Source organism: Amphiprion ocellaris, chromosome 15 (genome assembly GCF_022539595.1).
Source record: "Amphiprion ocellaris isolate individual 3 ecotype Okinawa chromosome 15, ASM2253959v1, whole genome shotgun sequence".
Classification (NCBI taxonomy): Eukaryota; Metazoa; Chordata; class Actinopteri; family Pomacentridae; genus Amphiprion; species Amphiprion ocellaris.
In genome coordinates, this window is record NC_072780.1 from 27,913,297 (window position 1) to 28,201,654 (window position 288,358).

General features: G+C 39.3%; 12 protein-coding genes and 2 long non-coding RNA genes across 42 annotated transcripts in view; 9 read left to right on the forward strand and 5 right to left on the reverse strand.

Annotated features, from left to right (window-relative positions):
- Positions 1-501: 501 nt before the first annotated feature.
- On the reverse strand, positions 502-9,335 carry LOC111562473 (BCL2/adenovirus E1B 19 kDa protein-interacting protein 2-like). 5 transcript variants are annotated; one of them, XM_055017570.1, is made up of 16 exons: positions 9,214-9,335; positions 9,044-9,161; positions 8,839-8,948; positions 6,635-6,688; positions 6,353-6,501; positions 5,718-5,780; positions 5,480-5,626; positions 5,331-5,381; positions 4,594-4,677; positions 4,256-4,417; positions 3,926-4,177; positions 2,980-3,082; positions 2,613-2,744; positions 2,191-2,277; positions 1,958-2,056; positions 502-1,439 (listed from the first exon to the last, which is right to left on the reverse strand). In XM_055017570.1, the coding sequence occupies exons 3-16, from the start codon at positions 8,847-8,849 to the stop codon at positions 1,415-1,417; spliced, it is 1,419 nt and encodes a 472-aa protein (XP_054873545.1). In that variant the 5' UTR covers positions 8,850-8,948; positions 9,044-9,161; positions 9,214-9,335; the 3' UTR covers positions 502-1,414. The 5 variants fall into 5 exon arrangements, with proteins under 5 accessions (XP_054873545.1, XP_054873547.1, XP_054873544.1 ...); XM_055017572.1 differs by lacking the exon at positions 8,839-8,948 and having other exon boundaries at positions 9,214-9,334; XM_055017569.1 differs by having other exon boundaries at positions 9,044-9,279.
- An 8,432-nt stretch (positions 9,336-17,767) lies between these two features.
- LOC111562468 (chitin synthase chs-1-like) lies at positions 17,768-27,004 on the reverse strand. Its single transcript, XM_023260993.3, has 22 exons — positions 26,969-27,004; positions 26,316-26,451; positions 25,960-26,148; positions 24,964-25,840; positions 24,462-24,642; positions 24,266-24,361; positions 23,690-23,851; positions 23,416-23,590; positions 23,189-23,290; positions 22,951-23,092; positions 22,656-22,856; positions 22,153-22,268; positions 21,824-21,992; positions 21,541-21,720; positions 21,132-21,404; positions 20,804-20,978; positions 20,679-20,713; positions 20,395-20,459; positions 20,031-20,141; positions 19,725-19,939; positions 19,536-19,632; positions 17,768-18,534 (listed from the first exon to the last, which is right to left on the reverse strand). The coding sequence occupies exons 1-22, from the start codon at positions 26,992-26,994 to the stop codon at positions 18,418-18,420; spliced, it is 3,840 nt and encodes a 1,279-aa protein (XP_023116761.2). The 5' UTR covers positions 26,995-27,004; the 3' UTR covers positions 17,768-18,417.
- Positions 27,005-40,993: 13,989 nt separating this feature from the next.
- slc39a7 (solute carrier family 39 member 7) lies at positions 40,994-50,954 on the reverse strand. The gene is made up of 8 exons (XM_023260982.3): positions 50,804-50,954; positions 49,366-49,838; positions 47,069-47,237; positions 46,158-46,238; positions 45,831-45,965; positions 45,488-45,598; positions 43,917-44,113; positions 40,994-42,113 (listed from the first exon to the last, which is right to left on the reverse strand). The coding sequence occupies exons 2-8, from the start codon at positions 49,828-49,830 to the stop codon at positions 41,859-41,861; spliced, it is 1,413 nt and encodes a 470-aa protein (XP_023116750.2). The 5' UTR covers positions 49,831-49,838; positions 50,804-50,954; the 3' UTR covers positions 40,994-41,858.
- Positions 50,955-53,432: 2,478 nt separating this feature from the next.
- LOC111562474 (major histocompatibility complex class I-related gene protein-like) lies at positions 53,433-63,630 on the forward strand. 2 transcript variants are annotated; one of them, XM_035943856.2, is made up of 8 exons: positions 53,433-53,543; positions 55,116-55,382; positions 58,408-58,686; positions 61,193-61,495; positions 61,590-61,697; positions 61,821-61,838; positions 61,939-61,981; positions 62,805-63,630. In XM_035943856.2, exons 1-7 carry the CDS (start codon positions 53,495-53,497, stop codon positions 61,974-61,976), a joined length of 1,062 nt encoding a protein of 353 aa, XP_035799749.1. In that variant the 5' UTR covers positions 53,433-53,494; the 3' UTR covers positions 61,977-61,981; positions 62,805-63,630. The 2 variants fall into 2 exon arrangements, with proteins under 2 accessions (XP_035799749.1, XP_054873989.1); XM_055018014.1 differs by having other exon boundaries at positions 53,521-53,543; positions 55,193-55,382.
- Positions 63,631-65,984: 2,354 nt separating this feature from the next.
- LOC111562464 (major histocompatibility complex class I-related gene protein-like) lies at positions 65,985-77,768 on the forward strand. 3 transcript variants are annotated; one of them, XM_055017685.1, is made up of 9 exons: positions 65,985-66,077; positions 66,524-66,588; positions 70,191-70,457; positions 72,384-72,662; positions 74,940-75,242; positions 75,337-75,444; positions 75,572-75,589; positions 75,701-75,743; positions 75,952-77,768. In XM_055017685.1, exons 2-9 carry the CDS (start codon positions 66,540-66,542, stop codon positions 75,977-75,979), a joined length of 1,095 nt encoding a protein of 364 aa, XP_054873660.1. In that variant the 5' UTR covers positions 65,985-66,077; positions 66,524-66,539; the 3' UTR covers positions 75,980-77,768. The 3 variants fall into 3 exon arrangements, with proteins under 3 accessions (XP_054873660.1, XP_035799748.2, XP_054873659.1); XM_035943855.2 differs by having other exon boundaries at positions 65,996-66,066; XM_055017684.1 differs by lacking the exons at positions 65,985-66,077; positions 66,524-66,588 and adding an exon at positions 69,011-69,166.
- Positions 77,769-83,748: 5,980 nt separating this feature from the next.
- Positions 83,749-109,271, forward strand: LOC111562463 (major histocompatibility complex class I-related gene protein-like). 3 transcript variants are annotated; one of them, XM_055017677.1, is made up of 9 exons: positions 83,749-83,887; positions 86,745-87,020; positions 88,554-88,820; positions 90,900-91,178; positions 92,936-93,238; positions 93,333-93,440; positions 93,568-93,585; positions 93,678-93,720; positions 93,929-96,001. In XM_055017677.1, the coding sequence occupies exons 2-9, from the start codon at positions 86,765-86,767 to the stop codon at positions 93,954-93,956; spliced, it is 1,302 nt and encodes a 433-aa protein (XP_054873652.1). In that variant the 5' UTR covers positions 83,749-83,887; positions 86,745-86,764; the 3' UTR covers positions 93,957-96,001. The 3 variants fall into 3 exon arrangements, with proteins under 3 accessions (XP_054873652.1, XP_054873653.1, XP_054873654.1); XM_055017678.1 differs by lacking the exons at positions 93,568-93,585; positions 93,678-93,720; positions 93,929-96,001 and adding an exon at positions 106,182-109,271; XM_055017679.1 differs by lacking the exons at positions 92,936-93,238; positions 93,333-93,440; positions 93,568-93,585; positions 93,678-93,720; positions 93,929-96,001 and adding exons at positions 105,578-105,880; positions 105,973-106,080; positions 106,182-109,271.
- On the forward strand, positions 85,626-161,472 carry LOC111580525 (major histocompatibility complex class I-related gene protein-like). Of its 2 annotated transcripts, none has more exons than XM_055017686.1 (8): positions 85,626-85,780; positions 152,946-153,212; positions 156,289-156,567; positions 159,645-159,947; positions 160,040-160,150; positions 160,280-160,297; positions 160,400-160,442; positions 160,651-161,472. In XM_055017686.1, the coding sequence occupies exons 1-8, from the start codon at positions 85,726-85,728 to the stop codon at positions 160,676-160,678; spliced, it is 1,104 nt and encodes a 367-aa protein (XP_054873661.1). In that variant the 5' UTR covers positions 85,626-85,725; the 3' UTR covers positions 160,679-161,472. The 2 variants fall into 2 exon arrangements, with proteins under 2 accessions (XP_054873661.1, XP_023144059.2); XM_023288291.3 differs by lacking the exon at positions 85,626-85,780 and adding an exon at positions 149,249-149,407.
- Positions 98,482-171,849, forward strand: LOC111562465 (major histocompatibility complex class I-related gene protein-like). 5 transcript variants are annotated; one of them, XM_055017681.1, is made up of 9 exons: positions 98,482-98,566; positions 98,999-99,063; positions 101,621-101,884; positions 104,184-104,462; positions 132,892-133,194; positions 135,911-136,018; positions 136,119-136,136; positions 146,569-146,611; positions 147,181-148,527. In XM_055017681.1, the coding sequence occupies exons 2-9, from the start codon at positions 99,015-99,017 to the stop codon at positions 147,209-147,211; spliced, it is 1,095 nt and encodes a 364-aa protein (XP_054873656.1). In that variant the 5' UTR covers positions 98,482-98,566; positions 98,999-99,014; the 3' UTR covers positions 147,212-148,527. The 5 variants fall into 5 exon arrangements, with proteins under 5 accessions (XP_054873656.1, XP_054873657.1, XP_054873658.1 ...); XM_055017682.1 differs by lacking the exons at positions 98,482-98,566; positions 98,999-99,063; positions 101,621-101,884; ... (2 more) ...; positions 135,911-136,018; positions 136,119-136,136 and adding exons at positions 139,931-140,054; positions 140,415-140,479; positions 141,459-141,722; ... (2 more) ...; positions 146,248-146,355; positions 146,455-146,472; XM_035956373.2 differs by lacking the exons at positions 98,482-98,566; positions 98,999-99,063; positions 101,621-101,884; ... (2 more) ...; positions 135,911-136,018; positions 136,119-136,136 and adding exons at positions 140,024-140,479; positions 141,459-141,722; positions 144,449-144,727; ... (1 more) ...; positions 146,248-146,355; positions 146,455-146,472 and having other exon boundaries at positions 147,181-147,243; positions 147,343-148,527.
- On the reverse strand, positions 110,509-118,205 carry LOC118469902 (uncharacterized). 2 transcript variants are annotated; one of them, XR_008604093.1, is made up of 2 exons: positions 110,667-118,205; positions 110,509-110,577 (listed from the first exon to the last, which is right to left on the reverse strand). XR_008604093.1 is itself a non-coding variant. In XM_055017676.1 (2 exons), exon 2 carries the CDS (start codon positions 117,292-117,294, stop codon positions 111,151-111,153), a length of 6,144 nt encoding a protein of 2,047 aa, XP_054873651.1. In that variant the 5' UTR covers positions 117,295-117,736; positions 117,826-118,205; the 3' UTR covers positions 110,509-111,150. The 2 variants fall into 2 exon arrangements, 1 of the variants encoding a protein (XP_054873651.1); XM_055017676.1 differs by having other exon boundaries at positions 110,509-117,736; positions 117,826-118,205.
- A 2,570-nt stretch (positions 171,850-174,419) lies between the features above and the next one.
- Positions 174,420-178,257, forward strand: LOC129350626 (uncharacterized). Of its 2 annotated transcripts, XR_008604095.1 has the most exons (3): positions 175,007-175,136; positions 177,850-177,974; positions 178,038-178,257. It is a non-coding gene; the product is annotated as an uncharacterized LOC129350626 (long non-coding RNA). The 2 variants fall into 2 exon arrangements; XR_008604094.1 differs by having other exon boundaries at positions 174,420-175,136; positions 177,850-178,257.
- Positions 178,258-185,689: 7,432 nt separating this feature from the next.
- On the reverse strand, positions 185,690-189,340 carry LOC129350627 (uncharacterized). The gene is made up of 3 exons (XR_008604096.1): positions 189,266-189,340; positions 188,396-188,509; positions 185,690-186,295 (listed from the first exon to the last, which is right to left on the reverse strand). It is a non-coding gene; the product is annotated as an uncharacterized LOC129350627 (long non-coding RNA).
- A 734-nt stretch (positions 189,341-190,074) lies between these two features.
- Positions 190,075-204,670, forward strand: LOC111584595 (major histocompatibility complex class I-related gene protein-like; the record flags this gene model as incomplete). Its single annotated transcript, XM_055017696.1, has 9 exons — positions 190,075-190,123; positions 191,057-191,323; positions 192,167-192,445; positions 192,614-192,916; positions 193,495-193,584; positions 195,521-195,802; positions 199,920-200,032; positions 204,323-204,409; positions 204,545-204,670. Coding segments are annotated over 9 exons (1,596 nt in total), but the record flags the coding sequence as incomplete, so codon positions are not given.
- A 9,035-nt stretch (positions 204,671-213,705) lies between these two features.
- Positions 213,706-235,800, forward strand: rxrba (retinoid x receptor, beta a). 5 transcript variants are annotated; one of them, XM_023293753.3, is made up of 13 exons: positions 213,706-213,913; positions 214,722-214,870; positions 217,346-217,581; positions 218,264-218,417; positions 218,541-218,720; positions 220,585-220,605; positions 222,552-222,712; positions 222,869-222,998; positions 223,982-224,114; positions 226,674-226,709; positions 228,603-228,694; positions 228,864-228,969; positions 229,661-235,800. In XM_023293753.3, the coding sequence occupies exons 2-13, from the start codon at positions 214,855-214,857 to the stop codon at positions 229,806-229,808; spliced, it is 1,413 nt and encodes a 470-aa protein (XP_023149521.1). In that variant the 5' UTR covers positions 213,706-213,913; positions 214,722-214,854; the 3' UTR covers positions 229,809-235,800. The 5 variants fall into 5 exon arrangements, with proteins under 5 accessions (XP_023149521.1, XP_023149524.1, XP_023149523.1 ...); XM_023293754.3 differs by lacking the exon at positions 213,706-213,913 and adding an exon at positions 214,020-214,157; XM_023293756.3 differs by lacking the exon at positions 226,674-226,709 and having other exon boundaries at positions 213,708-213,913.
- Positions 235,801-253,539: 17,739 nt separating this feature from the next.
- The window catches only part of col11a2 (collagen, type XI, alpha 2), a 49,171-nt gene continuing 14,352 nt past the window's right edge, over positions 253,540-288,358 (forward strand). The window contains exons 1-31 of one of the 9 annotated variants that reach the window (XM_035940735.2): positions 253,540-253,619; positions 254,474-254,622; positions 267,038-267,199; positions 268,785-268,995; positions 269,194-269,356; positions 269,545-269,667; positions 274,017-275,174; positions 276,550-276,669; positions 278,267-278,482; positions 279,514-279,567; positions 280,870-280,911; positions 281,013-281,075; positions 281,236-281,310; positions 281,534-281,620; positions 282,252-282,308; positions 282,462-282,515; positions 282,682-282,735; positions 283,061-283,114; positions 283,433-283,486; positions 283,610-283,663; positions 283,771-283,815; positions 284,681-284,734; positions 285,632-285,676; positions 285,863-285,916; positions 286,097-286,141; positions 287,037-287,090; positions 287,197-287,241; positions 287,461-287,514; positions 287,636-287,680; positions 287,869-287,922; positions 288,230-288,337. In XM_035940735.2, coding sequence (XP_035796628.2) covers positions 254,505-254,622; positions 267,038-267,199; positions 268,785-268,995; positions 269,194-269,356; positions 269,545-269,667; positions 274,017-275,174; positions 276,550-276,669; positions 278,267-278,482; positions 279,514-279,567; positions 280,870-280,911; positions 281,013-281,075; positions 281,236-281,310; positions 281,534-281,620; positions 282,252-282,308; positions 282,462-282,515; positions 282,682-282,735; positions 283,061-283,114; positions 283,433-283,486; positions 283,610-283,663; positions 283,771-283,815; positions 284,681-284,734; positions 285,632-285,676; positions 285,863-285,916; positions 286,097-286,141; positions 287,037-287,090; positions 287,197-287,241; positions 287,461-287,514; positions 287,636-287,680; positions 287,869-287,922; positions 288,230-288,337 — 3,522 coding nt within the window. In that variant the 5' untranslated portion in view covers positions 253,540-253,619; positions 254,474-254,504. Of the gene's footprint in view, positions 253,620-254,081; positions 254,623-267,037; positions 267,200-268,784; positions 268,996-269,193; positions 269,357-269,544; positions 269,668-271,710; positions 271,825-274,016; positions 275,175-276,549; positions 276,670-278,266; positions 278,483-279,513; positions 279,568-280,869; positions 280,912-281,012; positions 281,076-281,235; positions 281,311-281,533; positions 281,621-282,251; positions 282,309-282,461; positions 282,516-282,681; positions 282,736-283,060; positions 283,115-283,432; positions 283,487-283,609; positions 283,664-283,770; positions 283,816-284,680; positions 284,735-285,631; positions 285,677-285,862; positions 285,917-286,096; positions 286,142-287,036; positions 287,091-287,196; positions 287,242-287,460; positions 287,515-287,635; positions 287,681-287,868; positions 287,923-288,229; positions 288,338-288,358 lie in introns of those variants that run through there. The other 8 variants (XM_035940734.2, XM_055017814.1, XM_035940740.2 and 5 more) reach the window with 8 other exon arrangements.

Sequence of the window (288,358 nt, forward strand, 5' to 3'; positions counted from 1 at the left end):
TGGGTGACCATGGCTCTCACTGCTACTCATGCTCCACCTTTTTACTTATTTTTGGATAAACTGGGAGTTTGGATGGGTCTGGCACTGCTAAGATGGTGACATCTGAAGCCACCACATTGAGCTTCAAAACTGCTCTACAGGAAATCTGTGGCTACCATTACAGAGTGTTCGTCCATCTTTATACACAGTTTATGGTCTGAATATGTGTTGACACATCCAGCTGTGTTGATACTTCCCTCATACAGGTTCCTGGATAAACATGACAGTGCCTGGCATTGCAGGAGCCTTTCAACACCTTCCTCACCAGTTCTCGCTTTACTTCAGGGTTTTTGAGCGTCTCTGAAACTGTAAAAACATTTCTCTGCTCCAAGGATTTCATGGTGGAGTTTTCAGAAGCATCAATGGTAAAGAAAGAGATTAGAAAAACTGGGTCAGAGCAGCTGGTTAAACATTAACTCGGGTTACTTAGAGTAGTTTCAAACTCAAATAAACATCACAATACGGAAGCAGCAAGATTTTATTCAGCAGCAAAACGACTTCCAGAAGTGTCGTCGACTCCTGGCAGGGTTGATGCTTCATGAACATACTGAAAGTGCATTCAGGAGAAGAGTGAGAACCTTCACCAGGTTTCAGTAACCTTGGATTGAATATATGACATTACTCAAATGTCTTTGACAGTTCAAGCATTCTAGCCCGTATTTAACTAAAAAGACTGACAAAAATGTAAAACACAAAAGTAATTTTTCATCGTCTGCTCTGTATGACCTGAACTTTATGTATGAAAATGTGTTTACAAAGATCCTTACAAAAACAAAATAAAATGTTTTGATATTTTCTGAAGGTTTGTTTTAAAGTTTGTCCGTTTTAAAAATGCACTGCAAAACACAGATTCAACAAAGATGATTGTTTTTAAAATGTTTTTTTTTATAAAATCTTATTAGTAATAAAAACTTCCTAAATAAGAATTAAACTTGCTGTATAAGAAAATAAATCTTCGTGATGCATAGTTATTTTAGTTCATGTTGTTTGTTCTGTTTCAGTGTTGAAATGTGCCTCATGTTGGAATAAAAATACACAACATAGTTTGAAATGTTGGCCCTGTTATGATATAGTGTGAAATTAGAGAGCACATGTTCTCCTCTAATTTATCTGATACTGTGCTTTTAGTTTGAAACATTAAGATCATCTGTTAAATTCTAAATTAACACTGTTTATTACACTCATGATGACTGACTGTTTTTTGTTCTTCACCGCCATCTTGGGTCAAATCTGAGCAGAGTGCTGCCTGCTGACAGAGCCGGGTTTCTCCTTCCACACTGACAAAGTGTCTTTTAGTGAGACCTGCAGCGCCACCTGCTGGAGGAGGAGAGGAGTAGGCAGCGGATTGTATTAATACAAAGAAACTGCAGCAGTGTCAACTGGACAGGTTCTGGTCATACCTGCAGGGAAAATAGAAAACAACATCAGGAAAAGATGTTTGTGAGACAAAAATCATCATTTAACATTTTTTTTAAACAAGTGTGTATAATATTTCTATTATATTCAAATGTTCTAATAATATTTTGGTTATAATTATTCATATCATAAATCTATATTATATTTATTGCACATCAAATGATGAATTGAATCTATTTAATTATATATTCTATTTATATATATTTAGTTTTTTTATATATTTTTTAATTTTTTTTTAAAAGATTTCTTACTGAAGATAATTACTCTTTTCCCTTACTTTTTAAATCTGATAATATTTTAATAAAAATCTGAATACTCTAAAATTGCTAATAATAGTTTTGTTAAAATGAGAAAAATATAAACATTTTAATATTTATTTATTTAGTTTTATTTTTGTGATTATATATTTAATATTTAAGATGTAAAATAGTCCTTGCATTGTTTCTACTCTTTTGTAGCTCAAATGAATGAATGAATGAATGAATGAATGAATGCCACTCACTCTCTAACACAGTCTGGGATCTGCACATGCTCAGTGGGGATGAAGTCAGAAAGTTCCTGGAGGCTGTTGACAAACTGGAGCTTCCTGCTGAACTTTGAGCTAAGAAGAAGAGGAGAAGAAGAAAGAAGTTCTTGTTTGCTAGGAGGAAAAGATTTTAAAAAAAAAAAAAAAACAAGTGTGGTTTGTTGTGTTGTTGTTTGTTTATAATGAGTGATGAAGAGGAGGCAGCAGACCTGATGAAGGGTTTGATGATGGTAATGAGAGCTTTGATGTACCAGGTGGGATGAACCACATAGAAACCCTTCAGGTTCTTCCTCAACCTGCAGACATATAGACATATGATATACTGACCTGTAAAGTATGTAAATTAATTTTAAAAATAATTTCAGATTAAGAGACAGGTTTAACAAAATAACAGCAAAAGAGAACTATACTTAAGGTCTATTAAGCCAAATAGTCAAAATGAAATCGAATGCACTGATGTTAAATTTTGCTCCATAACAAGCATTTAATGTCTGATCAAAATTACATTTACTGACGTTTTCATCAGATTTTCTTGGATTCTGTGCTGTTAAACTGTGAGGATGTTACACCTCCTACTGGACTTGTACTAAAGGAAGAGAGCAGCAAAGACAGGCAGGAGAGTTAGTCTGACCTCCTGTCGATGGTGGTGTACCACTCTTTGAGCCAGCTGATTCCTGGAAGTTTGTCCTTCTGACCTCCAGCACAAAGATACACAATCACATAGTTTTCCGCCACCATCAGCTCCAGAGTGCCGACAACAAACCTGACAGACAGACGGACAAACAACAGCGAGGCAACCATCATTACATTAAATCAGAAACAAAACCTCAATATTAAATTATCTGATCAGTTCTATTGTCTGATGCCCAGCTGAAGAACAAAGAGCAGCTCAACTTATCAGCTCTGCACAGCAGGAATTTGTTGACTTTCACTGGTGTTAAACTGGTCGAACTGGTCACACTGGGACACATTCTACGTCGAGAGCATGTTTCATTTACCTGAACAGGTTGTCCATCACATACTGGTAATTCTCCAGACTGTTCTCCGGCAGGTAACAGGAGGAAAACACAATGATGTCATTCATGCCATCGCCATAGTAACCTGAGAGATGACGTTAGGTGTTGAATGGCACTGAAACCATATTTAGTTGATTTTATAAATAAACTTAAAAATAAATGTTATCATTATACTATAATAATGGACTAGGTTTGGTTAAGTTAGTTTGTTTGTGGGTCTAGTTAACTTATAGTTAGCTTCTAGGTTTACCTAGCTTAGAGTTAGCATTGGCTTAGAGCTAGCTTCAGGTCTGGTTGGATTAGAACTAGCTTGACATCTAGTTAGCTTAGTGTTTGTGTCTATGTCCAGCATCTTAGTCAAACTGGCTCAAACTAAGGTCCTTGTCTTGTTAACTTAGAGCTGGCATCTAAGCTCAGTTCGCTTACAACTAGTTTCTAGGTCCAGATAACTTTGCAACTTTGCATGTGACTTTGCATCTAGGTCTAGTTAGCTTAGACCTAGCATTAGGCACTAGGTACAGTTAGCTTAGAGTTAGTTTCTACGAAGAGTAAGCTTAGAGTTAACTTCTAGATCTAGTTAGCTTTGAGTTAGTTTTTACACTGAGTTAGCTTAGAGCTAACGTCTTGACCCCTCAGTTTAGAATTAGTTTCTCAGTCCAGTTAGTTTAGTTCTTGACCCCTTAGAGTAAGTATGTAGATTCTCTTAGCTTGTGGATAACATCTTGTCCCCTTGGTTTAGAGTTGGTTTCTAGATTCTCTTAGCTTGCGGCTAATATCTTGACCCCTCGGTTTAGAGTTAGTTTCAAGGTCTAGTTAGCTAAGTGCAAGCTTCTTGATCCCTCAGTTTAGATTTAGTGTCTAGGTGTCAGTAGGTGTTTAAGGTGAACTCTGGGCCACTGGTGACAGTGAGGTAGGTGGCTGGTTGTACCTCCATGTGACAGCACCCTGAGGAACGGCTCCAGGACGCTCATGTTGACTCGACTCTCCTGTGGAGGTTCGCCTGTGGAGAAACAGCGCCACCTTATGCCCTGGCTGTCCACCATGTCTTCCCTTTCCAGAGCTCCCAGGCTGCTCTCGTCGATCCCTGATACAGAACCAGCCTGAGAATCTGACCTGAACTTGGGGACGGAGCCCAATGGTTTGCGGCGGCAAGATGCCACACCAAGACGCCGCAGATCGTCTGGAAAACAACAGACAAGACATTAAACAGGAGGTCAAAGTTTAGCATTATCGGGCTGTTCGACATCTGACATCTCACCTTCCAGGTCCAGGTCGTAGAGGGGGAAGCGCAGTGATTCACTGTCGGATGGCGTCTCTATAGCATCCAGGTCAAAGTCGAGTGCAGTGTCATCTTCATCATCAGGTGATGGAGACAGGAAGCCAGCTGGGAAGTCATCAGAGGTTGTTGACTCACTGCCACCTGAAGGAGAAATGACAACATCTGAACTCGACAACATGACGAAGTGACAAGAAATTTCATGCTTTGGGTCCACAGAGGACACTTAAGTCGAGCCAATAGACAGCAGCACCTTCAGCCACATCAGAATGCCAGTAAACTCTGGTGACTGATACCATTAACAGGTATTGTTTTGTTACCTAATGACAGACTGAGAGCTGGAGCCACCAGGACTTTCTTCTTTGTTGCTCGTGGCCCCGACAAAGCTAGACTGCTTGGAGGAGCTGCAAACAGAAAGTGAGGACACAGAGTAGTATTTAGTGATATGCCTTAGTTTGTGTTAAGATCTCTGTTCAGATGCTCTAAATTCAGATTCCTCCTGTTTCCACAAAAACAAACACATTTGAAATCAGTGCCAGCATTTTCACCTGATGACAAACACATTGTTTACAGGCATTTGCAAATCACAGCTGTGTTTGTCATGAATAATATTTAATGATGGAAACTTGCAGACCTACTGAATGAGTGATTCCATATGTATGCAGCATTTTTTCACTTTAAGATCCTGAATCTAGTTTTTAGTATTATATTTATCTCTCTTCTGCTATGCATTACTGCATTATCTGTATTATCTTGTAAATTATTTTATAAAAAATACTTTTGATTTATATGTATGTAATATTTATTCTAAGTATCTATTGTATCAACTATAATTTTACAGTTCTTCACTTGTTTTCTATTTTAGCATAGGTATTTTATTAACTACTGCCCTGCTGTGTACACCTTTCACACACTGTTGATGATAACTGAAACATCATCTGACAATAAACATGCAACATACGTATAAATGTAAATATACTGACATACATGCTTATCCTTTTGTGTTCACAAAATTATACAGGTAAGATTTTATATAACGAGACGTGTTCCTGTGTACCTGGTCTGTCTGTGGTCGGTGTCAACGATTTCTCCTCTGACTCCACGGGTGCTAATGGAGAGAGGAAGACATGAAGTCAGAGAGGAAACAGATGAAGAAGTTTAAGGAGGATGAAGGAAGAACAACAATGGTGGATGAGTCTTTCTTACAATCCTGGTCTTCCTGATCGTCCTGGACTTCCTCAGTCTTCTTGTCTTCCCTAGCTTTCTTGTCTTTCTCATCCTCCTCGTCTTCCTCACCCTCATCTTCAGCAGACACTTCTTCCGTGCATCCTTCCTCTACCTCCACCTTCTCATCTAAAAAAACACACAAAAACAACAATAACATCGGAGAGTAAATGACAGAGACTCACCTGAGACTGACACACATCTCTTCCACTCTGCTTACCTGGTAAGTCAGCACTTGATGTTGCTATGACAACGCTGTCTCCCTCACCTGTTTCTTCATCCTCTGTGAAGAAACTTGTTGAAATTAGTTGCAGGTTTGAGACACAGACATTGATGTTTCATACCTGCTAAAGTTTAATACAAAGATTTTCGAGGAAACATTTCAAAACTAACAGCCAAATATCTGTGGTTTATAAAACTTGTTTTGTTTTTTGTTTTTTAACTTTTATCGGAGTACAGTTTTGCAATTTAATTTTATTTGTACTTGGTGATATTTTTACCTAATAAGTCTTATTTTCCTGTAGTTTTTAAAATAAAAAGCACACATACTGTCAAAAAACACCCAGAAGTCAGATAAAAGGAATATATTTTTCTTTATTTTTTTATGACCATATATGCTGATGATGTACTTTGTTTGTCATGGATTTTGTCCCGTGATACATGGTGCCTCCATTTCTGACATTTTGTAATACAATTGGGAAATGAAGAAACCTTTACAAATCAAAGAGTATGTATTTATTGCATTTTCCCACAACCATATCAAGTCATATCAATATCTCAGTTAGATAAAGATCCTGTGATAAGCTACTGTGATTATCTTGCATCTTCTTCTGTCCCGAGAAAACAATTTAGTACCTGTCTGATTATCAGGTGGTGCAGCAGGAGTCGTGGCAGCAGTAGCAGTGCTACTATCAGCTGCAACAGTCGTGGTAATACTGTTTGTATCAAAAGTCATACTGTTGGTGGTTTTGGTAATTTCAGTGTTTTTGTCTGACAGAAATGACCTGGAAACAGAAACACATGGATATCTGAAAAATATCTGAAGGAATATCAACTTTTGTTGTGCTATTTCACTGCTTTAATGTCTTTATTTTGATTCACAATCACATATTTTCAAGCGGTTATAGGTGAACTGACCTGAGTGTTTCTTCCTCTTGCTCCTCTTCTCTGGACTCCATGTTGTTCCTGTTGCTGGTGGAAATAACTTACATCATTAATATTTTATGCTTATGTTTGATTTAAAAAAACAGCAACAACTGAAAATTAGGGATATTGTTATGTAACCAGCTGGTCATCAGCCCACACTTTAGCTTAGCTTAGCGTAGCATAGCTTAGTTTGCTAGTTTCACATCCAGATAGCTTAGAACTAGCTTCAGGTCTAGTTAGCTTAAAGCAGTGGTTCTCAATTTTTTTCTGTCAGGCCTCTCTTCGGAGGACAAAAAACTTCTGCGCTCCCCCAATAATTTTGTATGTATACATAGTTTATATATATTGTAGTCCAGGGGCCACATAGAGTCCAATTTGATCTCAAATGGGCGGCACCAGTAAAATACGCATGTGCATTACAACTGCCAGATCACAGTGTATCTACAAAGGCACAAAACATTCAGACACAGGTATCTGGAACTGAACAATCTAGTATTGTACTTTATGATCAAAACAACAAATTATTTAAAATTTACAATTTGACAAATTTACAGTTTACAGGTAATGTCTTCTCTGTAATTTTTAAACTTTGTAAAGTCATCCGTGCTGTATGTTTCACACCCTTGGTAAAAAATAATCGGAGTAGATGAGCCAAAGTGGTGATATCATCAAGTATACCGGTGTTTCAATTGCACATTAATGATGAGTTCTCCCGTTCTCGGGAGTCTGTACTACCAAGTCCATACTTTCCAAGTACACAAGCACGGATTTGCACAATGGCCATCACAGTTTGTGTGCCGTGTAGATGGACCTTTTCCTCTCAGTCACTCGCGACCCCTTGTCATGCCTCTGCGCCCCCCCAAGGGGGCGCCCCCCACTATTTGAGAAACACTGGCTTAGAACAAGCATTAAGCTCAGTTTGCGTAGAGTTAGTTTATATGTCCAGTTAGGTTAGAACTATCCCCTAGGTCCAGTTAACTTACAGCTAATTTCCAGGTCGAGTTGGCTTATAGATAGTTTATAGGCCCAGTTTGTTTAGAGCTAACTTCCTGACCTCTTACTTTAGAATTAGTTTCTATGTACAGTTAGCTTAGACCTAGCTTCGGGTCCAGTCAGCTTAGAGATAGTTTCTACATACAGTCAGCTTCTATACCTCTTAGTTTACCATATATTTTAGGTACATTTAGCTTTACTTTCATTTCTATTTCTAGTTAGCTTACAGTAAACTTTGTGTTTAGTTAGGTTAGATTTAACGTCTAGATATAGTTAGCTCAAAGTTTGATTCTGAAAACAGCTAGCATTGAGTTAACTTATTGACCCTTTAGTTTTGAGTTCATTTCTAGGTATAGCTAGCTTCAAGCTTACTCTATGTCCACTTAGTTTACAGTTGCAATTAATGTCTAGTTTGCTTAGAATTAGTTTTAAGTCTACTTAGCGCAAAGCTAACTTTAAATCCAGTTTGCTCAGAATTAGGTTCCAAGTCAAGTTAGCTTAGAACTAGCTTCTTGACCCCTAAGTTTAGTGTTAGTGTCTAAATACAGTTACCTTCAAGTTTAACTTACAATTAGCTTCATGTTTAGGGAGCCTAAAGCTAGCACAAAGTCCAGATAGCTTCTAGTTAGTACAGTAAGCTCAGAGCTCTAAATTCGGTTAGCTTAGAGATATTTTCTAGATCCATTTAGCATACAATTTAGCTTCATGTCTAATTAGCTTAAGGCTAGCATTAAGTGTAGATTGCTTGGAGTTAATTAGGTTCAGTAAGCTTAGAGCTACCACTTAGTTTCAGTTCAGCTATGAGTTAATTTCTAGATCCAGTTAGCTTACTTTCTAGACCAAATTAGCTTTAAGCTTGCAGCTTGACAACATAGTTTATAGTTAGCATCTAGATCCAGGTAGCTTCGAATTAGCTACTACAGCTGTTAGTTTATAGTTAGTTCATATGTTGAGGTCTCAAACTCAGGACCAGCTGCTAAATTTTGTATAACAGCAACTAATTAAACAGAAATATATGCAGACTTTGTTTTGTGTCTAGGGAATGCTGGGTGAGTGGAACTAATGATGACAGTATCTCTGAACTGCTGACATGTTGAAACGAGAAACAAAGGAAACAAACTGAACCTGTTGACACAGAACAACCAGATCTGACATTTGACTGCATCGAGTCTGTTTACTGAAACTAAACCAGGAAAACAGACCTCGGCCACATGCTTTCAGCCGCTGAGTGTGAACTTGACTTGTTGGACTCACATCAGACTGCTGCAGTTATCTTTATTGAAACAACTCTTATCTGACACAAATGGTTTACCTGAAAGGTCAAAGAAAGGTTGAGCTACAGAATAAATGTCCGGCTACAAAACTGCATGAAATGACAACATGAAAAATAAAACTGAAAACACTTACAGCAGCTCAGTGAGTCGACATCCAGGTGAGACAGACTGGTAAGACTCAAGCCAAACAAGTTGAGATCACCGAGGAACCTGCTGCACACCTGGAGGCTCACCTGATGACATCACAGCCACTTTTTATGACTTATGATTGGACTCTGACACCTCACCCCTCCACCGACTCACCTGTCTCTCCCTTGATCTCTGCACTTCCAGCCAACAGGACAACAGAGGTGTGGTACATTGCAGCGACGAGGCCCCTGCCCAGTTACCGTGGCAACTATGACTACACAAGCAGACTTGCAGGGGTGGAAACTGCAGAGTGCATGTTCCTACCTGCTGAGTGTGCATGTGAACGTGCATATGTGAGTTTGCACACAGGTTTGATTGCACAACTGTTAGGAGTTGTCCTGCCTCTGTTGTGTGTTTGTTCTCAGGGTTTGGAGTGTGTGATTACAAACAGGATTAAAACTCAGACTGGTTGACAGAAACATTTATTGATTACAAAACAACAGCTACACTGTTTGTAGCTGGAAAAAAAGCAATAATTTAGAGAACAAAAACTTTTTGCTCCTCCTCCACCCCTCCCATCCTCCTGAGGTTCACCATAAAAGTTTCCTGGTTGAAGTCCTGCAGAATATTAGTTCCTGCAGTAGGACACAGGAGACACATTCACACCTGCAGGGACAAAAAAGACACATTCACACTTGCTGCAGGACACATAAGAGATGCATTACAGGGACAAAAAAAGACACATTCACTCCTGCAGCAGGGCTAAGGAGACACATTTACACCTGTAGAGACAAATAGATACACTCACACCTGCAGGGACACACATTACACACATTTACACCTGCAGCAGGACATAGGAGACATATTCACACCTGTAAGGACACACAAAAGACACATTCACACCTGCAATAGGGCACAGTAGATACTTTCACACCTACAGAGACACAGATGAACCTTCCATGTCTGCAGCAGGAGATACATTGTCCCTACTGTGTCCCTACCACCTGTAGGGACACAGTAGATTCTTTCATACCTGCAAGGACAAATAGGAGATGGATTCACACCTACAGGGACAAAGGACACATCTTCATACATGCAGTAAGAGACACATTCACACCTGTAAGGACACACAAATGACACATTTACGCCTGCAGGGACAAAGTAACTAGATTTGCACTTGCAGCAACAGATCCTTCCCCTCCTGCAGTAGGACAAAGCAGACAGATTTACACTTGTAGGGACACAAAGTAGACATTTTTACATCTGCAGCAAGAGACACATTCACACCTGCACTGACCTAAAGCTCTTTGTATTAATGTCTCGGCACACAGCAGTAAAGCTGCCTGATCTCCGACACTCTGGACAGACTGTTACCATGGTAGCGCAGGATGCTACCATCTCCACAATGACAGGACAGAAGACGGAGGCGGTCACCTTTCCACCTGGTGATTGCAGATGACCTCTACTAACTCCAGGCTGCTGAAGGTCACAACTGTTGAGACCAGGAGGAATGTAATTGGTACATTTCTTTGTTGATATTTCAGACACCAGCAGCACACTGTGGTCCCAACACCTGTCGGCATGGAGACGAACCAGGTCTTACCTGGAGGATGTTGGGCTTGAAGGTGGAGCTGCAAATGAGGAACATTGAGAACTGGGAGAACCAGAGGAGGATGTCTTTGAGAGGGAAAAATACAGCAAGATGTTCAGCTTATTAAAGGCTGTAAATACAGAGGCAGCTCGTGTCCTTTACAGTTCTTTCCTTTTTTCAGCCTTTTCTATTTTCAGTGATTCACAGAACGCAGTAAATTGATGTAGAAAACCATTTTTGTTTGGAGGCTTTAATGACTGCAGAGGTTTCCAGGAAATATTCTTAAATTTCACTAACCAAAAACAGACATTAAATCTCCAGGATTATGTGAGTTACAGTGTTTACTGTGGAAATAAATATGGACAGAAAATGTCATTCAGTAAAATACTTACATAAGACATAACCTCAAAGGTCCTTACATACACTCTTTGGGACAGTTGTCTCAGATAGAAAAAAAAAATCACTTATTTATAAGTAAACATATAAAATGTGTTCAATATAAGTTTTTTTTTTAAATTGTCCTATTTTTAAATGAAGTAAGAGCTACTGCAATAGTTCAGATATTTCTGTTTTTGTTACTCTGCCAAGGAACACGGCAGAGTTATGTGACAATCAGTGTATATTTGCCTGTCTGTGGGCAACGTTACTCAAAAATGGAATAACAGTTATGGATAAAATTTTCAGGGAAGATCTGAAATGACACGAAGACCAACTGATCAGATTTTGGCAGTGATGCGGCTTCTGGATCCACGGATTTGTTAAAGATTTCTGTATCATTGCAAGATAGTGGCACAGCGTCACTGTAACTATGACAACAAGCAAACGCTATGTCAGCTGCCTGCTGACGATCACATGATTGTGATTCTACTACAAATCGACTGCTGCAAACTTATCGGAACTTATCCAATGGAAATGATACAAGGGACAACTGATTAAATTGTGGGGGCGTTTCCCATAAATTCCCACCGCCTGCTACATATTTAGGTAAGGTATCCGTACATAGCGTACACATGCAAAACACACGCCTGTGCTCAGCCCAAGGTCATTTTTTTTTAATCAAAGATTTCATCTGTAGGAAGTGATAAAACGACTGAGCAGCCTTGGTGGAGTATTGTATTCTCTGAGTGCCTTTCTTGTTGTATTTTTGTCTTTATTGAATAATTTAGTCCAGAAAACTATTCCCGTGGTGTTCTCCATGGTTCACTCTCAGGTCCTTTTCTTTTCTGTCTCTACAAACTTCCATAATCGCCTACAAACACATTATCTCTGCTTTGTCAAACTGAGGCTCAGCTCAAATAATAACTGAATTTCTTTCACTACACATACATTATTGAGAATATGTTTCCTAAGACATATTGTAAATATATGTGCGGTGTCAAGGCTGTGGTATAACTTGGTCTGCCTTTTGAAAAGTTAAAAAAGAGCTGATATAAATAAAGATAATATAAAAAAAGTGGAAATAAACTGTCAAACCACAATGCCACAATTCAAAAACAGCATCACCTTTTTTCTGTGAAGAGCTTAAACATCCTTACTTTGTCAGACCCTGGTCATAACTTGGTCAGTTATGCAGTTTTTATATTCGTTGTTTTCACTGAAGCACACAAATGAAAAACATTAATCTAACACGTGACAGCGCTTGTTGACTTCTTATTAGATAGGCACACACTGCCCACCTGTGGTTGAAGCAGTAGATTACAGTTTCTGACACCAGTGAACACACACTTTCACATTTCTATGACTATATTTGTAAACTGTAAACAATTGTGATTTTACTAGATATTATCAGTAAAGTAACCCAACATAGCGGAAAAAATATTAAAATATTTTTAGTCCAAACATACATTGTTTTTCTTTCGAATAATGCAAGATTCTGTTAAATAATGCTATTTTTGCTGATTTAAATGCAGTAAATATATTGTAACTTTCCAGTCAAATGCTGTAAAAGAATGAATTTGATTTCCAATGTGGACATATTTTTTTCAGGCTTAATATAACTTTTTAAAAAAGTTATATTATTTCCCAGAGGTTTAATGCTTTGTTGCATGTTTTTGTATTTGAAAATTCCTCTCTGTTGCAAAATTAAACAAATACTAAAGGACAAAGTATTGTAAAACAGTCAAATGTTTTGCCTGTAAATGATATCTTTGTTGTAAGCGTTAAGGGACCAAAAAAGAAGTTATTTTATTCATTATGTGTTTTTTAAATTAATCAGCTTTTTCATCAATTATCAGAATTTTTTTCGGCCAAATATTGGAATCGGCCTCAAAAAATCCATATCAGTCGGGCCTTACTAAAGATGGAATAGTCAACTGACATACAGCGATATGAACACTCTGCAGGAAGGACTAGTTCGAGCAAACTGTGGATATTCAGTGTTATTTCCTTGGTATACTGGTATCGTAAACTTACCTCTACCTGTCCTCTTCCTCTCAGGGTGTCCGGGCAATAGAGTTCCCACAAGATTCAGACATCTTCTATTAGTTCCAGGAGGGAGGTACGATGTGGGAAATGGGTAGAGGGGAGTTGTGGTTTCTAGTTCTGTAAATAATTATTTAAAGTAGTTAGGGGGTATTTATTAAATAGGGTTCATGTTGGTTTATACTTATTTAGTGCATATTTCTAGTTGGTAATGGGTTTTATGTGAATATTATTATTATTATTATTATTATTATTATTAATAATAATAATAATAATAATAATAATAATAATAATAATAATAATAATAATAATAATAATAATAATAATAATAATAATAATAATAATAATAATAATAATGCATTTCATTTGTACAGCGCTTTTCTGGGCACTCAAAGACACTTTACAGGCATAAAGTAAATAATGAAGCTTAAAAAAAGTTTGACAATGATGCAAAACGATAAAACCTGCAGCCCTAGTGCATTGTTTATGCTAAAAAGGTCTACAAATATGTTTTCTACACTAAAATCCGTGTTTCTCTGATAAGTTTTAGAATATTGTTGATCATTCTGAGCTCCATAAAATCAGACTAAATTATGTTTCTGGAAGATTTGTTTTGGAAAATGAGAACTGTGTGAATTTTCTTTTTGAATCAAGCCTGGAGATGATACAACCTGCAGCAACAGTGCATCGTTTCTTCTCTAAAAGGTCTACAAATGTATTTTATGCTTAAAAATCCCTGTTTCTCTTGAAAGTCAGAGTATTTTTGATAATCCTGAGCTCCATAAAATCAGAGTAAACTGTTTTTTGTAGATTTGTTGTATCTATTTAAGTGGGTGTGTTAGGGGTTTACCTCTCATGTGTCTGATAAGCATTTAAGTCAGTATAGGGAAGAGTTAAGGGTTTTATTTGATTGGTTAGATGAACATGCTGGTGTATTGTCTGGCATTATGGTGCACAAACAACAATATGTGCATCTTCTCTGGTTCCCTGGTTTTCTTCATCGGTCACCTCTGCCGCTTTGGCAAGTTGACAGAAATAATTGGTCACAAAAATGAAAAGAAACTTATTTTCATTCAACTGATTGAGCAGGTCTGACAAGAATTGCCACAAAAACATATTGATAGGTAATCCAAGTAGGACAAAGTCTGATGTCAGTTATCTGTGTGTTGGTTCAGCAACAAACCACAAGAGGGTGATAAGTGATTTACAGACTTTCACTCTGTTCTGCATGCTGGCAGGTCTAATTTCTAACTTTTTTACCTGTAGTTAGACTGTAATGTAATTTCTGCCCCTTCTGCAGGAGAGAGACATAATCATTGAATTTATGATTCAATTTTATGTGCAATATTATCAGACTTCTAAATTTTTCTGCAATTTTCATCAGGTGCAATAGTCTCACTATCAATATCATTATTGTCAAGTGCAATATTTCTGTGCAATGCATCTGTTTACTTTCAGTTCACTTTCTGACTGTTTCTTGTTATTTAGTTTGCAGTTTGCATTTTGTACTTATTTTATTTATTTATTTATAGACACTATTCCTTGGCCTCCGCTTCAATACGTTACACACTTAGCATTTTGTACTTCTCTACTTCTCCTCATATGGGTTACAGCTTGTTGCTTGTGCTAAAATTTGCACAATTCGCAGGCCAAGTCAAACTACAAACATTATTTAGGATAAATAAACAAATTTCAACCTTAAAATCTGATGAGATTTGTGCTTCTTTTCTTTTAATCTGAGCTGTAGAACGTTTGGACTGAGATTATCAGCATTTCTTAGTTTCTTTGGATTCATGTTGTTTGCTTTTGCTGCCACCAGATGGTGCAACACCTGCTAGTGAGGACAGCAGGTCTGAGTTCAGCAGGATGAAGAAAACCCAGAAAGTGATGCAGTAATATGAAGACATGAGGTAACAGGTGTCTGCAGCTGTTGTTCATCAGCAGAGTGAAACCAAGCAGCTGCAGGTGGTTAATGTACAGCTGTTTGAGCATTTCTTGTATGAACTCATGTATTTTTACAAAGCGATGGGACGTGCAGTCAGGGTAGACACTGTTTACCCAAGGCCGAAAGGAATAACTGAAATTATTCCTTTTTAATAATTAGTTTTCATCATTTTTAAAGTTTCTTTTATGATTATTATTCTTTTATATAATTTTTCAGATTATAATTTCCAATAGCCTGTAGTACCTCTTGGTTTGGAAGTGGAAGTGCTTTTCATAGCCTCATAAAAACGACTCAACACCGCCTCCTCCTGGCCAGGCAGAGAAGCTGCACAAGTAACCCAGGTGAAGACCACACCCTCTCCTGAGGCACTGCTATGCCTTTACCTGTCATCGCAGCGATGGGTGTTCGCGCATGCGCAGTCAGTTTCCCCATTTTAAAATCATTTAGGTAAAAAGGCAGATCACTACGCTGCCTTTCTCCGTTACTGTGCTATGCCAATGCTCTACGTACGTTCACAGAGAATTAGTGAATTGATAGTTAGTTCTCAAGCTAGCTGGTGGGCTCAGTGGCAGAATGACACCGCTAGAGATGTTATAGCAATTTTCACGTCTTTCTTTTGAGGAAAAACGTCAACTTCTAAATGATGTAAGACCAACACCTGAGCTACCAGATCTTCAGCAAAGGACAGGACAGAAAATAGTTTGTACTTTTCAAAATGAATAGTCCAAAAGGAAGGACTGGCTCTGTGGATGTGCTACAATGAACTGATTGTTCTGTTTTCTATGTTTGCTGTTTGGTGGCACCACTGACAAGGTCTGGACTAATGCTGGATGTTGTGATCTGAACAACTTCCCCTGTGCCATATTCAAACATGAAAAATGGGTGGTCCACGTTCAGATTGCTCTGAAAACATTTGGCCACAGCAGAATCAACCCAGCTTTAGATGAGCAAAGGCGGCTGGGCATTAGCATGCACAATGAGAAGCTTAAGAAAAACAGAGAAATCCTTAAGAGTCTCATAGATGTTGTGTGTTCCCTCGGCAAACAAGAAAAAACTTTGCAAGGAGACAATGAAATTGAAAGTTCATCAAACTGAGGAAATTACATTGAACTGCTGCACCTGCTAGCCAGCAAGGATGCAAATCTTGCCTCAGACTTGGCACATGTACTTCATCTTCAAATAAAGAAAGTCTAAACTCTCTCTCCCTCTCACTGTCTCTTGGTAGGGTGGTGTTCATTGTGTTTTGTGTAAGCTATATGGTGATTATGGTCAAACATTGCGTTGCTTTGTTAATTTGAAATGCTTGTTCTTAATAGCTAATGCCAACCAGATAACTGTGTGAATGACATGAATTAAGGGCAAGAGGAGCTGGACATATGTGCAGCAGAGCTTTGAGCATAAGCCTGTTTGTTGTTTTTAGTATTTGCTTTCAGGTATTCTTTCATTAAATGTGTATCTGAGGTGTGGACCCTAGAGAGAGAGAGAGAGAGAGGTGTTTTAGCATCGCAGACAGCTCCGCATCCAAGTTGTCATTTTCTCTATCTTTTTGCGTCTCGAACACAAACAAGGAATACGTTGTGTTGTCATGAGATATAAAGTTAATTGGGAGAGTCTGGGAACTGCTATTGAATTATTGTTTAAGTTTCTTAATGGTGTCTTATGATCTTGATTTTGTTAGATTAAGCAGGCGCTTACCTGCCTACATATATAAATTGTCATTGGTGTGTCCGTCTCAATTTGCGACTGCCTGCCTACCTAACCATAGAGCTCACAGCATGTGCCTGCAAAGCACCTGCTCATGGTGTTATGAATAGAATGTGCGTATTGTCTTTTTGGTTTGTTTTAACTCTGCTTTCTCTTTTAGAATCTAGAACAAGAGATTGGACAGAACTTGGAACAGTTGTTATCTTTGCAACTGGAGTCGAAACTGTTTCACCAACTGGGCTCATTCCACAATCAGCTGAATGACTCGTATGGCTAAAATGTCTGAACTGCCCAATGCAAACCCATGCGTCAATTGTTTTAACAATCTTAAAAGACTTTATTTGAGTTGGCTAAAGTTTCAGCGTTGCTAAATTGGTGATCAGGCCTCCACCTCTGTATTCACTTTAAAGGTTAAGTGCTCAAATAATTGCCTTTGAATCAGAATGCAAATATTCCTAAAAGAATAACCAGCATGTGTGATATTATCCCACAATGTTTTTCTGAAAAATTTTCACATTTGCTGCACCTTTGTGACAATAAAAAGGTTCTAAAATCTTCTCATTCTTAAAATTTTTTCTCTTCCAATCATTACCCAGTGCCTGGTCAAAGGAAATCCAAAGTAAACTATGATTTGTTGAGTTTATCTGTATAAATAATGTGAATTCCCTTAAGATGATGCCTTGTGAATGGGGTTATATGTAACTGAAGTGAACTGAATTTTCAGGAAGTTAACATCAAAAAAGAACAACTTTAGCATTGAGACTTACTGCTGAGTGAACTCTGCTTGTAATCCTAACTGTAGCTTGTTATCATTGATGACTAAGTTCATCTATCTATCTATCTATCTATCTATCTATCTATCTATCTATCTATCTATCTATCTATCTATCTATCTATCTATCTATCTATCTATCTATCTATCTATCTATCTATCCATCTATCTATCTATCTATCTATCTATCTATCTATCTATCTATCTATCTATCTATCTATCTATCTATCTATCTATCTATCTATCTATCTATCTATCTATACTTGAATAAAACAACATGACAGGCAAAACAATGTTTGGAATCCAAATTTTTACTGTTTAACATACCACCAGCACAAGAAGATACTTGAACACAATGAACCAGTGATGCTGCAGCAGAAAATATTTAATTATATATGTGTGTTGTCCTGGTAAAAGAATACAATACTTCATGTCCGAAAACAATATGAGAATCCCTGACCTTAAACTTTCTCGATTTCATTACTGAAGTGATAATCTGACATTTTTCTCCTTAAAAGAACTTCATTTGCATATTTGTGACAGTAAACGCATACAGTTTTACTCCTTTTCAGGCAGTCGAAACCGTTTCTAAACTTCATTCCTCTCGACATTAAAGTTCAATAAAAACAAAAACAGCAAATTCAGAGCAATCTCACATGCACAGTATAACAAAACCTCAAATCCTTCATAAATAGCATCAACAATCAGAACACAAACACTTTCTTTGAAGTTAGAAAAATAGAGACTTAACATGCATATTAGATACTGCGGAGCACATTGTGACACACTAATTCAATAAAACCCATTTATAAATAAGTTGCACTTGGCTAAATGTAAACAAAATAATAATAACTGTGATACTAAGGACAGCTTTTGGTAAAATCTCACACACAATGGATACTTCAAAGTCCTCAAAAGGTGCTTTCTTGTGCAAAATGTCTGTGTTTACACCAAAGTCCCTCTACTACTCCATAGATCATCATCATCATCATCATCGCTGAAGTCGCTTTCAGAGTCCTGCTGGGAGCCGTACGTAGAGTCTGCACTGGAGACCTGGTCGTCCTGGAAGGAGACAGAATGAATCTTAACGCAGCTGGAAAACTTCACAAAGGAGAGTATATTAAGCTGAATTATGACCTCTGGTATAAATAGATTATAAAACACTAATCTGGATAATTACTCTCTGGGTTATGATAGATGCTAATGTCATCACCAAGGTTGCGGCTTTTCAGTTGGTGTTGCTTCACTAATATCGGCTTTTTTGAGTTCGGGATGATGTTTAAAGAGGTAGACTTAACTGCACAGCTAACATTTAGATAAGTTAAGATTAGCCAGACCATTGTGCATCACAGAATGGTCTGCTGCACTCCATTACTGTCCTGCTGAAGGGGAAAAGTGCTGCAGCTTGTTGGTGTTTCTTTAAACCAAACACAGTAATCTTGGGCAGAGCAAAGCAAACTATTCAGCTCCGGTGCTCAAAATAGTGGAGTTTTTTTTTTTGCACGCAAGGAGACGAAAACTATGATTCATATGGAAAATCCTGCCTTAGTGCAAACTCCATCCTACATTTGGTGAGTCAGATTACAGAGTTTCAGACCAACATTTCAGCACTTTTTTTCCTCCAACATACAACATGCACCAGTTTTCACGTTCACATCACAAGACTTTTAAAAGCACCTATAGAGAGAACAGACTCAAAAGTCTAAAAATGTGTTGGAGAAACCCTCTAAAAAGTGGTGAAGATGGAAAGCTCAACTACAAAATAATATTTGCAGAGATTCAAAACATTTTCGCAGCCTTTAAAAACCTCCAAAGTTTTAAAACACTGATAGTCAACCATTCAAAGATATATATATTTTAAGTTTTGAAACAGAGGCTGTTATTCATCCCATACAGATATAGTACCATAAGTAGTGTATGTGATTGTAGCAGTAATATTAGCACTATCTGTAATGAGTTGTAGTGGCAGTAGCATTACCAGTACTGAAGCAGACCAATCGAAAAAGTAGTAGTAGCATACGTAGTAGTGATTAGTGTTAGTAAGCAGTAGTAACAGCAAATACCTTTTTGCCTGGCAGGTATTCATGCTGTTCTTCTTCTGGTTTTCTCTCTCTGGGCTCAGTGTCCGTGAAGGCCACATAATGGATCAGAGTGTAGATCCTGAATGAACACAGAACAACGATATTTAAACTTTCTTTTATAGATTACACATCATCAGTATGAAAAAGAAATAATTTAATGTCAGTGTTCACCTGTGATAAAACATGCCAATGAACTGGAGAAAAACCGAAAGAGCAAATCCCGCAATGAACATTATGCCAATGGGATCGATGTTGATGGTTCCTCCAGTTCGTTTGAGCTCGATGTTGACCGCTGGGATCTTGATGGCGAAGGTTTCGTTGAAGACCTGGAGGGTGAACGTCGCGGCCAGCCAGAAAGCATTCACAATGAAGAAGGCAAAGTTGATCTGTGTGTTGGGAGAAAGAGGACATTATTTCGCCATTAAATGCACATGTCTCCATTTAGATATACACAACAGTCCAACTCCACACACTTACCTTGTTTCTTAGCTCTCGCAGGTCATTGGCAATCTTCTTCTGCCTCTCTTTGTCATCAGCCAGAGGTTTCAGGTATTTCTCCTGCAGCTCGTTCCAGAAATTCACCTCGTCCTGCAGGGAGACAAAGAAACCTTTTCAATCCACTTAGAATTCATCCCAAAACTCTCCAAGACGCTTAGTGTCAACATAATAAAATACTGAATTCTAAGTGTTTGTGCATGTTAAGACAGAGTGAGTAACAATAAAGTAATTTCACTGCAAATGTAATAAATGGACTCCAGAGTGATCATAATTTTTATGGATTGGAACTCTAATAAATCCTGGACAGAGGTGATGTAAATGAGGATCAATAAGACACACACACCTGGTCGAGGGATTCCTCCTGCAGTCGCATGTCATCAGACACATTCTGTAGCTGTGTGACCCAACCTGGAGCAACGACCAAGGCACAGAAATATTAGATAGCATCACATCACCATAAGGAGGTAGACAAATGTTCTGTACATAGGGATGTATGTATATATGGGGTTATGTGTGTTTTCCCAAGGGAGACAATGAATTGAACCTTGACCTTGACCACATTTGCATCTATGTTGGGCATTTTTGAAACAAAATCATGTTGATTTTTGTAAAATAATCTGGACTTACTTTGAACTGGATTATTGAAAACAGGTGCCGCTTGCCTGCGAGACAAACAAAAAAGTTAGTGTTATCTCTCGCTTTGTATGACTAAAATATTGAATCTGACTTCATTTTCCATCTTTCAAACTCACCCCTGTTCTGCTTCTGGGATACCTGTGTCCTCCACAATGGTGTTTTGTGGTTGAGGCTCAGGCTGCTCTGGGATCATGTTTTGCTGGTCGCTAATGACTTGTCCATCTTGAGAGCTCCGGCTGGACTTTTTGCAACATTTGACCCATGAGAAGAGCCAGTGGAACGTGCTTTTGGCTGCAGGGGTAAATATCAGTATCAGTTCAAACTGTCTGCTCTTATACAGTGTTTTTTGACCCCCTAGTTGTAGTCAATGTGCTGTCAATGGCAGCCAACGTTGCGATTAGTGGACAACCTGCTATTGGCTTAACAATAAGTCCGGCTATCTACCTTTCTGTGCTTTTGTTTGCGGGATGTTAGCTGCAGGTGGAGCAGCGCCAGCGGCAGGTTTCGTCTCCCTGGTCCCCCAAGAGACATTGTTCATGTTGACCATGGAGTAGATGGTGAGCAGAAGGTAGGCGCTGGGGACGCAGATGATGTAGAGCAAGCCATAGAAAATGAGGCCGAATTCCTGAGGATGCATTATCGCAGTGACTATGTAAATGATGCCCATGCAGGTAACGAACATGCTGCTGGGTGACACCAAGTTGTCCACCATTGATGCTGATGGAAGGGAAAGAGATGAACAAGTTTTAGAAGTAAAGCAGCTTTCATTGTCTCTTGTTTGATTTTACAAAATCCCCGTAGAGTAGTTCCACATATGTCTGCATGGAATTAAACCTGTTTGAACAAAACTCACCAATAATGGTCATTGTCACCACCAACATAAGGAATGCATAAATGATACTCATGATTGCTGCTATAGCGATCTGAGTGTCTGCCTTGAGATGGAAGCAAAGACCCAGATAGATGGCAGGAGGAATCACAGCAATGATCAGAGCGCCAGCAGGATCAATGCTAAAGATGAGGGACAGTCCACCTGGAGGATGCAGATATTTTAAATGTTGTTCTTGGACACAAAAATTATACAAAAGTTCACATAAGCAGTAGATTATGCTCTGAAGCACAAAAATAACACAAACCTGCGAGCAAAAGGCAGATGGTGGCAGGAGCCAGAGTGCCCGAGATGATGCCAAACAGCTGGTAAAACATGAAGGCTTTGGACATGGAGGAATTTCTCTTGGAGATCAGGTCGGTGGCGCCCAGCAGATCCACGATGTTGGCCATCGTGGATGGTCCCCATCGCCGACGCTGAAGGTGGCACATAAACATCAGTATGACTTCTGTGATAGTTGATTAAATGATGACATGAAACCAATCCATTCTGACTATTGGAACAAATTGATTTATCAAGTCTTTGTGGTAATTTCATGACCGTGTTGTAACGGTTCTGATTAGGTTCAGAACTCACCTGGTTGTAGAGCTCTTTGAAGCTCTCTGGTGCGTTGGTGTAGGCATCAGATGCTGCGTTGTACTCCACCCTCCATCCTTGCTTCAACAGCAGAGTGCAAAGCCAGCGGTCCTCACCTGCAGGGAATAGAACATTTATTTATATGTGACAGGAGCAAGAAAAAACAGATAAAGAAGAAACAATAAAGATTATAACAAAGACATGAAATATTTTGAACATATTGGATGACAAATCTGTGTGTGAATGGAACAATGAGAAACACTATAAACCACTTTAAATACTGCTAAAGTAGAAAACCACCAAGTACAGACCATTTACTATTTTCCTTTAACAATTTGAAAGAGGATAAATAGATGAATAATAATATTTCAATAAAATTGTTAAAATGACACAACAAACCATTACTAAAGGTAGTACGTTTAAACTTAGTAGTAAGTTTTACAATCAGGGTTTAATTACTCATCTGTGAAAGGCGAGTTTTGAGTCTTGATATCAAACGTTACCTTGATCATACTGGATGTAGTGACTCGCCTCCATGGACTTGGTTGAATATCTCTTCATCACGTTGTCGTCCATTAGCGCTGCTGCTCTGAACAGACTGAAGCATCCGGGACTGCACAGCACACATCCAAACACATGCTCCGCTGTCTTCTGCAGCCAGTGACTGACAGCATACTCAAACTTCTGGAACCAGACTGCAGGACCTGCAGGGAAAATACAGAGGAACCGTGAACTTGAGTGCTATTCTCTACATTATCTCTATGTCACTTTCTCAACAGCTGTTTTGTTCATGCAAACCTGATCCAGTGGGGTGAATCCTGCCACACACTGCCCCGACTCGAGGGTACATCTTCATACGGTCGATGAGCAGCATCACAGCGCCAGGCTGGAAGTCTGTGTCCCCATCTAAAGCCAGGAGGTAGGTGTTGTGCTTCTCTCTCTGGAGAAAGAGGCACAGTTAGCTTTGTTTCCCATTTATGCTGTAGTAGGCCTCTAGTGGTAGACGAAAAATCTGAAAATGTCTCTGTTATCACACCTCGACCTTTTCTTTCAGTTCCTTCTCATCATCGTTCATCTTCCACCGTAAGTAATGTTTGGTCATGAGTTTATACCCCAGCAGATAGTAAAGGTACATGATCTGCATATGAAATAACAAACAAGAAGATATTTTTCACAGTTCAAGTGTTGAAATGTTCCACCAAGACCTAAACATGAAGTGTCTTGTAAATGATGCATGAAAATGTAAATGTAACGTTTTACTACCTGAGACCATCTCTTTTTGTGACGGATGAGTTCTTTATCCTTGAAGTGAACCACAATGTTGTTCCCATGAGGCATGGTGACGATCAGACGACCTCCATACGGTGTTCTTATGATGGTCTGATCAGGGATTTGCTGCTGCTTCCTGAAGAACTTTTCATTAATGTTGTTGAAGATGCTGATGACAGAGAATAAGAGAGCACTGTCAGGTCAGAACTGGATTCAAATGATCTAAAGTGCTCATGAGCCTTAGACTATCTGTAAACATGGTTCTCACCCATAAACCTCTGTAATGATCGCTACAAGGTTCTCTCCATATTCGTTAAGATGGCGTTCCTGACTCCCGTCAACATGTTGGAATGCATCATCAAAGTAGATGTGGGCTTCAAAGGTGAAATCTTTGAACTTTGTTTCATTCTTTGGTCTGTACTTGTCCAGTCTGCAAAGATCATACAAACAATAAGAGGAACTTATGAGAGGAAACAGACCAAAATCCACAGTGAGAATGTCAATTTGGAGGTTGTTAAGAGAACATTTCTCTGAATTTCCTGGTCCAAGGATGGTTCTCTTCACAAACTGTTCTTCCACTCAAATCAAACATCTTATTGTTGTCTTTTCCACTACTTTTAGCATTTATTCAGCACAACTACAGGGTTCAAATAGTGTTGGATGATTATATTTCAAAGTGTCACAAAACAAGAAGCTGATTATTTCTCTCTTTAACAATTACAGACCTCAACATGATGAGAAGAAATTCATAAGATCTTTGGACCTCAGTGAGACTGAGATAGAACAATGGCGAGGAGATATATGAAAGAATGTTTGTGCAAAAAAAAATGTCAGTGTAACGCACCTGAATATTGAGATCAGAATGTTCATCATCTCATCGTAGGTCTCGTGCCACATGGTCGCACATAGATACACCATTGTTGTTTCAAACTCCTTAAACCTTGACATGACAAGATTTGCCAATGTGAGAAACATTTTGGTTTGGAGGAGAAAGAGTCACCTCACCTTGAAGAACCACAGGAGCAAAATGGAAGACTTACTTTTTCCTGTCTTTGGTCCGGATGTCGAATCGGGTGTTGAGGAGCAGAGACTGTTCGATAAAGGTTCCTTCATACAGCCTCCTGACGAACAGGTCTTGTGTCCTCTGGATGCGATACACATTGAGGTACCAGAGATGAAGGGTGGCCATCACAAGACCAAGCCACCAGGACACTGCTAATCCTGAGGGAAGGTTAAGAAAGACATTTTCAACACGGCAAAGTATTTTTATCTCAACCATATGCTGAGGTTTATAGTATATCCAGACAAGCAAGCACTAAGTAATGAAATCTGCCCGATGCAAGGTTCTTGAGGTTGATTGTTTTGGACACAACGGAGCACTGTGGCTAACAGGTATGTAATATAGGAGCTTAACATCTTGCTCTACATGGTCGCAAACTACTTTAAAACCATGTAACTGTTTTGTCTTCTCTTTTTAGTATGTATCATGTGAACAATTTGTGCTAAATTGCGATTGTATTACCTGTAGCTCCAGTTTCTTACCTGTCAGCATGCCGATGTCAAAGATCGTGGACATGTCCAGGAAGCACAGAGTGTGTGCAACGTCCAAAACCAGATCTGGAAACACGCTGCCGTTCACGCTTTGGTTTCTTGCATCCACAACTAAACTACAGTATCTTGTGAAGTTGGTGCTTGCAGTTCCATTCAGGCTTATGTAGTTCTGATAGTCAACAATGACGGGGATGACGAACAGGGCCATCACAGCCAGAGAGGCCAGGTACAAAGGCAGGATGAAGCATCGTCGCAGGGCGTGCATCTTGCAGGCTGCCAATGAAAACCAGTGGCAAAGAGCTGAAGAGATCAGCTGGACTCCAATGATGATGGCTATGATCCTGGTCTCACGACTCGGGATGGAGGTCACGATGTCCCACTCCATTTTAGCCAGAGGGATGTAGGCTCCGAGCACACAGGCAGTCACCATAATCCTGATCAGGCTGGAGAGGATGTGTAGCATGTTCCGGCACCTTGTTATGTCTTTGCACAAGTTCTTGAGGGAGGTGGACTTTGTGTTCTCACAGATCACTCTGAAGTAGTTCTCCCACCAGTTCAAAGACACCAAGAAGGCCCCACCAACAGCCAGACCCACCCAAATGGTCATCTGGGTATCAGTCGGATCCTTGATGATGTACAGGACGAGGAACAGAACAAAACCGAGCAGAATGAGGATGAAGGCGGTGATGGAAGGCAGCAGGAAGCGGTTCCTTTCCTTGGAAGTGCACTGAGCGACCACCTGAAGGAGCGCAGAGAAGACGGCCACACTGTTCAGTATGGTCACGTTGGTCACAATGTCCAAATGAGGCATCGCCACGATGATGAGAATGGCCGCACCCACTGACACCAGAAACTCAAAGAACAGAACCTGAAAAAGAAGCAGAAGAGGTTAAAATTCAGCAAAATGGTGATGAAAACAGTCAAAATACCTGTTAGGCTCTTAATCAAAGACAAGGTAAAGTTAGGAAATGTTGACTCTTGTCTCACCAGGGCAGTGGTTGTTTTTTTGGGCACCTTCGATGTTTTGTGACATGATTTCCAGAAGCTTTTGAGAAACAGGAAGACACTGGGGGCGATTAGAGCGCAGCCGATACACAAGAGAGCGACGGGTTTCTGATTATCTGGGATGACTTTTGTGCCTTCTTGTGATAGCGTGATGAGGAGAAGCAAAGAAGCCTGGAGAAGAGAGAGACAGAGATCACTGAATCAGTTGACTAATACTGCAATGTGAAGGCAAAATATAATCAGCAGCTTGTCACAATGAGTTTTAGCAGTTATCAAATCCTTTAAATGACCTCATAAATTCAAGCATCACTGATAAAAATGTATGGAAAACAGCAAACCTTGCTACACAATGCCAGTCCAAACACAAAAAGAGCTACTATAATCAAAGAGATGATCTTTAGTAATTTGATCAACTTCCACGGTGTCCTTTCATCTTCAATGATCGGAACCTCTCTACAGGTGTCCCACGACCTCCTGAATAAAAACACAAAATGTCAGAGTTTGAGGTGAGAAAACAGTGAATGAAATTCATGGATGGATGGATGGATGGAAGGATGGATGGATGATAGATAGATAGATAGATAGATAGATAGATAGATAGATAGATAGATAGATAGATAGATAGATAGATAGATAGATAGATAGATAGATAGATAGATAGATAGATAGATAGATAGATGATTAACATAATGATAAAAACTGTATTTTGACTACTTATCAGTGCTTAGAGATATTACATACTGATTAAAAAGCAGATTAGCTCAACATTTTTGTTGCAAAAACATGTAATTATACAAGATTTCTTTCATTTACATCAGAAATCTGTACAATTACAGAACCAACACTTTTTTGTCTGTTACTTGTCACTAATTGTGTCAATATGTAGAGGCCTATTTTCAGCTTTAAACTTGAAATTATCAGTTTCATCCATTAAATATAAAGGAAACATTGGTGAAATTGTGATAAATTTGCCATAAAAGATTGTACTTACTTGGGCAGGTCTCTTTCCTCCTCCATGGTGACTGTAGCAAATAGATGCTGTCTCTTGAATACAGTGTTTATACCGTTTGTGCATGACATCATCCATAGCCACGCCCTCATAGACACACCCACAGTGTTCTGCTGCAGGTGAGCTGGCTTCCCAAGAAAGTAGAAACGAGCTGAACTCAGGCTCCAAATATGTGACTAAATAGTTTCGAGTTCAGCGTTTGATAGTAAATGTATGCAGCCTTCCAGACAGCAGTCAGATATGAGCATTAAACGTGTTGATTTGAGATGCAATTAATATATCAGAGAGTTTTTATGTAGTTTCTTTAACTGTCCATTCTTCATCTGTGCTCAGGCGGGAACACAGAGAGAAAAATCTTTAATATCACCCTTTTATCCATGGATTAGGGTTTATGCTACTTTATAAAAAGAAATATTTCAAATAGTTTTTGGCTTTGAATGTTTAGGTGCCATATTGGAGTGAATTTGGTTTTCTTCTTTATGTTTTGTGTCAAGATAAAGTCAAGCAGCATTTTCTGGAGAGTCAGAGTGATAGTTTTGGTGTTCTGAGCTTTCACCAAAAATTAGATTCCTTTTTTAGAGAGTTTGTAAGTAAAATCAACCTTGAGCTCTTGGGTTATCATTTATCATGTATGTGTTCATTTTATACACAAGTACTTTTGCTGCTGTGGAATTTTTTCTGTTAGAAGAGTAACCTTCCAGTAGATTAGCATAATTGTTGAAGAAGTGCCCATGTGTCAAAAGGTCAGAGGTCATCCAGAGAAGACATGTTTGGACTCCTAAAGATGTTTTGGGTTTACGAAAGAAAGACTCGGCAGTTCTTATATGCTATAGAAACTGATAGCAGGATTACATTGTGATCTATGTAGGAATTTCTGACTGTCTGTTAACTGTTAAAGCTGCTGCATTTGTGCTTCTCCTTTGAGAATCAGGACAAACTCCATTATTCTCCATATTTAACATAATATTAAACTCGCCAACAACCCAGCCCCTTCATATTCAAACACCTTAAGATGTCTTGCGTTGTTCACTTGTCACGTGTTGCTTAATGTCAGCACTTTTCTCTTTGCTTTATTTGTATAATAAGGAAAAATGATCCAGTTATTTATTTCAACAAAGGTAGAAAAGTACTTTTCTCTACAGCAGAGCTGAATTTTTCATCTTTCTTGTCATATAAAGTGCCATCTCTCTATGTTGCATTGTAGAAAAGTACAAACTAAATTAATCACATGCAAACTGGAATCTCTCTGTAGATCAGATTGTTTTGTTAGAATAAATCTGCCCACTAAAAGACAAAACTTTTTTGCCTTTAAAACTCTGTTGCTGAGTCTTCAGCGTCTGACCCCAGAGAGTCGTGAACAACTTTGTGGCAACGTTTATAAGTATTTCTCACTCGTCCGTTTGGAGTCACGCAGCCGTTGTAATCTTGATCAGACCTGCAAACTGCTCCGTCAACATATTTCTTTCAGATGAAGGTCAGAAATGTCATGACACTGACAGATAAACAGAAGATTACGGGAAGCCGAGCATAGAAGTTACTTGAGATATGGACATTTTGGCTTCCACTTATGAGAACTTAATTATTCATCTACAGAGTTTCAAACATTTCCAACAAGTTATCAAAAGGTCACATATGAATTCCCTGTGACTCTACCTAATCCAGTAACCTTCTGTTTAAAATGTCCACCTATCAGGGACATCTGAAATAAAGCACAAGCCAAAAATGGATGCATCCCATCGTAGAAGTTACTGCAAAAAGTAACATCAGAGACCAAAAAATGTATCACTTCATCTCTTAATTAAGATTTTTTACACACAATCATAAGAAGATTATCCAGAACAACAAACGCCAGGGAAAAAAAGATAATACACAGCATTACAGCAGTAAACATACACCTGCTTTATGATTTGTATGTACAGTGAAGCCCAAAAAAATCATTCACACCAGCCTCGACCTATGGGCCAAATTAAGATATGGTATATATATTTTAATCAGTAGGTTTCTTCCGGCTGGAAATGACATTGTGTTCAAGATGTTAAATTTGAGCTGTTATCATGTTGTTTTTCTATTTTTACTGAAAATGTCACGTCTGAAACGACTTATATCATTTCTCAGTACCCTGTGTCAAAGTCTTTCGTTGTCATCCCATCAATCAAACAGTTTTTATAACTGCTAAGAGTCTTTCTGCATGTGCCCACTGAGATTTTCTTTTGCTCCTCTTTTGTGTCGATCTACAGGTCTTTGTGGTTAAAAGTATCCTCACTCTGGTCTTCGGCTCCTCCACAGATTCTTCTTATTGTCTTCTGCTAAGAATTTCTTCACCACTTCGGTGCTGTGCTTCCGATCATTGTCCTGTTAGAAAGTCCAGTGCTGTCTAAATGTTGTCCTCTTGTCTCACGATAACCTTTACTTTGACAAGGTTGAAAAACACCAACAAAGCATCACACTCTCTCCACCAAGTTTGCTTGTGAGGATGGTGTTTTGAGGTTGAAGCTTCTCTTTTCTTTGGTCGCGTGTCCAAACAACTCCATTTTCATCTCATCTGACCACATGACCAACTTGTCCAGCTGAGTTTTTGTGTGTCTGATTTAAAGAGTTGGAGTCCTCTTTGGGTTTTGATCCACAGTGACCAGTCTTGTCCAATATCTGATTGACATATTGCTATCAGAACTTCTCACATTCACCAGGAAGATCTTGGTGCTGATCCTTGGATTCTCCTTGGACTCTGTCATTGTTGCCCGCTCAGGGTTTCCTTTTCCTTTCTACCTCACCTTTATAATCTTCAGTGTATTGCTCTTTTCACGTTTTGTCACTTGACAACACAAAGATAGACTTTTCCTGTCTTGTGAGCTGCCACAGTGTGCAGCTGTCTCTCAGTTATCGACCTTCATAACAAACTCAATCAGCTCTTTGATTTTAGTCATGAGCTGCAAATGACTGCAACTGACAAGAAAACTAGTTGTATCAGATTCTCTCACTTTATAGCGCATTAAAATGCTCTATAGCATCCAGGATCCTTTGGAATGGTGTAGAAACTGCATTTCGTCAAAGATTTGCAACAATTACAGGGGGTATAACTGATTTTGGACATAAATTTTCATTAAAAATGTTTACAACAACAACAACAAAAAATATAGAAATAGTAAAATTTTATTCTTAATGTCTCTAACACAATGTCTTGTGAATATCAAGTAAAACTTCACTGTAAGTCAGAATTTGTCATGAATAATTTTACTTTTAAATCAGATTTAATACAACATACCTGGTTACATATTACATCGAATCAACTGTCTATTTGACTGAGGCATATTGTTGATAGGCGATAATAAGTGAGAAATATCATCCCTCTTGCTAATTCCTGTCAGTTCTGTCACTGCAGCAGCGTTTTAAATCAACTGGAGGATTTTTGGAGCCTTCTGCTAATTAAGCAACACAGAAGTCGAGCCTAAAGGCAACAAATGGATGCAATGTTTCAGCATCACTTTGAGATAGATGCTGTTGTGCAGGTGGAACAAAGTCGTCACAGAGCCTTGTTTTCTGTGTGTGATTTCAAGGTCATATTCTGGTCAAAAATAACTCCAAAGGTTCCTCACAGTGGTGCTGGAGGTCAAACAAGTGTGGTTAGATAATTTCTGAGGTGTGTAGGGGCACATAAAATAATTTCAGGTTCGTCTCTGGTTTCAAGTCAAGCATGACAGATCACACAGACCTTTATCTATTTCAGCCAAGCTTGAAGATTTACTCACTGATTTGTTTTCTCTGGTATCTTAGATAAATAAAACTGGGTGTGGATCAGGCAAAACAGCACAATTTTCCATAACTGACCCGTGTAGAGGATTTCTCCTCCATGTGAAGATGGTGGTGATAATGACGGGTCAATTCAAGAATGATGACGCAGTGACTTTTGTCATGCAGGAGAAATTCTACAAGGAAATGCAGGCATACATTCCTCTGTGGGCCGGGGTTTTTATTTCTGGACTTCCGTTTGGCAGTAAATCATAAAAAGTTCCAATGAAGAATGACATATCGTTAATTATAACTACCAGCCAACAGCAAAGGTAGCAGACAAAGCCCTGTGGGGCTTCTTCTGCAGCTGAGCTATTGAATATCCTCATTCTTAAGTTCCTGACTCTTTTGTTCAGACATTAGGTGGATAAATAGATGTTAATTACCTTCTTGACAGTTTTGGCAAATGCTCTTGCCTTCCTCAGAAGCGTCTCACTGACGCATGTGACGTGTCAGCCGGCATTTACCGGAAGGTGAGATGTGTTCGCTGAAACTGTCTAGAAGGTAATTAGCATCTATTTATCCACCTAATGTCTGAACAAAAGAATCAGAAACTAAAGTATCAACAAGAAGACATGATGAACGTTTTTGAGCTATCCTCATTCTTACAGCAGAAAATTGCTCCCTGTCAAGATAGCAATCATGAGAAGACAGGTTATGTAAAACTGCCTGCAGACGTTCTCTTCATCTGGTTCCACAAATTAACATCAACTCTGGCTTACATCCAATACACCGACTTCACATACATTTCTAATTATCAGTAGCTTAAAGTGCTTCTCATGCATATCTGAATTAGAGCTCTTTTTGTAGAATTAATTGCCATTTTCAAACTAACGTAGTCACTTGAAGACATGCAGCTCCAGCATCGGCAACAACAACATTCCCTTCTGGAGGAATTTAAAGCTCTGAAGGGGAAATCCATGCAAGCAACAGATAACAAACTGAAAAAAATATATAGGGCATGAAAGTTATTTTTTTACTGCTTTGCGCTTCTCAGAAAGACACATAAGGGCTTTAGAGTAAAAGGTGACAGGAACATGACAGTTTGGAGGAGGGGGAACAAAAGTCAGTCTAAACAGCCTCATCCATCAGGTTATACCACCACCACCACCACCAACCTGCTACTGTACCATGAAATATGTGAAAACTGAGTCTTGCTTTAGGAAGGAAGAAGACAAAGTTCTGCTCAGGTCATAAAAACAGCTGTAAAATGTCTGAAAAAAGTATTTTTCACGACTTTTGGCTTACAACTTAAAACTTCAACAGAACCTCTGAATTAAAAATGGAGCTTTGGGGTTGTACAATTTATGGAAGAAGGGTGATTGTTTTTTCAAGGTTGTATGATGGCAAATGTATATTCCAGTGTTTGCAGTGCTTTAAGTTCAACTGAGTTTCCTGGTAAAATGTAAATCGAAGTTTTTGTTCCGGTTTCAGTAAGACCTTCCTCAATGGCATTTTAGTCAGTGACATGAATGAAACATCCAGCACAAGGAAGCTGAAGAGGACTTTGAAAGAGGGAACACTTAGTTTTGAATTAAAACCGGTAGCTGTTTTACATCTGACATTGTGTGGCAATTCAGAGGCTTTTTTTGAACTCTTGTTCCTCCTAGTGACTCTCAATTAACGAACAAATAAACATCTTAAGTAACTTCTTGGTTTTGATGTTTTGTGTGATGTAACATGTTTCACATAACAAATATATTAGCCAACCATCTAACTCAAGAGTCCATAGTAAAGCCTTGTACATGTCGCTGTAGTAAAAAGGTCTCACTGACAATATTTTGCTTTGATTTTCACACTGTCAACCTGCTGTGTAGTTTATCTAGTGCACATCTGTCTGTTCGCAAAGAGAAATTCCTCCTCTGTTGTGCTTCTTAAGGTTTCTTTCTTTTCTTTTCTTCTATGGCATTTTTAGGGAGATTCTCAAACATAGATTCCCATGTCCTTTCAAGTCTGTATTTCTGTATATTCTCCTATATACTGTAAATAAATCTGACTCAGTTTGACTGATAGAGAAAAAATCAATACAACCTGTGTGGACATCAGGGTTCCTAAAGGTCACCACGAAACATTAAATATACTTTGGTTAAATTCCTAAATTCCTAATTTGACCTTTTCTTTAGCACTTTTGATGTGTGTTCGAGTCATTGTCGAGTTGGAACACCCAACTGAGTCCAAGGTGATTTTAGGTTTTCCTTTAGAATGTGGAGGTAATCATCCTCCTCTGTTAATCAGTTTACTTGTGTGTAAAGCACCAGTTCCACTTGTACCAAATCTGCCCCGGAACATAATGCTGCCACCACCATGCTTGATGTTAGCTTTGGTGTTGTTTTAATTAAAGGCCTCACTGTCTCTCCTTCAAACATATTTCTCAGAAGATAGATGAATATATAAACAAAACTGACTCAGCGTAACTTAAGGTATAAGGTGCTTTAGTTAAAAAAAAGTCATACAACCTGTGTGATCATCAGCATTCCTAATTATCACCTTAAAATATTAACTATACTTTGGTTACCACAGTCAGTTATTATAAGAAGAAGGCTTTCAATACTTTTTGGTGGTTTGTCCATTAAAACATCTTGTATTGGCAGAGAACACTTTGTAGACACTACTGGCACAAATACACTTGTTATGTTGACAAGTCATTACATTAGTGTAACATTATCTCCATGAGGCATATTTTCACAGACAAAGTAGTCATATATGAATGTAATTTTAGGTGAAAATCATTAATAGGTGGAGATGATTAATCATTGTGGTGTTTTGTGTATAATGAATGAAGATACAACAGCACAGGCAGAATCAGGAGTTGTCACCAAAATAACAACTAATGAGGATTAAAATACACAGCCGCAAACAAACCTTTAACATTTAAGTCCAATTGTGAAGAGCAATCTAAGAAACCTCAAGAGCATTCAGACCACAGGATCCAAGTTCAGTTGGAAACTGTTTTGAACTTGTGTGATGACAGACTGTTCAGAAAGTTCCTTTAAGACTGAAAGACAGTCTGAGAAAATCAGGCGACTGTTTCTTCACTGTTCACATTGTGATTGAAGTGGTGCTGAAAATCAAACTGATAAACGCTGAAACACTGTGGAGGTGAGCTGCAGTCAAATTATCAGGAGGAAATAGGTTATAAGGTGAACAGCGACAAACACACCACCTCGTAAAATGACACCCAGCAAATGTTTCCTTGTTCCTTACTGGGTCTGAGATCACAGAGGACCCACCCAGGAATAATAACAGTGTGAAAACTTGTTTTGATTATGCAGACGTGTTTGAAACGGCACCGAGTCTAAACCAAACCACAGCCTGAACAAAAGGTGTCAAGGCAGCTCCACTGTATCAGGTGTTTGTTTTACGTTTATATTTTCAGGAGATTAAACAAGTGCTGGTAAGGGAGCGGAAATAACCGTATTTTAAAATCATTTCCGTGTCTTTTGGCTCTTGTTTTGGGCCTGTCAGGTGATTTCATATTGAAACATTAACTTGCATTGTTTTTACCTGTAAAGTATAAAAACAAATGAACAGCTGTTAGAAATCACCTAAAAATAAATAAATAAATAAATAAATAAAGGCCGAAATCTCTCCTGTTACAATAATGTTTTTTACTAACCTAACCTGCATGAGTCGGGATGCAAAAGGTGTGAAGTCCCTGCACCACTTTAGCCCAAATCACATCGCTGGGTCATACAAATAAATAGCAAACAATCCAAAAGTGAAGTCTTGCATCTGGTAAAGTGTGTTTTGTTTCTCCTTTTCAAGTCTTTAAAGACTGCTTACTTTAACGTCTGTACTTGAATATGGAGAAGTTATTATTACTTCAGCTCCCAAATCCTGTTTGTTGCAGCACTTTACACCAACGTTTGGACTCGTTGTTTGTGCCAAACCACTGAAAGGACACGCCTACACAGAGAAATGTGAAATATGAAGAAGTACTAACCAATCTGTAAACCCCTGCTGTTAAAGCCTCCAAACCATCTCACATGTTTTTTTAAACATTTACATTGTTAGATAACTACAATTTGCCAAACTGGTTTCAGCGACGGTGCCCTTTTTAAATAGACTGAACAGCAAACTTCCTCCTAAACTACATCCTTCATAGGCTTTAGAGATTTTAAAATAGTTTCATCTTTTATGACTTTTGTAAAAGTTGCCTTTAGATGCGTCGTAGTTGTGTCATTTCTGTTGTGATCGGTTGAAGGGTTTGGAAGGAGAGTGGTCTAACACACCTTCTGTAGTTTTTGAGAAAAAAAGGTTCAAAGTTTTGTGTTTTGAAGAATGGTCTAACATTGCCACTGTAACGCTACATTTGGGTTGTGGGTTCAACCACTTTGCCACTAAAATCTAGATCATAAAATATTACAGAAATCATATAAAACAGTTTGGCTTTTTTGTGGGTTAGACCATTCAGCTTCTTGTCTCATCATAAATGTTTCATGAAGGATCTCCGTCTCAGTGAGGCTTCCTGATGAAATAAAGAATAAATACAACATCAGAATGCTGACATGGTGGCAGTGGGCATCGTTATTTTAGTATAATGTATGATTTTGATCTGATGAAGACAGAAAATCTGGGGTAATTTACTAGAAAACATGAATGTGTGTAACCAAACTTCAAGGTTAAATGTTTTATTCCACTGACGTCAACCATCATGAAGAAAGTAGAGGAAGAGATTTAAAATACAAAGTCAGTACAGTTCATCCTCTGTGACGATCCATCAAATAGTTACTGAGATATTTCACTCCCAACCAAACGACAGTCGGTTACAGTTAGTTTTTATTAAATCACATTAACTCCGGTTGACATTTCAGTAAATACTAATGTAAAACTGTTGCTCCCTTAGATTTAACCCACCTGCCATCAAATCATTGACATCGTTATAGATGACCAGAGCAGGAGTAGCACAGTACAACTACACTAGACTTTATCTATACAGCATTTTACTTTACTACACAAAGTGCTTTACAGGAAACAGAAACAAAACAAAAAGCAATAAAACCGTACAAACAACCCATAGCTCCTTGAGTTTGTTTTCAAAACGCCAGCGCTTTCTGCTGCCCTTTGGTCTTCTGCTGTTCCAGAGATGTGGGTTATAATAAGGAAATGCCGCCTCACCGTATGTTTTTGTTTCACTCTGAACCCAAATACAGGAGCCTGACCGACTGAAAGACATCATTACTTTTCCTAAAGTTGTGCTGTAAAGCTGCAGAGACTGAATACTGAGGGTCACTAATGATCTCATTAGTGCCAGAGTGGTTCAGAGACTCCTGCTGGACAGACTGAGGCTCTGGGTTTGGATATCTGGCCCAGCTTTAGACTGACTCTCATCCTATTGGACAAGGTTCTATGTATTCATCAATAATCACATATGGTTGTTTTCATTGGTTAAGTATGATGTCTCACAGAGGTCTGTTCTGGGACCTACTTTACTTTTATTACTCTGCCAAGGAGGCGGAACCTCGATGGAGTTAAGCGATGATCAGCATTGGTTTGTCTGTCTGTCTGTCTGTTAGCAACATTACTCAAAAACGGACAAACATCCATCCATCCATCCATTATCTATACACCGCTTAATCCTCACTAGGGTAATGGGGGGGCTGGAGCCTATCCCAGCTGACTCAGGTGAAGGCAGGGGACGCCCTAGACAGGTCGCCAGTCTGTCTGGTACAAAACTTTCCTTCCATAAAATGCAGCGGCATTTAGTCTCGAACAAAGTGATGATTGGAATTGAGTGAAATGTGTCTCTTGGCTGCACGGTGACAGTTTATTAGGCTCTCATGTAAGACTTTGATCTGAAGCTGCTGCAGTCAACCATCTGAAAACTTCCTCCTGCATTCCTGCCATGACTGAGCTGTTAAAAGCAGCTCACATGTCCTGATGCCAAGTGATACGAACCTGCACAGTTTGGTCTGAACGTGATGGTGTATTCTAACAGAAAACGCTGCTACGATATGTAAAATCATAACAATCAGTCTCATCCGCTCGTATTAGCATCGATCCAAAAGGTTTCATTGCTTAGAAGTGATCATTTTCTGTTAATTATCAACCCCTTTAAGACCTACAGGCTCAGTATTCAGCACATGTGGAGGTGACATGTTTTATGGGTACATACAAGCAAGTTACACGACACTTATGCAGACACCTCAGCAGAACTGGTTTTAAATAATTTTTTAAATGTTCTGCAACTGGCTGTCAAATTAGATGATTCACAGCCTATGGAGAGCTTGAAAATGAAGTATGTTTTTTTTTAAAGTGCACCAGTTGTGGTATGTAGGTTTGTTTTATGGGTACATGTTCCATACAGCTTCTTGTCACTCATCACGTGCAACACAAATTTCTCACAATGTTAACATGTGAAACTGCTGCCTGCTTTGTCTTTTTTTTCCTCTTCTGCAGGTTGAACAAACCTTTAGAATGCATTAAACACGTGTTCATGTTCTTTAAATGGCATTTAAGGTTTTAATGAGGGTGTGTGTGAGCGAATATCAAAGACAAATATTAGTTGTTTTGTTTAATTAAGCTCAATTTTACACTATTTGTAACTTCAGGTGATAATCAGGAAGCTGTACAAACAGATAAAAAACATCCACCCGGCTGTTTTGTTCACATTTTTTCTTGAAATAACTGCATCAGCCACAAACACTTGAGCTTTGATGACAGATCAGAGATACACTGTGTCACATCAATATTAGGTGAAAGGCTGTATGTTCTCTAAAATATAATTTGTTAAGTGCATCTTTAGTTCATGGAATATTTGTATTAATTTAGCAACACTCCTACGATGTTACGTAGCTTTCTTCCCACTGTACATCATAAAGAGAAAACATGGAGGTGTCTGTCAGGAGCAACCACCAGAATACAAAAACAGAGAGACAAAAACATAGAAACATCCTAAATGTACCAATTTACTGAATACATGAATGCAATAAAATAGAAAAAAACATATACAAGCATGCCTTACATGTGCTTACAGTGTAAAAACTGCGTAACGTAAGAATGATCTCATTTGTTTTTGGTGACTAAAGAATAAAGAATTGTCAATGTGTTCATGCTAAAAAAAAAAGGTAATTATCTAATTGTAGTGGATGAGTTCATATGAGTGTTATAGTGATGAAGCAGTGAGATGTTGTGAATATATATATATATATATATATATATATATATATATATATATATATATATATATATATATATATATATATATATATATACACAATTTTTTTTTTTTAAATGAATCAGTTTATTGAATTGATAACATTGTGTAAATAAATCAAATAAATTAAATGAAGCTTCCTGCGTGACAGGAGCAGTCATGCAGGAAGCTTCTGCAAGACTGGAGTGACTAAAATTTTCATTATGATGGTGAGATACGTCGAAGTCCTATGTATTTTTCATAGGTTCAGTTTTGCATTTCTGTGTTTCATTTAATCTCTTCCATTCATGTGAATCAGCTGCAACATTTTATATTGTCATCCATCCATCCATCCATTATCTATACACCGCTTAATCCTCACTAGGGTCATGGGGGGGCTGGAGTCTATCCCAGCTGACTCAGGTGAAGGCAGGGGACACCCTGGACAGGTCGCCAGTCTGTCACAGGGCTACATACAGAGACAAACAATCACTCTCACATTCACACCTACGGGCAGTTTAGAATGATCAATTAACCTCAGCATATTTTTGGACTGTGGGAGGAAGCCGGAGTACCCGGAGAAAACCCACGCATGCACAGGGAGAACATGCAAACTCCATGCAGAAAGATCCCGGGAAAGCCGGGACGCGAACCAGGGACCTTCTTGCTGCAAGGCGAAAGTGCTAACCACTACACCACTGTGCAGCCTTATATTGTCATGCCAACCATTTATCCATAACCTACGGTGAATTAGTTCAACTTAATGGCCGTTCTTGCTTTTCTAAACAACAATAATGTGAGATTTTTATGATTTGATAAAATGTCAAGCCATATATATATATATATATATATATATATATATATATATATATATATATATATATATATATATATATATATATATATATATATGAATTTAAACAAATTAGTTAATTGAATTATTAAATAAAGACATTCTCTACACACATGCAAGTTTCCAGTTTCTGCCTCCATTTATTGGTTTCTCACTAACTTTTATAAAAGAAATAAAGTTTCCTGCATGACTAGAGCAACTAAAATTTTCATTATGATGATGAGATACATAGAAATCCTGAGTGTTTCTGTGGAAGTTGTGTTTCCTCAGTGATCAGGAGCAGATTAAAAACACTAACAACAACTTTCAGATAAAGATGATGATCCTGCCACTCCTCAGTGTTAATCCACCCACTAAACATAACAAAAGAAAAGCCACGTAACAACTACACCTAAATACCAGTTATTAGTAATTTGATGCCTTTCAGATTTTATCTCAGTTCTTGTTAAAGGACGTCAGCAGCGTTACTTCCAGATAAGAATCAAAACTTAATTAGTATTTATAACTCATCCAAACACACTCACATGTTCAGTTTTCCACTTCTGTGTTTCCTTTAATCTCTTTCATTTATGTGAATCAACTGCAGCATTTTATAAAGTCACACCAACCATTTATCCATAACTTAAGGTGAATTATTTCAACTGACTGTCGGTCAGACATCATTTAAACGTGACAAATATGAAAAATTTATAAAATATTTTAGCTATTTTTCAGTTGTTTCATTATTTATCCCTCATTTAATGGTGGCATTATTATTGTTGTCTGTTAATCGTTACTGTATCAAATTGCTTTAATTGTCGATCCATTATATCTGGTTCATTTTTTACTATTTAGCAAACAACTCAGCTGTTATCTTTATTTTTTTGTCATTAGAACATCCCACTACCTGCTGACATCTGGAAATGTACCCCTGAGTGGAAGGTAATTATCAGGATACAAAATTCCAGAAATTCTCTGGCTTTCTACAAAAATATGTTTGTTTTCTACTGTAATATTGAATAATTATAGTGTTTGGACCTCTAAAAATGAGAAAAATAACACCATTTGAGAGAAAAGGCCACTTTTTTATGAGCTCACCTGCATAACACCGAACCTGTGTTTCTATTCAGATTTTATCTCGGTTCTTGTTGAAAGACAACGCCAGCAGTGTTACTTCCAGACGAGAATCAAAACCTAATTAGTATTTATTACTCATACAAACACACTCGCACGTTCAGTTTTCCACGTCTGTGTTTCATTTCATCTCTTTCAATTATGTGAATCAGCTGCAGCGTTATATATCGTCACACCAAACATTTATCCATAACAAATGCTGAATTATTTCAACTTAGTGCCGGTCAGACATCATTTAAATGTGACAGATGTGAAAGATGGATAAATATTTTAGCTGTTTTTCAATTATTTCATCATTTATGGTAGCATTCTTATTATTGCCTTTTAATCATTGCTGTATCAAACTGCTTTAACTGTTGATCCATTATATCCTGGTCATTTTTTACTATTTATTATTTACTTTCAGCAAACAACTCAGCTGTTTATCTTTATTTTTTGTCATTAAAACATCCCACTACCTGCTGACATCTGGAAACCTATCCCTGAGTAAAAGCCAATTATTGGGATAAGACATAAAATTCCAGAAAATCTCTGGATTTTCACAAAAAATGTGTTTGTTTTCTACTATAATATTGAACAGTTGGTGTTTGGACCTCTAAAAATGAGAAAAGTGACACCATTTGAGACAAAAGGCCACCTTTTAATGTGCTCACCTGCAAAACACTCAACCTGTGTTTTCTACTCTGACACCAAAGAACACAAATCTACAACCCTACAGGCATTAATCCACTTAATACCTCAGAAAATATAGTTGAAATTGATATTATACATGTTTATGCAACAGAAACAGAAGCTGACAGTAGCAGGCAGAAGGTTGGGTGTTATATTTTCTGCATGACAGGAATCAGGTAGCATGTTTTCATACCTCTGCACTGTCTGTGAGAACTATCCGTCATGAATCTTTGCCAGGAACCACTGAGGCGTTTAAAACTAACAAGGAACCTTCTGCTCCCTCCTGTGGTCACATCTGATAGCTGCAGGTAAAATCATGCTTGTTTCAACTCGAGTTTCATGTCAAATAAAACAGCTTTCAGCCTTTTGTACACTAACACAGTACATTATCAGATTATATGTTCAAGAGCAAGTCTTTAATTACAAAAAAAATGCTGAAAGGTAATAATCACTTTGAAAATAATGAACCTTTATTGGGGACGTTCAGCACAGCTTCAAGTGTCTTCATTGTTTCTCATCCATCCGTTGGAAAACAATTTGGATGCTTTTGCTTTTATAAACAACAATAATGGGAGATTTTCATGATTTGATAAAACGTGAGGCCACTTTACAAACATGTGCAGAAGCCACAACATTTACCTTTATTGTGTGGAATGTAAAAACATTATTGACATTCAGCATCTTCGAATGAAACAGACATTCAGACGCAGAACTGAGCGGAGAGCCAGACGTTCGCTTTCACTGACCGACTCTGAAATGTAGATCTGAGAACCAGCCACTCAAATGACAGAAACGTTGATGTTTTGGCTGGAAAACAGATTAAATTTAAGCCACTTTTGGAGGGAACTCATTGTCAGTTTAAGCTGCAGTCAAACTACAGCTGGATGGTCCATGTTGAGGAAGTGGCGGGTGAATATTAGAAGCAGTGTGCAGAAAAATTCCACCTCCTGCTCCGATCGGTGGCCTCGTCCTCCTCCTCAAAGACCTTTCCATTCATTTAATTGTTTCATTCCAGCTCTCGGTCTCTTCTGCTGATTTTCCTCTCATACACAAATAGTAACACAAACTGGGGATGTGCCCTTGAACTGCTTTAAAAAAAAAAAAAAAAAAATACACAAGACATCAAAAAATCAGCCATTCTCCATCTGGTGGTAGTGTTTGTCCCAGAATACAGCTCAATTAACAAACAGGAAAACACTGCCCTGCCAAAGATACTCCACCTGAACTCTACCTAAACAAGCCTTTTTAAACATTTTGACCTTTTCCCTCTCAGTCTCAACGCTGTACGACGTTTCTGTCCGCTCTGCAGCGCCTCACTCGTACTCTGCGATCAGAACCATCATGCCGACTCCGAACAGCAGCGCCAGGATCTCCATCAAAGACTGGCCGAAGCTGGAGCGACCAGCCAGCAGCTCCGGGAGCACCGTCACCGTGGCGATGTACACGAACCCGCCGGCTGTGAAGGGTAAAATCCAGGCGGTCGCAGCGGCGCCGACGCCTTCGGCCAACAGCGAACAAGCCGTCCCGGCCAGAGCTCCGAGAGCAGTCAGCAGCTGTAGACACATGGCCTGAAGGAAGACGAAGAAGATCAGTGCGCCGGGAACATCTGAACACATATTCACTGATCTGATCAGAATTTAAAATAGTTGAAACAAGCTGTGACCAGAACAGCTTTCAGCCCGTTTACATCTTTACATTCTTCATCGCACTCATGTAATTTTACAGTTTCTTAAAACCTCTAACAGGCTGGAAAAAGTGAACCGTGTAAAGAAAATTCCAGCAGGTTTTGGGATCGAACAAAATCAAGTAAATGGAACATTCTGCATCACAGCTGCCAACCAGACCCAGCAGCTTTCCCACAGTGTTTTACAGCAAAGGAGGAGCAGTGAGGCTTTTACATTTCATGACAGTTTTCTATTGTACTGACCACGAGACAATTAGCAGGTTACTGTTTTGTCAAAACCGGTTCCTGAACTTAAAAGTACCATTGGATTATCAACTTTCCTACCGTCCCTTAACTACTCTAATGAACTACTGTAATGTACTGTTTGGTTAGTAAACAACAAAACATAAGCTTAAGATTGTGACATGCCATCAAAATCACTTTATTCTGCTAGTGTCATTTAAAATTTTGGTAAAAATAAACTCTAGATTCAGTAAAAAAAAAAAATAAAATAAATAAATAAATTCTGCACTCATCAGGACAATCGTGAATCTTTCAGTGCAACCAACTCAAAGACTTCTGGCTGAACTGCAGGATGTATTTACACAGAGCAGATAGGACACAAGTATGGAAACAAAATGAAAATCTAAGTACTAAAATATCTATAAAATGTAGATTACCATGTTTTACAGTACAGGTAACACCTGTGGACACTTTGGATAACGTTATACATGGCGATTCTAGTCTTTTTTTCAGTTTTTGCAAAATATATTTCGGAGTTTTCTCTACTTCTAGTCGTTGTGCTGTTTCAATGGTGATGCACAACTTTATATTGCAGAAAAAAAATACATAAAAAACTATGAAAGGAGCAAAAAACTCCCAGTAACTGCCAGGGGTTCAGAGCACCAGCAGCTGTTAATTCCTAGATTTTGTGTATTTTCTGTATCTATGTCAGTTTGTTAAGCTCCATGTTGTTACGGACCTGTGCCTCTGTCTCCTGCTGTCTGGTAATTTGTATTTTTCTGTGCTGTTGTCGCCCCGCCTCCTTGTTCCCACCACATCTGCGATATCTGGAGCTGAGGTTGGATTGGAGCAGGGAAGGGACTACCGCTTCAATCAAGGCTCCAGCTACTGTTCAAAGGCCAGTTGATGGCAGCATTCAGTGTCAGTTTGTAGGGAAGGGAGCTGCCCATGGGGATTCTGTGATCTCTTGTGTGAGGCTGGGAGCTCGTCAGGAGTGTGGATTGCTAAAGTAAAAGCCATATCTGAGACCTTTGTTAGTTTTAGTTAGGGGTGTTGCTGCCTTGTATTTCTATTTGGAGCTTTTATTTATGTTTGATGTATTTTTATTTTTCCCCCCAGTCTGGTGGAGTTTACTTCTTAGAGAAGGTCACTTTTTGTTATATTTGTTTCTTTAATTTCAGCAGCACCCATTTGCTTTCAGTCCCCTCATTTTTGTGTTGAAACCTGCCCTTATCAAAAATAAAACAGACTGAACTCTGGAAATTCAGCGATTGTTTTCACTTGCAATTGTTACAATTTGGTTACCCTAGACAGCCAGGTTGTAACAATGTATATGGCAAATTGCTCCACTGGGTTAGTTCTGGGACAACAACCTTTACTGTGTTTTAGATAGTCTTTCTAATGTAAATGGATCCTTTCTTCACACATTTCACTCTTCTAAACTACAGCGTGAGTTGACGGCTACCTTCCTCTTGGTGCAGCCAGACTGGACAAGGATGGCAAAGTCTCCGATCTCATGTGGGACCTCATGCAGCAGGATGGTCAGGGTGGTGACGGTGCCCACGGCCGGACCGACCAGGAATGAAGCTCCGATTGCCAGACCATCGGTGAAATTATGGGTGAAGTCAGCTGCCAGGTTCAGGTAACCGGACACCTTGATATCTGCATTAATGGAGAGAACAGAAAAAAAAAATTGAGTTTTGATTAAAAAAAGGTGTAAAGTTGTTGTTTTTTGATAGCTTTTATCTGGGATACTTCTTCAGAGCGGGTCAGAGGGTCAGGTCAAACAGTTCTGCTTTTCTGTGTTAAGATTCTGAGATTCTAAGAAAGTTAACAATGTCAAGATCACAAACATTTCCATGACACCAGCAGCAAAACCTTGACTGACTGGAAGCCAAAAGAACACGTTTCAGCCCATAGGAAGCAGCACAATAACAACTCTCCGCTCCAACGGGGATATGAAATGCTTGATTCACACAATGTTGACATTAAATAAACGATTGTCTATTCCTTGGCTCTACTCCAAAAGAAACTTTCTGGTTCCAAAAACAAGACTTGAACTGTCACTCTCTTGTCAACTATTGTACACCTAGCAAACTATTACAAACACGAGACACACAACAATCATCTGCAGCAAGACTGACGTGTGTAGTATCACATTAGTGCGTCTCCAATGCTGGAGAATGGTCTCACTGCATTTCATTAATATTCTTCTGTGAGGGAGACAAAAAAACTGCTATATTTCTGGAAACCAATCCCAATCATCTTGGGTGACACTAAGCCCAGGATACAGTGGTGGTGCCCCTGCAAAACAGAAGCTGGGGAATGATTCTGTTCCTGTCGCTCGTGAACAAGATCACAAGACACTTGAACTTTGCCAAAACATATCTAATCTGCCGGAAAAAAGAAAAATGGCTGCCTTGTGACTTCAAAATCTTTGTCAAAACACCATTTTCAGGGTTCAGATTGTCACTCTGAGGCTGTTGTTTTCAGAATAAAGGGGATTTTGAGAACAGTAACACCCAGAAAGCGGAAGAGAAGGTGAAATTCGCATGAAAGTAGCTTCATGTTTGCGTCTCAATAAAAGGGTAAGCAATGCATTGTGGGAAGTTTAAAGAAAAGTAGCATAGACAGAAACTGGAAACAACTTTTTTCATTCAAATGTTGCAGTATTTTTAGGTCAATTTACACTTTGAATTCAGGCCGACTGCTGCAATGACAGATGTAACAGGTATTTGCATCCACGTTCAAATCTTGTTTAAAGGTATTGATCTGTTTTTCTACTAAACACTTAATACATTTATCAAAAGAAGTTTAAAATTCTATACAGATTTATAAGACCAAAGCCACAACCAATCTTCAAATATGTGGTATTGTAATTATTCAAAATGTATATTCCTTAAAGTTCTATGTCAAACATTTTGTATTTGATTCAGACCTGGGATTTTGCATTTATTTAGAGAAAGCCTCTGCTGTAGCCCATCATTGACAGAATAATTAATGTAAACAATCAGAGATTGATTTAAAACATAGTACCTGAGCTCTTTATCTCCTCTTTCTTTGGCACTTTCTCATCCTTGCTTTCCTTCTCTTTCGTCTTCTTTTCCTTTTCTTCCTCTCCATCACTGTCTTTTTCCTTTGGAGCAGCTGAAAGTGTTACACAGAATAAAGTCCAAATTAGTCGCCAGGTAATTTCCTGAGAGCAGTGAAACCTACTGAACACATACAAAATAATATCTGCTAAATACTGCAATCTACACGGCTGCTGACAAAACTTAAACTTTTGGTCACTCATTGGTCACTCATTTAATCGAAAAACTTTTTCTGCAGCTCAGTGTTTTACTATGCTAATAAACAGGACTGTGGCTGTGCAGCATACCATGCGAGTGGCCGTGGGAATGTCCGTGGCTGTGTCCTCCCTTCAGCAGACGCACAAATTTTTCTACAACCAGAAAGGCGATGATCCCACCGAGAACCCACAGACCCACCGACATCATGTGACCGTGGGCAGCTCCTGTGCAGGTAGAATTCAGAGAGCGGTTGGTTGGAGGTTTGATTCATGTTGAGCTCAGAATACAGCGAAGTGGTACACTAGTTATCATAAAAAAGTAGACAGACGGGATGTTTTTGTGAATTTCTTTACTGCTAACCTGTCAAAAAACCAGAGTACCAACTAACCACATATAAACAAGTAGAAACTACATACCATGGGAGTGACCGTGGTCATGTGACTCTTCTTCTGCATGTGAGTGTCCATGATCTCCATCTCCATGATGGGAGTGGGGCTCTGTGCAGAATTAATATGACACAAGGAAATTAAACATAATAAGACACTAATTACAGAGAGGTCGAGCTGATTTTTTCACCAAAACAGTCAAAAAAGTTGTGAATGATGAGTGGAAACTTATGAATCGTTGCTTGATGACAAACACTGATGGTGAGTCTTCAAAAATATTCAGTGCTTGTTGGATTTTCTTGCTCCCTGCGTGTGGCAACATCGAAAAATAATGGAGGAAAATGAGTGAATCTATTGGCGCTTTTCCACTAGCACCGACTCGGCTCAACTCCACTCGGTTTGTGAGGTTTTCCATTAGGACGTAGTACCTGGTACCAGGTACTATTTCAGTACCGGGGTTCCACGTGAGATGAGTCGAGCCGATAATGTGACGTCTACAGAGTGCAGGCCACTGATTGGACAGGGAATGACGACACATGAGCGACTTCTGCACAAAAACATTACTTATCCCATTGGTGGCAAGCTCCCTTTAAACACACAAGTATATTTTGAAAGTAACGTTGTTGTCTCCTGCAGACAGTAAGTTAGCTAGTTAGTCATCAACGCTAACTCCGTGGCCGGGCCACCGTGCTATGATGACTCCACCCACGATGAGGTGGTACTCAGTTGTAATGGAAAACAACCTAACCCGAGTAGAGTTGAGCTGAGTAGGTGCTAGTGGAAAACCGCCTTAATGGACTGTAATTACCCAGGGGCTATTTCCTCTGTCACAGGATTCGTGTGAACTGATTTAATTCACATTCCAAATGCACTTATGTAACACTTTCGCCTCAAGTAAAGGGTGAAAAAAGAGCGTAGAAACCGGCATCTCAGCTACCTACCCAGAGCATGTGGTATGAGGTGGAGGAAGGCATCACCCAGCAGCCCACCAGAGGCGAAGCTCAGCAGCACCTTGAGCAGATTCTGGTGTTGGTCGCTGTTGGACTGGACTGGGATCAGAAACAGGATGAGGAAAGGGGCCGCACTGATTAGCAGCGTGGCACCGACAGCCTGCGGACAAAGATGGAGGGAAGTTCACGTTTGTGTTGTGTTCCTGCAGGGTGAAAATGTCTTTAAAACTGTAGCATCATCAATCAGGCAATGAGAGCAGAACAGGAAGTAGGGGAGAAAAAACAAAGGAAGGGAAAAAGAATCTGGGTGGAAGCTAATTTAGCAAAGTGCTTGGATCTGTAAGTTCACCTGCTTGGAGCTGATACTATCGATCAGTAAAATGACTCAACAATAAAATAATTACACTGGAGGCTTTCTCTGAAGAGGCTTGTGGAAGAGGATAAACTGCTAAGTGGGTGTTGTCAAGGAGAAATCACTCAGTGATGCTTTAATAGTGAAACTAGCTAGCCAGACTTTAAATTTAGTGTGTTCCCACCAGTGAATGTACATAAAAGATGGATGTAGCAACCATGAAGTCACCTATTGGCTGGTGGGCAATTGTTTTGTTGTCTTAGAAGGCTGGATGTAACTGAGGATACGAATGTACACCAACATGGTACCAACCTGTCAGTTATAATGCAGCTCTGACCTTAAACATACCCTGCATTATCACCCGTTCAACTCCTAATAGGACCATAATTTATCTCATAAACAGCATGTTGATCCCAAAAAGAATTAAAACTAGCAACTGAGATCATGAACTCAATAGGAAAACATGTACTGAGTGAACAACTTAACGTTCTCATAGAATTCTATGCAATCAAACTTCATTTTACAACCAGACGAGTCGCCCTCTGCTGGTCGTTGGAGAGAATGCAGGTTTAAAATGCCTCCTTATTGGCTTCACTCGTCAGACTCTGAGTCAATGTTCTTCTGTAATATACAGTCTATAGTTTCCACACTCTGTTTACAGTGGATCTGTACAGCCAGAATACTGCTGAGATCACAGAAGGCACCTTTAAAATCCAATACACAGGCAAGACGTTTCACACAAGTGGGGCATTTGGACGGCAAACGACTTTGTTGACGACTGGTAAACAAGAATAAACCGCTTTTGGCAAACACTGAGTGCCCAGATGTTGTTAAATACAATACAGAAAAGTACCATCTGGTTACAGACTGCGGCTCCAACTGTGTCTATGGTGAGTCTAAGACCAGACACAGCATTCAAGTTAATAAAACAGAGCTACAGAAAGTCTTTAGAAGAAAACTGTGAAACGTGTCATGTGACACAGTTGAAAAGTTGTAGATGACAGTTTCCAGCCCAGCCTATTTTGCCCACTGCAACAATCAGAGTGAAATGTGATGTTTTTATTGGGCCCCAACTGAACATTTTTTCTATGAGATAAGACCCATTCTGATTTCGTCTCCAGAATACTGCTGGTTTCACTGCTTTCAATCAACAGTGCAGTCAGGTTCTACTTTACCAAACTGTATTACACTGTAAGGTGTCCATGTGGACAAAATAAAATGAACAATACACTTCCACAATAAAACACTACAAACTATTGCTTTTAAGTGACATTTTCACTAAAAGTCTGTACCTATAAAGCCTCTAAAGAACTGGTCTGACATTCTAGAAAAAGGGTTAATTCACTTTCTTGCAGGGATTCAGATGAGGACAAAACATCTGCCCACTACATATTATGTTGACGCCAGGAGACAGTTAGTTTAACTAAGCATAAAGACCGCAAACTGGGGTAAACAACCAGCACTTCTGACCAATTAACACAAAGCTTCTGATTTATTTAATCCATTAAAAAACACCCAATGTAAAAATGGCAAGTTGCGGTTTAATGGGTGTCTGACTATTTCCCGGTTGGGTGCAGTGACTCTTTAGAGCAACAGATGACTGGAGCTGAATATCAACAACTCAGCAAGGAAGCAAATATTCCCCCATTTCAAAATGTCAGAATTTTTTTCCATAAAATCTTAATTTCTCTATAAACTTAATTCTATAATGACCATTTTTTTTCTCATTAAACTCGCCCATTCAAAGCAGTCTCAAACTAATATTTATCCCAGCAGACTGCCAGATTCTAATTTTAAAATGTGCGGCTAGAGAGGAAACAGACATTCACCCTCAGCAGCACGACTGATATCTGCAGCAGGAGGATAAAACACTTCCTGTGTCAAATATTTTAGACTATATTGTAAACCAGCTCCATTGCTGTTCCCAGCAGCCCACCTGTGTCCAGAGCTCCACCATGTCCCTCTTCACTCTCTCCCCTCCATGTGAGTGTCCATGTCCGCTGTCCTTGTGGACTCGAACAATATCCTCATGATGAGCGTGCCCATGACCGTGATCATGAGAGTGTGCATGTCCATGATCGTGAGCGTGCCCGTGATCGTGAGCGTGCCCGTGACCGTGAGCGTGCCCGTGGTGCTCCTCTTCATGCGTTGGCAGATTGGCCTGAGCGCTCCACTTGCTCGCTCCGTGGAACATCTTCACCTGAGGGCCATCATCATCGTCGCCGTGGGAGTGGCCGTGGTGATGGTGGCCGTGGTGATGGTGGCCATGGTGATGGTGGCCGTGGGAGTGGGCGTGTCCATGGTCACCGTGGGAATGGCTGTGAGCGGCGGCTGAATGAGAGGCTAACAGCAGCACTGCAGATGTGGCCAGTGTCAGTACCAGCAGATGTACACAGCCCATATTATCCCCTATGACGAAAAGTACACAGAAGAAGACACAGAGTAAATAGAAAACTCATCTGTAAGAAACTGTAGTCGCTGTTAAAGAAGGGAAAAAATAACAAGCTTTGCAGCTACAATGGATTTCGTAATGTGGCAGGATCTTTAAACTTATTTCAAGCTCTTTGACTTTGGCTAATAAGCTGTCTGGGTAGTTTATAGTGATACACTCATGTTGAAAAGCTGACTATGTGGTCAGTCCATATGAACAAGGATGCATTTCATTATTACAACACCACAATCAGTCAGAAATGTTCCAGATCTCCACCAAACGTGGCTTAACTGATCAGACAACAATGAGCCTACAGGGATTCCATCTGCAGTAGAGCTATCCTTTGTCAATCACATCAGCAGGTTTGCAAGATGCTAACGGTAAGTATTCAAGCTGAAATGAAAGTGGATCACTCAAACTGGGTGTTTTTCAATAAAATAAAATAATAACAGCAGATTATGGCCGAGCTCTCCGTTTATGCTATGCTAGGTTTTCATTCGCTACTTTGCCCAGATATAACACTACAGTGGCCCACAGTATTTAGTACTTACATGCACTAAACCCCTATCTTGTGCTGAGTGCATGCAGCGCTGATGTAAAACCTGTAATGATGCATTCCCTGTAAGCTCAGCCGTTTGAGTTTGTTTTAGCTAGCCCTGTCATAGATTGCGTTTATATTTGTTAGCGGCTTCACACATCAGATGCGGACGTTAAGAAGTTAATCTCTTTGAATCTCAGTTGAAAAGCGTCAAGATTACTCTCCGAGTAAACAAAAGAAAGCCGCGCATCAGTCAGGAACCACCGATCGCCGGTTTCCACAAGTTGTTAAGGAAGCCTGCTAGCGGGCTAGCTAGCTAATATCCAACTTGCTAGCATGTTGTTGCAGCAGAAGCATCACCAATAAACGCAGAAAACGTTGGAATAACAAACAGCGGATTCTTACCCGATAGTGTCAGATATCGCTGCCTGTTGGGCCACAGTGGGACTCTGTCCTGCGTGGAAAACTGCTGATATTCAGTCTACGTTGGTGCTGCTGGTAAGACGTGGCATTCACTCAAACTCAACTCAAGGAAATCTCGCGAGGCTACGTTCCAATCCAAATGCGATGCTTCCTTCTCTGCTCAATCGTCTTCCCTACCAAGACGAAAAATATGATTTTTTCAAATAAAATGATGACAATCGTATATAAACGTATATTGGAATATTTTCTAAAAGTTCAAACACTTACAAATGATGCAACATTTGACTAGCAGTAATTCAAAAGAGACACAAGGATAGTGACGAGGTCTATAACGAAATATCGCGAGATGAAGAAGACACCCCTGATAACACAGGTCTACATCATTAGAGCAACTCCAGGATGCAGATCCGTTTGTGTTTTTACTGAAACGTTGATGACACAGGAAACACATTACCAAACTGCTTTAAATTATAAGTTCGGAAAATGCTTTATAACAACAACTACAGCTTCACACTAAATTGATAGTTGTATAAATACATCAACAGAAACTACACTTAGACACAGAAACCAAATCCCAAAAAGTCTAGCAAGGGAGGAGTTCATTATCCCTTTGAGAAAGAGTTATGTTAGTCAGTCTGCATTTTCTGTTAAAGCTGAACAACAATGGAGCTCTGTTCCAACCAGTATGAGCAGAACACATGCAACACTTTCAGATGTCAGTGAAATCAATTCAATTCAAAAACTTTATTTATCCCTTGAGTGCAATTCAAGGCAGGTAGAGCAGCTGGACACAGAAAGGTAGCAACAAGTGTACAATAGTAGTAATATGTTTTAAAAGCAGTAATGTTTGACTGATAATGAGCTCTTGTCAGCATTAATCTGGTTCATCCTTCCTGCAGCCAGCTTGCTTCCCTTTGTTGTGTTTGCTTTTCATTTATTCATGTTAATTAATCTTTCTGTTCTGTGGTTGTCTTACATGGATTAATATATATTTCATATGCTTTGATTTTGTTTGGGGCTGCACAGTGGTGTAGTGGTTAGCACTTTCTCCTTGCAGCAAGAAGGTCCCTGGTTCGCGTCCCGGCTTTCCCGGGATCTTTCTGCATGGAGTTTGCATGTTCTCCCTGTGCATGCGTGGGTTTTCTCCGGGTACTCCGGCTTCCTCCCATAGTCCAAAAATATGCTGAGGTTAATTGATTATTCTAAATTGCCCGTAGGTGTGAATGTGAGAGTGATTGTTTGTCTCTGTATGTAGCCCTGTGACAGACTGGTGACCTGTCTAGGGTGTCCCCTGCCTTCACCTGAGTCAGCTGGGATAGACTCCAGCCCCCCCATGACCCTAGTGAGGATTAAGCGGTGTATAGATAATGGATGGATGGATGGATGGATGATTTTGTTTGAAGTTTCATGGTTGTATGCGTGTCTGTGATGTTGTGTTTTTTTCTTTGGAAAATACTTTTAGGCCAGTGACTAGATGAAAATTTGTCATGTGTTAATAATTTTTTTTAATATAAAAGTAATTACCTTGTAAATAATTAATCAGGGTGTGACAAAGATCAGAAATAGGGAAGACAGTCACCTTATTTCATCAGAGCATCAGATATGAAGAAGAATTTTTCAACCTGAATTCATACTTAAATATTACAATGAGGAATTTGTTCTGGAGGAAATCATATTAAAATGTTAATAATAATAATAATAATTATTATGTATACTACTACTACTACTACTACTACTACTGATAATAATAACAATAATAGTAATAATAACAATAATAATAATAACTATTTCTATGATCATTATCATTGTTGTTGTTATTTATTTATTTAGCTTTTCACCAACACTGGCCTAACTGGTCATAAAATGTCCTTAAACATCTCTAGCCTTCCTTCCTTTGTTGTGACTGTCAGTTATTTTTGAGATTCTAGTACAAGTTGAATTTTCTATCTTATGTTGTAATTTCATTACTGTTCGAATTTATCTTGTGATTGAGGTTGATTAAAACTACAATAAATAAGATGTTTATAAAGGTGATTTTGAAAAATATACAACTCTAAAATTAACGTTTAGTTAAAAAATGTGATGCTGTTTGTTACAATGTTTATTTGATGAAGAATGATCACATGATCACTGTCTAGTTAATGGACACACCTGTGGTGTTATGGATCAGACACATTATCTGATAGACAGACAGGCCAGAAATTCTACACAATCTCAGAGGTGCACTCTGTGTTTGTGACTTTTAGGTTTTATTTATTTGTAATATTTGTCAAGAGCGCTTTGGTATGGACAGTTTAATGCATTGCTGTTGCAGGCTAGTATGTTTGGATCCATCTATCAACTGAAAGCTTGAGAGACTTCTTGTTTGAGTTTGTCTATTTAGAGACACTTTTGGGAGAAAACTTTTAAAATAACTGAACAATGTGGATTTGAAATGTTTCTTGTATGTCCTTTATTTTTTGTAGTTTTTGTGGATGCTGACGAGACTGAGGACTGAGGAGTAAACAAATGTTAAAATACCTGTGTGATTAAACCAGACCGGTCTAGTTACATTCCTGATGAGAAAGCTCTGTGTATTTACTGTAACTTCAGTGAAGTATACGCCCCACTTTCTCTGTCTATTTCTGATTATCTGACTGAAGCCCTTCAGCTCCAGGACTTCCCAAAGAGAAGATGAAGAAATTATTGGCTTTTCTCTTCTTCTGTCACGTTGCATGTTCGGGTAAGATAAAATAATAATAAAGTTATTGTATTGTATTGATCTCAGAGTAACTGTTAACTGTTACTTCTTCCTGGTGCTGTTGTTTGTTGGTTCAGTTATTATTGTCTGCAAAGCGCCTGAGTCTTTTAATTTCACTTCACTTCTTAAAGTCTTACAAGTGTCTTAATAGCGCAGATTCAGCCTGACATGTATCTGTTCAGAACTGACTTACGATTGTTATCGATGATATTTTTATATAGTTGTTAAATCAGTGCATTGAAGACGACAGTATTTGCTGCAGCTGTCATGGCTGAGAGTAATTGACAGGATTCAGTCTGGTGGAGAAAAGGATCTGTTAGACTTTCTCTGTCAGCTGTAAAAATTATAAGTTAAATAAAAATAAACCTTAACTGATCACTAGATGGAAAATTCACGTATTGGAGCAGCACAAGGAGAGAAATAGGCAAACACAAATAGAGAAGTGAAATACTCAGATGTACTGTTATAATATTGTTAAAATGTCTTGAAATTTTAAAATAGAAACTCTAAAATCATTTAGTCCAGTCAAGCAATGTAGTGGATCATGTGAAATGGAAAATGGAAGGTGAAATATTCCAATATAGTAAAATATATGGTACAGAATAATAATGCAGAATAGATTGCAAATAAATGATAATATAGCAGAGCAATTAAATTTGGCCTAAATGTAGTATGAGTATAGTCCAAAACATTATATAGTTTTTCTGACTTGTATAATTTGTGTGTGTATTATATGTTACATGCATTAGGTGTGCAATATTTAATAATGAAGAGAGAATGTGCATTGTGGAAATCAGGTGTGTGTCATGTGCAGGTTACAGTTTGGCAAGAGGCAGAGCTGGAAGGTGAAAGTCTACAATGACGGTGCTTCAAAAAGTTCTGTCTCACCAGAAACTGTCACAGAAGAAAGATTGTTCTTGCATTATTTTCACGACATCATCTCCTTTACCTTAAATGCACTTGGCTCACCGATATTAAAGCAAAACTATCCCTTTGCAGAGGAAGGTCACATCTTGAACCTTCAGATGCTCAAAAGCAGTCATGACTTCATTATTACTCTGAAAATAATAACCATGCAAGATTTCTGTGTAGGAAACTGATAGAAGTCAGACAGTGCAGGTTGGTGAATAAGGTTCATGGAGCAACAATTTAAAATCACATTTAGCTGTTATGCCCCTTGTTTTCGAGTGAGGCCGAGTACTTGCTGAAGTATCTGTGCATGATGATACTGAGCACAAATGAAGCGCTTCATTTCACATCTGGATGGATTATCTGGTGGCTTAATGAGCTGAATATCTGACACAGGCCATCACAGATAGAGTGGAAGACGATGCTTGCTTTCATTTCATTTTGTTTCATTCTTCATTATATTTAATATGTCATTGCAAATGAGCACATCTCTACTGTGCACACATGTATGATAGGAGGAACAGTATAAGAATAGTATAGGAAGAAGTATAAGAAGTATAAGAATTGTGATTTAATAGATTTTAAAATGTAAAAGTGAAAAAAGACAACACAATTCAAAAGCTGATAACTTCCTTTTCCCTCCAGTGAAACACTCCTTGATATTATTCATCACTGCAACTTCTGGAGTCCCAGACTTCCCAGAGTTTATGGTTTCTATTCAGGTTGATGAAGTTCAGGTGGGTTACTGTGACAGCAACATCAGGACGGCTGAAACCAAACAGGACTGGGCACGAAAGTTCATGAAAGACAACCCACGACAACTGGAATATTACGTTAAGGAATGCTATAACACCCAGCACTTCTTCAGAGCCACCATCAACAGCTTGATGAAACTCTTAAACCAAACAGGAGGTAAGATATTTTTTAATGTATGTTTTCACTGCTGAAATGCATTGTCCCTCTGTTGGAAGATGCCGCACTAAATATCAACACTTCTTCAGTGATTTTTAGAACAAGGCTTAAGGACTTGCAGCCACTTCTACTACATTTGTGAAGCTAAAATCTGCTCAACTCAAAACATCTGCAGGCAGAAAAGTTGGTGGCGTTATGAAATTATTTACTGATAATTTGAGTTTTCTACTAGAATTTTCCTTGTAGACATAATTTGAAAATTCCCCATAGAGTTCTCCTGCAAGCATTAAATCCTGGACAGCCAGTTTCTCACAGGATCTGCATTTACTGACACTTCATATGAGAGTTTTATGGACATTACAGCAGCTTGATGGAACTGCCTGAAGTCCAGTAATGGCTTCTGTCTGTTGCCTTTGATTTAGACAAATTCTTGTAAGATTGAGAGCTGCACATCAGATGTGTTCTCAGTTTAAAGTTCCTCATTGTGCTTCAGTCTGATGCCCCTTTCTGTTCCACATCAGTTGTACTCTTAGATCTTGTTATATTTGTCATTTGCTCACTTGTCTCTGAAGGTAAAATTACCTCTAAGTGTTGTCTGCACATTTTCTTGTCCTGCCAAAGTCACCTAAGAGACAACTTAAATTGTGCTAAACTATGGATTACATTAGATTTAATTCCATTCTCTTGAGAATTCCTGAAGCATCCTAGTTTAGCTACAAGTCTGTGCTCATTTTCTTCTGCTATCATCTAAGAAAACCTTCTGGTCCTGGAATATGACGAGGTCTGCTTTCAATCCAGGCTTTTCTCCTTCATGACAGCTGTGAGACAGTTGAATTTAAATTCAAGCAGCTCTGCTTTGCTTTGTCTGTTCACTACTAAAAGTATGTTGGTGCCCTAATTTTATGGGCTCCTTCCCAGTGTATTAAACCCAGTCATTGTGCAGCTCTGCCTGTCTAGAACCATCCATCCCATATTCTGTATGGTTGGTTGCAGCCTCCTCATTACATCCCTGCATGCTTCAATAGGTGTCAGTGGTAAAGTGACAATATTTACAGTTAGGAATTTACTCTCAGTTTCTCATCATTCTATGCTTCTGTCTCACTTTGATCCATCCACAATTTTAGGATGATGATTGTCTGTGAGTTGCTTTCATTGGTCCAATAACAGCTGCAGTAGGTCAACATCCTCTGTGTTGGTACTCAGTGAGACTGTGGTAAAGTGAAAATGAGTGAAATCCTCACAAAATGGGGACACTGTGGCAAAGAGAGATCACACTGCACTTGCATGTTGGTGGAAAAAAGGTTTTGGACACTCCATGCCTTTGTGAAATATTGCATTCAGAATCACTCTTAGGTCTTCAAGTGCAGTTTGTTTTAGTACATCCATCCATCCATCCATTTTCTATACACCGCTTAATCCTCACTAGGGTCGCGGGGGGGGGCTGGAGCCTATCCCAGCTGACTCGGGCAAAGGCAGGGGACACCCTAGACAGGTCACCAGTCTGTCGCAGTCAACCAAAATACTAAACAAATCGTAAAAAAGCTATGAAAACTTAAAATTGATAGGTTCCATAAAAATACGTTTGAACTTTTGAGTATTTGGTCATTTTAGTACCAGTGATCCAGTAATGGAGTTCATGCTTTTTATTAAAAGACACAATTTTTGTTGCTATGATTCGTATCTATATAAAGCAACACATTTGAAAGTTCTTAAAAGACAAAAATTGTGAAAACAAGGAACCTAACGCAGGAAACACACCTGAAGATACAGATTCTCAGCCAGGAAGGGTACAGTTGCCACCAGACAGCCAGGAAGTACAGATGCAGTCCTTTAGCAGTTGGATACACTGCAGAAATACAGATGAACCAACAGCTTGGAAGACAAACCAAGATCTGGGTGTCAAAGGGTTTCTTCAGCAAGAAATGACCACATCCTGATCTGCATGTGCAGGGAAAACCGCCGAATGACATCACAGGAGCTTCAGCAGCAGTGGTCAAACCAAACTGGTGTCCAGTGTTCCGCTGTACGTGGTCAACTTTTAGATCATGGCTTAAGGTCCTACAAGGCTGTCAAGAAACCCCTGACCAATGAGAGACAGAGGTTAGCCTGGCATCATCGGGCCCAAGCACACAAGAACTGGACAGCCAGGAACAGAAAGAAGATTCTGTGGTCAGATGAGTCCAGTTTCCAGCTTTATCTTCCTCCTGCTAATGTGAGGGTACTACTGTCAAGCATGGTAGAGGCAGTATCATGGTGGATGCATGAGTGCTGCTGGTGTTGGTCATCTCACTGTCTATGATGGCACGTTGAACTCTGCCAAGTATTGTGCCATTCTTAAAACCCACATGCTCCCTTCTGCATGTGCACTGTTCTGTCGAGGTCAAAACTGGATGTTTCAACAAGATAATGCTCCTTGAACACATCCAGGGTTAGTAGAACTTGGCTACGGGAGCTCAGTATCCAGGTCTTAGAGTGGCCAGCTCAATCCCTGGACATGAGCCCCATTGAAAATCTGTGGTGGATTATCAGAAGGTCTGTTTCAAAGTGTAAACCAAAGAATTTAGAAGAATTAAAAGCAGTAATTCAAGAAGAATGGGACAAGATTACCCCTCAACAGTGTGAAAGGCTTGTGGGGAACATGCCAGGATTAGAGCTCTACTGATTTACTGATGACAGGACTACTCAATATTAATTACATGACTTTGATACCGACAATGTTGAGACATGACATATTAAAACGGTCAAGAATTTAGTTGTATTAGTTTTTCAAAAAATATTGTTTGTATTTGTTTGTGTCTGTCTAATTCAGCCACACCTTTTGAAACCCTTTTTTTCCCACAAATATTTCATGACAATATTTGTGTAAAATTTGAAGGGTGTCTGAAAACTTTTTTCTTTTTTATTGTAGCCATAGTGCTGGTTGTAGTTGGTTGTCTATCAGTCAGAAGATTATTGAGGTGATATTTGTGTCCATGTCAGTCAGCCTTAACAGTAAACCAATAAAATCTCCCTCTCTGTGTCACAGGTGTCCACATCCTACAGAGAATGAGTGGCTGTGAATGGGATGATGAAACTGGAGAAATCAGGGGTTTTAATCAATATGGATATGATGGTGAAGACTTCATAGCGCTGGACCTACAGATGCTGACATGGATCGCTTCAAAACCACAGGCGTTCATCACCAAACTGAGATGGGACACAGACAAAGCTAGACTAGAGTTCAACAAAAACTACTTCATCCACTTGTGCCCTGACTTGCTGAAGAAGTATGTGCAGTACAGGAAGAGTTTTCTGCAGAGAACAGGTAGAATTACACAACCTGAGATACACACAGTTCTGTTCTCCATCTGTGTCTATCCACAGGAGCATCCAGTGAAAATAAAACAATGCATAGATGAAGTTACTATCCAACTGTCTAGGATCAACTAGGTGTTACAAAAAACAGGGTATTGGTGACGGAAAGCAATTTATTGCTTCATGAGGTAATTAACAAAAGAAAAGATGATAATAACACAAAGCAAACAGGTCTGATGGGTGCTGCTAGCTCAGAGAACCAATGAAAACCGAGTTATAGGGCGCCCAGATAGCTCAACGGTTTAAGCGGACAACCCAAGTACAGCAGCTGGTCCCCGACGCAGCAGCCTGGATTCGATTCCCGCCCACGGCCCTTTGCTGCATGTCTTCCTTCAACTCTTCTCCCTCCTTTCCTGTCTGTCTCCACTGCACCTGTCAATAAAGGCCAAAAAAAATTTACTTTAAAAGAAACAAAAGAAAACTGAGTTATAAAAATTAGCTAAAACAAAGTCTAAACAACAACTAAACTAAACTCTGCGACCACATTTAAGGACATGATAGCAACAACCATGTGACTAACAAAAGTAACTAAACGAGAGCCTCAAAGCACATATTAGCTATGAGTAGTCATTTCTCAATAGCTACACACAGGTAACTTCTAACCTAGTTAAGCAGCTACTATGTGAAGCTACATATTTTACAAAGAGCATAAGACACAAGAGGCACTGAATCAAGCTGCTCATGTTAAATCACAGTCACCTGGACTGTGAGTTGGGCTGCAGATTTAAACCCTAGATGTGGTGATTGCTGCAGCTGGATTGGATGAAGGTGGAGGGAGCTGGGTGGTGGTCCAATCAGGTATGGTAGAAGGCGGGAAGATGAACGAGCTTCAGAGCAGGTCTGGAGCTCCAGGTCAGTCATCCCTGACTGGAGACAGGTGGCTCTGGAGCTCCTCAGCCAGGTGTAATGGAAAGTCAGCATAAACCATCTCCTCACACAGAGACCACAAAGGATCCACCACATCAATAAAGCATACGGTCACCAGGGGCTGTAACAGACACACAACACATCCTGAGAGGTAAACTATGAAGCTGGTTTGACATAGCTGGGTTTTCTTTGCATAAGTCAGCTAGACAAAACCCCAATCAGGGTTAACGGGCATCACAAAGGTGGTTATCAGCTTTCTTTGTTAACTCAGACTTTCTGCTGTCAACTCCATGCATTCACGTTAAAGGAGGTGTAGTGGCTATTCCTGCTTTTCCTGCACCTATATAGCCACTGCAGTAGCTGTCTGATTCGACACACATCCAAAAGAAAATAATATCCACAGAAAAATTTTTTAAAAAATAAAGCACTATTCATTGTAACAAAAACTTCTTTGAACCTTAGAAACAAAAAAGGCATAGGATGCTGAAGATAAACTGAGGATGTATTTGCTACAAGCCTTGGATATGTGGTGTGGTCAAAAGACTGTCTCTCCTTGGTAGGCCACACCTTCCTGGCAGCCTCCCTCGCTTTTATCCCCATCTTTCAGTCACTAGATGGGGATAACTCAAGAAAAACTGAAATTAATAACAGAGAAAAAAAAATATCCTGGCTCCTACAGGAGGTGTTAAACATGTCATTTCACTCTTCTTCTGTACAAAATGAAACAATTGTGCAGCTGCTTCAGTCAGCAGGTTATTATAATGGAGAACAATGAGGAATATAAAAATATGTGACAGTAAAAAGCACTGCTACTCCAAATGAAGCAAAACAGGAATGATGGTAGAAAACTGTTAAATGTGTTTGTATATTAATTTTACTGATCAATGCAACTTATTATTGATAACTGACAGCTGCACATTAGAGCAGTAAAACTTCAGACTTCATATATGTAAATATGGTATTGTACTGAAATGTGTTCAGGTCTGACACTGCCCCATAATGCAGAAAATCACTGTAATTTGTGACCAAATCGAATTGAAATTAATGTTACTGATTAAATATTCTCTGTAGTAAATACTACTAAACTCATCAGTTTTCTAACCTGTGTTCTATCAGCCACTGTAGCAGCAGAACCAAACATAAAAACATATTTATACGATTTCTGCATCACTTACTAAATACATGTTGGGTTCTCATGGCAACCCGATGCATACAGTGTGTGATACTGTAGCTGTTTCATTCAGTGGTTTTAGTAAAGTTCAGATCAACATGTTGACAGATGAAACATTTCCTTCAGCTGAGAATCTGTATCACTCATAAATAATCGTCGGGAAATGCTTTGGTTAAAGGGAGATGCTTCTTACAGTCGTTTTAAATCAGAAACTCTGAGCAGAACCTGCTCCAGACCAGGTTAACTCCACAGCATCAGTTACCATGGAGATCTAACAGGTTAAACGAGAACCACCTTTGTGACACTGAAAACTCTCATTTTAGACTCAACATACCTCCTAACCCATTACTTTCACGTCATAGTAGAGCCCTCAGATCTGTCACGTTCAGTTAAGACTCATCAGTTTCTCTCTCTGCAGATCATCCATCAGTGTCTCTCCTCCAGAAGACTCCCTCCTCTCAGGTCACCTGCCACGCTACAGGTTTCTACCCTGACAGAGTCGACTTGTTCTGGAGGAAAGATGGAGAGGAGCTTCATGAGGACGTGGACAAAGGAGAGATCCTCCCCAACCATGATGGAACCTTCCAGATGAGTGTTGACCTGAACATCTCATCAATCGCTCCTGAAGACTGGAAGAAGTACGACTGTGTGTTTCAGCTGTCTGGTGTCAAAGACGACCTCATCACCAAACTGGACAAATCAGTGATCAGGACTAACTGGGGTAAGTCAGTCAGAACAGTGGAGTCTAGAAATGAAACATATTTATCTCTGTTCTGCAGTAGAGATGAAATCTGAGGGTTGTGTTTTGGTTCCAGTTTCTCCATCAGGGTTTCCTGCTGGTGCTGTCATTGGAGTAGTTGTAGGTCTGCTGCTGCTGTTGCTCTGCATCACTGGACTCTTCATCTGGAGGAAGAAGACTAACGGTACACAGTAACACAAGAGCAGCTGTCCTGCCTTCATATTCAAAGCAGAAATCTGTGAAACTTCTTTATGGCAAATTATTGATCCATCATTTTAACTACAGTCATCTCTCATCTTAATTTCAGGGTTCAGACCTGCTAACAGTAAGATTTTCTGATATTTACTGTAGATCTGTAATCAGTCTGATCTTTACAGTCTTGTCGGTTCTGTTTTAAACGCAAACTTTTTGTTTTTGTTTTTTAGCCTCAGATTCTGAAGACAGTAATTCAGATCCTAACTGATCACAGTGAGTACGTCCTTGTTTCATCTATGCATTGCAGATAAAAACAAGAAAAGCACTCAGAGAGCGCAGTACTCCGCCAAGGTTGCTCATTTGCTGTATCATTTCCGACAGCTGAAATCTTGAAAAAATTTGTGACAGAAATCATGGCAACATAGAATGTGGCCATTTAACACAAACAAAATGACCTTGCGCTGAGCACAGGTGTACGTTATGTATGGATACCGAATCGCGTGACCTAAATATGTAGAGGCGGGAATTGATGGGACTCGGAAACACCCCCACAATTTAATCAGTTGTTCCTTGTGTGATTTTGGTTGAACGGTTGGTTTGTAGTCGGATCTCAATTATGTGATTGCCAGCAGGCAGCTGATGTAGCGTTCGCTTGTTGTCATAGTTACAGTGACGCTGTGCCACTATCTTACAATGATATAGAAATCTTTAACAAATCCATGGATCCAGACGATAAGCCACATCACTCACAAAATATAATCAGTTAATGCCTGTGTCATTTCTGACCTTCCCTGAAAATTTCAGCCAGATCCGTTTGTCCATTTTTGAGAAATGTTGCTAACAGACAAACAGACAGACAGACAGACAGACAATCCAACGCCGATCGTCACATAACTCCATCAAGGCTCCGTCCCCTTGGCAGAGTAATGAACCTAAAAACACTCAACAGTATACTGAGATAATATTTGCTCTTCTGTAAACACCAAGCTATTACTCCTTTTAATTATTAGTATCCAATAATAAGAAATGTATAATGAATTCTACTAAGCATCTGACCAGTTATTTATCTTGTTCATTTCTTAATCTGTCCTGACAGACTCTCAGGGAAGACTGGAGAAGGAGAGTAAACTCCAATGAAGTTGGGATTCTGTCAAAACCGTTAATTGTGACTGTTTTCCAAATATGAAGCCTCCGCAACTAACCCAAGTTGGAAAATCTTGTCTCTCCAGTTAAATTTCCTGTCCAGTATTGTGCACAAAATATGGACACTTTAAATGTTTAGTTTTTTTATCCAACATGCAAAACTATCAGAGAGGCATCTGATTGGTTCTACGTTCTTCAACAGGACAAGGAATAAAGAACAATCTTCAATAAACAATTGTCTTGAGCAAGAACAAGCAAGAAGAACAAGGAACCTGCATCAGATGATGGAGCCTCTACAGAGTCACAATTACCAGAGACTGAAACATGAGGACAGAAATAAGAACAGAGCTGCAACTTTCTCCATTTCTGCAACTTATAAATCTATATTATTGATAAGCTGCTGATTATTTGTGAGTTGAAACAGTTAATCCACAAACAGCTTTTCTTGCTCAAACATCTGATCTCAACAACTAACTGTCAATGTTAATAGCTTCTAGTTTTACTCACAATGTAACTGTGGAACAGAAACAACATATAGCTGTCACTTTATGGTCACACAACATAGAAAACACAATAATCACAGGTACATGAAAATATACAACTCTAAAATCAATGTTTGATTAAAAAAATGCTGTTTATTTAGTGTTTATTTGATGAAGACCATAGCACAGGGGTGTCCAAACTTTTTTGTCAAAGAGGACCAGATTTGATCATGTGAAAATGAGGACCAACCATCCTGCCTGACATTCATTGAACCATTAAAGTTGAATGCCAATGCACTGTCTTATAGAAATTTTATTTTAAATGACATTTGTTTTTACTTCTTCACATGGGAATGGAAATAAATGTAAGTGACCCAGGCATAGCCAGGTATTAACAAAATCATTCTGCGTTTCGTATTATACTTCAATCTCTTACTGTCCCAAATTTCATCAGCCTTCCCATGATTCAACATGTCCATCTGACCATCCATCCATCCATTATCTATACACCGCTTATTCCTCACTAGGGTCGCGGGGGGTGCTGGAGACTATCCCAGCTGACTCAGGTGAAGGCAGGGGACACCCTAGACAGGTCGCCAGTCTGTCGCAGGGCTACATATATAGACAAACAATCACTCACACATTCACACCTACGGGCAATTTAGAGTAATCAATTAACCTCAGCATATTTTTGGACTGTGGGAGGAAGCCGGAGTACCCGGAGAAAACCCACGCATGCACAGGGAGAACATGCAAACTCCATGCAGAAAGATCCCGGGAAAGCCGGGACGCGAACCAGGGACCTTCTTGCTGCAAGGCGAAAGTGCTAACCACTACACCACTGTGCAGCCCATCCATCTGACCATTTGGAAATTAATTATTTTTTTACCTGTGTCAACTTTGATTGGTCAAAACTCCCATTCTACTAACATATAAAGCTTTCTAAGCATTGGTAATGCCATTAAGAAAAAAATTCTATTCATAACATCAAATAGAATATATTCTACGTTTGAGAGATATATTTTTCCTATTTTATTTAAAAAAAAAAATCCCCATTATTTGCAATTTTTGAACAAATCCTGAATGTGAGAGATCTTAAGCACAAAACTGAGGCTGGTGCCCCAGTATTTACTGCATTCTCTCCATTCACCAGAAACTTCTGAACAGATATGGACATCTCACAGTGGCATCCCAGTTCAATTTCCAACTTTCAAGAGATTTATTGTTAATTTCCATTTGGTGCAAAATTATGAAAATGAAATTTCAGTCAAAACAAACAAACAAAAAAAAAATGCCAGTTGTCAGTTTCACATACCAAAGATCATACTTACAAAATTTCAAGAGATACTGAGGCAGTCAAGCAATTGATCTCCAATAATCTTGCTGAGTTGATATGGAATGACCCCAAAACCTGAACAATATTTTAACATTTTTGTTTACTACATAATTACATTCGTTCTTTCAGTGTTTTGATGTCTTCAGTATTAACCTACAATGTAGGAAATAAATAAAAACCATTGAATGAGAAGTTGTTCAATGGTCCAGTATGTCACACCTACAGGTACAAAACAACAACATTGCAATTCATAAAGTGTTATTAGTCCAACTGCATATATTTAGAAATGTCATTTTGACCAACACAAAAGAAATTTAAAAAGGCAACATGTAAATTGTGAGTCTCAACCCGACGCTGTGGTTTGGCAACTCAGACTGTCAGATACTGACAACTTTGAGATGAGACTCAGAAATCAACTTATTCTCTGTGAACTATATTGCACCTTTAAAACACTGACAAATTAGTATTTATTAATCTCAGATGACCAAAACAGGTAACTTACTGGCACTCAGGTGAAGGATGATACTGAGATCTGGATTGCAGTACACAGGCCAGGTCTGGTTTAAGGCAGTGGTTGAGAAATATCATGCAGGTGAGTCATTCAGTTTCCTCAAGTGGTTCTAGTTGAAGTTCAGAACAGAAAATATCTGATCACACAAATATGTGGAGTTAAACAAGTGCAGCATTTTCTCTGCAAATATTAGAATCTCTGGATACCTGCCTTTATCCAGCTGCTGGTAAAAGTTCATGACAGTCTTTGATAAACTCACCCTCTGCAATAGGTTTACCGTATTTAGCATTAGCATCTCCTTAGAGGGATTTTCATTTGAAACACCGTTGCTGTGAAGCTTAGACCGCTTCCAGTTGCTTCACCTTCTGTCACTCATAGCTTGTGATATGCTTGTTTTGACTGGTCTAGTCTCTTTACATTGAATTCCTATACATGGCAGCAGTATCTTGGCAAATTAGGCAAACACAACAGTTTTGCATTTCAGTGAAGAAATATTGCAATTTCCACCTGTCCTGGAAGTAGCAGCTCTCACAGTCAACTTTCCTGTTTTTTTTAAAATTTTAAATCTACAGTTGCCATTTCAGGAATGGGCTGGAAAGAGTCGCTGGGGTCACAAACAGGGTCACAGGTGGCAACAGAGTGCTGCTGACACTATTTGGTGGCACAAAATATTGCATCTTGTAACTGTACCTATTTGACAGCGCTGGCAGGCCATAAATGCTGCATTTTATGACAGTAACTGTAAAAACAAGACAATAAAATCTGAGCCAACTGGACTCCAGACTGGACTCTGGACATACCTAGCAGTTCATGTTACGATCGTTTAGTTAATGGACACACTATCCGACCATACGGGCCAAAATATCTATTCTGCTCCATCTGAGAGGTTTACACACGGTAACTGTGGCTTTTAACTTTGATTTGTTTCATATTTGTTAATATTTGTGTGATATTTGTTGAGGTGCTTTGGTATAGACGGCTTATTCTGTTGCTGTTGCAGGCTAGCAAATGTGGACTCATCTATTGACTGAAACTAGCTTGAGAGCCTTTTTGTTCGAGTCCATCTGATTAGAGACACTTTGAGGGGAAACTTTTAAAATAACTGAACAATGTGTATTTGAAATGTTTCTTGTATCTCCTTTATTTTTTGTAGTTATTGTGGATGCTGCTGAGACTGAGAACTGAGCAGTAAATAAATGTTAAAATACCTGTATGATTACATAGGGACATCTAGTTACATTCCTGATGAAAAGGCTCTGTGTAATTACCATCACTTCAGGGAAGGATATGCCCCATTTTCTGTATTGATTTCTGATTATCTGACTGAATTTCTTTACTTTCAGGACTTCCAAAAAGAAAATGAAGAAATTATTGGCTTTACTCTTCTTCTGTCACGTCACGTCTTCAGGTAAGATTTCAGAGTAACTGTTAACCATTACATCTTCCTGGTGCTGTTGTTTGTTTTTTCAGTTATTATTGTCTATTATTGCCAGTGCCTGGCTCTTTTAGTTTCACTTCTCTTTTTAAAGTCTTACAAATGTCTTATTAGCACAGACTCAGCCTGACATGCATCTGTTCAGATCTAACTTATCAGGGGCGGATCTAGAGAAAAATTAATAGGGTGGCAATGGGGTGGCAGATACATTTTAGGGGGTGGCATGCATATATATATGTAGATATGTAGATATGTAGATAGATAGATAGATAGATAGATAGATAGATAGATAGATAGATAGATAGATAGATAGATAGATAGATAGATAGATAGATAGATAGATAGATAGATAGATAGATAGATAGATAGATAGATAGATAGACTCTGCCAAGGAGGAGTTAAGTGATGATTGGCATTGGTTTGTCTGTCTGTCTGTTAGTAACATTACCCAAAAATGGAATGACGGATTTGGATGAAACTAACCAGCAGGCGTTATCAAATTGATGCAAATACTGCTGAAATAAGTATGTTAAATAAGTAAATATCATTTGTATTTGTCAGCCAATCCTAAACATGAGTTGTTCTTATTAGCTGTCAATCACAATATGTGATTTGATATTTCTAGCAGAAAGGGGAAAAGATTTAAACTGAAATGAAGTCAACCTTGTACACTTTGAAGAAACCAAATGCTCGATATATTAAAAATGTTTCTTAAATTTAGCAGCAAATTAGATTAAGACTAGACAATATCTCTCTTATGCACTGTTTTGGGAAATCTGCATTTGTGTGATCTCTGCTTATGTTCGGCCTGCCACAATGATTACATTATCAATTTATCTAGAACAGAGTCAGAGTCCAGATCATTTTATTTATTGTCTTAGATTTGTGGTTTTATACTGTGATGCTCTTTATTTGAGACATTTCTTACAATAATTCTATGATTCCAATATTTGGATATTTTTAAGAATTAAGGATCTACTTATCAGCTTAAAATTAAAAAATGAACTACATCAGATAATAATTTGTCAAAAAAGGTAATTATTGCGACAGGTGTACCTCTTACTCAGATATATTATACTAAAGCAATATTCACAGCATGTGGACCAGCTGGACCAGAGATAGTCTCTGATTTACCTTTCGCTGTCTGAGCTCTGCATGCCGTCATTTATTTCTCTCTCTCTGAACTCTTCCTCCTCCATCTCCTCTCTGGGATGCTCTTCCTCCTCTCTTCTTTCAGGCTGGGAAAAGCTGCTGGTGGTTCCCTTCCTCTTCATTGTTTACTGTCTCCTACAAGAATCACACTGACTGAACTATGTTTTTCCTTTGATAGTCTTTATTATTAACTGTGATACAATCTTATGTGGACAACTTAACGCTTATAGAGGTATTTAACATGCAAACGTTTTTGGAGCTGTAAACTAAATGATATGACTGTACTATGATGAAACACATTAATGTTGGTGTTATTATGACCTTGACACCAAATTTATAAAAACTAGCACTGAACAAGCAGGATGCAGTTTTCAAACAGTGCATGAAAACCTGGTGTGACTGGGGGTTTGGTTACACTTTAATGTCATGTGAAGTCTTAGTGAATGTGTGATTTCTTTTGACTTAGTCTGTTTTCAGAACCACAGGCTGTAATTACCAAACAAAAAAAAAAAAAAAAAAACCTTCCACAGACGATCCCCCACAATCCTTCTGTGGCTGTTCTCTAACATTAGCTAGCTACAGAAGTAAAAATTAGCAAGGCCCGGGCTCACTGGAAACCGTGACTCGTCTCGCAAGCAAACACTTTATGTGAATTTAGACACTATTAGCATTTAATACATTGTGAACAGTTATATTAGCATGTAGTCTAACCCAGTCTAACTAGTGTTTTACTGCCACACCGAAGTCCAGCTGTCATCCCCATGAGTGAGGTCTAAGAGCAGCCCCCTCAGAGGGGCGTGTCGCCTCGTATCTGCAGCAGCATAGACTGTACAGGACGTGATGTCTACATGGTGCATTCGAAAACACTCGGACATCGGAATTTCACTGGTTATCGTCTTTCCTGGTCTTTCGCTCTTTACGGCCGGCCACAACCTTTCATATACATATTTTTGAATCAGATGGCTCAGAACTGGAGCAGTTGCCGCCCCATGCCACCCCAGTAGATCTGCCCCTGCAGAAATGTAATACTGGGACATGAAAATGTTTAATGATATTTGGTGGAGGCTCCTACGCGTGATGGAATGAACCATGTTGCCTGGCCAGAAGGGGGTGTGCATCATCCAGTGTTTAATTCTGGGGAAAATATTACAGATGAAGAAGGAATATCTTGTTCCAGATTACAATAACAAGCAGTTCGGAGAATCGTTTCATCACAAAAATAGGCTTAAACTTTCAATTTTAAGCCCAGATCACTGTGGGTTCAGAGGGAACTCCCCCCTAAAGTGCACAGCGCACTATCGACACACGGAAGCTCAGCAGTCAGCTGTCGGTTCAGACTAAAACAAGATGTTTAAGTTTGTTGTCGTTTTTATGCTACTTTGCCGGATAGCATTTCCAGGTAAGATCTGATTTCTGTTTTTAAAACTGTCTCTAATGGCACTAACAGAAAACCGTTTGTCATAGTTTCACTTTTTCAACTAAAAAAACTCCTAAAACTGTATTAAACTCCAGAAACCTCTAATTCTGTTGTGATGCTGACAAAGTTCCCAGAGTTACTGAGTGGAGTCACAATGCTGTTTAGCAGTTTAGCAGATTTTCAGAGCTTGTTGGATTCTGAAGTCATTTCCTGCACTGGGATCCGTTATTTTACAAACGTTGTTTTGTGTTATCAGCCACTTTTTGTTGTGATCGTCTGCAAGTTCTCACTGCTGTCAGTAGCAGATAAACTAATGCCTAGACTAAAATACATGTTCGTGTCATTCTGTTATAAAAATATGAAAAAAAAGTTCTACTTTCACTTACTCGTTTAAAACAACATCAGTTCTCATCACGACTTACAAAGATTGATTTATTAAGATTAGTAACCTTGAAATGTCAGTTTCTCTTTACATCAGGCTGTTTTTGAAGAGAAACAAAACAGTATTTTCTTCATATAATAAATGCTAAGTGAATATTTTTCTTTATTATCACAGTCTGGGATGTGTCAGTTTTTAGCCCCAGCATTGATTTTGATGCATTATAATTTTTTGTGCAGTCTCGTATTTTTATAAAGATTCAGGACCATAATAACAAAAATGTCATTGTGACAAAACTGTCAAACTATAGCAGCATAACTAAGGCACAGTTCAGGTGATCCTGAGCAGCCCTAACTAAAAGCTTGATCAAACAGGAAAGTTTCAAGCCTCATCTTAAAAGTAGAGAGAGTGTCTGCCTCATGAACCCAAACTGGGAGTTGATTTCACAAAAGAGGAGCTGATAACTGAAGGCTCTCCCTCCCATTCAGCTTCTGGAAACTCTGGGAACCACAAGTAAACCAGCAGTCTGAGAGTGAAGGCCTCTGTTAGGATAATATGGTTCTGATAAAAACTCAGAGTGAGTCAGTTAAATAAATTCAAAAACTGAAAACTTTCTTTTCCCTCCAGTGAAACACTCCTTGATGTTTTCCCTCACTACATCTTCTGGAGTCCCAGACTTCCCAGAGTATATGGGTTCTGCACTGGTTGATGACGTTCAGGTGGGTTATTTTGACAGCAACATCAGGACGGCTGAACCCAAAGTGGATTGGATGAGAAAGTTGATGAAGGATGACCCACAACACCTGGAGTGGTACGTTAACAAATGCATCGAACACCAGCACTTCTTCAAAGCCACCATTGACAGCTTGATGAAACGCTTAAACCAAACCGAAGGTAAGATATTTTTTAAAAATATGTTTTCACTGCTGAAATGCATTGTCCCTCTGTTGGAAGATGCTGCACTAAATATCAGTCCTTCTTCAGTGTATTTTAGGACAAGGTTTAATGACTTGCAGCCACTTCTACTACTTTTGTGAAGCTAAAAACTGCCCAACTGAAAACATCTGCAGGCAGAACAGCTGGTGTCTTTATGAAATTATTTACTGCTAAATGAAATTTTCGACTCCAATTTTCCTTGTAGACACATAATTTGAATATTCCCCATAGAGTTCTCCTGCAATCATTAAATCCTGGACAGCCAGTTTCTCATAATATCTGTATTTACTGACACTTCATATGAGAGTTTCATGGACATTACAGCATCTTGATGGAACTGCCTGAAGTCCAGTAATGACTTCTCTCTGTTGCCTTTGATTTTTGATTTGATAATTTTATAGACTTATTCCCAGTGTGTTAAACCCAGTCATTGTGCAGCTCTGCCTGTCTAGAACCATCCATCCCATATTCTGTATGGTTGGTTGCAGCCTCCTCATTACATCCCTGCATGCTTCAATAGGTGTCAGTGGTAAAGTGACAATATTTACAGTTAGGAATTCATTCTTAGTTTCCCATCATTCTATGCTTCTGTCTCACTTTGATCCATCCACAATTTTAGGATGATGATTGTCTGTGAGTTGCTTTCATTGGTCCAATAACAGCTGCAGTAGATGAACATCCTCTGTGTCAGTAATCAGTGTGTCTGTGGTAAAGCAGTGGGGCTAATAATTTTGGGTGAAATCCTCACAAAATGGGGACACAGAGAGAGATCACTGCATTTGTACATAAAGGTGGATAAACAGCAGAGTGACGTCTGTTGCAAGATATCCAGGAGATCTTTGCCCTCAAAGACAGGAAACACAACAAACCTCTTTCACCATTTAAATGAGTTGTGTTACCATCTGAACAAGTTAACAGAGAACTAAAGTCTGTTCCACACTGTTGACACTGAATCAAGCCCGTCGTGGTGACATCAGTTCTAAGGAGTCACTCTGTCTGTCTGTTTGGTCATTAGTGGCTCTTTTCTGATGAAGGAACCAGACTGTCACTTAATTGACCACATTTTCTGAATGTGTATATTTCTATGTGTTGTTGTTATGGGGCGTATAAATGTAAATATGCTTGCTAATATTGCAGAATAACCTGTTTGCTCAGCAACCAACAATTAATGCTAAACTGCCAATACCCCTTAAATTAAAGATTCACTGAGTTTTCTCATTAACACACGATTCAGTTTCACATTCAGAGTTACTCATTAAAACACAGTGTGTATCTCTGAGATCTAACAGCCATATTAAAGGAATTTCCTGTCTGATAATGTTAAATATATATTATATTATAAAAACAATGCAGAACAATAACCCTTTGTTAACCCCACAGAGGGGAAGTTTGCATTGTTACAGCAGCAAAGTGGATAATGCAAACATGTAACTAATGTCAGTAGAAAAAAAAAGCAAAAAATATATGTAAGTACTAGCTCAGATTGTCCAGATTACTGTGGATGTGAAAATAACAATATTGCACATATCAATGTTATTGCACAGAATCTTTCAAGAGAAAAAACACTGATAGAACAGTATTAATATTGCACAGATTTAATTATAATGATCTGATGATATGTCCATAAGTGGAAAATACTGACATTCTATTAGATGTTGAAAAACTGATATAGTTTTTATAGTTTTTAAATGTACAAAATTTGATTAATCCACAGCTATTAATGTGTTGATAATGAACCAAATGAAGTATGGCAGTGTTTCAGTGTCCAGTCTCCTGAGAGCAGTGCTGGTTGTCTATCAGATAGAAGATTACTGAGATGATATTTGTGTCCATGTCAGTCAGTCTTAACAGTAAACCAATAAAATCTCCCTCTCTGTGTCTCAGGTGCTCACATCCTACAGCAAATAAGTGGCTGTGAATGGGACGAAGAAAATGGAGACATCAAGGGTTTTCAGCAATATGGATTTAATGGTGAAGACTTCATAGCGCTGGACCTGAAGACTCTGACATGGGTCGCTCCAAATCCCCTGGCGTTCATCACCAAACTGAAATGGGACACAGAGACAGCTAGACTGGAGTACAATAAATACTACTACATCCACGTGTACTCTGCCTGGCTGAAGAAGTATGTGAACTACTCAAGGAGTTTTCTTCAGAGAACAGGTAGAATTACACAACCTGAGATACACACAGTTCTGTTCTCCATCTGTTTCTATCCACAGGAGCATCCAGTGAAAATAAAACAATGCATAGACGAAGTTACGATTCAGCTGTCTAGGGTCAACTAGGTGTAACAAAGAAACTGTTAATTAGAAAGGTAAATCAATTTATTGCGAAGTGATATAAGTAAGAAAAGAAAAGGTGATAAAACAAAGAAAACAGGGCTGATGGGTGCTGCAAACTCCAACCAATTAAAACCAAGTTATAAAAACTAGTTGAAACAAAATCTATACTAAACAACAACTAAAGTAAACTCTGCAACCAAACTTGAAGACACGATAGCAACACGCATGTGACTAACAACAGTAACTAATCGAGTGCTTCAGAGCACATATTAGCTACAAGTAGTCATTTCTCAATAGCTACAGAGCGCACAAAACATGACAGGCACTGAGTCGAACTGCTCATGTTAAATCACAGTCACCTGGACTGAGAGTTGGGCTGTAGATTTAAACCCTAGAGGTGGTGATTGCTGCAGCTGGATTGGATGAAAGTGGAAGGAGCTGGGTGGTGGTCCAATCAGGTATGGTAGAAGGTGGGAAGAGGAACGAGCTTGAGACCTTGTCCACACGTAGCAGGGTTTTTGTAAAACCGAATATCCTGTCCCCTCCATCTAGAAAAAAACTTACGTACACACCACCTCGTTTTTAGAAAAAAACTTCATCCACACCTAACCGCATAAGTGCGTTTTTCAGCACATTCATAAGCATGCCGGACCTTTAGGTGGCAGTAGTTCCCCAAATCCTAGCAAGGTGGTGGAGAATAACCGTCCTTAACGTCGTCCTTCGCCTGTGTTGTTGAATGTGGAGCAGTATCTGGGCTTGTAAAAACAAGCAAGTAAAAAGCGCCTGTACAAGAAACAGCGCCCAAAACCTTGTGAGAGCATCCATACTGTTACCGAATGTAAACACAGGTCGCATATGTGACGTAAGAACATATTTTGTCGCAGGCGGTGACGTTTCAAAACGCAAAACCCCGGTTACTGATGTCCATATGCATAAAACGGAGAATTCGCAAATCTTCACTTTGGTCGGAGTTTTTAAAAAGAATCGTTTTTGATGACGTAAATCTGCGTTTTCGTGTGGATGATAGGCCGAATCGTAGAAAAATATCTTCGTTTTGTGAGATACCCGGCTACGTGTGGACAAGGCCTCAGAGCAGGTCTGCAGCTCCAGGCCAATCATCCCTGATTGGAGACAGGTGGCTCTGGAGCTCCTCAGCCAGGTGTAATGGAAAATCAGCATAAACCATCTCCTCACACAGAGACCACAAAGGATCCACCACATCAATAAAGCATACGGTCACCAGGGGCTGTAACAGACACACAACGTGCGTAATGAATTTATTTTACTGATCAATGCAACTGATTATTTCTAACTGACAGCTGCACATTAGAGCAGTTAAACTTCAGACATCATATGTAAACATGATATTGTATTGAAGTGCATTCAGGTCTGACTCTGTCCCATAATGCAGGAAATCACAGTGAGGAATATAAAAATATGTGACGGTAAAAAGCACTGCTACTCCAAATGAAGCAAAACAGGAATGCTGGTAGAAAACTGTTAAATGTGTTCATATATTAATTTTACAGATCAAAGCATCTGATTATTGATAACTGGCAGCTGCACATTAGCACAGTAAAACTTTAGATTTCATATATGTAAATATGGTATTGTATTGAAGTGTATTTAGGTCTGATACTGTCCAATAATGCAGGATATCACTGTAATTTGTGGCCAAATCAAAGTGAAATTTATGTTATTGATTAAATATTCTCTGTAGTAAATAAGACTAAACCCATGACTTTTCTAATCTGTGTTCTATCAGCCGCTGTAGCAGCAGAACCAAACATAAAAACATATTTATACGATTTCTGCATCACCTACTAAATACATGTTGGGTTCCATTGGCAACCCAATGCATACAGTGTGTGATACTATAACGGCTTCTTTCAATGGTTTTAATAAAATATATATCAGCAGGTTTACAGATAAAACATTTCATTCAGCTGAGAATCTGTATCACTCAAAAAGAACCGTCAGGAAACTCCACAGCATGAGTTACCATGGAGATCTAGCAGGTTAAAGAGAACCATCTTCATGACACTGAAAACTCTGACTTTAGGCTCAACATACCTGCTAACCCACTAATCTCACTTCCTAGTAGAGCCCTCAGATCTGTCACGTTCAGTTAAAACTCATCAGTTTCTCTCTGCAGATCATCCTTCAGTGTCTCTCCTCCAGAAGACTCCTTCCTCTCAGGTCACCTGCCACGCTACAGGTTTCTACCCTGACAGAGCCGACTTGTTCTGGAGGAAAGATGGACTGAAGCTTCATGAGGACATGGACAAAGTAGAGATCCTCCCCAACCATGATGGAACCTTCCAGATGAGTGTTGACCTGAACATCTCATCAATCGCTCCTGAAGACTGGAAGAAGTACGACTGTGTGTTTCAGCTGTCTGGTGTCGAAGACGTCATCATCATCAAACTGGACAAATCAGTGATCAGGACTAACTGGGGTAAGTCAGTCAGAACAGTGGAGTCTAGAAATGAAACATATTTATCTGTGTTCTGCAGTAGAGATGAAATCTGAGGGATGTGTTTTGGTTCCAGTTTCTCCATCAGGGTTTCCTGCTGGTGCTGTCATTGGAGTAGTTGTAGGTCTGCTGCTGCTGTTGCTCTGCGTCACTGGACTCTTCATCTGGAGAAAGAAGACTAACGGTACACAATAACAGAAGAGCAGCTGTCCTGCCTTCACATTCAAAGCAGAAATCTTTAACATTAAAAAAACATATATAAAATATAAAAGCATCATTTTAACTACAGTCATCTCTCATCTTTATTTCAGGGTTCAAACCTGCTAACAGTAAGAGTTTCTGATATTTTCTGTAGATCTGTAATCAGTCTGATCTTTGCAGTCTTGTCTGTTGGGTTTTAAACTCAGACTTTGTTTTTGTTTTTTTTTTTTTTTTTTTAGCCTCAGATTCTGCAGACAGTAACTCAGATTCCAGCCAATCACAGTGAGTATGTCCTTGTTTCATCAATGCATTGCAGATATAAATGAACCTAAAAACACTCAACAGTATACTGGGATATTATTTGCTCTTCTGTAAACACCAGCCTTTTTCTCCTTTTAATTGTTGTATTCCTTTTTTAATAATGTATAATGATTGTACTAAGCATCTGACCAGTTATTTAACTTGTTCATTTCTTAATCTGTCCTGACAGACTCTCAGGGAAGACGGGAGGAGAGTAAACTCCAGTGAAGTTGGGATTCTGTCAACAACTTTATTTATCTTATAGCATACTTGATTCTGTTTGCAATTATTAAGCCTCTGCAACTAACCCAAGTTGGAAACTCTTGTCAGTCCAGTTTCATTTTCTCTCCATATTATGCAAAAAATGTGGACACTGTAAATGTTTAGTTTCTTATCCAACATCCAAACCTATCAGACAGGCGTCTGATTGGAAGCCAAAAGGGCTCACTTAGCTGGAGTCATTGAGTCAAACCGCCATAACCCTTGAGTTTTATTTAATACCATTGACTCTGTTTTAAATGCTCCCAAGCCGGTTTGCCAGGAAGCATCCATCAAACTGTACATCAAGTTTCAGGAGTTTTTTATTGATAAAGTTGTTAGCACAAGGGCTCTGATCTCAGCTCCTGCCGTCGACCCCTCTGCCTCTGTCTGCTGCCCGGCTGGGCTCGATAAATTTGCCTGTTACTCTGTCGTTTTTGATAGACACTGTCGGCCACATAAAGCCATCAGGGTCCCCTCATGACTCCATCCCACCTCATTTTTTAAAAGAGGTTTTTCCATGTATTGGGCAGTCAGTTTTAACCGTCATTAACAGCTGTCTGTCCACTGGCGTGGTCCCCACTAGTTTTAAACACGCTGTAGTCCAACCACTGCTGAAGAAACCTGGCCTTGACACCACAGTTTTATCTAACTTCAGACCAATCTCCAAGCTGCCCTTTCTTTCCAAAATTTTAGAGAAAGTTGTTCATGCCCAGCTGAAGTCCTTTTTAGATGAGCACAATGTACTGGAGGTTTTTCAGTCTGGTTTAAAGACTGCATAGCACGAAGTCAGCACTGTTGCGGGTTTTTAAAGATGTTCTCCTGGCAAACGACTGGGGATTATGTGGTTCTTGTTCGTCTGGATTTAACTGCTGCATTTGACACAGTGGACCACAACATTTTAATATCTCATTTGCAGCACTTGGTGGGCATTAGTGGTAGTGCACTGCAGTGGTTTAGGTCCTATTTGACTGGCAGAACTATGAGTGTGAGCCTCGATATCTTTGAAACCCCCCCTGCTCCATTGTCTTTTGGGGTCCCGCAGGATTCAATTTTAGGGCCTCTCCTTTTTTCCTGATACCTACTTCCTATGGGATCCATCCTCAGGAAGCACGGCATCGCCTTCCATTTTTATGCGGATGACACACAAATTTATGTGCCGTTGAAAAAGAAAGACTCTCAATCGGTCACACTGCTTCTGTCCTGTCTTGATGACATTAAAGCCTGGATGGCTTTAAATTTTTTACGTTTTAACGAAAAGAAAACTGAGGTAATGGTGTTTGGTCCCAGTGGCCCTTGTGAGTCTCCCCCTGTTGACTTGGGCCCCCTGGCTCACCATGTTAAGCCAGTGGTTTCCAACCTGGATTTTAAAATGAACTCTGTGAATTCAAACAGCTAATCCACAGCTTTTCTTGCTCAAACATCTGATCTCAACAACTCACTCTCAATGTTAATAACTTCTAGTTTTACTCACAATGTAACTGTGAAACAGAAACAACATATAGCTGCCACTTTATGGTCACACTACATAGAGAACACTATGACCACAGGTACATGAAAATATACAACTGTAAAATCAATTTTTGGTTAAAAAAAAATGTTATTTATTTATAGTGTTTACTTGATGAAGACCAAAGCACAGGGGTGTCCAAATATTTTTTCAAAGAGGACCAGATTTGATACTGTGAAAATGCTGAGGAACAACCATCCTGCTGACATTCTTTGAACCATTAAAGTTGAATGCCAATGCACTGTCTTATAGAAATTTTATTTTAAATGAAGTGTTTTTATTTCTTAACATGGGAATGGAAATAAACATAAGTGACCCAGGCATAACCAGGTATTAACAAAATCATTCTATGTTTCATATTATACTTCAATCTCTTACTGTCCCAAATTTCATCAGCTGTCCCATGATTCAAGATGTCCATCTGACCATTTGGAAATTAATTATTTTTTTTAACCTGTGTCTACTTGGATTAGCCAATTGCAATTTTTGAACAAATCCTGAATGTGAGAGATCTTAAGCACAAAACTGAGACTGGTGCCCCAGTATTTACTGCATTCTCTCCATTCATCAGAAACTTCTGAACAGATATGGACATCTCAAGGTGGCATCCCAGTTCAATTTCCAACTCGCAAGAGATTTATTGTTAACTTCCATTTGGTGCAAAATTATGACAATGTTGGAATTTTGGCCAAAAAAAAGACAAATGTCAATTTCACATACCAAAGATCATTCCTGCAAAGCTTCAAGAGATTCTGAGGTGATCCAGCAACTGACCTCCAATAATCTCGCTGAGTTGATATGGAATGACTGAAAAAGCTGATAAATATTTTAATATTTTTGTTTACTACATAATTCCATTCATTCTTTCAGTGTTTTGATGTCTTCAGTATTAACCTACAATGTAGGAAATAAATAAAAACCATTGAATGAGAAGTTGTTCAATGGTCCAGTATGTCACACCTACAGGTACATAACAACAACATTGCAATACATAAAGTGTCATAAGTCCAAATGCATATATTTAGAAATGTCATTTTGACCAACACAAAAGAAATTTAAAAAGGCAACATGTAAATTGTGAGTCTCAACCCGACGCTGTGGTTTGGCAACTCAGACTGTCAGATACTGACAACTTTGAGATGAGACTCAGAAATCAACTTATTCTCTGTGAACTATATTGCACCTTTAAAACACTGACAAATTAGTATTTATTAATCTCAGATGACCAAAACAGGTAACTTACTGGCACTCAGGTGAAGGATGATACTGAGATCTGGATTGCAGTACACAGGCCAGGTCTGGTTTAAGGCAGTGGTTGAGAAATATCATGCAGGTGAGTCATTCAGTCTCCTCAAGCGGTTCTTGTTGAAGTTCAGAACAGAAAATATCTGATCACACAAATGTGTGGAGTTAAACAAGTGTAGCATTTTATTTGTAAATGTTCGAATCTCTGGACACCTGTCGCTCATAGCTTATCATATGGTTGTTTTCAGTGTCTCTTTACATTGAAATCCTTATACACGGCAACAGTCTCTTGGCAAATTAGGAAAACACAGTAGTTTCACATGTCACTGATGAAATCTTGCAGTTTCCACCTGTCCTGGAAGTAGCAGCCCTCACAGTCAACTTTCCTGTTTTGTTTTTGTTTTGTTTTGTTTTTAAATCTACAGTTGCCATTTCAGGAATGGGCTGGAAAGAGTCGCTGGGGTCACAAACAGGGTCACAGGTGGCAACAGAGTCCTGCTGACACTATTTGGTGGCACAAAATATTGCATCTTGTAACTGTACCTATTTGACAGCGTTGGCAGGCCATAAATGCTGCATTTTATGACAGTAACTGCAAAAACAAGACTATAAAATATGATTCAATCGGACTCCAGACCGGACTTTGGACATGCCTAGCAGTTCATGTTACAACCATCTAGTTAATGGACACACTATCCAACCACATGGGCCAAAATATCTATTCTGCTCCATCTGAGAGGTTTACACACGGTAACTGTGGCTTCTAACTTTGATTTGTTTCATATTTGTTAATATTTGTGTGATATTTGTTGAGGTGCTTTGGTATAGACGGCTTATTCTGTTGCTGTTGCAGGCTAGCATATGTGGACTCACCTATTGACTGAAACTAGCTTGAGAGACTTTTTGTTCGAGTCCATCTGATTAGAGACACTTTGAGGGGAAACTTTTAAAATAACTGAACAATGTGTATTTGAAATGTTTCTTGTATGCCCTTTATTTTTTGTAGTTATTGTGGATGCTGCCGAGACTGAGGACTGAGCAGTAAATAAATGTTAAAAATACCTGTATGATTACATCGGGACATCTAGTTACATTCCTGATGAGAAGGCTCTGTGTAATTACCGTCACTTCAGGGAAGGATATGCCCCATTTTCTGTATTGATTTCTGATTATCTGACTGAATTTCTTTACTTTCAGGACTTCCAAAAAGAAAATGAAGAAATTATTGGCTTTACTCTTCTTCTGTCACGTCACATCTTCAGGTAAGATAATAATAATAATAATAATAATAATAATAATAATAATAATAATAATAATAATAATAATAATAATAATAATAATAATAATAATAATAATAATAATAATAAATTATAAAATGATAATAAAGCTATTGTATTGTATTGTATTGATCTCCGAGTAATTGTTAACCGCTACTTCTTCCTGGTGCTGTTGTTTGTTTTTTCAGTTATTACTGTCTGCAAAGTGCCTGGCTCTTTTAGTTTCACTTCACTTTTTAAAGTCTCAAGTGTCTTATTAGCACAGATTCAGCCTGACATGCATCTGTTCAGTCCTGACTTATGATTATTGTCTATGTTATTTTCATATCGCCTAAAAGTCGTTGCATTAAAGATGACATGTACTTGCTGGAGCTGTCAGGGCTGAGAGTAAGGTACAGGATGCAGTCAATCCAGAAAACATTATTTATCCCCTGGGTGCAATTCAAGGCAGATAGAGCAGCTGGACACAGAAAGGTAGCAACAAGTGTACAATAGTAGTAATATATTTTTAAAAGCAGTAATGTTTGACTGATAATGAGCTCTTATCAACATTAAGTTGGTTCATCCTTCCTGCAGCCAGCTTGCTTCCCTTTGTGTTGTCTGCTTTTCATATATTCATGTTTATTAATCTTTCTGCTTTGTTATTGTCTTGCATGGATGAGTGCATACTGCATATGTTTTTATTTTGTTTAAATTTTAATGGTTGTATGTGTGTCTGTGATGTTGCTTGTGTTGTGTGCTTATGTCTTTCAAAAATACTTTTAGTCCAGAACTAGATGAAAATTAGTCATGTTTTAATAATGTAAACTGAGTTTAAAATATATTTTTTTAATCTAAAAGTAATTATCTTGTAAATAATTAATCCGGGTAAGATAAAGATCAGAAATAGGGAAGACAGTCTACTTATTTCATCACAGCATCACATTTGAAGATGAATTTTTCAACCTGAATTCATACTAAACCATTACATTGAGGAATTTGTTCTGGTGGAAACAAAGGTGCTGTGATCAACTGTATTAAATGCAGCACTGAGATCCAGTAGAACAAGTATCATAGGTGACCTTTACCAGTGCTGTCTCTGTACTATGATTTATTCTAAATCCTGACTGAAACTCTTTGAACAAACCATTTCTATGCAGACAATCACAAAATCAGCTTTCAACAACTTTTTCAAGAATTTTAGAAATGAAAGGGAGGTTGGATTTGGGCCTATAGTTGGTTAAAACACCTGGATCTGGAGTAGGCTTTTTAAGAAGTGGCTTTACTCTAGCAGCTTTAAAAGCCTGTGGTACGTAGCCTGTCAGTAAAAAGAAGTTGATATTTAATACTGCAATATTAATTAAAGGAAAGACTTCCTTGAACAATCTAGTGGGATGGGGTCTAACAAACATGTTGCTGGTTTAGAGGAATTTACTGTTGACGTGAACTCTGAGAGATTTACAGCAGAGAAGCAGTCCAAGTATAAATCTGGTTCTATGGAAGCTTCCAGAGCCACGACACCTAAAGACATGTTCAGGATTTTTTGTCTAATATTCAAAACTTGATCAGTGAAGAAGGTCATGAAGTCTTCACTACTGAGGGCTAAAAGAACACAAGGTTTCACACAGCTGTGACTCTTTGTCAGCCTGGCTACAGTGCTGCAAAAAAATCCGGTGTTGTTCTTGTTATCACAAAATGTTAATGTGGGTTAATGTTATCAAAAAATATTATCAGACAAAATAGTTTTGTTGAAAAACTGTAAGATGTTCAATTTCTATGCCAAATGTCAAAACAAGACCAAGGGTGTGATTAAAACTGAGTTGGTTTGTTCACGTTTTGAGGAAAAACAACTGAGTCAAACAATGAGCTAAATGCCAAGTTGAGGCTGTCATTCTCATCACCTACACATGTGGACAAAATTGTTGGTATCCCTCAGTTAATGAAAGAAAAACCCACAATGGTCACAGAAATAATTTGAATCTGACAAAAGTAATAAGAAATAAAAATTCTATGAAAATGAACCAATGAAAATCAGACATTACTTTTGAACCATGGTTCAACAGAATTATTTTAAAAAATAAACTCATGAAACAGGCCTGGACAAAAATGATGGTACCCCTAGAAAAGACTGGAAATAATGTGACCATAGGGACATGTTCAATCAAGGTGTGTCCTCTAATTAACATCACAGGTGTCTACAAACTTGTAATCAGTCAGTCGGCCTATTTATAGGGTTACAGTAGTCACTGTGCTGTTTGGTGACATGGTGTGTATCACACTAAACATGGACCAGAGGAAGCCAAGGAGAGAGTTGTCTCAGGAGATTAGAAAGAAAATTATAGACCAGCATGTTAAAGATAAAGGCTATAAGACCATCTCCAAGCAGCTTGATGTTCCTGTGACTACAGTTGCACATATTATTCAGAAATTTAAGATCCATGGGACTGTAGTCAACCTCCCTGGTCGTGGCCTCAGGAGGAAAATTGATGACAAACTGAAGAGACGGATAATACGAATGGCAACAAAAGAGCCCAGAACAACCTCTAAAGACATTAAAGGTGAACTCCAAGGTCAAGGTACATCAGTGTCAGATCGCACCATCCGTCGTTGTTTGAGCCAAAGTGGACTTCATGGGAGACGACCAAGGAGGACACCATTGTTGAAAACAAATCATAAAAAAGCCAGACTGGAATTTGCCAGACTGCATGTTGACAAGCCACAAAGCTTCTGGGAGAATGTCCTATGGACAGACGAGACAAAACTGGAACTTTTTGGCAAGACACATCAGCTCTATGTTCACAGACGCAGAAATGAAGCATATGAAGAAAAGAACACTGTCCCTACTGTGAAACATTGAGGAGGTTCTGTTATGTTCTGGGGCTGCTTTGCTGCATCTGGTACAGGAAGTCTTGAATCTGTGCAGGTACAATGAAATCTCATGACTATCAAGGTATTCTAGAGAGAAATGTGCTGCCCAGTGTCAGAAAGCTTGGTCTCAGTCGCAGGTCATGGGTCTTGCAACAGGATAATGAGCCAAAACGCACAACTAAAAACAGTCAAGAATGGCTAAGAGGAAAGCATTGGACTATTCTGAAGTGGCCTCTATGAGCCCTGATCTAAATCCTATTGAACATCTGTGGAAGGAGCTGAAACATGGCGTCTGGAGAAGGAACCTTCAAACCTGAGACAACTGGAGCAGTCTGCTGATGAGGAGTGGACCAGAATACCTGCTGAGAGGTGCAGAAGTCTCACTGACAGTTACACAAATGGTTTGATTGCAGTGATTGCCTCAAAAGGTTGTGCAACAAAATATTAAGTTAAGGGTACCATCATTTTTGTCCAGGTCTGTTCCATGAGTTTATTTTTTTAAATAATTCTGTTGACCCACGGTTCAAAAGCAATGTCTGATTTTCATTGGTTAATTTTCATAGAATTTTTATTTATTGTTACTTTTGTCAGATTTAAATTATTTCTGTGACCATTGTGGGTTTTTCTTTCATTAACCAAAGGGTACCAAGAATTTTATTCACGTGTGTGCATGGATATTAAACTCACCCACTATAATGACTGTATCTGTACCGAGCAATAGGAAAGTACTCTGAGAATTCAGGTAAAAACTCAGAGAAAGCAAACATCGTGAATTCAAAAGCTGAAAATCTTCTTTTCCCTCCAGTGAAACACTCCTTGATGTTTTTCGTCACGTCAGCTTCTGGACGATGGGACATCCCAGAGTTTATAGGGTCTCTTATAGTTGATGAAGTTCAGGTGGGTTACTGTGACAGCAACATCAGGAGGCCTGAACTCAGACAGGACTGGATGAGAACGTTCATAAAAGACGACCCACAACACCTGGAGTGGTACGTAAACAAATGCATTGAAAACCAGCACTTCTTCAGAGCCACCATTGACAATTTGATGAACCGCTTCAAACAAAGCAGAGGGAAGATATTTTTAAATACATGTTCTTACTGTTTTAAGATGCTGCACTAAATATCAAGACTTATTCAGTGATTTTTAGAACAAGTATTAAAGATTTGCAGCCACTGCTACTACATTTGTGAAGCTAACATCTGCCCAACTCAAACATCTGCAGGCAGAAAAGCTGGTGGCTTTTTGAATTCATTTACTGATAAATTAAGTTTTCTACTAGAATTTTGTTTGTACACATAATTTGAAAATTCCCCATAGAGTTCTCTTGGAAGCATTAAATCCTGGACAGCCAGTTTCTTACAATATTTGTATTTACTGACACTTCATATGAGAGTTTCATGGACATTACAGCAGCTTGATGGAACTGCCTGAAGTCCAGTAATGGCTTCTCTCTGTTGCTTTTGATTTAGACACATCAGATGTGTTCTCAGTTTAAAGTTCCTCATTGTACTTCAGTCTGATGCCCCTTTCTGTTCCACATCAGTTGTACTCTTAGATCTTGTTATATTTGTCATTTGCCTGCTTGTCTCGGAAGGTAACATTACCTCTAAGTGTTGTCTGCACATTTTCTAATCTTGCCAAAGTCACCTAACCTAAACTGTGCTAAATTATGGATTACATTTGATTTATTTCCATTCTCTTGAGAATTCCTGATGTGTCTTAGTTTGGCTGCAGGTTTGTGCCCCTTTTCATCTGCTATCAGCTAACAAAACCTTCTGGTCCTGGAATTTAAGGAGGTCTTTCCTCCATCATGGCAGCTGTGACAGTTGAATTTAAATTCAAGTAGCTCTGCTTTGCTTTGTCTGCTCACCACTAAAAGTATGTTGGTGCTCTAATTTTATGGACTCCTTCCCAATGTGACAAACCCAGTCCTGCAATCATTAAATCCTGGACAGCCAGTTTCTCACAATATCTGTATTTACTGACATTTCATATGAGAGTTTCATGGACATTACAGCAGTTCCAAATAAAGCATGAGAGTTGGTTGTCTGTCGGTCAGAAGATTGAGGTGATGTTTGTGTCCATGTCAGTCAGCCTTAACAGTAAACCAATAAAATCTCCCTCTCTGTGTCTCAGGTGTCCACATCCTACAGCAAATGAGTGGCTGTGAATGGGATGATGAAACTGGGGAATCCAGAGGTTTTAATCAATATGGATACGATGGTGAAGACTTCATAGCGCTGGACCTGCAGATGCTGACATGGATCACTCCAAAACCACAGGCGTTCATCACCAAACTGAGATGGGACACAGACAAAGCTAGACTAGATGACAATAAATACTTCATCCACTTGTACCCTGACTGGCTGAAGAAGTATGTGCAGTACGCCAGGAGTTTTCTGCAGAGAACAGGTAGAATTACACAACCTGAGATACACACAAATGTAATACTGGGACATGAAAATGTTTAATGATATTTGGTGGAGGCTCCTACGTGTGATGGAATGAACCATGTTGCCTGGCCAGAGGGGGGTGTGCATCATCCAGTGTTTAATTCTGGGGAAAATATTACATATGAAGAAGGAATATCTTGTTTCAGATTACAATAACAAGCAGTTCGGAGAATCGTTTCATCACAAAAATAGGCTTAAACTTTCAATTTTAAGCCCAGATCACTGCGGGTTCAGAGGGAACTCCCCCCTAAAGTGCACAGCGCACTATTAGTGAATAACAGCACACATTGAAGGTCGGCAGTCAGATGTAGATTAAAACTAAAACAACGCACACGGAAGCTCAACAGTCAGATGATATAAACTATAACAAGATGATTAAGTTCGTTATCGTTGTTTTTACTCTATTTTACCGCGTAGCATTTCCAGGTAAGATCTGATTTCTGTTTTTAAAACTGTCTCTAATGGCACTAACAGAAAACCGTTAGTCGTAGTTTCACTTTCACGTATACAACTAAAAAAAAACTCCTAAAACTGTATTAAACTCCAGAAATCACTAATTCTATTGTGATGCTGACAAAGTTCCCAGAGTTACTGAGTGGAGTCACGATGCTGTTTAGCTGTTTAGCAGATTTTAAGAGCTTGTTGGATTCTGAAGTCATTTCCTGCACTGTGACCCGTTATTTAACAAACGTTATTTTGTGTTATCAGCCACTTTTTGTTGTGATCGTCTGCCAAGTTCTCACTACTGTCAGTAGCAGATAAACTAATGCCTAGACTAAAATAAATGTTAGTGTCATTCTGTCATAAAAATATGAAAAAAAAAAGTTCTACTTTCACTTACTCGTTGAAAACAACATCAGTTCTCATCACGACTTACAAAGATTGATTTATTAAGATTAGTAACCTTGAAATGTCAGTTTCTCTTTACATCAGGCTGTTTTTGAAGAGAAACAAAACAGTATTTTCTTCATATAATAAATGCTAAGTGAATATTTTTCTTTATTATCACAGTCTGGGATGTGTCAGTTATTAGCCCCAGCATTGATTTTGATGCATTATAATTTTTTGTGCAGTCTCATATTTTTATAAAGATTCAGGACCATAATAACAAAAATGTCTTTGTGACAAAACTGTCAAGCTATAGCAGCATAACTAAGGCACAGTTCAGGTGATCCTGAGCAGCCCTAACTAAAAGCTTGATCAAACAGGAAAGTTTCAAGCCTCATCTTAAAAGTAGAGAGGGTGTCTGCCTCATGAACCCAAACTGGGAGTTGATTTCACAAAAGAGGAGCTGATAACTGAAGGCTCTCCCTCCCATTCAGCTTCTGGAAACTCTGGGAACCACAAGTAAATTAACAGTAAACCAATAAAATCTCTCTCTGTGTCACAGATGTCCACATCCTACAGCAAATGAGTGGCTGTGAATGGGATGATGAAACTGGGGAATCCAGAGGTTTTCATCAATATGGATACGATGGTGAAGACTTCATAGCACTGGACCTGCAGACGCTGACATGGATCGCTCCAAAACCACAGGGGTTCATCACCAAACTGAGATGGGACACAGACAAAGCGAGACTAGATGGCAATAAATACTTCATCCACTTGTACCCTGACTGGCTGAAGAAGTATGTGCAGTACGCGAGGAGTTTTCTGCAGAGAACAGGTAGAATTACACAACCTGAGATACACACAAATGTAATACTGGGACATGAAAATGTTTAATGATATTTGGTGGAGGCTCCTACGTGTGATGGAATGAACCATGTTGCCTGGTCAGAGGGGGGTGTGCATCATCCAGTGTTTAATTCTGGGGAAAATATTACATATGAAGAAGGAATATCTTGTTTCAGATTACAATAACAAGCAGTTCGGAGAATCGTTTCATCACAAAAATAGGCTTAAACTTTCAATTTTAAGCCCAGATCACTGTGGGTTCAGAGGGAACTCCCCCCTAAAGTGCACAGCGCACTATCGACACACGGAAGCTCAGCAGTCAGCTGTCGGTTCAGACTAAAACAAGATGATTAAGTTTGTTATCGTTTTTATGCTACTTTGCCGGATGGCATTTCCAGGTAAGATCTGATTTCTGTTTTTAAAACTGTCTCTAATGGCACTAACAGAAAACCGTTTGTCATAGTTTCACTTTTTCAACTAAAAAAACTCCTAAAACTGTATTAAACTCCAGAAACCACTAATTCTATTGTGATGCTGACAAAGTTCCCAGAGTTACTGAGTGGAGTCACAATGCTGTTTAGCAGTTTAGCAGATTTTAAGAGCTTGTTGGATTCTGAAGTCATTTCCTGCACTGGGATCCGTTATTTAACAAACGTTATTTTGTGTTATCAGCCACTTTTTGTTGTGATCGTCTGCAAGTTCTCACTACTGTCAGTAGCAGATAAACTAATGCCTAGACTAAAATAAATGTTCGTGTCATTCTGTTATAAAAATATGAAAAAAAGTTCTGCTTTCACTTACTCGTTTAAAACAACATCAGTTCTCATCACGACTTACAAAGATTGATTTATTAAGATTAGTAACCTTGAAATGTCAGTTTCTCTTTACATCAGGCTGTTTTTGAAGAGAAACAAAACAGTATTTTCTTCATATAATAAATGTTAAGTGAATATTTTTCTTTATTATCACAGTCTGGGATGTGTCAGTTTTTAGCCCCAGCATTGATTTTGATGCATTATAATTTTTTGTGCAGTCTCATATTTTTATAAAGATTCAGGACCATAATAACAAAAATGTCCTTGTGACAAAACTGTCAATCTATAGCAGCATAACTAAGGCACAGTTCAGGTGATCCTGAGCAGCCCTAACTAAAAGCTTGATCAAACAGGAAAGTTTCAAGCCTCATCTTAAAAGTAGAGAGAGTGTCTGCCTCCTGAACCCAAAATGGGAGTTGATTTCACAAAAGAGGAGCTGATAACTGAAGGCTCTCCACCCATTCAGCTTCTGGAAACTCTGGGAACCACAAGTAAACCAGCAGTCTGAGAGTGAAGGCCTCTGTTAGGATAACATGGTTCTGATAAAAACTTAGAGTGAGTCAGTTAAGTAAATTCAAAAACTGATAACTTTCTTTTTCCAGCAGGCTGAGAGTGAAGGCCTCTGTTAGGATAATATGGTTCCAATAAAAACTCAGAGTGAGTCAGTTAAGTAAATTCAAAAACTGAAAACTTTCTTTTCCCTCCAGTGAAACACTCCTTGATGTTTTCCCTCACTACATCTTCTGGAGTCCCAGACTTCCCAGAGTATATGGGTTCTGCACTGGTTGATGAAGTTCAGGTGGGTTATTTTGACAGCAACATCAGGACGGCTGAACCCAAAGTGGATTGGATGAGAAAGTTGATGAAGGATGACCCACAACACCTGGAGTGGTACGTTAACAAATGCATCGAACACCAGCACTTCTTCAAAGCCACCATTGACAGCTTGATGAAACGCTTAAACCAAACCGAAGGTAAGATATTTTTTAAAAATATGTTTTCACTGCTGAAATGCATTGTCCCTCTGTTGGAAGATGCTGCACTAAATATCAGTCCTTCTTCAGTGTTTTTTAGGACAAGGCTAAATGACTTGCAGCCATTTCTACTACTTTTGTGAAGCTAAAAACTGCCCAACTGAAAACATCTGCAGGCAGAACAGCTGGTGTCTTTATGAAATTATTCACTGATGAATGAAGTTTTCTACTACAATTTTCCTTGTAGACACATAATTTGAATATTCCCCATAGAGTTCTCCTGCAATCATTAAATCCTGGACAGCCAGTTTCTCTCAATATCTGTATTTACTGACACTTCATATGAGAGTTTCATGGACATTACAGCATCTTGATGGAACTGCCTGAAGTCCAGTAATGACTTCTCTCTGTTGCCTTTGATTTTTGATTTGATAATTTTATGGGCTCCTTCCCAATGTGTTAAACCCAGTCATTGTGCAGCTCTGCCTGTCTAGAACCATCCATCCCATATTCTGTATGGTTGGTTGCAGCTTCCTCATTACATCCCTGCATGCTTCAATAGGTGTCAGTGGTAAAGTGACAATATTTACTGTTAGGAATTCACTCTCAGTTTCTCATCATTCTATGCTTCTGTCTCACTTTGATCCATCCACAATTTTAGGATGATGATTGTCTGTGAGTTGCTTTCATTGGTCCAATAACAGGTGCAGTAGGTGAACATCCTCTGTGTCAGTAATCAGTGTGTCTGTGGTAAAGCAGTGGGGCTAATAATTTTCCAGAAAATGTAATTTAGGATAAATGCATCTGTCATAGATGTTAGTCTTCCTTCATCTGCACAGTCACCCTGTTAGGCCACAGAACAAGGCTATACAGCTGACACACACAGGGTTAAAACAGGAAAAACACAAACACATGCATTGTTAAAACATAAAAATGGGTGAAATCCTCACAAAATGGGGACACAGAGAGAGATCACTGCATTTGTACATCAAGGTGGATAAACAGCAGAGTGACATCTGTTGCAAGATATCAGGAGATCTTTGCCCTCAAAGACAGGAAACACAACAAACCTCTTTCACCATTTAAATGAGTTGTGTTACCATCTGAACAAGTTAACAGAGAACTAAAGTCTGTTCCACACTGTTGACACTGAATCAAGCCCGTCGTGGTGACATCAGTTCTAAGGAGTCACTCTGTCTGTCTGTTTGGTCATTAGTGGGTCTTTTCTGATGAAGGAACCAGACTGTCACTTAATTGACCACATTTTCTGAATGTGTATATTTCTATGTGTTGTTGTTATGGGGCGTATAAATGTAAATATGCTTGCTAATATTGCAGAATAACCTGTTTGCTCAGCAACCAACAATTAATGCTAAACTGCAAATTCCCCTTAAATTAAAGATTCACTGTGTTTTCTCATTAACACATGATTCAGTTTCACATTCAGAGTTACTCATTAAAACACAGTGTGTATCTCTGACAGCCATATTAAAGGAGTTTCCTGTCTGATAATGTTAAATATATATTATATTATAAAAACAATGCAGACCAATAACCCTTTGTTAACCCCACAGAGGGGAAGTTTGCATTGTTACAGCAGCAAAGTGGATAATGCAAACATGTAACTAATGTCAGTAGAGAAAAAAAAGCAAAAAATATACATAAGTACTAGCTCAGATTGTCCAGATTACTGTGGATGTGAAAATAACAATGTTGCACATATCAATGTTATTGCACAGAATCTTTCAAGAGAAAAAACACTGATAGAACAGTATTAATATTGCACAGATTTAATTATAATGATCTGATGATATGTCCATAAGTGGAAAATACTGACATTCTATTAGATGTTGAAAAACTGATATAGTTTTTATAGTTTTTAAATGTACAAAATTTGATTAATCCACAGCTATTAATGTGTTGATAATGAACCAAATGAAGTATGGCAGTGTTTCAGTGTCCAGTCTCCTGAGAGCAGTGCTGGTTGTCTATCAGTCAGAAGATTATTAAGATGATGTTTGTGTCCATGTCAGCCAGCCTTAACAGTAAACCAATAAAATCTCCCTCTCTGTGTCTCAGGTGCTCACATCCTACAGCAAATAAGTGGCTGTGAATGGGACGAAGAAAATGGAGACATCAAGGGTTTTCAGCAATATGGATTTAATGGTGAAGACTTCATAGCGCTGGACCTGAAGACGCTGACATGGGTCGCTCCAAATCCCCTGGCGTTCATCACCAAACTGAAATGGGACACAGAGACAGCTAGACTGGAGTACAATAAGTACTACTACATCCACGTGTACTCTGACTGGCTGAAGAAGTATGTGAACTACTCAAGGAGTTTTCTGAAGAGAACAGGTAGAATTACACAACCTGAGATACACACAGTTCTGTTCTCCATCTGTTTCTATCCACAGGAGCATCCAGTGAAAATAAAACAATGCATAGACGAAGTTACGATTCAGCGGTCTAGGGTCAACTAGGTGTAACAAAGAAACTGTTGATTAGAAAGGTAAATTAATTTATTGCAAAGTGATATAAATAACAAAAGAAAAGGTGATAAAACAAAGAAAACGGCTGATGGGTGCTGCAAACTCCAACCAATTAAAACCAAGTTATAAAAACTAGTTAAAACAAAATCTATACTAAACAACAACTAAAGTAAACTCTGCAACCAAACTTGAAGACACGATAGCAACACGCATGTGACTAACAACAGTAACTAATCGAGTGCTTCAGAGCACATATTAGCTACAAGTAGTCATTTCTCAATAGCTACAGAGCGCACAAAACATGAGAGGCACTGAGTCGAGCTGTTCATGTTAAATCACAGTCACCTGGACTGTGAGATGGGCTGCAGATTTAAACCCTAGATGTGGTGATTGCTGCAGTTGGATTGGATGAAGGTGGAGGGAGCTGGGTGGTGGTCCAATCAGGTATGGCAGTAGGCGGGAAGATGAATGAGCTTCAGAGCAGCTCTGGAGCTCCAGGCCAGTCATCCCTGATTGGAGACAGGTGGCTCTGGAGCTCCTCAGCCAGGTGTAATGGAAAGTCAGCATAAACCATCTCCTCACACAGAGACCACAAAGGATCCACCACATCAATAAAGCATACGGTCACCAGGGGCTGTAACAGACACACAACGTGCGTAATGAATTTATTTTACTGATCAGTGCAGATGATGATTGATAACTGACAGCTGCACATTAGAGCAGTTAAACTTCAGACATCATATGTAAACATGATATTGTATTGAAGTGCATTCAGGTCTGACTCTGTCCCATAATGCAGGAAATCACAGTGAGGAATATAAAAATATGTGACGGTAAAAAGCACTGCTACTCCAAATGAAGCAAAACAGGAATGCTGGTAGAATACTGTTAAATGTGTTCATATATTAATTTTACAGATCAAAGCATCTGATTATTGATAACTGGCAGCTGCACATTAGCACAGTAAAACTTTAGATTTCATATATGTAAATATGGTATTGTATTGAAGTGTATTTAGGTCTGACACTGTCCAATAATGCAGGATGTCATTGTAATTTTTGGCCAAATCAAAGTGAAATTAATGTTATTGATGAAATATTCTCTGTAGTAAATGAGACTAAACCCATGACTTTTCTAATCTGTGTTCTATCAGCCACTGTAGCAGCAGAACCAAACATAAAAACATATTTATACAATTTCTGCATCACTTACTAAATACATGTTGGGTTCCCATGGCAACCCAATGCATACAGTGTGTGATACTATAATGGCTTCTTTCAATGGTTTTAATAAAATATAGATCAGCAGGTTTACAGATAAAACATTTCATTCAGCTGAGAAACTGTGTCACTCATAAAGAACCGTCAGGAAACACTTCAGTTAAAGGGAGACATTTATTACAACCAATTTAAATCACAAACTCTGAACAGAACCTGCTCCAGACCAGGTTAACTCCACAGCATCAGTTACCATGGAGATCTAGCAGGTTAAAGAGAACCACCTTCATGACACTGAAAACTCTGACTTTAGGCTCAACATACCTGCTAACCCACTAATCTCACTTCCTAGTAGAACCCTCAGATCTGTCACGTTCAGTTAAGACTCATCAGTTTCTCTCTCCAGGTCTTCCCTCAGTGTCTCTCCTCCAGAAGACTCCTTCCTCTCAGGTCACCTGCCACGCTACAGGTTTCTACCCCGACAGAGCCGACTTGTTCTGGAGGAAAGATGGAGAGGAGCTTCATGAGGACGTGGACAAAGTAGAGATCCTCCCCAACCATGATGGAACCTTCCAGATGAGTGTTGACCTGAACATCTCATCAATCGCTCCTGAAGACTGGAAGAAGTACGACTGTGTGTTTCAGCTGTCTGGTGTCAAAGACGTCATCATCACCAAACTGGACAAATCAGTGATCAGGACTAACTGGGGTAAGTCAGTCAGAACAGTGGAGTCTGGAAATGAAACATATTTATCTGTGTTCTGCAGTAGAGATGAAATCTGAGGGATGTGTTTTGGTTCCAGTTTCTCCATCAGGGTTTCCTGCTGGTGCTGTCATTGGAGTAGTTGTAGGTCTGCTGCTGCTGTTGCTCTGCATCACTGGACTCTTCATCTGGAGGAAGAAGACTAACGGTACACAGTAACAGAAGAGCAGCTGTCCTGCCTCCACATTCAAAGCAGAAATCTTTAACATTAAAAAAACATATATAAAATATAAAAGCATCATTTTAACTACAGTCATCTCTCATCTTTATTTCAGGGTTCAAACCTGCTAACAGTAAGAGTTTCTGATATTTTCTGTAGATCTGTAATCAGTCTGATCTTTGCAGTCTTGTCTGTTGGGTTTTAAACTCAGACTGTTTTTTTTAGCCTCAGAATCTGCAGACAGTAACTCAGATTCCAGCCAATTACAGTGAGTATGTCCTTGTTTCATCAATGCATTGCAGATATAAATGAACCTAAAAACACTCAACAGTATACTGGGATATTATTTGCTCTTCTGTAAACACCAGCCTTTTTCTCCTTTTAATTGTTGTATTCATTTTTTAATAATGTATAATGATTGTACTAAGCATCTGACCAGTTATTTAACTTGTTCATTTCTTAATCTGTCCTGACAGACTCTCAGGGAAGACGGGAGGAGAGTAAACTCCAGTGAAGTTGGGATTCTGTCAACAACTTTATTTATCTTATGGCATACTTGATTCTGTTTGCAATTATTAAGCCTCTGCAACTAACCCAAGTTGGAAACTCTTGTCAGTCCAGTTTTATTTTCTCTCCATATTGTGCAAAAAATGTGGACACTTTAAATGTTTAGTTTCTTATCCAACATCCAAAACTATCAGACAGGTGTCTGATTGGAAGCCAAAAGGGCTCACTTAGCTGGAGTCATTGAGTCAAACCGCCACAACCCTCGAGTTTTATTTAATACCATTGACTCTGTTTTAAATGCTCCCAAGCCGGTTTGCCAGGAAGCATCCATTGAACTGTACATCAAGTTTCAGGAGTTTTTTATTGATAAAGTTGTGAGCACAAGGGCTCTGATCTCAGCTCCTGCCGTCGACCCCTCTGCCTCTGTCTGCTGACCGGCTGGGCTCGATAAATTTGCCTGTTACTCTGTCGTTTTTGATAGACACTGTCGGCCACATAAAGCCATCAGGGTCCCCTCATGACTCCATCCCACCTCATTTTTTAAAAGAGGTTTTTCCATGTATTGGGCAGTCAGTTTTAACCGTCATTAACAGCTGTCTGTCCACTGGCGTGGTCCCCCACTAGTTTTAAACATGCTGTAGTCCAACCACTGCTGAAGAAACCTGGCCTCAACACCACAGTTTTATCTAACTTCAGACCAATCTCCAAGCTGCCCTTTCTTTCCAAAATTTTAGAGAAAGTTGTTCATGCCCAGCTGAAGTCCTTTTTAGATGAGCACAATGTACTGGAGGTTTTTCAGTCTGGTTTTAAGACTCTGCATAGCACGAAGTCAGCACTGTTACGGGTTTTTAATGATGTTTTCCTGGCAAACGACTCTGGAGATTATGTGGTTCTTGTTCATCTGGATTTAACTGCTGCATTTGACACAGTGGACCACAACATTTTAATATCTCATTTGCAGCACTCGGTGGGAATTAGTGGTAGTGCACTGCAGTGGTTTAGGTCCTTTTTGACTGGCAGAACTATGAGTGTGAGCCTCGATATCTTTGAATCCCCCCCTGCTCTATTGTCTTTTGTGGTCCCGCAGGGTTCAATTTTAGGGCCTCTCCTTTTTTCCTGATACCTGCTTCCTATGGGATCCATCCTCAGGAAGCCTGGATGGCTTTAAATTTTTTACGTTTTAGCGAAAAGAAAACTAGGTAATGGTGTTCGGTCCCAGTGGCCCTTGTGAGTCTTCCCCTGTTGACTTGGGCCCCCTGGCTCACTATGTTAAACCAGTGGTTTCCAACCTGGGTTTTAAAATGGACTCTGATTTTAAACTTGAACATCAAATCAGTGCCGTGGTGAAGGCTAGCTTCTTTCACCTGCGACAGTTAGCAAAGGTGAAACCCTTTCTAACACCAGAGCACTTCGAAATGGTGTTCCATGCTTTTATTACAACCAGATTGGATTGTTGTAATTCGCTATACCTTGGAGCTAGCCAGTCTGCCCTAGCGCGTCTCCAGTTGGCTCAAAATGCTGCGGCCCGTCTTTTAACCAGCACTCGAAAATATGAGCACATTACACCTGTTTTAGCTTCCCTTCATTGGCTCCCCGTGTGCTTTAGGGTTGATTTTAAGCTTCTTTTATTTGTTTTTAAAGCCTGAAATGGTCTGGCCCCTCCCTACCTCTCTGAGCTCATCCTCATGCCCCCTCACGAACCCTCAGATCAGCTGTTCAGCTGCTTCTGGAGGTTCCAAGGTCTAGGCGGAAGCTCAGAGGAGATAGAGCCTTCTCTGTTGCTGCTCCCAGATTGTGGAATAATCTCCCTATGCACATCAGAGAGGCTCCCTCACTGGCGTTTTTTAAAACCAAACTTAAACCTATTTTTATTCACTGGCTTTTAACACAGCATGAGACTCTGCTTCTGTTTTATTGTGCTGCTGTCTTAATATGTGTATGTTTTATTTATTTGAATGTTTTAATTCATTGTTTATTGTACAGCACTTTGTTTCAGCGGCTGCTGTTTAAAGCGCTTTATAAATAAAGTTGAGTTGAGTTGAGTTGAGTCTGATTGATTCTAAGTTCTCCAACAGAACACGGAATAAAGAACAATCTTCAATAAACAAGTGTCCTGAGCAAGAACAAGCAAGAAGAACAAGGAACCTGCATCAGATGATGGAGCCTCTACAGAGTCACAGTTACCAGAGACTGAAACATGAGGACAGAAATAAGAACAGAGCTGCAACTTTCTCCATTTCTGCAACTTATAAATCTATATTATTGATAAGCTGCTGATTATTTGTGAATTCAAACAGCTAATCCACAACTTTTCTTGCTCAAACATCTGATCTCAACAACTCATTCTAAATGTTAATAACTTCTAGTTTTACTCACAATGTAACTATGGAACAGAAACAACATATAGCTGTCACTTTATGGTCACACAACATAGAAAACACTATATTCACAGGTACAAGAAAATATACAACTCTAAAATCAATTTTTGGTTAAAAAATGTTATTTATTTATAGTGTTTATTTGATGAAGACCATAGCATAGGGGTGTCCAAATATTTTTTCAAAGAGGACCAGATTTGATCATGTGAAAATGAGGACCAACCATCCTGCCTGACATTCATTGAACCATTAAAGTTGAATGGCAATGCACTGTCCTATAGAAATTTTATTTTAAATGAAATGTTTTTATTTCTTCACATGGGAATGGAAATAAACATAAGTGACCCAGGCATAGCCAGGTCTTAACAAAATCATTCTATGTTTCATATTATATTTGAATCTCTGACTGTCCCAAATTTCATCAGCCTTCCCATGATTCAAGATGTCCATCTGACCATTTGGAAATTAATTATTTTTTTACCTGTGTCAACTCTGATTGGCCGTAACTCCCATTTCTACTAACATATGAAAGCTTTCTAATCATTGGTAATGTCATTCAGATAATATTCTCATCATAGCATCAAATAGAGCCTAAGCACAGGCTGGTTCCCCACTATTTGCTACAATCTCTCCATTCACCAGAAACTTCTGAACAGATATGAACATCTAAAAGTGGTGTCTCAGTTCAGTTTCCAACTTGCAAGAGATTTATTGTTTTGTTATTTCCATTAGGTGAAAAATTATGAAAATGCTGGAATTTCAGCTGAAAAAAAAGACAGATGTCAGTTTGACATGCCAAAGATCATACTTACAGAATTTCAAGAGATTCTGAGGTGATCCAGCAGTGACCTCCATGATCTCGCTGAGTTGATATGGAATGACACAGAAAATAGAAAAATATTTTAACATTTTTGTTTACTACATAATTCCATTCATTCTTTCAGTGTTTTGATGTCTTCAGTATTAACCTACAATGTAGGAAATAAATAAAAACCATTGAATGAGAAGTTGTTCAATGGTCCAGTATGTCACACCTACAGGTACAAAACAACAACATTGCAATTCATAAAGTGTTATTAGTCCAAGTGCATATATTTAGAAATGTCATTTTGACCAACACAAAAGAAATTTAAAAAGGCAACATGTAAATTGTGAGTCTCAACCCGACGCTGTGGTTTGGCAACTCAGACTGTCAGATACTGACAACTTTGAGATGAGACTCAGAAATCAACTTATTCTCTGTGAACTATGTTGCACCTTTAAAACACTGACAAATTAGTATTTATTAATCTCAGATGACCAAAACAGGTAACTTACTGGCACTCAGGTGAAGGATGATACTGAGATCTGGATTGCAGTACACAGGCCAGGTCTGGTTTAAGGCAGTGGTTGAGAAATATCATGCAGGTGAGTCATTCAGTTTCCTCAAGTGGTTCTAGTTGAAGTTCAGAACAGTTCTGATCACACAAATGTGTGGAGTTAAACAAGTGCAGCATTTTCTCTGCAAATATTAGAATCTCTGGACACCTGCCTTTATCCAGCTGCTGGTAAAAGTTCATGACAGTCTTTGATAAACTCACCCTCTGCAATAGGTTTACCGTATTTAGCATTAGCATCTCCTTAGAGGGATTTTCATTTGAAACACCGTTGCTGTGAAGCTTAGACAGCTTCCAGTTGCTTCACCTTCTGTCACTCATAGCTTGTGATATGCTTGTTTTGACTGGTCTAGTCTCTTTACATTGAATTCCTTAGACATGGCAGCAGTATCTTGGCAAATTAGGCAAACACAATGGTTTTGCATTTCAGTGAAGAAATATTGCAGTTTCCACCTGTCCTGGAAGTAGCAGCCCTCACAGTCAACTTTCCTGTTTTGTTTTTGTTTTGTTTTGTTTTTAAATCTACAGTTGCCATTTCAGGAATGGGCTGGAAAGAGTCGCTGGGGTCACAAACAGGGTCACAGGTGGCAACAGAGTCCTGCTGACACTATTTGGTGGCACAAAATATTGCATCTTGTAACTGTACCTATTTGACAGCGTTGGCAGGCCATAAATGCTGCATTTTATGACAGTAACTGCAAAAACAAGACAATAAAATCTGATCCAATTTCACTCCAGACTGGACTTTGGACATGCCTAGCAGTTCATGTTACAACCATCTAGTTAATGGACACACTATCCAACCATACGGGCCAAAATATCTATTCTGCTCCATCTGAGAGGTTTACACACGGTAACTGTGACTTCTAACTTTGATTTGTTTCATATTTGTTAATATTTGTGTGATATTTGTTGAGGTGCTTTGGTATAGACGGCTTATTCTGTTGCTTTTGTAGGCTAGTATATGTGGACTCATCTATTTACTGAAACCAGCTTGAGAGACTTTTTGTTTGAGTCCGTCTGATTAGAGACACTTTCAGGGGAAACTTTTAAAATAACTGAACAATGTGTATTTGAAATGTTTCTTGTATGTCCTTTATTTTTGTAGTTTTTGTTGTTGTTGAGGAGTAAATAAATGTTAAAAACACATCTGTATGAGTACATCAGCCGTCCTAGTTACATTCCTGATGAGAAGACTCTGTGTAATTATTGTGACTTCAGTGAAGGATACGCCCCATTTTCTGTATCTGATTCTGATTATTGGACTGAATTTCTTTACTTTCAGGACTTCCAGAAAGAAAATGAAGAAATTATTGGCTTTACTCTTCTTCTGTCACGTTGCATCTCCAGGTAAGATAAAATAATAATAAAGTTATTGTATTGTATTGATCTCAGAGTAACTGTTAACTGTTACTTCTTCCTGGTGCTGCTATTTGTTGGTTCACTTATTATTGTCTGCAAAGCGCCCAATGCTTTGAGTTTCACTTCCCTTTTAAAGTCTGACAAGTGTATTATTAGCACAGATTCAGCCTGACATGTATCTGTTCAGTCCTGACTTATGATTATTATCGATATTATCTTCATATTGCCTTTAAATCAGTGCATTAATGATGACATGTACTTGCAGCAGCTGTGATGACTGAGAGTAACTGAGAGGATGCAGTCAGTGAGGTAGAGATGAGGGTCTGTTTAATACTTTCTGTCAGCCTTTTTCTAAAGAATAGTGATGTCTCACAATAAGGAAGCTTTCAGTATTATCATATAAATCGAATTAAATAAGCCTTAACTGATCACTAGATGGAAACTTCACATGTTACAGCAGCACAAGGACAGAAATAAGTCCACACACAAATAGAGAAGTAAAATACTCAGATGTCCTGCTATAATATTGTTAAAACGTCTTGAAATTTTAAAATAGAAACTGCAGAATCATTTAGTCCAGTCATGCAATATAGACGATCACATGAAATGGAAAATATAAAATGGAATATACCAAAATAGTAAAATAAAACATAGAGAATAGTAATACAGAATAGATTGCAAACAAATGATAATATAGCATAAGAGTTAAATTTGGCCTGTAAGTGTAGTATGAGTATAGTACAAAGCAATATGTAGTTTTTCTAACTTGTATAATATGTGTGTAGTATATGTTATATGCATTAGGTGTGCAAAATGTAATGATGAAGAGGGAGTGTGAACCGTGGAAATCAGGTGTGTGTCATGTGCAGGTTACAGTTTGGCAAGAGGCAGAGCTGGAAGGTGAAAGTCTACAATGACGGTACTTCAAAAAGTTCTGTCTCACCAGAAACTGTCACAGAAGAAAGATTGTTCTTGCATTATTTTCACGACATCATCTCCTTTACCTTAAATGCACTTGGCTCAGCGATATTAAAGCATAACTATCCCTTTGCAGAGGAAGGTCACATCCTGAACCTTCAGATGCTCAAAAGCAGTCATGACTTCATTATTACTCTGAAAATAATAACCATGCAAGATTTCTGTGTAGGAAACAGATAGAAGTCAGATGGTGCAGGTTGCTATGATCCCTGTTCCAGACCCTGTTCTTCCTCTCCTTCCTTCTCCCTCCTTTCTCCTTTCTTCCTGTCTCTGTCTCTTCCTTGTCTCTTTCTCTCTCTCCCCTCTATCTCTCCCTCACTCTTCCCATGTTTTCTCTCTCTCCTTTTCTTGGCCCTCTGGCTCCCTCTGTCTGCATCTGTTGGTCTCTGTGTCTTTCTGCCTGCCTCACTTGTCTCTCACTCACCTGCCTGCACTCTGTTGATTTCACTTATGAGATTCAGCTGCAGCAATCAGCTCACCCAACTCACCTGTTCACAATCACACCTCCTCCTATATAAGCACAGTTCAGTCACTCATTCCCTGCTGGACCATAGACTCTCATGGCTCCCCTCATGGACTCCCAGCTTGCCTCCAGTCTGCCATAACCCCACCTGAGTTCTTGTCTTCCTCAGTCCCTGGATACCTGCTGGTTCCCTCCCTGTCCTCAGTCTGCTGTCTGTCTTTTTTCCCCACCAGCTCCCAGATACTGCATGTCTGCTTACTTTGCCCCTTTAGTTTTGTTCCCCGTGGGTTTATAAGTACACCATTTGTTGATTTAGTTTAGTGATTCACTTTAGGGCTTTCTTTGTATTCCTATGTAGAGTGTAGTTGGTTTTGTTTCGGTTTTGTAGTTTAGGATATTTTGTATTAGGTCTCATTTAGTTTTCCCCCTCAATCCAGTTTCCCCTTTTGTGTTGTAACTTTTGTTTATTTTATGTTTATTTTCCTCCTCTCTCCCCGTTTCTGTGCCTGGATTCTCTGACACCCTCCCCTCCTCCCCTCCTCAATGCAGGTTGGTGAATAAGGTTCATGGACCAACAGTTTAAAGTTACATTTGGCTGTTTCTACCATCTGTACTGTGTGGACAGGCTCATTTTCCTGAAGCTACAGCAGACAGCTTGAAGCCCTTCCTCTCTGTCTGGTTGCTTAAAGCATCTGTTTTTGTGGACAGTGATGTAAGGTTTTGTAGTAAACAAATAGACCCTGAAAATGGGAGTTATGCCCCTTGTTTTTGACTGAGGCCGAGTACTTGCTGAAGTACCCGTGCATGATGGTAAAAATGAAATGCTCAATTTTACATCTGGACAGATTATCTGGTGTTTTAATAAGTTGAACATCTGACACAGGCCATCAGAAAAAGAGTAGAAGAGGATAATTGGTTTTTATTACATTCTATTTAATGTCATTCCACATGAGCACATCTTTGTTGTACACACATACGATAAGAGGAATGGGTCTTTAAAATATCCCATTTTTTTTTCTAGTCTGTTGTGATTTAATAGATTTTAAAATATACAAATAAAGAGACAATAAAATTCAAACACTAAAAGTCTTCTTTTCCCTACAGTGAAACACTCCTTGCTGTATTTCCTCACGGCAACTTCTGGAGTCCCAGACTTCCCACAGTTTATGGGTTCTGCACTGGTTGATGATTTTCAGGTGGGTTACTGTGACAGCAACATCAAAACGGCTGAAACCAAACAGGACTGGAGAAAGTTCATGAAAGACAACCCAGAACACCTGGATTATTACATTAATGAATGCTATGAAAGCCAACACTTCTTCAAAGCCACCATTGACAGTTTGATGAAACGCTTCAATCAAAGCGGAGGTAAGATTTTTAAAATGTTTTCACTGCTGAAATGTTTTGTCCCTCTGATGGAAGATGCTGCACTAAATATCAGCCCTTCTTCAGTGTTTTTTAGAACAAGGCTAAATGACTTGCAGCTACTGCTACTATGTTTGTGAAGCTAAAATCTGCCCAACTAAAACATTTGCAGGCAGAACAGCTGGTATCTTTATGAAATGATTTACTGATAAATTAGATTTTCTACTAAAACTTTAATTGTAGACACATAATTTGAATATTCCCCATAGAGTTCTCCTGCAAGCATTAAATCCTGGACAGCCAGTTTCTCACAATATCTGTATTTACTGACACTTCATATGAGAGTTTCCTGGACATTACGGCATCTTGATGGAACTGCCTGAAGTCCAGTAATGGCTTCTCTCTGTTGCCTTTGATTTAGACAAATTCTTGTAAGATTGAGAGCTGCACATCAGATGTGTTCTCAGTTTAAAGTTCCTCATTGTACTTCAGTCTGATGCCCCTTTCTGTTCCACATCAGTTGTACTCTTAGATCTTGTTATATTTGTCATTTGTCTGTTGTCTCTGAAGGTAACATTACCTGTAAGTGTTGTCTGCACATTTTCTAATCCTGCCAAAGTCACCTAAGAGACAACTTAGATTGTGTTAAATTATGGATTACATTAGATTTATTTCCATTCTCTTGAGAATTCCTGAAGTGTCTTAGTTTGGCTGCACGTTTGTGTCCATTTTCATCTGCTATCATCTAAGAAAACCTTGTGGTCCTGAATTTGAGGAGGTCTGCTTTCAATCCAGGCTTTTCTCCTTCATGGCAGCTGTGACAGTTAAATTTAAATTCAAGCAGCTCTGCTTTGCTTTGTCTGTTCACTACTAAAAGTATGTTGGTGCCCTAATTTTATAGACTCCTTCCCTATGTGTTCAACCCAGTCATTGTGCAGCTCTGCCTGTCTAGAACCATCCATCCCATATTCTGTATGGTTGGTTGCAGCCTCCTCATTACATCCCTGCATTCTTCAATAGGTGTCAGTGGTAAAGTGACAATATTTACTGTTAGGAATTCATTCTTAGTTTCTCATCATTCTATGCTTCTGTCTCACTTTGATCCATCCACAATTTTAGGATAATGATTGTCTGTGAGTTGCTTTCATTGGTCCAATAATAGGTGCAGTAGGTGAACATCCTCTGTGTCAGTAATCAGTGTGTCTGTGGTAAAGCAGTGGGGCTAATAATTGTCCAGAACGTTTAATATATGATAAATGCATCTGTTGTACATGCTGGTCATTGTTCATCTACACAATCATCCTGTTAGGCCACAGAACAAGACTATACAGCTGACACACACAGAGTCAAAACAGGGAAAAACACAAACATATGCATTTTTAAAACATAAAAATGAACGAAATCCTCACAAAATGGGAACATTGTGGCAAAGAGAGATCATTGCATTTGTACATTAAGATGGATGTGCAAATGCAGTCTACTGTATATTTTTATGGGTTACTATTACGAGGCGTATACATGTAAATATGCTCGCTAATATTGCAGAATAACCTGTTTGGTCAGCAACCAACAATCAATCTTAAACTGCAAATTCCCCTTGAATTAAAGATTCACTGCAGAGTTTTCTCAATAACACACAATCCAGTTTTACATTCAGTATTACTCACAACAACTATGTATCTCTGAGGTCTAACAGACACACTAAAGGTGTTTCCTGCCTGATAGTATTAAATGTAAAGTATATTGTGATAACAATGCAGAACGATAACATTTTATTAACCCCACTGAGGGGAAATTTGCATTGTTACAGCAGCAAAGTGGATAATGCAAACATGTAACCAATGTGAACAGAAAAATAAAAAACTGATTTATTACTCTAGATATGTACGTAACTATATTGCACATATCAATGGCATTGTACAGAATCTTTGGAGAGAAAAAACATTGATAGAAAAGTATTGCACATTTTATCATTGTAATACTGTAATATTGCACAGACTTTATTTAGATTTTACAGATTTGTCCATGAATGGAAAGATACTGATAATGCACAGATTCTTTTACATGCAGAAAGTGATACAGCACAGAGTTTTTCAATATACAAAATCTTAATAATTCACAGCTGTTATTGTGTTGATAATGCACCAAATGAAGTATGACAGTTTTTCAGTGTGCAATTACCTGAGAGCAGTACTGGTTGTAGTTGGTTGTCTATCAGTCAGAAGATTATTAAGATGATATTTGTGTCCATGTCAGTCAGCCTCAACAGTAAACCAATAAAATCTCTCTCTCTGTGTCCCAGGTGTCCACATCCTACAGAGAATGAGTGGCTGTGAATGGGATGATGAAACTGGAGAAATCAGGGGTTTTAATCAATATGGATACGATGGTGAAGACTTCATAGCGCTGGACCTGCAGATGCTGACATGGATCACTCCAAAACCACAGGCGTTCATCACCAAACTGAGATGGGACACAGACAAAGCTAGACTACATAGGAATCAATACTACTTCATCCACCTGTACCCTGACTGGCTGAAGAAGTATGTGCAGTACGCCAGGAGTTTTCTGCAGAGAACAGGTAGAATTACACAACCTGAGATACACACAGTTCTGTACTCCATGTTTCTATCCACAGAAGCATCCAATGAAAATAAAACAGTGCATAGATGAAGTTGTGATCCAGCTGTCTAGGGTCAATACGTGTAATCAAAAAGCAGGTTACTGTATTAGTGAGGCAAAGCAATTTATTGCTTAGTGATATAATTAACAGAAGAAAAGGTGGTAAAGTAAACAGGGCTGACAGGTGCTGCTAACTCAAAGAACCAATTAAAACAGAGTAATAAGAACTAGCTAAAACAAAATACTATAAGACAACAACTAAACTAAACTCTGCAACCAAACTTAAAGACATGATAGCAACACCCATGTGACTAACAAAAATAAGTAAACGAGTGCCTCAAAGCACACATTAGCAACAATAGTCATTTCTCAGTAGCTACAGAAAACAAAAGACGCAGGAAACACTTCACCTAGTTAAGCAGCTGCTAAGACAAGTTACATATTTGGATGATGTCCAGATTTATATACCAATTAGTCCCAAAACTACAGGTTCATCGCAGCTATTACTTAACTGCCTTGAGGATCTAAAGTCATGGCTGGACATTAATTTTATTTCTCTCAATGAAACCAAAACAGAGATTGTTCTTTTTAGCCGTCCAGATCAATTAGGTGACTGCATCAGTACTCTCGGCCCTCTGGGAATCTGTAATCCACCCTCCTCAAAACATCTGGGTGTGATTTTGACAATGCTTGAACCTTGACAAGGCACACCTGTGAAGTGAAAACCATTTCAGGTGACTACCTTGTGAAGCTCATCCAGAGAATGCCAAGTGTGCAAAGCAGTAATCAAAGCAAAGGGTGGCTATTTTGAAGAATCTAAAATATAAAACATGTTTTGATTTATTTCATACTTTTTGTTTACTACATAATTCCATATGTGTTCATTCATAGTTTTGATGCCTTCAGTGAGAATCTACAATATAAATAGTCATGAAAATAAAGAAAAAACATTAAATGAGAAGGTTTGTCCAAACTTTTGACTGGTAGTGTACCAGCTAACCCATTAATCTCACTTCCTAGTAGAACCCTCAGATCTGTCACGTTCAGTTAAGACTCATCAGTTTCTCTCTCCAGATCTTCCTTCAGTGTCTCTCCTCCAGAAGACTCCCTCCTCTCAGGTCACCTGCCACGCTACAGGTTTCTACCCTGACAGAGCCGACTTTTTCTGGAGGAAAGATGGAGAGGAGCTTCATGAGGACGTGGACAAAGGAGAGATCCTCCCCAACCATGATGGAACCTTCCAGATGAGTGTTGACCTGAACATCTCATCAATCGCTCCTGAAGACTGGAAGAAGTACGACTGTGTGTTTCAGATGTCTGGTGTCAAAGATGACCTCATCACCAAACTGGACAAATCAGTGATCAGGACTAACTGGGGTAAGTCAGTCAGAACAGTGGAGTCTGGAAATGAAACATATTTATCTGTTCTGCAGTAGAGATGAAATCTGAGGGATGTGTTTTGGTTCCAGGTTCTCCATCAGGGTTTCCTGCTGGTGCTGTCATTGGAGTAGTTGTAGGTCTGCTGCTGCTGTGGCTCTGCATCACTGGACTCTTCATCTGGAGGAAGAAGACTAACGGTACACAATAACACAAGAGCAGCTGTCCTGCCTTCACATTCAAAGCAGAAATCTGTCCATCCATCATTTTAACTACATGTCATTTCTCATCTTTATTTCAGGGTTCAGACCTGCTAACAGAAAGATTTTCTGATATTTACTGTAGACTGATCTTTACAGCCTTGTCTATTGGGTTTCGAACTCAAGCTTTTTTTTGTTTGTTTTTTTGTTTTTCCAGTTTAATTTTCTGTCCAGTATTGTGCACAAAATATAGACAATTTAAATATTTAGTTTTTTTTCCATCATGCAAAACCATCTGATTGGTTCTGAGTCTAACCACAGACACAAGTTTAAAGACAACAATTTTATATGATTATTCTCATAGTTTGAACACATAATGTATGTCTATAATAGACTGATTCTTCTGCTCAAGTATAAATATCTATGAAATATGTTTTACAGATTATAAACTATGTGTATTTCTTTGCCTTCACTGTCCAAACACACATTGGTATCATAGCAGCTGCTGTTGTATTTGTGGTATTTTTGTGTCTTTTTCTTTCTCCTTTATGTCTCCTGCTCAGTTTTCTGCTGTGGGTGTTTCATCCCTCTGACTGCTGCCTTCTCACCTGCTCTGCCTCTAATATCAAACACCTGAAGCTGATCCATGAACCTCCTTCCACAGTAGAAACACACCAGTTCTCTGATCACTCTTCAGCAGATTATCTTTCTACTTCTTGTTGTCAAGCTTTCCAGCCATTCCCAAGTTTGCTCTGATTGTGTCTTCATGTTTTACACGTGTGGAATCCTAAGGCCAGTAACCTCCTAAATCAATCAAATAAATTAATTAACTATCAGAGAATTACTGGACCAGCTCTCCATCTAACGGGTCCGGTTCCCGTAGCCCATATGATACAACCCAGATGGGATCTGAGGAACGTTTAAGCTGGTAAGTGAGAAAATTGGCCTAGCTTCTAACTGCCTCCATCCAGACGCCTATCCTGCTTCCTCTGATAACTAACTCAACTGAGTAGCCACTTTCGAATGGTCAAATTAATTACCAGTCACGTCTGTTAACGGCAGCTTTTCTCTCATCGGATTCTGCACTTGGTAAGTTGCTAGGTTTAAATTTAGAGGTTAAGGAATGGATAACCCCAAGGATAAGTTTAAAAAAGGCCACCCTCGGCCCCAACGACTAGGTAACCTGACAGAACCAGTTTTAGATGTAATGCACACAGTAACCTGACTTTTTACAAACTGAGAAGATATATGTGGTTAATTCATCATCATGATAAAAATAAATAGAATTTCCAATCTGTTAACTTTAATTGCAGGATAAATGCTTTATTATAAAATTTCAGCAGGGAAATAGCAATAGCCCATAAATCATCAGACAACCAATTAAACATTAATTCTTATAACAATCCTCTAATATGACTCCTAACTGGAACTATGCCTTTATCTAAGAAGAGCAATAATCACCCAAACTATGTAATTTGGAGGGGGAGAGCAGACGGTGTGATCAGAACCGGCTGCTCACCTGAAGACCGACGCCCCGCTGGGGCTCTGCTCCAGGGAGGAGGTGGAGAGAGAGTTCAGTCCAGATTTAGATCTGCTTGTATCCACTTTTGTTGTTTGGGCCAGTTAAAACTTTGTTAATCCATTCTGGTGTTAATCCTTTGGAAATAGTAGAGTTCAGTAATGTTCCTTCAGTCAGCGTTATTTTTAGATCACAGTCTTTCGTAATCCTCAAACAGTGCAGAAAGAGCACTCCTTCAGTCCATAATTCCAATAGAACAGTTATTCCTTTGCAGATCATGTTGAATCCCCCGTCCGAGTTACGTGGTAAAATCCCCTTTGCTCAGAGCATTTCTACCCTGGCTTGCAACGAGTGACCACCTCGCAACGACTCCCAACTCGTGTCTCGATCCAGTGCAATTTATACAACAACTGAACCTGTTGCATATGCAATGACTGCACCCTTAATTAACATACGTGATGACAGCATCCATCCCCCTCCTTACTCGTGCACTGCTCCCATCCACTGACCTCATGGTCTCTGCGTGCTCTGGAGGAACCAAAACCTTGGACTGTTTGGACCTTCCACTCAGTCTCACTTCTCTATTAATGTATTTGTTCCACCTGCAGCTCAGAGCAGGCCTCCGGTCAGGAAACAGATGTCAGACTCACAAAAATCCTTGACGTCTATTTTGAGCTTAATAACCTTTACTGTGAACACTTGACCCCAGTTCACCTTAGCTCTTGACTTCTCACTTCATTACTAAGTTAAAAACCTCTTAGTTTAACAGTAATCAAAACTCTTAAAAGCATTAGTTCCTCATATTCGTCATATCTATCAAAAACATCAGTTTCCCTGGTAACCAAAACATCACTTTTCACAGTGAGCTGCTGTTCTGACTTAGTTACTTCTTAAACAAAGATTATAAAAATAGGTATTTGTGTTAGCTTTAACACACTTATTAGGTTATAGCATAAATCAATTATAAATCACAGGTTATAATATCACAATGTTCCCTTATTTAGCTGTTATTCTGCCAGAGTCTCCCCCTTGTGGCTGATTCTGGGATCTCATACCTCCATGTTTCTCAACACGCGTTTTTCACTCTGAGGGCATTGGACAGCTCTGTTGGTGACAGACTGCTTCACTCCAGGTATGTGAAGGTCACGGGTCCACAGGTCCTTCCTTCCTTCCTGCTGGTATCAGGCTTTATAATCAGCACTGCTCCCAACAGACCACAGTTGCAAACATCGTTATGTGCAAATACACCCAAGTGCAATTCATTTGTGTCTATATTCTTAAATTTGTGTTGTTAGTATTCTTGTGTTCTTTAGTTTTTCATATTTATATGTTGTATGTACAGTGTATATATCTTTTGTCTTTAATTTATAGTTATTTTCTTGGTTTTTCTTACCGTCACTTTGCTGCTGGGACAAATAAATGATACTCTATTCTATTCAATATAGGTTCCTTGTATACAAATTAGTTTCCTTGTGTTTTCTGCTTTAGTTAACTCCTTTTGTACAACTTTAGCCTATTGTTTTTCACAATGTTTACCTGCATATTAAGTGTTTAGATGTTGGTTGTTTCTGGTTTTTGCCTTTTATCTGCTTCCTGAGTTGGATTTGTTTCCACACAGATGGATCACTTGTTCATTTCCTTTGATTTGCTTAATAAAGACTTTTATTTTTGATTTCTGATGTCCAGCTCTTTGATCAAACTAAACACCAGGCTAAGCTCTGATTTCATGAACTCAGATTCACAGTTCATGGATTCAGAGAGTTGACTTTTTATTATATTGGTCACAGCACTCTGGGGAAACGATTTAGATTTTAGAAAACTGTAATCTCCACGCGTTTGTAATGCAATTATTTTTTGTTTTTATTGGCAGATAATCAGGTTATTAGTTCATGCATTAAATTCCATTATGCAGGAAAAGTTTTAAATAAAATACAAATGAAAATACAATGTCCTGAACAGGAACTTGTATTTCACAGTGTGCTAAATATCAGGATAAGATAACACAGTGGGGAAATTTGCAGTCTAACAGCAAATTTCCCCACTGTGTGATTTATAAACTCTTATCTTATCCTAATATTTAGCACACTGTGAAATACAAGTTCCTGTTCAGGACATTGTATTTCACAGTGTGCTAAATATCAGGATAAGATAAGAGTTTATAAATCACACAGTGGGGAAATTTGCAGTCTAACAGCAGCAAATGATGAAGGGCAAATGTGTTGGAAACATCAATAGAAAATAAAGTGCAGCAGTAAATGAGGTTGACCAGTGAAGTTATAATGGAAAGATTCTTGTATATGTTGAAAAATCACTTTTTAAATGAGTGAAATATGTCAGTTTCTCCATATTTAGTTCACTTAGAGGTTGTAAAGTTAACAGTTAAACTGCCTGAAGTGTACAGATGGATTAAAAAGAGGTTTAACACATTACATTAACTGTCAGTAAATATTTAAACATCATAAACCACAAACAAATGCAATACTGAGACGTAAAAATATTATTTAATGGTATTTGGTCAACTGCAGAAAGGTATAATATGAAGCAAGTTCAACATATCCAGCCTTTCGTTGTGTAATTCAGAGCGACAAAAACTAAACCTCAGAGTTAAAAGGTATCAAGAAGGTTTTTTTAATCAACTTTCTTTGTCAACTCAGACTTTCTGCTGCATACTACATTCCCGTTTACATAAAAGAGGAGTTTAACGCATCATTTGACTCTCCTGTACAAAATGAAATGATCGTGTGCAGCAGCTTCAGTCAACAGGTTGTTTTAATGGAGAACAACGAGGAATATAAAAAAATATCACAGTAAAAAGCATTACGACTGCAAATGAAGCAAAACAGGAATGCTGGTAGTAAACTGTTGAACATTCGTTATGCCGGCTTGCTCACAAATCGAAGACACAAGGGTTCTTTTCTTTTACTGATGTTTTACTGTGACTTTCTTGAGGCTTTAACATCACAGAGTACACCGTAGAACTGGTGGGGAAAAGTGATGTACATACAATTAGCTTTGCTTCTTTAATACATTGACACAAACATAAACACAAATAATAAAATAAACATACCACTTTGGCCTGCTAAGTGAGCAAACGGTGTGAACTTGGGAAGTTGCTTATTTCTTTTCTTTTATACTTTTATTTAACACTCGGTCGGGAGCCTTGTCTGCCGTGTCGGCTGCTTCTCTTTAGCTTAGCAACAAAACAGGAAGTAACCTGGCCGTGCCCTCTCACATGACTTAGCATTTACAATTTTTATATTAGTTTAAACCCAATTATTATCACTAGTATGCATTACCTTGGCCTAATAAGCACTTTACAATATTAGGAAAATAAAAACAATATTTATACAAATTAACTGCGCACCAAGCAAATTACTTTTAGCATTACCAATGCGACAGCTCCTCCTAGTGGTAAAACGATGAAGTTAACTTTACTTCAGCAGCTGTTACACTCCCACCATCACACTACTTCTACTGTATGTGTGATCCTAAATAGAAGTTAACACAACATGAACTTACGAACTTTAGCAAATAAACACACTTATAAGTCCTTACTCTGCTTCTAGCAAAAGTATAGTCTTATGTATTGGCCTTTCTAAAACAGTCTTAGTTGAACGTGCTCCTTTATTGTCCCGAGTAGTGTCACTGATGAGAAGCTTGACCTTTCTGACTCTGTCGTCAGCTCCTGGAGTGACTTCTACGACCTTGGCGAGTTTCCACTGGTTTCTTGGAACACAATCTTCTTGTAGAAGAACAATGTCATTGACTTTTGTGTTTCTTCTGTTCTTATTCCACTTACTTCTCTGTTGCAGGTTTAACAGATATTCCTTTCTCCATCTAGTCCAAAATATGTTCGCCAAATACTGCACTCTTTTCCATCTTTTCTGCAGGTAGAGATCTTCTTTGACGAATTCTCCGGGCGGTGGTGATATCACTGTTGATTTCATTGTCAAAATATGATTTGGTGTGAGTGGCTCTGGTCCGACTGGATCGTTGATGCACTCGACTGATAGTGGACGGCTATTCACTATCGCCATAGCTTCATACATGAATGTTCGCAACGATGAAGTGTCTAATCTTGAAGTTGACTGGTCGAGAATGGATCTGAGAACATTTCGTATTGTTCGAATCTGTCTCTCCCAGACTCCTCCCATGTGACTTGAAGCAGGTGGGTTGAATATGAAACTGATTCCCAGTTCTTTGACCTTTTCTTTGGTTTCTTGTGTTAGAAGCTCATTTCTTGCACCAATAAAATTAGTGCCTTGATCACAATTCAACTGGCTGACTTTTCCACGAATTGCAATGAAGCATCGAAGAGCATTAAGAAAACAGTCTGTGCTAAGATCATCCAAGACTTCTATATGGATAGCTCTCGAACACATACATGTAAATAAGAGTCCATATCTCTTCACTTCTTTCCTCCCTTCCTTCACACAAAATGGTCCGAAGCAGTCCATACCACTGTATGTGAATGGAGGGGTAGCTTCTAGTCTTTCAGATGGCAGGTCGCCCATCCTTTGTTCTTGGTTGTATTTCCTGTATTTTCTGCATTTGACACATTTGTATATGAATGATGACACTTCTGTACTGCAACCAATTATCCAAATACCATTGGCACGTATCTCATTGATGGTCATTCCTCGACCCTGATGATGTATCTTCTCATGATAGTGTTTAATGAGCAGACGTGACAGATGATGCTCCTTTGGCATGATAGCTGGATGTTTGATGTTGGGATGGAGTGACGCTTTTGTTAGTCTTCCTCCCACCCTGACGATATCTTGCTTGTCAAGGAATGGACTTAGCTGGTGCAGTTTAGAGTGGCATGATTTGACTTCTTTCTTATCCTTGAGTGACTTGATTTCTTTACTGAATGCTTCTTGTTGGACTGTGCGTATGATGAACTCCTCCGCTTCTTGTCTTTCTTCCAGTGTAGTACTTTCATTGGACATTTCTTTAGAGTTCTTTACATACTTTACACGTCTTCTTAATCTTGCAATTGCTTTCACAGCTCTTGTCCAATCAGAGAACTTTTCGAGTCTTTCTGAGATGGATTTCTGCTCTTTTGCTTGGACTGTGAAAACTTGCGTGACCTTGAGCTCTGGATCTTCAATGCTAATCTCTTTCACTTTGATATCTTCTTTTGGAATGTCTTTTTCCCACAGAAAACTTGGTCCTGTGAACCAGTTGGACTCCACTAGTTCCTTTGTCATGACTCCACGCGATGCATGATCAGCGGGATTTTGTTCAGAGGCAACATATTGCCATTGACTTGGTTCGGTACTTGATCTGATGCGCTGTATTCTGTTAGCAACGAATACGTGAAATCGTCTGGCGTCATTGTTGATGTAACCAAGGACAACTTTGGAATCGGTCCAGTAGTATTGCTGAATGTCTTGGATCTCTAACTCTGTTTTGAGAAAGCTAGCAGTCCTTGCAGCTACTACCGCCGCTGAAAGCTCCAATCTTGGAATCGTTGTCACTTTAGTAGGAGCAACTCTTGCTTTCCCCATTACAAGGGCGCAATGTACTTCTCCAGACTTTGTCACAGTTCTTAGGTACGAGCACACGCCGTAACCAGATACACTTGCATCAGAAAAGCTGTGTAGCTCATACTGTTGTACTTGGTCGAATGTTGATGGGACATAACAACGTGGTATCTTGATAGTGGACAGGTTCTGGAGGTCTCTGAGACAAGCTTCCCATTGAGGCTTGAGATCTTCTGGAAGTGGCTCGTCCCAGTCCAGTTTATCCTGACACATTCTTTGGAGGATTCTTTTGCCAACGAGAATGAAAGGGGCAACGAATCCAAGTGGATCAAATATTGAGGCCACTGTGGAGAGCACTCCTCTTCTAGTGAAGGGGTTGTTCTTTATGACAACTCTGAAGCGAAATGTGTCTGATGTTACACACCACTGGACCCCTAAGGCCCTTTCCATCTTCGGCTCTCCTAGTGCAAGATCCAGGTCAGTAGCACCTGCTGCACATTCTTCCTTTGGAATAGTATCAAGTACTTCTTTACTGTTGCTAATGAACTTGTGCAGGTGCAGCTTTCCTGTATCACAAAGTTCTCTTGCTTCTTTTACAAGCTGTATAGCTTCTTGTTCTGAGTCGACACTTGCCAAACCATCGTCCACGTAGAAGTTGCGCTGTATGAACTTCACTACGACTTGGCTGAACTTGGTTTCACCTTTGGCGGCTAGATGTTTCAATCCAAAGTTTGCACATCCAGGCGAGGACGCTGCGCCAAACAGGTGGACTCTCATGCGATACACTGATGGTGGCCTTTGCATGTTACCATCCTCCCACCATAGGAATCTGAGGTAATCTTGATCTTGTGAGGCAACATGAAATTGGTGGAACATGCGCTCGACGTCGCACATGATTGCTACTTGTCCTTTCCTGAAGCGACACAGAACTCCTACGAGTGTGTTTGTGAGATCTGGTCCTGACAGGAGATGCTCGTTCAATGATGTATTCTGAAACCTTGCCGAGCAATCGAAGACAACGCGTATCTTATTTGGCTTCTGCGGATGGTAAATGCCATGATGAGGAATATACCATGCTGGTTGATTACTTAGCTCAGCCTCTGGCACTTTCTCAGCATTGCTTCTCTGTATGATGTCTTGCATAAATGCTACATAGTCTTTGAAGTAGCGCTCATCCTTCCTGAGACGTCTTTCCAAACACTTTAGCCTGTGTTCTGCACAAAGTCTGTTATTTGGTAATTCAGGTCTTTCCTCTTTGAATGGTAGTGGCATTTCAAAGTGGCCATCTTGTTTGTGTTTGATGCCTTCTTTTACTTTGGCCAGAAACAGTAAATCTTCTTGTGACATAGAGTCTTCTTCAATAGTCCTTTCAACAAAGTCCATTTCCAGCACTTTGACTATCTCTGCCGGAGTGATTTCTTTTACTTCGTTTCGACTCACAAAGTGGACTTCAGTTTTGAGGTTATGACTTGTTTCAAGAACTGGTGAGACTTGTTTTACAATGACACGGTGACTTACTCCTATTTCATCTTCATAATCTTCTCCAGTGTCAGTGTAGCCGATGATGCTCCAACCAAGCAGGGATTTCTGTGCAAATGGCTGGTTTCTCTCACCACTGACCACCTCTAGTGGGAGTAAAGCTTGAGGACAATTATATCCAATCAGTAATCCGACTTCACAGTCAAGCTTGGGTGCCATCTCCTTTGATAGATGTTTCAAATGGGACCAATTCTCTGCCGTTTGACTTGTGGGAATATGAGACCTGTTGGCAGGAATGTAGTCTCTAGTATAGGTTGTTGGTAACTTGATTCTCATTTCAGAGTTCATGCCTCTTACTTGTAGGTCCTTTAACTTGTAACTTGACACAATCTTTGTTTTAGATGTCATTGTGGAAATCTTGAGTTTGACTGGCTCAGACTTTGTCCGTAATGTCTCAGCTGTGTCTTTCAGGATGAAAGTGGTGTCGCTTTGAGTGTCGAGCAGGGCATATACAAGCTTCTCTTTATTTGGTTCATCAACAGTTGACACATAAACTGGAATAACTGAGGAAGTACAACCCTTTGACCTTTGTTGCACAACTCTGTTCGATGTAACTTGTGTGGATTCTTGTTCTTGTGTTTCTGACACCTTTTCTGTAGTCATATTTGTCTTTGGTCTTTCTTGATTATCCTTTACTTGTTGTTCTTTATCTCTTTTTTCTCTTTCTTGATGTAGACAAGTTGGATGAGGTTTCTGACATTTGTCACATACACTTCTGGATGTACAGTTCTTTGAGTTGTGACCTGGCTTTAGGCAACCAAAGCATAGTTTTTCTGACTGCACAAACCTTACTCTTTCTTCAACTGACCTTTCCAGTAGCTTTCGACATTTGTGAATTGTGTGTCCTAGTTTCTTACAAAAGAGACATGTAATGTTTGTCTTTTCGTTTGAGCTTGTGCTGAGTGTTTTAGCATTCAGCATGTTGTTTCGTCTTGGCTTGTCCTTGAAAGAATGCTTGTTATCCGGTTCAGTTGGCTTTATTGCGTGCAGTGATGTGATTGGATTGCATGCAATTCTGGCTTCTTTATTCAAGAACTTGACAAAATGAGAGAAATCAGGAAACATTTTTTGTTCATCTTGGAATTCAGTCACTTTTCTGTTCCAACGTGCGCTTAGCCAATCAGGTAGCTTTGCTGCTATTCTCTGATTTTCGACACAGTCGTTCAACACTTGTAAACTTTGAATGTAGAGCATGGCTGATTCAACACTGCTTAGAAAGTCTGCGAACTCACGTAGATCTTTGCTGTCTTTGGTGTTGATTTTAGGCCACGACTGAATCTTGTCACGATATGACTTTCCTATAACAAAAGGATCTCCAAATCTTTCATTGAGTATTTCCCAGGCTGCAGAATATGCAGTGTCTGTTCCAACTAAAAAGTTTCCTTCAATAGCCTTCTTAGCTGAACCTCCAACATACTTTCTTAAGTAGAAGAGCTTTTCTTGTATTGGTAGGTTTTTGCGATCAACTAATGTTTGAAATGACAATTTCCAATCGTTATATTGAAGTGGATCACCTGTGAAGATTGCAGGCTCCGGGATTGGGATTCTGTTTGCAGTGATTGCTTCAGCTAGAGTCTTTACAAGATCAATGGAGGCTGCTTCATTTGCAGTGGAGATAGTTGTTTGAGACACTTGGAGAGGTGCAGTAGGTTGAGTTGTGGCACATTTGGCTTGTGAAGGGATGAATGGTTTTGAGTGTACATTTAGAGTGTTTGTTTGTGGGAGAGAACTGCTTCGTGTTTCCTTAGGTTGGATAACAAGAGGTCTTTCTTCATCCTCACTGCTTAAACTTTCGGCATACACCTTTAATCTTGCTTGTGCTGCATTATGCTTTTGTAGCTCTTTTAATAGTTCCACTTCCTTTCTCTTTTCTTCTAACTTTGTCTTTATTGTGGTGCTCTCTGTTAGAAATTGAGCTCTTTTCTTTGCATCCTCAACTTCAAGCTCTCTTATTTCTTCCTCACATTGATGCTGTGTTTTCATTATTTTAATGACTTCTTCAGTAGCTGCTACTTCAGCTGCAGCTTCTTGTTTTTGTCGCAGTGTTATAGAGGAGTGTTGAGACCTCTTTGACACAGACTTTGACTTGTAGGTAATCCTAGAAGAAGCACTGGACGTACTACTTTCAAACACTGACTCTGAGTCAGGCCAGAGAATGCTATTTGGATCACCATTTTCTTCCAAAAGACACTTAGCCTTTGCTCTAGCCGTTTCACTGATAGCCCAGCACACATCACATTTTCTTCTTATTTCAATATCAGGACTTTCTATCTTTCTGATAGCATCATAGATGGCACAGACATCACTCATCATAGTGTTAATCACACTCACAGTTTCAGGTATTAAATCAAAGTCTTTATGTTTCAACATTCTTTTAAAACCGTTTATTTGGTATTTCCACTTCTTATAAAGACGCTCAAAATCATTTATTAAATCACTTAGCTTTTCTTGTTGCAAGGATTTCCCTTTTTCAGTGAGTGTGCGTACACGCTGACTTCTGCGTACATTTTCTGTCTGTGTGCTTTCAACTGAGGATGAGGGCTGTGGCGTTTCTTCTTCATTTGTCTGCTCTTCTGTATTTTGTTCCTCATTTTCATCATTTTGTACATCATTATTTGCACTGCTTTCCTCAGTGGTCTGAGTTATAACTTTATCTTCATCTGCCATTTTGCGTTATTTTAGTGCTTGTTTTGTTCATTGACTTGCTTTAATCTCTTTATCCTTGTGATAAGATTTATTCCTTTGCAGAGAAATGCCACGTGTGGGTATTGGATGCAATTGAATCTTTAATAACAGCTCACAAATACTTGTGCTCCTTCCAAGACACTGACTTTTGTGCTTGCCTTTAAGCCTTTTACTTGTTAGCTTGCTTCTTTACTTGTTCAATGCATTTGTCCAAGCACGTGATACTTTCCTTGCATGTGGTGTAGCATTTCTTGCTAGCAGCTTCGGTCCCGACCACCTCGTGTTGTCCTTCGCCTTCTCCGGGGCAGTAAGTGTTCTACTATGCCGGCTTGCTCACAAATCGAAGACACAAGGGTTCTTTTCTTTTACTGATGTTTTACTGTGACTTTCTTGAGGCTTTAACATCACAGAGTACACCGTAGAACTGGTGGGGAAAAGTGATGTACATACAATTAGCTTTGCTTCTTTAATACATTGACACAAACATAAACACAAATAATAAAATAAACATACCACTTTGGCCTGCTAAGTGAGCAAACGGTGTGAACTTGGGAAGTTGCTTATTTCTTTTCTTTTATACTTTTATTTAACACTCGGTCGGGAGCCTTGTCTGCCGTGTCGGCTGCTTCTCTTTAGCTTAGCAACAAAACAGGAAGTAACCTGGCCGTGCCCTCTCACATGACTTAGCATTTACAATTTTTATATTAGTTTAAACCCAATTATTATCACTAGTATGCATTACCTTGGCCTAATAAGCACTTTACAATATTAGGAAAATAAAAACAATATTTATACAAATTAACTGCGCACCAAGCAAATTACTTTTAGCATTACCAATGCGACAGCTCCTCCTAGTGGTAAAACGATGAAGTTAACTTTACTTCAGCAGCTGTTACATTCGTAATGTATTTATCTTACTGATCAATGCAGCTGATTATTGATCACTGACAGCTGCACATCAGAGCAGTGAAACTTTAATCTTCATGTATTTGAACATGATATTGTACTGAAGTGTATTTAGGTCTGACACTGTCACATAATTCAGGTTTTCACTTTAATTTGTGACCAAATCAAAGTGAAATTAATGTTATTGATTAAATATTCCCTGTAATAAATACCAACAGAATAATCAGTGTTCTAATCAGTTGTCTCTATCAGATGTAGTACCAGAAAGACCAAACATTGAAACATATTAGAAAGAGTTTTGCATCACTAACGAAATATATGTTAGGTTCCCATGGCAACATGATGTATAGTGTGTGATACTGTAACTATTTCATGCAGTGGTTTTAGTAACATACAGCTCGACATGTTAGCAGATTAAACATTTTCCCTCAGAGGAGGATCTGTATCACTTATAAAAAATTATTAGGAAACACTTTGGTTAAAGGGAGACGCTTCTTACAGTTGATATAAATCTGAAACTCATAACCTGCTCCTAACAATTTTAGCTCCACAGCATCAGTTACCATGGAGATCTAGTAGGTTAAAGAAGAGAGATACATCTTTCTGATACAGAAAACTGTGACTTCAGGCTCAACATACCTGCTGACTATTAATCTCGCTTCGTTAAGACTCATCAGTTTCTCTCCCCAGAGCTTCCCTCGGTGTTTCTCCTCCAGAAGAAAATTAAATTACACACAGTATTAATTTAATGCAACTATAATGTCAAGGCAACTCATGAAAAATAATGTTTGCAAATGAATGAGTTTATATAAATCTATAAATTAGGTTTCTTTTAATCTTGCAATCAAACATACGTATCTTCGTTTTTATCTGGACCTGATTTAATGTGCTGGACATGCATTTTTAAAAAAAGAGCAAAGAAATCTGCCTTTTTTTCTACTTCCTCAGACAGAAAAAACGTTAAACAATTTTTCACAGTTGGACATGATTACAGGTTTACCTAAAGCGCCGGACTCAGTTTTCCAGCATTAAAATGTGGAACAAAAAACGAGGAATCTGTTACTCAGCAGCGTAAGATCAGGTTTCCTTAACTCTCTCCAAAAACTGCTTCACTTCCGCTCTTTTGGGCTTATTTATACAAAGAGTGTTTCAACCCATGTGACTTTGGACAGTCCTGATTCTCTGAGTCATTATGTGGGAAAGTCCGGAGCTTTAGACAAAAAGCAACTAACTCACTTCTCTGAAATCAGGAAACAGCTTTGGACCAGCGACAGTTGAACTGAACTGGACTTCTGATCTGAAACAACATGAAGAAGTTGTTGTTGATGCTGCTGCTCTGTGAAGTTGCTTCTGCAGGTCAGATCTGACTTTATTCTGTCAACAAGCTACTCGCTGAAGGTTTAGTTTCACTTTCAATTCAGTTTTATGAGCAGCTAAATCTCCATCTGACCACAGGTTTATATTGACTCCTTCATAATGTTTAGTCTGTTATTAGTTGTGCTGATGCAGATTAAAGTTGTTTTCAGTCCCATGTTGTGGCTGTAAAACGTGAAGTAAATAAGACCAGCAGAGCACAGTATGATATAAGAGACACTTTTACCCAAAATGATTACATTTGTTACTCCAGAATGCTTCTATTTGTAACATTAAAATATTTAGACTCTACTTTTCTCAAGTCAGAATAGAATAATTACAAGTGAAAATTCTCCATCCAAAATTCACTACATTCATTACAGATACAGAAAAGATTTCAGTTGTTGACATTTCATTCTTAAACATTATTATGTCCTTTGTGTTTGCCTCAGAAATGATCCATTTATCTGCTGTGTTAAAATTAAGACACAAAAACTACAGAATTGATGTAAAGTAATGAAGTATATTTACTTTTGTGCAGCTGGAATTTCTAGTTGTATATTTTATCCTTCTTAATACTTGGACCTCACAACTGATTCAAAGGAAATCTAACGTGTACATTGTCACTTGACTTTTTGACAACAATCATGATCATGTAACATAATAATATAACTCAGTGGACATTTTCTGTAAATCCTCATAATCTAAATGTACATTCTGTTGCCAACATGTCTGTAGTTATTAAGTAAAATGTGGAACTCAGGACTTTTACTTTTACTTTGCTTTTAGTGGGAAAGGAAAAGTGTAGTCATGGCTGAAAGAAACTCTAATGAATTCTGAAAACAAGAAGCAAACTTCAGTCTCCCATGTCTAAGTCACATGTTCTGCAGCACAACAATGACGTCATGTAACATCTGCATTTCTTCTGGAGTATCATAACTCACAGTGATGCAAGTTCTGTTGTGTTGCTTCTGTACACCGTCGCAGTGGATTTGAAATGATGCAGTGAAGATGTGACTGAATTGTTGACTTTCAGATTCAATTCAAAAGCTTTAACAAAAGTGTTGAATAAGTGACTTCAAGTTCAGAATAAGGAGAAACACCTGAAGCTGGATGCTCTTAAACTTTGAATTAACTGACCCTTAGCTAAATTTGTTCTAATGCCAAAGTTGTCATGAAGTTGCCAGTTAGTTAACTTGGTTCGGCCTCCTGATTTATTGACTCCTCAGTCGGAAACTAACTTTCCACTGAATCAGGTCTGTAGTACTTTCAGAAACGAGCACTTTACAGGCTAAACTTGTGTCTATACAGAGCTGTGAAAAGTATTTATTCCTGATGTCTTCTATTTTTGTACATTTCTCACACTTAAATGTTCCAGATCCTAAGACTAATATTTATTTAATTTTAGACAGAGATAAAACACAAAATGCAGTTTTTAAATGATGATCTTATTTAAAATTTCTATCACCCTTGTGACAAAGTAATTGCTCCCCTAAACCTAATAACTGGTTGGACTTTCCTTGGCAGCAACAACTGCAGTTAAATGTGTGATCAGTCTTTTACATGGAGGAATTTTGACCCACTTTTCTCTGCAAAATAGTTTTAATTCAGCCACATTAGATGGTTTTTGCCTTTTTAAAGTCTTGCCACAGCATCTCAGTTGATTGGATTCAAGTCCAGACTTTGACTCAACAACTCCAGAACCTTCATTTAGTTATTTTTGAGCCACTCAGAGGTGGACTTGTTTGTGTGCTTCAGGTCTTTATCTTACTGCATAATACATTGTGCTGAGCTTTAGGTCATGAACTGATGGGTGGATGTTCTTCAGGAGGATGTTCTGATAGAAAGCAGAATTCATGGCTCCATCAGTTATGACAAGTCATCCAGGTCTTCAATCCATCACACTTCCACCATCATGTTTCACTGCTGGCATCATGTTCATCTGTGAAATGCAATATTGACTTTATACCAGAAGTAATAGACCCATGTCTTCCATAAAGTTCCACCTGTGACTCATCACTCCACAGGATGTTTTCCCAAAAGTGTTGGGGTTCATCTAGAGATTTTATTGTAAATACCAGACAAACCTTTCTGTTCTTTTTGGTCAGTAGTGGTTTGATCCTTGCAACTCTCCCATGGATGTGATTTTCTCCCAGAGTCTTCCTTATAGTGGAATCATGTAGATGGACCTTAACTGAGGTCTGCAGATCTTTTGATGTTCATCTGGGTTCTTTTGTGACTCCTGGATTAGATATCAACATGCTCTTGGAGAAATGTTGGTCGGCCGGCCACTCCTGGGAGAGTTCACCTACGTGGGCAGGCAGGGAATTTCCAGGGCTGGGCGGGGATCCAGGAGCAGGAGGGGGGAACGAGTCCGAAGGAGGGGAGGTCTGGTCAGGGCGGAATGCGGAGTACAGGAGACAGGAAGCAGGGCTGGTAGAACCGGGCAGCTGGGCCAGCAGAACTAAACAGAGAGAACAGAGTTAGTCAGGAAAACTTTTTCAAAAGAGAACGCAGCAAGATGCAGGAGGCAAAACAAAGTGACTGCATGAGCAGAGTTTACTATCTGGCAGGGTGTGGAGGGTGAGACCAGCATTTATAGATATGGAATTTATGGAGGTGTGCTGCACCACAGCTGCCCAGAGTTCCATGACGGGTGATTGGAGATGAACAGCAGCTGGGCCAAGCAGCTCTGTCAGGCTTCAGCAGGCAGGTAGAGAGAGGGAGGATGAGGGAGGTCAGGTAGGGGCTGAAGCTGGGACAGAGGAGGGAGCCCTGACATGCAGAGTCTTGTAGAAACTGATTTGTTTGATAAGATGGTGTAGTTCCTCTTAAAACATTTTGACAAAACTAAAAGGTTGCTACAATACAAAAGCAGTCATCCACAAATGCGTCTTTAGTTTATTCTGAATGTTGTTGTGCGTTTTGTTTTCCAAAATTCCATCTTGAAGGGAATTGAATATGGCAAGATGTATATTTAATTAAAAAACAGGAAGAGAGGAGTAAATGAAGTGTCCCTGGAGTCAACTTGATTTGGTGTTGGCAAAACTACCAATAACCAGTTTAGATTTAGCTATACATATACACTCACCAGATACATTATTGGGTACATATGTTCCACTGCTGTTAACACAAACATCTAATCAGCCAATCACACAGCAGCAACTCACAATTTAGGACGGTAGATGTGGTCAAGAAGACTGATCAGAATGGGGAAACTCTTCAGAAAAATGATTTCTATCCAGATAATCACAGAATCAGCTTGCAAAAGCTTTTTAAAGAATTTTAGAAATGAAAGGGAGGTTGGATTTGGGCCTATAGTTGGTTAAAACACCTGGATCTAGAGTAGGCTTTTTAAGAAGTGGCTTTATTACAGCAGCTTTAAAAGCCTGCAGTACATAGCCTGTTAGTAAAGAGAAGCTGATGATATTTAATACTGTAGTATTAATTAAAGGAAAGATTTCCTTGAACAATCTAGTGGGGATGGGGTCTAACAAACATGTTGCTGGTTTAGAGGAATTTACTGTTGACATGAATTCTGAGAGATTTACAGGAGAGAAGCGGTCCAAGTATCAGTCTGGTTCTATGGAGGCTTCCAGATCAACAACACCTAAAGACATGTTCCAAATCAAAACTTGATTAGTGAAGAAGGTCATGAAGTCTTCACTACTGAGGGCTAAAGGAACAGAAGGTTCCACACAGCTGTGACTCTTTGTCAGCCTGGCTACAGTGCTGAAAAGAAACCTGGGGTTGTTCTTGTTATCCTCAATTCAAGATGAATAACAGGCACTTCTTGTCTTATGAATAGTTCTTTTTATATGTGAGAAAACAGTTTTTTCAGGCTAGGTGAAATTCTGCTGAATTTGTAGAGCTCCATTGCCTTTCCAGTCTTCTTGAATTCTGCTTTAAGATTAAGGTAAGTCTCAAAGAGACTTTGACTAAAATGAAGTTGATCAGTCTCATTCTGAAAGTCCTAAACTCTGATTTCATTGACCTCCAGTTCACAAAACAAGGAAATACACGGTAGAACCGATGATAATTATATACAAATATTTATTAACTCATTCTACAAACAAACAATAAATAACAATGACATGACAACAACAGATAGTGAATAAATGAATGAATAAATGCAGATAAATAGACTAATGAACTGTGATCGTCACTGGAAGCAGTTGGTAGAAAAGGTGATGAATTTGGAATTGGAAAACAAATTATAATTTGTAAATTCACCTGTTTAGCAGAAGGAAAGTGATACTTACTACCTTTGTAGTAGTGAGAGGGAGGCCTCTGCAGAATGTGGAGCTGTGATGATCTGCTGGATGAGATGTTCAGGAACGCAGAGACAAGAAGAACTTTGGTAGGTTTGCATTGCAAAAGTGTGCCATAGTAAAAATACTAAGAGTCAAAGCTCATAGTTACCAAGAAAATATTCACGCTGTTGTAGTTCTTAAGTAATTCTTAAGTCCAGTTGCATTCTTCTAAGAGTTGCTTTTTTCTAAGATCCTTTGTTACAAGCCCAAGTTAAATTTTCCTAAAAGCCCAAGTTACATTCTTCATAAAGCCAAGTTTTTCAAAAGCCCTCAAAAAGCCAAAAACAAAACTAAACTAAACTCCAACTAAACTAAGTAGCATTCCAGTTACTTTCTTCTAGAAAGCTTTGGAGCCAAATTCAAATCAGCATCTAACCAATCATGGATGTGTTCCTCCCAGTGGGTGGTGTTAGCTTCACTGTCCAGGAGAGGTCAGAAGCCAAGTACCTTTAGAACTTACTCTTAGTTCATTTCTTAAATGTAGAAATCCAGTTGTTAAACATTTATGGTGATCACTGATCTGAAATAACACTGAATAAATGATTGAAATGACACTAAACACAACATGTGTATCCCTAAACTTACAAATTGCAGACTTTAGGCTACATGAAGGTAAACTTATAACATGGTTAAACATAAAACCATATACATTCACTAATAAGAAAAAGAAAACATTGGGAGTAAATATATTCTTAGAGTAAAAAGTCTCTGTGTCTTTTAAGGCTGTGGTCTGTAACAGAAAGAGAGAGGAGGGGCTGTTTGTGTCTTGTGAGTGCATCTTCCACAAACACTTCAGATTTAATGTGTTCTTCCATCCTGGTCCTGATTAACCTGGTATCAGAGACTGGGTCCAGATCGTCATTCCAATAATGGTGCATTTCTTTAATGTTCGGATTAAACTACTCACTCCAGTGTAGAACATTCTATGTGTTAGGTTGGGAGATCAGAAAGTCCAATCCTGCAGAGGTGTGGTTTTCTTCACAGTTGACACTTTATGACCCTTATCAGATTCTAGTGGAGGTAGGATTCATCCTGTTGTCTCCAAAAGTGCCATGAGTGGTCCTTTAGTAGTAAACATCCGATCAGCCGATGTTCCATTTGGAGGTGAATCTTTGGTTAGCTGTCTCCTGAAATGGTGTCTTACTAAATTTACAGCTTTGGGAGAGGGTCTTTGGATCTTTTTGTGTTGCTCTGGAATGTTCTGCTCCTTAGTACGGTGCACAGTCCTGTCAACGACATTATCCACCTGTGTGGGACTAACATTAGATGAGCTGCTATTTACAATGCATACAGCTTTGAAGTAAACAATAATGGAATCATTTCCTGAAATTTAGTTACTGCATTATCAGATGAACATCTGCTGTAATGGAATTCCTTGGTAGATGCTCCATAGTTCATTATTGTATAATCAAAATGTCATGAAAAAAACTGTAAAATGTTAAATTTCTATGCCATGTGTCAAAACAAGATCAAAGGTGCGATTAAACCTGGGAGTTGGTTTGTTAACATTTTGAGAAAAAACAACTGAATTAAATGCTGAGTTGAGGCTGTCATTCTCAACTACATGGATATTAGAGTCACCCACTATAATGACTTTATCTGTACCAAGCATGAAGTCAACCAAGAACTCTGAGAATTCAGATAAAAAAAATCATTGTAAATTAATTTCGTAAATTCAAAAGCTGAAAACCTTCTTTTCCCTCCAGTGAAACACTCCTTGATGTTTTTCTTCACTGCAACTTCTGGAGTCCCAGACCTCCCAGACTTTATGGGTTCTGCACTGGTTGATGAAGTTCAGGTGGGTTACTGTGACAGCAACATCGGGACGGCTGAACCCAAACAGGTCTGGGCAAGAAAGTTCATGAAAGACAACCCACAGCAACTGGAGCATTACGATCGCGGATGCCATGAACACCAGCACTTCCTCAGAGCCACCATTGACAGCTTGATGAAACGCTTAAACCAAACCGAAGGTAAGATATTTTTTAATGTATGTTGAAATGCATTGTCCCTCTGTTGGAAGATGCTGCACTAAATATCAGCCCTTCTTCAGTGTTTTTTAGAACAAGGTTTAATGACTTGCTTCCACTGCTACTACATTGGTGAAACTAAAATCTTCCCAACTCAAAACATCTGCGGGCACAAAAGCTGGTTGCTTTATGAAATTATTTACTGATGAATTTAGTTTTCTACTAGAATTTTCCTTGTAGACACATAATTTGAATATTCCCGATAGAGTTCTCCTGCAAGCATTACATCCTGGACAGCCAGTTTCTCACAATATTTGTATTTACTGACACTGTGTATGAGAGTTTCATGGACATTACAGCATCTTGATGGTACTGCCTAAAGTCCAGTAATGGCTTCTCTCTGTTGATTTGATCTCTTTGTTGATGTTCCACATCAGTTGTACTCTTAGATCTTGTTATACAGTGGTTCCTCACCATATCGCGGTTCACTTCTCCAGGTGTCGTTGTATCGCGAATTTTTGTTTGGATTTGTTCCACTACTCCACGTATTTTAGTGGTACAAATGTTATTTCTGTATATATTATTCTGCCCAGTTGCATTTAAGTAACACTGACAGACCGTAAACTGCCAGATTTATTTTTTCTTCACACAGTCTACAGTATAAATGCGGCAGGAAGTCATCAAACTCACTGCACTTCACACTCACGGTCCTGACAACGTAACACTTAACTAAACTAACTAGACTGACTAAACCACAAAATCACAATAAAACACAAACACTAACAACAATGGAACACTAACATAAACTACAATAATGACATTTAAACCCCCAACACCCCAAACTCCCGTGGTGCACTGCAGCACCACAGTTCAGTCATAGCGACCAGCTCTGCGATGGCTACATAATTTTAATAACTTTTGCATTAAAATAAGCATTTTCTAGCCTAAAAAATGAAAATAGTATTTAAAAAATGTAAAACATATTAAAAGAATATTTAATGTAAATAAAATGCGTGGCGTACAGCGCTGGGCTCTGATTGGCTCAGCGACCATAGCATCAGTCTCCTCCCCTGAGTATAGCGTATATGGTATAGCGGCATTCAGTATCTGACCTTGTCCGTTTCACACGGACGTCCGATCGCTGCATAGTGTTGCTCTGCGATGATTTACAGTGTGTGGGGAGGATTTATAAAGCCTTAAAATATAGATCAACAAGAAAAGCACTCAGAGAGCGTAATACTCTGTCAAGACTGTTCATTCTCTGTCCTTGCGCTGAACACAGGCGTGTGTTATGTATGTGTGCATGAATCCCCTGACCTAAATATGTAGCGGGCGGCGGGACACCCCCACAATTTAATCAATCAATCAGCTGTTCCTTGTATCATTTCTGATAAGTCGGCAACGGTGGATTTGTAGTAGGATCACATGATCATCAGCAGGGAACTGACGCAGCGTTCACTTGTTGTCATGGTTACAGTGAAGCCATGCCAGGCGATATATCTTGCAATGGGAAATCCCTACCAAATCAGACAATAAGCCGCATCACTGCCAAAATCTAATCATTTGGTCTTTGTGTCATTTCTGACCTTTCTTGAAAATTCCATCCAAATCCGTTGGTCCGTTTTTGAGCAATGTTGCAGAGGACAGACAGATTCACAGAGAAACGTAGCTGATCGTCACATAACTCTGCCACATTCCTTGGTGGAGTAGTCATAAAATAAATATTGTGGCATGGGATTTGTGTATGATTCTGTTCATTTGTATTAACTTTATTTTGTTCATTATTTTGGTGTTTATTTACGTTGTGCCTTAGATCGTATTTCGTTGATTATTTGGTCAGATATTGTATTGTTTTGTGTTTGCTTATTGCCCTGCTTGGTGTCCCAGATGTTGGTTCTGCATTCTTATTGTTTTTGGTACAGCTGATTTAATTGTGGTACAGCGGGAGAGCCGGTAAGAGCGGTCCTGGTTGTTGTGCTGAGCAGTGAATAAAACCTGGAGAAAACTGCCCTGTAGTGCTGGGGATGTTTAGCTGGGAAGACAGCAAAAACTATGAGAATAAAAATGCATAATAATTGTAACTGGCCTGACCTACAGCCCTGGAGACGCATGAGTCGACCAATATTTAACGGTTACAATATGATCGCTACTTGGGAGATTTTTGTCTATCGCCAGAGAGTCTGGAACGTAACCCCCGCTATATTTTGCTTTTAGTTCTATTTCGTTCTATCATTTTTTTTATCTAGTTCTATTATTTTTATCTTAGTTTTATTATTTTTATCTTTTGATCATGTTTTTACTCTTGTGTACAGCATCTTGGTCAACTCTGGTTGTTTTAAAGTGCTTTATAAATAAATTTGATTTGATTTGATTTTCGAAAGACTGGTATTACTAGATGTTTTTGACTGTGATTTTGTGAAACTGCCCTCATTGAACATGAATAGGAGTCAAATGAGATGAAAATGTTTTTGTTTTCTATATTTTGATGAATTGTTTATAGTTGAGGTTCTTGTGCCTGGTATAGTGTTGTGTTTTACTAGTGAATTTTTTTTAATCTTTTATTTTTCATGGGGTGCAAGTGGAATTTAGCAGGGTGGAGTGTAACAGTGTATATGTAGTAAATAATTCCACTTGCTGTAATTTGTGTGCAACTGAGCTCACCAAGACCAGTTGCACACTGCAGCTCCAGAGAGGGCGCTATTGAGCCAACAACAATAAATACAACCAAATTACAGCAAGTGGAATTATTTACTACATATACACTGTTATACCTGCTTGTCTCTGAAGGTAAAATTACCTAGAAGTGTTGTCTGCACATTTTCTAATCCTGCCAAAGTCACCTAGGAGACAACTTAGACTATGCTAAATTATGGATTACCTTAGATTTAATTCCATTCTCTTGAGAATTCCTGAAGTGTCTTAGTTTGGCTGCAGATTTGTGCCTGTTTTCATCTGCTATCAGCTAACAAAACCTTGTGGTCCTGGAATATGACGAGGTCTGTTTTCAATCCAGGCTTTTCTCCTTCATGGCAGCTGTGACAGTTAAATTTAAATTCAAGCAGCTCTGCTTTGCTTTGTCTGTTCACTACTAAAAGTATGTTGGTGCCATAATTTTATAGACTCCTTCTCAATGTGTTCAACCCAGTCATTGTGCAGCTCTGCCTGTCTAGAACCATCCATCCCATATTCTGTATGGTTGGTTGCAGCCTCCTCATTACATCCCTGCATTCTGCAATAGATGTCAGTAGTAAAGTGACAATATTTACTGTTTGGGATTCACTCTCAGTTTCTCATCATTCTATGCTTCTGTCTCGCTTTGATCCATCCACAATTTTTAGGATGATGTTTGTCTGTGAGTTGCTTTGATTGGACCAATAATAGGTGCAGTAGGTCAACATTCTCTGTGTCCGTAATCAGTGTGTCTGTGGTAAAGCAGCAACACACAATTCAGTTTTACATTCAGGGTTATTTACTAAAACACAGTGTGTATCTTTCAGGTCTAAAAGACACACTAAAGGTGTTTCCTGCCTGATAGTATTAAATGTAAAGTATATTGTGATAACAATGCAAAACGATAACCCTTTATTAACCGCACTGCGGGGAAACTTGCATTGTTACAGCAGCAAAGTGGATAATACAAACATGTAACCAATGTCAGCAGAAAAATAAAAAATAAATAAAAAATATAATTAAGTACTAGCTCAGATTGTCCAAATTACTCTGGATGTGGAAATTACAATATTGCACGTATCAATGGTATTGCACAGAATTTTCAGGAGATAAAACACTGATTGAACCGTATTAATATTGGACACATTTAATTTATATTTTCCAGATGTCCATTAGTGGAAAAATACTGACATTGCACAGATTATTTTAGATGCAGAAAACTGATATACCACAGAGTTTTTAAATGTACAAAACATTAATAATTTACAGCTGTCAATGTGTTGAAAATACACCAAATGGAGTATGACAGTTGGTTGTCTATCAGTCTAAAGATTACTGAGGTGATGTTTGTGTCCATGTCAGTCAGCCTTAACAGTAAACCAATAAAATCTCCCTCTCTGTGTCACAGGTGTCCACATCCTACAGCACATGAGTGGCTGTGAATGGGATGATGAATCTGGGGAATCCAGGGGTTTTCATCAATATGGATATGATGGTGAAGACTTCATAGCGCTGGACCTGCAGATGCTGACATGGATCGCTCCAAAACCACAGGCGTTCATCACCAAACTGAGATGGGACGCAGACAAAGCTAGACTACATCGCGATAAATACTACTACATGCACATTTACCCTGTCTGGCTGAAGAAGTATGTGCAGTACCTGAGGAGTTTTGTGGAGAGAACAGGTAGAATTACACAACATGAGATACACACAGTTATGTACTCCATCTGTTTCTATCCACAGGAGCATCCAGTGAAAATAAAACAATGCTTAGACGAAGTTACGCTTCAGCTGTCTAGGATCAGCTAAGTGTTACAGTAAAACTGGTTATTAGTGAGGTAAAGCAATTTATTGCTTAGTGATATAATTAACAAAAGGAAAGGTGATAATAAAACAAAGAAAACAGGGCAGATGGGTGCAGCTAACTCAAAGAACCAATTAAAACTGAATTATAAAAACGAGCTAAACAAAATACCACAAGACAACAACTAAAGTAAACTCTGCAACCAAACTTAAAGACATGATAGCAACACCCATATGACTAAGAAAAATTACTAAACGAGTGCCTCAAAGCATATATTATGTTACGTGGCTGCAGACTGAGCCTCCGAGAGGACAGGGGGAGCAATAAAGCAGGGTCTATGCAAAAACATACTGAACTAACTACTGAGTACTACTAAATAACACCTAGCAAGGAGAGCAAGAAAACACTAGAACTCTAATAACTAATCAGCTGAACTAATTTTAGTGCTTCATACTCAGACCTGACACAGCTAGAAATTACACGCCACTAATCAGCAGCTACAAACAATCATTAGCCTTACAAAGGGTACGGCAATTGAGCAGGGAACTTAACTGTCATGAGGCATGAAAGAGAACAGGGTTGGAAGTGGCAGACTGGAGTAATGTGTGGCACGCCCAGTGGCGGAGTGGGGTAGGTGCTGTAGATGGAGAGACTTTGTCCGGCAGGGTGAGGGTCCTCTTAGAGAGGTAGGGAGTGCAGGTGGACTTCAGGAGACTTCTGAGAGTACAGACAGATGAGGGAGGGTACAGAGGAATCCGGGCTTGAGCAGGCAGGACGTTCAAACTGGACAGCAGGAAACATGAAATTAGTACAAGGAATGAAACAAGGAGCTAGACTTGAACGAGAATCTGAACTGACTGAGACTGTTCAATGGTCCGTCGCTGAGTAGTGTGCAGAGTCTGGGTTTATGGAAAAGGAGTTAATCAACATCATCACTCCCACCTGCTCATGGACCAATTCTGCACATTAGAGCAGTTATACTTCAGACTTCATATATGTAAACATGATATTGTATTGAAGTGCATTTAGGTCTGACTCTGTCCCATAATGCAGGATATCATTGTAGTTTGTGGCCAAATCAAAGTGAAATTAATGTGACTGATGAAATATTCTCTGTAGTAAATACTAATAAACTAATATTGTTTTCATCTGTGTTCTATCAGCTGCAGTGCCAGCAGAACCAAGCATCAAAACATATTTATACGATTTTCTGCATCACCATCTAAATACATGTTGGGTTCCCATGGTAACATGATGCACAGTGTGTGATACTGTAACTGCTTCATTCAGTGGTTTTAGTAAAGTACAGATAAGCAAGTTTACAGATAAAACATTTCTTTCAGCTGAGAATCTGTATTGCTCATAAAGAATCGTCAGGAGCGTCTCTCTTTGGTTAAAGGGAGATGCTTCTTACAGCTGATTGAAATCTGAAACTCTGAACAGAACCTGCTCTGGACCTGGTTTTCTCCACAGCATCAGTTACCATGGAGATCTAGCAGGTTAAAGGAGAACCACCTTTGTGACACTGAAAACTCTGACTTTAGGCTCAACATAGCTGCTAACCTAGGGGTGTCAAACTCATTTTAGTTCAGGGGCCACATTCAGCCCAATTTCATCTCTAGTGGGCGGGACCCGTAAAATCACAGCATAATAACCAATAAATAACGACAACTCCAAAATTTCCCTTTGTTTTAGTGCGATGAAAGTACATTCTGAAAATGTTCACATTTAAGGAAATATCTTTTCTACAAAACACTATGAAGAAACTGAAATTTGTCAAGAAAAATAAGTTAAATTTCAACAATACTGTGCCTCAGTTTATCATTTACACATTACAACTTCCAGATCACAGAGTATCTACAAAGGAACAGAACATTTAGTCACAGGTATCTGGAACTGCGCAATATATTATTTTACCTTAAAAAAAGACAAAAAACAACAAAAACAAGACAAAAAATTACAAAAATGAGACACATAATGACAAAAGCGAGAAACTAAATGACAAAAAAATTAGAAAAACAACAAAAAACAATAAGAGACAAAAAATTAGAGAAAAAGGTTACAAAGCGACAAAAAATGGACACAAATGAGACAAAAAATGTCAAAAGCGAGAAACAAAACTACAAAAACGATACCCAAAACAATGACTGAAGGCAAACAGAAAATGACAAAAATGAGACAAAAAATGACAAAAACATGAGACAATTTTAAAAAAACAGACATAAAAAGACAACAAACAAGACAAAATATTACAAAAATGAGACACAAAATGATAAAAGAGTAATATGCTATTTTACTTTATGATCAAAACAACTTTTCATGGTCTAGGAATTATTTTAAATTCATAGTTCTACAAATGTACAAATTGCAGTTAATGTCTTCTCTGTAATTTTTACACTTTACAAAGTCGTCCTGCCGGCCGGATTGGACCCTCTGGTGGGCCGGTTTTGGCCCGCGGGCCACATGTTTGACACCCCTGTGCTAACCCATTAATCTCACTTCCTAGTAGAACCCTCAGATCTGTCACGTTCAGTTAAGACTCATCAGTTTCTCTCTCCAGGTCTTCCTTCAGTGTCTCTCCTCCAGAAGACTCCCTCCTCTCAGGTCACCTGCCACGCTACAGGTTTCTACCCTGACAGAGCCGACTTGTTCTGGAGGAAAGATGGAGAGGAGCTTCATGAGGATGTGGACAAAGGAGAGATCCTCCCCAACCATGATGGAACCTTCCAGATGAGTGTTGACCTGAACATCTCATCAATCGCTGCTGAAGACTGGAAGAAGTATGACTGTGTGTTTCAGCTGTCTGGTGTCAAAGACGACCTCATCACCAAACTGGACAAATCAATGATCAGGACTAACTGGGGTAAGTCAGTCAGAACAGTGGAGTCTAGAAATGAAACATACAAACATCTGTGCGCTCTCCCGGGGCCTTGGGGGTGGCGGCGGCTGGTCTCTTCTGGGGCGCCCTGGCTGGCCCTGGGGTTTGGGGTGGGTCGGCCCTCTGGTCGCTCCCCTGTCCTTTCCTGCTCTGCTTCACTCCTCCTCCCTCCTCTCCTGCCTGGCCGCTCGTCCTCGTCCCTCTCCCTCCCCTTGGGGGGCTGGGGGTCCTCCGCTGCCTGGGGGACTGGCATGGGGGCCGGGTGGTCTCTCTGGGGGGGTGGCTCTGGCTCATCTGGGCACAGGCCTTGGTACTTGCCTGTGTGCCGCCACTGGAGATTAGTTTCTGCTGGCTGGGGGCTTCTGTCCAGGCCCGGTGCTGTCCTGGGGAGTAGTGGGGTGGGTGGGGTCTTCGTGATGCTGCGGGGTGGGCGCCCTGCATCCTGGACGTACCGGCTCCGGGGTGGGCGTGGGGGCTCGTGGCCCTCGCTCCCTGGTGGTGCGGCCTGGTCCTCCCTCCGGGGCGGGGTGCTGCATGCGGCTGGCCCGTGGTGGGGCTACGGCGTCTGCTGGGGCGCTGGTCCAGCGCTGCGACTTCTGGGGGTTTTGGTGCTGGCTGGGCCAGTCGGGTTCGGGTGGGCCCACCTCGGCCTCTTGCCTCCGGGCTCTGGGGGCCCTCTGCATCAGTACCGGTGGTCTTACTACCTGTCTCCCCCGCTGCTCTGTCCTCATGGGCCGGATCCACACCAGACTGCCTCTTACTGTGCACTTCACATACTTCACACGTCACTGTATATAGTTACTCTTAGGCACATATAGGGACACAACAGTTAGGGCCCTGAGAGCAGGTGGGGGCAGGAGTGATGGGCTCTGTGGTGGGGCGGATGGCAGGGCTCTACGGCCTTGTCTCTTCCCCATCACCCTCTTGCTTGCCTCCCCTGCTCTCTAATTTCTTTTTAATGCACCACACACACTCACACCTTGGGGGTAGGTCTGGGACGGCTCGGGGAACTTGGGCCAGGGTAGGCTGCAGAGTAGCCATCCTCTGTGGTCCTCTGGCCCGCCCCCTGGACGCCTCGCCCAGCCTCCCCACTTTTAATGCACCACATGACACTCAGGGTTACACTATCACGGTGCAGGGATAATATCTCCAGTCTGGGATCGGGAGACATATTAATAGGGAGTAATGGGGGGATCTCACTAATATGGCCTCGCTGGTGGGACCCGGCCCCCTTATGACTATGGGGTGGCAGGGGTGGACCATCATCCGTGTTGCTGTGGCTGGGGGGTCCCCGGGACCTGGGGGCTGTGGTCGGGGGGGGTTCTCCTGCGTGCCCGACGGGTCCAGGCTGGTGCGATGGCTCTTGGTGGGCTGCGGGGGCTGGATTGGCCGTCTTGGTGGGCGCTGTGGCTGTACTGCGGGCTGGTGGCATGTGGTGGCTCTGTCCTGGTGGGTTGTCAGGGCGCATTGCGGGGTGTGGGGGCCCTGGGTGTACTGCGCTCACCTGGGGCCTGGTGCGGGGGGTATGCGGGGTGCCTCCCTGTTGGCGTCGCCGGGCCCCACCACACTGTCCATTTTTACCCTCTGGACTCACATCGGGTCCCGGCTCCGATTTCCTCTGGCCGGCTCCCGGTGGTGGCCTGCCTTGTGATGGGCTGGTTGCCATCCCTTCGGCGGGCCGCTCGGCTGCTGTGTCTGGCTTCCTGGCTGTGTGGGGCCGTTGGCCCCCTCAGGGGTGGGGGAGGGGGTGGGGGCTGGGGTGGGCGGGGTTGGGGTTTGGGTGGCGGGTGGGTCCTCGTGCCCCGGGCCACCTGGGTCACTCTTGGCGCGCTGGGGGTGTCGGTAGCTGCTCCCTCTTGTTCTCCGGGTTTGCGTCGTTCACGGTGGCCCCGGTGGCTCTCTGGGGGCGCCGCCCTGTGGCTCCTATGGCCCGGGGGGAGGGGTGCCCTGTTGGCTTGGCCCTGCCTTGCCGTGATTGCTGTTCTGGGCTTCCGGGTCCTTCACACTTGCATGTTTGATCAGGTCTCGCCAGCCACTGCCGAGTCCCATTTCAGCAAATGATGGGACCCCCCAGAATGTGCTGAGACTCTCTCCAGACTCTCTACCCTAAACTCATTCTCTCTTGCACTAGTATCCTCTTCTGGCCTATTCTATTCTATTCTATACTATCAAGACATCCACAATTATGGTGCTCAGTACTGTTTGTTTATTTATTTATTGAATCTCTTTTTCTTTTGTGTTGGTTTTCTTTTTTTAATTTTTTTTTTTCTTTCTGTTTTATTGATGGGCAGTTAGTAGTTGGGAATAACACATCGCCTTACAATCTTTAATTGCAATAGCAACGCCTGTTATTTTCTATCCCTGTTCATCCTGTTCGTCCTGTTCGTCCTGTCCAGTCTTTGTTTACCCCACACATCACTGAGGTGTAGCACTGCCCTCCCTGGCTCATAATAGGGAATTCTAATAAAGAATATCTGCTTAGCTTTCAGGGAGGGCTGGTGATGGTCACACACATGCACTAAATATTAAAATATTTGGCTGCAAGACTAAAATATGCATCAATCTCATACAATGTTGACACCTCTTTTGTGGAGTTAAACAATGAGAACAAATGCAGACAAAAAAAAAAAAAAAGAAATGAAACATATTTATCTCTGTTCTGCAGTAGAGATGAAATCTGAGGGTTGTGTTTTGGTTCCAGTTTCTCCATCAGGGTTTCCTGCTGGTGCTGTCATTGGAGTAGTTGTAGGTCTGCTGCTGCTGTTGCTCTGCATCTCTGGACTCTTCATCTGGAGAAAGAAGACTAACGGTACACAGTAACACAAGAGCAGCTGTCCTGCCTTCATATTCAAAGCAGAAATCTGTCCATCCATCATTTTAACTACAGTCATCTCTCATCTTTATTTCAGGGTTCAGACCTGCTAACAGTAAGATTTTCTGATATTTACTGTAGATCTGTAATCAGTCTGATCTTTACAGTCTTGTCTGTTGGGTTTTAAACTCAGACTTTGTTTTGTTTTTAGCCTCAGATTCTGCAGACAGACATTCAGATCCTAACTGAGCACAGTGAGTAAGTCCTTGTTTCACTTATGCATTGCAGACATTAATGAACCCATAAACAACAGTATACTGAGATAATATTTGCTCTTCTGTAAACACCAGCCTGTTACTCCTTTTAATTGTTGGTATCCAATAAATAGTAATGTATAATGATTGTACTAAGCATCTGAACAGTTATTTAACTTGTTCATTTCTTCATCTGTCCTGACAGACTCTCAGGGAAGACGGGAGGAGAGTAAACTCCAGTGAAGTTGGGATTCTGTCAAAACTGTTAATTGATTCTGTTTAGAAGTAATTAAGCCTCTTCAACTAACCCAAGTTGGAAACTCTTGTCTGTCCAATTTCATTTTCTGTCCAGTATTGTGCACAAAATATGGACACTTTAAGTGTTTAGTTTTTTATCCAACATGCAAAGCCAGCAGAGAGGCGCCTGATTGGTTCCAAGCTCTCCAGCAGAACAAGGAATAAAGAACAATCTTCAATAAACAAGTGTCTTGAGCAAGAACCAGCAAGAAGAACAAGGAACCTGCATCATATGATGGAGCCTCTACAGAGTCACAATTACCAGAGACTGAAACATGAGGACAGAAATAAGAACAGAGCTGCAACTTTCTCCATTTCTGCAACTAATAAATCTATATTATTGATAAGCTGCTGATTATTAGTGAGTTAAAACAGTTAATCCACAAACAGCTTTTCTTGCTCAAACATCTGATCTCAACAACTAACTGTCAATGTTAATAGCTTCTAGTTTTACTCACAATGTAACTGTGGAACAGAAACAACATATAGCTGCCACTTTATGGTCACACAACATAGAAAACAAAATAATCACAGGTACATGAAAATATACAACTCTAAAATCAATGTTTGATTAAAAAAATGCTCTTTATTTAGTGTTTATTTGATGAAGACCAAAGCACAGGGGTGTCCAAATATTTTTTCAAAGAGGACCAGATTTGATCATGTGAAAATGAGGACCAACCATCCTGCCTGACATTCATTGAACCATTAAAGTTGAATGGCAATGCACTGTCTTATAGAAATTTTATTTTAAATGACATATTTGTTTTTACTTCTTCACATGGGAATGCAAATAAATGTAAGTGACCCAGGCATAACCAGGTCTTAACAAAATCATTCTATGTTTCATATTATATTTGAATCTCTGACTGTCCCAAATTTCATCAGCCTTCCCATGATTCAAGATGTCCATCTGACCATTTGGAAATTAATTATTTTTTTACCTGTGTCAACTTTGATTGGCCGTAACTCCCATTTCTACTAACATATGAAAGCTTTCTAATCATTGGTAATGTCATTCAGATAATATTCTCATCATAGCATCAAATAGAGCCTAAGCACAGGCTGGTTCCCCACTATTTGCTACAATCTCTCCATTCACCAGAAACTTCTGAACAGATATGAACATCTAAAAGTGGTGTCTCAGTTCAGTTTCCAACTTGCAAGAGATTTATTGTTTTGTTATTTCCATTAGGTGAAAAATTATGAAAATGCTGGAATTTCAGCTGAAAAAAAGACAGATGTCAGTTTGACATGCCAAAGATCATACTTACAGAATTTCAAGAGATTTTGAGGTGATCCAGCAACTGACCTTCCCTGATCTCGGTGAGTTGATATGGAATGACACAGAAAATAGAAAAATATTTTAACATTTTTGTTTACTACATGATTCCATTCATTCTTTCAGTGTTTTGATGTCTTCAGTATTAACCTACAATGTAGGAAATAAATAAAAACCATTGAATGAGAAGTTGTTCAATGGTCCAGTATGTCACACCTACAGGTACAAAACAACAACATTGCAATACATAAAGTGTCATTAGTCCAAGTGCATATATTTAGAAATGTCATTTTGACCAACACAAAAGAAATTTAAAAAGGCAACATGTAAATTGTGAGTCTCAACCCGACGCTGTGGTTTGGCAACTCAGACTGTCAGATACTGACAACTTTGAGATGAGACTCAGAAATCAACTTATTCTCTGTGAACTATATTGCACCTTTAAAACACTGACAAATTAGTATTTATTAATCTCAGATGACCAAAACAGGTAACTTACTGGCACTCAGGTGAAGGATGATACTGAGATCTGGATTGCAGTACACAGGCCAGGTCTGGTTTAAGGCAGTGGTTGAGAAATATCATGCAGGTGAGTCATTCAGTCTCCTCAAGTGGTTCTAGTTGAAGTTCAGAACAGAAAATGTCTGATCACACAAATATGTGGCGTTAAACAAGTGCAGCATTTTCTCTGCAAATATTAGAATCTCTGGATACCTGCCTTTATCCAGCTGCTGGTAAAAGTTCATGACAGTCTTTGATAAACTCACCCTCTGCAATAGATTTACCGTATTTAGCATTAGCATCTCCTTAGAGGGATTTTCATTTGAAACACCGTTGCTGTGAAGCTTAGACCGCTTCCAGTTGCTTCACCTTCTGTCACTGTTGGGAATATTCTTATTACATATTGCATTAAATTGCATTTAATCACATATAACAACATTTAATCATATTTTAATCGCAATTAATCACAACATATTTTATCATAGTAATATTAATGTGTTATCGCTTATAATAAACTGTGCAAAGACAAGCATATACCAGAGTGCAAATGAGGATATTGTGTAATTGACCCATCACATACCAGATGCAGACAGACAAGAAGATGCAACTCAGCGCTTACCCAAGATAAGATCTACCCGCACTCAAAATAGACTGAGAAGAGGTGACAGCAGGCCAGTTCGTGGAAATGACTTCTGCATAACCGTTCACAGAAGTATCAGATCCATATAAAGCAGGTCACGTACGCATAAGACCACTAGGTTAAAGTGATTTTACAATCAGCACGCCCACACGTACACAAGTATTGCCATTACAGGAAGAAGACACACCGGATTGGACGAAGATTGAAGACACGAGCGGGAGCGACGTTAGCCTAGATCGATTAGATAGAAGCACATTTCCTCATATAAAACTCTGTATGATGTCACATTTTCATTCCCTCTTGTGACAGCACTGCTAGACTAGATAACTTCTGTTAGCTAGACCAAGTGGGAATCTGTATGCATACATTCTGATTATCCAATGCTACTAAATATTCTTAATTGAATATCTGTTTCCGAGTCTTCATTGATCCTGATTGGTTCTTCAATAGCAATTAACGAACACGCTCGACATCACTCAGCTTGTGATATGCTTGTTTTGACTGGTCTAGTCTCTTTACATTGAAATCCTTATACACGGCAACAGTCTCTTGGCAAATTAGGCAAACACAATAGTTTTGCATTTCAGTGAAGAAATCTTGCAGTTTCCACCTGTCCTGGAAGTGGCAGCTCTCACAGTCAACTTTCCTGTTTTTTATTTTAAATCTACAGTTGCCTTTTCAGGAATCAGCTGGAAAGAGTCGCTGGGGTCACAAACAGGGTCACAGGTGGCAACAGAGTCCTGCTGACACTATTTGGTGGCACAAAATATTGCATCTTGTAACTGTACCTATTTGACAGTGTTGGCAGGCCATAAATGCTGCATTTTATGACAGAAACTGCAAAAACTAGACAATAAAATCTGATCCAATTTCACTCCAGACTGGACTTTGGACATACCTAGCAGTTCATGTTACAACCATCTAGTTAATGGACACACTATCCAACCACATGGGCCAAAACATCTATTCTGCTCCATCTGAGAGGTTTACACACAGTAACTGTGCCTTTTAACATTGATTTGTTTCTTATTTGTTTGTACTATTCATCGAAGTGCTTTGGTATGTACGGATTAATGCATTGCTTTTGTAGGCTAGTATATGTGGACTCATCTATTTACTGAAACTAGCTTGAGAGACTTTTTGTTTGAGTTCGACTAATTAGAGACACTTTGGGGAGAAACTTTTAAAACAACTATACAATGTGTATTTGAAATGTTTCTTGTATGTCCTTTATTTTTGTAGTTTTTGTTGTTGTTGAGGAGTAAATAAATGTTAAAAACACATCTGTATGAGTACATCAGCCGTCCTAGTTACATTCCTGATGAGAAGACTCTGTGTAATTATTGTGACTTCAGTGAAGGATACGCCCCATTTTCTGTATCTGATTCTGATTATTGGACTGAATTTCTTTACTTTCAGGACTTCCAGAAAGAAAATGAAGAAATTATTGGCTTTACTCTCCTTCTGTCACGTTGCATCTCCAGGTAAGATAAAATAATAATAAAGTTATTGTATTGTATTGATCTCAGAGTAACTGTTAACTGTTACTTCTTCCTGGTGCTGCTATTTGTTGGTTCACTTATTATTGTCTGCAAAGCGCCCAATGCTTTGAGTTTCACTTCCCTTTTAAAGTCTGACAAGTGTATTATTAGCACAGATTCAGCCTGACATGTATCTGTTCAGTCCTGACTTATGATTATTATCGATATTATCTTCATATTGCCTTTAAATCAGTGCATTAATGATGACATGTACTTGCAGCAGCTGTGATGACTGAGAGTAACTGAGAGGATGCAGTCAGTGAGGTAGAGATGAGGGTCTGTTTAATACTTTCTCTGTCAGCCTTTTTCTAAAGAATAGTGATGTCTCACAATAAGGAAGCTTTCAGTATTATCACATACATTAAATTAAATAAGCCTTAACTGATCACTAGATGGAAACTTCACGTTACAGCAGCACAAGAACAGAAATAAGTCCACACACAAATAAAGAAGTAAAATACTCAGATGTCCTGCTATAATATTGTTAAAATGTCTTGAAATTTTAAAATAGAAACTGCAGGATCATTTAGTCCAGTCATGCAATATAGAGGATCACATGAAATGGAAAATATAAAATGGAATATACCAATATAGTAAAATAAAACATAGAGAATAGTAATACAGAATAGATTGCAAACAAATGATAATATAGCATAAGAGTTAAATTTGGCCTGTAAGTGTAGTATGAGTATAGTACAAAGCAATATGTAGTTTTTCTAACTTGTATAATATGTGTGTAGTATATGTTATATGCATTAGGTGTGCAAAATGTAATGATGAAGAGGGAGTGTGAACCGTGGAAATCAGGTGTGTGTCATGTGCAGGTTACAGTTTGGCAAGAGGCAGAGCTGGAAGGTGAAAGTCTACAATGACGGTACTTCAAAAAGTTCTGTCTCACCAGAAAGTCTTCTTTTCCCTACAGTGAAACACTCCTTGCTGTATTTCCTCACGGCAACTTCTGGAGTCCCAGACTTCCCACAGTTTATGGGTTCTGCACTGGTTGATGATTTTCAGGTGGGTTACTATGACAGCAACATCAAAATGGCTGAAACCAAACAGGACTGGAGAAAGTTCATGAAAGACAACCCAGAACACCTGGAGTTTTACATTAATGAGTGCTATAACAACCAGCACTTCTTCAAAGCCACCATTGACGGTTTAATGAAACGCTTCAACCAAAGCGGAGGTAAGATTTTTAAAATGTTTTCACTGCTGAAATGCATTGTCCCTCTGTTGGAAGATGCTGCACTAAATATCAGTCCTTCTTCAGTGTTTTTTTTTCTTCCTTCAGTGTTTTTTAGAACAAGGCTAAATGACTTGCAGCCACTTCTACTACATTTGTGAAGCTAAAATCTGCCCAACTCAAACATTTGCAGGCAGAACAGCTGGTTGTCTTTATGAAATTATTTACTGCTAAATTAGATTTTCTACTAAAACTTTAATTGTAGACATAATTTGAATATTCCTCATAAAGTTCTCCTTCAAGCATTAAATCCTGGACAGCCAGTTTCTCACAATATTTGTATTTACTGACACTTCATATGAGAGTTTCATGGACATTACAGCATCTTGATGGAACTGCCTGAAGTCCAGTAATGGCTTCTCTCTGTTGTCTTTGATTTAGACAAATTCTTGTAAGATTGAGAGCTGCACATCAGATGTGTTCTCAGTTTAAAGTTCCTCATTGTACTTCAGTCTGATGCCCCTTTCTGTTCCACATCAGTTGTACTCTTAGATCTTGTTATATTTGTCATTTGTCTGTTGTCTCTGAAGGTAACATTACCTGTAAGTGTTGTCTGCACATTTTCTAATCCTGCCAAAGTCACCTAGGAGACAACTTAGATTGTGCTAAATTATGGATTACATTAGATTTATTTCCATTCTCTTGAGAATTCCTGAAGTGTCTTAGTTTGGCTACAAGTCTGTGCCCATTTTCATCTGCTATCATCTAAGAAAACCTTGTGGTCCTGAATTTGAGGAGGTCTGCTTTCAGTCCAGGCTTTTCTCCTTCATGACAGCTGTGATACAGTTGAATTTAAATTCAAGCAGCTCTGCTTTGCTTTGTCTGTTCACTACTAAAAGTATGTTGGTGCCCTAATTTTATAGACTCCTTCCCAATGTGATCAACCCAGTCATTGTGCAGCTCTGCCTGTCTAGAACCATCCATCCCATATTCTGTATGGTTGGTTGCAGCCTCCTCATTACATCCCTGCATGCTTCAATAGGTGTCAGTGGTAAAGTGACAATATTTACTGTTAGGGATTCATTCTTGGGGCTGCACAGTGGCGTAGTGGTTAGCACTTTCGCCTTGCAGCAAGAAGGTCCCTGGTTCGCGTCCCGGCTTTCCCGGGATCTTTCTGCATGGAGTTTGCATGTTCTCCCTGTGCATGCGTGGGTTCTCTCCGGGTACTCCGGCTTCCTCCCACAGTCCAAAAATATGCTGAGGTTAATTGATCATTCTAAATTGCCCGTAGGTGTGAATGTGTGAGTGATTGTTTGTCTTTGTATGTGGCCCTGTGACAGACTGGTGACCTGTCCAGGGTGTCCCCTGCCTTCACCTGAGTCAGCTGGGATAGGCTCCAGCCCCCCCCATGACCCTAGTGAGGATTAAGCGGTGTATAGAAAATGGATGGATGGATTCATTCTTAGTTTCTCATCATTTTATGCTTCTGTCTCACTTTGATCCATCCACAATTTTTAGATGATGTTTATCTGCGAGTTGCAGCAGCTGCAGAAGGTGAACATCCTCTGTGTCAGTAATCAGTGTGTCTGTGGTAAAGCAGTGGGGCTAATAATTGTCCAGAACGTTTAATATATGATAAATGCATCTATTGTACATGCTGGTCATTGTTCATCTACACAATCATCCTGTTAGGCCACAGAACAAGACTATACAGCTGACACACACAGAGTCAAAACAGGAAAAACACAAACATATGCATTTTTAAAACATAAAAATGAATGAAATCCTCACAAAATGGGAACATTGTGGCAAAGAGAGATCATTGTAGTTGTACATCAAGATGGATGTGCAAATACAATGATGCAGTCTACTGTATATTTTTATGTGTTACTATTACGAGGCGTATACATGTAAATATGCTTGCTAATATTGCAGAATAACCTGTTTGCAAAGCAACCAACAATCAATCTTAAACTGCAAATACCCCTTGAATTAAAGATTCACTGCAGAGTTTTCTCAATAACACACAATCCAGTTTTACATTCAGTATTACTCACAACAACTATGTATCTCTGAGGTCTAACAGACACACTGAAGGTGTTTCCTGCCTGATAGTATTAAATGTAAAGTATATTGTGATAACAATGCAGAACGATAACATTTTATTAACCCCACTGAGGGGAAATTTGCATTGTTACAGCAGCAAAGTGGATAATGCAAACATGTAACCAATTTGAACAGAAAAATAAAAAACTGATTTAAAAAAATGTACATAAGTACTAGTTCAGATTGTCTATATTACTCTAGATATGTACGTAACTATATTGCACATATCAATGGCATTGTACGGAATCTTTGGAGAGAAAAAACATTGATAGAAAAGTATTGCACATTTTATCATTGTAATACTGTAATATTGCACAGACTTTATTTAGATTTTACAGATTTGTCCATGAATGGAAAGATACTGATAATGCACAGATTCTTTTATATGCAGAAAGTGATACAGCACAGAGTTTTTCAATGTACAAAATCTTAATAATTCACAGCTGTTATTGTGTTGATAATGCACCAAATGAAGTATGACAGTTTTTAAGTGTGCAATTACCTGAGAGCAGTACTGGTTGTAGTTGGTTGTCTATCAGTCAGAAGATTATTAAGATGATGTTTGTGTCCATGTCAGTCAGCCTCAACAGTAAACCAATAAAATCTCTCTCTCTGTGTCCCAGGTGTCCACATCCTACAGAGAATGAGTGGCTGTGAATGGGATGATGAAACTGGAGAAATCAGGGGTTTTAATCAATATGGATACGATGGTGAAGACTTCATAGCGCTGGACCTGCAGATGCTGACATGGATCACTCCAAAACCACAGGCGTTCATCACCAAACTGAGATGGGACACAGACAAAGCTAGACTACATAGGAATCAATACTACTTCATCCACCTGTACCCTGACTGGCTGAAGAAGTATGTGCAGTACGCCAGGAGTTTTCTGCAGAGAACAGGTAGAATTACACAACCTGAGATACACACAGTTCTGTACTCCATCTGTTTCTATCCACAGGAGCATCCATCCATCCATCCATCCATTATCTATACACCGCTTAATCCTCACTAGGGTCATGGGGGGGGCTGGAGTCTATCCCAGCTGACTCGGGCGAAGGCAGGGGACACCCTGGACAGATCACCAGTCTGTCGCAGGGCTACATACAGAGACAAACAATCACTCACACATTCACACCTACGGGCAATTTAGAATGATCAATTAACCTCAGCATATTTTTGGACTGTGGGAGGAAGCCGGAGTACCCGGAGAGAACCCACACATGCACAGGGAGAACATGCAAACTCCATGTAGAAAGATCCCGGGAAAGCCGGGACGCGAACCAGGGACCTTCTCGCTGCAAGGCGAAAGTGCTAACCACTACACCACTGTGCAGCCCCAGGAGCATCCAGTGAAAATAAAACAATGCATAGATGAAGTTATGATCCAGCTGTCTAGGGTCAATACGTGTAATCAAAAAGCAGGTTACTGTATTAGTGAGGTAAAGCAATTTATTGCTTAGTGATATAATTAACAGAAGAAAAGGTGGTAAAGTAAACAGGGCTGACAGGTGCTGCTAACTCAAAGAACCAATTAAAACAGAGTAATAAGAACTAGCTAAAACAAAATACTATAAGACAACAACTAAACTAAACTCTGCAACCAAACTTAAAGACATGATAGCAACACCCATGTGACTAACAAAAGTAAGTAAACGAGTGCCTCAAAGCACACATTAGCAACAATAGTCATTTCTCAGTAGCTACAGAAAACAAAAGACACAGGAAACACTTCACCTAGTTAAGCAGCTGCTAAGACAAGTTACATATTTGGATGATGTCCAGATTTATTTACCAATTAGTCCCAAAACTACAGGTTCATCGCAGCTATTACTTAACTAGTTTTGATGCCTTCAGTGAGAATCTACAATATAAATAGTCATGAAAATAAAGAAAAAACATTAAATGAGAAGGTTTGTCCAAACTTTTGACTGGTAGTGTACCAGCTAACCCATTAATCTCACTTCCTAGTAGAACCCTCAGATCTGTCACGTTCAGTTAAGACTCATCAGTTTCTCTCTCCAGATCTTCCTTCAGTGTCTCTCCTCCAGAAGACTCCCTCCTCTCAGGTCACCTGCCACGCTACAGGTTTCTACCCCGACAGAGCCGACTTTTTCTGGAGGAAAGATGGAGAGGAGCTTCATGAGGACGTGGACAAAGGAGAGATCCTCCCCAACCATGATGGAACCTTCCAGATGAGTGTTGACCTGAACATCTCATCAATCGCTGCTGAAGACTGGAAGAAGTACGACTGTGTGTTTCAGCTGTCTGGTGTCAAAGACGTCATCATCACCAAACTGGACAAATCAGTGATCAGGACTAACTGGGGTAAGTCAGTCAGAACAGTGGAGTCTGGAAATGAAACATATTTATCTGTGTTCTGCAGTAGAGATGAAATCTGAGGGATGTGTTTTGGTTCCAGTTTCTCCATCAGGGTTTCCTGCTGGTGCTGTCATTGGAGTAGTTGTAGGTCTGCTGCTGCTGTTGCTCTGCATCACTGGACTCTTCATCTGGAGGAAGAAGACTAACGGTACACAATAACACAAGAGCAGCTGTCCTGCCTTCATATTCAAAGCAGAAATCTGTCCATCCATCATTTTAACTACAGTCATCTCTCATCTTCATTCAGGGTTCAGACCTGCTAACAGTAAGATTTTCTGATATTTTCTGTAGATCTGTAATCAGTCTGATCTTTACAGTCTTGTCTGTTGGGTTTTAAACTCAAACTTTGTTTTTTTTTTAGCCTCAGAATCTGTAGACAGTAACTCAGATTCCAGCCAATCACAGTGAGTACATCCTTGTTTCATCTATGCATTGCAGATATACGCTCCCTTTAAAAATTTAGGGTCACTTGGAAATGTCCTTGTTTTTGAAAGAAAAGCAGTTTATTTTCAATGAAGATAACATTAAATTAATCAGAAATGCAGTCTAGACATTGTTAATGTGGTAAATAACTGTTCTAGCTGGAAATGGCTGATGTTTAATGGAATATCTCCATAGGGGTACAGAGGAACATTTCCAGCAACCATCACTCCTGTGTTCTAATGCTACATTGTGTTAGCTAATGGCGTTGAAAGGCTCATTGATGATTAGAAAACCTTTGTGCAATTATGAATAAAAGTGGGAGTTTTCATGGAAAATATAAGATTGTCTGGGTGACCCCAAAGTTTTAAATGGTAGTGTATATGAACCTAAAAACACTCAACAGTATACTGAGATAATATTTGCTCTTCTGTAAACACCAGCCTATTACTCCTTTTAATTGTTAGTATCCAATAATAAGTAATGTATAATGAATTCTTCTAAGCATCTGACCAGTTATTTATCTTGTTCATTTCTTCATCTGTCCTGACAGACTCTCAGGGAAGACTGGAGGAGGAGAGTAAACTTCAGTGAAGTTGGGATTCTGTCAAAACCGGTATTTATCTAATAGCGTACTTGATTTTGTTTGCAATTATTAAGCCTCTGCAACTAACCTAAGTTGGAAACAAAACATGTGGACGCTTTTAATTTTTAGTTTCTTATCCATCATGGAAAACTATCAGAGGTGTCTGATTGGTTCTAAGTTCTCCAGCAGAACAAGAAATAAAGAACAATCTTCAATAAACAAGTGTCTTGAGCAAGAACCAGCAAGAAGAACAAGGAACCTGCATCATATGATGGAGCCTCTACAGAGTCACAATTACCAGAGACTGAAACATGAGGACAGAAATAAGAACAGAGCTGCAACTTTCTCCATTTCTGCAACTAATAAATCTATATTATTGATAAGCTGCTGATTATTAGTGAGTTAAAACAGTTAATTCACAAACAACTTTTCTTGCTCCAACATCTGATCTCAACAACTCATTCTAAATGTTAATAACTCATAGTTTTACTCACAATGTAACTGTGGAACAGAAACAACATATAGCTGTCACTTTATGGTCACACAACATAGAGAAACACTATATTCACAGGTACAAGAAAATATACAACTCTAAAATCAATTTTTGGTTAAAAAATTTTGTTTATTTATAAAATTTATTTGATGAAGATCATAACACAGAAGTGTCCAAACTCTTTTTGAAACTTCTCAGCACTATCGCCTCACAGATAAATGATCCTTGGTTCACATCCCGGCCTGGGATCTTCCTGTGTGCAGTTTGCATGTTCTCTCTGCATGGGTTTCCTCCAGGTTCTCCAGCTTCCTCCCACAGCCCAAAACCATGCTGAGGTTAATTCATAATTCTAAATTGCCCATAGGTGTGAATGCAAATGTGATTGTTTGTGCCTGTGTAGCCCTGCAATAGACTGGTGACCTGTCCAGGTGTTCCCTGCTTTCACCCCAAGTAGCTGGGATAGACTCCAGCCTCCATCCATGGATGGATGGATGGATGGATGGATGGATGGATGGATGGATGGATGGATGGATGGATGGATGGATGGATGAGGTAGAGGCTCATCTATGTTTAAAATAATAGTTTCCTTGTGTTCTCTGGTTTGGTTAACTCCTTTTGTATGACTTTTGTCTATTGTTTTTCAAAATGTTTACCTGCATATTAAGTGTTTGGATGTTGTTTGTTCCTGTTTCTTTTTTTTCTTTTTTTTAATTTATACATTTTTTTGCCTTTTGTCTGCTTCCTTGGTTGGATTTGTTTCTATGAAGACAGATCACCTGTTCATTACCTTTGGCTCACCTAATAAAGATTTTTATTTTCAAGTTTTCAAGATTTCAGTAATTGCACAGTGGGGAAATCTGCAATATTACAGCAGTAAAGGGAAAGTGGAATGTCTACAAAACATCACTAGAAAATGAAAATGAACCAAGACCATACACAAATCGAATTCTTTCATGTGTGGATATTCAAAAAATTCCCCATTGTGGAAAATAACAACATTGCACATATCAATGGTATAGCACAGAGTTCTCCATAAGTAAAAATACTAATACTAGAAATGTTAATACAGCATAGATTCTTCTATATGTACAAAACCTGGTAATGCACAGATCTTTTCAGTTAGTGAAATATGTCAGTTTCTTCATGTTTGGTTGTTTTTAAAGTTAACAGTTAAAATGTGTACAGATGGAGGAAAAAAGGTTTAACACATTACATTAACTTTAGGTAAACATTTAAACACCATTAAATACACACAAATGATGTAATACTGGAACATGGAAAATGTTTTTTTTTTTCTTTTTTTTTTTATTGAATGTTAGGACATGGAAAATGTTGCGTAATGCTATTTGGTGTCACTGACATGTGATGGAATAAACCATGTTGCTTGATCAGGGGGGGTGTGCATCATCCAGTGTTTAATTCTGGGGAAAATATTACAAACGAAGAAGGAATATCTTGTCCCAAATTACAATAACAAGCAGTTTGGATAATCTTACCATCACAAAAATAGGCTTTAACTTTCAATTTTAAGCCCAGATCACTGCAGATTCAGAGGGAACTCCCCACTAAAGTGCACAGCGCACTATCAGTGAATAACAGCACACACGGAAGCTCAGCAGTCAGATGTAGATTAAAACTAAAACAAGATGATTAAGTTCGTTATCGTTGTTTTTACTCTATTTTGCCGCGTAGCATTTCCAGGTAAGATCTGATTTCTGTTTTTAAAACTGTCTCTAATGGCACTAACAGGAAACCGTTTGTCATAGTTTCACTTTCACTTATACAACTAAAAAAACTCCTAAAACTGTATTAAGCTCCAGAAACCACTAATTCTGTTGTGATGCTGACAAAATTTCTGAGTTACTGAGTGGAGTCACAATGCTGTTTAGCAGTTCAGCAGATTTTCAGAGCTTGTTGGATTGTGAAATGATTTCCTGTGTTCCGTTTAACTGGTGATCAGGTTAACTGGCGATAGTTTCCGTCTCCAGATGGTTCGTCCGCAGAGTCGTCACGATCAGACCTGGATTTACGTGAAATAAAGATGCCAGATAAAGAAGACCTCACCGAAAAACGTCGGCATCACTACTTAATAAAGTCTGTATCCATGTAAATATCATCTACAGACAGTAAAAAGAAACGTGCGGGCCCAAATAAAAAACATATTTTTCAAGTATGGTGAGAGGATTTGAAACCACGTAATCCATATAGATCACTGTCATTCTGTCAGGTGTTTAACACCTGGTGATTGTTCAGGAATCACGCCCATGTTAACTGGGGATAGTCACAACTGGTCAAAACAAACAAAGGTTTATTCGCTCTACACAGTGAGCCATAAGCAGGAGGTATTGAAGTAGACTACAGTTACATTTGAACGTTACAGCTACAGATATTCCTGTTGGACACTGAAGATATTGTGCTGCCATATTTGTATATTTAGCCTACATGTACTCAAAGGTGGATTAGGAACATATCATTAAATCAAATACTGTCAAACACCACAATTCACTCTAGTCTTCCTCTGCGACATCTTTAAAAGTATCTTCTGCCATTTCTAAACCAGCCAGGGTGTTTGGGAAGACACAAATCACACACATATATTGTTTGTTTTGACCAGGTCGGATCCCTTCCTTTAAAAAAAATATATTGTCAGCGGTTAACGTGCTTTGAAATGAGGGGTTAAGACGTGGATGACTGAACGAGTTTTTATTGTTTTCTGAGTGACTAGTTTAAACAACGTGGTCTCAGTTTGTTCCGATGTATTTTAGTAAATAAAGCTGATGTTCTGCTGCGTGTTGTTCTGATGGGAGGCTGCTGAGGGTCTGAGTGTTTCTGAGAACAAACCCGAGTTAAATCTGAAGTTCTGCTCTGGATCTGTTCCACTGAACACACAAACTAACACACAACACAGCAGTGGACGTGCTTCTATGTTGTGGGTTTTCTTGGTGAGACAATAAATAGTTTTCTGACTCGTTCTTAACCAGGAAGACTGTGTTACGTTGTGATTATCCCCAGTTGACATGGACGTGTTTCCTGAACAATCACCAGGTGTTAAACACCTGACAGAATGACAGTGATCTATATGGATGAAGCAGAATGCTTGTAGAGCTGATCGGTAGCACAATGAGTAAAACAGTGGTCTCGTAATTTTATCGCTGGATTACGTGGTTTCGAATCCTCTCACTTACTTGAAAAATACGTGTTTTTTATTTTGGCCCACACATTTCTTTTTACTGTCTGTAGATGATATTTACATGGATACAGACTTTATTAAGTAGTGATGCCGACGTTTTTCGGTGAGGTCTTCTTCATCTGGTATCTTTATTTCACGTAAATCCAGGTCTGATCGTGACGAATCTGCGGACGAAACATCTGGAGACGGAAACTATCGCCAGTTAACCTGATCACCAGTTAAACTGGAACACCTGCACTGTGATCCGTTATTTTACAAACGTTATTCTGTGTGATAAGCCTCTTTTTGTTGTGATCGTCTGCAAGTTCTCACTACTGTCAGTAGCAGATAAACTAATGCCTAGACTAAAATACGTTACTGTCATTCTGTCATAAAAATATGAAAAAAAGTTCTACTTTCACTTACTCATTTAAAACATCAGTTCTCATCACGACTTACAAAGATTTGTTTATTAAGATTAGTAACCTTGAAATGTCAGTTTCTCTTTACATCAGGCTGTTTTTGATGAGAACGAAAACAAGACAATTAAAAAAGTATTTTCTTCATATAATCAATGCTAAGTGCATATTTTTCTTTATTATCACAGTCTAGGGTGACCAGATCTCAATAAACCAATTGTGGGACAAAGAGCATATTTGTGTGGGACAATGTGGGACACCTTACCAAAGCTGAGAGGAGGGTCTTATATTTTTATATAATGTCTATCTAACTTTAAAAAATAACAAACTTTGATGGAGAATAAAGTGCTTTTTTATTCATATAACATTTAACCAATATTTTCACCAGCAAAAGATGAGAACACATGGCATAACTGTGCTTTCCAAACACCATATTAAACCTCTGAGACTCTGGTAGAACCATAGACCGAGGTTGAACTTAAATTCATCCTTCTAACCAAGTGCATTTCATTAAAAAGGCACAAAATAAAATACTCGATAAAGATTAATACAAATCAAAACCAGTCAGGAGGGAACAAAAAACACAGTCTGTGTCGCTTCACGTCGTATTCCCCACCGTGTGAAACGGAAAACGAACTGTGGCAAACTTCACAGAAAACTCTCTGAGAATCGCCTTGCACTGGCTTCACCCAGTGATATGTAGTTTCCCAGTCTTTGTTGAAGCTGCATCTCCTCTTCTTTGCTGTACTTTCCATTATCTCCACCAAAATCCATAGTTTAGTGTTTGTGTCTGCTTTGCGGTGTGTCGCCACCGGTCGCGACTGGCACAATTTACGGCAACTGACAACAAGGTGCGGCAGCAAGACACTGACAGGTTAATCTGGTCGTGATCGTACATCTGCGCTGTTTGACTAACATAGAAAAAAGCCAGATAAAAAACAAAACTCCCAGCATCTGTCCTTTAGAGTTTTAACTTTTGAAAATTATAGCTGCCAATCAAATTGCGGGACAGCGTCTCAATGGGTGGGACGTGGAAAAAGGGATGAAAATGCTGTGCAGTTCCGCACAAAGCGGGACACTTGGTCACCCAATCACAGTCTGGCATGTGTCAGTTATTAGCCCCAGCATTGATTTTGATGCATTATAATTTTTTGTGCAGTCTCATATTTTTTTTATAAAGATTCAGGACCATAATAACAAAAATGTCTTTGTGACAAAACTGTCAAGCTATAGCAGCATAACTAAGGCACAGTTCAAGTGATCCTGAGCAGCCCTAACTAAAAGCTTGATCAAACAGGAAAGTTTCAAGCCTCATCTTAAAAGTAGAGAGAGTGTCTGCCTCCTGAACCCAAAATGGGAGTTGATTTCACAAAAGAGGAACTGATAACTGAAGGCTCTCCACCCATTCAGCTTCTGGAAACTCTGGGAACCACAAGTAAACCAGCAGTCTGAGAGTGAAGGCCTCTGTTAGGATAACATGGTTCTGATAAAAACTCAGAGTGAGTCAGTTAAGTAAATTCAAAAACTGATAACTTTCTTTTTCCAGCAGGCTGAGAGTGAAGGCCTCTGTTAGGATAATATGCTTCTGATAAAAACTCAGAGTGAGTCAGTTAAGTAAATTCTAAAACTGAAAACTTTCTTTTCCCTCCAGTGAAACACTCCTTGGTGTTTTCCCTCACTGCATCTTCTGGAGTCCCAGACATCCCAGAGTATTTGGGTTCTGCACTGGTTGATGAAGTTCAGGTGGGTTATTTTGACAGCAACATCAAGACGGCTGAACCCAAAGTGGATTGGATGAGAAAGTTGATGAAGGATGACCCACAACACCTGGAGTTCTACGTTAACAAATGCATCGAAAGCCAGCACTTCCTCAAAGCCACCATTGACAGCTTGATGAAACGCTTAAACCAAACCGAAGGTAAGATATTTTTTTAAAATATGTTTTCACTGCTGAAATGCATTGTCCCTCTGTTGGAAGATGCTGCACTAAATATCAGTCCTTCTTCAGGGTTTTTTAGGACAAGGTTTAATGACTTGCAGCCACTTCTACTACTTTTGTGAAGCTAAAAACTGCCCAACTGAAAACATCTGCAGGCAGAACAGCTGGTGTCTTTATGAAATTATTTATTGCTAAATGAAATTTTCGACTCCAATTTTCCTTGTAGACACATAATTTGAATATTCTCCATAGAGTTCTCCTGCAATCATTAAATCCTAGACAGCCGGTTTCACACAATATCTGTATTTTACGGTGGCCGAGAGGTGCAAACCAAATTTACATAATGCAAAACACTTTTACAACCTCCAAGACAAATTTACAAGCGATAAAACACTTTTACAAGTCCAAAAACACTTTTACAAATCCAAATTCCAAATTTACATAATGCAAAACACTTTTACAACCTCCAAGACAAATTTACAAGCGACAAAACACTTATACAACCTCCAAAACAAATTTACAAGCGACAAAACACTTTTACAAGTCCGAAAACACTTTTACAAATCTAAATTTAACCGGAAAGGGAATGTCCCAACTCCGGGGTATAACCGGAAGTGACAACAGGAGCGGTTAATGCACTCATTCGGTCTGATCTGCGACATTTCAACACTCTAAAGACCGACCACACGAAAACCAAAACCGCGTCAATCGGTTCATATGTTACCCACAAAACGGGCAAAACATCACTGTGGTATACTGAGATTTAATATTATTGTTTTAAATGTTATACCAAGGCTTGTTCCAAGTTAAATGTACACGTATACTGTGGACAGTGATTATTTCAATGTTATATTGTTGTTATACGGTTTCTCCAGTAGAGGGCGCACGAGCGTAATGTTACCTACTGAATGTTGCTGTTGTGAGAGAACCACAGAAGAAGCGGTACCTAAAAGATATGTGCTTGGTGATTGTGCACGAGCTTCAGTAAAAACAACTGAACTAAACTTGAGATGTTGTGCAAAGTTATTTGGGCCACGATGCAACAGTTACCCGCTCGCTTGGTTCACCATTAACAACAACGAAAAGTTGCATTAGCCGCTCCTCGTTGTCACTTCCGGTTATACCCCGGAGTTGGGACATTCCCTTTCCGGTTAAATTTGGATTTGTAAAAGTGTTTTCGGACTTGTAAAAGTGTTTTGTCGCTTGTAAATTTGTCTTGGAGGTTGTATAAGTGTTTTGTCGCTTGTAAATTTGTCTTGGAAGTTGTAAAAGTGTTTTGCATTATGTAAATTTGGCTTGCACCTCTTGGCCACCGTAGTATTTACTGACACTTCATATGAGAGTTTCATGGACATTACAGCATCTTGATGGAACTGCCTGAAGTCCAGTAATGGCTTCTCTCTGTTGCCTTTGATTTTTGATTTGATAATTTTATGGGCTCCTTCCCAATGTGTTCAACCCACTCATTGTGCAGCTCTGCCTGTCTAGAATCATCCATCCCATATTCTGTGTTGTTGGTTGCACCCTCCTGATTACATCCCTGCATGCTTCAATAGGTGTCAGTGGTAAAATGACAATATTTACTGGTAGGAATTCATTCTTAGTTTCCCATCATTCTATGCTTCTGTCTCACTTTGATCCATCCACAATTTTAGGATGATGATTGTCTGTGAGTTGCTTTCATTGGACCAATAACAGGTGCAGTAGGTCAACATCCACTGTGTCAGTAATCAGTGTGTCTGTGGTAAAGCAGTGGGGTTAATAATTTTCCAGAAAATGTAATTTATGATAAATGCATCTGTTGTACATGTTGGTCATCCTTCATCTGCACAATCACCCTGTTAGGCCACAGAACAAGGCTATACAGCTGACACACAGAGTCAAAACAGGGAAAAACACAAACACATGCATTGTTAAAACATAAAAATGGGTGAAATCCTCACAAAATGGGGACACAGAGAGAGATCACTGCATTTGTACATCAAGGTGGATAAACAGCAGAGTGACATCTGTTGCAAGATATCCAGGATATCTTTGCCCATAAAGACAGGAAACACAACAAACCTCTTTCACCATTTAAATGAGTTGTGTTACCATCTGAACAAGTTAACAGAGAACTAAAGTCTGTTCCACACTCTTGACACCGAATCAAGTGAGTTGTGTTAACATCAGTTGTAAAGAGTCACCGTATGCCTGTTTGGTCATTAGTGGGTCTTTTCTGTTCAAGGAACCAGACTGTTTGTCACTTTATAGGTCAAATTTTTCTATTGTGTATATATTTATATTACGAGGTGTACAAATCTAAATATGTGCGCCCTCGCTAATATTGCAGAATAACCTGTTTGCTAAACAACCAACAATCAATTTTAAACAGCAAAAAACCCCTTAAAGAGTCACTGCAGAGTTTTCTCAATGACACACAATTCAGTTTTACATTCAGAGTTATTTACTAAAACACAGTGTGTATCTTTCAGGTCTAAAAGACACACTAAAGGTGTTTCCTGCCTGATAGTATTAAATGTAAAGTATATTGTGATAACAATGCAAGACGATAACCCTTTATTAACCGCACTGTGGGAAACTTGCATTGTTACAGCAGCAAAGTGGATAATACAAACATGTAACCAATGTCAGCAGAAAAATAAAAAGTAAATAAAAAATATACATAAGTACTAGCTCAGATTGTCCAAATTACTCTGGATGTGGAAATTACAATATTGCACGTATCAATGGTATTGCACAGAATTTTCAGGAGATAAAACACTGATTGAACCGTATTAATATTGGACACATTTAATTTATATTTTCTAGATGTCCATAAATGGAAAAATACTGACATTGCACAGATTGTTTTAGATGCAGAAAAACTGATATACCACAGAGTTTTTAAATGTACAAAACATTAATAATTTACAGCTGTTAATGTGTTGAAAATACACCAAATGGAGTATGACAGTTGGTTGTCTATCAGTCTAAAGATTACTGAGGTGATGTTTGTGTCCATGTCAGTCAGCCTTAACAGTAAACCAATAAAATCTCCCTCTCTGTGTCACAGGTGTCCACATCCTACAGCAAATGAGCGGCTGTGAATGGGATGATGAAACTGGGGAATCCAGGGGTTTTCATCAATGTGGATATGATGGTGAAGACTTCTTAGTGCTGGACCCGCAGACGCTGACATGGATCGCTTCAAAACCAGAGGCGTTAATCACCAAACTGAGATGGGACGCAGACAAAGCTAGACTACATCGCGATAAATATTACTACATGCACGTTTACCCTGTCTGGCTGAAGAAGTATGTGCACTACGCGAGGAGTTTTGTGGAGAGAACAGGTAGAATTACACAACATGAGATACACACAGTTCTGTACTCCATCTGTTTCTATCCACAGGAGCATCCAGTGAAAATAAAACAATGTATCGATGAAGTTATGATCCAGCTGTCTAGGATCAGCTAAGTGTTACAGAAAAACGGGTTATTAGTGAGGTAAAGCAATTTATTGCTTAGTGATATAATTAACAAAAGGAAAGGTGATGATAAAACAAAGAAAACAGGGCTGATGGGTGCTGCTAACTCAAAGAACCAATTAAAACTGAATTATAAAAACTAGCTAAACAAAATACCACAAGACAACAACTAAAGTAAACTCTGCAACCAAACTTAAAGACATGATAGCAACACCCATATGACTAAGAAAAATTACTAAACGAGTGCCTCAAAGCATATATTATGTTACGTGGCTGCAGACTGAGCCTCCGAGAGGACAGGGGGAGCAATAAAGCAGGGTCTATGCAAAAACATACTGAACTAACTACTGAGTACTACTAAATAACACCTAGCAAGGAGAGCAAGAAAACACTAGAACTCTAATAACTAATCAACTGAACTAATTTTAGTGCTTCATACTCAGACCTGACACAGCTAGAAATTACACCCCGCTAATCAGCAGCTACAAACAATCATTAGCCTTACAAAGGGTACGGCAATTGAGCAGGGAACTTAACTGTCATGAGGCATGAAAGAGAACAGGGTTGGAAGTGGCAGGCTGGAGTAAAGTGTGGCACGCCCAGTGGCGGAGTGGGGTAGGTGCTGTAGATGGAGAGACTTTGTCCGGCAGGGTGAGGGTCCTGGTAGAGAGGTAGGGAGTGCAGGTGGACTTCAGGAGACTTCTGAGAGTACAGACAGATGAGGGAGGGTACAGAGGAATCCGGGCTTGAGCAGGCAGGACGTTCAAACTGGACAGCAGGAAACATGAAATTAGTACAAGGAATGAAACAAGGAGCTAGACTTGAACGAGAATCTGAACTGACTGAGACTGTTCAATGGTCCGTCGCTGAGTAGTGTGCAGAGTCTGGGTTTATGGAAAAGGAGTTAATCAACATCATCACTCCCACCTGCTCATGGACCAATTCCCACTGATTGAATTGGCAGCACCAGCAGGACAGTGATGGTTGGCCTGCTTCACCATCCTCCTGGCGGCCTGTAGGAAGGAGGCACATGCCCACTTCCAAGTCCCCTCACATCTCTTGATGAAGGTTTGAACTGAGGATACAGTGATCACGGGAGAAAAAGGCACAGGGGTGGAGCTTCTGGTCGAAGCGTTGGGAGAGAACAGGACCCACACCAGTGTCAGAAGCATCCACCTCAATGATGAATAGAAGGCTGGGGTCAGGTTGAGTTTGGATGAGGGCCGAGACAAAGCGATGCTTGAGATCTTCAAAGGCTTTATCAGCTTTAGGGGACCAGAGGTAAGGCTTGGAGGTGGATGTGAAGGCTGTGAGCTGGGCGAAATCTTTGCTGTAGTCTCAGATAAAGCATCTGTAGAAGTTTGCGAATCCCAGGAACTGTTGTAGTTGCTTCTGAGTCTCCGGTTTCGGCCAATCCCTCACTGCTGCCAGCTTTTCCGGGTGCATCTTTATTTTTTTTAGGTAGCATGGAACTCACACTTCTCGGCTTTGACGAACTGTTTGTTTTTCAGCAGTCTCTCCAAAACTTGGTGGACATGGAGTACATGTTCCTCTGGGTTCCTGGCGTAGATCAGAATGTCATCAGGATATACAAAGACGAACCAGTTGATCATGTTACAGAGGGCGTTGATGAGATTTTGAAATACAGCAGGGGCATTGGTGAGTCCAGAGCGCATGACTAGCTATTCAAAGTGTCCAAGGGGAGTATTGAAGGCTGTTTTCCATTGCTCTACTTTGTGGATCCTGATGAGGTGGTAGGCCTTGTGTAAGTCCAGTTTAGGGAAGATGGTGGCATCATGCAGGAGAGTGAAGTCAAAACTGATTATAAGCAAGGGGTAGGTGTTTTTGATGGTGATATCGTTCAGTGCATGGAAATCTATACAGGGTAAGAATGTTCCATCTTTTTTGTCCACAAAGAAAAACTCTGTACCCACTGGAGAGGACGAAGGCCGAATGATTCCTGCAGCTAATGAGTCACTGATGTAGGTCTCCATGGCAGCTTGCTTGGGTTTGGACAGGTTACACAGGCTGCTCATGTTAAATCACAGTTGCTTGGATTGTGAATTGGGCTGCAAATTTAAATCCTAGGTGTAGTGATTGTTGCAGTTGGATTGGATGAAAGTGGAGGGAGCTGGGTGGTGGTCCAATCAGGTATGGCAGTAGGCGGGAAGAGGAACGAGCTTCAGAGCAGGTCTGGAGCTCCAGGCCAATCATCTCTGATTGGAGACAGGTGGCTGTGGAGCTCCACAGCTAGGCATAATGGAAAGTCAGCATAAACCATCTCCTCACACAGAAGCCACAAAGGATCCACCACATGAATAAAGCATATGGTCAGTAGGGGCTGTGACAGACACACAACACATCCTGAGAGGTATACTATGAAGCTGGTTTATCAGAGTTAATGGGTATCACAAAGGTGGTGATCAACTTTCTTTGTCAACTCAGACTTTTTGCTACAAACTCGATGCACGTTCACATGAAATGAGGTGCTGAACAAGTCATTTGACTCTTCTTCTGAACAAAATGAAGTGATTATGTACAGCTGCTTCACTCAATAGGTTACTATAATAGAGAACAATGAGTAATATTTAAATAGATGGCAGTAAAAAGTACAGATACGCAAGTTTACAGATAAAACATTTCCTTCAGCTGAGAATGTGTATTGCTCATAAAGAATCGTCAGGAGCATCTCTCTTTGGTTAAAGGGAGACGCTTCTTACAGCTGATTGAAATCTGAAACTCTGAACAGAACCTGCTCTGGACCTGGTTTTCTCCACAGCATGAGTTACCATGGAGATCTAGCAGGTTAAAGAGAACCACCTTCATGACACTGAAAACTATGACTTTACGCTCAACATACCTGCTAACCCACTAATCTCACTTCGTAGTAGAGCCATCAGATCTGTCACGTTCAGTTAAGACTCATCAGTTTCTCTCTCCAGATCTTCTCTCAGTGTCTCTCCTCCAGAAGACTCCCTCCTCTCCGGTCACCTGCCACGCTACAGGTTTCTACCTCAACAGAGCCGACTTGTTCTGGAGGAAAGATGGAGAGGAGCTTCATGAGGACGTGGACAAAGGAGAGATCCTCCCCAACCATGATGAAACCTTCCAGATGAGTGTTGACCTGAACATCTCATCAATCACTCCTGAAGACTGGAAGAAGTACGACTGTGTGTTTCAGCTGTCTGGTGTCAAAGACGTCATCATCACCAAACTGGACAAATCAGTGATCAGGACTAACTGGGGTAAGTCAGTCAGAACAGTGGAGTCTGGAAATGAAACATATTTATCTGTTCTGCAGTAGAGATGAAATCTGAGGGTTGTGTTTTGGTTCCAGGTTCTCCATCAGGGTTTCCTGCTGGTGCTGTCATTGGAGTAGTTGTAGGTCTGCTGCTGCTGCTGTGGCTCTGCATCACTGGACTCTTCATCTGGAGAAAGAAGACTAACGGTACACAGTAACACAAGAGCAGCTGTCCTGCCTTCATATTCAAAGCAGAAATCTTTAACAAAAAAAACCATATATAAAGAAATATAAAAGCATCATTTTAACTACAGTCATCTCTCATCTTTGTTTCAGGGTTCAAACCTGCTAACAGTAAGATTTTCTGATATTTACTGTAGATCTGTAATCAGTCTGATCTTTGCAGTCTTGTCTGTTGGGTATTAAACTCACTTTGGTTTTTTTTGTTTTTTTTAGCCTCAGATTCTGCAGACAGTAACTCCGATTCCAGCCAATTACCGTGAGTACGTCCTTGTTTCATCAATGCATTGCAGATATAAATGAACCTAAAAACACTCAACAGTATACTGAGATAATATTTGCTCTTCTGTAAACACCAGCCTTTTTCTCCTTTTAATTGTTGTATTCCTTTTTTAATAATGTATAATGATTGTACTAAGCATCTGAACAGTTATTTATCTTGTTCATTTCTTCATCTGCCCTGACAGACTCTCAGGGAAGACGGGAGGAGAGTAAACTCCAGTGAAGTTGGGATTCTGTCAAAACCGTTAATTGATTCTGTTTTGAAGTTATTAAGCCTCTTCAACTAATCCAAGTTTGAAACTCTTGTCTCTCCAGTTAAAATTTGTGTCCAGTATTGTGCACAAAATATGGACACTTTACATGTTTAGTTTTTTATCCAACATGCAAAGCCAGCAGAGAGGCGCCTGATTGGTTCCAAGTTCTCCAGCAGAACAAGGAATAAAGAACAATCTTCAATAAACAAGTGTCTTGAGCAAGAACCAGCAAGAAGAACAAGGAACCTGTATCATATGATGGAGCCTCTACAGAGTCACAATTACCAGAGACTGAAACATGAGGACAGAAATAAGAACAGAGCTGCAACTTTCTCCGTTTCTGCAACTTATAAATCTGTATTATTGATAAGCTGCTGATTATTAGTGAGTTAAAACAGTTAATCCACAAACAGCTTTTCTTGCTCAAATATCTGATCTCAACAACTAACTCTAAATGTTAATATCTCATAGTTTTACTCACAATGTAACTGTGGAACAGAAACAACATATAGCTGTCACTTTATGGTCACACAACATAGAGAAACACTATATTCACAGGTACAAGAAAATATACAACTCTAAAATCAATTTTTGGTTAAAAAATTTTGTTTATTTATAAAATTTATTTGATGAAGACCAAAGCATAGGGGTGTCCAAACTTTTTTGTCAAAGAGGACCAGATTTGATCATGTGAAAATGAGGACCAATCATCCTGCCTGACATTCATTGAACCATTAAAGTTGAATGCCAATGCACTGTCTTATAGAAATTTTATTTTAAATGACATTTGTTTTTACTTCTTCACATGGGAATGTAAATAAATGTAAGTGACCCAGGCATAACCAGGTATTAACAAAAGCATTCTGCGTTTCATATTATACTTCGATCTCTTACTGTCCCAAATTTAATCAGCCGTCCCATGATTCAACATGTCCATCTCTCTATTTGGAAATTAATAACTTTTTTACCTGTGTCAACTTTGATTGGCCGTAACTCCCATTCTACTAACATATAAAGCTTTCTAAGCATTGGTAATGCCATTAAGAAAAAAATTCTATTCATAACATCAAATAGAATATATTCTATGTTTGAGAGATATATTTTTCCTATTTTATTTTATTTTTTTTTAAATCCCCATTATTTGCAATTTTTGAACAAATCCTGAATCTGAGAGATCTTAAGCACAAAACTGAGGCTGGTTCCCCAGTATTTACTGCATTCTCTCCATTCACCAGAAACTTCTGAACAGATATGGACATCTCAAGGTGGCATCCCAGTTCAATTTCCAACTTGCAAGAGATTTGATAATTTCCATTTGGTGCAAAATTATGAAAATGTTGAAATTTCAGTCAAAACAAACAAACAAAAAAAATGCCAGTTGTCAGTATGACATACCAAAGATCATGCCTACAAAGTTTCAATAGACTGAGGCGGTCAAGCAATTGATCTCCAATAATCTCACTGAGTTGATATGGAATGACCCCAAAACCTGAACAATATTTTAACATTTTTGTTTACTACATAATTACATTCGTTCTTTCAGTGTTTTGATGTCTTCAGTATTAACCTACAATGTAGGAAATAAATAAAAACCATCGAATGAGAAGTTGTTCAATGGTCCAGTATGTCACACCTACAGGTACAAAACAACAACATTGCAATACATAAAGTGTCATTAGTCCAAGTGCATATATTTAGAAATGTCATTTTGACCAACACAAAAGAAATTTTAAAAGGCAACATGTAAATTGTGAGTCTCAACCCGACGCTGTGGTTTGGCAACTCAGACTGTCAGATACTGACAACTTTGAGATGAGACTCAGAAATCAACTTATTCTCTGTGAACTATATTGCACCTTTAAAACACTGACAAATTAGTATTTATTAATCTCAGATGACCAAAACAGGTAACTTACTGGCACTCAGGTGAAGGATGATACTGAGATCTGGATTGCAGTACACAGGCCAGGTCTGGTTTAAGGTAGTGGTTGAGAAATATCATGCAGGTGAGTCATTCAGTTTCCTCAAGTGGTTCTAGTTGAAGTTCAGAACAGAAAATGTCTGATCACACAAATGTGTGGAGTTAAACAAGTGTAGCATTTTATTTGTAAATGTTCGAATCTCTGGACACCTGTCGCTCATAGCTTATCATATGGTTGTTTTCAGTGTCTCTTTACATTGAAATCCTTATACACGGCAACAGTCTCTTGGCAAATTAGGAAAACACAATAGTTTCACATGTCACTGATGAAATCTTGCAGTTTCCACCTGTCCTGGAAGTGGCAGCCCTCACAGTCAACTTTCCTGTTTTTTTTTTGTTGTTGTTTTTTTAAAAATCTACAGTTGCCATTTCAGGAATCGGCTAGAAAGAGTCGCTGGGGTCACAAACAGGGTCACAGGTGGCAACAGAGTCCTGCTGACACTATTTGGTGGCACAAAATATTGCATCTTGTAACTGTATCTATTTGACAGCGTTGGCAGGCCATAAATGCTGCATTTTATGACAGAAACTGCAAAAACAAGACTATAAAATATGATTCAATCGGACTCCAGACCGGACTTTGGACATGCCTAGCAGTTCATGTTACAACCATCTAGTTAATGGACACACTATCCAACCACATGGGCCAAAATATCTATTCTGCTCCATCTGAGAGGTTTACACACGGTAACTGTGGCTTTTAACATTGATTTGTTTCTTATTTGTTAATATTTGTGTGATACTTGTTGAGGTGCTTTGGTATAGACGGCTTATTCTGTTGCTGTTGCAGGCTAGCATATGTGGACTCATCTATTGACTGAAACTAGCTTGAGAGACTTTTTGTTCGAGTCCATCTGATTAGAGACACTTTGAGGGGAAACTTTTAAAATAACTGAACTATGTGTATTTGAAATGTTTCTTGTATGTCCTTTATTTTTTGTAGTTATTGTGGATGCTGCCGAGACTGAGGACTGAGCAGTAAATAAATGTTAAAATACCTGTATGATTACATCGGGACATCTAGTTACATTCCTGATGAGAAGGCTCTGTGTAATTACCATCACTTCAGGGAAGGATACACCCCATTTTCTGTATTGATTTCTGATTATCTGACTGAATTTCTTTACTTTCAGGACTTCCAAAAAGAAAATGAAGAAATTATTGGCTTTACTCTTCTTCTGTCACGTCACATCTTCAGGTAAGATAATAATAATAATAATAATAATAATAATAATAATAATAATAATAATAATAATAATAATAATAATAATAATAATAATAATAATAATAATAATAATAATAATAATAATAATAATAAATGATAAAATGATAATAAAGCTATTGTATTGTATTGTATTGATCTCCGAGTAATTGTTAACCGCTACTTCTTCCTGGTGCTGTTGTTTGTTTTTTCAGTTATTACTGTCTACAAAGTGCCTGGCTCTTTTAGTTTCACTTCACTTTTTAAAGTCTTAAGTGTCTTATTAGCACAGATTCAGCCTGACATGCATCTGTTCAGTCCTGACTTATGATTATTGTCTATGTTATTTTCATATCGCCTAAAAGTCGTTGCATTAACGACGACATGTACTTGCTGGAGCTGTCAGGGCTGAGAGTAAGGTACAGGATGCAGTCAATCCAGAAAACATTATTTATCCCCTGAGTGCAATTCAAGGCAGATAGAGGAGCTGGACACAGAAAGGTAGCAACAAGTGTACAATAGTAGTAATATATTTTTAAAAGCGGTAATGTTAGACTGATAATGAGCTCTTATCAACATTAAGTTGGTTCATCCTTCCTGCAGCCAGCTTGCTTCCCTTTGTTTTGTCTGCTTTTCATATATTCATGTTTATTAATCTTTCTGCTTTGTTATTGTCTTGCATGGATGAGTGCATACTGCATATGTTTTTATTTTTGTTTAAATTTTAATGGTTGTATGTGTGTCTGTGATGTTGCTTGTGTTGTGTGCTTATGTCTTTCAAAAATACTTTTAGGCTAGAACTAGATGAAAATTAGTCATGTTTTAATAATGTACACTGAGTTTAAAATATTTTTTTTTAATCTAAAAGTAATTATCTTGTAAATAATTAATCCGGGTAAGATAAAGATCAGAAATAGGGAAGACAGTCTACTTATTTCATCACAGCATCACATTTGAAGATGAATTTTTCAACCTGAATTCATACTAAACCATTACATTGAGGAATTTGTTCTGGTGGAAACAAAGGTGCTGTGATCAACTGTATTAAATGCAGCACTGAGATCCAGTAGAACAAGTATCATAGGTGACCTTTACCAGTGCTGTCTCTGTACTATGATTTATTCTAAATCCTGACTGAAACTCTTTGAACAAACCATTTCTATGCAGACAATCACAAAATCAGCTTTCAACAACTTTTTCAAGAATTTTAGAAATGAAAGGGAGGTTGGATTTGGGCCTATAGTTGGTTAAAACACCTGGATCTGGAGTAGGCTTTTTAAGAAGTGGCTTTACTCTAGCAGCTTTAAAAGCCTGTGGTACGTAGCCTGTCAGTAAAAAGAAGTTGATATTTAATACTACAATATTAATTAAAGGAAAGACTTCCTTGAACAATCTAGTGGGATGGGGTCTAACAAACATGTTGCTGGTTTAGAGGAATTTACTGTTGACGTGAACTCTGAGAGATTTACAGCAGAGAAGCAGTCCAAGTATGAATCTGGTTCTATGGAAGCTTCCAGAGCCACGACACCTAAAGACATGTTCAGGATTTTTTGTCTAATATTCAAAACTTGATCAGTGAAGAAGGTCATGAAGTCTTCACTACTGAGGGCTAAAAGAACACAAGGTTTCACACAGCTGTGACTCTTTGTCAGCCTGGCTACAGTGCTGCAAAAAAATCCGGTGTTGTTCTTGTTATCACAAAATGTTAATGTGGGTTAATGTTATCAAAAAATATTATCAGACAAAATAGTTTTGTTGAAAAACTGTAAGATGTTCAATTTCTATGCCAAATGTCAAAACAAGACCAAGGGTGTGATTAAAACTGAGTTGGTTTGTTCACGTTTTGAGGAAAAACAACTGAGTCAAACAATGAGCTAAATGCCAAGTTGAGGCTGTCATTCTCATCACCTACACATGTGGACAAAATTGTTGGTATCCCTCAGTTAATGAAAGAAAAACCCACAATGGTCACAGAAATAATTTGAATCTGACAAAAGTAATAAGAAATAAAAATTCTATGAAAATGAACCAATGAAAATCAGACATTACTTTTGAACCGTGGTTCAACAGAATTATTTTAAAAAATAAACTCATGAAACAGGCCTGGACAAAAATGATGGTACCCCTAGAAAAGACTGGAAATAATGTGACCATAGGGACATGTTCAATCAAGGTGTGTCCTCTAATTAGCATCACAGGTGTCTACAAACTTGTAATCAGCTTATTTATAGGGTTACAAGTAGTTACTGTGCTGTTTTGTGACATGGTGTGTATCACACTAAACATGGACCAGAGGAAGCCAAGGAGAGAGTTGTCTCAGGAGATTAGAAAGAAAATTATAGACCAGCATGTTAAAGGTAGAGGCTATAAGACCATCTCCAAGCAGCCTGATGTTCCTGTGACTACAGTTGCACATATTATTCACAAATTTAAGATCCATGGGACTGTAGCCAACCTCCCTGGTCGTGGCCTCAGGAGGAAAATTGATGACAAACTGAAGAGACGGATAATACGAATGAAAACAAAAGAGCCCAGAACAACCTCTAAAGACATTAAAGGTGAACTCCAAGGTCAAGGTACATCAGTGTCAGATCACACCATCCGTCATTGTTTGAGTCAAAGTGGACTTCATGGGAGACGACCAAGGAGGACACCATTGTTGAAAACAAATCATAAAAAAGCCAGACTGGAATTTGCCAAACTGCATGTTGACAAGCCACAAAGCTTCTGGGAGAATGTCCTATGGACAGACGAGACAAAACTGGAACTTTTTGGCAAGACACATCAGCTCTATGTTCACAGACGCAACAATGAAGCATATGAAGAAAAGAACACTGTCCCTACTGTGAAACATTGAGGAGGTTCTGTTATGTTCTGGGGCTGCTTTGCTGCATCTGGTACAGGGTGTCTTGAATCTGTGCAGGTACAATGAAATCTCATGACTATCAAGGTATTCTAGAGAGAAATGTGCTGCCCAGTGTCAGAAAGCTTGGTCTCAGTCGCAGGTCATGGGTCTTGCAACAGGATAATGAGCCAAAACGCACAACTAAAAACAGTCAAGAATGGCTAAGAGGAAAGCATTGGACTATTCTGAAGTGGCCTCTATGAGTCCTGATCTAAATCCTATTGAACATCTGTGGAAGGAGCTGAAACATGCCGTCTGGAGAAGGAACCCTTCAAACCTGAGACAACTGGAGCAGTCTGCTGATGAGGAGTGGACCAGAATACCTGCTGAGAGGTGCAGAAGTCTCACTGACAGTTACACAAATGGTTTGATTGCAGTGATTGCCTCAAAAGGTTGTGCAACAAAATATTAAGTTAAGGGTACCATCATTTTTGTCCAGGTCTGTTCCATGAGTTTATTTTTTAAAATAATTCTGTTGACCCACGGTTCAAAAGCAATGTCTGATTTTCATTGGTTAATTTTCATAGAATTTTTATTTATTGTTACTTTTGTCAGATTTAAATTATTTCTGTGACCATTGTGGGTTTTTCTTTCATTAACCAAAGGGTACCAAGAATTTTATTCACGTGTGTGCATGGATATTAAACTCACCCACTATAATGACTTTATCTGTACCGAGCAATAGGAAAGTACTCTGAGAATTCAGGTAAAAACTCAGAGAAAGCAAACATCGTGAATTCAAAAGCTGAAAATCTTCTTTTCCCTCCAGTGAAACACTCCTTGATGTTTTTCGTCACGTCAGCTTCTGGACGATGGGACATCCCAGAGTTTATAGGGTCTCTTATGGTTGATGAAGTTCAGGTGGGTTACTGTGACAGCAACATCAGGAGGCCTGAACTCAGACAGGACTGGATGAGAACGTTCATAAAAGACGACCCACAACACCTGGAGTGGTACGTAAACAAATGCATTGAAAACCAGCACTTCTTCAGAGCCACCATTGACAATTTGATGAACCGCTTCAAACAAAGCAGAGGGAAGATATTTTTAAATATATGTTCTTACTGTTTTAAGATGCTGCACTAAATATCAAGACTTCTTCAGTGATTTTTAGAACAAGTATTAAAGATTTGCAGCCACTGCTACTACATTTGTGAAGCTAACATCTGCCCAACTCAAACATCTGCAGGCAGAAAAGCTGGTGGCTTTTTGAATTCATTTACTGATAAATTAAGTTTTCTACTAGAATTTTCTTTGTACACATAATTTGAAAATTCCCCATAGAGTTCTCTTGGAAGCATTAAATCCTGGACAGCCAGTTTCTCACAATATCTGTATTTACTGACATTTCATATGAGAGTTTCATGGACATTACAGCAGTTCCAAATAAAGCATGAGAGTTGGTTGTCTGTCGGTCAGAAGATTGAGGTGATATTTGTGTCCATGTCAGTCAGCCTTAAAGGGATAGTTCGGGATTTTTGACATGAATCTCTATGGCATCCCTATCATTAGTAACGTACACTCTCACTGTCTTACCCCCGACAGTGTCCCGTGAGCCGAGTTCTGGTCCGGTTCTGGACGCGGCGAAAGTAGTCCGGCAGGTTTCCAGGGTCACTTAAATAAAACGTATTTCTTCTAAAAACAGCATGTGTTCAAAAGAGTGATTTATTTGCATCACAAAACCCATTTCCACGAAAAAGTCACACCACGTAATCACTTGGCACTACTTCCTGTCCCGTCGTATCAATGCGCGCTGTCCTCCAGCTGACTGCTGCGTACATGTGTTGATATCAACAACACATGTATCAATGCGCGCTGCCTGGAGGACAGCGCGCATTGATACATGTGTTGTTGATACACACAGGTTCTATTTAGTGATGTTTTGATTCAACAAGTCTGGCAGTTACCAGACGTAGGTGTGGATGATGAAACTGAACCCAACTGTCTGGGGGCAAATGCTTTTTTACAGCACTGTATGTAGATTATACACTTTTAACCTCCTAAGTCCTGGCGTCCACATATGTGGACGTCTTTTTTGTTTTCAAAAAGAGCGTATAATAATAATAATAATAATAATAATAATATATTATCCGATTATTATATTTATTAGTCACTCCTTTTCCCAAATAACTAGAATAAATCTAAAATGGAAGCCCAACCAAAGCTCAGGGCTTAGGAGACTACTGACTGAAAGAAAAAATGCACCATTGAGTTCAATACAGCCAATTCAGCAAACATACTACCTGTATATACTGGTGAGTTGTAATTTCGGGAGTAAGTCACAATAAATGTCCTATAACTCATAACCTTTTGCAAAATTACTGGAACCATCTATATAACTGTTGACATATTCACAATAACTAATGCTAAAAATAAGAGTTGACTAATAACAGTGACAGAAGCTGTTTCCTTTGTATTGTTTGTCTGTTCTCCGTCTGCTATCCTGCTATTTCCCACTACCTCATCCCTACTCTCACCACAACCAGTAAAGGTAGATGGCTGCCATCCCTGAACCTGGTTCTACTGTAGGTTCTTTCCTTCTTTAGTTCCTCCTGAGTATCACTGGCTGCTTGCTCATAGGCAATCCAAAGACAACTTTGGATTGTTGGGTTTTCTGTTTAACATTCCTAAGGTCATTACCTTACTACATGAAATGCTATAAGATGGCATATGTTGTGATTCTGTCTGAAATCTGAAATTCTTCTTTGTCCCACAGTGACACACTCCATAAAATATATCCTCACCGGATCCTCTGGAATCAGAAACCTCCCGGAGTTTGTAGGTGTTGCCATGGTTAATGAAGTTCAGGTGGGTTACTGCGACAGCAACATCAAGAGAGCAGAGTTTAGACCCGACTGGATTAAAAAAATGAAAGTAGATGATCCTCAGCAGTGCAGTGGCATTCCCACGAGTGTTTCACAAGTCACCTCTCCTTCAGGGATCTCCTGGAAAACTTAAAGCAGCGCTTAAACCAAACTGGAGGTAAAGTCCACTTAGCTTTATGGCAGGAGGCTGCTTCCTTTATTAACATGAGTGCACACATTTAGAGAGCCATTCTTTATCCATGCTTTATTCATACATTTAGAGCACAGAGTGCTGTACAACTACTTCATCTGTTCCTTCTAAGTTGTGACCTCAACATTTACCCATCTCTTCCTTCATATTGTTACTTGTTGATGTTGCTTTATTATTTAGATTGTCACAGTCAGTAAATTATCCAGTGCCCCTTGTAGAGTTTCCTGGAGAACAAGTTGAAATTGATTTATTTATTTATCATTATTATTATTATTATTATTATTATTATTATTATTATTATTATTATTATTATTATTATTATTATTATTATTATTATTATTATTATTATTATTATTATTATTATTATTATTATTATTATCTGGATCTGGAGACAATGACGTGGATCGCTCCAACACCGAAGGCTGTCATCACAAAACACAAGTGGGACACTGAAAAGGGGAGATTAAACTTCAATAAGATGTACCTCACCAAGCATATTCCTGAATGGCTGAAGAAGCTTTTGGAGTACAGGAAGAATTATCTGCTGCGAACAGGTAGAAGCTCATGACCTGATGCAGTTTCAGGGGCAAAGTTCTCCTCTGAAGTGTTTCTCAGTTTGTACTTGTCTCTCTCTGCAGATCTTCCATCAGTGTCTCTCCTCCAGAAGACTCCCTCCTCTCAGGTCACCTGCCACGCTACAGGTTTCTACCCTGACAGAGCCGACTTGTTCTGGAGGAAAGATGGAGAGGAGCTTCAAATGAACTTCAGCTTCATTTTTATGTCTCTGCACCAGCATCAGAATTGGTCTCAAATGTTAATTTGGACTTGTGTTCAACTTTTTTTTTAATTTTAGTGGTCAAAATCACTGTGACATCAGAAAAAACACATTTTTAACCTTGAGTCAAGGGTTCGTGCACTAATTTTACACTGCAAAAACTCAAAATCTTACCAAGTCTGTTTGTCTTATTTTCAGTCAAAATGTCTCATCCCACTTGATTTAAGATAAATTCACTTGACAAGAGACACTTCAGCAAGATGGAGGGACTTGTTTTAAGACAACGCATCTTAAATATCTTGTTAAGTCAAACAATCTTGAAATTATCTTGTTTTGAGTTGAATTTTACAAGAAAATAAATTTAACCCTCGTGTCGTCTTGCGGGTCAAAATTAACCCATTTTAAAGTTTAAAATGTCGGGAAAAAAAATATATTCATTCATATGTCCACATTTTCAACATTTTTGGGAAACATTTTTTGGTAGAGAAAAAGAAATGTTAAAAATGTTTCTTAAGAACATTCACAAAAAATCAACCAAAATCCAATGAATTGCAATGTATTTTGGTTGAGTTTTATGTGAATGCTTTACTGATATATATATAATCACTTTAGATAGTTCTAGGATTTTTTGGGAAGATTTTTACTCATTTTTTGAAAATATTTACAAGAATTTTCTTGCCAAATTTGAGGATTTTTTTAAAATAAAACTTTTAAGGGGAACTTTTAAGAAATTATTGGAATTTTCTCCCTGAAGGTTTTGCAAATTTTCAGAAATTTGAGGAATTTTTTTTGCTGATGTTTTGAATTTTTTTCAGACAAGGAAACAATATCTTTGGTGGCTGTAAATGAGGACAACAGGAGGGTTAATACATCTCAAATTAGGAGGTTACATGAAAGCGAAAATGTATTTTTGAGCGAAAAAATGCTTCTTTTTTTTTAGCATGTCTGACTTATTTTAAAACACCCAAGCTTGTCAATCCTGGTAAAATATAGTTTAAAATAAGTTTTCCCAGCTAGATCTCAAGATTCTAAATATCATATCTTATTTCAAGAAATCTTACCAAGCCATTTTTCACTTGTTCTATTGGCAGATTTTTTTTCACCTTTTTCAAGATAAAAGTTGCTTGAAATAAGTTTTTTGTTCTTGTTTTGAGAGGGGCATTTTTTTCAGTGTACACAAATGTAAAAATGTAGGTAAAAATATATGTAAAATGTGAAAATAAAAATGAAAAGATGATGTTTTATATCTGAAAGGTTGCATTCACTGTGACATCTCAATACTCTTCAACACTTTTCTGGCTCTTATTCAGGAACAGAAGAGAAGACTGGGACCAGGTTTCATGTCTGGTCGGATGTATAATTTATTACATGGATGCACATTTAATAAATACCTTTATTGTACTCAATACATATAAAATAAAAGAAAGAAAGCATTTTATTAGTACATACAGTATAGATTGATGTAAAGATAGATAGACCTCAGTGAGAACAGCCATAGGTTTCCTGAACAGTAGTTTTGAAGCTCAATAGTGTGGCTCCAGTGTCGCCATCTTGGTGAACTCTTCAAACGCCCTCTGAATCTAAAACAGAGCAAAGAAGTAGAGCGTGAGTTGAGCTGAGGCAGGACATGTAAATACAGACATCCTCATGTCACTCAAAGTGGCAATGCCCTCAATAATGCATAACTTCAAGCCTGAGAAGAACTCAAACGAGTGATTTAAATATCAGTTTGTTCCTCATGCATTTGCTGTGAACAGGGAAATCTGCTATGAAGAACAGTTTTTACACCAGATTATAAGAACGTTAATTTCTGCTGTAAAGCTGGATCCTTTAACATGGAGGTCTATGGGGATTGAGGCGCTTTTTGAGGTAGCCTGAAGTGGCCGTTCCAGGAACTGCAAGTTCAGGCACTTCAGCAATGGCTTCAGTTTTCGGATCTCAGTGTTGCTGCACATACATATCAGTGTTTGGACAGACATGAATGTAAACTGAAAATTCATTGGTTGGCAGAGTTGTACAACCACAAGGTATCTGCTCTAGCTTAGTTCTTCAATGTTCTTTTACAGGAGAGCTCCTAAATATGTTGCGTCCCTGTGAGCCAGGCGATGAAGGGAGTAACAAAAGCTGTAAAGAAAAAAACAGGTTAAAGAGACAGGAAACTGCAGAACAGCAAGGGCCATGTATTTACCATTAAAGCAAAAAATAAAGTCAAATTCAAGCGAGCTTCTGAGCCACAGTGAAAATAATCCAAAGTCTACACACACCTGGCTTTAGGCAGGACATAAAGACACCACACAGCCCACTGGCAATGATGATCAGGGTGGCTTTACTTACTTGTTGAATGGCCACAGGTGCACCTGGCCACTCCTGCTTGACGTAACCTGAACACAGGAGAAAAAATCATACAACCTACCTACACACAAATACACAGCACCAGTAGCAGGATCGTAACAAAAGGACAGGTGATACTATGAATCCTCCCTTATATGTCATGTCGTAGTTTATGCACCTCATTCAGTGTAAGAGCTGCTAAAGTTTGCAAGCAAGAGGTGGAACTTGATTTGTAATGAAGCGTAAATGTCTGAACCTATGCCGATGATTGTGTTGTGTTTAACTATAGGCCACAGCACTTTACAAAGGAGCTGACACTTGAATCTCAACAGTGTATAGATAACTTGCATGTAACTCCTGTAGGAATGGGGAAAAAACAGCTGTTCAGCCACTGAGACCCTTCTACAGGTTCACTTTTGTTCAAGCAGAGAAGCACGTTCCAGCTGTTACTGTCTAGAAAAGCACAGAAAATGTACTTTTTAAACACAGTTCAATACAAGGAGACTACATTTAAATGAATTGCAAGTTTATATAGGTGCTTTGCATAGTAGCTCAGTTATTTATTTTGAGTCAAAGTGAAGGCATATTCATTTAAAGTGTCATTTAGGGTTTTAACATGAAGAAATACACTCCTTATGGATGAACAGTGCAAAAAGATGAACATTTCTCAGAGGAGATGATGCTTTATTTTAGTCTTAGTATGAATGAGAGGAGAAAAGCAACTCACAGGCAACAATTAATTCAATTAAAATCCTTCACTCAGCATTTATCTGGTTGCTATTCATGTCATTGGGTTTTTATCAGTCATTTTCGTCTGGTTGAGTGTCTACATTAGTTCTTCCAGCCACCAGAGGTCCTCAGTGTCTTTGTTTAGAACCACCTCAGACATTTACCTCATCACTCCTTCAGTGTATGAATCTGCTGATTCTCACCACTAATTTACCAGATTATCTGTGTACTTAGCACTAGTTCCATTGTTCTCTGGTATCCTCAGCTGCTTTTTTCCTCTCTCAAGTCTGAATTCTCTGCAGTAAGTAAAGCTTGCTTTTTGTTTCCTCTTTGGTTCCTCCCTCTGAACTGCAACAGATTCTCTTTTAGTTGCATTGCATTCAGCTCTCCTGGACACTGAGATAGAAATAAATGAGTCGTTTTTAACAAATTTCCACCTTTAATCTATGAAGCAACAGGAAAACCAAACTAAAAATAGAAGTTACCTGTTACGCAGGTTTTTAATTACAGTGAAGTGAAGACAGAAGCTGAGATGGAAAAGAAGACTAATGACTAAGAATGCAAAGAAGCTCATTAAATAGATTTTGCTGCAGCTGAGGCACAGACAAACAAATAAATAAAATAACAGTGAATGTGTAACTATGAATTTTGTGCTCCACTCTAAACCTACCATTTCTTGTCTGATTGATCAAAGTCTGTTTTAAATGTGTTTTGGACTTTAGTAGGCAAACAAGTAAAGGCAAGTCAGGAGTTAAAAGCGAAAGTGAAAATGTTCATCTCTGTTCATGACAAGACAAATGGGTGTAACCATTAATCTAGATTTAATAGTTTTGAATTCAGGGTTACGCCCTTTAAAGGAGTCGTTAAGTGTTGGACACTGTAGTCAGTGAAGCAGGAAAACACACTGGACCGAAGAATTCTTAGCATCCATCACAGATTACAAAGACCGTTTACTTGACTGATAGCTTGAAGACCAAATGGAATTTAGACCTCCTCAGGTGGTTTCCACAGTTGACAGATAAACACTGTTATATGGAAGCAAATCAGACTCATCAGATTCTGAATTTTAAAAGCTGCTGAATTTCTTACTTTGAATTTTTTGGCATCAAAATTATGTATGTGAATTTTTTATGCCTGAATTTAGCTCATCAAAATTCTAAAAACCAGTTAAAAATTCAATGTCTTCAAAATTTGCCATCAAAAAAATTTAATCTCTTCAAAATTCGCCATCAAAAAAATTTGATGTGTTCAAAATTCACCATCAAAAAATTCAATGTTCATAATTCGCCATCAAAAAATTCAATGTTAAAAAATTCGCTGTCAAAAAATTCGCTGTACTCAGGCGTAAACAATCGATCCTGGCCAAAATCGAGCCAACGCCCAGCAAATCACGTGGCGCTCCTCCGGTCATGTGACGCAGACGGTTCACCTCACAAGACCGGGGTCAACCACAGCTACCAGCATGAACGACGGCGCTTCAGTGAGTGTATTAATCCTTTTTGTCCTGTATGTGGTTTGTTTTTGTGAGAGTCAGTAAGCTGTAATGCATGCCGTTAGCTGCGCTAGCACAGCGTTAGCCGCGCTAATACAGCGCTAGCACAGCGTTAGCCGCGCTAGTACAACGGTAGCCGCGCTAATACAGCGCTAGCACAGCGTTAGCCCCGCTAAAGCAGCGCTAGCCGCGCTAATACAGCGCTAGCCGTGCTAATACAGCGCTAGCACAGCGCTAGCCGCGCTAATACAGCGCTAGCACAGCGCTAGCCGCGCTAATACAGCGTTAGCCGCGCTAATACAGCGCTAGCACAGCGTTAGCCACGCTAGTACAACGGCAGCCGCGCTAATACATCGCTAGCACAGCGCTATCACAGCGTTAGCCGCGCTAGCCGCGCTAATACAGTGTTAGCCGCGCTAGCACAGTAATAAGGTCACACAGACAGCACGTTCTGCAGCTGGGTAGTTGAGTAACAATTTTATAAACGCACAAAAGGGGGGGAAGTGTGATTTATGCGCCCGAAAATGCAGTTAAGTCACAGACCAGTAGGGTTGCCACCTTTCAGAAATGAAAATAAAGGACGCCCACCACGGCTCCTTGGGGCCACAGTTCAGTAAAATCGGAAAGATATTCACAGATTCAGAATTCCACCATCAATAACTCATTATAAACGATGCCTCTTTTCCATTGTTGTAAGGTAGACAATGTGCTACAAGCCTAGTTTTATCAACAGTAGCTGTCTTTCAAGCTACAGAAATAACGAATGAAGGCTGCAGTGATTCTGGTGACACTACTAATCAGAGAGAAGCTATTGAATATTTGTGTCTCTCTTTGCTGTTGCAGCAGTTTTGCAATTTGCACACAGTCCCTGTTCACTCCACAGACATCAATGTTATTCGTGCAGCTTGAAAGACAGCTACTGTTGATAAAACTGGGCTTGAAGCACATTGTCTACCTTACAACGGTGGGAAAGAGGCATCGTTTATGTTTTGACCAGTGTTGCCAACTCCTCAGTAAGGAAAGTAGCTATTGGCTGTCCTAAAAGTCACGAGAAGTCGCTAAATGATGTCATCGCCTAATTTGCATAATTTCCCGTTTGCATGTAATTGTAATCAACATTGTGGGAGAGACAAAAAGTGAGTTTAAAATACCCAAAATATGTTTCTGAACTAGAGGCTAAATGCAGTGATTTATTTTAGTGTGACAGTGAAGAAACATTTTCATTTCCATCCCGCTCTGTAAGCAGGACGGGATCTGCAGAGACTTTGATTCATCTGCCGTCTGGACATGGAGTGATGTGGGTCTCCTCTAATTAGACAGTGGGATGCTGCAGGTCACTAGACTGACCGCCTGTGCTTTGGGAAGGGGAGGAGCTCACAGCGCCACCTGCTGCTTGTTGAGGACAGTAACTGCAGAACGATCCCAGCTTTCATGTCAGACAGGGGCGGATCCAGATTAATTTTAGTGGGGGGTGGGGGGCACAGGGGGGTACAACAGATATTTTGGGGGGGTTGTAAGTTTTAAAGCTGCTACCGACCTCTTGCTTTTACAAATTTTTTTTCATGTTTTTTTTTTGGCTCTTTAACCCAGTAGGAAAGCTGTATATGACCTTTTCATTTTGGACTGTTAACATTCAAATTATGATGAACTTGTTTCCTTGTTTATGTGAATTACAACATCATTAGCTGCAACATCTGCCTGTTCTGTAAAACTGGTAGCTCAACGACAGCATCCTGAGGGCAATTAAGTGACAAATATTGTGCAAGAACAGCACTATTACAACCCTGTCAATTTGCACTTCTTAAAATGTTTACTGCCAATTACCACACATAAAACAAGAAATAATATTCTGTACTAATACTTCTGTACTACCCAATACACAGTGAATAAATATTATCTGAAAGTCGGGTTATTGTTGTTTATCAGCACAATACAAAAAGATTCATGTTAGACATATTCCAGTTAAGACTAGAATATCATGATTTATGTAAATTTACCTCAATAATATGAATGTTCAGGTTAAGATTGTACAGTGATATTTATTATGTAAGTTTAACTGATTAAAGTTTATGACTGCACTGCAATATTATTTATTATTTAGATTTACATCATTATTATAATATTTAGGGTCAGACTCTACAGTATTAAGATTAAGAAATCAAATATTCTATAAAATGTAAATACACTGAACTCATTTGGATATATTTAAGTGAGACTCTACAATATTCTTTGACACAAATCTATCTAAATCAAAATTTTAATCATTTTTACTCCAAACATTTACTGGACTGATTTAAACATTAAAATCACTCCTTTCTAATCCTCTGCTGTACGTTCAAACCTGAGGCCTTAAATAGAAACACACAAGTATCTGATTGAAGGAACTTCTGCAGAGTCCTGGTTCCAGAACATGATGATAGAATTATAGACAAACTTTAACAAAAGCTGCCTGAGAGTTTACAGGTTTTTATGTTGGATTTCTTCAGTAATTTAATAAGAGTTATCAGCAAAAATCAAGTGTTCATTTGATGAACTTCATTTCCTAAAACATCCAGAATTGGAGCTCATATCTTTGGCAGCTGTAAAGTTTCTGCTTCTTCAAAGTTCACAACACAATGAATGAATTCCTAAAACACTCTCAATGCTGGAGAACGTTTGTGATGCTGAAGCAGTGACCAGTTTTTCTGTTTCTTCTCTGGAGATGCACAATGAGGGACGTCTGCAGCGACTGAGAAAGAGTCTCACCACATCCTGACATGAGGAAAAAGACTTTATTGAAGACTACAATGAGAAAAACTATCCAGACAGCAGACGGCTGCATTCAAGGTGAGCTCTGAACATTTGATCTGGAACAGGAATTCAATAACGGCAGCATGAGCTTCATTTCAGTCTGTAGCTGCTGAATTCATGGATGAATCATCTGGCACTAGAGAGCAAGACCATCAAACATCCATGTCAGCTGATGGAGGCCCAAGAGTCTCACCAAACAAACAACCTACAGAGTGAAGACCTCCAATCTGATTGGACGGCCTCCTATTCAGCCACATGTGAACAAATGCCTCTAAGCTGATTTGTTTTCTAAAATAAATCTAGTTTGTGTCCTAATCAATGCTTGTGTGTTTGCTTCTTTACACCACTGTTAACAGTTTAGGCTGTTAGATTGTTCCAGATAAGACAAGTACAAGATTCTTCAGAGTCGTTCTACCACGAGCCTGACAGGAAGAACTCCAACAGCTACTGAATGTTCCTGTGGTCCCCTCAAGGCTACAGGAGGAGTCCTACGAGGACGAGCCGGTCCACCTGATGGTGGCCAGTCGCTGTGGTTCAAAGCCAACACCGACTACGTGGACTTCTACTGGACCACACGGAGGCCTTCAAACCGGACCAACAAGTTCAGCGACTCCCCGACTCGTGGGTCTGAGGACGCCGCCGAGCCTCGGCCCAGCCGGCCTCCTGTCTGTGGGTGTTTGAGTGCTGAGAGGTTTGTGGATGCATGTGAACGTTCCGTGTTGAAACAGCAGCTTTGGACTCAGTAACGCCGGGAAAAACCAAGAGCTCCTTTATTTGTGACTTCCACTAAAAAACTGATGAAAATAAGTTTGCCAGGGTTCTGACTGATAACAGATTATTAAATAATGAAAGTAATCGTTTAAATATTCCTTTAAACAATCCTTTTAGGTCTACATTTCCTTTACACTGATTTCTTGGTATATGTACAAGTATTTTGGGTGGAATATACCATTAAGCCCAATGTTCAAGGGTTCTTCTGGGAATATACCATTAAACCAACCTTTTAGGTAAATGTTCCAAGATGTTGGGTAGAATATACCATCAGATAAACCTTTTAGGTCTACATTGGAAGATTTTAGAGTAGAATATTACTCCAAACCATCCTTTAGGTCTACATTTAAGGTGGAATACTCCTTTACACCAAGATTTTTTGGTCTACATTGAAGGATTTTGGGTGGAATATTCCTTTGAAAGAACTTTTTAAGTTTATGTTCAAGGATGTTGGGTGGAATATACCACCTGTTTTTGTTTTGCTCCTCGGCGACCCTAGACACCCGGGTCGTAATGTTTTTTGAGCAACACACCATACTATGACGTTTTTACAATGATGGTTCTACTATGGAACCAGTTTGACATGTTCAGGCGTTCTTTGTGTGAAAACAGAGATTTCAGGTATCAGAAGGTGGTTTTCAACTTTCTTTGTTAACTTTCTGCCTCAACTTTAAACTAAATTTCCTTCACTAACCCAACCCTCTGGACTCCCAGTAAGCTGTGTTCCTATTGGCTGTCCAGGTGGCTGCTTGGTGTTATCAGGAACACCTGAGCAGCTCACTATCTTCCTGCTTTATGTGGCTGCAGACAAACATTTCCTCTGCTTTCACCACTGAACTGGGTTTGGCTCCTTTGCTTTAGTTTGTTCTTTAGGCGTTGGCTTGCAGCTTCCAGCAGTAAAATCGTCTTTAATGTGTTTCTTGGTGTGTTTTAGGGCTTTGTACTGGATAGTTGTCTTGGTAAATGTGGTTCTTTAGCCACAGTTAGCACATGGTGCTAATGTGTGCAGTGATTAGTGGATTCAGTGCAGCTGAGTTGTGTCTTTATCTTGGCTGTAGTGAGTCTTTAGAGGTTTTTGGTCAGACACATTCTGTATTCTTGTTTGAGAACCAGCGTTGGTTGTCCAGAAGGTAAGAGTTCCTGTCCTGATTCTCTGTTCTCAGAGGTTCTCTGGTAGGCTGCAGGAGACTTTAGCGTTTGGGTTGTGCTAGTTTGGTTTTTGTATGGTTTCATTTGGACGACTATCTTGAGGCTCCTCCATGTGGTTTAGTGAGGTTTTCTGGAACAGTTCTACAAAGCAACCTGCAGCAGAAGAGACTTTGAGAGTTTTTAGGAAGTTCTGGAGACCAGACTTTAGAGCAGCAGAAACATTTGTCAGCAGTTTGAGCAAGAGAAGGTGAGCTTCAGAGTAGAAATGAGATGGAAACCTTCTTGACCCGTGTGGTGAGGTCCTGTACCAAGAGTTTGAGCAGGTTGTGAAGAGTCTGTAGTTCTTTGGTCTGAAAGCACAAGAAGAGTCGACTCATTAAAGGAGAAAACAGGAGATATTGTTGGTTCTTCTGTCACTCTACAGTTAGGGGTTAGGGGGTTAGACTGAATATAAAGTTTATGTTTTAAATGATTTGCCATGTGAGCCCAAGGAGACTTCAATAAACTCCCTCCATCCCCTGGACACAACACATTTTATTACGATGTTAAATCTTTTTTTTTTTTTTTTTTTTTTTTTTTTTTTTTTTTTTTAAATGTTTTTTGTTTTAATCATAGTTTTAGCATAGTTTTTTCTCTTTGCTTGTTTAGTTTTGTCATCTGTGTGAAAGGTGCTAAACAAATAAAGCTGAATTGATAAACTGCATAATTGACTAACTCATGATTGTGACAACAGAAGTATTTTCATTGTGATTTAAGGGTTTGTTTCATTTCTAAGGTTGAGGTTAAAATCTTGACAGAAAAAAAAGATTAAAGAAATAAACTACATTTTAAAAAAGTATTAAATCAAAGGAAAAAAGCATTTAATACAACAAAACTTTTAAAAAGAAAATTAAACATTAAATAGAATTAAATTATATTAAACAAAATATTTAATTAAATAATTAAACAGAAGATACAAAACATGTAATTATGAAATTAAACAAAATTTATTAAACAAAAATATGAAACATTAAAGATTAAATATTTTAGATAATTAAACATTTAAAAAATAAAATTAAACAAGAATATTAAACATTTTTTAAAAATACAAAACATTAAATTAGATTATTAAACCTTTAAAAATACAAAACACTGAATTAAAAATTAAATGTTTAATTGGAATATTAAATCTTAAAGACAATAAAACTTTAAATAGGAATTAAACAGAAAATACAATGAAGCATTTAAAAAGAAAATTAAACATTGAAAGGTGGTAAAACATTTAAAAAGAAAAACCTCAAAGATTTAATCGAAAAATTAAACACAGGGAAAGAAAAGGAAATTTTTCAAACAAGCCGATAAAACATTTGAAAAAGCAAACATTAAAAAGACAAAACATTTGGAAATCAAATCAGACATTAGAAAAGAATAAAAGGTGAGAAAAGAGCAAAACTAAACATTTAAGAAAAATCAAACTAAAGACAAAACATTTGAAAAGACACCAGTTAAACTTTAGAAGATCAAATTAAACAGAAGAAGCAATAAAATGATCAAAAGAGCAAAAACAGGTAAAAGTCTTGAAGTGTTTTCTAGGCTGAAATGAAAACATCAAGTTGTTTTTTCAACTGTTTCCTCTTTCTATGTTCTTGGTTTGATTGTGGAAAGATTTACTAAGAACTCATTTCAGAAAACTGCTTTCCAGATAAAGTCTACTAGTAGTTGAAGGCATTGATCAAACTAATGTTACCTTCTGATCTCCACAAACTTTACTGTTCACTGAAGAGAATCAAAGTTTGTTGAGTATTTCTAAAAAACCCACAGGTGAAGGTCTGAGAAGAACTCAGATGGATGATCTAAATGTGAAATCAAGACTCATGGTCACAAGTTTTAAGGCTTCTGTTAACCAGAAAGTTCAAACTAACAGAGAAGTACTGAGAAACTTTTAAAACTTCAGTCCTCAGACTGTCTGAAGGTTCAAACTAACAGAGAAGTACTCAGGAACTTTAGAGATTTCAGTCCTTGGACTGTCTGAAGGTTCAAACTAACAAAGAACTACTCAGGAACTTAGAGGATTTCAGTCCTTGGACTGTCTGAAGGTTCAAACTAACAGAGATCTACTGTGGGACTTAGAAAATTTCAGCCCTCAGACTGTGTGAAAGCTCAGGTCCTGAGGACTCGGGAGGTGTGGAGGCTTTGGAAAGTCTTGGAACTGAGGGTTCAACCCTCCAGCACAAAGGCTGAAGTCCAACCTCCTGAGAAAAACGGTCGAGTCGAGACTCAAGTTAAAAAAAAACTCGAAAACGACAAAAAATAGATGATAAATGCGCAAAAAAAAGAAAAATTAGTATCTGAGCAAATAGCTCAGGGGGATAAGAAGAGGACTACCAAGCGGAAGGTCGCAGGTTCAAGTCTCACCACTGGCACTTTTCTTTCTTTGTCTTTGTCAGGATTTTCAAAAAATTTAAGAAGTGTCTGGTCTTGAACCAGCGACCTGCAGCTCCATAGGCAAATCCTTAACTCACTGAGCTACAGATCAGATGAAAAGAAATAAATTCGTCGTCCCTTTGGCATCGTAGTTCCTGAAGTGACCACATGGGCGGAGGCAAGGCGGAGTCTGGGTGGAGTCAGGGCGGAGAGTAGGCGGGGAGGTGGGTGGCGGCCTCCCCCCTCTACTCCCCCACCTCCCCCCACCGCCCACCACACCTTCCCCCGCCCGACGAGTTCTTCGAGTCTCCAGGAGTTCTTCGAGTCTCCATGAGTTTTCCCGAGTTTCTGGAGTTTCCACCAGGTCGGAGGCAGAACAAGTTGTCATGAAGAGGTGTTGAAGTCGGCCAGGATGGACTGACTTTTTACAGCGACTAGAAGGAAGACGACGAGAAGAGCAGGTCTTTAACCACCATCCATAAAATCCATGGAGTCGCTCCAGAGAAATGAAGGGAGGTCAACTTTTATCAACCTCCATCCAGATGTTCAACTTCATATCTTTACTTTGACATTTTTAGCACCACAAACCTTTAGTATCACACTTTATTATCATTTATTAGGACTTTAATGGAATCCACCAGCAGATTTACTTTTTGTTGACAAACTTTATTCTTGTCGTCGTGGGACTGCAGTATTTAAAACTCTTCCTTCTATTTGACCTCATGTTTATTAGTTTTAGTGGAGAAAGTTATTTTAATTGTTGATTAATCTCTTAAAAACCAAATAATAAATTGGGTTAGTCAAGAGCTTTAAATTTCTTACTTTGTCATATTTTCAGTATGACAAAAAAAATACAAAAAATAAAGTGTCTTGAGACAATTTGACCTGTAATTGGCGTTATATAAATAAAATTGAATTAAAATTGTATGTATCTTGTAATGTTGGAGTAATTCAGCCATACATGTTGGAAAACACATTTTCTTTGTCCATTAATCTGATGATTGTTTTCTCCAGTAATTCATTTCTTGTTTTGGTTTATAAAATGTCAAACCCAAATATATTCAGTTTACTGTCATAAAAAACAAAAAGATTTACATTCATGATGCAGGAATCAGGCAGTTTTTCACTTTTTATCTTAGTTTAGTCAGAAAGATAGTTGATAATGTGTGAATTGTTGCAGCTTGTGAGCCGTAAAAGGTTTTAATCTTTGGGGCCGAGTGTCAGAAAACATTCAGAAACCAACATCAACAAAGATTTGAACATCATTAAAGGGAAATCCAACTTTTGCATGACAATGTCTAATGACAGGACATTTATTTCCAACGTAAATGTGTGATATTCATCCTCTGGAGCTTTCTCTTCACATCATCTTCCACCTGGACTGATTTGGTTGGGAGCATGTGCAACAAACATTTGAAAAACTGCACTTTAACATCAATAAATGACACTGAAGTTTAATCTCTACATAAATGAGACTGAGTCTGGATGTGCTGCTCTGCCATTAACTCTTAAGTTTAGGGAAAGTTCAAACAAAAGAGGACACAGTTCAGATAAGACTTGAGAATGAGCTTATTTTGAACAAACATCTCAGACTTTCTGAGCTTCAGCACCTCTAGCAAGATATTTTAACAACAAGCAACTCAAGAGATCCAGAAGTTGGAGAGTTAGCTTTAGCTGAGCCAAAGAACATGTGGGACGCTAACCTAGCAAACATTTCAGACTTTTCTCTGTGAATTCTGAGAAATAATTTCCTATTTAATGACAGAGCTACACATCTTAACTCAGTCTCATTAAAACAGACTCTAATTCAGTGTCATCCATCCATATTAAAGTGCAGTTACCCAAAATGTTTGCTGCATGAGCTCCAACAAAACCTGTCCAGGTAGAAGGCCACTTTGACAAACAGGAAGTGGAAGATTCCAAGCAGATTTATAGAAGGGGGAACCGGACTGTACTAAGTGTGGTCGAGTATAGAGGGGTGTTTTGTGGGTTTTTAAGGCTGATAATGATTATTAGTGAGACATTTGGAGTAGATATTCATTTGCAGTAAATGAAAGTATTTAAAATCTTGGAGTTAAACTTAGAAGAACACAAACTCTAACAGAAAACTTTGTTGATACGTTTTTGTTTTGTTTACAGATGTTAAGTTAAAGGAGTTTTATTCGTGACGTATAACCAATCAAATCACTCCAGAAGACAGAGCGACCACAGGTAGATAAAGGTTCAGAGCAAAAGTAGCACCATTTTTAAATGTATTTATTACCATAAATCAGTAAAAAAAAATAAAATACTGATAATCAGTAAATCAGTCAGCCCACAATTACTACAATTCTACAATGTATGTCTCTTTCCTTTGACTTGTTATTTGTACAATATACGATGTATATGATGGCGTTTTTTCATACCAAAGGCTATACTATGATGTTTTCTAAGAGACATACGATGCTACTCTGCTTGTTCTGGCTCTGGGCCGCTGCACTCCTCCTCTGTTGTTTTCTGGATTGTACTCAGCTGCATGCCTTCGTCCACCAGGCCTCCGTTGACTCGTCCCGCCTGCCGTCTCTGGAGCTGAAGCTGGATTGGAACAGACCAAAGTACAGTCCAATCACGATGCCAGCTGCCTCTCAAAAGGCTCCTTCATCTGGCAGGTGGCAGCACTTCTTCTGAGGGGAAGCTGAGCTGGTCCGGCAGAACTTTGGAGATGTGTTCCAGTGGTTGGTGGATGTATGGGGAGATAGAGAGGGACCTTTGAATTGTTCAGAAAGGAAAACAGGGAACCCATTGGTAGTTTTAGTTTAGGGTGCTACTGCAGTGTGTTTTTGGGTTTTAAGAGGTGAACAGGAAGAGGTTTTTTTTCATATTGATTATCTTTTATTTTGTTCCTGGTTGGAATGCCCATCAATGTCAACATGAAGTTCACTTTTAGTTCTGTTTGTTTATTTTTATTTTACTAACAACCATTTGCTTTTATCCCCCTCACATGTTGTGTTGTTGTAAACTTAGTCTTTCAAATAAATACTTGTCAAACCCTCTGGAAACCAGCGTTTGTACTGTTTTTGTGTTGCTCCTCACCTACTTCAGACAGCCGGGACACAACGTTTTGTGGACTAAAGGCTTTTCTATGACGTTTTTAGAGCGACATGCTATACTATGATGTTTTTAGACCAAAGGCTATACTATGACATTTTTTGGACGACATGCTATACTATGATGTTTTCTGAACGACATGCTATACTATGATGTTTTCTGAACGACATGCTATACTATGACGTTTGTTGGACCAAAGACTATACTCTGACGTTTTTGGAGCGACAGGCGATGATAGGCTTTTTTAATTGACATATTACTATGATGTTTTTTGTTTGTGTTTTTTTGTTTTTTAGCAACATATAATAATTTGAACAGTTTTAAAAATTACTATTATTTTACTTGTGCAATGAAATATTATTCTTTTTAGGCAAAGGCCATGTTTGATTACATATAGGCTATTAAATAAATGTTTATTAAAAACTAAAAAGCATTAAAAAAAATAATAACCAACTTAGGCATTTACTGAGTCACTAAAATAGTGTAGAGTCTACGGCCACATCAGCATTATTATAAGCATCCTCTGGTAAATTCACAGCCATATACTGTAGGAAATCTAGCTGATCTCATCATGATGTCCACTTACCATATGGACTTCAGGAGATGATTAGATGATGATAAACTGTGACCTGCTGGTTGGGTTCTCTCTGTTCTCATATTTCCTCCATGTTTGTCTCCTGATGCTGCCTTACTTCAGCCAGTCCATGAGCAACAGAAAACACAGTTTGCCTTGTATCCATTGCCAGGAGTTCCACTCTTCCCACTCCAGTCTGTACATTTGCAAACGTTTTTGCTTCTTTAGACGTGGTGGAGTTTCAGGTGTAGACATCTTTAAACATGCGGGTGCAGCAGCGTCTGTAACCAGGCAACCACAGACAGGACGGGACACACAGAGACGTCTGAAGTCTGTCCACTGGACCTGGCATCGGGTCCTCGCTACAAAGGTCCTACGAAGATGAAATTGGCTGCCCTTAATATTTCTTGTGTTTTATTTTATTCATTATGCAGTTTTGATGAGTGTGTGACAGACGTGTACGGGGCATTTATGAAAATACGGAACAACTTGCATTCCGTATTGATTCAATACGGGACGCAACAATTAATTGTCAAATAAAGGACGTTTCCGTATTTTAAGGGACGGGTGGCAACCCTACAGAGCAGTATAAAGAAACTGGTCACCTAGCAACCTGAATTAGTCTAGGTAACACTTTGTTTATTATGTGTGTTTTCTGCTCAAGTTAATGTCCTGGTTTGATTCATTTTCAATTACTCCTGATCTTGAAAGGTTTTAAACTGTGCAGTCAAAGTAGTTACAACTGTGAGCGAATAGCTTGAAATGAACTGCCCTAGACTGCTCTGTTCATAGCCCACCATTCTTTCACAGCTATATCAAGAGTTATTGTGCAATGATAGATAAATGCAGCCCATTTTTCAACTGTTTCCTGTTTAGTATGTGTAACCTCCTCTTAATTTGTTCTAAAAGAAATGTCTAATGAGGCAGTCGAGTCTTTCAGTCAGGTTAAGTCATTTATCCCGTTGGTGGTTTGTATTATATAGCTTTGTTTTTCTCTGTTCTAGGAACTATTGTTAAATCATCTTTATGTGAGACTTTGTTCTCGTTTGGAGCATATTCTCGGACGCATGCCTCTGGATCTGGACTTCTTAGAGTTCACTTGCACACAAGAACTTGTGTTTTTAAATGATTTATCCAACCAAGTAGAAGTTTGCCCAGCTATTTTAAATGCACTGACACAGCTACACCATCTCATCAGCTCAGAAAAAGAAAACAGGAATCAGTACATTGCAACTGTGCACTCAGAGAGAGGAGCAGCTGGGTGAGAAAGAATGGTCACATCCCCAGAGCACCTTTGTAACTTACTGGAACTTAATATGTCTGTCCCATGTATAGATAATGGTATCTGTGAAATATTAGCTGAGTATGTCAAATACTTTTAGATTTTTTAAGTGGACCGTAGACCTAGTTTCAGTATTTTTTTTTCTCACATTGAAATTTGAGGCTATATATAATATATATATAATATCTCAAGAATAATTCAAGATAAAAGCCTGAAATTTTCATTTATTTGTCTTGCTAACATAAGCATATCAGATTGCTATTAAATACAGCGGTGGAAAAAAGTTTTTGGACACTGCATATTGCATTAAGAATCCCTCTGAGGTCTTCAAATGCAATTTCTATTAGTTCAGTCACAGCCATAATACGAAACAAATCCTAAAAAAGTCAATAAAAACTTGAAATTCATTGGTTCCTTAAAAATAAGAAATTTTGAGTATTGGGTCATTTTGGTAGAATTTAGTTTTGTTGTTCATGTAAACAATAAACAAAAAAAAGCATCATTTGTGTCTGTCTAATGTAGTCACACCTTTTGAAACACAAAAGACTTTCCAACAAATATTTCACGATAATATTTGAGATTGTGGAAAATTTTCAAGGTGCCTGAAAACTTTTTTCCACCACTGTATCTGTCAAAGCATGAAAACTTGCCATTGGAAAAATGCCACTATCTCCAGAACGATATATGTGGTCATGGTTCCATTATGCCAATGTCATGGTAATGACTGGATGCAGGGCTAATTTACAAAGAAATTACACAAAACAACATGTCAGGTTTCGAAGACTGGACTTTTCATAGACCACTTCATTTTTTTCATATTTCAACTCACCCATAATCTGAGATTATTGATCTACTTGTTCAGTATTATAGATTCTTCATCATTGTTCTGAGATAGTGTAATTCAAACAACCTCAAATTTCAATGTGCAAAAAAATGCCTGTTGAAGTAGGTTGACAGTGACAGCCAATTTAAAAATATTTTTTGCTCTGACAGTATTTGGCATACAATATATATATATATATATATATGTGTGTGTGTATATATATATATATATATATATATATATATATATATATATATATATATATATATATATATATATATATATATATATATAAAGGCCAGGATGTCAGGATATCAGTCTTAAATGATGTGTGGTCCTTGTTATGTCCTGGGAATGTAAGGTCTCACAGCAGGTGGAGGCTGTCAGGTATCTGCCATTCACTACTTCAGCGAAGAGAGTTCTTGGTAGAGTCTCCCATCCAGTCCAGAATTTCACCAGAATGGTCAGTTCAGACGGTGTTGCTATGGAGTGGATTAAAATTGATTAAATAAATGGCTACAACAAATTATCAAAAATAATCTAGGGTACGCATATTAAACAGGAAACAGTTGAAAAAATGGGCCGCATTTATCACTATCATTGCACAATAACTTGATATAGCATGCTGTGGTTGGCTATGAACAGAGCAGTCTAGGGCAGTTCATTTCAAGCTATTTGCTCACAGTTGTAACTACTTTGACTGCACAGTTTAAAACCTTTCAAGATCAGGAGTAATTTAAAATGAATCAAACCAGGACATTAACTTGAGCAGAAAACACACATAATAAACAAAGTGTTACCTAGACTAATTCAGTTTGCTAGGTGACCAGTTTCTTTACACTGCTCTGTGACTTAACTGCATTTTTGGGCGCATAAATCACACTTCCACCCATTTGTGCGTTTATAAAACTGTTACTCAACTACCCAGCTGCAGAACGTGCTGTCTGTATGACCTTATTACTGTGCTAGCGCGGATAGCGCTGTATTAGCGCGGCTAGCGCTGTTTTAGCGCGGCTAGCGTGGCTAGCGCTGTATTAGCGTGGCTAGCGCGGATAGCGCAGTATTAGCGTGGCTAGCGCTGTATTCGCGCGGCTAGCGTGGCTAGCGCTGTATTAGCGCGGCTAACGCTGTATTAGCGTCGCTAGCGCTGTATTAGCGCTGCTAACGGCATGCATTACAGCTTACTGACTCTCACAAAAACAAACCACATACAGGACAAAAAGGATTAATACACTCACTGAAGCGCCGTCGTTCATGCTGGTAGCCGTGGTTGACCCCGGTATTGTGAGGTGAACCGTCTGCGTCACATGACCGAAGGAGCGCCACGTGATTTGCTGGGCGTTGGTTCGATTTTAGCTAGGATCGATTGTTTACTCCTGAGTCCCCCGGATGTGAACAGCGAATTTTTTGATGGCGAATTTTGAACATTGAATTTTTTGATGGTGAATTTTGAACACATCGAATTTTTTTGATGGCGAATTTTGAAGACATTGAATTTTTTTGATGGCGAATTTTGAAGACATTGAATTTTTAACTGGTTTTTAGAATTTTGATGAGCTAAATTCAGGCATAAAAAAATTCACATACGTAGTTTTGATGCAAAAAAATTCAAAGTAAGAAATTCAGCAGCTTTTAAAATTCAGAATCTGATGAGTCTGATTTGCTTCCATACTGTTACCTAAAATGCCCAAAGAGTTTCACAGTTGTTATCACAGAATTTCAGCAAATGTAGTGCACAGATGACTTTCTTATATTTGGTGGAAAGAAGGAAAAGTAAACTGAATTAAAGTGCATTTATCAGATTGTTCGCTAATGTGGAACCTTGAAAAAAGAATCCACCATCAGGTTCCAGATCAGGTGCCACTGACTCCTTCGCAGGTGAACACGCCTCCTTCCTTCATTCACATGAAACTTCCTCAACTTATTAAACCAGTGAGCGTCTCTGGATTGAGGGGAAAGTTTCTGTCAGCTGCCTCTTGTTTTCATTCATTTCACTCTTTTTCTGTTTTTTTTCTCCTTTTTTTTAAATTTAAAGATGCGTTTATTTCTGTTTCTTCTCCTTTGTCATTTTTCATCTCCAGGTAAGACAACATTTAGTTTTTTCTTGTTGGTTGTGACCTACAAGCTCCTGTGCAGCTTTATGCCTCAGTAACAGATCCTTGTACTTCTTTAGTCACTCTGTGAAATTGTATGTAGATATTTTTGATATGATCCCTGCTCCAGGCCCCGTTCCTCTCCTTCTTTTCCCCTCTTTTTCCTTCTTTCTTCGTCCTTGTCCTTCTGCATCTATTTTGACCTGTCTGGCTCCCTGTATCCGTCTGTCATCTCTCTCCCTGCATCTCCTGCCTGCCTGCAGTCTGAATGAGACAATGTGATTCAGCTCTAGCAATCAGCCCATTCAACTCACCTGTTTCCAAGCACACCTTCAGCTATATAAACCTCGTTCCTTCACTCACTCCCCGCTGGACCATAGATTGTCATCTCCCTGCTTTCCTCCAGACCCTGATCCCCACATGGACTCTGTTTTGCCACCAATCATAGCTTGCCCCCAGCCTGCCATAACCACATCTGGACTCTTGTCACCCCCCATCCCTGGATACCCTCCAGTCCTCTCCGTCTTCCACTTGCTGTCTACCTGTCTTGTTTTCCCTGCCAGCTCCCGGATTCCTCATGTCTTCCTTATCTGGCCCCGTTAGCGTAGCTTCCCTGGTTTTGGAAGTACTCTGTTTCGTTGCCTGCTTCAGTTTATCCCTGTTTGGTATTTTTGGTAGTTTAGCTGTGGGTTTGTGTAGGTTTTGTAGTGTGACTTATTTTAGTATAGATTTGGTTTAGTTTCCCCCTGTTCAGTTTCCCTTTTCTGTATTGGTTTAGTTCCTCTTTTGTTTAATAAAACGCTTTTCATTTACTTGTGTGCCTTTGTCTGTTCCTGGGTTCTCCAGCTCCCTCCCGTAACAATTTCAAAATATAAGAAACATTTTTTTGCATGTGAGGAAAAAGCATAAATCTAAAAAATCTTGTTTGTTCAACAGTGAAACACTCATTTTCCGGTATTTTCACTGCGTCTACCGGAACTTCAAACTTGCCAGAGGTGGTTGCTGTTGCATTGGTGAATAACATTGAAGCAAGTTACTGTGACAGTAAAATCGAGAAAGCTATACCCAAACAGGACTGGATGGAAAACCTGAGAGATGGAGAGCCAGAGTATTGGAAGGAGTACGCACAGGACTGTGCAGTTAATCGCCTATTCTTTGAAGAACAATTCCACATATTGAAGCGCCGCTTAAATCAAACTACAAGTATGTTACCATTTCTTTTTTAAACCACCATATTTTATGCTTACTACTTTCTTGCTTGAGATGGGAGCTTTTCTTAATTCTGGACACTACATGCTGCTATACTGCACTAATACAGTGTTAGATGAGTTAATGTAGAATAACTGAAAAAAATGCCAGTCTTTAAGTTATAGTAATTTTGTTTCCTATTTTGTTTTGACATTCTTTGTCCCAGTGTGTCTCTTGTTGTTTTACTTTCACCCTTTGCCTCAGTTTTTAAATTCTTTGAATAGTTTCACTTCATGTTCTCCTGTCAGTTTTAGTTTGTTTTGCTTTTTGTTTCTGTGTTTTTGGAGTTCCCATTGATTTATGCATTTGTCTCTGGGCTACCAACCATTTCTCATTCATTCACCTTTACTACTTCTCTCAGTTTAGTCATCAAACTTTGCCTGTTTTTGCCACAACCTGCCTGCTAAGTGTGTGTGTTTGCACTAAGGTCCCTTTCTGAGCATTATTGACAACACAACCTACAGAACTGCAGTTGGTCCAGTAGTACTGCCATGTTTTTGGCTATTGTAAATGTCACATTGATTTAACTGGTTTACCAGTCATATAGTATAGTCAAATACATATTCACACATCACTGTATGCTAGATATAGCAATATAAACATGATTAAAATTGAACAATAGTTTGGTAGTGGAATCAGAAGTTCCTTAAGTTTCGATTATTGATGATTCCTCACAACATTAATATTCTTCAGTCATATACTTATAAAGTAAATTATGGTATTTTGGATTTGTGGTTGTATATTAAAATCTATCCTATTTTGTTGAACTTTAAAAGCCTCACTCTGTCTTTGTGTCAGGTGTTCATATTTTACAGAAGGTGATTGGCTGTGAATGGGATGACGAGACCGAGACGTCTCATGGATATCAACATTATGGTTTTGACGGAGAGGACTTTTTAGTATTTGACCTGAAGACACTGACATGGATCGCTACTAAACCACAGGCTGTCATCACCAAACACTACTGGGACAGACAAAAAACTACAAATGATTTATGGAAGTACTACCTCACACAGGTTTGCGTTGACTGGTTGAAGAAACATCTGAAGTATGGGAGGATCTCTCTGATGAGAACAGGTAGAGTCACATGACCTGTTCTTGTTCAAACTGCAATCTTCAGTTGCTAAAATACATTCACATTACAAGGAAATGAACTAACATGATGAGATCTTCTAAAGTCTTTGTATCAGTTTATACACATCTGTTTTTGCTCTTTTTATTTTTAATTGTCTTCTCTCTCTGCAGATCTTCCTTCAGTGTCTCTCCTCCAGAAGACTCCCTCCTCTCAGGTCACCTGCCACGCTACAGGTTTCTACCCTGACAGAGCTGACTTGTTCTGGAGGAAAGATGGAGAGGAGCTTCATGAGGATGTGGACAAAGGAGAGATCCTCCCCAACCATGATGGAACCTTCCAGATGAGTGTTGACCTGAAGATTTCATCAATCACTCCTGAAGACTGGAAGAAGTACGACTGTGTGTTTCAGCTGTCTGGTGTGAAAGACGACATCATCACCAAACTGGACAAATCAGTGATCAGAACCAATCAGAGTAAGACTGAAATGGAAATGTAATGGTTATAATGTTTATATGTGAATGATGTCAGAAAGACATGCACTATACTGCAGTTGTTTGGCAATTCATGCTTCATTTTTTATCTCCTTATTGATGCTGGATGGGACTGTTTATGTCATGTGTCGCTGCTTGCACACGATCAAATGGCAAATACCATCGACTAGCTGCAAATAAGTCCTCATAGAGCATTATACAACTAATAGCTTTTGCCCTTTGTAATTCCTTCACTCTCTGTTCCTTTATAGATCAGTTTGTAGTTGCTCAGCAGATGAACATACATGTGTCAAAGCTGCACACATAAGTTGAACTCATGCAAAAGTGTGGTTTTGTATTGTTTGTTTTGTCTTGTAATATAGTTTGAAATCCTGTTTAAAATTATTATAAGGCACAGTTTCTTTTTCTTTTTCAAACTAAGGCATGCTTCCTTAAGCAGGACAATCAAACACCGGATGAATGTGTGAACAGTAGTTTATATAATAGATGGATGGATGGATGTATTTTCAATCTAACCTGCATTGTCTTTAAGTTCTTGTTCTTGTTTCTGTTTTTAACAGAAAAGCCCTTGGACGTGACCATTCCCATCATTTCTACAATAGTTATCAGTGTCATACTACTTGGTGGTTATATTTTTTACCAAAAAAAAGGTAAGAGGTGAAGTGGAAAAGTTATCTGCTTTTCAAATTAAAATTTACAAAAAGGAAAAAAGTTTGAAAATTGTCTGAAAAATTTTTTTTTCAAGTCGATGCTTACAAAAATATAACAACCTTTACGTTCAACTATAAAACAACCAACATCAAGCCAGTAGCATGATTGTAGCTGAGAATTGTAATATACAAAGGCTTCAAGGATAACAGGCATTTCTTTAACATGGGCAGCAGAACGAGTGGAGGTCAGGTTAAGGTGGAAAAATGCAACAACTAAAATGATGCTTTGTCTTTTTTTTTCAGCCAAATGCCTTCCATGCTGTGAGTAGAACCTTTATTTTCTTTACCTGACTTGATTTACACTAGTATCAGCATGAATTACTGGAAAACAGAGTCAAGTACAGACATGGAGACTGATAGTAGAAAGATCAGTTTCATCGTCCAGTTTCAGTGACTCGTGTGGCTGAGGGTGTCTTTTTCTCTGTTACCACTAGAGAGCAACAGATCTCTGAAATTTCTAAACCGTTAGATGAGTCACCACAGAGCAGTTTCATACCTTCAACATTTCAAAGGGTTTTTTTATTTTTTATTTATTTTTTTATTGCTAAAGCAAAGTTTTTCTACCAGCTTGTTTTCTGTGGATGATCTGATCAGTCCTTAAATAGTTTGTGTTTTTTATCTGTCAGAGGAAAGATTTCATGAGATCACTTCGTCTTGAAGTGCTCGGACTAATGATGCTCTGTTCATTTTGAGAACTACAACAAGTGCATAATTAATATTTAATTCTAGATCGGAAATCGTTCTTAACACTAAATATGTTATCTAAGAACAGGTTTAATGCCAAATTCACCAGAGACATAAGAAAAATGACTTCATATGAGACGAGAAACTGTTTTTACCAGACAAGCTAGATTGAAGAGACTCAGTATGAAGTAACCACATTAATGCCAAATATAAAAAAAAAACACAAAAAAAAACAGAAACAGTGGTCTTCGATTTTGGATTTGGATTTTTGTGAATCTGAAAGAGTTGCTATTTTGTAGTGTTTTGCACCACTTTGATAAATCAGATCTGCATATTTACTGATGCAAACTTTACTCGATCTTAGTCATTCTCGTTATAAAGTCTTATAAATCTTCTGAAAGAAAAAAGTAGAAAAAAATGGAAAAAGAGAGCTGTGTGTAGCTACAGTCAGGCTGGATAGATAGATAGATAGATAGATAGATAGATAGATAGATAGATAGATAGATAGATAGACAGACAGACAGACAGACAGACAGACAGACAGACAGACAGACAGACAGACAGACAGACAGACAGACAGACAGACAGACAGATAGATAGAACACCAAGATGAAGATTTCATGATGGTTTCATGTCTCTGCTCACCAGACCCGAAGAACCTCCTCATTAATATTTTTATCTTCACTCCTAAAAAGAGCAGCAGGTTGAATATTCTGCTCAATGGCAGGTCAAGAAGAACTGAATCTGTTCCGGGGATTTGACACAAAAAACCATTAACCATTAAACCTTTGTTGGTTTTGAGCTTTGTAGCAGTTTATTGGGGAATTATTCAATATTTGGTGTATTAATAAGGCAGCAACATGGCAGCATTCAGTTTGGATGATGTGACTAACTCTGACTAACTTTTAGTGGTATTTCAGTCTAAAGCACAGGGTTGGAAAACACTGAAACACAATAAATGTTCATTCTGTTTCATACTTTGAGGAACAACGTCTTCACAGGAAGGACAGATGTCAGACGCGCTCCCAGACAGACAGACAGACATTTGAATCAATCAATATCCTTGTCATTGGGTAAAGTCTACTTCAAGTTCACACGTTCTCAGGGGCGTCTGCAGCCGGCTGCTCATTTTGTCCAGGGGAACTCCGCTGACCCCTGAGCCACTGCTCGGGATTGTCCTGATGCAAATCAGGAGGGGGAACCAATTCATCGTCGCACAATTCGATTAGACATCTGCATATTGAGCATCTGCACCCCACGAAAATCTGCCAATACCTTCCCTCCATCCCCCCACTGGCCCCCCACGGGGGTAGCGCCCCACGACCCCAGGGGCAGCCCATGTCCCTGCTCCCCACCCGCCTCCCCTGGTCTCCCCCTCCTGCCCCCTCCTGCCCCCTCCTGCCCCCTCCTGACCCTGTCAGGGCCCGGCTACAATACCTGACCCGCCCCAGAGACGGGACGATTGGAGTTCAAGGTAAATGTCCCTTTCTGCGTGTCCGTCTGCAGGCTGCCCCTCGTGGCCCCTGTCCGGCCCTCGTCCCATAATCACATGCACCGCTCTTTTTTTTCATGCTTTCTCACACAGACAGACACACAGACTCTGGTTTCTCACTACAGACATGACTTGATGTCATGTCCTGAAAGGGAAGGCTTTCCTTTCTCTGGAGCGCTTCCATTATAATCAATTCTGACCGCTGGCTCTTATTCAGACATCGTTGCCACTCAGACGATTTCCCTCCTTTTTTTATTGCTCTTATGGATTCATCAGGCTCTTTTTCAGAGCTGGGAAGAGAGACGGAGCATGTCAAGAAGTTTAAAGCAACATGTGTTGAGCTTTACCCCACACAAAGCGAAGCTGAGATGTGTTGCTCGGACCATAAAATCTACTAGACCTGAAGTCTTGAGCTTAAGTTTTTAACCCACAAAAAAAACTCTTATTACATTTAAGTAATAGAGTCAATGAAAAACAAATTGTTCTCATAAATAATTGTAGTTTTGACTGCATTTGAATTTATAAATAGTATTTATTCATTTGTCATATGCATAAAGGTTTGAAAATGTGCAGTAGATTTCTATAAATTCAGTGTTACATTGCAATAATTTTGCAGAGTTGTGGAGCAAATAACTGCTGTCAGTGTTTTGTGTTGTGTTTCCCAGTTAAATGAAATCTGAATATCTACATCGACCCACTTTTTTGCCATATGAAATATCAGCAGTAGACATCAGAAGCACTTAATTCCAGCCAAGAAGCAGCACATAACTAAACGACTCAAATTTAATCCATTTTCATGAGATCCAACTGTGAAATTTTGAGGTCTTTTGTATTTTTGCAACCACTTGGATAAAAAATTGCAGAACGCTTTCTTCAAAAACTCCTTTAAGTGTTTGATTTATTTGATTTGAACCAAAGAATACTATATATTTCAGATTGTCTCCAACAGTAAGTAATCACAGGTGGTATCAGTTTTGGTCACATTAAGCAGATAATCTGCCCTCACCTCTGGGTTTTATAATGACTTTGAATTTGAAACAGCTGTCAGTGCTGGTCTGGATGTGTAGATTACATTTTAAGGCTGAAGCTGGAACTTGCTCATGATGTGACAGAGAGAAAATCTTATGAAACCCACCTGAGACAGTCAAAGTTTTGCAGGTGCATCACGAATCTCCCAGCAACCGCAGCAGTCTGTGTAGGTCTATAAGAGAACTTCTTCTGTGGTTCAATGAAGCAACTAGACAACGGAAAGAGACGCATAAGAGGGATAATAATGAAGTAAGAGCAGTGATTTAAGATACAAATACACTGAAGTGTGTATCGTATATTTATGACATACAATACAGCAGTTATTTTGGAAATATGTCTCTGTGTTTTCCCAAAACTACTTTTTCTTATTGTCATGTCTGTCTTCATTTCAGAAACAGATCTTAGTCTTGTTCTGTCTTCAGCACACAATAACTGCCTTCATTCTTCACATCTGCTGGATGAAGGTGAAACAGATCAGCAATCTAATACACAACTAAGCAAAAAGTTTGTTTCAGTGGTTTTCATTGTCCTTTAATATGATTTTAATGAGGAATAAATGCATGTCTTCACCAGTGAGGAGCTCCACAGTTAAAAGATAATGAATCAGTCAGTGCTAGTGGTGATTCATGGTTTTCTTTGTGTGTGTACTTAACACCTCTAGTCACACAACTGATTTTATCCATCACACAGCTTTCAGTAGAAGTGAATTGGAAACGGAACAAACATTTTTATGATAAACTGTAATGCAGCTGTTTTTCCTGTTCTCATCACAAGATTGTTTGATGCTGCAGCTTCCTTTACCAACCCAACCTCCTTTTATATACACACTAGACTTCATTGTATTGTTGTTTCAACTAAGATATAATATTCATTTATGGGTTTTTAAGACAGAATTTGTTTTGCTGCTCAACTTGTCTGAGAGCTTACTCAAGGAGCAGAGCTTCTTCCACCAACTCTAACTACCATATAAATGGTTAATTCCCCATCATGTGTACCTCTATCTGAACAATGGAGCATTTTGTAGAAACAGATACGTAAAAAACACACTGTGAAAGACAAAACTGTGGTTTTAAGAGTAGTATTAAAGCTTTTTTTTTTTTTAAGCAATAATTTAAAGCAGAATCTCAGTAAAACACACAACCCTATGAGGTCTGCCAGGTTTGGTGCACTAATATAACTGAACACTGTTTATGCTGCAATGCTAGAAATTTCCTCTTGTTGATCGTCTTTGTGCTACACAAGGCAAAAACACATCACAAAAGTATATCTGCACCTGCACAGGCACTGAACTATCTCCTCATCTTGCATATACTGCGTGCACAATTTTTAGGTAAGTGAGTATTTTGACCTTATCGTCATTTTCATGCATATTTTCTGACTACAAGCTATATAAACTTGAATGCTATTCGATTTTAAGCATTACCAAATGATGTGTATTTTTGTAATGAGGGAGGTTGTGGCCGAAAGTGATCAACACCCTATATCAAGGTGTGCATAATTATTAGGCAGCTTCTTAACTGAATACAAAATGGGCCCAAAAAGAAATTTAACAGACTCTGGAAAGTCAAAGATTGTAAAATGCTTTTAAGAGGGATGCAGCATTCTTGACGTAGCTATTGACGTATGATCACTCAACAATCCAATGTTTTGTTGCAAATAATCAACGAGGTCGCAAGAAACGTGGAAAAAAAGATGCAAATTGACTGCTAAAGACTTGACAAGAATTAAACTTTAAGTTCCCAGGAACCCATTAACCTCCAGTGCTGCCATATTCCAGAAATGCAACCTACCTGGAGTGTCCAGAAGTAAAATTGAAATGTCGACACTGGGCCAAGAGATTTCTGAAGACAGATTTTTCGAGGGTTTAATGGATGGATGAAGTGAGAGTGACTCTTGATGGACCAGATGAATGGATGGAACACTAATAGGAACAGAGCTCCACAGGTGGAGGTGAGGTTCTAGTATGGGCTGCTATTATTAAGGATGAGCTAGTTGGACCTTTTCGGGTTAAAGATGGACTTAAAATCAACTCCCAAACCTACTGCCAGTTTTTTAGGAGATACTTTCTTCAAGCAGTGGTTACAGGAAAAAGTCTACATCATTCAAGAAGGCCATGATTTTTATGCAGGACAATCTTCCATCACATGAATCCAAGTCCTCCACTGTGTGGCTAGCCAGCAAAGACCTTAAAAATGACAGGATAATGACATCCTCACCAACCTAAACCCTACAGAGAACTTTGGGCCCTTCTTAAATGTGAGATTTACAGTGAGGGAAGACGATACACCTCTTTGAACAGCATTTGGGAGGCTGCAGGAAAAGTTGATCATCAACAGATCAAGAAACTATCAGACTCCATGGATGGAAGGCTCATGACAGTTATTGAAAAGAAGGATGGCTGCACTGGTCACTGAATATTTGTTGAAATATCAGAAGTGTTTATTTGTAAAAATCAAGTGTATTTGTTCCGCTTATTCTCAAATGAAAATGAAATAAGAATAAATGAAAAAGTGAGATGGGATTTTTTTTGTTTTTCATTTAGTTGCATAATAATTCTGCACACTAATAGTTGGATATTAATTGTGCACACATAGATATTCTCCTGAGAAAGCCAAAACTCATTTTCTTTGTTAAATTGTCAGGTTTGAGGTTTTGTTAACATTTTGGATTGATTGAGAGCGCTGTATTACTTCAAAAATAACATTAATTCTCAGTAATACAACTTGCCTATTAATTGTGCACACAGTGTAGTTCTTTAAATAAGGTATTTGTTGATAAGGTTCTGTTTGAGATTCTTCCCCAACCTGCTTCTTCTTGTTTCCCAGGAAACAGACAGGAACCTGCCATGTCTAAATGTTGACTGTACAACAGTGAAACATCCACTGTAGGAATTATTTAAGATCAGGGACACAAAAGTTCATCAGTTCAGGTTTAATCTTCAAGTCTGACGGTTTGACCGAATGCAAAGCTGAATCCTCAAACACGTGTGCAGGTTTTTGCTCTTCATTGCTGGTCTGTCAGTATGTGTGCCTCTGATGACTTTGAACCTCGTCTTTCTTATTCTTGGCAGGAAGTGAGCGTCAGCAGCTCTTGGTCGTAAAACTGCTTTTGGTCGCTCTCCCGGAGTGCTCTGGTTGGGGAGAGGACAGAGAATCTCTGTGTCACCTCGCGATGGCACGGGATGTGAGGAGATCGCCGGGAATGTCAATAATCGCTCAAACCGAGGACGAGCTGCTGCCTGCTCTCAGTGCAACAGGAGCCCACGAATATCTATTTAAGAGAACTTAAAATATGGCCTTTTAAAGTAAAATACTAACAGCTACAAGGATGATGCATGTTGTTTTACCTGTTTGATGTAAGAAATGACTAGCTGCATTCCAAAATTGTATTCTTAATAAACTTTATGTGACTGAAAAATGGTTTGAAGAAAGATTTTACACTCAAAAAATGAAATCTTTGCAAATTGAAAACAGTGTGAGAATATTACACTAATAGAAACTCACTGTGAGAACCACAGTGATTACAAACTTTACGATTAAACCAAATGTAAACATCTCTCAACATGACTTAGAGGCTTTTAAACTGCACACAAGAGAAAAGTTGAACATAAAGGCAGATTTGCAGTTAACATTTGGGTTTTATGGCATCGTTGCAACACTGGATGAATGAATTGTACAGGATCAGACTGTACTGTAGTTTACACTCCATCCATCCATTATCTACACACCGTTTAATCCTCATTAGGGTCATGGAGGGGCTGGAGTCTATCCCAACAGACTTAGGGTGAAGCCAGGGGACGCCCTGGACAGATCACCAGTCTATTGCAGGGTTACACATACAGACAAACAATCACACTCACATTCAAACCTACGGACAATTTAGAGTTACCAATTAACCTCAGCATGTTTTTGGACTGTGGGAGGAAGCTGAAGAATCCGGAGAAAACCCACGCATGCACAGGGAGAACATGCAAACTCCATGCAGGTCACCAGGATGCATACCAGGGATCTTCTAGCTGCAAGGTGAAAGTGCTAACCACCAAACCACTGACCAGCCTCTAGTTTACACTCTTGAAATCTTATTTATTATGCGATACAATAAGGATGGACAGTGATGCACGTACATAAGAGTTGGAGGTATATTCAGGTAACTGCTATTCCTATAACTTTGTTTTGTTTCAATTATTATAGACTTGGAGCTTTGATCACACTCAGGTCGGCACTGGACACAACTGCTAGATGTTTAAACGTTCTTCTGCTTCCTGTTGTTTTCACTCTTAGCAGTTTCTACAACTTGTAGGAGAAAATTCAAGAGGCCAAATCTGACCAGTCACAGTTCTTGTCCTCTCTGTGTGGTGTTTCTGTCTTTACTCAACCCCCCACATGCAGACTTAGAGGAGGCTGTGATCCTTCAGCACACAACTATAGATCCAGCACTTTTGAACATTCAAAGCCACTGTGCATTCAGCAGGTGTTTTTCATTCACATTTGCATTTTGTGTGGTTTATGAAGAAAAACTATGATCATGTTCAGTTTTGCAGTTGGAATTACACAGTAGTGGTACAACTTACATCCAGTTATCAAATGTAACTGTCATATGGTTTATGGTGGATCTTTGCTGTTTAGATTTTGGGTTTGTTTGGAATTTTTTTAAAAAATAGCAAGAAGAGCAAGAGATATGAGACAAGTTAAAGAGACAGAAAAAGGAAGGCAAACAGCTGAAAAAGTAAACTATTTTCTATTGTGACGGGATTGTAAAATACCAAATGAAATAGCTTTGTTTTCATGTAGCAGTTCCCACAATGAATGAATCAAGTGGAAAGCTTAAAAATGCTACTTTACGTTTAATATTCTGAGGAACATCCATAAAATAAAGCTCCAGGCAGATTTTAAAATAAAAAGATCAGCTGGACTCTTATTTATTCCAACTCAAAGGTTTTCTTTCTCAAAGTAAAAAACACAGAAACTTTTTCAACACCTTTCTTTCGACAAATTTAAAAATAAACACCCTATCAGAGTTAAGCCTTCACTGGTAAAGGCGTCTGATTGGTTCACTGGTAGAATAATTGGTTTTCTCCAACACTTGATCCATCTTAAAAATTGATTGAGTTGTCAAAATCGCTGTCTGTTCATTCTATCTGCTGTGGAAGTCCAGGCTCAGCGTTCTCCCATCGGGATATATTTGTAGCTACAACACAATGTTCAAAAGCCTTTGTCCCTCATCCTATTGCTGTGATCTGCGTCTCGGGGCTCGTGGACAAAAGGTGTCAAACGGAGCGTTGGACTTGGCCTGCCATGTCCTCCCGAGCTGCTCCTAATCCTATTAATGTGAGCTCTGGAGGAGTATGGATCCTGCACTGCCTTCATCCCAGCAGCTATTAAAGTGTGAGGGGGCCCTGTGTGTTTACTCTGTGTATGTGTGTGTGCCTGTGTGTGTGTTCTTGTGTGTGTTATTGCATTGTAAGCGTCTTCTTATCCACGTTGTCATAATGTGTTATCCACTGACGCGGCTCGAGGTTTGCCGTCTTTCTGAGTTTGCTACGGAGCAGGTGGACATTTCAATCTTCGCTGCTGCCACAGTTCAACACAACTTTAGCTGCTTTGACCAAACTGTGGTGAAGTCTAGCCTCAGATATTACATTTAGAAGAAATACGTGATGGCAAAGAGGAAAAAGCTTTTGATGAGCAGTTGGAATGTCTCACTGGAAGAGATGTATTCATTTATTTGGTTTTTTTAGAGTGATGACATCTGATCAACAATCTAAAAGAGTTTGCATTTTTAAGTATGATATCATACAAAGTTAATTTAATAATAAACTTTGAACACTCAATAAGAAGTCCAAAATGGCCTTTTTTCAAAAACATCTGTATGAAACCTGTACTACTTTAATTTCAACACTCTTCTCTGCTGACACCACTGATCCCCGTTTTAAAAAATATTTTATTATGTCACATTTTAGTTACTTCATTATGGAATCAAACTGTATGTCTCTTATTTTGTCATGTACATAAAAGCCAGGCAGTGAAACAATAATCTAAACTCTTAAATAGTGAAGGTATTTAAAGATAAACGGTGGATCAAACTGAAAATGAGAATACACTCCACATTCTTATGCATACATTTGTTGTTTGTTACTATGTATTAAATAGTCAAAATGTTAAACTTTATGACTTTTCACACATCAGCCCCTTTTTATGTAGAGATTCTCCATCAAGATAATTAGTTCTGTCACTGGAAGCAAACCTAATATTGTGTAGAAAATTCTAACTTATGTCCATCCTTTGTGAGATTGTTGGAGTTAAATGTAAAAGGGACAACAAACTGAAACCTTTGAATTCAGTCTGTGGTTACCTGCAAATCTGAAAAATGTGCTCCACCATGTCCTTTATACATTTTGAATTCAGACTTTTCCATGTAAGCAAGTTCAAGTTTCAACACTGGAAATAGAGGTATGATGATTAAACCCACTATACAACAGTATATGTATATGTATTAGTGGATGATGTATAAAGTAGCCGAACTGACACATAAAAGTCATGTCTGCATTCTCGAACATGTTTAAAAAAATGGCATTTACTGCATCTAAAGCGAAAATTGTGCTCTTAAATCAGTTTCTTTTTTATGACCTTCCTCATGAATTCACTCATAATAATACTGAGCGAACAATCTCTTATTTTTTCCCACAAATTGTGCAAACCAAACAGGATTTCTACAGATGTGCATGTAGGTAATTTGGCATCGATCAACTTTATTCTATTTTTCAAACTTTTAAAATTGCTCATTGGTGACTTTCAAAATTTACAGCTACAATGCCTGGATAGCACATGATGAAATAAGATGTGGAATATATATTTATATGTGATAGAGAAGTTTCAGCTAAAAATGAGAGGCAGGAAAAGATTTTTAAAATGTTCTTCCCATGCTGAGCAAAATTGTGATTCATTACCCCCCTTCAGTTTGTCTTATTGTCTGCGAGCGGTTTTGAGCTTAAAATGAGCGGAATGAAATGTCGTGGAAAGGCCTTTTGTTTTCTCTGGGTATCACTGATCTGGGTAAAGTGCACACTGTGGCCACACAGACAGACAGACACACATGCACACGCAGCCGTCCGCATCCTCTCAATGGTCGCATTTGCGCGTACATTGACCAGAGTCAATTGCCTGTCAAATGCTATGCGCGATTAGACACCAGTAGGTATCAGGCCTATAGCAGGGGAGCCTCCCAAAGCCTGGACGTGGTGGGGGCCCCACTCTGTGAACCCCACAGCCCTTCTAACTCCCCTAACCCTCTGCAACCCCCTCCCCCCTTTTCCATCTCACCACCCCAGTTCAATGTTAACGTCCAGCGGTGTCCACTCTTCGGACATCTCCCTCCAGAGCAGAAAACCCAGAGAAGAAAGGGCGAAGCAGAGAAAGAAAATCAAACCTTCCCTCCTTCTTTTCTCACCCTGGCCTCCTCTTGTGTGCTGTCCAGCTGGCTGTGACCCCTGACCCCCTGACCCTCACTCCTGACCCCTGGACCCATTCCCACGCCACGCCTTTTTGTGTCCACCTCGCCATGGCAACACCTTGGTCACCACTGCTGCCACGGTAACAGATGGACAGGGGCCTAGAAATAACTTCATTCAGCTCTACTCAGAGGGGTGAGCACCATGGACAATCTGCCCTAAACCCCTCCTTCCCTTCCCGTCTCAAGCACATACACATACTTGGAAACACAAGCACCCCCAACCCGACTCTGACACCTCCTGGGCCACATTCTAACACCCCAATCCCCTCAGATCCATCCCCTCAGCAGGGGCCTCCGGGTATCAAGGCCTGATAGAGTCATTACCGCAGAGATCCCAGATTCACCCTGGCATTTACACAGGACATACATGGGAATAAGAATAAGCTGAAGCTGCTGGCACAGAAAAACGCATAAAAACACGCCCCAAAGTCACCCACACATCCCGTTTTACACACCAGGTATTTATGGTTCGGGGCGTAGGAGCGCTAACTTCTTTGCCGCGCTGTAATCATCTCTCTGCTTCTTTTATTAGCCCTATTGTTTTCTCACATCCTCCGATGAGAAAAGGGGCTGGGGGAGAGTTGTAAAGACACAGAGCTGAGCAGCGGGGGATCTGTTTGCCAACTCAGAGACAAACCACAAACTGAATAGAATTGCTGAGGAGCTCAATAAGGTGCAGCAGGAAAATGAACTGCGACAGTTTTGGTGCTAATCAGTAACTAACCTCCAAACAAGGTTGTGTGTGTTTTGTCTCCTTTTTTGGGGGGAACATCTCTCGCACAGAAACAGTGAATAGATTAAAGGGGAATAGTGTAATTACTTGTGCTGAATGGGGTCTGCATGGTGCAGAGTAAGAGAGGGTTTATGCTGTCGAAACACGCTTGTCTTTGTAAAGAGAGCTCTGATCCTCTGGGTCTCATCTTGCACTCCTGCAGAGAGCAAACAAACAAGTAAACAAACAAAATGGCGACTACTGACACTGAGGTTTCCCATACATGATTATCCAGGATCTTAGATAATTCTGCAAAAAAGTAATGAAAAATCCAAAAGGAAGCAATTAAATAATAAAAATAATTGAGGTGAAACTTTGATTTCCCTCCAGTGAAAAGATCTCTTTATCTTATTGAGGTTTCATTAAAATCTTTGCTTGAACTTCTTCAAATGAATGTGGTTTTCTAAAATTTCTGTGAGGGAAACTGGGCTGACTGGTGAGCAGGTGGGGGGGCACCACAGGCAACCAGCAAAAGGCTGACCATTGAGGCGAAATCACACAAGCGAAGCCACTTATTCAATTTTTGGGATTTCGTATCCCCCTTCCATCCCTGCATGCATCTGCATCCCACTATCTTTCCCTCTACTTTCACCCCCCCATCCCCCCCACTCCGCTCCCTCCCCTCCTGTGTCCAACACCCCCTCATTTCACCCCGTCCACCCTCCCACCCCCAGTTCTCTCCCCCCTCCCCTCTGCCTCTCGCCCAGTTCATTGTACCAAAGGAGATTTTCTCCATTGAGGCCCAGTCTCTTAGGTAACCCCAGCGCTGCATAAAATGAGGAGAGGGAGCGAGCGAGAGACACTGAACGAGAGAAGAGGAGAGAGAGAGAGAGAGAGAGAGGGCGGGGAAACTAAGAGAGAGAGAGGGCGAAGGAAATGTAAAGGCGGAGGGAGGGCCGGACAGAAAAGGTTGAAGAAGGAGAGGAAGAAGGACGCAGGATCAGAGGAGGCAGAGGCAGAGAGAGTGGAAGATGGAGAAGTAGGACAAGTGCGGTCAGACGTCGACAGCGATGCAGCTAAAACTCGACCCACAACTGAGGGAGGAAGATGGAGATGTGAGGATGTCTGTTGCACATGTAAGGATGAATGCTCTGTGGATCAGAGGGACTTTAACACAGGCTTTTCACAGTTATTCTCCATCCAGATTTTAGGCCCTAAAGGCTCCAAATACTGGGTACTACTATGCTGTTTTATTCTTGTCTTTTTCCTGTTGTTTTGGTTTAAGCAGATAATAAGTGTTGTTAATTTTTGGTTTTACTTCCTTTCTTCACTTTTAAACAGAACAGGTCTTTTTCAGCAGCCTGTGTGGCGCTACAACCTGAAGAGAAGTGCAAACCTGAAAAGTTTAGGCCTTCAGGCCTCTTTTATGACAGCATGAGCACAGCCTGTCATAGAAATGAAAAGAGATCCTCTATTGAGTCTTTGTTAGGGAAATACAGTTTACTATTTATGCTTTAAACAGACCATAAAAAAAACCAAATGTTTTTATACAGGTCAGTGATAGCAAACTTTATTTGAAAGTAATTATTACTAAACAGTTTCAACCATTTAGTCTTTTTGGCCTTTATAACTAAAAACATTTACTTCTCTGTTTCTCAGAGTATATTAAGAGGATCAGTGTCAAATGTTTTCTAGTTTACTCACTACTACAATATAAACACATCTATGTACTTTAGATGTTCAGATAAAATCCTTTTCACTTTTTCAACTATGTGATGGATTTTGTGGCTCTATGATTTAACTGTAAACTTTGTTGTGAACAGAGACTGTAAGGAGAGGACTCTGAAACGCTGCCATCCTTTGTGGCCATGCTACTCTGCACCTCAATGGTGGGCACACAGCACATGGGGTTCCCATGAATAGGCCAGGCCTCACCAAAGACCACATCGTTTGGATAAAGACGGGGTCCCACAGAAAGAGAAAATGCCTCACGGAGCGAATCAGATAAAGAGAAAATGTTGCATACGGCAAATCAGATTAAGGCGAGTCAGAGCTTTACTTTTTCGTTTTCAGCCCCCTCTGCCTCCACCCTCCTGCCTCCAACTCGGTGAAATTTACTACCGCTGCTGCTCATGTGTCTGATAATAATGCGCTCCACTGCTGTGCTGAGTTATCATCTCAGGCTTTTGTCTCCTTTGATCTGTGTGACCGTTGGGGGACCCACTTCTTCTTTTGTACAGGGTCACATCGCTGGCTCCTTGTGGACGGGCCTGCCCCCGGGTGGTGACCCCTTCCTTCATCATGGTGTCACCAGCACAGAGGACAAGCATGACTTAGAGCTTTCTCCCTCTCTCCTTTCTCTTTTCTCTTTCTCCTTGCCTTCCCGCTCGTTCCTCGGTCCTCGCCTGACCATTCTTTCGTTTTCATCCATCCACACTGTGCTGACCTGAAGCTCGTGGTCAAACACCGTTATGGAACTGAGCTTCAGCAGGTGGACGAAGTGATATTTAGGAAATCATCAGGTTGTGAGCCTGATTGTTCAAGTGGGTGAACCTACCAGAGAGCAAGAGAACGATGGAGGTCCGGAGCTGATTGTCCAAACGCAATTCTTGCGTCTGCCTTTGTGAAACCAGGAGTTGTGGATGGACATCACGCCCCTGACCTCTGAGAAGCAGCGAGGGATGGACCACCATGGATGGGATAAGACTCAGAGGCTTTGTGGGTGGATGAGCTGGTGACACTGAAAGACAAACACAGAGAGGCAGAGGGATATTGAAAAGGGGAGAGTGTGTGTTGATGTAAATGTAAAGCCTGGAAGAATCTCTCTTGACATTTTTGGAGGTCAGCTCAACTCTTTTTACCCCCAAAACAAAAGCAGAACAGTTTTTAGAATAGCAGTCAGATTTGATTCCAACAAAAGAAACTAAATATTCAGGTCAGTCCAGGTGTTTAGGGAAAAGCTGTTTCTTTTGCAGGCCACAGTTTACTAGACAAGCTGGTGAAGGATTAATATCATCACCAGTTTTGAAAGCAATGGCACCAAACAGAGACAGCAGGTGGAAAGCAGCTGAATGGGAAGTAAAGACAATCCATTTATTTGGAGATTTACCAGCACAAATTAGTCAATGCAGAAATCTGTAACAGAACCCAACATACATATCAAGACAAATCTATTTTTTTTCCAAAATGCTTAAGAAGTAGTCTTTTCTGTTATATACTGTTGTGAAAATTTAAGTTTTCAGAGGGTTGAAATTAACTTAATGTTTAAATGTGTGTTCACTTCATTTTTTTCTTTTTTTTTGGTATGTTTTCCCATACAGGTGCAAAGTCTAAACGCCCGGCTCTGGAGATCAGGAGTGTCCCATTTTGGAAAAGGAGGTTAGAGTCTGTCTGCGGAGCAAAAAGGCTGAATGGCTCTCACCGTGTTAAGTACAGTTGAATGTGTCCGGTTCGCACTTCAGCAGCGGAGTCTAGAGAGGGTCTGGCTAAATTTGCACTGGATGGGGTGAGAGTGACAGAAAAGGAGAATGAATGAGGGGATGGATGGTGTGTGTGTGTGTGTGTGTGTGTGTGTGTGTGTGTGTGTGTGTGTGTGTGTGTGTGTGTGTGTGAGAGAATTTGCCTCCGTGTGTGTTTTCCTGTGTTTGACAAAGTTCAGGGGGCCAGACCTGGAGAAAGAAAAGGGTAAAATGAGAGAAAGTAAAGGATTTGAATGAGGTGGAGGGAGAGAGAGAGACGGTGAGCAGAGATCTGACGGAGAGAGCCGGAGGAGGACAAGAGGACATTTTTTTGGAGGGAAAAGAAGACCAGGCACCTTGAAGTTTGTGTGGTGAGATTGTCCGCTGCTTCACAGCACGAGTGGCGTAAATTGGTGAGATTTATAGATTGAAGCTGCAGGAAGCGACAACTCAGTCTGGGAAATATGTATAGAGAAAGAGAAAGAGCGAGGGAGAGAGAGAGCGGGAGAGAGAGAGGGTGGGAGGGAGATGAAGCGCGAGGCTGCATTAATATGCTAATGGCCTGAGTGAATGCACAACAGGCCCACTGACCAGGCTAATCACTGGTGGACACACACTGAGGCTAATCCCTCATGCGCCACTCACACACATGCAGTCGCACACATGCACACACACAGCGCAGGTTAAAATATTTGGACAGTGGCATATTTTGCATTGATTAGTCTTTGTGTTCCAGCAGAGGTTTGAAATGCAACACCGACCATGAGGTTAAGGTTCTGTCCCTCAGAAGCAAATAAACATTTTTAATTTTCCTTTTTTTGGTGGGATCGTCTTCATTGATTATGTGTGTTTAAGTGACCACAGTGAAACTTATCACTGGTTTTTCTTGTTGCAGACTAGACTAAAAGTAAGAAATCAGCACTAAAACCAGGCAGAAAGTGAAGAGGACTAGAGACACCGTGGCTGTAATGGTAAGTATGATGATCAAAATGTTATTAAATTTCATGCTGTAGCTTAGTAGTATTATTCAAATGCTTCTTAATGTATTTGTAATCCAGAGTTCAGAGCCAATATAATCAAAAGAAATGTATCAGTGTCCAAATATTGACACACAAGAAAAGATTAAAAAGGTCAATTAAAAACGAAAAGTATTCTCAGGCACTGAATTTACTCTAATATAGAACTTTATTATTTTTAAGCTGTTGCTTTTAACTGTCATTTAATTTGATCATGTTATGTAATGTGATTAATCTTTGATACTGTTGTAATGTTGGTCAAATGTGTGCAGAATACAAATAATAAAACCAAATTTCCAAAACCAGTTTTGGTGTTCTGCTGTTTTTTCTGCTGAGATTGAAAAATGCAAAAAGCTGAAGTTTGCTTTATTTCCAGGTAACAGTTAATCCACAACTTCTTTACTGAGATAACAAAAAAGAGACATTTCCACCTGAAGAGTTTTAAGAACAAAAATTACTTGTGGGTTCTGATCACTATTAAATGAAGGGGTAATAAGTGTTGTATTATTTTTTACCTAACTTTTGAAACATACATGACTTAGAAAAACATTAAAGTGAAATAGCTAATTTTAACAATTAAAGTCAGTTTAATTTTGAACTGTAAACTTTTACATCATAATATAATGTGATATATAACATAATGCAAACAAGGAGAAATTCCCCAAACTTTGGGAGACATATTATTAAGAACATATTTTTTAAATCTTAATCCATTTCAAAAATAATGTAAGTTTGACAAAATAAGCATTAAATGGTCAACAACTGCAGCCCGAAACTACTAAAAGTGTATATAGACATTTAATCTGTAAAATAGTTATCAAGTGTAATTTTGAATGTCTTTAGTAAAATACTTGTATGATTATTTAGGTAAAATGGAAGATTTCCACACACACAAAAAGAACAAATCTAGAAAAGTGAGGGTCCATGTGTTGTTTGTAATTCCATTTCAATCCCCTTGAGGGTGATAAAGCATCAGAAATCTCCTTAAAATGCCAAAACTATCAGCCAAATTAACAAAAATGTTATTGCAAAAAGATTTTTTGCTTTTTTTCCCCCTAGTGACTATTTTTGAAACATGGCTGTGAATTGTGAACACAGAAACTGACGTTGATAAAACACTGATATTATGTAGAGAGGAGAAAAAAAAATAAACACATGTAAAATGTAAAATGAAATTCACTGAGAAAACCAAACATGTCATCTTGAAATCCACAACAGCCACATTCTTTTCTGAAAATGTATGTATAAATTCACAAAATTAACAGATATCTATTTTTAAAATATCTCATAAGCCATTGAAACGTGGCAGTAAAATACAGCCCTGAAAAAAACATAGATCTGCTTCTTTACTTGTATCAACCAAAGGGACACACAAACTAAACCTGCTGGTTCATGATGGAAACAAAATCTTTTCCTCCTGACTCTCCTGTAAAAGCAAATGATGATAAAGACTTTACCAACACCAGGAGGGCTAAATAATTAATCTATATCTGTAGCTGTGAAATAAATTTTAGTACATTCATATGTGTTGGATTACTATTGGTATCTTCATTTGTGATGCGAAAATTAAGTTTGTAGTATTCTTCAATATGTGTGTTGAACGGTGAGAGAAACAACAAAATCCTGCTTATACAGAGTGGTAGTAATTATAATAAAAAATAATTGGAATAGACAAGACTGTTCAAAATAACAATCAGAGGGCACTTGACAGAAATCAGGGCAAAATATTTAGTTGATTCTGAAATAAACTGTACATCTCAGCTAACTAACATTTAAATATACATGTATCTGCAGATTTTTGGTGCAGGTCCTTATCAAGAAAATGGTTTATCACAAAGAGAAGCCATCTCAAATATGGAGTAGCTAAGTCCACAACCAACTACATTCCCCACATACTATCGGATACAAGAATTCCAAAACATCATTCTATATAATGGCTATTTTCAATAAAATACATAAAATTAGAAAACATTCTGTGGAGTTACAATCATAAATGTAACCCAGAAATGTGTACATAAAAAGGTATAAAAACGCTATGATGATATCCATAGTATTTAATGATAAAAATTATGGGATACATTTATGTTTCTAGAATTGTTATTAAGTGCAATGGTGCTTTGGAATTAATGCTTCTGATAGAATGTAATTTGTTGTGGAGATACAGCCACTCCAAGTAATAAACTATTTGCCTGATAAAGGTCAAGCATTTAAACATTACAAAGAAATCTATTTTTCTGACTTAGTGTGCAGGAGTCTTTTGAATATGCTCATCTTTCTATGCACCCGTCTCATGAAACAGACGTACAAAGATTCCCTTTGTCTTAATAATGATCAGATTGAATAGATATGTGTCACCACAGTAGCTGCTGACAATATAAATTACTATTAAATATTGTTCAGAGCACCTCCAGCCATAGACTGAGACCACTGATGTGCACCACAGAACGCCACAGTCGTTTTTACCATCAAACCAGTCGAACCTTTACATATTTAACACTGAACATCAACATCATTTACTTTCTCTATGATAGGTGCTGTATCCGTTTCAGTATTCTGTGCAGTATTTCACTTTCAGGTGCAATACTTCACTTTTGTGTGCAATATTTCATTATTATATGCAATATTTAATTATCATGGGAAATATTTCATTATCAAGTGCAATATTAATTATCACTTCAGTATCATTGACAGTATTACTACTTGTTTTTCTATTCTTCAATTTTATTTTAGCTTACTTACTTTTATTTTTTCTAATGTTTTGCACTTTTTACCACTTCATTTTCATGTTACTTTCTCATTTTTGTTTTTTCCTGAGCAATGTCTGGCACAGGAATTTCTTGAGCTACCATATCATAAATTTAAAAAACATGTCATGCTGATTTAAGCTGGATATGAGACTAAACACTGTGCATCTATGTTTACAGTAAACTGAAGGTAAATGTGAGCAAACATGATACTTAAGTTGCAGATCCATCATATTTTTCTATATGTGGCTTTTGCTCGATGTTACCTCAGAGCTAATGAGGCTCTTACCTTTGCATTTATGAGGGATCCCTTACATCAACGGTGTCAAACATATGGCCCGTGGGCCAAAACCGGCCTGTCCGAGGCTCCAGTCCAGCCAGCAGGATGACTTTGCAAAGTGTAAAAAAGATGGCAAATTTCAGGAGCAAATTAAACAGTGATTAAACCTACTTTATGTAAAAATGCTGCTTCAGACACTTTTCATTTTGAAGAATAAAATTCTGTGAAAATAAATACTTACTGTGGGAATGTTTAAAGACATTGAATGTTGTGCAATTTAATGTCAGGTGTTTGATGTGGTAGAACTCTATTGTTCATGTGTTGCCCCAACTTTTATATATTTTATTTTTTATATATATAATTTTAATACATTTACAAGGCAGGGGGACAACTTAACCTTCTTCCTTAATAGTTCCCACTTTAGTTTGTATGGTGTGTCAGTTCAGGTGGTCAGGATTACCATGCATATGTGTAAATGAATGTAAATTTAGAATAATTTCTACATCTTAACAAGCTGTTTTGATCATAAAGTAAAATACTATATTGTTCAGTTCCAGATACCTGTGACTGAATGTTTTGTGCCTTTGTAGATACTCTGTGATCTCTAAGTTGTAATGCACAAATGATAAACTGAGGCATAAGACTGTTGAAATTGCACTTATTTTTCTAGAGACATTTCAGGTTGTATAATGTTTTGTAAAGGTATTTCATTAAATGTGAACATTTTCAGAGTGTACTGTTTTATGACTACTGTTATTATGCTATGATTTTACTGGACTGGCCCACTTGAGATCAAATTGGGCTGTATGTGGCCCCTGAACTAAAATGAATTTGACACTCCTGCCTTACATGCTTCCTCCTGACATCCATCTGTACTGTAGCTACATGTCTGCCAGTCCTGCAGTAACAATAAATATGTGCATGGTCTGAGGTAGCAGGATGCAAATTAAGAGCAGGATTGATCGCACCGATTTGTTCTCCAGTGCTGCAGCTCCATCGGTGTCCGTCAATAACCTTTAAAGCAACTGACACACTGAGCTGAACTTGTCTTGACCTTCTGACCTCCTGCACTGGATGCGTCTCCCTCTCCGAGTGACATGTGAGGCACAACATGACCACACAACCCGTCTCCTGCCTCCGGGAGACACGCTGCAGCGCGTCTGCAGTGATTCGGGGCCAATGTTCGACTGGAAGAGAGCGCTAAGCCAAATCCTCCACCATCATCATGTTTTCATCCTTGCAGGGGGAGGGAGGGTTGACTACGAGGCAAAGTGGGGGGAGAGACAGACACACACGGGGCCTAGTCGCCACATCTTTTCATGCGAAGAAGCTGTGCCGCTAAACCGTCAGTAATTCACATTTACTTGCACGAAATGTCTCTTTGCATCGCGTAGCTAGTCCGCGAACAGTAGCGGGAGATAGAGGCGGAACAGGCAGTAACAGACTGGTTTGTTCTCGTTCTCCAGCTCTCCTCCGATGCAGTCGGGCTAACTAGCTTGCTAGCTAACTTAGGTGGCTAAGCGTAGTTAGCCGTAGCGCTTAGCTTGTTTTGCCAGCTTGACCCAGATTTAGCATGATTTACACGAAAGGTAACATTAAAGACTTGTTAGCTTTAAACGCTGTGCGGAGATATGTAATTATAGTTTGTTTTACACGCCGAATACAAGCCACTTAGCTTCACGATAGACAGGCATTTTAAGTTAGCTAGGTTAGTTTACGAGCTATGTGACGGCTAACATTAGCTAGCCTCAGGAACGGTCGTTTGCTGCCATCTGTCTGGGCTGTTTCCACTATATAATGGCGTAGGACATTTTATTCACTACGCTCAACTAAAATAACGCAGTCAGTGTTTGGTACTAGTATGCTGTTTGTAAAGTAACAACGTGTCTTCGTCCTGTATTGTACCAGGACAAGACAATCCTGGCATCAGCTGAGCAGCTGGCTGCTTTGCAACGTCCTGCTGTAACGTTACATAAAATGTCAAAAAAAATGCATCAAATGCACAAATATTTCGACTGACAAGCAGACCGATAATTTATAACATTGCAAAGGACTGACAACTGTTCGTGTTGTTTCGCATTTTCGTGACTAAACGCGCTTTCTGTGCCTCACCGTTATCTTACACGGTGCTGTTTCTTGTGCTGGAATTTCAGACCCGTTTTTGGTTTCCCTAAACAACTCCGGCCCGGGCCTCAGTCCGCGGTCTAGAGTTTGAGAGCGGGCTGTTAGAGACCGAAGCACGTCAGCTTATAGCTGCCAGCCAGCCCCTGTGCCCCAGCCACCATCATGGGAGACAGTAGAGGTGAGTAAAAAAACTAAATCGGCACAGATTTGTCAATCAGCAATGCAACGACATGATTGTCTCGAAAACACTGCATCTGGAAACTAATGTGAGAATAGAAAAACTACAGATTTACAAAATATGCTTCCAGTTTTGTTGAAATGACAGGGTTAAGAGAGATATGAGTTATGCTGAAACACAAACCCGTCCAAGACTTGCTGAACGACAGACTGAAGCTCTTTTAAACACGTTACAGCTGCCACTGTTGTCCTTATTCCTCCAGATCATAGTCATTGAAATAAGTCAGTTGAGGTCAGTTGTCCACATTTTCCTCCCACCATTCCTCCAAACCAAAGTGGGTTTTAATATGATTTTTATTATTTGCATGTATATTTCCCATTTGCCTGAGCAGTGTCTTTTTTCAACAGGAAAACAGTGCATTGTAAAAAACCCAAATTCTGCAAATTCTTAAAAAAAATATATGCAAAGATGAGCAAAACCTTTATTTTAAATTTAATGCAGCATCTTTGAAATAGTGTCTCTGTCTTAATTATGGTTGCTACTAAGGTGCTGCTATGGTCGATAAAAGGCATATAGTCACTCTTTGTTCCTGGTGTTTATTAACCTTTATCCAAAACCCCTTAGTATCAGCACTTTGAACCTCTGTTCCTGCACCATGCACATAATGGCAATCCAGTGCTGGTGCTTTACTTAACTTTATTGACGTCAGAAACTGATGTACACTTGTAAGGAAGAAGTACTTGTCTTGTGAGCAGTGTTCCTCATGACCTGCAGTCGATGATTTGTGACTGCATGATTGGCTGATTTGTTTCGGAGACAAATAGATCAGATGACAATCAAATGCACAATGTAAAGCACTGAGAATGCAGCACAGCCAGCTGCAGAAAAAAATTGTCAGATTTTAGGAACGGTAAGGGAGAATAGTACATTTTTTAATCTACAAGCATTGAGTTAAAGCTTGTCATTACAGGTTTCAATAAGTCTGACCAAAAAAGGACCAAAAATACCACATTCAGATTACACAATCAAAGAAATGTCTTTGAGAAAAATGAAATAAATTTCCCTCTTTAAGTGCATGCCAGTCAGATAGAACAAATGCATTTCCAAGGTAAGGAAATAGTCACCTCAGCTGCTTGATGAAAAACAGTGATAAATCCCAAGGATATAACTGCTGAGCTGGAATTAAATTTAGTTTCCAGTATAGTTTAGTTTATCAACAAATTCAGTGCTAAAGCAAATTTTAATGGCAACAGTAAATCCCTTTGTGCATTGAGAATTTTTAGCAAATTCTTGTCCTTTACTTCAGTACAGGTTAGAATAAGAACAGTTCTCCATTGTTAAGTTGTTAGTGTTTATCTGCTAGGGTGACATTTATCTTGTTTTTGTCTAAAATGCATTAAATTAGTGCAAATCTGAAACATGTGATTGACCCCACTGGAAATAGACTCCATGGTTCTGGATGGACCTGAAGATAAGTAGTTTCTCGTGATGGAATATAGTTATTTTTACAACCAGTATTAAATTCATATGCCACCTACTGCAAAAGAAAATACTGAACTGCTTTCATTCAAACAACACTAGTATCATCTCTGCTGATGGGTTACAAGGGATGTTTTTAAACTATCAAGGATTAAAGCACAACAGAGAGGTACAAAAGAAGCTGCCACAGTGTCATGTATGAACAGTTTCCACATTTAAAAATTAAGCTGTTCTGAGGTGTTTTTAATATATTATACACCAGTTCATAGCAACGAAAATGCTAAATGAGACTATGCACAAAAGTAGCTCCAACAGCGAGTTAGAAATTTTCTGTGTCAACAGACAACACACGTTAAAAGTATGTCGGCATATGTATCAGCTTCCTATACTGCTTGATGGCTGCACAAGTTAAGACTCACTCATTCTGGTTATTGTGATAATATTAGCATAGATGAAAACCCTTGTCCTTCCTCAGAAGATACCTCACAATCTTGTACAACAGATGTGTTACATTTCTGCAAAAACTGAGCCTTCCTCTCATCAGTTGTTGCCAAGTCCTATACTGAAACTGTAATGTGCTTTGAATAGACAATCTGACAACTTTTAGCAGTATTAAAGGGATTTAAACACAAATAGTGTGAGCTGCTCTTCAAACAGGGGTTTATTCCAACAGTTTCAGTGTAAAATCACTCGCAGCCTTCATAAAATCCAGGCTTTCACCAGTTTGTTGTACTTTTACGCTCTAAGCCAACTGGGGGTGTAGTTCTTGGGATAAGAAACATTTTCCACCCATTAGTTTTGTGATTTATTCAGTTTTTGGCACAAAACAACTCCACATATTGGTCTTCTTATAAGCTCTCAATTATTCCAGTTAGTTTTCTTCTGTCACTTATGTCATCACTCAGAAAACCCATCTATTAGTAAGTTTAGTTTTTTACACCACATTATTATTACATCATGCTATTCTGATACTGTCCCTCTGGTCGTCTCTGTCAGATTCTCGCAGTCCAGACAGTTCGTCTGTGTCGTCCCCTCCATCGGGCCAACGCTCGCCTCCGCTGGTTCCCTCAGCTGCGGCGTCTATGACCTCCCTGCCTCCCATCACCACCACCGGAGTCAACAGCCCCATCAGTAGCATCGGCTCTCCCTTTTCCGTTATCAGCTCTTCGCTGGGCTCGCCTTGCCTACCAGGCACACCATCAGTGGGTTACGGCCCAATTAGCAGCCCCCAGGTAATTCAACGCAGGTCACATTTTGCTTTATTTTCCATGTTTTTGTACTTTTTGAAGCCCCTGTCACTGTGTAGGGTTTAGGTTGAATAAAAACTTTATTTTTTTTATATGTATATAAAATATATTTTAATGTTGGTGAATATATACAACTCCTGTACACCTAGAAATGTCCATTCCGATTCTTACAGGGAGATATTAAAATAAATAAACATTTTTTAGATGCTCTGCATAGAAGAAATTAAGCATAATGATCAGTCAAAAGATGTTAAAGAAGCAATTTCTAAAGATACAAACACATTCCATTTTAAAGTTTAGCTACTGCTTGCTACAACCAAAGTGACAGCTAATCTAACTTCTTCAAAATCATGTTTCTATGCTGAACATTAAAGCATTAAAGGATAAGATAAAGAAACTTTCTCCCATCTGTTTTTCCTGATATTTACATACCAGTTCACTTGAAGCATCAGTTGTTTAAAACTTTGTCTGCTCTTTTTTCCCTGGTTCGTTTGAAATGGATATAAGAAGAAAGGAGAAATTTAGAGCCATTGAAGAACCAGAAAAACTATAAAAACAAAGGAGTCAATGACTGATCCTCACTGCGAGCTTATGTTTAGTGTATGTTCTTGGTGTTGATGTTGACCAAGAACTTTTGTGTTCAGTTTCTCTTCTGTCCTTTTTTCAGATCAACTCGACAGTGTCCATGTCAGGACTCCATGCAGTGAGCAGCTCTGACGATGTGAAACCTCCACTGGGCTTGAAGCAGTTGTCATCTCACAGCCCAGGGCCGATGCTTTCCCAGAAACGTCTTTGTTCCATCTGTGGAGATAGATCCTCTGGTGAGTAGACACCTTCCCTGGAGCTACTTCCTGTGTGTTGTCTTTGAATTTGGTAAACAAGTTAAAAAGCTGGTCCCAGAGATGCTGTAATTCTGAATGCTTTGGCTCTTTGCTTTCCTGCAGGGAAGCACTATGGTGTCTACAGCTGTGAGGGCTGCAAAGGTTTCTTCAAGCGAACAGTGCGCAAAGACCTGACCTACACCTGTCGGGACAATAAAGACTGTATGGTGGACAAGAGACAGAGGAATCGCTGCCAGTACTGCCGCTACCAGAAGTGCCTGGCGATGGGCATGAAGAGAGAAGGTGAGCAAGCAGGAAACAGTCCCTGTAGACAGCCTGTTCTCAACCCTTTCTGTTTTTCCTATAATAATTAAGCCTCCCGTGACTCCTTTTCATGCAAGCGATTTTAGGATTAAATACAAAAAGTGGTGCATTGTCACACACATAATACTACAAAAATTTGGTTTGAAAGTGTCACCTTATTTGTAAGCTACTTTCAAAAACGTCACTTCCCTTTACACCTACAAATACACTAATTGTTTACCAGGTCAGGAGCTGCTTTGTTAAAAGTCAGCATTTCAGAGTTCAGCTCATTAAGTATCTCCCTTTTCAAAGACTCTTTCACGCCCTTTTGAAAATCCAGTGCACACCATCTATTTTTAGTACCTAAAAGGTATTCGCTGCCCTTAAGCAGTGCTTGCTGTTGATCTATACCAGACATCTTTATTGCACATTGTAATTCCACTGTTAAAGTCTTTCCTGTCGTGTTTAAAATGAAATATCAAACTCCAGGCGTGGCTTTAGGTAAACACTTGAGAATGCCGTAGGATATCATAAGTGACAGTGCCAATGATCTCATATAGCTAATTTTATTCACGTCATGCTCTGAGCGCTTTATATTAATAATGAGGTCTGATCTGTATCCTGCATTGTACAAGTGTCTTAACACAGAAAATCACGTTAGATCCATTTTAAGCCAGTCCATCTGAGATAATCTTCTGCTAAGTCTCTTAGAGTTGAGCACTGTAAGTAAGAGCTAACTGTATTGTGCACTGTGCTTTCTTATGCCATGTTACTAGGCTGAGACTGAATTCACTTGTATGTTATAGTATAAAGTTTACCATAGATTAATCATAACTAAATATTAAATAAGTAGACGAGATGTGTGGACAGCGTTATTATAATGATCTCAGTAGTCATGGAGTATTAGGTTAAAGATGGAGGGTGCTTTAAGCCAGCTGCAGGTAGTTTAGCCGTAATCTGCAAAGGTTCAACCTGTAAATCCTCAACCAAACTATTCAACTCCATCTGTTTATTTAAGAGATTCATTATACCTTATCTATAGATAGTATTAAATGCCTCAGCAGGCAAGTATAGTTGTAATTTGGGATATTTTTCTTGTGCATTTTAACCAAGAAAGTTTAAGCAAAGCCCCTTTCAGACATGCAACCCTTTCCCTTAATCTGGTAGTAATTTAACATTTCGGTCTCGTGTCAGAATAAGCACCCAGGTCACTTCTGTAAAAGTCATGATGACAATCTTACTAGATCTGATTTAATGAGTTTCTGTTTACTTTTCACTCTGCAGAAGTCTAAAAGAATGCAATTGGATAGGCATGCACAAAAATTACAGCCCATTCACAGAGTATGTTTTTACACAGAGTTTGAAACACCAATCACGACTGCTTGGGAAGTAGTTTTTCAGAAGCCCAGATGTCATTTAGAAGCCACAGGTTTCACTGCAGAGAGGAATGGTTTTGAATTTTGTGCAAAAATGGCAGGAAATTGGTTTGACACTGAGATCAGACTTGCTCTCACTTTTCACCAATTATTCCACTGCCTGGGGTAACAGGACTGTAAAGATCTTTACATGAACAAATATGATGCCCCCTTTAAAGTCTTGCGTGTTAAAGGCCACATATTAGATGTATATGTCCCGGAATGTCTTAATAGAGCCCTTAAGTCATCCCTGTCTGAATAGTACAAAGCAGCAGTGTTACATATGCCATGTCTGAGAATATTTGTACAGTAGAGGAGAGAAAGAACGAGTAAAGAGTGATGGAGAGGGAGATGGGGGTGGGTAAGCCTTGTAAACACTAACCCCTTTCCCCCTCTCTTCCTCTTTTTGTTTCCTCTCGTTCTCTCTCTCCCCCTCCCTCCTTCTGTAGTGGCCAAGATGAACGACAGATGTAAGGAGAAGAGGGAGGGAGGGGTGTGTCTGTGTCTGTATGAGTGCACAAGAAGCAGAGAGATATGGCATTGCATGTCAATTAGAAGGAGCTAGTTTAAAATGTGTTTCCATAACTTCTTGCCAGTGCTCAGAGGTGGACCGGTGCCAGCATTGAATTACTTCCCCATGTGTTTTTAACCTTTATGGATGCAGGGAAAGTTTACTGAGTGTGCACACTCCTTTTAATCATCACCCTACTTCATTTAAAAGTTACTTATTGTTTATTCCCATCTGGGCGCTGCCACAGTTACTACAGTCATCCACAGAGCTGCTCCACGTCTGTTCAGAAGCAGAAATTTCCATTTTCAGGAATTCTTTGATGCTTTAGTGCAGCAACAATAGCTGGTAATTGAATTTCTGACAGCCAATTTCTTTTCAACACAATCTTGACATTGAAAGTGTCAGCTTTTCTTTTACAAAACCACTTTCCAAAATTAGTGGGCACTGACACATTTTTTTCACCATCAGTTACAGGCAGTGACCAACTTTCTTTCAAAACTCACTTAGCTTGATATTGAGTGCACATAGTAGCATTCTACCTTCAGTTATCATGAATTACATGATAATTAAACAAATTTTTTTAAAAAAATCATTGACAGAGGCTTCATATCGATTATTTGTACATCTGGATTTCAAGGCCCAATTCAAAAAAGTTTGGTATTTGAATTATATGTACATTAAGTAATGATATCATTCACATAGCTGCACCACCTCAGATTCTGTTTGTTGCCATTCAGGTAAAAACCAAAATTTCTTTAATCGAGTAAATTTGATGAGACTGTTGACATTTGCAAACAGCAGCCCAGTTTGTGAAGCCCAATGGTGGGATGTTCTCGCCTTTCACCTCGTGCTGTATCTGCTGATGTCTATTGGTAGTGGTTTGACTGCGAAGACTGTTGGAACTTTGGATTTCAAATAATTTGCCACAAAATATTATTTTCATGACTTTGTTCAATTTGTCCACTTTTGGTTCGTCAGAATGGTTTACTATGTAATAGAATTCCTACACATTGCATCTAAAGGGAATAAAATGCTCTATATTTGGTCACATGACAGCTTCATATTAACCTCAAGAAAAGGGAAAATGCAGCATGATTACATGGAGTTGTATTCATTGCCTTCACTTAATTGCTTTCTGAAGTCACTTAAGTTCTTGGACTTTCTCACAAATGAAACCCAGTTTCTTTAATCCTGATAAGAAATCATGAGACACCTTGTTACTGCAAACTGCTCTGTTTTCTTGACAAAATTAAATCTTTAAAAAAATCCGCTTTAGCAAAAGCAGTATTACATTTGATTGAAATTTCTTTTTGAATGTACTTTCAAAAATGTTAGTTATTAATGGTAATAATTGATGCTTATTATGCTTTGTATGGTTTATTTCTGTCTGAAAGAAGTATGAAAGACAACACAAGCCACTTTTGTTTAATCATGAACTGCACACGTATGTCTCTTTTCTGTCCCACATTTTTTTTTGTATTTTTTTCATTATTTTTAATCCCACTCTTTTATCTTTCCTCATTCTTTTTGCCTTTTTTTTGCATACACACCTCTTTTTGCACCAATCCTTCATTCTCATCTGCATTGTCCACATATTCATTGTTATTTTTCAATTCTGTTTCTCTCATGTTATCTAATCTGTTGTGTGTTGGCCCATCTTTCCTATTCATCCTGCTGTTCTCCACCCTTACCTGCCTACCTTTTGCTTCCTTATCCATTCATTTGCTCTTGCAATTTACCTGATTCTCTGTACTGTCATATTGACATCCATTCACCCATTCTAATCACCCATATTTTTTTTTTGCTCTCTGCTCTTCTTTGTCTTTTTCCCCTTCCTCCTCTTTCTTGTCCTTTATTGTTTTCCCCGGTGTTCGACTCTTCACTCTCTAATCCCTCGTCCTGCAGCTGTCCAAGAGGAGCGGCAGAGGAACAAGGATCGGGAAGGTGAGGTGGAGTCGACGAGTGCAGTGAACGAGGAGATGCCAGTAGAGAAGATTTTGGAAGCAGAGATGGCTGTAGAGCAGAAGACAGAGCTTCATGCAGATGGAACTTCAGGCGGCAGCTCAGTGAGTAGTCTGGGTGGTAGAAACTAACCACAAGCTGTGTTCTTTAGAGGTGTTATGCTTAAAGTATTACCCAATTAATTTGCAGACGCAGGTATGAATAATATGGTAAAGTGGTGGTGAAATCCTTATAAACAATACTCAATCTGCTTATTTCAGCCCAACGATCCTGTCACCAACATCTGTCAGGCAGCAGACAAGCAGCTCTTCACCCTGGTGGAGTGGGCCAAGAGGATCCCTCACTTCTCTGAGCTGCCACTGGACGACCAGGTCATCCTGCTACGTGCAGGTGAGTCGATCTGACGTGAAAAGGTTCAATGAATCACTTGAGATTCTGCAGATAGGTTTTGTTGTCCAATTCTTCATTATGGTTACAAGTTCGTTTCACGTTCTGACGTTGCACCCTCTTTGCATCATGTAAATGTTGTCTATTGTCAGCTAATGCAAGAATAAAATCCTAGCCATGTTTTTAATGCAGAAAAAACAATGGATATTTTTCTGTGTTACGTCTTCACAGTGACTTCAAAGGATGAACTTGCACAGCATTAAAATAAACCAGTTGTAAGTTGTGAATAAGGCCTGTCAATGCTACATCAGAATATGTTCAGTCCAGACACTTTTAGTGTTTTCTGCAGTCCTGTCATATTTGCCTGTCATTGCATCATACAACTCTGAAAACAACATTTGGTTTCTGTAATGTATGTAAAGAAGCGTGGACAAAGCAGACAGTGAGGCGTTAAATACTAAACAATAATTATAATAAAACCATTTACACCACCAAAACTGTAGCTTTATATACATTTCTGTCTCACACATTCATCAAGATAAACTCATAATGTGTTTCCAAGGCTATTTAATTGCAATCATATCCAGTTGTATCTTGTACAGGGGAAACCCACTTGTTGCTACCATCCATTTTTATATTGATATAATCAGGAACTGTGGTGTAAATCCCTCATCTTTCAGGTCAAACTAAATATTGTGATCTACAATTTTGAATATGTATTTTTTCTTGTTTTTTTAAAAAGTCCTGTGTTATGATATTTGAAATGTTAAAGAATGTTTGATCAGTAAATGTAGTTCATGTAACGTTATTAACTTTAGCCATACATCTTAATAATACATCCCAATTAGGGTAAACAATCATCAAATGTAATTAATTAGTTAAATTTGACCAATAACATTAGTAAACCTGAAATAAACACAGCATATGTGTGGAATATGTTGACATTTTGATTCGTTAAAGGTGCTGAGGTTCTAACTTTTCAACAGGCTGGAATGAACTCCTGATTGCATCGTTCTCCCATCGCTCCATCTCTGTGAAGGATGGGATTTTACTGGCCACGGGTCTGCATGTCCACAGGAATAGTGCCCACAGTGCAGGTGTTGGAGCAATCTTTGACAGGTAATACTCAGATATGTGCCCACACAAACAGTATAACACTAAAATTCATACAACACTTGTGATTTTCCACCATTCAAGAGTTTGAGTGGGTGATCCAGTTGGAGAGGATATGCAGCAATAAAACATTGTGTTTACTCGAGGGTTTAGCATCCTGTTCTTGAAGTGCTTTTTTAGAGACATTTTGCTTTGTTTTGAAGTACAAACTGCTTAGGATCCACTTCTACACAGTATCGGGATCACAAATTGTTAAATAAACTGACCCCGAAAAGCCAAATAAAATCAACAATCTCCTTCTGAATTTTCCTGGTAAATTCAGTCCTGAACGCCCAATGAAGAACGTGAGAACACTTTTTGCTTTCATTTATCCGCATAAATTTGAATGTCTCTGATGGTTTCACACTCACTGTGTTTTTATAACCTAAAGTCAGTATTCAGTGTCTTCACCTTTGGTTGGCTGCAGCTGCTGTGTTCTGCATTGGCTGTGACTGGCTAAGAGACTTTGCTTTTTTAGTGCTGCCTTTAGGATGACGCTGCATGCCAGGGAGGCTGGGGACTAATGCTTACCCATAGAGATGCATGCGTACCCACACACACTCAGTGGCGTAGCACCCATAGGAGCACTTGATAATGTGATAATGGCTGATAAATGTACAATACTAACATGTGGATGTCCCTTTAAAATACTTGAATTAGAAATAAATGTAATGAATTAAATTAAATGTGTTTATGTATAAATTTACATCCCATTATTGTGCAGAATGTTGTAGAGGCCATCGTATGTTTTTCATTCTTGTTTCATTATCTCATATTGACCTAAGAACCTTTGTTTTTGTATTGAAAAATAGTTGAAGTTTCATTAATTGTTACATCTAAGCATGCCAGTTGTGGGTAGTCATCTGTAATTATTAGACTGAGGCAATAACTTCCAGTTTTTTATATCTGTCTAAGGTCTAAGGCACAATAAATAATTGTAGAGAAGTGTTATAAACCACTCTATGATTGCTGAACACAGGTACACTGCCAGTGCAGAATCATTTATAACTCTTTGTAAAACAGTCTCAAAATATCTATTAAATGATCAGTAGAACACAAAACATAAAAGCATACAGTCATGGCCTCTCTAGCCTTCAGCAATAATGCATCAACCATCAGTTATTACCGCAGACTTTACAGTTTTTAATTTGTTGCTAGAGACCAATAAAGAGTTTTGTTTTGTTGTTTTTTGTTTCAAGTTAATAGTTTTTTCATTTTGATATTTTAACTGTGATACTTGGGTTGTAGTGAATGTTGGTTTATGTCATAATGGGATGTTATTTCTTTGTTCAGGGCCATACTCCACTGACAGGTTTTGAAATATTTCAGCTGCTATGGGTGTTTTACATTACATTATCTCTTACCTTGATTAAACACATACTACAGATATCAATTAATTTCATATAAAGCCTCTACATCACAACGTGTTAATTCACTGTTAATTACACAGTAATTGCATTGTTATAAAGGGCTAATGTTGCCTACCAATCAAGTCAGGGTTAAAGCAAGCTTACTGGGCTCGTGGCGTCTTCCTCTGATAATCTTCTCATAGCATCGCTCTCTTCTAGCAGCAGGCTTCTGTTTCAGCTTGGCCTCAGCATCTGTTCAAAGCTACTGAACCTTATTTTATATGGAGGATAATGAATCTAATATAAGGATAATAAAGTATCAGACTGCCATTTGTTTGACTTCTTACTTTATAGGCCATGAAGTGCAAAACGCAACAAGCTTTAATAAAACCACTGAACATAGCAAAACAATATAACCACTTTTGACAAACTGACAAAAACAAGAATGCATATTTTCAGGAAATACTTTACAGACTGCAGAATGTCGCTGACTTTTAAATATCCACAGGAAGTATAGCAACTTGTAACGGGCAAACAGAGGAAAAATAGACACACCTTTTTTTTTGTATGTTGTTTATTTCTTGTCTTTAATGTTGTACTTTGCACTTTAAACCTCTGTTTCTCACTCGATAGCCACAGTTCAGTGAAATTTACTGAATTTACTTTTCATGATGTATAAATATTTATCTAGGAACATCTATTAAAATTGAGGGGTTTTGCTTTTTCCTCTTAGAAACAGTTTCTTGTGCACTAATGGTTTCCTGCTGTCATGCATTTGGCTTATAAGATTTATCATAACCTCCTTTCTGCTTATTTTAATACATTGTGAATATAGTGCTGCCTTATGAAAGCGTACAGTTTATGATGTCATAAATCTGATTAAATGTTTATCAGAGGTCCATCTAGACATATGTACCAGTGTAGTAACAATAATAGTGTTTGGGTGAAGATGCAAGATAAAGCAAACCTGAAGTCCAGACATGAAAAATTTGCGGATTCTATTTTACAAGAACTTTAAATGTAGCATAAAGTAGATTATAAAACTACATATTTTAACCATATTAAAGCCTGTGTAAGCATGGATGATCTGTACAGCTGAAGGGCTCAGACATAATACTGTAATAACAATGTAACTGTGTAATGACATTGTAATAACACACTGTGATTGAATACGCAGGGCGCACAATGCCGAGGTTGGGGCCATATTTGACAGGTAATTACGCCACTACACAAACACTTTTCTTAAACCCCTCCTCTTTGAGTCAACCTGGGAAAAAAACACAACGGCGACAACTAAAAGGTTGATGCTTTTAGGCTTTTTCTGCAGCTTTGCAACAGCCAACGAGGTTCCCGCTACAACATATAGGACAGAACGACATTCACAGAGAACTGTTTGGCCCGCTCAGTCGTTGAACTTTGCGGGTGTGGTTTGAAACCGTGTTTTGTTTATAGCTTTGACTGCATCCAATCGCCTGCGGAATCTTCTGCCTTTTCTGACCAAATGAAGTGCTTATTGGGACTTGTCAAACCGTGATGAGCAAAACATAATGTGTGGACAGGCTTTGTGAAGCTAGCTTTCCAAGCCACCAGTGATAAGATGCCACTGTGTGACAAAAGATCCCTGATTTACTGTTGATCCTTTTGGTGGTGGTGTTGACCCTCAGCAATAATGCTCCCTGTGTGATGGGAAATACCCATTTTATAACAGTAATGACCTGCTCTCTGGGTGTGTACCAGACTCACTCCTACTTTCCTCCACTTTCTCAACTAAATATGAATAAAACACTTGTCCAGTGTGCTGGTGTTTATAAACCAAATCTTGATTTGGCAGTGGACTTTACTGTGGGCTTGGGCGGTGTTTGTTTAAAATCCCCATAATTAAGAACAGATGTCGATTTCTGATCAGGGATGATGAAGTAGCAAATAAGCAGTCCCTGATGGTCATCGCTTCTTTCACCCCCCTCTCCCTGGCTTGCATTCATCTCTACTTTCACTCAAGTCTTGTTCTTGACACACTAAATGGCTCACACCAACTGCTTTGTGTGTCGTTGTGCAACGTGTCTAATAAAACTTTGAATAAAATGTATTGAAATGATTGTAACTTGATAAGACACACCTTTGGTATTTAGTCTGTTATTACAATGTTTGGTTTTTGTTTTTGTTGGTTGCTTGTGTTTTTTATAAATGAACACCTGTTGTAGTAGTTTCAGATGATGTGTCGGATGAGTGGATGTTGCCTAAAGTACAAAGAAGAGCATCCAGTTACACAAATTCACCCTTACTGTGGCCCTCTCGTCATTCTTGCATCACCATTTTACATTTTAAGTCAAACAGCTTGATAGAAATTTGTGTGAAAACAGTGGCATTTTTGAAAAGGATCATTTGGACTAAACCAGTTACCGACATTGAAATGAGCCATTTCTGAGTCCTTGAATTATATTAAATAAGGCAATAAATGTATAAAATGTGTCATTATTCTTTTCTGTGAGTAACAAATATAACATAATGGTGTGTTAGTGCTTGTAAAATTAAAATCTGTATTTACCACCTGAACCCTGCCATATGCTCATACTTCCTTGGAATCATCAGCTGAGGACAAATGAAAGCCTAAAACAAGAAAATACTAACTTTTTTTTTTTCTCCAGCCAGGCAGACCTCTACATTTGGCAGCCATTTTCACGACTTTTACACATTTAATAACATGGCTAATTATAAATCAAAGACAAGCAAATATAGCATTATTAAATGGTGGGAAAAAAAACCAAAGCAGAATCAACCACAGCAAGAACCAGCAGTTTGCTACTCTGGTCAGTTTTCACAGCTTTTTGTGTTTGTTTTTTTTCTCTGCAGAATTCAGCCACATCCTAATTATTTGAGGCATAAAATCATTATATTCAGAAGTAACCGTAAATAACTGTGTGTGATTATGGAGTCTGGTCTCTCTCTGTTCTTATACTTCTTCCTTTCCGTCTTTCTCATTTATATGTTTTCCTGCTATTCTTCCTCCTTTATTTTCTTCCCATGCTTCTTCTGTCTTCCATAATCTGGCATTATCCCGATTTTTCAAAATGGAACTTTTCTCTGCGTGTCTCCTCTCCTTATTTAGGGTTTTGACAGAACTCGTGAGCAAGATGAGAGACATGCAGATGGACAAGACAGAGCTGGGCTGCCTTCGAGCAATCATCCTATTCAACCCAGGTAGGCAGTCAAGTAGAATGTTGATAATCTTTAAAGTATCAGCGGCACCAAAATAAAGGGGGTGAATGAATGTTTGGAAAACTGATGAAAATTTGAAGTGGTAATAATGAAATGAAATTTGATTCATTCCCATGTGGAGATACTGTAAATGTTCTGTTTTCTCCTGAAGATGCCAAGGGTTTGTCCAACCCCAGTGAGGTGGAGCTCCTGAGAGAGAGGGTGTACGCATCTCTCGAGGCTTACTGCAAACAGAAGTACCCCGACCAGCAGGGCAGGTAGGCCTTTAACACACAAACAAGAGGTGAGGAGTTGGTTGTGACAGGTGGCACTGCTGCTGAAACATGTCCACACAGTTTCATAAAAGTCAACTCAGCAGCTTTAACAGTTACTGCAGCACAGAACAGCTGATGCAGTAGATTCTGCTAAGAGCCTTGATGTGCCTTTGTGAACTGTAACTTAATGATTGGTCACTCAACACACTGGACAATATTCTCTGAATACAGTGCACTTGTTTTTGGGATACTATTATAGATCATAACTGCTGCTGTTGCACACTGGTAGAATTTTCTAATTACAAAAAGTATGAAAAATTGTTGCTGTGCTAGTGCTTGTATTTTAGGAACAAAACTGGTGACTTGCACACATTACAGCTGTACATGTATCATGGTAAGAAAAACATGCAGACTAAATTAAGAGATAATTTGTTAGCAACTTTTGTGAGCTGTCCACTGTCATGTGGTATGTTTAGGAATGCGTTTTATGCTGTGTCCAAACCCACATGATTTCATAGCCTACTGCAATTACATTTACATTTCCACAATGCTCTCAGCCATTTGTGTGAATAAATATACAGTGTGTAATGTATGTAATTCTCTGAATTTCATTTTACGTGATTATTAGATCAAAAAGTCTTGGGTGACTGATTTCTCACACTGTTCTTCTTGTTATGTTTCCCTCGTCATCCAGGTTTGCAAAGCTCCTCCTCAGGCTCCCAGCACTGCGCTCCATTGGTCTAAAGTGCCTGGAGCACCTGTTCTTCTTTAAACTGATTGGTGACACGCCCATTGACACCTTCCTGATGGAGATGCTAGAGGCGCCACACCAGCTCACCTAGAGGAGCCAGGTTCGATCCAGTCAGGATCCGGTGCACACCAGGATTACCAACACGACCCCTAGTGTTGGTCACTGGCTCTTGTTGGGCCTCAGTTAACTGCAGCACCTGCTGGTTTTTATATACCAGCTATCTCACTTACACACACGCACACACACACAAAAAACGTATATCCCATTGTGGCTAATTATCTTCACACACACACACATGCAGATTCTTGAAATTACATACATGGATTGACACGCAATGTAACTAATACACACATATTATGACTTGGCATGAACAATATGCTAGCACACACACACACACACAAACATAAACATACACACACAGAAAAATATACATCATCATCTTTTCCCATACTTGGTTTTCCACCACAGGGGTTATGACTCAAAGAATATATCCCCTTTTATCACACATATACAGTAAATGTCTTAATTTTAAGTTAGCTTTCAGTTTTCACATCTTTATCTCGCAGTGGGTTTTTGCTTCTGCGTAACTGGTGTATTTCCCCTGTTTATACTCGGGTTACTGACAGTTACTGCTAGCTGCACCTCTGTATCTTATATCCATCACTAGCCGGTTAGTTATTCATGTATGATTTTAGCTTGAAATCAGGTGCATAGCATTTCAATCAACTGTCCACCATCAAAGAAATTCATTTTTTATTGTCAGGAGGTGTCCTATAACGGACAGGCAAACACCCTCCCGATGAGTTCATTCAATCTCATAAACATGAAATGTTTTATGCTTTTTGAATATTCATGCTGAAACTTGTTTGAGTTTCTATTTTGAAGTACTGTACTCATGAAATGAGAGCTTTTTCCAAGGCATTGAAACCCAGGAAAAGGGGGCTGGGAGCACTTTGTTGAACAGACAAGCTTAGTCCCTCCCACCCTGATGCGCACAGCGGGCTTTGTAAGACAAGAAGAATGACTTGAATATTTTTTTTTTATTTTTTTTATTTTTGATTTTATCCTTTTCTCTACTTTGGCAGATGGTTGGCATTTTAAACAGCTTGAGGCTCACGGGAAGTACAGCTTCATGCAAAAAAAAATAATAATAGTATTTGTTTCACTCTTATCTCCTATTTCCCCAAATCCTCCCTTTTCTGGTGGTCATTTATGCACTTTTGTGAGTTGTAGCTGTGTAAATGTTCCTGTTTCCTAGAAATGACCATCTGTTCTCAGACACCGAAGATGAACTTGAAGGTACTATGTGTAGGGTTTTCTCATTATTGCATCATTGTCCAATCAGATGTGATGGTTTGTTATAGAACGTGCTAAAATAATTGGTCACTTCCTGTACAGGTGATAGCCAGTTTAGCTGGCAATAGTTTTATTAGTTTGGCCGAACATCCAGCACAGCTGAAAGTCTCTTATTGTTGATGGTTGCTCTTTACTCCAGAAATCTTCTTTTTATTAACTTCTATTGGCCATGAAAGAGCAAAATATTTTTTGTTCTCTCCGAACAATTGTGCGTACAATTGGACAGCCTGTATCTGAGTTGTGCAGCCTACTGTTCAGGGAGGTTTAAGTAAATAAATAAGTGACGTTTGACTCCTCTACCCAGTGTCCTTGCACAGCATACTGGAGGAGTTGGAGAGACATTGCTGTACTCGGTCTGAATGCTAAAATTTTGTGCAACACGAATAATAGCAACAGAAGTGGGAAATGTAAAGACCACATGAAACAATCTGCCATTGGCAAGACCTGCAGTATTTCACATGGAAGTCAACCACCCTCAAATTTGGCCTATTTGCAATATTTTTACCACCCACTGCTCATGGATGGATCACTGGTTGTGGAGTAGATTGTTGAACAATTCACCCATGTTACAAGCGATCGTGTGTCAAGTTGCTGGAATGCAATAATGAAATTAATTAGTGCTGCATAATGGAAATCCTACACTTACTACCTGCAGCTTTGGAAACTTTATTCAGTCTGTATTGACTCAGTGCTTGCGACTTTTGTACAGTAGATGTAAATAATACAAAAAAACACAGGAGTCATGCAGAAACAAAGGCCTGTTCACACTTGAGAAAGCAAAATATGTGGCTCCAACAAACAAATTTTAAAGCTCTATTTTTTTGCTGTTGAAGCAACATTGGACTTGCCTCCCATGTAATGACATTACCATGAAACTGTTTTTGAGCCCAGGGCCAAACCACACCTCACTGCTGCTTTTGCACCAACTTCTGCCAATGTTTCCTGTTGTTCTTGGTAATTGATTGGCTGGATTTTGTTGACAATGGCACTTGACATTTACTGTGATTGAAATTTCTGAGTAACTGAATCTAAGCGTTGCAGTGAAAAGTCAAATGCAGCTACCACATAATCAGGAGACAAAGCAAACTATGAATTTTACCATCTACACATGCTCAAAGTTGAGCAATACTGGGGTACACATAAAGTTTTACTACCATTTTTGTTAGCAAAGTATTTAAAAGAGTGTTGACATTCTGAGGTATACTTAGCCTTCTTGTTAGAAACCACATTTAATAGAAATCAGAAACATATTTTGCAGTATCATTCTACAGGGAGGAGGTACAGCTGTCCTCTACCAGGTGCTAAATAACTAATATGGTCTTTTAGTTTAAGATTTGCACATTTACATCAATGCAAACACAGTATGCAAGTACACAGACAAATCAGACAGCCTTTCTCCCCTCATTATTTTATGACCTCTGCCTTTATTGCAGACTCCCAGCTATGGAAAATGAATACCAGTTAAGTGCTTGTACATTTGGCTGTGGCTGGTAAGACTTTGTACTCTACCAGACACAGCCAGAGTCTTTTGTAATTTAGAAAGCAGTTAAGTTGGTGGAAGCAATGAAAGTAGCTGTTGGATTTTGGGGTCTGTCAGCTCCTTTGACCAGAATAAGCAATGAGCTTCCTGCCCTGCAGATAGTCCAAATACCTCTTCTCAGAGAGGATCCTTGGCCTGCCCCATGTGACGTGGTCATAGAGGCAGGCAGTTGACCTGTAAGACAGGTGCTTTGTTTAACATGGAAGTCAATCGGTCTAACGTCAGAGTTTGGTGTTTGAGTTTTCCTCCATCCTCGCATTCGTACGGCCAGCTCAACAAAAGTGGTCTCCAGATGTCCATCAGTCTCCTTGTTAGAGAGAAAAGTCAGCCCCTTGTGCACCATTGCTGACTCATTTTGTTGGAAAAGGTAGATGGTTGCAAGCTTATGATTTAGGTGAGAAGCACCGACATCTGCCAGAATTCTTGCACTGTATTTGCTGTAGTGTAGTCTCAGTGCTTTAATGGCTTGTGTTTGCTGCAGATTAGCTAATAAGAGTTTTGGGACTTGAGTGAGAGTGGTTCTTCAGCCTCTGGGCTTCCTGGTCTATGATCTGGATTACAATTCAGATGACATAAGATAGTTGGGCTGTGGAAGTAGGTCGTGAGTGCAACCCAAAATTAGCTTTTTGTCCTGAAGTCCCTCAGAAAAAGCTGATTTTAGGATGTGTGCTTGTGTGAATAATCTCTGGTTGGTTGATAACTTGAGAAACCTTCTCAGCAGGACTTAAAGTTTTTGGAGCTTCCTCTGTTGAATGTTTAAGCCTGCTGCTACTGCACCATCTTTATAACTGGGCATGGGAATAATTATACAGTCAGTCATGTGCTGGAGGGATCACTAGTTCACATTAAATACTAGACACACCCACAGCTGACTGAGCAGATACCAATCTCTATTGATGAATCTTCTGAGAGTCAAAATATGCAACTTGTATATTCATATTGTAATACGGTTCAACGGTTGTCATGCATTCTGTTTCTGGCATTTGTAAATTTAGCTTAGACTTTTACATAAGTTCATATTAATTGGCAGTGAAATCATTTAGCATTCCCATCCCTACATATAACGGCATTGTATTTAAGGTCGTGCCATTTCTGTATTTCTCTGCGTTTTGCTATGAGCTTAGCATTTAGATGATGATAAACGGATACAGTGAAAAAAGCGATACATCAGCGCAGATTTTCTTTGCTACGCCACTTCAAGCTATGCTGATAAGACTGACTGTTTAGCAAAAGCTGGTTGGGTATTTCAGTTTTTTAAGCACTTGTTGTAGGGTATATGTGTCTGTTTTTGTGCACATGCATATGGAATCAGTCTGCAGCTGCACCGTTTGACTGGCAGATACTGAAGCTTTGGCTGTGACTTGCTGAGCGCTGTTAAATACATGAGTTGAGCAAAAAACTGAAAGGGTGCAGGAAAAGGAGCCAGGCTAGAGGGGCGATTAACTGGCTTGTTGAGCTGATGCTTTATTAATAATGCAACCCAGCCTCCTTCTTCCCGTTACTTTGCCCCGTCTCCACTGCTTTACTTTAGACCTAACATAGCGTATCCACTCACCCAAGTGGGCTGAAAATTACTGGGCTTTGCATTGGAATGGACTTGTAAAATAAACCTATGATTCTTGGACTGTTTGAAAAGGATGTGAAGCTTACTATGAGACAAGTGTTGGAGAGCTGTAGAGAAGGGATTCAGTGCCGTGTGTCCCTCTTTGCTTACTTTACTTGACGGCAGAGCTGTGACGATGTGTGGTCACCATGGGAGACCACGGAATCGCACCTCCCACAAATTTTTGTCGTTGCAACCGTGTGCACTCAAGGCAGACGCATGCTGTGACCTTTTGACTGTGTAGCAGTATTGTTGTCGCCCTCTTTGTTACATTTTCAAATTACTCGCTTTTTTGAAAATAACGAGATTGATTGAATCTGCTTTTTTGGATCGCAGGCTATGACTGAAGAATTGATCGTCATGTACAGATTAGACATCAGGGCAGCGTTTTGACAGGCCTCCTGGAGCCAAGGCCCATCCTGTTGTGATCAATGAGGCGCAGTGTGTGCTATGCAGCCTTGAAAACACCACCCTCACTGGTTTATTTATCACTGCCAAGCTGTTTGCGGCCGTTTTAAATGCAGGGCCGCTCAGTCCCCAGTGCTCGTCTGTCATGTATGTTGTGATTATTGTGCAGCACACTAAAGAGTGTGCGCTAACCTTGGCCTGTGTAATGCATACTAAAGAGGGGCCCTAATAGGAATGGAATGACAGCTCGTGTGAAGAGGGGAGGACTGGTCACGGGAGAGCGAAGGAGACCAGCGTGTAGACCCCTCTGGGTGCTCAAGCTGTGTATTGGTGCTTTTTATAGGGTCCCACAGCCTGATGACATCTGCTTTGGTTTCTGAGGTGCAGGTAAATGCATATGAGTGACATGAAAATAAGGAATGATTTGACAGGGCTTGCCTGGCCTAGTCCTGGACCTGCTCTTCTTCAGTTGGATTTGGTTGGATACTTTTTGTGACCGAGTGGTAACTGTGTTATGAGTCCTAATGTGGTTGGAGTGACACAGTGGAAAGGCCACTAGAAATCACAGGTTAGGAGACACCTCCCACTAAGACCTGCTTACACTGAATGGACTCGAATGGAGGCGTCAACTGAACATGTTTGCTGTTCTTAAGGAGGAGGTGGTTGCTGGTGTTACAGGTTGGATAGTTTGTGAAGGGTTGGTCAGAGAGATAACTGGATGAGAAAAGAAGGGCAGGGACTTGAAGAACTCAGATCAGGTGTTCCGTTATTGACCGAGAAGAAAAACAGAAAAAACTATTTTCCAGTAGATCTAGAATCTTCCTTAATTGTTTACTCTTCACTTTAAAAAATTTCACAGTTTCTTTGTCTTGTTTCTCGTCTCCCTCTTCTCCAACTATGCTATTCATCTTTTGTTTATTACAAAGTATTAAACAAATACAAGAACTGTAAAATCAGAATGGAATCTGTCACTCTTATTTTTAATTTTTCTCTCTTTCTCCTGTGTCTGTTCTTTGTCCTGTTTGTATCCTACTCCATCATACATGTGGAGCCGATTGACTATTCTGTGCTTTGGGGATTGAAAGAAGAAAAAAAATGAATAATTTTTTCAGTCATTAATTCTGAATCTTGTTTCTGTTTGTTGTATCATGTCCGAGTAAAGGTTTTAATACTGTACATGAAGTGTTTTTCATTTATTATTTAAAAAAAACTTCACAGAATTTCAAATATTGCAAGATATAAATGGAAAAAACTTTATATTATAGTAGTTGCACATTTTGAAACACTGTGTAGATTGAAAATGACCAGGCTGCACTTATTTCTTGAGGCTCCATGTAAACTACCTGCTGACTGTGGATGTTATGGAACAAACCACCTGGGCTCCCACTGTGTCCTGGAGAAGTGATTTGCTCCTCAGTCCAGCAGGACCCCAGGGCCCTGGGTGACCACTGGCACTGCACTCCCTTCTTTCAACCTCTAGAGGGAGCACTGACCTTTTGTCCTGTCCAATGTTCAACAACCATCATCACTGTTGCTCCACCTTCTCTCTCCTCCCTCCATTAGAGACACCAGGTGGTGAAATTTCTCTGCATCGCCTCCCTGCCTACTTTATGCACCTCGGCCAATAAGAAAGCAGCAGAACTAAGATTTGAGCCTTTTTTCTACATGTAATTCCTTCTGCCACTCATTTAAATGTTAAGAAAGATAGGAATGTGGGTATCTTTTTGGCCATCTAGTTAGAGGACTCTCTTTCACTCACTCTTTTCCTCCATCTCTCCTCCCACCTCCTTTTCTGTCTCCACCCTCATATCTGACAGTTTATCCAGAGTAGCTCCTCTTTCTACTAATTTAGACGCTACACCATAAAGCTTTTGCACAGTTAAGCTCATTATTTAAGGCCTGAAGCGATGCACTAAAGTGAATTTCCTAAAATAGTTAAGTCTTGGCATTATTTAAGTTCTGTACCTTTGAATGTATTTTAAGGCCATATTTAAACCTGTCATTTTTTTTCCACCTGTGTTTATGCTGGCCTTGTAGATCCCCCATAGTGACTTGGCCTCTTTTATTCTTGTCGTACTGCAAATCAAGTTTAGTTTTGGATTGTTCACATGCTCAGATACTCCAGTGAAGTGTAATGTTAAATAAGTTATAAATCATGAGGTGACCAAAGTTTCCTTGACAAGATAAGTAGACTGAGACAAACTAGAGAGAGGCTAAGCGTCACTTTTCATGTTTCAGATGTCTGAGCCAAGTGTGCCACTGTGGACGCTGCCCTTGTAGTACCAGCAGCTGCCAGCAGGAGGATGAGACACAATGAGCTCTCTGTTCAGGACCATGAAGCTCATTACAGCCAAGTCAGCAGCATCAATTTAGAGAAGGACCTATAACCCCCTCAGCTTGGAGTGGCAGACAGTAAGTTGCCAACTTGATTCGGGAAAACAGCTGTCAGTATAAGAGTTAGAATTTATTGCACTCAAATATAATTTTCTCCAGGAGGCAAAATTGTTCACTTCTGTAGCATCACATTTAGTGATTTAAGATAAAAGCAGTTAATTACAGGTGACCTCTGTTTGTCTTAAACAACTTCTAATCTGTTGCTGATGTTTTGTTTGGCTTCATAACTTTTCTCAGGTCTAATTTTTTAATCCCCGTTTCTTTTCGCAAAAGCTCATTTTGCCTCACTTCCTTGATCTTGAATTCTTCACCTTTGCGTTCTCATTCTGCCTCCCTACATCATGTCTGCTCTCCTCAATCTCCTTCTGGCTCCAAGTCTTCATCCCCTTTCCTCCCTTCCTCCTGACTCTCACCCCTCTCCCTCCCTTCCACTATCTGAGCGCTGTAGAAAGACACCTTTATACCAGGGGTCAAATTCCTCTTAATTTCTGCTTCACAAATGCCAGTTTTCACCAGGTGAATGTTGTTGCTGTGGGCCGAATAAACGGGCCGTGTTTGAAGCCACTTGCCAGCAGTGATTTTGTGGATTCTGTGTGGTAGAAATACCCCACACATTGCACACACACACACACACACACACACACACACACACACACACACACACACACACACACACACACACACACACCTGAGGAAGACAGAGCTTTATTGAATGTCCAGACAGGAAAACAGCAGGACACATGGCAGGTGTGTTTACTGTTATTTTCTGTCCTTCCAGGTACACCTACACAGCAACATAAACACTATAATCCCTTTCTGAACTTTAGGGTTGGAGTTTTTCACAGTATCTGTTGTCTGTATAAAAAGTTCCTTTCCTCCTTGTTTCCTTTTACATATGAATTTTTCAGCCATTAATAATAGATCTGTTAGGCTTCATAGAGTTAAATGAATCATAATCATGAGTTCTGGGAGTAATGTATGTGGTCAGAATTTGTGGCAAAAACTAAACTGGAAAATGAACCAAAATGACAGGTTCCTTATAAAATGTCAAAACAAAACATCTTTTGCACTGATTTAAGGACAGCATATTTGTGCTTTCTTATGCCAGATCAGAACGTCATGCCTGTAAGTTGACACTAATTGGTAGAAAACTGTTATTGGTGTGTAATCTCTCAAAATTCTTGTCATTTTCTTCTACAGCTGCATCTCAAATTGTTCCTCTGTCTTTTTTATGGTGAGAAAAGCAAACTGTGTGCTACATTTTACAGCTTGTTGAATCCGTATGGTCCAGACTGGATGGGAAGAAACCTTGGAATGACTAGTGACAACATTTAGCAAAGCTAAATTACCGGTCAGCCACTGTCCCCATGTTCTTTCAGCTGTAATGATATACTAGGTTTTGGATATACACAGACCAAATGTGAGCCAGGGTACACTTAGATGACTGAGAACAGCTCCTGAACAGAGCTAAATCTGGGTGAAACTGAGAATGGGTCCCACACAAAGTATATAATTGTACATCTGAGAACGATTGGCTTTACTGTCTAATCAAGGGAACACGGCAGATAAAAATATGTCAGACAGAGAAACGCTGAAAGAAATGCTTCAGGAAGACATCATTTGCTGTTGCCTGCAACTGGGGATGCAATCAGGAATGTTTTCCAAACTTAATATGGAACCTTTAAACAACTTTGCTTGCAGTTTGTGGTGGATTCTGCATCTTACAGTAAATGTAAAGTCCTGACTGTGAGCCAGATTCAACTATAGTGCTCTGAGCAGTACGTGTTGTACTAGCTCATTGTATGTTCATATGAAAATATTTGAGGAATAGTACACCATGACACTTTGAATGTACATGCTAATGCATGCAAACACCAAAGAAGAATGGACCCAATGAGGAACCCTGTGAATTGTTGCTAACACTGGGAATATGAAGGCTTTTAAGAAGCTCTTAGTATAAACAAACTGTATTTTTTTTCACTTTTAGTCCTACTAGAATTCAATCATGATGCTGATTGTCAAATGGGCTTCAGTTATTAGATATAGCATCTTTAAAATATTTGGTTTCAATAAGGTAAAAGTCTGTGGAGCATCAAGTACTGAATTTATTTATGCAAAACAGAGCAACTTCATGAGTAGATTTTTTTATACATGAGCAGTGTACATAAAAGGCATAAGAAACTTGACAAGACTGTAAATGTCCTTTTCCTAATTTCTCTGTCATAACTAGAGAGTGTGTGTGTGGGAGGATTAAAGAGCTCTTGTCTGTTTGCCAGCAGTGAACGTGAGAGGGATGAAATGTGTCAGCGAGGGGAAACCAGTAGATGGAGAGGAAGGAGGGAGTGTAGATGGGAAGACAGAAAGAGGAAGAGGGAGGGTCGTATTTTCATCCTGCAGCATCACAGTTATTTGTGCCGCTGCCTTGCCTTGTGCGTGTTTTGTTCATACAGTAATGGCCCGGATGGGACTGAACTGCAAGCAGAGATGAAAAGCTCTTTGAAGGCTTGAAGGCAGAGGACAGACAGGCTGGAATGAGCTCACGACCATAACAGCTCAGATTGTTTTTATTGCTGGTTTTCCCTGACCTCATTAACTGGCTGCTGTGCCTGTGTACAAATACTCCACGTCTGCATGTTCAGCGTCTTGTTTTGGAAATTAATCATTTGTTTTTCTTTTGTTGATCTTGTGCTTCTGTTCCAACTGGGACATTCAAGTCTCACCATCGCAAGCAGCATCCTGATTATGTTCTCATCCTCTTCACTCCTTCAGCTTTCATCTGTTCACAATCACCTTGTTCTTCTGGAATGTGTTCAGTATGGTTCTCACTTTTGTAGATTTTTATTATTTATCCTTAATTTTTTCTTTAAATTGCTTTATGTTGAATGCATTGTTCACACAGTTTGACACATTCACACATAGACACACTGGGTAGATCTGTTTCTCAAAAAACGCCGACACTTGGAGCAGTTGGGACGTAAATGCCTTGCTTAGAGGCACCTCAGTAGAGTCTGTAAGGTCATATTCTGCCCCTTCTAGTCTCGATATTAACCTTACAACTGCCCAGTAGCATTAAAGATGTCAGTGGGTCTCACTAGTCTCAGATTCAGTAACACTGATGTCGCATTGTACTTGTAACACGATGACCTCATTTACCAGTCCAGGATTTTACCAGCAGTTTTCTGAGTTTGTTGTCTCAGATGGCACCAAGCAGAATACCCACATCTTAATTATTTCCTAAAAGCCCTACTATACTTTCTGAATTGATCCAAATTTAATATCTAAAACTAAATTGGTTCAAATGACTGAGTTTGTCCAACAAACACACCAAAGTTCAACCTGAAACTGCACCAACATCATTAATAATCTTAGGCACTAAGTGCTCAAGCGTGGTGATTGGATTTTTTTTTAGTTACAGTGCTGTACAGACAACTACAAGAATATGTAGGGAATGCTTTAATGCCCAATCATGTATAGTGCTAATGGGAGAAATAAATGCCATGTTTGCTTGTGAACACTATAAACCTTCTCTGCATATCATCCATGCTGGATCTTGTTCCATCCATGAGCTCTCTTCTGCATCCCCTCCAGGTGTGTTCTCTTACTAATTCTTGTCCTTCACTCACTGAGTTCTCTTCCTCAGTCGTCTTCATTCCCTCAGTCACATCTTCCTCCCTCGCCATCTTCCTCACATCCCAGCTTTCTCCCTGCTCCACTACTGTACCCAGGGAGAGGGTCCTGGTCTCAGCAGCTTCCTGTCTCACAAAAGACCCTTCTGTTTCCCCCCTCCATGTTTCCTCCGCTGCCTCCCACCCCCTTCCTCAACACCCCTGTGGTACATTCCCTCCCTCTCCCCTGGTGCATTCCTTATTGACCTCTGCCGGCTGAGGAGTCCCTCTGTCAGTGGGCTCTGAGTGTGGAACTGAGCCTTCACTGATCTGTGGAGGCAGTTTTCAGGCTTTCTGTTCAGGTTAACTCAGACTAGAAAGTGCACCTTAGAATATGATTTCAGTTAATTTAGTTGCTTTCGCAATGCAAGTTGTGATTTGTGAGTTCATTGTGCAACTAGACAGACAAGAAAACAATCACACAGTGTGCTAACAATGAGAATAAATATTAAATTGCATAATCTAACATATTTTTCAGGTTCATGGCCAAAAATGTCACATTCGTATCATCTGGCAACATGTACAGTTGTGCTCATAAGTTTACACACCCTGGCAGAATTATTAAGTAAAATATGTACCATTCTTTAATGAAAGCATGAATGATCAGAACAAATACAATTGTGTGATAATAAATAACTTTGTCTGACCACTAACCCTAAATGAAAGAAAAGTTTGTCCCATGATCAAACATATTTTCTGGAAAAAAATGCCACTATTTCACAAATTTTCCCAGGGTATATAAACTTATGAGCACAGCTGTATATCTGCAAACCTGTGTCCTGCAGCAGTAGAAGTTTATGTGCAGAAACTGGGGATGAAAAAAAATTCAGTTGGTTATCCAATGTTAGAACACATCTAAATTACGACACACAGTTGAGTTGTTGGCTTCTTTCAGAAGAACAAGTGTTATCGTGCAACATTTTGCTGCAATTTAGACCCATTTGAAGGTCTTTTAACCGCCCTCAGAATACAACACTGGCTGGTTGCTGTACTGATAGAATGACATACGGCACAAGTCAAATTTCTCTGTTCCCATAAATGCACCAAAAGAACATAACTGGACCTCATCTGTTCATGCAGACTGAGGTTCCTGGATATAAATAAACTGATGAGCCGTAGGTAAACAACATGTTGTATTCCATATCCAATATTTTCCTTATTGATGCCCTCCAGTGTGCATTCTCACACCTGTACATACCAAATAATAAAAAAATGTTATTTTACTTGGAAGTATTAAGCGCTAGTACTATCTGTGATATTACCTGCCTTTTGATAAACCTGATGGAAATTAAGCTCTTGATCAGATCTGAGGTGTCACATTGTAATATGCAAGGCAACCGCAACTGAGTGGTTTTCTATAGTACTAGTGAAAATTTAGTCATATAAATTGGAGAGACATGCAGCTGTATTCCTATACAAATGTGTATTAAAAAGCACATGTGATAAATCTAAGTCTGTTATGTAAATATTGCAGGCCACTTACTTATTTCCAACTTGTGTTTACACTTCTTTCCACTACACAAGTAGTACACAATTAATTTTGCTCCTACAATAAAATAAAAAAACACAATATAACATCTAAAGTAGTGTAAAACAGATTATATGTAATTATGGTGTATTATTAGCTGTCATATCATTGGTCAGCAGCATCATGCCCCAGTTTTGGTTTTGCACAGCTGTTTAGTAGTTTTGTAGAAAATTGAGCAAGTGGTGAACCTGCCTAATCATCCTGCATAATAAGTTTAACCCTGATCAAATACAAACTGGGATTGTTGTTTGAAACCACACATTGCTGCTGTACTTGCAGTAACAGCATCTCAGTGGCTTTTCAAGTAAAGCAAATAGATACTATATGGAGCAATTTATAGTGTAGGTCATTGGACTGATGTTCTTGCATTAAACTGACTGTTGGCTCAGTTCTAACATCTAATTCTATAGGTGTGCAGTGCAACCATTGTAATCTAATAGTTCTTAGATTTACTCTGTTGTTACCATTATGCAACACTGTTGCACTGGTCATCGCCCCAGCCTCCTCATCATCATCCAATATGCTGCAGATATTGTTCATCTCTAAACATCGATTTTTGTTTTCCTCTGAGAAGCTTTGAGATTGTTAAAATGGTCTTATTCCTCACTGACTGATAGCATCAGCTTGTTTCAATGCTTCAATTACCAGTTAGTTTATATTGTTATAACTATTTGTCAAAAATCAACTTAATTAAGAAGCCACTGCCCCAAAAGTCCAATGTCCAAACAAAATCTTTGTGTTTTTTGTTGGTTTATTTATCAAATCAAGCAAGCAAACAAATGAACAAAGAATCACAGCTCCAACTCCTTCACTCACTTTGGTTAAAAAATTATAGGTATTCTCTGGTGCTCTATACAAAATGTATAAAGCAAACAATAAACTAATCAGAATAGGTGAAACAAGCAAAAAAAATCCAAACAAATAAGCATATCCTAGTCAAGTAAACAAGTGTCTAAGCTAACCAAACAAACAAATTCTAAGTATTAAACAACAAAATAATAAATAGCTACTACATATATGATGTTTACATGGAGAGAAACTCAACAAACTTTGGCATATGTTTATAACAGACTCACATTGCTGCTTATTATAAGGTTAATCATACTGAGATCTAATGTTTCTGTATTGTTGTGCTAGAAAATAGTTTTTCTGGTAAAAGCAAAACCTGATGGTCACTTCCTTGATATGTCTCCAATGTAGTTTCTCATATAGTCTTCCTCGTTTCTATTCAACTTAACACTTCCAGTAATGGTGTCATTTGATCTTTTGAGATGCAAACCCTTCTCCTTCTCTGTAACGTCATTATATGACCAGTTCTGCCCATATGTGAGACAAATGCAGCTCTGAGCCTGCAGGTCGTCTCAGCCTGGAGGAGTCCAGTTCAGCAGCTGGTGTGAAAAAGCCCTTCAGACTCTGCTGCTCGGCTCCTCCACAGTTCTTTGTGATGGTCAGCTGGTCCAGGTACAGCAAGGTGTCACTCCGATGCCAAACTGACCCACCTGACCTTCACCTCCACCTCTCAGCGTCCAGCTGAGCAGTCTGGGTTACAGCCGGGCTTCGCTGCCCTCTGTACCTTAATCGTTCAACCAACCAAATACTTTTAATGCTTCACATTCTTGGTGCTTCTCCTCTTTCATCCTTTAAGATGCAGAAAGCCCACGACATGAGCTTGTTTTTTCATTCCTAATCATCCCTTTCTAAAATTGTTCTCCTGTCCTAGTTGAGTCGATGAGAAACTCTTTCTCAACCTCAACAAGTTTTTTTTACAGGGAACCTACAGCTTGTAGCCGAGGACGTATTAAACCTTGTCAAGTTGTGTTTCTAGTTGAGTCCCACCAGATTCATATTGTTTCTTCCTACATTGTGGTGCAGCTGGAGATCATGAGATGATGCAAGAATCCATCTTACCAGACTTTAATCACTTGTGGCTGAGCTACAGTTTGCACGATCAATTAGCATCCTATGAGGAATCGCTGGTAGCTACGGCTGTGTTTCAGATGCCAGTTAGTTGTAATAGACTGTGGTGGACAGAAGGCTCATTCAGGCATCGAAGACAAAGGAACTCCTCCCAACTTATTGATAAGACAGGTGTGTAGCAGAGAGACGAGCATATCAAAAGATTTCAAACAGACTCCTGTGGATTCTAACTTGCAAAAATCTTTTTTTGCAGGTATGACAACACATGGGAATTTGAAACTTTTTGATTTGTTTATCCAATCATTAGTTAAGTATGTTTTTAAAGTGCTTGTCAGTTCCCAGTTTCCAAAGTCATCTTCTCAGATGGTTCTATAAAAAAAAAACACATCTGGTGTTTTGGTTGTGTTTCTTTAGATTTACAAGATGGGGTCTCAGAATTAAACTGGATCTTGAGAATTATCCAGGATTAGAGGAATCTACTCAGTATTCTTTGCTTTGTATGAAGTTTTCTGGGTTTGGCTTGGTTTTCTTTAAAAGCTTTGATTTTCCAATTTGTCTGCTAGGATTGAGCTTGCGAGATGGTTTCTTATCAGCGTTCCTTTTCCTTCAGCCCATTGTATGCTGATTAAACACCTAATGGCTCTGAGTAGAGTATAGGTAATAAATAATTTTTCAAAGTTTTAGCTTGACAATGTTGACTGCTCATATCTGACTGCTAAATCTCTAGTTGTCAGATATGTCACTATTCTGAAAAGGTCACATTATCATGTCTGTCATTTTTACTTGAAGGTCCTATGAAATGATGTTCAGGTGGAAATGTCCTTCCTTAGTTTGTTGTTTAAATCTGTTAATACGGAACTTGCTAACAGACTTGGGGGGAAAAAGAGATAAAGAAATGATCAGGAGCTCTTGAAGATCCTTCATCACCAGTGTCATCCTCATTTAATAGTGCAGCTGTAGAGGTGAAAGTAAGAAAGGCAGAATTATCGTCAACAACCCAACACTTATGATCAACTCCTGGGTTTTAACATTTTTATATGAAAATTCCACATCATGTCTCATCTGAATTTTTGGTATTTTATAGTAACAGAAAGCATTCTAAAAAGGCACTTTTGGGCAGGTAGTGGCCTCATGATTAAGGTGGATACCACATAACTGCAATGTCCACAGTTAAGTCCTGGCTGGGTGAACCTCTCTGCTGCTTGTTTCTTGTTGACAATGTAGTGAGACGCTGTCAGGAAAAACTTGCTCTATAAAAAAATGCAATTGTGTTTATACTGGAGGAGCTTCAGAAGGGATGAAAGCTGACAACATGGAAGGTGTTTTTATTTAATGGGACATTCCACTTTTGAACCGAGGTAACCTTTGCACAGTCATTCCAAGAGAAACTGCTCTGAACTCTACTGTAGGCTTCAGTCGGCGGCGCTGACAGCTGTTGAGGTGACTTCATTTGTGGAAAAACCAGCGACTTTGAGGACACAAATATGCTGCTGTGTCAAAGTCACCAAGGTCCCACCCTGTGCTTTAGTCAGTAGGTCAGTTAGAGATGCGTCCATCTGTCCGTCCGTCCACCTTTTCCCTCCACACCTCCGTCTTATTCTGGAATCTCCATGTGTACATACCTTTTGATCCCTCCTCTCTCCCTCCCCTTACCCTTGTCCTCTCTCCCCTTCTTTATCAATGGCCCTCATTCATTCCCCCTCACCCTCTGCATGCCTGTGTGCCCCCCACCACCAGCTCTCTGCCCACCCATCCTCCCCCTTCCTCTCCCCTCTCTCTCTCTATTCATTCCTGTGATTTTTCCTGCCTGTACCTTTCCACGGCCCTAACGTCTCCTCCCAGGCTGCAGTTCCCTCAAACCTTCATGTGAGCCCTATCGCTCTCCTCCATCTCTGGCTCTGTTTCCTTTCAGGGGTTTTGGTATTTAGATGCAGATCTAGATGTGGTTATTCGAGGCTTAGGCGATATTCACTGGCGTTTATGAGAAAAAAATTGATTGCTGTAACTTGTGCACACATTTTTCCAGGCCCAGGTATTTTAGTTTTGGTTAGATATGGATCTTTTATTTAATGAGACAAGCTTTTATACTGTAAATGAAACCTGCTCTTCATACAGGTATATGCTCAGATCGTTTACCGTGTGACTCAGTCTAGCATTTTTTCCAGTCTCTGGTTCATGTTATATCACCAGTCCTTCTAATTGCCTTTTATTAGTACAGCCATTATGCACCATCTGGGCAAATTACCTTCTAACAGAGAGTAATTGTGCTAAATTGAGCAAATCTTGGAGTTCACCTAGTGCTATATTTAACGTCAAAGACGACCGAGGCTGCCTTTAAACTCCCAAAAAAAGAATTACTAAGTGTTGAAAGCCAGTGATGAAGAAGAGAAAGGCTGAGAATGAGAGAGAAGGGAACACACACACTGCACTTTTTACTTAGTTCAGTTTATCAAACATCATCAAAAGACTTGTGTGCTTCAGCCAAATATACAGTGTGTTCATATGTACTCTCCCTCACACACACACACTTTGTTATACATCAGTTGGCACGCAAACTTGGGAGCTCATGAACACTCACCCCACTCAGAAAACACACCCACTTGTGTGCAGCCTCCGCCTCCCCCTCTCTGCCCCGTCGTCACCCCTCGTCCTCCCTCCTCCTCCCCTCCTGCCTATTTCGAGGTATGTGGTTAGCTGGGTGTGTTTGGTGTCCGGATTCAGCATCACTGACCCGTTCTCTGTCTAAATTCCCTTTTCTACCTGGCTCAGCACACCTCCTGCAGCTTCACCAGGCCAAGCGGAGTGTGTGTTCGTCACGCGTGGATACACACATCCTGTGACCCCGCTGTTAGCGCCCGGTAGCCTATCAGTCCACTCCCTTTCTCCGTTTCCTCCCAGGCAAGCCCCTGCTCTGATCTATTTCGGTGTGTTGTGGCTAGCAGGGTGTGTGTGCGTTTGCGGCCCTGCCCAGTAAAATACAGACTTTTCAAGGAAGTCAGCAATATAATATGGCCGCTTTATTGTAATTACAAGGTTCTCCTTTTGGAAATACTGCACAGAGAGAGCTGCCCACAGCCACTCGCTGAGTCCATCTCCCAGAGTCAAAGCCAGCTCTTCTGCTCTACTTGTGCAGATGCTCTTGTCTTGGTCTCGTCCATTCTTGAAGTCTCCTTTGCTTTCTTTGACCCAGATGTTGCCACACTAAGCAGCTCCATGGTGTCACCCAGTAACATTACAGCCAGTTATGATTCCACAGCAGTCTGAGTGGATGAGCTGTCAGGGATGAGTTCAGTGGGAGCTTCTCTCAGGGTAACCATGTGGTCTCTGGCTTCTTAGAAGCCTCAGGTTGCAGCCCAGTAAATTATAAGCTTTTATTAATTCAAATTCAGCTGACACTGAAGGCTAATCATGTAATTAAAGGTTCACACTGACCTTCTACACAGATTTGCTTCTGGACCAGACAAGTGGAAGCACCTGCCGTTTGAAGTCAGGGCATTTCAGCAGCCTCACCTCTCCGTAATGTGGTCGCTGGGATTTGCAACGTCTGTTTCAAGATGATGAAGTCATGCTGCTGGTGGTGGCATACATGCAATTCTTGTTCTTTGGAATTTGTGGTGCTTTAATAACGTGGACGCTCAGCAGATCATGTGGATTATGCTGCTGCCAGACCAGGGTTGCTTTATGTTGCATTTGGTAAAGGGTGTGGGCTCTCTGGATGAAACACACTGTACACTAAAGCTGCACTAGATGAGATTCTAAAGGCAAATTTTTCCACTTAACATGCTGTTACTGCAAAATAATGATGAGATTTCAGAGACACATTATTAAATCAAATGATGCAATTTGTGGGAACTTTATTGCAGTGTGTATTTTTGATCACATGAAGTGACAAATCAAAAGTCTACTTGTGAATAAATGTATTTTTAAACTGTCCACCATCTAGGGATGTCTTTCCCAGTTACACACAGTTATTTTACCCTCCAAGTACACATTTGCAGGTACGCAAGATGTGAAGCAACAACCTCTTTTTTCCAGAAAAGGTAAATAATAAGACTAAGCAGCATGTGATGCCACCCAAGTGCCACTTGAAGACTGAATGTCTGGAGTTGCACGTCTTGTGGTGGTTCACATTGATAACCTGTGTTTGAAATGTCACACACTTTCTCACCCACTGAATTTCTAGGTTCTGACTGTACTGCTCTTCTTTAAAACACCAAAACATCTTTAATATGAAATACAAATTTCGTAAAAAGATCATTACTCTTTGTCTTTTTGGCTTCTGCTGTGTTTTTGTTTCTTCCAGTTTGCTCTTCAAATCCAAATATCGAGTGCCTGACTGAGTCACATCAAACTACATCATCTTCAGGTATGAACAACACATCAAAGCAAATAGAGGGAAGCTGAGGAACCTGTTGTGAACCTGCTTTTAGTTGCATCTACGTACAACTTTTGGTTTTAATTGCAGAAAATGGTAAGAATAAAGTAACACTGCACATTCATTAATAGCATATTTTTGTCATACTTTCTGACATATGAAAGCATACAGCAATGGTTTTTTTTTCCATTACCCATTTTCAAATGTTTTTTGTCCATTCATTTTTCATCCATCCTTTGTTGAAGCTGTGGAGTCGTGATCTCACATCAGTATCCTAAATTAGGTGATTAAGGTGAAAATTTGTGACTTTTAAACTCATTTGAGGCTCACTTTAGATCTGTGTTTATTTACCAGCATTAATTACCCCTCAGATATATAGGTTTCTACTGAGAAACAATGTCAATACAAATATCAGAAAATTTAAATTTGTATTTCAATGACTCAACTGAGGAGAAACTGTGGCTTCACAACAGCTTTTAAAAAAAAACCACACCATTGAAAGCTTGTTAAGCTTGAAAAATAACCAAACTTCAACACACAAACACAGATCAACAAGACTTTACTCTTTTTGTAATTTTCTTGATAAAACTGGATGCAAGAAAAGTCCCTGGCATGAATGCTCCATGTGAAGTGACTAAAACTTGAACATACATTTACATGCAGAAGTCTAGCACAAACACATACCACAGATGTCTCTTGGGGTGTCTCTTTTTACGGCCTGTGGCATCTACTTTCAGAGCACAAGGAGGCCAGAACCAAACAGCCCGTCCCAAAAAACACTCGATCCACTGTGTCCAGGAAGCCAAAATACAAACCCAGAGTCGCCACACTGAGGGAGCGTTTCCTGGACTCTCTGATTTAGTACAAATATCCCTGCAGAGAAAATAACTTCACTAAAGTGATACTGTGTACAATTAGAAGAAAAGTCACAGACAGTCAGTTTAATGACAAATTCTGGGTGTATGTTGTTTCCAGTTTTTTTTACATTAAATGCACTAATGTTTGGTTTGCAGCTTTTTGCCTTCTGATCTTTCCAGCTGTTCAGCTCACCCCCTCTGGCCTCCTTTTGGGTTTTTATCATTCCAACGAAGAAAACGTTTATGGTTTTTCTTCTCTATCCAAGAACGTGAAGTTCTATATATTCTTTTTGGTTTTCCTATAGTAATATATAGGTTTAAAACTGCCCTAGCCTGTTTTCCTTATGATTCCTGATGGATAATTGATGGATAGAGCAGCCTAGTTGATGGTTTCACAGAATGATCACACAACAGCCGCTCCTTCTCATTCTATGTACATCAAAGCTTGCCCCTGTAGTTTCTTATGAGAGGGCAGTACAGTTTGGTCTTCTGGCAGTCTTGTATGCAAACTCAGACGGTACATTACTGCTGAACAGAGGCTAAGGCATGGCCAGTTGTACTTTGAGCGTGTCCCTTTTCTCCTCATGTGGAATTTAGAATCTCGTAGACAATCTGGGGAAAAGATGGTAGAGTCCATCTTCATAGGAACTCATGGTTCCAGAAAAATCACAGTGTATTAAAAGAAAAGTGGTGCTAGCAGAAAGCAGGGCAGTATCCATGCTAAGGGTTAGCACGTGTTGTGCTGCTGTTCAAGCTGCTCATAGGCAATATAACATGCTAATGTACTACAATTTGCAGTCTTTGCATCACAGATTTTCAATGTTTGTCTCAAAAATTCCTTTGGGTAAAAATGTGTAGACACTAAAGCTTTCCACTGAGAGTCAGACTAATGAAACTCTTGCACAGTTAGCAGCTTTATAAAGAAAGTCAAGGAATCCTTGGAATATATTGCACTTTCAAAGGATGACCTAATTCACCAAAAATGTGAATAAATAATTTTACAAGGATCGCTAAAGCAAAATTGTTTTTTTTTTTTTTTTTGCAGACTTTAGATGAAGCATAACCAGCATCCATGTAGGTCTGCATCTCCATCAGACTGATGTAAGGTACTGAACAAAGCAATCACTGCATATTTTAATTCACTCTGTTTTTATTGTTAGTATTTGACACTTTATGGTGAATATTTCAATTTAATTTTCATAGTATATTTTACATCTTATTGCACTTTTTATATTTGTATTCCTATTTTATATTTCTATTGTGGTGGTGGTCACTTTGTTTTTTGTGCTTGCTACTGTAACAACAGGATTTTTCCTTGGGGACCAATGACGTATTTCTATTCTATTCTATTCTATTCATTCTTCACACTCTGCATGTTCTTATGCACCTGTTTTTACTGTGACAAATTCTCATCACTTTATTTTGCGATAATGTGTTTTAGTGTTGAAGCTACAAATGCATCCTGGCATGTGTCCATCTGATCATTTACTATCACACTCAGTGTTACACTCAGCTGCTGCTGCAGTTTCTTTACACTGACCCAAATGTTTAGATTTAATGTAAACTTCTAGCATGTTGATGTTTATTCTGCTGTCATGTAGCTCATAACAGGACTGAAAGTGAAGCTCTTTCCTCATTTACCTCTCAGTGAATTCAGTAAATAACAGCAAATCATCACTGCGGTGATCAGTTTTGGTCAATGATGCTGCATTTAAAATGTATTTAATATGTGATGTGCTACAGAGAATAGAGCGTTTGTGCAGGCAGTATGTCACCTTGTGATTGGAGAACCCAACCCAGAACAGGAAAGTTTGATTCACGTAACAATGCTGTTGAGCACAAAAGCCATTAAAACTGCAAGTCATTACAAATAAGACTACATACCTAATACTTAATGTACACATTTCTTTTAAATAAGATAACTTCATAACCAATCTGACGTGACAACATGTTGAACTGACCATGACATAAGATGATTTTGTATAAATCTGTCACACGTCATTTGAACTATGGATGCAACTCTGCATCTTCAAAAGTGAGGGATACCCAAATCAGGTATAACAAGTATATTTGTCATGTTAAGGTTAATATTACTACAAAACAAAATTGCAACCTTACAGCATTAGAACAGTGCTCTGATTTTGTTGCTGCTGCCCCTGTAAAAAATATCACGTAGATAATAAAACATCTAGTTATTGTTTAATGTAAGGTAAACAAAAGCAGTTTTGTTCTATTCATTTTTAAATTTTCAGACTTTTCTATTGCTACTAAGCTCTTAGAAAGAATGATCATAAGAGGAGTTATCTTGGAAATACCACAGAATACAAACACGCCCCTCCTATCCCCCCAGAGAATCACACACAAATGAGGAGAAGAAATGAAAGGTAGTGAGAACTGTGAGTGGTATAGAGCATCAAGGGATAATTACGGTTGATTACTCCTTTCTGGATGTGAAGTCTGCATTCAAAGAAAGTGACTAACCACGGGGCTGTGAGCGCTGAGACATTTACAGGGCAGACGGCTGGGCACATGGGAAAGCTTTGAAACATACATAGAAGATGCTGTTTACGACAGGTATGGATATGAAAGCGACTTTGAAATTATGAAAGGAATGTCTCTTTGAAATTACTGCTTGAGTTGGTTTAAAGTTTATGTCCCCTGGGTTTGATATCTGCTCCTTAACTGCAACAGTCAGTGGCTTGAAACTGCCTTTGCAAAAAATAAATAAAAAAATCTGGCATCTATAAGTTTTTTTATTTTTAATATTCACTTCCAGATATGACAAATGCTCTTACAGTTCATACATACAGTAGGACGACAGAATATCACCTGTACCTGTTAAATGCTGTTTACTATAATCTGAAACTGCAGTTTTACACTCCTTCTTTATGAACCTATAATGCTGAGTTATTGTTGACTCAACTCTGGTATTTTTAGAGATTGGTGGCCGACTTCATTATCCTGCAAGGCAGCATTTCTAAGCCATAATGCATGCAGGGTTATTTTCTACATTTTATGTTTTGTCATTAAATCCTATAAAAAGACCAAAATTAACAGTTTGTCTGACTCAGTCTTGCCTGCAGTCAAAATCTCATTTTCTGTATCTTCTTCCTCTGTAGAAAATACAGATTCATTGTTGTCCAGAACTAGTAAAAACACACTGGTGAGTTGACATATCAATGTATTATTAAGAAACTACACTACAGTTAATTTTTGGCCAATTCTTAAATTACTCTCCTCCTGCAAATAGAATGAGTGCTAATCTGTGGCTGGAAGACGTTTACTCCTTTGAGTCATGTTGGCAAAAAAAACCCTTCAGTAGTCAGCCATTTTTAGAAATAATTTTCCCTTTTCAACATTCAAACTGTATACTGCACACCTGTGTGTTGCCCATTTTTAAGGATTTTTGTCTTTAGTAAATATTAAGTGACTTGATAACACTAGTTGGTGTTGGTTTTTCATTGTCATTTGCTGACCATGAAAAAACATGAAATACTACCAGCATTATCCTTTATTAAAGGCCGAAAACATTGTTTGATCCAATGTATTGCCAAAGATTAAATAATTCTTAAATATATCATAATTTCCAGCAACCTCACCAGGACCAGGAAAAGCAGGTTCTTCTCCTGGAGTCAGATCTTTGAGGAGATCTTGCAGAAGAGTGTGAGGTTCCTGAGCCTGAAGAAGAAACATTGGGCCACATCATCTACAAGGTGTACAGGACTACAGGTAAAGGTAAAGTCTGGACATGATGAGGAGGAAAGGCCAGTCTGATATAATGGTGCTCATTCGACTTTTGTGCCAATAATGAAATGGAAAAATATATATATATAAAATGGCCCCTACTTAGGTTCTCTGAAATTATGAAGCATCATTCTTTCACTATATACTGTTTGGTTTTGGCTAAACAAATTTTGGGACCGAAGATGTTTTTGAAATTCAGAAAAGTTGGTGAAACAGAACAAATAACATAATATTTTGTCCCATGCAATATTTTTGTCCAGTTGAATAAACTAAACTAATAGTTGGAGCCTGTGTCAGTGGGAACTTTTTCTTTTAATTTTAACATCATGAAGCCTTCAGGATATTGTTCTAATGTATTTTTTTCCCAAATGTTAAATTCGATGACCACATTCGTGTCTATTTTTCCAGGATCCTCTCATTTTCTTTTTCTCTCTCTACACCTGAGCTGATACAGCAAAACAAGGCCACGTGGGACTGACCAATCAGAGCTCCGCTGAGTGGGTGAAAGGGGCGTGGTAAGTTGCACGGACAGAAATCTGATTGGCTGATTCAGACTCACTCAACTGCTGCACAGGACAGTGCGCGGTCCTCATCTGCTGCGTACCTGAGCATTTCTTCTTGAGTTATCAAACCAACCTTTGCATGTCACTGATACAGACGCAGAGAGGAGGAAGTAGAAAAGGTAAAGATAAATCCTGAGACAGCCGCTCAGTAAAAGGCCGCTGAGAGACAGAAAAAGATTCCACTCACTGACTTGCGTTCACCGAGCAACTTTAAACCTCAGGCTCACGGTTGAAAAGAAAGACACCATTGTTGTGAGTGTGAGCAGAAATATTTGTATAGGCCTGTCATTAAAAACGTTCAGTTCGCACGCTCAGACGCTCCTCCGTACACGTATATCTACGTGCGCCAGGCGCGCAATTACGCACGCCCTCTCCCTCCCTCTATCCCTTTACCATTCACTCTCTCTCCACACGCACACAACACACACGCTCTCACTCTTTGTGGGAGAAAGTGAAGAAGGGGAGAGGGAAAGAGAGAGAAGGGAGAGAGCGTGATTCCAGGTCTCTCTCTGCTGCTCTCTCCACTTTGGGTACTGGTACCCAGTCTGACTCAATGGGGCTTTAGCACTAAGGGGTTAAACGTTAAAATAAAAGATATTTATTCACCCCAAACCCCTTATAGTGTTTAGGTTTGGTGTATTGACAGAGATATAGGTACCTCATCAAGGAAAGTCTCCGGGAGAGAGGTAGAGACGTCTCCAGAGGCGTGCCTTTTTGTCTGTTGCCTCACAGAAAGTTCAGTCGGATTCCTCTCGTCGGCTGGCTTTCTGTGAGAGGATAACTTCCACCATATCCTACATTTACAGCTCAACCAGGCCGGCAAACTACTGCAACACTATGGATATTGGAGATTGCCCCTTCAGGAAGAAACGGAGACCATGGCGCATGGACATCTCATCCTTCGCCTTGGTAACGGTGGCGCTCGCCTTGTGCCAAAGCACCGTGGTTCGGGCAGGTAAGATCGTTTCTTTTACTAATATTGACGTTTATTGTGCTTTTAAAACGTGTTATTTAGCTGTGTCTGGTGTTTTCGGTCTAAAAATCTTCCTTTTGCTGTTTTTTTTTGTTTAACCTTGTGTGAAATAAATGTGCGCCTCATCCATTGTTGGACACTTGCGCACCTGACATCCTTCTTTACATTTTCTGTTAAAAATGCGGCCCATGAGCAGTGGACATAACTCTATCCACAGACGTAAATTTAATTTGGTATCTCTTCCATGGAGACCTGCATGTTTAGATGTGTGTGGTTTGTGCACTTTAGTCAAATTCTCAGTGTCTCTGTGTTTTCCTGCTGGTCCATAAAGGCCTCATAGACTGTGCCACAAACCATTTGGCGATTATCGCAGAAATTACTTAGAAAATCTGAGAGTGATGCGGGGAAAACCGAGGAAAATAGCAGATTTGAGTCGCTGCGTCTGTAAAGGTCCATTTTCTGATTTTATCTTGTATCTGTTTCTATTGAAAGTTTTTCTTTGTTAATGAGAAACTGAGATTTGGTCAGCTTTAACATACTCTGTCCGATAATGGATGTTACGCATACTACCTATTTAAAGGTCACGGAGAATAGACGTTAAAGAGGCCTCGTATTTTACTTATGGAAAATACAAATTACTACTTGTCCATTTAAAGATTTAGTGCCTATGGACATTATTTCCTTCCTTATCTGTCTTTCTGAGCTTGCATGCAGCCCGCTGACAGGTGTCATCCCACCAGATGTTGCAGTTAGCTCCACTGCTTGAATTCTTCAGGCACCGAGTTGATTTTTTAGTCATTTTCAGTAGTTTATCTGCACCTGACTTATACATTTTACCTTCCAATTAATTCATTTCATTATTAATTGTTATTCCTATCAGTTTTGAGGAGATAGTGCTCATTTTACGCACGTCTGCGCCCCTCCTCACCCGGAGGGGGCCATGGGGTAGGACGGTGCAAAGACTTGCTCAGTCGCCTTTGAGGAAGTTTGTTGCCTGAACTTTCGGTTTGTAGGATTTGTAGTAGTGTTTTATGTGTACTGCTGCTGAATGTAGGCCTGTGTGTGTTCCTGGCCGTGGACACAAGCTGCCAGCTGGGACCCTGTGAGGTTGGCTGCGTGTTTACCAGTTCAGCCTGTGCACCAGTTCATCCATCACTGCCTCTGCTTGTCCGAGGAGGAGGAGGAGGGATTTCAATAAACCAACGTAAAGTTGATTTTGCGTTTTTCCCAGTGTACAACAACAGGCCATGTTTGTTCTAATAGCAACCTAATAACATCGCCACATCCACACATAGATTAGTTGGCCTCAAAGGAATGATCTGTATGCGCTGCAGTTCCTCAGCGGACCGCTAGTTGTCTGGAGTTATTTTTAACACAGAGAATCCATTGATTCAACTGAATCCAGATCAGCTTAGATCTAACTGGACAGTTTTGATGCGGAATGACACGATATAGAAAGAAGCGACCGATAAAGTAAAGATAAAATAAACATCACTTACAGCTGTGGTGCCAAACTCTGAAATGCTGCGAGGTTTAAATTAACTCTTCATGAACTTGTGATTTTTGCTTACTACAGTAGATCCTATCATTTTAGCCGCTGATAGTCTGACGGAGATACATTCTGTACATTTTAAGCGGAAACGTCAAAGCAGGTTAAGTTTACATAAAGTTTTTATAGAAATATATTTGCTTTAGAAGTTTCAGTGACAGATGGATCAAAGGTTCTTTATTCTTCGTCTGGATCGCTGCTGGGACAGTCGCTGCAGCTTACTCACCAAGAGGGCTTTTGTAACATAAATTGCCCTCCTCCAGTGTATTCTTTGGCCCCGTTTCCACTTTCAGATTGCGCGAGGCGATTGCACCTTCCCGTCGTCTCCCGTGTGTATTTTGGAGGCGGAAGCCTGAGACATTTTTGCTTTTTATGAATAGGTTGTTATGCGGCTTGGTCGCAGGGGTTTGGCAGTGAAAGCGTTTAGTGTCTCCGTGTCTATGTGCGCTTTGTACAGTTGTGTTTATGTATATGTGTCTGTCGGCTATGGACGTGTTTTTCGCAGCTCAGGGTGTGGAAATGTGTCCGCTTCTGTCTGCAACACCCGGAAAGTTGCGTTTCTCGTCTTAAAGGATGCATGTACTGCTGCTGTTTGCTTGTAGAGAAAAGTTCTTTAATCGCTGATCCTGTGATAATGTCCAAACACTCCCTTTACCTGTAAGCGCGCGTCTGGTCTGCAGCGTCACTGTGCGCGCACTCGGGATCAAATGCGCGTGTTTGCTCAGAGCGCAGGACCGCTGCGTCCGCGTTGCGTCTGAAGGCGCGCAGTGTGGTGCGACAGCAGATGTGAGTGTAAATTATAACAGCGCCCCACCCAGGCAGTCAAAGACCGATTTAGAGTGAAGAGTGGTCAGAATCTCTCATATTTATTCTTTCGTCGCTGGGAGAATGAAGACTAGAAAAAAGGAGGAGGGATGATGAGGCACAGTCACCCAGAGAGCAGCGGCCCTGGAAGGCATGAAAGCAGAGTTTTGTTCAAAGGGGGAGAAAATCAGAGGGCAATATTTTCTTGACAGGGATGTTCCTCAACCTCATTTCAAAGCAGTGCGCTCCTCAAAGGCCAGTCTGTCTCAGTCTGGCTAAACAAAACATAACCGTGCTCTCACTCTCCCTGCTGCTGAATGGAGCCACTATATGTGGCGGCGGAGCAGCGCTTTGACAGCTCATTCCTGTGACTGTATGGAAGTGTGTGGTATTCCAGGCCTCTGCTGGTCACACGTGACTCAGTTTGGCAGTTTTGTCCTTGTCCCCTTGATTTTCCTCTGCTTTGTCATCACTTTCCCATGAGACACTGTGGTTCTAGTGATCCATACCCACCCATTCTCCATCTTTCCTTTTAATCTTTGTACATACCCATCCCTTGTTGTCCAGGGTAATGAGCCCAGCTTTATACTTGTGTCCAATCAGACACCTTTCCTCTTCTAATATCTGTATTGCACATATTTTTCAAGAGGCACTATTGCAACATTACGTAGATTTTATCAAGAACAACATAATAAATGTGATAACTAAGGACAGGCTTTTTACGTCATCAGCTGTGTTCTTCCCAAATTTATATAAATTTTTTGTATAAAATCCTTGTTTAGCACCAAACCTGCTGCGGGATGTGCAGCTGAGGATTAACAAACCTCCACTACAGCCCAACCCTAAATAAAACCGTCTCATTGGTGGTAACACATTCTCAGACAACAGACTGCTTGGACTTGGAAGTTCAGGACACTAATGTCATTAATGTTCACCAGTCTGTAGATTATGAACACAGTGGAAAGTGAACAACTAATACAGTGTTTGAGTGAACTTTGATACATTAATGTGGGGTTTCCTTTTCATATCTTACGTTTGTCTGTGGAACTCTGTCTTTTGTAGTTAGTCTGACATCTGTAAAAGTGAAATCTTTCTTTTTGGAGTCACTTCTCAGCCCTGTTGATAATCTTAGTTATCTCTTGGGTAACATACCTGTGACTCCCTCAACTTCACTCTCCATTGTTCAGTATCTTCAATAAAGATGTAAGATCACATCATTTGCATGGACAGATAAGGCCCAGACAGTGGTTGTGAGATTAAAGCGCACACAAGTCAAAGCAGAGATGCACTTAAACACTTCCCAGGCCTCAGCTGTAACCCGTGACATCGCCTCAGACTGTGAACTTGAAAAGGCCTTTCTCAGACAAAACCGCATCAGCATTGTCGACTCAAGGGAACAGCGAGTAGAAGATAGTTGTTCCTTTTTCTTTGGTTTTATAGGTGATGATTTAGTGGTTTGTGTGTGCGGAGAGTCGTTCCTGGGAGACGCTGTGTTTTAGCAGAAGATGTACAGTGACGGCAGGAGAGCGTGCCAACTTTATAATGACAGACTGTCTGTATAGGATGCTATTCCTAGTCACTGTTATTTTGCTGCTTCTAGGAAGTCACTGTAGGAGGGTGTGGAGACCAGCTGTGTGCGTTTACATGTGATGTTAATGCACAGTACATCTCTTTTCCAGACATTAATACGGTCCGTCTGTTTGGAAATAGTTTTAAATGTTGGCTTTAACTAGTTGTGTTTTCAGAGCTTCTGTGGAAAATGTTTCTCTGCGAAATGAATGATCACAGAAAAGCTCATGAAAGTTTGTTTTTAACTTAAAATATCCCAATGCTGTAACTCTAATTATATGAGGAGGATGCAATATTCCTTCTTTACTTCTCCAAACCTGCTTGTTTTGATCAAAATCACATTCGTACTGGAATCTTTCCCAGCATGCACTGGGAGGAAGACAGAAAATCATCCTGTGGTGACAACACACATTGATAAATGGGTTGAAATATCTAAAAATGTAGCTGAATGTGCAGAGGAAGTATCCTGAAGTAAAGTCAAGCTGTCTGAGCACAGTGACCTTATTAACCTGCAGATATGTATAAATCAATTTAACTACCAAACTCTTTAAGAATTAATACATTTGTTTGTCTGCAAGAACAAAAACTGATATACAGTAAGAGCACCAGGAGTTCTAGCATTTAATATCTGTATTGTTCAAATGAACACAATGTTGTCTTCAGATATTTCATTGCATCTCTAACTGTCTGGAAGTGTTTAGGGTATAAACTCTAATTACTTGAACGTCTGAAATGGTTTTCAGTCCCTTTAGTAAGAGCCACAGTACAACAGGTCAGAACCAGTCACAGTCCTCCTGCAGAGCTCCTCATCCACCACCTCTGCACACTTGTTTTTGCAGCTAAATTACACCCATAAAGATCCTCAGAACGAATGTGGGCTGTACTTCTGGTGTGGGGATTTCCAAACTGAAAAGGTGTCGCTGTAATCACTGATGATGATTATAATATAACACTGGCCGACTGGTCTTGCACTTTTTTTTATTTGAAATCTTATTTGTCACCTCTTTGGTGAGACTCTGTTACTGAAGAAGATGAGTTTGTTTGTCTCTTAGAATTAAAACAATAAGATGGTGAAACATACACTGAAAGTATTATTCTGGTCCTCATCGAAAGAATTTCTAAACCTGCATTAGAAACCTTTTCACTCTTACCCTAAAAAGTTAATGTTTTTGGTTTTATATAAACAAGATGTGTATAATGAGCAGGTTTTTACTAGTTGTATTGTCAATAATAAACTTCATATTAGTTGAATCCATATTTTAGAAAAACAGTGATACTTTTTTTGTTTTTCTGTGAAGTTGCACTGCACAAAAAGTGCTTTTTATTTACAAGAGCTCCATGGAGACTGTGAGCTGAGAGGGTTTGTAAACTCAGTGCAGTCAGAGCTGAGCCATGATTACTTGTCATTCAGCGCAGACACATGACCGGCCTTAACACTGCTTTCTAATTTGTGCCCTCGCTGACTGTCTGATAGCACGTTACAGGAACCACTGACCGTCTCCTGGTCGGGCCCCTGTGGCCCCGTGTAGGCCCTGTGGTGTCAGCATCCACCCTCAGATCCAAACTGAGACTGTGGCCTCCAGCCCTGAAACCACAGCAGACTCTGGCCTGGTAGACGCTGGCATCATCAGTGGAGCTCACACAGACTGGCACAGACCACATAATGGTACACAGGCAACTGTAGTACAGTAAATGTTGGCGCCGCCCTGCTGTGACTTTTAAACCACGCTGACTTACACTGGGGACTTATTAGTAGAGATGCTGTGTGGAGGCAGGTATTAAAAGCTGAACACACAGGACAAAGGGCTAAAGTAAAGGCATTAATAGTAGCAGGGTGTTGACATTTTTCCTAATAATTGACCTCAAACAAAGTTCACTGACCTCATAAAACTCATTTAACATAAAGGACCTTCAAAGCCTTATGGACAAACATAACTTTCATAGCTACATTAAAGGATGGTACATACAATGCAGGGACAGACGTGTTTCTACATTCAGTTTACTAATGGAATGACATCATCTTCCCCCCTCAGAGTAAAACAAAATTATCATTAAAAGTCCAGAACACTCAAAACTTGGTCCTGCTTTCTGCATATTTTGCTTTCCTTTGATTATTCCATGATCAGTTCTTTTCTTTATCAGGAGGTCATTTACAGCACAGTTTGTGTTTTATTTGAATTAGTTATTATTGAATTATTTGACTGAATTAACAAGCAACTTTTTTAAAAATGTACATTGTACTGTCTCTAATGTCACTGATCTGTTGCCGTCTAGTTATCTAGTCATATAAAATTAACTTTTTTTTCCGACTTTTCATTACTTTTTTCAGAACTTCTGACTTTTTTCCTAACTTCTTGCTGTTTGTTTGTCTTAACATTTTCAGATTTTATGTGAATCTCTTTACATTCAGTGAGTATTTACTAACATCCATGTAGCACAAGCTATAGTTCTGCTTTAGTCTATTCTGTCTTACCTCACCACATGGTGTAACGTCTACATGATATTTAACAAACCCTCTGTTTGTACCACATAAATAATGTAAATTCTAATAACCCCTTTTGTACAGCATGGGTACTCATAATGGCTTTTCTGTCTGTGGACACAAGGTATTATAAATAAATGGTAACTATAGAGCTCCATGTTGTAAATTATAAGCTGCAGTCTGAGTTGTGCTTGTGCTTCTTGCCATCGTGGTCAGCTGGGTGGATGTGACAGCTGGTGGAGGAAGAACAAGTGAAGTTCAACTTACAGTTTTCAGCTCTGAAATTAGTTGAAGACTAGACGTTATAGAACTGATTGTGCTTTTTGGAGATTTTAAATAATTTTCCTTTTCCCAGTGAACCTGCAGTCTTGAGTTATTCTCAGACACTGATGGAGAATTGGTGTAAAGATGAATTTGTGCGTCTGTGCTTGTGTATGTTGTTTGTATGTTAATCTGCGGTCAATATAGCACCTCCCTCTTGCCCTGTGTGTCTGACAATGTGGCCGTTGTGTGAAGGTGAGAGGTGAGGGGTCAACGTGTCAGCTGGAGTGTGTGTCTGGTATTTGGCACAGCTGTACCAGAAAAGAAACGGGCACACACACACACACACACATACATGCATATGCACACAAAGATTTTTGCACAGAGCATCCAAGGCAGAAGAACGAGGGGAGGAAATAAACGGGTTTCCTCTGAAGTGATAGCTTGACCAGGGCTCTGAGTGCTGACTAGCTGACTGTATATGTGTGCATGCAGTATACACAAGTTTAAACATAGAAACATATTTGGAATTTAGCTGAATTTACAGCCCAGATTTTTCTTTTTGTTTCAGTGTATTTAGACTTACTAGAGCTCCAATTCGTGTATGCTGAGATAAGCTGCAGCCTAGAGAATAAACAGATATACAAATTTACCTGAGAGATGGAATATAGTAACATGCAAAGCAGCATGAAGTCTCTTATTACTGTTATTTAATCATTTTAGGGTTGTTTAAGTTCTCATGTTGGCTTCATGAGGATCACAACAAGCAGAATGATTCTCTCTCTGCTGTTATGTGCATAAAAGCTCTAATCTGCAAGTGTCCAGACTGACTATACTCACCTGTTAGCTGACAGAATGTACAGACTCTGCCTAATAGTAACTCGTTCAGTAAACACTGTTTATCTCTCACACCTGCAAACGCGTCTATTTGCGTAGTGTGTGTACATGTAAACACTTGTGTGTGTGTGTGTGTGTGTGTAACATCATGCGGTTGCAGCCCTTTAACAGGCTCTAACTGTGCTCAGTAGCAGTGCTATGTGTTGCTGTTAATTAAATCGTTTTCAGCTCCATCTAGTGGCGGCTTTGTTAAACTACACTAACTCAAACACTTGTGAAACATATCGCAGGTTCAGCAGCACCTCCTGCTACAGTGTGCTGCCACCCTGGTATCACATATGTTTTCTATCAGGTGGGAATAAGCTGCTGGTCTGAGTGTTTGGTCAGTTGTGGCTCTTTGGAACGGAGTGGTTTCGATATAACAGCGACATAATTGTTTCTGTCCCGGGGCACCTGCTAAAAAAATACATCCAGCCCATAGTACAGTGCTCCATTATACACCAGCAGCACACCAGTATTTTAGATCATCTTTAAGCCTGTTTTACTGGTTTGGTTTACACATACTTCAATTAAAGGATTTAACACTTAGATGACTTCAGAAATTGCTTGTGATTCAAATTAAATCTGGGTTTTTAAGACATAAATTGTGAAATTATTCAGATTTGCTGATCACGGCTTCGAAGTGCGGCAGTGACTTCTGTTTATTATGCAAGATCACTATAAAATCACCATGTTAAGTAGAAAAAAAAGCCTTAATTAGCTGTCTATACTTAGCTTAAAATAACATGTAGACGGTTAAGAAGTAAAAGAACAGAGGAATTCCACAAGATTCTCCTCAAAACAATTTAAGGTCCTTTTCAGAGGTATAAAAATCAGCATAAGGTTGACAATTTTGAGTCACTGAGACATTGTATAAACTTGCTGTTGTCTTACATGTTGAAGATAATGGTGTTTTTACTGGACTTGGGCCAGTGCAGCTGTCAGTAGGTATAGCTGTACATGCTACTGTAATCTTTACCTACAGCGCTGGCTGTAACTGCCCTCTCGTGCCTGGGAGCCCTGTTTCCTGTCTTAATGACAGCAGTGTAATTGGCCCACATCAAAAGGCTGCAGCCATCTGTGAGCGCTTATAGTCAGAGAGACGGCGTTAGCGGGAAGAGGAACAAGAAACAAGGTAAAGAAAGAAAGTTTGTGCCCCTCGGCCCTCTGTTTTCCTGCCTTGTCCGCTTTCATATTTGAGGTGTATAGGTGCACTTTTCCCTGCCTGGGCTGAGTGTTATTTTTGCGGGTGTGTTTTTGTCGTGATTGTGGTCCTGCAGGCAGGAAGGGCCCCGGCTGCAGATGTGAGCTGGGCAGGCAGCAGGGAACAGAGCAGCACATTGTACTGGGCGTACTGGGGGAGCTCAGGGTGCAATCTGATCCAGTATCCTGCCATCACAGAACCACGCTGTCTACTGTCACTGCCTGACCCTCTAAAACACACACAGCACTCCACCTTCGTCTGAACTTCTCTCTGCCTGCTTCTACCTCTACGTCTTTCTCTGGCTCGTTCCCAGCATTCCTGTGCAGATCTGCACAAGTGCCGAAAATAATGAAAAAAAATCAATGTTGTCTCATCTTAGAAAGTGTGAAAACTTTGGAGATTCCATGTAAAGTTTGGAAACGCATGAGAGTTTACTCAGTTGTTGGATATTATAAGTTTTGATTTACAGCTTAAGCTGCTTATGAAAGTGTAGTTCAGTTAAGACTTTGATGGCTGAAAAAATGTGTCAAATTTTATAAACAGCAGCACTTATTTTCTGTCTGCTTTCTTTTTTGTACTGCTCTCATGTTTTCATTTGTGTTTTCATCTGTCCCATGTTTCTACTTTCACCAACTAATCTCCATTCTGCTCATTTCCACCTTCCAGCAACTGTTTTTAGGGAGCTTTCTGTCTGAAAAGTGTAATGTGGCATCACTCTGTTCACTCTAACTCTCACTTTCTCTCCTCTCTCTCCTTACATATTGTTTCTACATCCCTGTCTCCCTTCCTTCCTCTCCATCTTTATCACCTCCTCTTCCTCCTCCTCTCTCCGGGCTGTGGTCTAGACACCCTCAGGCAATATTAACGCACCATTTGCTCTGTCTGAATAAATATTACCATCTGTGGGTCTATCTGACTAACTGTTAACTCTGAGACTCTGGGTGTCACCTAAACATGTGCACCTCTGATGGGATCAGTGTGACTTTTGGACAAAAACAAGGGAACTTCACACGAGATGCCAATACAAACATCATAAATGGCTGATAAACACATTAAAATAGCTTCAGAATGCAGTGTATCAGCATTCATGGAACAAGCATACATGGCAGTTTATGTTTTTTTATTAACAAGCGCGTCTATATGTGACAACAGCAGGCCAGTTAAAGTTCATATTCATGCAGAAGCTCATGGTCATTTCTGATGAACATCTCTGCCAGGAAACATCTTCAAAAGTTTCATTAATATCATAATTACCAAAGATGCTGCTTGGATGTCAGACTATTTCTCCTTTAGCTCTGGTCTTACATGAGTTCGTGCCTCTCTGTACTGCTTTAGATTTTGGGTTTTCTCCAGGCAGAGATGTTCTAAGTTCAATAGGAAGTTTGGATCCCAATTCAGGAAATCTCAGGAAATACATGTCTTACAATTTGTAGTTGCATGGTTTGGTAGCTTCACACTTTACACCACCTCCAAGTCCCACTAGGTCACATATGTTGGCACCACCAGCAATATAATCCCTCAGTCCTGTTACATGCTCAGCTGTGCTTTTTAAACATGCTCAGGGTGCACGATTACATATTTTCTTCATGAATATGATGTTTTAGAAGCAATGAGAGTTAATGAAGGTGGCTGTAGAGTGCAAAAGGAAACATGCACCATCACAGGCTACCCCTGCATGTTTATTATGAGAAGTACCACTGTAGCTGTAAATGAATTTAATTGACCGTTAACAGCGAAGTTAGCTCTCTGGTGCACCTCAAACACAGAAGTCTAGCCAAGACTGAAGGCGGATAACTCAGTACAGGAAACTATGATGTTCTAACTTCATAGCTGCTTCATTTCAAAACCCAGTTTAAGGCAGACTTCATAATTACATTTCATCTGGGTTTTCAGACTGCAAAATATTCTTACAGTGCACGAAAGCCTTCTGTTTTTAAGCTTTGGCAGGATTTGTGTCATGCATGTTTGTCATTCCATGTTGAATTGGATAGAAGGGAACACAGCTTCCCTGGATCTTTGGACAAGAAATGGCATTTCACTAGACACAGACTGAACAAGTTATTTTTTTGTTTTGTGTTTTGCTTTTTGCATAAACAGTTATTTCAGTAAGCATAATTTGGACATGTATCAAATAATATACAACCTACAGACCACTACATTTACCAGAATACTCTTCTGTAACAGCACAGTAAAATGAAGTCATGTGTGTAATTAGAGATTGGACTTTTTTAAAGATTCAACACCAACTATGGTGAAATAAGTACCAACATGAATGTCAAACTAATTAAACTGAATTATTTTTTAAAGTAACTGGTGATTCAAGATGTTTGTTTCCAAAGCAGTAAAATTAAAAAAAAAACAAAAAAAAACAGAGAAAATATTGATCATTTTTGGGATTTAGAATAACTGGAACTAGGATTTTTCTTCCCTCTGCAGTATTTCTGTGTTGAGTTCTATCTGCTGTTCGTACTCTAGGAGGAGTATAGTGGCAGTATAGTATTTATTGTCATGTTGGTGATCACAAAGGGAATCCTACCCATAATTCCAAGGGTATGAGCTAAGATTTTCACTAGCTAAAGCACACAGACTGACACAGTGCCAAAGTGAGAAAACCGCAGAGGTGAACCACAGCACTGACTGAAGGTGGAGAAACTAACTGGTTGACCTCAGCGTGTGAAAGTTGAGGCAGGATGTGAGTTCAATCTGCATCTCAGAGTGTGTATCTGTGTGTGTGTTTATGTGGAATGTGTATCTGGAGTGAGTGTGTCTGCATTCCTGCATTCTTGTGTGTTTGTCGATGTCAGGTGAAACTGTGAAATGATTGTGGGACGTCAAACAAATATCCATTTGACTCGGCAACCATCCCACCAACAGCCGCTAGTTTCAGCTGCTTGATAAATGTGAGCAGAACAGAAATCGCTGTCTGCACTCTGATTTCAACTGAGCTTTACTGTATCTGCCCTGCACTGCTTCATATATGCGGCTTGGACTGTTGCCTGTTTGCTTCCTTCCACAGAGCTTCCTTTCTTACATTATACCTAAATGTACAGTAGTACCTCCTGTACCTGATCCTATGTGGCATTAGTGCTGCCAGAACATTTAAGATCACTTTCAAGATTAACTTTTTTGATCCTCTCAACCAAATCGAGTCAGTGCAGCTGCACAGAATGGCTACAATGAAAAATAAAACCGTCGTCTATTGTAGATTTAGTGACGCTGCAGATGTGAGAAAGCATAAAAAATGCAGTAAATTCTACACAGCCTGTAAGCTGGCAGATAACAGCTGAATATACAGTATTTAGGTCTGTTGTAGTGCTTTGCAGCTTAAGCACAGTTGTATTTTATGCTCAGAAAGTCACAAATTAAAATACGAGATTGAATTGCAATGTGCAGAGAAAGCAGAACTCAAAGTTGGATGTTGTGTCTTTGGTTTCCAGTGTTTGAAAGAATCACAGAACAGTTGGGTTTTTATAATGCACAGTAGCATTACAGGATTACTGGGGACTGATGTTTTAGCTTTGAGATTTTACTTGTTTTCTTACTGACTCAGCTGCTGCGTCACACACACACAGGGCAACTATTTTAATGAGTTGTTTGTTCAGAAATGTAATGACAGCTGCCTTCTCTTGCTTCTTTTCCCCTCTTTCATTAGACCCAGTGGATGTGTTACGGGCTCTGCAGGTTCCCTCTCTCCCTGAGGGCGTGAAGAAGGTCCCAGGCTTCTGCACATCCCGTCGCTCCGGCAGCCCCGACCATGCTTACCGCATCACCAAGAAGGCCCAGATCTCTGCCCCCACCAAGCAGCTCTTCTCAGGTAGCCTTCAACCAGATGGACGTCACGTTGTTTGACTATTTATAGCTACTGTTCTGTAAGCAGCCATACAATTGTTGATCACTGAGGCTACACAACCCAAATTTAGATGCAAGTTTTATGTTCGTTTTGCTACTCCTGGGGTTTATTATTGCACTTTCATAATGCTGTAACAATGTAAATTTCCCCTGGAGTGGGGAGAAATAAAGAACTTTATCTTATCTTAATGTTAAATGACCTGTAAGATTCAAAGAAGTAGGTCCAGACATCAATAGAAGTTTTTTTTCTCAGACTTCAGCACTACAGAAGTCAACAGTCCACAAATTTAGTAGTTCACCTCATAATATGTCATTATAAGAGATGCTCTAATAAATGTGACTTACACAGTTGTTTTACTGTAAATCCAACTGATTAAATAGCTTTGGATTTTGCTGTATTGGTATAACTATAAAATACCAACACAGCAGTCACTATAAGGTCTACAATATAACAAAGACAGGATTTTTAAATCATCATAGAATCTAGAATAGTACAATAGTATCATTAAAGCCAAATAAGCCACTAAAATCAAATCACTGGCTTCACACATTTGAGCATTTCTGTTAAACGTTATTTAAAGAACTTGGTTTTTACCATAAAAATTCCTACATGTTGATAAAAAAAAAGCCAAATGAGAAAGTTAACATCCGTGTGGCGTACATTATGTTAAACCAGTGCCGCAGTGCAGCATAAAATGGGCTTTTATTTAATATTTATGATGAACTCCAGTGTGAAACCTATAATTATCATTTACAAGTTGCCACTTATGTTTGGATGTATTTTAAACTGAGCTCTCGTGGAGGTAAACGAGGCTGTTGTGCCCTCTGCTAGATTGCTCATGGATATAAAGTATAATTATGTGTTGCAGCGCAGAAGCTCAGTTAAACTGTGTGGAAGAAGCCGCAGCAAATTAACTTCAGAATACCGTCTGACAACCAGGAGTGAGGAAAGAAAAGAGAAAGTGCCACTTATGTGGTTGTGAAGAAATTCTCATAAGTCAGAGTTGATTTTCAGCTCAATCTCTGAGGTTTCGCGTTCCCTCTCCAGCTGTGCCCACCTGTTATTATGGGTTCACATCATTTATGTCAGCTTCACGAGGATCTAGATTCAGATATTCCAGAATCCTGGCAGATTTCTCAGTTTAAGCACCATAAGATCATCTTTATTGTTTTTTTTCCACACTTTGTGTCATCCCTCATTCTGCACTCCTTCTCCACTCTTACATCTTCCTTCCTCTGCCTCCACTTGTTCATCTGTCACATTTAAAATCTATTTATTTTGCCTTCTATTGCATCGCTTTCCCTCCTCTGCTCTTTGCTCTGGAGGAACCTCAGTCAATCCATACACCTTCTTCCAGGGAAAAATTATAATTGAACTCTTGTATTTAAGAATTTGTCTTCTTTCTCTGTTACTGGCCTCTTCTCTTTATTTATTCTTTCTATAAAATACCCACAAGCCACTTAAGATATCAAGATATGACACATGTTTTTGCACTTGTCCTTTCTTTCATCGTCTCTGTCCTCCCGTCCCTCCTGTCCTTCATCCACAGGTCGCTTCCCGGAGAACTTCTCCATCATGGCTCTGGTTAAGGCCCAGGCGGGGCTCCAGGCCTTCCTCCTCTCCATCTACAGCGAGCAAGGCATCCAGCAGCTGGGCATCGAGCTGGGACGTTCACCTGTTTTCCTGTACGAGGACCAGAACGGCAAGCCAGCCCCCGAGGACTACCCACTCTTCAGAGGCGTCAATCTGGCTGATGGCAAGTCAGTAACCAGCAACAACCAGTTTGTGACTGGTTGAGATGACATGATTGGGGTCATGTGGGTGTGAGTGGTTGGGAATAGCATGTGCGTGAGCGTTGCTTGGGAATTATATATGTTTTGGTGGTTGGCTTGGAATATTTTAGAGCTGTAGTCACATTAAACATTTATTTGCCTGCGGTTCCTCCTCCTTGTCTCTAGGTGGCATCGCATCGCTTTCTCTGTTTCCAAGAAAAACGTGACACTGCTGCTGGACTGCAAGAAGAAGATGACCCGCGCTCTGCCCCGTGGCAACAACGCCGAGGTCGACACCAACGGCATCACGGTGTTTGGAGCTCGTCTGCTCGATGAGGAAGTTTTCCAAGTGAGAAACGTGATGAGCACCATCAGCAAGTGACAAACTGTGGCCGAGTGCTGGTTGCTTCAAACTTCAGAGTCTGAGCAGACAAATCATGTGTTTGCTGATGCTTCAATGTGGCTTTTCATGCAGCTACATTTTTTGGTCAGTGATCAAAACACCAAGCTGTTGCTGTATCTGCTTTTTGTCCACAGGGAGACATCCAGCAGCTGCTGATCGCCTCCAACCCCCAGGCTGCCTATGACTTCTGTGAACACTACAGCCCTGACTGTGACTCCCCTCTGCCCAAGACCCAGGCTCAGGACCCCAACACATACGTGAGTGACACCACAGCACAAGCTCGTGCAGAGACGCATGAAATCAACATTCGCTCTTCAAGCAATTGGCTTCCATAGTGAATAACTACCTGGAATCCTTTCTGCAGAGTAGAGTTACTTGCCTTCAGATCTGACATGCACTCTGTCACCAGATATAAAGTTTACTGCAAGAGTTGTTCACACAAAGTGAACTCACAGCCTTAATAATTCCAAGATTACTAAATATCATCAGTTGCAGAATGAATAGCCTCAAACTGTCACTGCCACTGTATTATCACAACTCATTCATTAAACTGAGGGCTCATCTGTAGCTCCAGTAAAACAGGCCCAAACACAATCTGTGGACTTTGGTTTCCTTTCTGGGGCATTTTTTAAAAAGATTAAATTAGTTGGAGACAGAAAATAGGTCAACTAGTCACTCAATCTGAATAGTAGGACAATTTTTGTTTATGTAATTTCTGCCTATTGTTTTTTTTTTAACTAAATGGGCAATATGGACAAATCTTCATCATGGACATTTACAAAGGGAAATATTATGAATATAAATTTATATGAAGGCCACCACAATGCCAGAAAGTATGGTATCATGGTTGTCACTTACTAGGTGCTTCTGGTAACTCTACTTTTCATCTTGTGAATTGGCCCAGTAGTTAGCACTAAATAAAGGTCCTTCAAACTTCTTCTGCATGTTTATATTCTCCTCAAGGTTACTTCAACGTCCTCCCAATGTATCCGGTTTCTTCTCACAAGGAGGCATTAAAATTAACTGATTAGATCTGAAATTTAGTTTGGAAATTTTTTTCTTGTTTGGAAAACTAGAATCCTTAAAAAAATATGGTCTAATAGTTAAAACAACTGTGAAATTGAAGTCCACAGTTTCAGTTTGGGTCATCTGTTAATATCATCAAAGTGCTGCTCCTCCTTTCCGTCTTCCTCACGCATCCTCGTCATCAGCAACAGTTTGTATCCATCCACTTTCCTCCTCACCTCAACAGTCTGTGTGTCCCTCAGGTAACCAAGGAAAGCAGAGGCATTGTCAAATCAGACACTTATGAAAACAAACTGACACTTTTTTAAATCATTTTTTACACTTGAAATGTAACAGCAGTGAATTAGTTGTCACTGTTTTGTCCTCTACTGCAACGGAACACAGAAAGGTAGGAGAAAGAGGATGATACAAGCAAACATCAGCGTCTTTCCCCTTTTTTTTCTAATGGATTGGACAAAAGAGGACTTGTTCAGTACATAAAACTTGCAAATGAAGTTCAATTCCGATTGGTTTCCTGGTTAAATTGCTAAGAATTTGGTTTGAAGATGGCTTAAGGTGGAGCCTTACTGAGACTGGTTGTGCACATGACATGCATTATAGGCTTTGCAAGCTCTCCCTCATTCTTTTTCTCGAAAAAAAACGTACTGATAATCGGGAGCTGGCAGGTCCCTGACACCAGCTGTACCACAGAACTAAAGTAGTAAATGACTTTCATCTGCATTCATCCATCTAAAGTACATGAGCTTTGTTTTAGAAGCGTGCATGCCTGATTTAAAACAAGGATAAATTCTCAGTCACTGGACGAAGCCCTGACACCTTGTGTCCCAAACCCTGTCATGTTGAAGCTGTTGAGATGACTGCTTTTTGAATGAATATAAATCAGTGTGTGGTTTTATTCATTGGTTTCCACCATTGCTTTATTTTTTTTTGCTGTTTTCTTATTCATCAAGGTTTCGTGTGCAGGGACATTTTTAATATCAAGACTTTTAACAAGATGCACAGACTCTGATGAATGGAAAAATGGAAGCTTTGCATTTTGTCATCATCCCCTTTGCTGTCTCCTGCTGCTTACCATTATGCCTTTTTGTCCCCTCTTGCTGCTTCATGCCATATTCTCCTCTCGTCCATCCCTCTGTGGCCTCTGTAACCCCTCTTCATCCCTCCTCTTTTCATCCTTTCTTCTTGCTTTCATGCACCTTCCACCCTGCTGTCAACCCATCCCTACCTTTCATTCCTCCCATCTTTCCATCCATCCATCCCTCCGTCTCTCTCAGTACTTTGATGAGGAGCAGGATGACCATGAATACCCCTATTATTATGAGGAAACAACAGGCATTCCCTCCTCCTCTGCACCTCCCTCTCCCCAACCTGGGGCCCCCAACCAACAGGTAAAGAGGGAGCAAGAGAGAGGGAAAACACGAGCGGGGTTTGTGGAAGGGAAGGAGGATGAGAGAGAGAGGTATTTAACAAAAACAGCTGCATAATACATGACTGTTAGCTTACTAAATATTTGAGTTTCCTCTAAATTCCCATTCAGTGTTTCCTTAAACAATTGTTTGAAACTTTTCACTTTTAGCACTCCGGATGCCTCTCTCGTCCCTCATCACTCCATACCTCCCTCGTTTTATTTGCATCTCGCCTTTTCTATAATCTGGATTGACTTCTTACACATCCACCTAATCACCACCATCTCCATCACACAGGATTAACTTTGCTCCTTGTGTTGTTTTTTTGTCCTCATGTCATTTATGTGTTGTCATATATATATATATGTGTGTGTTCATATGTGGCCAAATGGGGGCACTGGGGAGGTGAAGGTGCAGCTGTGTTGTCATACACACATGCAGTTTTCTCTCAAATCCTCATCCACTCAGTATTCCAGTATGCACTCCTACTTCATATTTATGTCCTGTCCTCTTCTACCTTCATCCTAACCAAAGTACCTTTTTCCAAAAGCCTTTTGAGAATTTAAGGAGGAAGAGTTTCACAAAACTGTCTCAGCACATGTTACAAGAAAAAAAGCTATGAAATTATCTCAACCATGTAATAAGAACCAGTAAATACCCTGTCATTTGATAATCACAGAAATTGGACGTGAGACAGTTTACTTAAAATCATTTAAGGCTTAAATTTGAGGATCTGTTAACATCACATATCAACACAACAGATTACATGATGACTGGTTGTTTTATCTTTGATGACAAAGTGACCACATGCAAATACAAGTTAGAGAAAAGAGTAGCCAAGTTTTAATCTGATCTAAATAGTCTTGTAAGACTATAGGTGGGGTTTGTCACATCATGGGTGTTCAATTGATAATCATAGAGCAGCATAATTATTTGGTTTTCAAATGCTTTCCTGTGGTTGTTTGAAATTTCTCACCCTTATTTATTGCATGTTGTTTTGGGTTTTTTTTAGAACAAACCCCACACATTTAGTGCCACAGTTGATCACAAAAAACAGAACACTGATTTCCTGTACAACCAGGCTACTTTACAGGGTGTCTTTAGATCCTGTCACTTGCATGATTTCTTAATTGTTTTGAAGGAAGTCACCGCATGCATCTACTCAACTTTTGCATCCCAATTTTTCAGTCAACATGGGAATATCAATGCACATGTTTTTGTGTTGGTAAATACATTCATGCTATCTGACCTGTGTATGGCATACATGACCTGCATGTATGCCACAGTCTGTCTCCTTTGAATCTGTTTGTGTATTGCATATCTGAGAAGTGTATTTTCCCCTTAATAGCCTGTTTTAACGTCACACTATATTATGTGGGGGATTGTTTTATGTGTATGCAATTTTAATTTGCATGTATTCGTATTTCAGCAGCATGTTTGGTAAGAATTAATAATGTACAGTACTTTATATTTTGTGGTTCTATGTGACTAACATGCATCTGCATACCAGCCTGGCGTCTGTGCTGCTTCTTTTGCATGGCTAAACAGCAGCAATCTTCTCTGTCTTACAGTTGGACTGCTTAGTGTGTTATAGCACAGCAGGTCAGTGCATCAGTGATTCGTATGTTTTGTGCTTGTATGTCTGTAAAATCTGTGTGTGTGTCCAGCAGCCAGCTTTACCTGATCAGTCACACCCTCAGTGCCTCTGCCAAACCACGGCCTCCAGTTCTTATTGCACAATGATCCTGCTTTGTCATTTAATATTGGGAATGGCATTACTGGAGAGATCAGCAAAAACATTTCAAATAACTTGAGTCAAATACATAGAATTTCTCAAATGCCTGTGCTGTGTGAATTCAATGGATTTTTTTAGGATTGGTTCTTTATTAGATGTGTTTTTAAAACTTGTACTCTATTAATCCTCTGCTGTATCCAGTAATGCCTGTACAGTCTCAGTAAATCATCCGAGCCTTAGCCATCTTTATGTCATTGTTTCTCAAAACAACCACTCTTGTCTTTCTCTCTCCTTCTGTCCATCCCTTGTTTGTGCTTTTCATCCCCCTCCCAACCCCTCCATGTATCTTTATCTTCCACTCTCTCTCTCCCTGTCTATGTCAATATGCACTTTTACATACCAAACAATATCTAAACCAAACAAAAATCATGGCTATTAGAAGAAGGAACTCAATGGAAATGCAGTCCCCACTAAGTCCACCCCTGTAAAAGTCAAACCCACTCCAGCTAAAGCAGCCAAGACTGGACCATACAAACTTGTAGTCAAGCCGCCGATGCCCACCAAAGTCTCAAAGTCTTCCACAGCCAAGACACCTAAAGCAAAACCCACTGCTGTAGAGATCCTCTTGTCTAAAATCAAACCAACTGCAACTGCTAAATCTAAGCCCACAGCTTCCCCAGCCAAGAACGGCAATGGTAAACCAGCCGCTGAAAAGAAAGCAAATGGTGCAACTAAAGCCAACGGCAACGGCAATGGAAGTGCATCAGCAGCAAAATCTAATGGCAATGGCAAAGCTACAGCTGCGGCCAAGCCTACAGCTGCGCCCAAAGTGAATGGAAACGGCAAGGTTGTAGCTGAAAAGAAAGTTAATGGAAACGCAAAATCCTCCGCAGAAAAGAAAGCCAATGGAAAAGCCACTGTTGTGTCTAAGGCAAATGGAAATGGCAATGGCAAAGCTACAGCAGAGAAGAAAGCCAACGGAAATGGCAAAACTACCATTGAGGTTAAAGAAGTTAAAGTCAAAGTCAATGGCAAAGCTGAGAATAAAGTCAATGGTGAGGCTAAGGCTAATGGCAACACCAAAGTTACTACTGTGGTAGAAAAGAAAGCTGTTGGCAATGGAGCGGCAAATCAGGCAAAAATTGAAACCACTACAAAAACAAAGACTGAGAAAGTTGTTAAAGTAGAAAAGACTGTGGTCACTGCAGCTAAAACAGCTGTCAAAGTAGAAGCTACTAAGGCACCTAAACCTACAAAAGCGGCAAAGGTTGTGGCTACTAAAGCTCCAGCAGCAAAAACCCAAGGGAAGGCAGAGGTCAAAGAGGTTACCAAAGTTAAAACTGTGGTCACCAAAGTCCCTCTGGTCAAAGCAACGGTGAGCAAAACAGCCAAGAGTGTTGTCAAGAAGTTTTCCATCCCAACGAAAGTAGCTCCAACAGCTGCCCCTGTCCGGCCCACACCACCCAGACCCACGAAATCCAAGGCTCTTGTGGACATTAATGTCAAATCCCAGCACAAACCTTTCCCACCATTTGGCAAGACTGTGCTGAGTGGAACTGCGGTCCCAGCGAAGAAAGTTACCAACGGTTATCAACAGGTACAACAGGAGGGCTCATGTTTGAGTCAGAATGTCCAGAGTTGTATGTTCCATCCTTCCATCCTCTTCACCAGCTCTTTACATCATCCAGGATCTGCAACAAAATTTTTGTGAAACTTGATATTTTTAATGTTGACAGTTTTGGGCGGCCTCTTTTATGAACAGTTTGTTGTTCCAGTAAATGGCTGGAATTGTAAATTTTGATGCAAATCCTTCATGGCGCAACAATCTGGTCTTCAGAATGGAAGCTGGTTCATACCAAGCTGGTCACTTTCTCCTCTGTTCATATATCATATGATCTTCACGATCACCCCAACTTCTCCATATGATATGGTACAGCGGTGCACATTGAAGCATGGCTAACTGTACAGTTTCATTGTTCTTTACTTCACTTGATACTCCTACCTTCAAGCTGCTCAAAACTGGATCTCAGCACCTGAATACGCTCCAGCACTCCGTCTCTGTCTTTCCAGGGAAACTATTAATTACTAGTCAGATGAATGAGCATGGATTTCTATGGGATCTTAAACTTAAACTGAGAAAACACAAACGCTATCACATTTTACACATGTGCAACACAACAAAACTTCCCTGTCACATTCTCTCTCTTTGTTTTTTAAGTACCTGTGTTTTCTCTCTGACATCTGTCTTCCTGTCTCTTCATTTTGTATCAAGTATGAATAAAGCAGCTTCACAGAAACTAAAAGCAAGCTTTAAGCATGCTTTTATTAGATGTTCAGTTTCATTATGTAGTCTAAAGTGAAGCCAACATGCTTCAAGGTGAAGGGACATGAGGTTAATGGTCATCAGTGGGTTCTGAAAAATGTATATCATGGGATAACCGTTACTCTAAAACAACTGAAGCGTGTTCTGTGAGGCTGCTGATCGGGGTTGTCTCTCTGTTTTCTAGTCTTGGGTGAAACTAGACATCCCAAAGCATCAAGCTCTGATGTTTTCGTATGAAGGGATGGCTAGAGGGTCCCATTTCTACTTCCAACAAGAGCAGACTTCATCCTTTCATGAATCTTGGCTTATGAGCTTTAAAAAGCTAAAATGGTTCCACAGTAAAATGGAAAGAAATCTCAGCAAAGTAGTCTCAGTGACTCCCTAAATCTTGCATCTGGCAAAATTTATAGTCACAGAGACACTGAAGCTATCTGAAATTTCTTTCCTTAAATGAATCCTTGCAACTTTAAAAATGTGAGTTGCCACAACAAGTTCCATGCCTCTGGCAACCACAATTTTGATGATGTGTTCCATTTTCTTCTTTTAACTCATCGTCACTGGGAAGCAGACTTTGAACTAACCACGCTCTCCCAATCAAATCTGCTTACTTCCTCCCTGCTCCCCACTTCATGTCCACTTGACCAATCAGGATGTAGACACTGAATACTCTGAGGCTGGCCACACCCCTACAGAGACTGATTATTACTATGAGGAGACAGTCCCACTGCCAGAGGGTGAGGTGATTGGACAAGAAGAGAACTCTGTACAGGTAAAAAGAAAATGACACACTGATCAGTGACACACATCAAGACATGAAATAGTCAAAGAAGACCAACAGAAAACTTTTTTAAATAACGTGTAAATTAAATACCATCTACAGATATAATAATTTGCATATTAAAATACAGCAGAAGATAATAATCACCTCTGACAAAAACATGAATAGTCGCCTTCATTCAAGAGGCTTCCATCACCAAAGGGAAGAGATGATGCTATACCTGTGTGGTGGTGAGCCCAGTCTTCGTAGTTTAACCAAGTAGTTAGAGCTCTGTGTCTCCCCTCGCACTTTTCTAACCACATATCACTGTTTTGTTGGCACCGATGCCACATGACAAGACATAACAGAAAACCTTTTTCAAAAGAGAATGCACCACATTCATCTGCTTGTGTCATCAAACATTTTTGTGTGGTTCCCCTTTTCCCTAACAGCAAGATTCCTGTTTTGTTCTCATCTCAAGATCCTTCGTTGATCAGGTTGTCATCTTGACATAAGAACAAAGATCTTGTGAAAAAGGGATCCACATAAGAATATTTAATGTGCATTTTTAACTGCAGCAACAAAGGGGGATGAATATAATGCATTCTGTTTGACAGAATAATCTGACTGAACTCGAGAATACACTAGTTGCTGAGGCTTTCTTCACAGCCCTAAACTGACAGAATTTGAGAATTACTTTCTCACAGTTCTGATCTGTTTCTCACAGTTCATTTGTTTTGACAATAATCCATACTGTCTTCTTCACCATTACATCTACATTTGCTAACTTTGATGACTGTGTTTTGTTTTACGATTTTGATCATCAGAATGTTTATTGCTTCTGTTCTGGAGAGAAATTTTCAGTTTGGTAAGATGTATTTTAGGAAAAAATGCAAACAGTATCGATAATTTGTTATGATACTGCTTAAGAGATATTATTCATTATTATATGAGATAACAGTACAGTATATACCACTGGATTCATTTGTTTTTAAAACATCCATGGTAAGTAAAAAAAAGAAAATAACATAGTATTTGCTTTGCATAGCAGCGAACATAGCAGCAGGATGTTTTCACAGTGTTTCATATCAGTTCTGTGTGTTCATGGACTGTACAAGCATGACCTTGACATTAAAAATGTCCCTCTTTTCACCCAAACCTTTTAATGTTAGATAATATACCTGGACAAATTCGGAGAACTCAGTTGACCATCACACACAAGCTGATAATGATGCTTTGGTGAAAACATACAATTATAATCTAAGCCATAGATGATTAACATCAGATTTAGGGTTGCAGGATAAACCTGATTATCCATAATTTACCTTTAAAAGAATCAAGTCTGCCAGATGTCTTTTTGTTGTCTGTCCATGTATCACTGTTTATTTACGAAAAGGTAAGACTTATTGCTTTCCATATGCTTCCCTCTTTTACTCCCCAACTGATTCATTCTATATTTCTCTTTCACTAACATTTCCCCATCCTGCACATCTCTCCGTCCTTCTCTGACTGTTCTTTCCTCCTCTTGCATCTGTATTTTCCTTTGCTTGAATCATTCTCTCGTGCCCCTCTGTCTGTCCCGTTACGGCTCTGATAAACCCAAACGCAGCCCCAGGTGGACCCGGCGTTGGGGGGACAGGAGGTAGATGCCACCAAGGCAGGCGGCGTGGGCGAGGAGGTCTTCACTGAGGAGTATGTGACTGGGGACCTGGGCCTTAAGGAATACGACTATTCCTACAGGGACTACAATGACCCATTACCGGAGACTGGAGAAGTCGATGCCAACATGGGCCCCGCCCTGTCCGCTGTGACAGACGAGGGAGGCGTAAGTAGTTTTGCTTCAGAGGCAAAAAACAAAAAACAAAAAAACAAAGCCAGAGATACAGAATCACTTTCAACCAACTCTGAATTCTAGTCTTTGTTGAATTGTATTCAAAGTCCTCTCAAATGACTTCATTGAGTTTGCCTTGTGCCAAATGCCGTTGTGCGTATTTGTGTGTGTGTTTGTGTTTTTTTTAATGCTCAGACCAATCGATCTTAGCCAGGATGAACTATATTAACACGTAGTAGAAAACTCTCCTTTAAACTGGCACACAGATGGGATGTACCCATAACTGCCTTTCCTGTAGCACTCAAGTGTGGACTTAGATAAAAGTTATTAATTCATTTAGAAAGCTCAGCAGGACCAGCTATAACTTTGACAGTAGTTAGTTATTTAGATCTGACTTCCTAAATGAATCTTCAGTCCACCCCGACTCATTTTATCTGTTTTAGTTTCCCACCCACAGTGTGATGCCCACCATTATATCTATGAATGTAATTTTGTTCCAGGCAAACTCAATCAGTCACAGAGAATCATTTGAATGCATTTCAAGGCCTAGTCTCTCCATCAGTGGTTGAAATGGGTTTTATTTTATACATTGTATAGTGAGCAACTCAGGACCCCAGGAAGTAGCGCTATCATTGTGGTAGAAGCTACTGGGGATGCTAATAAACCCAAGCAGTAACTGAGATGCCACATACTCTGCATAAATGGAATTTGGAAGTGCAACAGTAATAAACTGCTGCATCCTTTCTCTTGAATGCCATTTATCTCAGTGTATGGCTTCATTTAGTGGTGCTAAGCCCAGATGATTAAAAAACAGCCTTCAAGTAATGGACCAGCACTTTGGAGAAGCACTGAATCAATGGTACTGTAATGTGGTGAACTAATGTGAATGTCTCTGCAGCGTATGCAGTCAACAAAGCTGACGTATGCTGTCAGTTGGTGTGTTTCTGTTTCTTTCTTTGGGTTTGTGTGTGAGTGCCTCTGTACTGACTGTGCTGTGTTGTTGGCTACATGTGTGTTTTCCTCAGGCCGCCGTTAGAGGCCACAAAGGAGAGAAAGGAGAACCTGCCGTCCTGGAGCCTGTGAGTTATTAACTGTCTTCAAGCAGCTTTTCCTGAACAGGTGTATTCAGACTGGATGAGTCTGTGACAGAAAGAAAACAAAAAATCATAGTCATTTTTTCCAGAAGCTTCAGGCACCAGTGACCTTCCAGTTTTGCTTTTGTAACTTCCAGGCTTTTGCTTATCATTCATGTGCTATATTCACAGTAGTTAATGATAAGATTGTGATATAAGTGGAACACATAATTATTACTTTGTGAAATGCTACTATGGCAGAAGAATCATACCTGTTTTATAATAAAATTCAAGTGGGTAGGAAAGAAGGAAGACAATAAATGAACAATTTTTCCAGGAGGTAGGGACACTGCTTAAACTTTTTGTCCATGTCTTTCTCTACTCTGCTCCTTATCACTGTGTACATGAAAATGTGGCTGAAAGAACTGCATTTATAAGTAGCATTTGCAAACAGCACTTATTTATGGTTGAATCTGTAAGCAACAGGTGTAACACAGCATCAAATTATCTGTAAATGCAACAAGATCCACCTATAAGCAGACATTACTAATAATAGTACACTTTAAGGTTGAAACCAGATAGATCTTCCATCAGTACCTGTTCAGCAGCAGAAGAAGAACAGGAGAGAATAAATGATCTGAACCATCAGTTAGTCCAAAAGTGTGCACAGTAACTTCAGTGCTTTTTGTGGCTTATATATGCTTTTCAATAAAGAGATAAGTTTTAGTGTTATTATTCTATGTATTGAAAAGTAAGTAAGTAAATGTCTTTATTATTGTAGGGTTGATGAAGACTCTCTGAGCCTTAATGTTTTATGTGAACATTAAACTATATACATGTTTTTTTTCCTCTTCACATTTCTTCATTTGTAAGATTAATATTCCATGTTGTTGTATGATTGTTAGCTACACTGTCGTGGTCAGACCTGGCATTAATGTTGGTGAATCCCTACTAGAAGATGGTGGCAAATCAAAGTTTCTTTGTAAACCAGCTAAGAAACTGAGTATGTTTCCATCTTATATCTAGACCGATTTTTCATTAAGTGCATATTTCCCTCCTAAAATGTTGTCTTTGTTACCCCATGTGCAGCTCTTGAAAGGGGTACATCTTCCAATAGCCAAACACGTTTTTCAGTTAAAAGAAGTCGTACTGGTTAAACTTTATCACAAACAAGCAGATGTTACCACTCAAAATCAGTTGAGTCTGATTAATACAGCAATGATTACTGTAATGTACAGGCTTCTGTGTCTCTTTTATCATGTTTCTGGCTTCACAAATAACATTTTGGACTTATTTTGACTTTTGCAGGGTATGCTGATTGAAGGCCCTCCAGGACCTGAGGGACCTGCTGTAAGTCATTGAAGATTATTCTGGATTTCCCATTTAATGCTGAAATCAACCTGCCCTTTACACTGAAGAAAACTTTACCTCTGCCTGTCCTCCTCTGTCAGGGTCCTACTGGACCTCCTGGCTCTTCTGGACCTCCTGGCTCTGTTGGTGACCCTGGAGAGAGGGTGAGTGCTTTCTCTTTATCTGAAGAAGTGCAGGTTTGTAGAGACACTGAATCCATGCATTGCTGATTCTGAGACACGGCTGATCATTGCAGATGCAGATAAGTACATGTGATTTACAAAATGTTTTGAGAGCTCACATCTCCCTCTCTCCATCCTGCAGGGGCCTCCTGGTAAAGCTGGTCTGCCTGGAGCTGATGGAGTCCCTGGACCTCCTGGAACCTCAGTCATGCTGCCTGTAAGTCACCTTTAACTTCTGTTCCTTCATCAGAAATGGGCGCTCTCCAGGTGTTCTCCAACATGAACAAATGGTTTGTGGATACCTTTAAGACATAACATTAGGATTAATGCCGTATTGTCTGTACATGCAGCTGCTGCAGTTGCTTGGTGATAAGTGTTTTTAAATATCTATATATTGTTCTGACACTTAGTCTGAATGCTGTTTCCTTTTCCTTTTGCAGTTCCGTTTTGGGCAGAGTGGAGGAGATAAGGGTCCTGTTGTTTCTGCACAGGAAGCTCAGGCAGCAGCCATCTTGTCTCAGGCCAGGGTCAGTTTTCACTTCTCACAATTCCACTTTGCAGTTATTTTTTGCAAATTATCATGTCAGTGGATTCTTGACACATTGTAGTTGCTCAACATTGTTACTGTCTTTGAAGGTTTGTGTCCCTAGATGTATCATAAAATGTATGTACATACGATTTGGTGGATAATGATACACTTATTTACTGTGAATATTACATATTTTCTTCAATTAAAACAGCTGTTTTGAAATTGACAAATATGCCCAGCTAGCTTACCTACACAACTAATATTATGGTGCAAAATACATAGAATAAAATATGTATACAACCTGTTAAAATATTTATTTTTATGTAGGTATTAATGTCAGCAATTACCTTCAGTGCATAATAAACTGCATTAAAAGTACTAATAAGCAGCATAAGCAAATTTATCAATTCATTACTGAGTGACAGTGACAGTTAATAACACAAAATCAGCAGAGAAAAACTCTGGGCTGCAAGTCCATAACTTCATAGCAACATCAACAATCACCTGAGGTTCTCATCCAGGAATATTTAAAAGAAGCATGAAAGGAGATTTTCCTTTCTCCCTGCATTACCATTCTGAGCAGCTCTGCATCTCTATGATTGCTGATTTTGAGGTGTTGTTGTCTCCAGATGGCTCTGAAAGGACCTCCTGGACCGATGGGATTCACTGGACGCCCTGGACCCCTGGTATGTTCATGTCATTTGAACCTTTACCTGTTCATGCCATGAATGTTTATCTGATAATATGTAGTTTTTGTTTCCTTTGACTCTACATGACATAGTCTTTTAGAGGAATGAAATGTTTGACAGTTTCTGCGATGATGTTTGTGTCTGTTTCAGGGAAGTCCAGGAAGTCCTGGTTTGAAAGGAGAAGGTGGAGACCCCGGTCCTCAGGTAAAACACTGGCTGTAACCACACTTCTCAGCCATCATTTAACCAGATTGTATGTAAAATATTGCAATGTGCTGACTTTTACTGCACTGTATTATGCTTTAATTAGATTCTCTTAGCTTAGATGTGTGAGATCGCATTAATCACAGGCATCTAATCTATTTGTCAGGGGCCCAGAGGAACCCAGGGTTTGATGGGACCTCCAGGCAAAGCAGGAAGAAGAGTGAGTATGAACAGATGAAGCTGCTGTTTGACTCTGTTTTTTGCCATCCAAAAAATGACATGTATAATGAAGTAACTATTGTTTCTCAGATTGAATCAGGGTGTGCTACTAGTTAAATACATTACATCGCACAGACTTGTTATATTTTAACTGATAACAAATCTGCCATGAGAAGGTCTTGGCACCTCCAGAAGTTCAAGATTGATTTTTGTGAATTTAGACCTCCTCTTACAGTCTTGTTTAAATGATCTATATCTAAGGATGCCCAGTCAAAACTGAAGATGTATGTTTTACAAGTGCTAAACTTACATGTTCTTCCTAACAGGGTCGTGCTGGAGCTGATGGTGCCAGGGGAATGCCAGGAGAGACTGGAATTAAGGTGCCCTCTCTAGAATGTCACTATGTAATGGACATCATCAAAAGCAATGCTCTCCACTCTTAGGTTGTAGTCCTCCCAATATGAAGAATGAAATATTGATATTGTGTCCTTACCAATCACAAAGCATTAAATATGTTGCCTTAAATTGAAGCATATCATCCCCTCCCAAAGTCTAGAATTTAATCACACACTTTTTGTAGGATCCTAAAACCACTGCTGCATACAAATCAAAAATCCAAAGTCACCATTAAGACATCAGTTCACTTGTGATACCTTCTAAATTACAGTAGTAATATATTATGTGTGTGTCTCTCTCAGGGCGACCGTGGTTTTGATGGTCTTCCTGGTTTACCTGGTGACAAAGGGCACAGGGTGAGTCAAATAGCTGTGATATTAAGGAGATAGATTGTCCTTAATTATTTATGACACATGACTCCTACTACTTAAATGTTTGCTGCTGTGCTTGCTCACTCCTCCACTCTTTCATCTTATCAGGGTGACACAGGATCAATGGGACCACCTGGACCCCAAGGAGAGGACGGAGAGCGGGTACGTAGATATGAGAAAAGAATCTGAAATTCTGTTTCTTTGCATCGCCCCGTATCTGTTCATCTGCATCTTTTCATCCTTAACAAGTTGTTTCTGTGTGTTTGTAGGGAGACGACGGAGATGTTGGACCCAGGGGTCTCCCAGGTGAACCAGTGAGTGTTTCCATGACAACCCAGCTGATGTTATATCTCTTTTTGTTTTCTATTTATATGCCATTTGTGTGTTCGCTGTCTCTGTTATAAATAGCTTCCTAAAATACACCTTTGTCCATCCATCTCATACCTTATATTATTGCCTCTGCACCTGTTGCTTGATAGCCGTCATACCTGTGATAGTTTAGGGGATCTTCACTGTAATTACGCTACTGTTCAAAAGTTTGGGGTCACCTAGACAATTTCATGTTTTCCATGAAAACTCACACTTTTATCCATGTGCTAACATAACTGCACAAGGGTTTTCTAATCATCAATGAGCCTTTCATCACCATTAGCTAACACAATGTAGCATTAGAACACAGGAGTGATGGTTGATGGAAATGTTCCTCTGTACCTCTATGGAGATATTCCATTAAAAATCAGCTGTTTCCTGCTAGAATAGTCATTTACCACATTAACAATGTCTAGACTGTATTTCTGATTAATGTTATCTTCACTGGAAAAAAAACGCTTTTCTTTCAAAAATAAGGACATTTCAAAGTGATCCCAAACATTTGTACGTATTGTATGTGTAACACAGTGATAAACAACAATTACCAATACATAAGACTATTAAGTTGTAATTGAATTCAAGAAACTTAAGAAAGGCAGTTCACCTGTTGGTACCTTTTTTAAGAGTTGGTGCTGCAAATATTTATTTTTTCACATTACATACCAGTGAGTTCTCTCTCTTTATACATTTTTTACATACAGCTCTATTTCCATTAGGATATTTCCACTATAGTGCATATTTTTACTGCCTGATCTCAGCTTTCATGTGTTTCTGTCTGTCTCTTATGTGTCCTTGTGTGTGTGTTTCTAGGGACCTCGTGGTTTGCTCGGACCTAAAGGTCCTCCTGGAATCTCTGGACCTCCTGTGAGTAAAAACAATGTGAAACCACACTGTGCTGCTATGATTTTAGCAGTATTGTTTTATCCGTCTCTGACCACCAAACACCCACGGCACCTCTTAAAACAACACCCTGTAGTCGCATATAAAAACGGGGATATCCAATCATCTAAAAATGAACATGTAGTGTTACCACAATCTCCTTACCAGGACACTCAGCAGAAACCAGCGTTCAGGTAGCCAAGTCCCAACTATCCATTTGACACCAGCTTTATATTTATATGTGCTCGAGCTATTTTGCTGAAGCTTGGCTTGTAAAAGAGCACTCCGCTGATGTAGCATTGCACTTTGACATCATTATCCGATTCACAATAGGCAAAAATGATGCAGCAGAACCAAGGATGTTGTCTTTTTATGCCAAACATTCTTTTTTTTTGCATGTGAAAACCAGACGCCTGCTGACTGTTCACATTTTGTTAGGGGATTGTGTGTTGTGTTGATGTCAGTTTGTGTAGCTTTAAGCTGCTAACTTCACACAGAGGTCTGATAATGTCACTTTTTTTCTCTCCACTCCCCCACATTTATTAATTTTCAAACATGACGACTTTGGAACCAAACTAATGCTTCCCTTAAGGGATGTTACTCATTTACAAGAGATTTTGTGCGATTCTTGGTCGTTTATGTGTAAAACTTCCCATTTAAGCAGCAGTGTGTAAGTGCCTGCTGATTCCCACAAATGTAAATACACTAATGACATCTACATCTATAATTTGTTGTAAGTGACACTGAGCAAGACATTAGCAGAGACAGTTGTAGTTCCCACTGCCAAAAGTATTATGGATAGATACTGACTGTGTGCCTGTTATTAATATATGAAACTGTGTTTGAGGTGTTTATAACTTTTGTCTGTTCTTCTCTTCTCAGGGTGTACGAGGAAATGATGGACCCCATGGTCCCAAAGGAAACTTGGTCAGTAACACTTGTAATCTGAATACTTTTACTTTTTAATCTACAGATAATTGAGAACAATTTAAATCAGAACTCATAACTTTTCTTATGGATCATTCTAGATAGATTCTCTCTTCTTCGTCACTTTGCCATGTTGTTTTCTTTGAATGAGTCACCACTTTATCTTGTTGTGTTTCCGTCTTTCAGGGTCCTCAAGGTGAACCAGGACCTCCAGGTCAGCAGGGAACCCCAGGAACTCAGGTGAGACTGAGAACAGCTGGCCAGAGTCACATGCCTGTGAAATTAATCTCTTTCACTAAGTAACTTTATGCAAAAGACCATGAACATGCACACAGAGATAATAGGAAACTGTAATGTTGAGACTGTACTTATGCCACACATTAAGCAAATGTCCCGTGTTGTTTTTATTTTTATTTTCAGGGAATGCCAGGACCTCAGGGAGCCATCGGACCTCCTGGAGAGAAAGTAAGGGAACAGAAATTTACAGTACAATATCGTTTATGTTATTTACATAATGTGATGAATGATTTTACAAAAGTGATAGTGATGTGTATTTTATTTATATACTCTTTGTCAAGTAAGACATATATTTCATTGTTTATACTCTAAAAATGAATGTTCCAGAAAGTCAAACTTAACCAATCTTAAAAGACTTTTTGAAAATATTTTTTTCAGTTTACGTTGACAAATACATGTAAATAAATGTTTACAAGTCATCAAATAACTCACAGAGATGGAACATATGATATTTTTATTGAAAGGGTCTGAACATTATGAGCAGATGCACCTTCATCAAAGATTTCCCTATTAGATGTAACATAGCATGCCATGTACAGCATATCTATAAATTACAATTTAATATATAAATACTGTTTGCTGATTTTTATTGGTGTCCGTCACTCCTGCAGACCTTAAAACATCTGAAGATTAATGTCACTCCCATACCTGTCAGTTAAATATGAAGCTACAGCCGGATTAGCTTCACACTCTGAAACAAACTTCTCCCAGCACCTGTTGCATTAAACAATCGTAAAAAAGTGCCTGTGGTTTCAGCAGTCATTGCCTTTATAGAATGTACAATTGTTTTATGTGTCTGATCTCTGATCAGTGCACTCAGGTTTTAGTTGTGAAAGTCATCCATGTGTCGCACTTGTCAGCTAGAAAGTTCGCAAAAGAGGTACAATATCACCATCTTCTCATGTGGACTAAAAATTACAGAGACCTTCATCCAGCTCAGGAAAAGCAAAACAATACAGTCAGACTTGTTATCTGCTTAACTGATGTGACCTAAATTCTAGATCTAGATTTTATGCAGATATGAGGAGTGTTGAACTGAAGAGAATCCGTTTTTCTTCTCCAGGGTCCCACTGGAAAACCAGGTCTGCCAGGAATGCCTGGAGCTGATGGCCCTCCTGTATGTTTGTCTTTTTCTTTTTTGTATTATTACAACTGAACTAAGTTGGATCCACCAACACTGGATATGTTTCCTAAGACTTGAGCTCTCTGTCCTTCCTTGTCAGGGTCACCCAGGAAAAGAGGGGCCTACTGGCACCAAAGGAAACCAGGTGGGTGTTAATTGTACCAAACTTAGTGATTATTACTCAAAGCAGAGTAAATGTGTTACATCTGAAACAGTTTTAGTCAAATGTGAACTTACATACATTTTTTTAGTGCAGTTACTTTAAGTGTGTATTTGTGGCTGCAGCTTTTCATTTAAAAATACACATATTTTCTTCAAGGTACATATTGGGCTCTAAACTCATCCTTTCTTTGACCATATCTAGGGTCCCAATGGTCCTCAGGGAGCTATTGGCTATCCTGGCCCTCGTGGCATCAAGGTGAACACATTTAATTTCTTATTTAGTTAACAGCAATATTTTTCCAATATTTTGATAAATCGAACCCACTTCATATCCCAGAGCCTTTCATTGTATTAATTATGTGATAATATGATTGCAGGGAGCTCAAGGAATCCGTGGATTGAAGGGCCACAAGGGAGAGAAGGTCAGTGATTATTACAGTTCAATGCTTTAAAATATACTGACAGCTGTATAATGATGGCAGATCAATATGCATAGTTTAAGTCAATGCACATTAACAACATGTTAAATGAACAGGACACATTCAGGTGTTTGTGTAAAAGAATTTGAGTTTAAATTTTGTTCTTTGTTTTTGTTTGTTTTTGTGTTTAGGGAGAAGATGGTTTCCCCGGAATTAAAGGAGATTTTGGTGCCAAGGGAGAGCGGGTAAGATGGAATAATGGAATAACTGGTTGGTTGGTTGGTTGGTTGGTTGGTTGGTTGGTTGGTCGGTCGGTTGGTTGGCTGGCTGGCTGACTGACTGGTTGGCTGGCTGGTTGGTTGGTTGGTTGGTTGGTTGGTTGGATCATTCATTCTTATAATAATGAATGGATTCATGACAGATTGTATTGATTGATGCATTTATCTTATTCCCCAACATATTGATAAGTTTTCTGTATTTTCGGAGTTGTTAGTCATCATACATATCTTATAGATTTATTCTGAACAGTTTTGTTTTGCTTCTTGCTGGCAGGGTGAGGTTGGAGTACCAGGACCCAGAGGAGAAGATGGTCCAGAGGGGCCAAAGGGTCGCATTGGATCCCCTGGTGAGATTGGACCACTTGGACTTAGTGGAGAGAAGGTATGACTTATTCAGTCAGAA

Bases quoted from the DNA above. Each gene is read 5' to 3' on its own strand.
- LOC111562465 (XM_035956373.2), top strand. From the start codon at position 140,284: ATGAGTACATCAGCCGTCCTAGTTACATTCCTGATGAGAAGACTCTGT. The intron at 140,480-141,458 runs GTAAGATAAAAT...TTTTCCCTACAG, and splicing joins CTGTCACGTTGCATCTCCAG to TGAAACACTCCTTGCTGTAT. The intron at 141,723-144,448 runs GTAAGATTTTTA...TCTGTGTCCCAG, and splicing joins ACGCTTCAACCAAAGCGGAG to GTGTCCACATCCTACAGAGA.
- LOC111580525 (XM_055017686.1), top strand. From the start codon at position 85,726: ATGATTAAGTTCGTTATCGTTGTTTTTACTCTATTTTACCGCGTAGCA. The intron at 85,781-152,945 runs GTAAGATCTGAT...TTTTCCCTCCAG, and splicing joins TTACCGCGTAGCATTTCCAG to TGAAACACTCCTTGGTGTTT. The intron at 153,213-156,288 runs GTAAGATATTTT...TCTGTGTCACAG, and splicing joins ACGCTTAAACCAAACCGAAG to GTGTCCACATCCTACAGCAA.
- LOC111562463 (XM_055017677.1), top strand. From the start codon at position 86,765: ATGAGTGGCTGTGAATGGGATGATGAAACTGGGGAATCCAGAGGTTTT. The intron at 87,021-88,553 runs GTAGAATTACAC...TTTTCCCTCCAG, and splicing joins GAGTTTTCTGCAGAGAACAG to TGAAACACTCCTTGATGTTT. The intron at 93,239-93,332 runs GTAAGTCAGTCA...TTTTGGTTCCAG, and splicing joins AGTGATCAGGACTAACTGGG to TTTCTCCATCAGGGTTTCCT.
- LOC111562473 (XM_055017570.1), bottom strand. The intron at 5,781-6,352 runs GTACTAAATTGT...GTTTCTTCACAG, and splicing joins ACCACCTGATAATCAGACAG to AGGATGAAGAAACAGGTGAG. The intron at 3,083-3,925 runs GTACAACCAGCC...GTCATCTCTCAG, and splicing joins CAGGGTGCTGTCACATGGAG to GTTACTATGGCGATGGCATG.
- LOC111562468 (XM_023260993.3), bottom strand. From the start codon at position 26,994: ATGGAGGAGGAAAGAGACCTGCCCAA. The intron at 26,452-26,968 runs GTAAGTACAATC...GTTTTTATTCAG, and splicing joins GAGGAAAGAGACCTGCCCAA to GAGGTCGTGGGACACCTGTA. The intron at 20,714-20,803 runs GTGAGTTTGAAA...TTTGTCTCGCAG, and splicing joins ATCCCAGAAGCAGAACAGGG to GCAAGCGGCACCTGTTTTCA.
- rxrba (XM_023293753.3), top strand. The intron at 217,582-218,263 runs GTAATTCAACGC...TCCTTTTTTCAG, and splicing joins GCCCAATTAGCAGCCCCCAG to ATCAACTCGACAGTGTCCAT. The intron at 228,970-229,660 runs GTAGGCCTTTAA...CTCGTCATCCAG, and splicing joins TACCCCGACCAGCAGGGCAG to GTTTGCAAAGCTCCTCCTCA.
- LOC111562464 (XM_035943855.2), top strand. From the start codon at position 66,011: ATGGACACACTATCCGACCATACGGGCCAAAATATCTATTCTGCTCCA. The intron at 66,589-70,190 runs GTAAGATTTCAG...TTTTCCCTCCAG, and splicing joins CTGTCACGTCACGTCTTCAG to TGAAACACTCCTTGATGTTT. The intron at 75,243-75,336 runs GTAAGTCAGTCA...TTTTGGTTCCAG, and splicing joins AGTGATCAGGACTAACTGGG to TTTCTCCATCAGGGTTTCCT.
- LOC118469902 (XM_055017676.1), bottom strand. From the start codon at position 117,294: ATGGCAGATGAAGATAAAGTTATAACTCAGACCACTGAGGAAAGCAGT.
- LOC111562474 (XM_035943856.2), top strand. From the start codon at position 53,495: ATGAAGAAATTATTGGCTTTTCTCTTCTTCTGTCACGTTGCATGTTCG. The intron at 58,687-61,192 runs GTAGAATTACAC...CTCTCTCTGCAG, and splicing joins GAGTTTTCTGCAGAGAACAG to ATCATCCATCAGTGTCTCTC. The intron at 61,496-61,589 runs GTAAGTCAGTCA...TTTTGGTTCCAG, and splicing joins AGTGATCAGGACTAACTGGG to TTTCTCCATCAGGGTTTCCT.
- slc39a7 (XM_023260982.3), bottom strand. From the start codon at position 49,830: ATGGGCTGTGTACATCTGCTGGTACTGACACTGGCCACATCTGCAGTG. The intron at 46,239-47,068 runs GTAGGTAGCTGA...AATTCTGCACAG, and splicing joins CCTCATACCACATGCTCTGG to AGCCCCACTCCCATCATGGA. The intron at 45,599-45,830 runs GTATGCTGCACA...TAACACTTTCAG, and splicing joins TTCCCACGGCCACTCGCATG to CTGCTCCAAAGGAAAAAGAC.